The sequence below is a fragment of the Pristiophorus japonicus genome, chromosome 3 (genome assembly GCF_044704955.1).
Source record: "Pristiophorus japonicus isolate sPriJap1 chromosome 3, sPriJap1.hap1, whole genome shotgun sequence".
Classification (NCBI taxonomy): domain Eukaryota; kingdom Metazoa; phylum Chordata; class Chondrichthyes; family Pristiophoridae; genus Pristiophorus; species Pristiophorus japonicus.
In genome coordinates this window covers 315,172,725-315,461,082 of record NC_091979.1, presented here as the reverse complement: position 1 = coordinate 315,461,082, position 288,358 = coordinate 315,172,725, and the positions used below count along the sequence as shown (strand labels likewise).

Genomic DNA, 288,358 nt, shown 5'->3' with positions numbered 1-288,358 from the left:
GCAGAGACTGCGCTAGTTGCCCATCTCTCGCACTGCGAATGTCCTTAACACTCTTGCGCCTGGTAAAAGTATGCGCATAAAGGAGGAGAAAAATCAGGTGCAATAGCCTACTTTTACCAGCGTAAGAGTTTAAAAACATATCAAAAACATCTAAAAATAACATTTAAAAATACATATTTATGTTGAAGACCCTGCCCACTCAGGTAATTTTATTTTCAACCATAAGTTAAACTTTTTTTAAAAATCGGCAATTTTTTTTTTCAAAAACATTTTTATCAACTTTAATTTCTATAATGTATTTATGTGAGTTTTTTTAAATGTTTTATGTAGTGTTTGGGTATTTGGAGGTGTTTCTCATTCGTAGTAATAGGAGTTTCGGACTTACGAAACTCCTATTACTATGAATGAGAAAATACTTTACCGTGATTGGGTGTCCAGGCCCACATGACTCCGACGGACATCCCACGTGAACGTGCTCTGTTGCACAAGAAGAGGAGGCCTCAGGACCGGGATCTCTGGTGAGCGTTCGATTAAAAGGTAAGTGCATATCTTTTCTCCTAGTTTTAGTCGAACGCCCGCGGGAAGAAAAAAAACGGGATTTCTGCACCCTGATATGACTAATTACAGCTGCCCTTCCCTCACCTATCTTCAATAACTTGAGATGTCTTCCACTCTTAGGAACTCGCCCAGCTCCCTTCTGAAGCACTGCGGTAAATTCATACTGCACATTTTGATAGTCTATTTTTTGCAAAAAGAGTCACTCCTGGTATTTACCCCACTTTTATGGCTGTTTTATACTGGTGCTTCTAATTGTTCTCCTCCCCCCATCATTTAAACACTGATTACAAATAGGGGGAGAGCTAGTCTCCAGTCCCGTGTGGTGGCTGGTGTGCAACGGCCACCCCACGTTAAAAAAAATCCAAGCACAGGCATCTTCCACCCTTCAAGATGTAGTTCGGGACCTGGAATTTTAGGTCCTTCACTGAAACACCTGTGAACTCATTCCTTTTTGGCGTGTAGGCAAGTCATCCTCAATTTGAGGGACTGCCTATGATGATGACAAATAGGGGCGAAAAACAGTCGCGTTTGAGATAACAGGCACTTTCTTCAACAGGAGGAAGTTGGGGCTGCGGGGGCCATGGGAACCACATGAGGTCTTGTGACAAAAGGATAAGCAGTTAATTATAAGGCTACAAAGCATTCTCTATAGAGCACATTAGTGATACTCGAGTAGGTTTTATTTGTAGCTATGAATATATTTGCAATGACTTATCGCTCAACCTGCAGAGTTATGTACTCACTAGTTTGGTGTAAGCCCTGCTATTGTTAGTTAGAAAACATAACATATTTCTGTACTCTACTCTTCAAAGATTAATATTTCTTTGCAGACATTTTCCTGTTGCAATTCTTTTCAAACTGCAATGAGATCATTGGCCTCCATCTGTTTTATTTTTCACTGGATATTTGTTCACCACTGTTTTTCTCTTTATTCTGTTTTTTGCAAGGACAGGACGTTCATGAATTCTGTACTGATTCTTCAGCAGCAACCCAATTCGGGAGCAACAAAGCAGCCCTACAGACGGCTGAAGGCCGCGGGCCAACCAAAAACCCGTGACCTAAAGAGTGGGTGGAGAAAGCACAGGAGATCCAGCAGCTGGCCGTCAGCCATGATGTGCGAGGATTCTTCACCGCAGTCAAGTCCACTTACGGCCCAAGCACCCAAGGCTCCACCACACTGCTGGCCCGGAACGGGGAGACACTCATTAAGGACACCGAGGCAGTCAGGACCCGCCGGAAGGAGCACTTCGAAGATCTCCTGAATCGAGACTCTGCCTTTGACTCGAGTGTCCTCGATTCCATCCGCAGCATGCTACCCACCATCATCTCAGCAAAACCCCAGCCCTGCACAAGGTAGAAAAGGCCACCCTTGAGCTGAAGTACAAAAAGGCATCGGGAGCGGATGGAACCCCCGCTGAGGCACTGAAGTATGGCGGAGAAGCACTATTGGCACGAATGCATGACCTCATCACTCTTATCTGGAAGGAGGAGAGCATGCTGGGAGATCTCCGAGATGCCATCATTTTTCAAAAAGAGGGACAAGTCCGACTGCGGCAACTACAGAGGAATCTCCATGCTGTCGACCACTGGAAAAGTCATCGCTAGAATCCTTCTCAACCATCTTCTCCCTGTGGCTGAAGAGCTCCTCTCAGAGTCACAATGCGGATTCCATCCACTAAAGGGTACAACTGACATGATCTTCACCACGTGACAACTACAATGCAGGGAACAGCACCAACCCTTGTACATGGCCTTCTCTGACCTCTCAAAGGCCTTTGACACTGTCAACCGCGAGGGACTATGGAGCGTCCTCCTCCGTTTCGGCTGCCCCCAAAAGTTTGTCACCATCCTCTGCCTGCTCCACGACGACATGTAAGCCATGATCCTGACCAACGGATCCACCACAGACCCAATCCACGTCTGGACTGGGGTCAAGCAGGGCTGCGTCTTCGTGCCAACACTTTTCTCGACCTTCCTCGCTGCAATGCTCCATCTCACTCCGCTGGAGTGGAACTAATCTATAGAACCAAGGGGAACCTGTTCAAACTTCGCTGCCTCCAGGCTAGATCTAAGGTCGTCCCATCCTCGGTCATCGAACTATAGTACGCGGATGACGCTTGCGTCTGCGCACATTCGGAGGCCAAACTCCAAACCATCGTCAACATCTTCACCAAGGTGTACAAAAGCATGGGCCTTACACTAAACATCTGTAAGACAAATGTCCTCCACCAACCTGACTCCACAGCATTGCCCCCTAGTCAACAAAATCCACGGTGTGGCCTTGGACAGCGTGGACAATTTTCCATACCTCGGGAGCCTACTATCAGCAAGGGCAGACATCGACGACGAGGTCCAACACCGCCTCCAGTGTGCCAGCGCAGCCTTCGGTCACCTGAGGAAGAGAGTGTTTGAAGACCAGGTCCTCAAATCTGGCACCCAGCTTATGAGCTACAGGGCAGCAGTGATACCTTCCCTCCTATATGGCTCAGAGACGTGGTCCATATAAAGTAGACATTTCAAAGTGCTGGAGAAGTACCCCCAGCGCTGCCTCCGCAAGATCCTGCAAATCCACTGGGAGGACAGGCTCACCAACTTCAGTGTTCTCGATCAGGCCAGCATCAAAGCACTGACCACACTCGACCAGCTCCGTTGGGCGGGCCACATTGTTCACATGCCTGACACGAGACTCCCAAAGCAAGCGTTCTACTCAGAACTCCTACACGGCAAGCGAGCCCCAGGAGGGCAGAGGAAACGTTTCAAGGACACCCTCAAAGCCTCCTTGATAAAGTGAACATCCCCACCGGCACCTGGGAATCCCTGACCAAGACCGCCCAAAGTGGAGGAAGAGCATCCGGGAGGGCGCTGAGCAACTCGAGTCTCGTCATCGAGAGCATGCAGGAACTAAATGCAGACAGCGGAAGGAGCGTGTGGCAAACCAGACTATCCACCCACCTTTTCCTCCAACCACTGTCTGTCCCACCTGTGACAGAGAATGTGATTCCTGTATTGGACTGTTCAGTCACTTGAGAACTCACTTTGAGTGGAAGCAAGTCTTCCTCGATTTCGAGACACTGCCTATGATGATGACCGATTCTCCACTGTGTTTCTTGTGATCACATTATTCTAGCTGTAGAGTATGACCATTATAGCAGCGACTATATTTTCTGTCAAATTGCAAAGAGGAACAATGCTGAAAATCTTAAATTGAAGGAAAACACGAAGTACACCACAGGCCTGTAGACATCTGTAGAGAGAAAAGAAAGTTGAGAGACCTTTCATCGGCCTTTTCTCTTATTACCTTTCACCTGTGTCAGATACCAGTAACAGGGTATTGTTAATTATATTTCTCACTAAATAAAGAGCAACTGAAATGCACTGACACACAAGTACCAACACTCCAAGACCTCTAAGTTCATATTCCACAATTTTTCAATGTCTTTTACAACAATTGTAACAAAAACAACAAATTGCTTTATTGACAGTTATAAGTAAACATTTTTCGAGCATTGATCTAATTATGTGTCTAAGCACTCTAGTAATGACTCCACGAGGTAAGGTATTGCACTTGAACTGTTGTGACCTTAGTCCATTTATTGCAGCTCCTGAGTGAGGGTACAGTATGGTGAGCTCCCTTTTATACCTGGTTACCTGTCGTGTACAGGTGACCACTAGGTCTCCACCAGTTGCACCCTCTGGTAGTACAGGCATAGTGTATACAGTGTGAAGGTACATCCAGTAGTCTTATGTAACTGTACATTGAGTGTACAGGGTATATATTTATGTTATACATGCACAACATCACTCCCCCCTAAGTCTTGTGCCACTGGCCTTTGCACTGTGTGCTCTGGCCCTAGACTTGAGTGCCCAAAGCCCTTGCACCTTGTCTATGCTTTGGCTTGGCTCTCTCCCTATAAAGCCCCAAGTCCTTATTGCCACAACATTGGGAAATGGTCCGCAGTAGATGGGTGGGGGTTGAGTGGGTTCTGGATGTGATCTATGTGTGTCCATGGCTACATACATCCATTTCCCACCTCCCCCCCCCCTCCCCCCAATCATAGACCACGTGTGTGGCTCAACACCTGCATGTGCATACATGTACAGAAGGAAAGAACATAGGATTAGTTACATCACTGCTAGGGTTTAGTAGTAGTGGAACAAGTACATTTTACAGGTAAGTTACATACGAGGTATTACAGTCTTGCCCCTGGGGCATAGGTGCAGGTGGGTCAGGACGCTAGTTCCAGAGTGACCGGACTGTGTCCAGGTTGTCTGATGGCGGCGCTGCACCCCCTGTCAACTGGGTGGACTTGGATCGCTCACCTGGCTGTGTCTCCGGGCCTTCGCCGTTGCCTAATGGTGGGCAGAGCCACAGCAATGTGTGGCCTCCCTGTCCTCCTTTGATGGCTTGCAGTGTCTCCCTGTTGCCCTTCAGCGGTACTGGGAGTCTGGTCATCCCAGGTCCCATTGGGAGGGCTGTAGGGTGCTCGCCTCTTGCTCCCGGTAATGGCCCTGGTGGCCAGAGAGTTAGAGCCAATCAGGGGCAGGGTACCAGTAGTGGTTCCTTTGCTGTCCGCTGATCGCTAGCTCTGCAGCTGGTATGCTCCCTCTGTGTGTGGCCACACTCCCTGGGGCATCACATTGGTCGCGGAGGCGCAGGCTACAGGATCGGGTAGCCCGCTGGACCTGAGGTTGCTCTTGGTTTTGTCGGCTTACATGTAGAACCCAGCATCGCACATCATTTCTTAATTTACAGTCATAATACATTGGCTCCGAGTGCAATCACACGACTCGACATTGTTAGTTGTCTTTACATATTCGCATTTGCCAATTATATCAGTTCCGTGTGTATTACCGGCATCGCTGTACAAAGAGTGGAACTGTCCCTTTAATTGTGATGGGTTGCCGGTCTCCTTTAAGAGGGCCTTGCAATCTTTACCCCAATCCGGTTCGCTGCTCTGCATCACGTCTTGCTCCCTCAATGCTGCCCCTCATGGTCTGGCCGCCGCCATCTTTACTTCAGGTGCTTCACCTCGTGGTGCGGGCGCAATTTTCTTTCTCTCCACGAGGTAGGCTGCGGTGATCCTTTTCTCCCCAGGTTCTGCCACGGAAGGAGGGAAGTTACCTTCTGCGCCGATCTTCTTCCTGCCACTGGAGCCTGGAAGGTGAAGTCGGGTCGTTTTGGTTGCATCATCTCACCGTTGGGTTGAGCAGTCTGTGTCGTCTCCACGCAGTCGAGTTGGACGGTTGGATTTTCAGGTGCTGCGATGGATCCGAATTTGGGGCCGCATAGGACGTCGATCGCCGGGGCCTGGAGGCTTTCCCAGCTCCAACAGATTTGGATTTGTTTCATCCATCATCTTCCTAGCAGCGTTGGACCATCACCAGCAACGATCCACAAAGGAAGCTTGTGCATCGCGCTGCCGTAGGACACCTGGACATCTACGCTACCAACGACTGGGATGGTGTCGTTTGTGTAGGTGAGCAGCTTCACCTGGATCGGGATCATTTTAGGTAGTTCGATTGGACTGTCCCACAGTTTCTCAAAGGCCGCCTGGTTCATCAGTGATTAGCTCGCCCCTGTGTCCACCTACATCAAGACTGGAACACCGTTGATCTCAACTTCCATTTTCAACGGAGAACTCTCGGTGGAGCAGGTAAACACTCCGTACACCTCTTCCTGGGGGTGAGCTGCCTCATAGACTCTCTCTTCCTCTTCATCAGCGCTGGAGCCCGGGTGATCGGCCAACTCTTCAGCGACTCGGTGAGTAAAATTTCTCTTGCACATTCGCTGGAGGTGGCCCTTCAAGTTGCAGCCTTTGCAAGTATAGTCTTTGTAGCGGTACTGGTGGGCCCTGTGATTCCCTCCACAGCGCCAGCATGGGGTTGGCTGGTTGGCCCCATGTGGCGGACTCAGGGTTGCGGGACTCGGGGTTATGTTCTCTCTACCCTGAGAGAGACCGCTTGCAGCAGCCTTGCCTTTAAAAAGCGCTTGTCAGGTTAGAGCCCTGGGGGTGAGGCATCATCCGCTTCGAATCACAGCCCGAGGCCATGAACGCCTGGAAGACGTTAATTGCCTTCTGCAGGGTGACTGTAGTGTCCGCAGAGAGCAGCCTGTGGAGAAGGTCCTCGTGGCCGATTCCGAAAACAAAGATGTCCCTTAGTGCTTCGGTGAAGTGGTCATCAAAGTCACACGGTGCAGCCAATCATCTGAGGTCTGCAGCATATTTTGCGATTTCTTGGCCTTCGGGCCGCCGGTGGGTGTAGAACCGGTGCCTGGCTGTGAGGGTGCTCTCTTTAGGTTTGAGCTGTTCTTGTATCATCGTAATAAGCTCCACATACGTTTTGGTTGTTGTCTTCTCTGGGACTAGCAAGTCACTTCAAGGCCATAGACGGTGGATCCACAACTGCTGAGCAGGGTAGCTCTGCACTTATCAGCAAGCGAGGTCGTGTGTCTCCAGCCAGGTCGCTCGCAATGAAAAAATGTTCGAGCCTTTCCACAAAGGCGTCCCAATCTTCCCCATCGGCGAATTGTTGAAAGTTGCCAAGGTTAGCCATTTTTCGTGTAGAAATTCGTAATCTCGTCGGCGGTTATTGTGTCTGTAAGCACTCAATAATGACTCCACGAGGTAAGGTATTGCACTTGAACTGTTGTGACCTTAGTCCATTTATTGCAGCTCCTGAGTGAGGGTACAGCATTTTGAGCTCCCTTTTATACCTGGTCACCTGTAGTGTACAGGTGACCCCTAGGTCTCCACCAGTTGCACCCTCTGGTAGTGTAGGTATAGTGTATACAGTGCGAAGGTACATTCAGTAGTCTTATGTAACTGTACATTGAGTGTACAGGGTATATACTTATGTTATGCATACACAACAGATCTACCACTACCATAGTGTCTGCACCAGAGTGAACCTGTAGCATCAGGTGGGAGATCCCTTGTGGCAGCAATCAGCAGTTGCAAAGTAAGCTTGATGATTTGCCAGGCCAGCAGATAAAACGTGTGCAGATTGGTGCACGTACCAAGCTATAACCCTGGATGGCATGGCCCTGTGATCTGATCATCCAGTGCATTTTGGACTGCACTCTACATATTTGCCAACATGGGCAATACAAAAAATGTATCTTGGGCTGGGACACACTGCTACCTGTTGTTGACCTACTAGTCACAAGCCTGAAAACAATTCTATGCTGCATCTACTATGTTATATGTATATCCTTGTATCACTGACACTACCATTCTGAATATGATTTCATAAGAGTTAATGTCTGGCATGGATATTATGGGTTTCATGTAACGTGTTTGCTAATTTCTGTTAATACTTTTAGCTCGATGTTTAAGATAGATTTGTGTAGATCGTTAGTGCTCACCCATTGTAAACCACAAACAAAATTTGAAACTGGAGCTAACCAGAGCAATAAAAATATTGATATTCCACAACAAAGTGATGAGCCTAGATATAATACTGTAGAAAGGAAAATACACAAGCCATTTTGATTGATCTATCGATCTATCTATCTATCTAACTATCGAGAATCTAGGACTAAGGGTCACAGTCTCAGGATAAGGGTTCGGCCATTTAAGATGGAGATGAGGAGAAATTTCTTCACTCAGATGATGGTGAATCTTTGGAAGTCAAGGGCTGTGAATGCTCAGTCGTTGAATATATTCAAGACAGAGATGGGTAGATTTATGGGCACGAAGGGAATCAAGGGATATGGGATAGTGCTGGAAGATGGAATTGAGGTAGAAGATCAGTCATGATTTTATTGAATGCCGGAGCATGCTCAAAGGGCCAAATGGCCGCCTTCCGTGCTGTAACCATTCTATAATTCTATGGGCTAGATTTTGCACTTTTGTGCAGGTCGCCTAAAAATGGGTGTTATTTCCGGCGTGGGCGGTAAATATGGGCTTTCAGATCGCCGATTTGTCACCCACTTACAAAGCCCCTAGTCTCCATTTTAAAAATTGGGCGTCACCGCGAGCGATCTGGAATGGGCGTTAGCGTTAAATCTCTCTGACCTTCTGCCGTAAAGTGCCACTGTCCTCAGCAACAGCATGCCAATGCTTGTTTCCCGCGATTCAGGAGGTCAGCGGTCATCATTATATGCGAATAAGAGGAGACAGAGAGAGAGGGAGCAGAGAGGGAGTGAAGGCGTGTGTGGGTGTGGTGTGAGTGCTTGTTTGGCTGCTTTGGGAGGTAAGAGGGAGAGTTTCAAGCTTTATACAAAATTGTGCGACAAAAGTTAGTTCTTACCAGCCAGATATTTTCTCTAATTTGGTGCCTATAATGGAGGGAGTGGAGGAGGCGACACCGCACACTGTGGAGACTGACACTGGCGAGAACAGTGAGTTGGGAGGACAAAAGAGAGCGAGGAGATTCTTGAATGAGGCAAATGCCTCCCTCCTGCAGGAGGTCCAGTCACGCTGGGGTGATTTGACCCAGGGAGGGTCTGGGAAGCCCACCCCAAAGGCCTACCAGAAGATATGGACGAAGATAGCCGAGGTGGTCTCGTCGGCGACCAACGAGGTACGTGAGGGCAACTGATGCCGAAAGCGATGGAACGACCTGGTCGGATCCGCCAGAGTAAGTATTACATTTATTTACATGTACTTATATGTTTAAATAATTTGATTTGTAAGAGTCATGAGTGACTATAATCAGATGTGAGGTCTTTTACTTTTACCGGGAACGTTGTACTCCAAGCTTGTGGTCACGGTGTACATCTTTATGTAAAGAATGGTACTTATCATAATAATCATGATTACATCTGTTGGTTATGCGTTGTATCAGTCTCTGTGGTTTGTGACAGTACCTAGCAATGATATCACGCAATGATCTCATGTCATATCATCCTGTTATCTTTTACAGAAGAAGCTATCGAGGAATAGATCCGAGCAGAGGCGAACTGGTGGGGGGCCACCAGCGATATCACTGAGATGGAGGAGCGGGTGCTCACACTCGTGGGGACCCACCCCCGGATGGCCACGCAGGCAGCTGCAGACCCTGAAGTGATGCCACGTGAGTAAAGTATACACCATTGCGTGATGTGAAGTCAATACATGCCACACCCACTCATATCCGACCAATAATATATGATAGATGATTGCTAAAAGTGTCCTCTAAATAATGCTGGCCTGATGAGAATCATTGCAATGCAGAATATGTTGATAGAGATGAAATGTGATATCTGTGATGATTTTGATAGTGGCGATGCTTTTGTCGTGCATATGCTGTGCGTAGCGCTGGACTCACCTTGTGACCCTAGCACCCCCTTCTCCTCTAATAACCTCATTTGTGTTTTGCAGCTCAGCCAGCAGCACGGCCCCAGGCAAGACCACAGAGGCCAGAAGGTGGGGGCGCGGGGCCCGACCTTCCGGACGATCCTACATCTGGTGCTGAGGGGCTCCGATTCTCGCCCGTCAATCTGCTGGGTCCGTTCTCTACGGATGAGAGCGCGGATTTTGAGGAGCCTGCATCGCGAAGCTCCAGAAGGCATTCCAAACCAAGGCCATCTAGTGCTCCTCCAGCCAGTCCCACCTCCACTCGAGGTACTGGGCCCAAGCACCTCGCCACAGGGCATCCCAGGAGACGACCCTGTGGAGATTTTGTGGACGCGGCAGGTCTGCTTCACGAGCGTCAGATGAGAGGGGCGACATAGAAACATAGAAAATAGGTGCAGGAGCAGGCCATTCGGCCCTTCGAGCCTGCACCGCCATTCAATGAGTTCATGGCTGAACATGAAACTTCAGTACCCCCTTCCTGCTTTCTCGCCATACCCCTTGATCCCCAGAGTAGTAAGGACTTCATCTAACTCCCTTTTGAATATATTTAGTGAATTGGCCTCAACTACTTTCTGTGGTAGAGAATTCCACAGGTTCACCACTCTCTGGGTGAAGAAGTTTCTCCTCATCTCGGTCCTAAATGGCTTACCCCTTATCCTCAGACTGTGACCCCTGGTTCTGGACTTCCCCAACATTGGGAACATTCTTCCTGCATCTAACCTGTCTAAACCCGTCAGAATTTTAAACGTTTCTATGAGGTCCCCTCTCATTCTTCTGAACTCCAGTGAATACAAGCCCAGTTGATCCAGTCTTTCTTGATAGGTCAGTCCCATCATCCCGGGAATCAGTCTGGTGAATCTTCGCTGCACTCCCTCAATAGCAAGAATGTCCTTCCTCAAGTTAGGAGACCAAAACTGTACACAATACTCCAGGTGTGGCCTCACCAAGGCCCTGTACAACTGTAGCAACACCTCCCTGCCCCTGTACTCAAATCCTCTCGCTATGAAGGCCAACATGCCATTTGCTTTCTTAACCGCCTGCTGTACCTGCATGCCAACCTTCAATGACTGATGTACCATGACACCCAGGTCTCGTTGCACCTCCCCTTTTCCTAATCTGTCACCATTCAGATAATAGTCTGTTTTTACCACCAAAGTGGATAACCTTACATTTATCCACATTATACTTCATCTGCCATGCATTTGCCCACTCACCTAACCTATCCAAGTCACTCTGCAGCCTCATAGCATCCTCCTCGCAGCTCACACTGCCACCCAACTTAGTGTCAAATTTGAGTTGTCCAGGAGGACTGTAGATATAGATGACCAGATCCTACAGGCATTTGGTGGCGTATCCCGACAGCTGGCCAGCATCTCTGGCACAATAACGGAGTACCTTCTGCAGAATGGCGGAGGCCCTGGAGGCGATAGCCAGGAACACTGGTAGCGCAAGCCTCCCAGTGGTCCCGGAGCGTAGCATTCCACCCCTAGGCTCCGCACCCCCAGTGCCAACGACAGCTGAGAGGCAGGAGCAGGATCCTGCTTCTGGATTCAAGAATGTTCCCACCTCGGTACCCCCGCTCCCGTATCCGTGCAACCACCGGCTCTGCCTTCATCCCCCCCGCAATGAGGCACCGCCTGAGGAGCGCCTCGGCCAGGTGGCGTGGGGCAAGGAAGGGAAGGGGTAGAGGTGGGGAGAAGAAGGGGAGGGGGGAAGGAAAATGAGATGCATGTCCGCAGGTGATGGCTTTGTTATATCTGCATCTCGCTGTATGCAATGTGTTGTAAGGTATCGGGGGGAGGGGGCCACCCTGTTGGTTTGCATTTGTGTTACGTGTAGCTGGACATGTTGACCAATTGATTGATGTCAATGTTTTTAAAAGTGTTGTGGGCGGGGGGGGTGTTTTTGCCCGTGATACTTATGATTTCAGACCAATGGTCGTAATAAATGTTTTTTATTTAACATAACCTTTGTTATGTATGTAAACACTACCAATGTGTAAGACTTGCCACCAAGGGGCGCACCTGTGGGACCCAAGGGTCACCTGCACACCCTGGGTAAGCATGTATAAATGGCAGTTTGCCATGCTGCTTCTGCACTCTGGAGTTACATTAAAGAGACCAAGATCACAACAGTTTGAGCTTACAATATGCAGTCTTGCGGAGTTATTCTGAACATAACAATTGGCGACGAGTAACAGATCACAAACTTATGGCTGCCATTGGTATTTTTGAGAGATTTGTTGAGGGTGATGTTTGGGAAGCCTTCGTTGAGTGTCTTGGCCAGTACTTCATGGCCAACAAACTGGAAAAGGCAGAAACCGCAGTCAAGCACAGGGCGATTCTCCTCACCCTTTGCGGGTCCACGATATATGGTCTCATCAAAAATCTGCTAGCAACGATGAAACCAACGGAGAAGACATAGGAAGAGTTGTGCACACTGGTTCAGGAAAACCTCAAGCCGAAGGAGAGCATCTTGATGGCCAGGTATCGTTTTTATACGCACCACCGCTCCGAGGGTCAGGACGTGGCGAGCTATGTCACCGAATTAAGACGCCTTGCGTGTTTGCTGGATTTTTGGGGGGAGTGTTGCAGGACTTTTTTGTGCTTGGAATTGGCCAAGAGGTCATCCTTCGCAAACTGCTGTCTGCCGAATCCCTAGATCTGAGCAAGGCCATCACGATAGCCCAGGCTTTTATGTTCACGAACGATAACACTAAACACATATCATTGCAGCACCGGAACTCACCGGCAAGTACTGTGCATAAAGTAACGCCTTCAGCAGGCAGAACTGTACATGGCAGGGTCTACACGCCCGCAGAGACCAGACCTAGGATGACTCAGAGTCCGTGAATGCAAATCCATTCGCACCATGTTGGCGCTGCGGGGGTTAATCATCGAGCCCATCAATGTCAATTCAAGCACTCCGTGTGCAAGGGCTGTGGAACAATGGGGCACCTCCAGCGAATGTGCAGACGTGCTGCGACTCACCACGTGGCAGAGTCGGCAGAAGATGAGCAATGCAGCGGGATCACGCTGAACGAGTAAAAGAGGCAACTCAACCCAAGGCTGAAGAGGAAGTGTATGGGGTACACACCTTCACCACCAAAAGTCCTCCAATAATGTTAAAAGTCAAATTAAACGGCATTCCAGTTTCCATGGAATTGGACATGGGGGTGAGTCAGTCAATTTATGAGCCAGAAGGCTTTTGCGAAACTGTGGGGCAACAAGGCACAAAGGCCAAAACTAAGCCCGATCCACACCAAGCTGCGCACTTACACCAAAGAGCTCACACCAGTCATTGGCAGTGAAGGTATTGTATGATGGAGCTGTGCATGATTTACCACTATGGATTGTACCAGGCGATGGCCCAATGCTGGTCGGCAGAAGCTGGTTAGGAAAGATCCGATGGAACTGGGATGACATCAAAGCACTGTCTTCGGTGGCTGACGCCTTGTGTGCTCAAGTGCTAAAAAAATTCCCGTCGTTATTCGAGCCAGGCATCAGCAACTTCACAGGCGCCAAAGTGCAGATCCATCTAGTCCCTGATGCACGACCCATTCATCACAAGGCCCGAGCAGCTTCATATATGATGCGAGACAAAGTTGAGATCGAGCTGGACAGACGTCAACGAGAGGGGATCATATCACCAGTTGAGTTCAACGAGTGGGCCAGTCCAATTGTTCCGGTGTTGAAAAGTGACGGGACGGTTAGAATCTGCGGGAACTACAAGGTAACAATCAACTGAGTCTCGTTACAGGTCCAGTACCCACTACCCAAAGTGGATGACCTGTTTGCAATGCTAGCATGGGGGAAGTCGTTCACCAAGCTGGATCTAACCTCTGCTTACATGACACAGGAGCTGGCTGAAGCTTCGAAAAAATTGAGGTGTATCAACACGCACAGTGGAGTGTTCATATACAATAGATGCCCCTTTGGGATTCGCTCGGCTGCGGCCATCTTCCAGAGGAACATGGAGATTCTGCTGAAATCGGTTCCATGCACCGTGGTGTTCCAAGACAACATCTTGATCACTGGTCGCAACACTACCGAACACTTGCACAACCTGGAAGTGGTTCTCAAGTGACTAACAGAGTGGGACTCAGGCTGAAATGCTCCAAGTGTGTTTTCCTGGCGCCAGAGTTCGAATTTCTGGGAGAAAGATTGCGGCAGACGGCATCAGACCCACGCACTCCAAGACGGAAGCCATCAATATTGCATCCAGACCACTGAATGTGACGGAACTGTGTTCGTTCCTGGGACTCCTCAACTATTTTGGTAACTTTCTACCGGGGTTGAGCACTTTGCTGGAGCACATTGTATTTATTGCTACGCAAGGGTGATGACTGGGTTTGAGGTAAATCTCAAGAGACAGCCTTTAACAAGGCCAGAAACCTGCTATGTTCTAACAAGTTACTTGTATTGTATGACCCGTGTAAACATTTAGTATGAGCTTGTGACACATCTTCGTACGGGGGTCGGTTGTGTGTTACAGCAAGCCAATGTGTCAGGCAAACTGCAACCGGTTGTATATGCATCCAGAAACTTATCGAAGGCTGAAAGAGCCTACAGTATGGTTGAGAAAGAAGCATTAGCATGCATATACGGGGTTAAGAAAATACACCAATACCTATTTCGACTCCGGTTCAAGCTCGAAATCGACCACAAGTCACTCATTTCGTAGCTCTCAGAAAGCAAAGGTATTAACACCAGTGCTTCGTCCCGCATCCAAAGATGGGCACTAACGTTATCTGCGTATGATTATGTAATCCGCCACAGACCAGGCACTGAGAACTACCATTGCCCACCACCGGGGTGGAAATGGCGCAACCCGCAGACTTGCTTCTTGTAATGGATGCTTTTGAGAGCGAGGGGTCACCTGTCACGGCTCGCCAGATCAGGACCTGGACTAGCCAGGACCCTGTGCTATCACTAGTAAAAAGCTGCATTCTCAATGGGAGCTGGTCGGCAGTTCCAAGGGAAATGCAAGACGAAATTAAGCCGTTCCACCGACGCAAGGATGAAATGTCCATCCATTCGGACTGTCTCCTACAGGGGAATCATGTAATTTTGCCAAAAAAAGGCAGGGAAACGTTTATACGCAACCTTCACAGTACCCACCCAGGCATAGTCATGAAGAAAGATCACCAGGTCGCACGTTTGGTGGCCCGGCAGTGACTCCGAATTAGAGTCATGCGTACGCCAAGGTAACACTTGCTCACAGTTGAGCAATGCACCAAAGGAGGCCCCATTGAGTCTGTGGTCATGGCCCTCCAAACCGTGGTCCAGGGTCCACGTAGATTTCGCTGGCCCCTTTCTCGGAAAGATGTTCCTAGTAGCAGTGGACGCTTACTCTAAATGGATTGAATGTATAATAATGTCATTACGTACATCCACTGCCACCATTGAAAGCCTCCGGGCCATGTTCGCCACCCATGGTTTGTCCGACGTTCTTGTTAGTGACAATGGACCATGTTTCACCAGCTCAGAATTCAACGAGTTCATGACCCGTAATGACATCAAGCATGTCAGGTCTGCGCCGTTTAAGCCCACATCCAATGGTCAAGCAGAACAGGCAGTCCAAACCATCAAGCTGAGCTTGAAACGCGTGACGGGCGGTTCTCTGCAGACCCGGTTATCTCAGATTCTGCTCAGTTACCGCATGCGACCCCACTCGTTCCCCGTGCAGAATTGCTAATGAAGAGAGCACTCAAAACCAGGCTCTCCTTAGTCCACCCGGATCTCAATGATCATGTCGAAACCCGGTGTCACCAGCATAACATATATCACGATCGCGCGGCTGTATCGCGTGACATTGAGGTTAATGACCCTGTGTTTGTTCTTAATTACGGTCATGGTCACAAATGGGTTGCTGGCGCTGTGTTAGCCAAGGAGGGAAATAGAGTGTTTGTTGTCAAACTTTTGAATGGACAAATGTGCAGAAAGCACTTGGATCAGACCAAACTGCGGTTCACTGACAACCAAGACCAGTTTGAAGAGGGCATTACCATCAATGATCAATCCACACACACCCAACCAGCAATCGACCTCACGGTCAGCCATGAGGATGAAGCCATACTATGCCCAACAGTCCGATCAGACCAATCACACCCCAGTGCAGCCATGATCCGACTGACTCACCCATGACAGGACTTCAACTCATGCCAGCAACGCAGAGCACTGGATCGCCTCAACTTGTATCTAAGACTTTGGGGGGGGGGGGGGGAATAATGTTATGTATGTAAACATTACCAATGTGTAAGACTTGCCACCAGGGGGCGCACCTGTGGGAGACCCAAGGGTCTCCTGCACACCCTGGGCAAGCAGCTATAAAAGGCAGTCTACCATGATATCTCCTCACTCTGGAGTTACAATAAAGAGATCAAGGTCACAACAGTTTGAACTTACAATATACCGTCTTGTGGAGTTATTCTGAACATAACAATCTTCTTGTGTATTGTCTCAGATAGCTGGACCATTACACACTGGTGATTCCTTAACATGAAAGGGTATGATTAACTGTAACTTCAATCAACTTAAACTTTAACTGGCACCAAGGTGATGCCCACCATTGATGTCTGAGCTGCACACACAGCAGTGTGTCAACTTTGTCAATAACAGTAATGTTCTTTCAGGCAAAGCGCTCATTTATGAGCTGCTGACGTAAGAGTCTTGCAGCTATGTAGCCACCACGGGCCCTTTCCTGCCGTCTGAAGGGGGGCGTGGGCACGGTTGCATAGTCAGCCTGATTGTCTGGCCCTAGGTCAGTATCCAGCCCCTTGTCCTCCTCTTCCTCTTTCTCCTGAGGTGGATCATTAGTCCCTTCTGGCAATTCTTATCCCCTCCTGATAGCCAGTTTGTACAGCATGGAGCACAGGGCCACAAATTGAGCTACCTGATCAGGGTTGTATTGTAGCTCCCCTCCTGAGTGCTCCAGGCATCTAAAGCGTTCCTTAAGCACACTGATGATTTTCTGGACCACATTGCGTGTGGCTCTGTGGCTTTCGTTGTATCGCTTCTCGGCCTCGGTGTGGGTGTCATGCAGGGGGGTCATCAGCCAGGTGGCTAGGCTATATCGTTTGTCACCAAGCATCCAGCATTGACCTTGTGGCTGACTGGTAAACATGTCAGAAGCTGCCCGGAAATTTGGCATTCGCTGCCATAATTATCTGGTTGTGGTCGACAACTAGTTGGACCTTCAGGGAGTGAAATCCTTTTTGGTTGCGAAAAACCTCTGGATCCTGAGAAGGTGCCCGCATGGCGATGTACGTACAGTATATTGCTCCCTGCAATTTGGGGAAGTTAGTAATTCGGTAGAATCCTAAAGCCCTGTCAGTCTGCGCCTCCGTGGTCATAGGGAAGCTGAGCAAGTCCCTCCTGCATGCGTACAGGGCTTCAGTGACCTGTCCAATGCAGCGATGTGTGGCATGCTGAGATATAGTGCAAATGTCGAGCGCGGAGGCCTGAAAGGAACCGGGCGTGTAGAACAACAGTGCCGCGGTGACCTTGACCTCGACGGATTAGACGTTGTGCCAGTTGAACTCCGCAACATCTGCATTGTAATCGATGCAGGCTGAGAAATGGCTGGCCCCATTCCAATAAAAGTATCATGCCGATTGTTCACAAGCAATAACTTTCCCCACTAAGACACCTAAAGTAAAATCCAATCATCCACAGTATGATAAGATGTCTGTTCAAGATGGTCACATCACCTGAGAAGAACTCCAGAGTACATCCAAACTCCCCCGAAGTTGAAGCAGCCTTTTCAATGAAGTGACCTGCGATTTACAAAATGCTGATCACACCGCTGTGATTAGTTCAGATCAGTTCAACTTTTTCACAACGGTTTTTTCAGCGAGCGAGATTGTGGGCGAGATGTGTGCGTGGTGCTGAAAGTGACGATGGGCATTAGTTTCGACAAATGTGATCTTTATGACAAAAGTGGGCGGGCGGTATTATTGAATCTCGGCATTAATTACATGCCAAAATTAACGCTGGCCGACATTATGGGCGCTGGGCTCGCCCATTCTGATGGTTCTGCCCAAAACAAGTGGGCGGGCGGTATTTTTTTTTTATCGGCGTTATATACATGGCAAAAGTAACGCGCGGCAATGAGTGACCGAGAAATAGGCGCCAGTTTCCATTTTGTGCCTAAATGGCTGATATATGGGCATTACACCTCATTTCAGCGTTAAAATGGACGTTAAGTGGGCGGTATGCATGCAAAAATAATGGAAAACCTAGCCCCAAGGGCCCAATTTTCCAGGGTCATTTGTGTTATGTATACAACCCTATGTAACCAGTATTATGCCACCACCTGAGGGCGTACCTGTTGGAGTCCCAAGGAATCCCAGCATCCCTTGAGAGCACTGTATATAAGCAGGCCACCCATGCTGTAAAGGCACTCTGGAGTAGAATAAAGGAACTAAGGCCATACTTACTCATTGACTACAGTACTCAGTTACACCACTTTGTTATGAACATAACTGACGACGAGATAACCACGTGAAAATGCAGAGAACTGTTAGTATCCTGGAGAATTTCTCAGAAGGGGATAATTGGGAAGCCTTCGCGGAGCGACTCGACCAATACTTCGTGGCCAACGAGCTGGAAGGGGATGAGAACGCTGCCAAACGAAGGGCGATCCTCCTCACTGTCTGTGGGGCAACAACCTATGGCCTCATGAAGAATCTTCTTGCTCCGGTGAAACCAACAACCAAATCGTATGAAGAATTGTGTACGCTGGTCAGGGAGCGCCTAAATCTGATGGAGAGCGTTCTGATGGCAAGGTATCGATTTTACACGTGTCAACGGTCTGAAGGTCAGGAAGTGGCGAGCTACGTCGCCGAACTAAGGCGCCTTACAGGACATTGTGATTTCGATGGATTCCTGGAGCAAATGCTAAGAGACTTTTTCGTGCTTGGCATTGGCCATGAGGTTATCCTTCGCAAACTATTGACTGTTGAAACACCGAACCTGATTAAAACCATAACGATAGCCCAGACATTTATGTCCACCAGCGATAACACCAAACAAATTTCGCAGCATAAAGTGGTTTCGGCAAGTACTGTACATAAACTAACGTCGTTTTCAAGCAGGAATGCATATGGAATACGTACACGCCTGCAGCTGCATGACCGCAGATGACCCAGAATCCGCCATCAAAGGTTAATGCGAGGCAGTTAACACCTTGTTGGCGCTGCGGAGGTGATCATCGAGCCCATCAATGCCGCTTCAAACACTTTGCGTGCAAAGGCTGTGGAACAATGGGACACCTCCAGCGAATGTGCAGGCGAACTGAAAACCCTGCAAACCACCACGGTGCTGAGGAAGATTTATCCATGGCGGATCACACTGAACTAGAGAGGCAAACCAAGGAGGCAGAAGTGTACGGAATACTCACCTTCACCATGAAATGTCCACCTATCATGTTGAAAGTCGAACTGGATGAAATGCCAGTATCCATGGAATTGGACACGGGTGCGAGTCAGTCTATCTTGAACAAAAAGGCCTTCGACAGGCTGCGATGCAACAAGACACACAGGCCCAAGCTTAGCCCCATTCACATCAAGCTGAGAACTTACACTAAAGAGCTGATCCCTGTAATTGGCAGCGCAGCAGTAAAAGTCTCCTATGATGGAGCAGTGCACCAACTCCCACTCTGGATTGTACCAGGAGATGGCCCCACACTGTTTGGCAGAAGCTGGCCGGGGAAAATCCGCTGGAACTGGGACGACATCCGAGAGGTCTTGTCCGTCGACGACGACTCGTGTGTCCAGGTTCTGAGCAAGTTTCCGTCGTTGTTTGAGCCAGGCTTCAGAAGTTTCTTGGGGGCAAAGGTGCAGATCCACTTGGTTCCCGGTACACGACACATCCACCACAAGGCACGTGCAGTGCCATACATGATGCGAGAGAAAGTGGAGATCGAGCTGGACAGGCTGCAACGAAAGGGCATCATCGTTCAACGAATGGGCCAGTCCGATTGTTCCAGTTCTCAAGGGCGATGCTACGGTCAGAATTTGTGGGGACTATAAAGTAACGATTAACCGCTTTTTGCTGCAAGACCAGTACCTGCTACCCAAGGCAGACGACCTATTTGTGACCCTGGCAGGAGGGAAGACGTTCACCAAATTGGACCTGACCTCGGCCTAAATGACGCAGGAGCTGGTGGAATCCTCGAAAGGCCTCACCTGCATCAACACGCACAAAGATCTGTTCATCTACAATAGATGCCCGTTTGGGATTTGATTGGCTGCAGCGATTTTTCAAAGGAACATGGAGAGCCTGCTAAAGTTGGTTTCACGCACCATGGTTTTCCAGGACGACATATTGATCACAGGTCAGGACGCCATCGAACACTTGCAGAATCTGGAAGAGGTTCTAAGTCAGCTAGATCGTGTGGGACTCAGGTTGAAATGCTTGAAGTGAGTTTTCCTGGCGCCAGAGGTCGAGTTCTTAGGGAGAAGAATCGCGGCAGACGGTATCAGGCCCACCGACACCAAGACGGAGGCCATCAAGAACGCGCCGAGACCACAGAACGTGACGGAGCTGCGGTCGTTCCTGGGACTCCTCAATTATTTTGGTAATTTTCTACCTAGGTTAAGCACCTTGCTAGAACCCCTACATGTGTTGTTACACAAGGGAGGGAGATGACTGGTATGGGGGAAATCACAAGAAGCTGCCTTTGAGAAAGCGAGAAATCTGTTATGTTCCAACAAACTGCTTGTTCTGTATAACCCATTTAAACGTTTAGTGCTAGATTGCGATGCATCTTCGTACAGGGTCGGGTGTGTGTTACAACAAGCAAACTATTCGGGAACATTGCAACCGGTCGCCTATGCGTCCAGGAGTTTGTCCAAGGCCGAAAGGGCCTACAGCATGATTGGAAAAAGAAGCTCTGGCATGCGTTAACGGGTTAAAAAAAATGCACCAGTATCTGTTTGGTCTCAAGTTTGAGCTTGAAACTGACCACAAGCCGCTCATATCGCTATTTTCAGTGAGCAAAGGGATTAATACCAATGCCTCTGCTCGCATTCAAAGATGGGCGCTCATGCTGTCTGCATACGCCACAGACCAGGCACAGAGAACTACGCTGATGCTCTCAGTCGGCTACGGGGTGGAAATGGCACAGCCTGCAGACTTGCTCTTAGTGATGGATGCATTTGAAAATGAAAAATCACCTGTTACGGCCCGCCAGGTTAGGACCTGGACCAGCCAGGATCCTCTACTGTCCTTTGTAAAAAAAACTGTGTTCTCCATGGGAGCTGGTCCAGCGTCCCAGCGGAGATGCATGAAGAGATCAAGCCGTTCCAGCGGCGCAAAGACAAAATGTCCATACAGGCGGGGACTGCCTTTTGTGGGGTAATCGCGTGGTTTTGCCTAAGAAAGGCAGGGAAATGGTCATACACGACCTACACAGTACCCACCCAGGCATAGTAATGATGAAAGCTATAGCCAGATCCCATGTGTGGTGGCCCGGCATCGACTCAGATTTGGAGTCTTGCGTGCACCAATGCAACACTTGCTCTCAACTGAGCAATACATCCAGAGAGGCACCGCTAAGTTTGTGGTCATGGCCCTCCAAACCGTGGTCCAGGATTCATGTTGACTTTGCTGGCCCGTTTTTAGACAAAATGTTTTTGGTCGTTGTGGATGCTTATTCAAAATGGATTGAGTGTGTAATAATGTCTGTCAGTGCATCCACTGGCACCATCAAAAGCCTACGAGCCATGTTTGCCACGCACGGCCTGCCTAATGTCCTTGTCAGCGACAATGGGCCATGCTTCACCAGTGCTGAATTCAAGGAATTCATGACCTGCAATGGGATCAAGCACATTACATCTGCCCCGTTCAAGCCCACATCCAACAGCCAGGCAGAACGGCAGTCCAAACCATCAAGCACTGGAGGTCGGGGGGGGGGGGTCGGTCGGGCCACTGGAGTTCGGGGGGGGGGTGGGTCGGTTGGGCCGCCAGAGGTGATGGGAGGTCGGGCCGAGGCAGGGGAAGGTCGGGGGAGATCAAGCGGCCGGAGGTCGGGCAGCCGAGGCAGGGGGAGTCTGGATTTCGGAATACTTTCCTGTTTCCGGATGACCCTGCCACTGATCGGCCTGGTGTCCGGATTCCGGAACATTCCGCATTCCGGAACTCTAGATTTTGGACCTCTCACCCTGTACTATTGAAGTGTTGTCTCTGTTGTAATGTAGAAAATGTGAAGAGGTAGAGTTGGGTGTCATTGGGATACATGTAATATATAGATAATATATATATTGAGTTTGTCATGCTTGTGACATTTGGTACATTGATGTCAATTGGTAATGTTATAATGTTATGTTGTAATGGAATAAATTATTAAGGATGTCATAGCAGCGCATTTGGAAAGAGGTGACATGATAGGTCCAAGTCAGCATGGATTTGTGAAAGGGAAATCATGCTTGACAAATCTGTTCCCAATTTTGGGGAAGTCCAGAACCAGGGGTCACAGTCTAAGGATAAGGGGTAAGCCATTTAGGACCGAGATGAGGAGAAACTTCTTCACCCAGAGAGTGGTGAACCTGTGGAATTCTCTACCACAGAAAGTTGTTGAGGCCAATTCACTAAATATATCTTACTACTAGGGGGATCAAGGGGTATGGCGAGAAAGCAGAAATGGGGTACTGAAGTTGCATGTTCAGCCATGAACTCATTGATTGGTGGTGCAGGCTCGAAGGGTCGAATGGCCTACTCCTGCACCTATTTTCTATGTTTCTATGTTTCTATGTTTCTATTCTTGCTTGCTCCAGAGGGGTGGCGTTGTTACCCCTCAAAGTCTGTTACAACAAACACTTCCAACAGGCATTCCCTCCAATTACCTGTGAGCAATGTCATAGGAGGTCGACCAGTAAAGCACCAAATTGTGCCAAAAATGATAATGATGCTAATGAAATACTATATTTTTGTCCATTGAGTTTAGAAAATTACATGACTTTATCAAGTATGAGTTATGGGATGCAGTCATACCTTCAACAGATAAAATGAGATTGTGTCGTTAGAATTCTCTTATAAGTAATGATATCCCTACGTATTTGTTGAAACTCTGGAATATGTCATGTGAACGATATGGACCACACAGTGGAAGATCATACTTGTTGGGTCTAGTTATCTCTGTGTTGGAGAGTTTGTTTGCTTTCAGATGTGTTGCTAGAAACCACAAGGTTCTCACACATTAATCAACCCAAATGAGGTACAAGATGTTGCAGTCAAAATATGAAATTAACGAAAGGTCGAGTGGGTTCTATCATTCGATTGTCTGTTTTTGAACATACCAATCATTTCAATTTTTAGAGAGAAATTTACACTAACACTGGGATCAGTACTTCCAGTCCAATGAAACCCAGTCTCAGATAGTAATAACACAAGAAATAGAGGCTGGAGTCGGCCATTGGCACTTTGAGCCCGCTCTGCCATTTAATAAGATTATAGCTGATTTTCTACCTCAACTCCACCTTCCCGCACTATCCCATATCTCTTGATTCCCTTAGTGCCCAAAAATCTTGAATATACTCAATGACTAAGCAGCCACAGCCCTCTGGGGTTGAGAATTCCAAAGATTCACAACACTCTGGGTGAAGAAATTTCTTCTCATCTCTGTCCTAAATGGGCGACCCCTTATCCTGAGACTCTGGTCCCTAGTTCTAGACTCTCTAGCCCAGGGGAAACAGCCTGTCAGCATCTACCCTGTCAATCCCTGTAAGAATGTTATACCTTTCAATGACATCACCTCTCATTCTTCTGAACTCCAGAGAATATAGGCCCATTCTACTCAATCCCTCCTCTTGGGACAGTCCTCTCATCCTAGGATTGTCATCAAGTTGAATTGGTGAATTTCATCATAATTTGGGTGTTACTATAATCTGTTGCCAGTTCCATCTACTTTATCATTTTCTCATTAATGACCCATTTCTCTTCTATACTCATTTCTCTGTCTTTCATCAATATATTTTTTGCCTCAGGAAGTATTTTTCAGTTTTGTTCATCCCATCCTAGCATCTACACTTGATTCCTGTCGAACATTCAATTTATCTGTGCAAACATTTTTTTTTTAACTCTTAATCCATGGGTTGCCTTTAAAATACAAGCCCTGGCTTGTGGTGTACTCCACAACAGAAACGGAGTGCAAAAGATTCCTTCATTGTAGTGTATGGAGAAAGAGTCAGACTGAACACTGTGAGCTCAAAGTAAAGTGTGAACTTAGTCTTTTATTGCAGGTCTCCAGAGTGCCTCTCCAACCTGTGAAACATTCTTAAATACCTGTGCGCCCAAGGGATTATGAGATCTCTTGGAACTCTGGGGAATGGGCCCTCTGGCGGTTGTACATACAAGTCCAGATATATAACAACATTCCCCTCCCCTAAAGTCAATAGTGTAACTATTTACAATGTGAGTCGATCTGGGGCCCTGCTTGCCCTGGTTGATTGTCTCGGTGTGAAGGCTGGTGTTGTTGAGTCATTTGTTGGGTCCTTGCTGGGCTGCTGTGCAGCTGGCCTTGCTGGGCTGCCTGGTGTGTTGGGCCCTGCAGGGCTGCTGTGGATGATGGGTTCTGCTTCATGGTCAACCATGATATCGGTTGCCACTGGTGTGTATGGTGGTGGATCAAAAAAGGTGGGGTCCAAGGTGGGTTGCTCAGGATAGTCCGTGAATCTGAGTTTGATTTGGTCCAAGTGTTTCCGGTGAATGAGTCCATTTGAATGACCCGAAACACCCTGCTCCTTGCTTTGACCACGACAATGCCGGGAAGCCACTTGGGACCTTGCCCATAATTTAATACAAATACAGGATCATTGACTTCAATCTCACGTGACACATTTGCGCTATCATAGTGTGCACGTTGTTGAAGCCGCCTGCTCTCTACCTGTTCATGTAGATCAGGGTGAACTAACGAGAGCCTTGTCTTAAGTGCTCTTTTCATGAGCAATTCAGCAGGTGGGATCCCAGTGAGTGAGTGGGGTCTCGTGCAGTAGCTAAGCAGGACTTGGGATAGGCGAGTCTGCAGTGAGCCTTCAGTTACCCTCTTCAAGCCTTGCTTGATGGTTTGCACTGCTCTCTCTGCCTGACCATTGGACGCTGGTTTAAACGGGGCAGATTTGACATGTTTGATCCTGCTACGGGTCATAAATTCTTTGAACTCAGCACTGGTAAAACATGGCCCGTTGTCGCTCACCAGGACATCGGGTAAGCCATGTGTGGTAAACATGGCCCGCAGGCTTTCAGTAGTGGCAGCGGGCGTGCTAGCCGACATTATCTCACATTCAATCCACTTGGAGTATGCGTCTACAACCGTTTTACCCAAGAACGGGCCTGCATAGTCGACGTGTACCCTCGACCATGGTTTGGAGGGCCAAGACCATAAACTTAGCGGCACCTCCCTGGGTACATTGCTTAACTGCGAGCATGTATTACATCTGTGAACGCAGGACTCTAAGTCCGCATCGATGACGGGCCACCACACGTGTGATCTGGCTATTGCTTTCATCATTACGATGCCTGGGTGGGTACTGTGGAGGTCATTGATGAAGGTGTCTCTGCCCTTCTTGGGGACCACTACTCGATTGCCCGACAGAAGGCAGTCTGCCTGTATAGACATTTCATCTTAGCACCGCTGGAACGGCTTTATCTCTTCCTGCATTTCCACTGGGACACTGGACCAGCTCCTGTGAAGCAGACAGCTTTTGACTAGAGATAATAAGGGGTCTTTGCTTGTCCAGGTTTTGATCTGCCGGGCAGTGATGGGTGATTGCTCACTATCGAATGCTTCCATAACCATGGCTAGATCTGCGGGCTGCGCCATTTTCAACCCCGTGGTGGGCAATGGCAGCCTACTGAGAGCATCGACGCAGTTTTCTGTGCCTGGCCTGTGGCGGATGGCGTAGTTGTATGCGGACAATGTGAGCGCCCATCTCTGGATGCGGGCCGATGCGTTGGTATTTATCCCTTTGCTCTCGGAATACAGGGATATAAGTGGCTTATGGTCAGTTTCCAATTCGAATTTTAGCCCAAACAGGTATTGATGCATTTTCTTTATCCCATAGACACACGCTAATGCTTTTTTCTCAATCATGCTATAGGTTCTCTCGGCCTTAGACAGACTCCTGGATGCATAAGCAACCGGTTGCAGTTTCCCAAATTCATTAGCTTGTTGCAATACTCACCCGACGCCATATGACGACGCATCACATGCTAGTACCAAACGCTTACATGGATCATACAACACAAGCAATTTATTTGAGCATAACAATTTTCTCGCTTTTACAAAGGCATTTTCTTGGCTTTTTCCCCAAACCCATTCGTGCCCTTTTCATAGTAAGACATGTAATGGTTCTAGCAGGGTGCTGAGACCCGGTAAGAAGTTACCAAAGTAGTTCAAGAGTCCCAGGAACGACCGCAGCTCCGTCACATTCTGTGGCCTTGGTGGGTTCTCGATTGCCTCCGTCTTCACGTTGGTGGGCCTGATGCCGTCCGCCGCAATCCTCCTTCCCAAGAACTCCACTTCAGGTGCCAGGAAAATGCACTTCGAGCGTTTTAACCTGAGCCCCACGCGGTTGAGCCGACTAAGTACCTCCTCCAGGTTCTGCAGATGCTCGACTGTGTTCCGACCTGTGACCAAGATGTCGTCCTGGAAGACCATGGTGTGCGGGACCGACTTCAGTAAACCTTCCATGTTTTTCTGGAATATCGCTGCCACTGATCGGATTCCAAATGGGCATCTGTTATAAACAAAAAGACCTTTGTGCGTGTTGATGCAGGTGAGGGCCTTCGATGATTCCTCCAGTTCCTGCGTCGTGTAGGCTGAAGTCCGATCCAGCTTCGTGAACGTCTTTCCTCCCGCCAGCGTTGCAAAGAGGTCGTCGGCTTTTGGAAATGGGTATTGGTCCTGCAGGGAGAAACGATTGATAGTTACTTTGTAATCGCCACAGATTCTGACGGTGCCGTCTCCCTTGAGAACTGGGACAATAGGACTTTCCCACTCGCTGAACTCGATCGGTGAGATAATGCCCTCTCTTTGTAGCCGGTCTAGCTCGATCTCTACCATTTCTCTCATCATGTACGGTACTGTTCTCAGCTTGTGATGGATGGATCGCGCCCTGGAAATTAGGTGGATCTGCACTTTTGCTCCTTAGAATTTCCTGATGCCTGGTTCGAACAGCGAAGGAAATTTGTTTTAGACCTGTGCACACGAAGTGTCGTCAGTGGCCGATAGCGCTCGGATGTCATCCCAGTTCCAGCGTATCTTTCCCAGCCAGCTCCTGCCGAGCAGCGTGGGACCATTGCCCAGTACCATCCAGAGTGGTAGCTTCTGCACCGCTCCATCGTAGGAGACCTTTACGGTAGCACTGCCGATTACAGGAATCAATTCTTTCGTGTAAGTTCTTAGTTTTGTGTGAATTAGAATTAAGACTTGACTTGAGGCCTTGCTGCACGATAGTCTTTCGAAAGTCTTTTTGCCCATGATGGACTGGCTCGCGCCTGTGTCCAGATCCATTGACACCGGGAGTCCATTTAGTTCAACCTTCAGCGTTATCAGGGGACAATTCGTGCACCCCATGTACCTCTGCCTCCTCGGTCTGAGGCTCTGGTTCGTCGTGATCCTCCGTGGATCTGTCCTCCTCTGCAACATGGTGGTTTAACAGGATTAGCAGCTCACCTGCACATACGTTGGAGGTGTCCCATTGTTCCACAGCCCTTGCAAACATAACTTTTGAATTGGCATGAATGGAAATGATGATCACCTCCGCAGCGCCAACAAGGTGTTAATGGCCTTGCAGTCATCATCCTTGATGGTGGACTCTGAGACATCTGCAGACGTGTAGCTGCAGGCATGTGTGACCTGCCTTGTATGTTGCGATTCAAAAATAACATCACTTTGTTCACAATACTTGTAGCAGTACTTGTGTGCTGAAAGATTTGCTTAGTATTGTCACTGGTGGCAATGAACTCCTGGGCTATCGCTATGGCCTTACTCAAGGTTGGGGTCTCTACAGTCAAAAGTTTGCGAAGTATGGTTTCCTGGCCAATGCCAAGTATGAAAAAGTCTCTGAGCATGTGCTCCAAATGTCCTTCAAATTCGCAATGTCCTGCAAGGCCTCTTAGCTCGGCGACATAAGTCGCCACTTCCTGTCCTTCAGATCTTTTGTAGGTATAGAACCGGTACCTCGCCATCAGAACGGTTTCCTTTGGGTTCAAATGCTCTCGGACCAGTGTGCACAAATCATCGTACGATTTCTCCGTGGGTTTCGCTGGAGTGAGCAGATTCTTCCTGAGGCCATACATTGGTGCCCCACAGCCGGTGAGGAGGATCACTCTACGTTTGGCAGCGCTCTCTTCCCCATCTAGCTCGTTGGCCACAAAGTATTGGTTGAGTCGCTCCACAAAAGTTTCCCAATCATCTCCTTCCGAGAATTTCTCCAGGATGCCCACTGTTCTCCGCATCTTTGGGTTCGCTATCTGTATCTCGTCGCCAGTTGTAGCGTATGGAGAAAGAGTCAGACTGAACACTGTGAGCTCAAAATAAAGTGTGACCTTAGACTTTTATTGCAGGATTCCAGAGTGCCTCTCCATCCTGTGAAGCACTCTTAAATACCTGTGCTCCCAAGGGATTATGAGATCCCTTGGGACTCCGGGGAATGAGTCCTCTGATGGCTGTACAGAGTATACACAAATCCAGATACATAACATTCACCTTCCTTACTTCTTATCTACTTATCAAAATTGAGGCTGTTGTTGTATACTGGAAAGCCCTTCATGATCAAGAAGTGTTATACTTGAGCCTGTGATGGAGTGCAATTCCGTGCTCTAGTTATCATAGGCATTAAACTTGGGTCTTGTATCCTGGATTTGGGAAATGGATATGTACATTTCTAGGGCTCAATTTTGCCCAAGCCCATTTTCTGGTGTATTGCCAGAGTTACACCCGTTTTTCTAGGCCAAAAATGCAGTGGAAATCATTTGCCAAAGTTTCCCCAATGTATAATTTGAATTTGCGCCGTGTAGCGTGTCCAGCCACCTCGCGGGCTGGAACCTGCGGTCCGCGCCGAAAAATGATGCTGCAGCTTCTGCGCATGCACGGGAAAAAAAAGTTATCTTTCTGACATCGTTGCAGTGGACGCGCAGGCTCAGTACAGCTCCGAGTTGGCAATCGGCCATTTTTAAAGAGCCAGTTGTGTGTGTGAGATGGAGTGCTGTGTGAGAGCATTGGGAAAATCACAGCTGCAGCAGTACAAGATGCAACGCGGTGCAAGGACCAAGAATTTCTTACAGGAAGGAGTGGAGGCACTAGTTACTGTGATCGAGAACAGGTGGCAGGAGCTGGACACCAGCAGAGGTCACATAAAAGTTCCACCCAAAGAAATGAAGAAACGCTGGAACCAACTTGAACAATGGTGACCACCACGAGATCTGGAGGCCAGTGTAAAAAGAATTGGCAGGATCTTGGTCAAGTAGTTAGTGTAAGTAATATTTTCATTTATTCACTGGAATTGCAATTGTAAATGTGACCATCTGTATGTCCCGCCCAGCAGAAGGACACCCTCTCTAAAAAGTTGTCTCCATCTTTGCAGAGGAAGGTGGCACATAATAAAAGGGAAAGAACTCGAACAGGCGGAGGCCCGGCAAATCTGCAGCTGGTGACACCCTTGGAAGAGAGGGTCGCTGCTTTGATGGGTCCTGCCTGGAGAAAAGCAACCACCACTGCACAATCTGGGCCCACACTCGAGGGAGAGGGTAAGTCCTGCAAATTCCAATGTCTGGCTTTGCTAAATGTTAAATACTGTGCGGGCTAGCTATGCTTTGGTTCCTAGAGATGTCTCCGTCAGCCTGTGCTATGTGAACCTACTCAAGCCACCCACCCTGCCCCCTCCTCTGCTGCTAACCATTTGTCTGTGTTCTGTTATATTTTGCAGAACTTGAGGCTGACCCTGACAATGCAGAAGATGACGCAGACAAGGACCAGCCTGAACAGGATAACATCTTCAAATCCAACCCTCCAGACCAAGAACATGGGGATGAGGGGGAGGGGATGGAGCTGGATTGAAGCTCCCACTGTGTTACTGACTTTGGTGGAGGTGCCGCTCAGTGCGGTGACAGCCCCTTCCATAACAAGTAGTTTGAGTGCTGTGTGACATTCCATGGTTTTCGAATGTCCGAGGTTGCGGGTTCCAGTGGTGTGGTGCAGTGAGGCACATCCAGGGCCCCTCCTTCCGAGGTTGTGGGTCCCAGTAGTGTGGTGCAGTGAGGCACACCCAAGGCCCCACCGTCCCAGGCTGCGGGTCCCAGTTGTGGGGTACAAGCCACACCCTTGGGAAGGAGAGCTCAACCGAACAGATGTGGTTCAGATGATGTCATTGAGTGCGGAGAGCATTGACCTTACCCGATCACTCCTGGACACCATCAGTGGGGTGAGTGATGAGGTAGCGGGGCTGCCGGGAAAAGTAACACAAGAAATGGGAACGATGTCCGGGACCATCAGTGAGGGAATAGTGACCATAAGGGAGGGAATGGCAGAGGTAGCTGATGAGCTGCCAGTGACCATGAGGGAGGGAATGTTGCAGGTAGTTCAGACAGTTGTGCTCAACATGAGGGAAGGAATGTTGCAGGTCGTTGTGACACTGTCAGGGCGCATGAGGGAGGGCATGTTGGAGTTAGCTGCTGCAATAAGGGAACACACCCAAACCCCGCGTCCATTGACAGAATCAACTGTCACTCCCACTCCAATGCTTACATCAGCCTCTCAATAGCCCCAAGCCGGGCCCTCCAACTTGCCGCCTGCCCCAGCACCCCCGCCCGCCAACAGGTGCGAAGTACCCGAGATCTTCCAAAGAATAAGCTTGGTACTGCTATATATATAAACTTGTATTTACTCTGTACAGCCACCAGAGGGCTCATCCCTTGGAGTCCCAAGGGATCCCATAATCCCTTGGGAGCACAGGTATTTAAGGAGGCCTCACAGGTTGGACAGGCACTCTGGAGAACACAATAAAAGACTATGGTCACACTTTACTCAGAGTGTTAAGTCTGACTCTTTCTCCATACATAACAACTGGCGATGTGATACAGATAAGCGAACCCAAAGATGCAGAGAACAGTGGGCATCCTGGAGAAATTCTCGGAGGGAGATGATTGCGAAACTTTTCTGGAGCGACTCGACCAATACTTCGTGGCCAACGAGCTAGAATGGGAAGAGAACACTGCCAAACAAAGGGCAATCCTCCTCATCGTCTGTGGGGCACCAACGTATGGCCTCATGAAGAATCTGCTCACTCCAGCGAAACCAACGGAGTAATCATACGATGATTTGTGCACACTGGTCCAAGAGCATTTGAACCCAAAGGAAAGCATTCTGATGGCGAAGTACCGGCTCTATACCTACAAAAGGTCTGAAGGCCAAGGAGTGGTGAGTTATGACGCCGAGCTTAGATGCCTTGCAGGACATTGCGAATTTGAAGAACATTTGTAACACATGCTCAGAGACTTTTTTGTACTTGGCATTGGCCACGAAACCATACTTTGCAAACTTTTGAATGTAGAGACCCCAACCTTGAGTAAGGGCATAGCGATAGCCCAGGCGTTCATTGCCACCAGTGACAATACTAAGCAAATCTCTCAGCACACAAGTGCTATTACAAGTACTGTGAACAAAGTGATGTTATTTTTGAATCGCAACATACAGGGCAGGTCACACATGCCTGCAGCTGCACATCCGGAGATGTCTGAGTCCACCATCAAGGATGATGAATGCAAGGCCATTAACACCTTGTTGGCGCTGCGGAGGTGATCATCGTTTCCATTTATGCCAATTCAAAAGGTATGTTTGCAAGGGCTGTGGAACAATGGGACACCTCCAACGTATGTGCAGGTGAGCTGCTAACCCTGTTAAACCACCATGTTGCAGAGGAGGACAGATCCACGGAGGATCACGACGAACCAGAGCCTCAGACCGAGGAGGCAGAGGTACATGGGGTGCACACATTCACCACGAATTGTCCCCCGATAATGCTGAATGTTGAACTAAATGGACTCCCGGTGTCAATGGAACTGGACACGGGCGCGAGCCAGTCCATCATGGGCAAAAAGACTTTCGAAAGACTGTGGTGCAACAAGGCCTCAAGGCCAGTCTTAACTCCAATTCGCACGAAACTAAGAACTTACACGAAGAACTGATTCCCGTAATTGGCAGTGCTACCGTAAAGGTCTCCTACGATGGAGCGATGCACAAGCTATCACTTCGGGTGGTACTGGGCGATGGTCCCACGCTGCTCGGCAGGAGCTGGCTGGGAAAGATGCGCTGGAACTGGGACGACGTTCGAGCGCTATCACTCGCTGACGACACTTCGTGTGCCCAGGTCCTAAACAAATTCCCTTCGCTGTTCGAACCAGGCATTGGGAAATTCCAAGGAGCAAAAGTGAAGATCCACCTAATTCCAGGGCGTGACCCATCCATCACAAGGCGAGAGCAGTACTGTACATAATGAGAGAAAGGGTAGAGATCGAGCTAGACTGGCTGCAACGAGATGGCATCATTTCACTGATTGAGTTCAACGAGTGGGCCAGTCCGATCGTTCCTGTCCTCAAGGGCGATGGCACCGTCAGAATCTGTGGCGATTACAAAGTAACTATCAATCGTTTCTCTCTGCAGGACCAATACCCACTACCAAAGGCCGACGACCTCTTTGCATCGCTGGCGGGAGGAAAGACGTTCACAAAGCTGGATCTGACTTCAGCCTACATGACGCAGGAACTGGAGGAATCATCGAAGGGCCTCACCTGCATCAACATGCACAAAGGTCTTTGAATTCAAAACAGGCATCTGTTATAAATAAAATCAGCGGCAGCGATATTCCAGAGAAACATGGAAAGCTTACTGAAGTCGATCCCGCACACCGTGGTCTTTCAGGATGATATCTTGGTCACAGGTCGGAACATAGCCGAGCATCTGCAGAACCTGGAGGAGGTTCTTAGTCGACTCAACCACGTGGGACTCAGGTTAAAATGCTCGAAGTGCGTTTTCCTGGTACCTGAAGTGGAGTTCTTGGGATGGAAGATTGCAGCAGATGACATCAGGCCCACCAACGCGAATGCACCAAGGCCACAGAATGTGATGGAGCTACGGTCGTTTCTGGGACTCCTGAACTACTTTGGTAACTTCTTACCGGGTCTCAGCACATTGTTAGAACCACTGCATGTCTTACTATGAAAAGGGGACAAATGGATTTGGGGCAAAAGCCAAGAAAATGCCTTTGTAAAAGCAAGAAAATTATTATGGTCAAACAAATTGCTTGTGTTGTATGATCCATGTAAGCGTTTGATACGAACATGTGATGCGCCGTCATATAGCGTCGGGTGTGTATTGCAACAAGCTAATGATTTCGGGTAACTGCAACCGGTTGCTTTTGCATCCAGGAGTCTGTCTAAGGCTGAGAGAGCCTACAGCATGATTGAGAAAGAAGCGTTAGCGTGTGTCTATGGGGTAAATAAAATGCATCAATACCTGTTTGGGCTAAAATTCGAATTGGAAACTGACCATAAGCCACTCATATCTCTGTTTTCCGAGAGTAAAGGGATAAATACCAACGCATCGGCCCGCATCCAGAGATGGGCGCTCAAGTTGTCCACATACAACTACGCCATCTGCCACAGGTCAGACACAGAAAACTGCGTCGATGCTCTCAGTAGGCTGCCATTGCCCACCACGGGGTTGGAAATGGCGTAGCCCGCAGATCGAGCCATAGTTATGTAAGCATTTGAGAGTGAACAATCACTCGTCACTGCTCGACAGATCAAAACCTGGATGAGCCAGGACCCCTTATTATCCGTAGTCAAAAGCTGTGTGCTTCATGGGAGACAAGGAAATACAAGAAGAGATAAAGCCGTTCCCGCGGCGCAAATATGAAATGTCTATACAGGCAGACTGCCTTCGGTGGGGCAATCGCATAGTGGTTCCCAAGAAGGGCAGAGACACCTTCATCAATGACCTCCACAGTACCACCCTGGCATCGTAATGATGAAAGCGAAAACCAGATGTGGTAGCCTGGTATCAATGCAGACTTAGAGTCCTGCGTTCACAGATGTAATACATGCTCGCAGTTAAGCAATGTACCCAGGGAGGCGCCGCTAAGTTTATGGTCTTGGCCCTCCAAACCATGGTCTAGGGTACATGTTGACTATGCAGGCCCATTCTTGGGTAAAATGTTCCTCGTGGTTGTAGACGCGTACTCCAAGTGGATTGAATGTGAGATAATGTCGGCTAGCACGTCCGCTGCCACTACTGAAAGCCTGCAGGCCATGTTTGCCACATGGCCTACCCAATGTCCTGGTGAGCGACAATGGGCCATGTTTCACCATTGCTGAGTTCAAAGAATTCATGACCCATAGCGGCATCAAACATGTACATCTGCCCCGTTTAAACCAGCGTCCAACGGTCAGGCAGAGAGAGCAGTGCAAACCATCAAGCAAGGCTTGAAGAGGGTAACTGAAGGCTCGCTGCATACTTGCCTATCCTGAGTCCTGCTTAGCTACCACACGAGACCCCACTCGCTCACTGGGATCCCACCTGCTGAGCTGCTCATGAAAACAGCACTTAGGACAAGGCTCTCGTTAGTTCACCCTGATCTACATGAACAGGTAGAGAGCAGGCGGCTTCAATAAAGTGCATACCATGATAGCGCAAATGTGTCAAACGAGATTGAAATCAATGATCCTGTATAGAATTATGGATAAGGTCCCAAGTGGCTTCCCGGCACTGTCGTGGCCGAAGAGGGGAGCAGGATGTTTCGGGTCAAACTTTCAAATGGACTCATTCACCGGAAACACTTGGACCAAATCAAACTCAGATTCACGGACTATCCTGAGCAACCCAGCTTGGACCCACCATTTTTGATCCCCCAACATACACACCAGTGGCAACTGGCACCACGGTTGACCACAAAGCAGAACCCAGAATGACCCAACACACCAGGCAGCCCATCAAGGCCAGCTGCACAGCAGCCAGCGAGGGTCCAACAAATGATTCAACAACACCAGCTTTCACACCGAAATGATCAACCAGGGCAAGAAGGGCTCCAAATCGACTCACATTGTAAATAGTTACACTCTTGACTTTGGGGGCGGGCGGGGGGGGGGGGAGTGTTATATGTAAACTTGTATTTACTCTATACAGCCACCGGAGATCCCACAATCCCTTGGGAGCACAGGTATTTAAGGAGGTCTCACAGTTTGGAGAGGCACTCTGGAGACCTGCAATAAAAGACTAAGGTCACACTTTACTTTAAGCTCACAGTGTTCAGTCTGACTCTTTCTCCATATATAACCGGTACCAAGCCCAGAAACACTGCATCATTGCCTGTTGTTGCTGTTGTTGTTATTATTACTGTTGTTACTGATGTAACTGTTCTCAAATTAAAAAAAATTTGTAAGTTATGTACATTTACAAGTTTAAAAGTTTGTAAGTGATCTTAAAGTGTGATTTTAAAATAAAGTTTGATGCAGGAATAATTTTATTAAAGTTAAATACAAAAGAACTGTTTGTTAAACTTTTGAATAAAATATATTTTACATTAAAAATGGATCATTTCCATAATTTTTTCGATTATGAAAACTTTTGAAGTAAACAAGAATAATTTCTATCATTTGTTCCATTAACACGACACAACATTACCGAACAGCTCTCAACAGTAAATATGTCCATGTGGAATAGTTGTCACTGAACCCTCAGGCAGCAGTAAAGCATTCATGGATGATCATGGAAGGCTCGAGCAATCGTTAAAGGGGCATGATGGCCCGCCATCCTCCGCCGTCGTGCTCTGGCCTCAGCTGCTGCTGCCTCATGATGGCTAAGTTTTGCAGCATGCAGCACACAACAGTGAACTGATCGACAATCTCAGAGGAGTTCAGCAAGCAGCCTCCGGAATAGTCCAGGCATCGGAAACGCTGTTTCAAGATACCAATGGTCCTCTCTATGATGCTGTGCGTCGTAATGTGCGACATGTTTTATTGATGGTCAGCTTCCGTCCGGCTTACGCGTAGGGCGTCATGAGCCAGGTGGCCAGGCCGTACCCTTTGTCTCCCAGTCGTCAGCTCTGCCCTTCTGGCTGTTGCTCAAACATGGCAGATATAACGCTGTCATGTAGCATGAATACATCATGGGTGTTCCCAGGGTATCTTGCATCGACTGACATGATACGATGCATGTCGTCACACACGAGTTGCATATTAATGGAGTGGAAGCCTTTTCTGTTCCTGTACATCTCGGAATCCTCCACAGGTGCTCGCAAGTCGACGTGGGTACAATCAATGCAGCCCTGTACCTTTGGGAAGCCAGCAATCCTGGAGAAGACCACAGCCCTGTCATGCATTGCTTGGGCGGTCATGGGAACTTGATGAAGTCATTCCTCGGCGCATACAGTGCAGCTGTCACCTGGCAAATGCAAACATGTGTTGCATGTTGAGAGATGGCACACACATCCCCAGTTGTAGCTTGAAATGAGCCGGAGGCATAGAATGAAAGTGCAGCTGTAACCTTCACTTAACTGACAAAAGAGTCCTCTTGATGCTTCTGGGTTGCAGGTCTGCTCTGACCAACTCTCAGATCTCAGTTAAAACTTATTTGCGGAAACGCAGCCTTCTGACACGGGCTGCATTACTTAGCTGGAGGTACGAATGCCTGTCTCGATATACCCGAGGTGGGTAAGGCACTGATGCGATGACATCAAATCAATTGGCTCCTACGTAGCACCATGATGCAGAAGGCTTGCACAAGGCATGGCATTGTCAGTATTGCCCCCATACTTAAATTTTACCATTGAAAGAAGCTCAAAATAGCAGGAAAGCAGGCAGGACAGGTTCGCAGTTCCCTCTCTCCCTAAGAGAGGGGACCTCATAGAAACGTTTAAAATTCTGACGGGGTTAGACAGGTTAGATGCAGGAAGAATGTTCCCAATGTTGGGGAAGTCCAGAACCAGGGGACACAGTCTAAGGATAAGGGGGAAGCCATTTAGGACTGAGATGAGGAGGAATTTCTTCACCCAGAGAGTGGTGAATCTGTGGAATTCTCTACCACAGAAAGTTGTTGAGGCCAATTCACTAAATATATTCAAAAAGGAGTTAGATGAAGTCCTTACTACTAGGGGAATCAAGGGGTATGATGAGAAAGCAGGAATGGGGTACTGAAGTTGCATGTTCAGCCATGAACTCATTGAATGGCGGTGCAGGCTAGAAGGGCCGAATGGCCTACTCCTGCACCTATTTTCTATGTTTCTATGTTTCTATGTTTCTAAGGTCTGTATGGATGGACCACACCCAAGGTCTTGTGACTTCTCCTCTCTCCCCTCCACCTTAACTAATTGCAGTCTTGTGACTTCTCCCCTTGTCTCTCTTCCCCCCCACCCTCCGCCCCCCTGCCACCCCCTACTCATTGCAGTCTTCAGAAGCCTTCCGATCGGCACCTCACTCCCCGGGCTCAGTGCAGAAGGCATTCAATCGGCACCTTGCTCCCCGGGTTCAGTCTGAACAAGCCTTACGATCGGCACCTCGATCCCCGGGCTCAGTCTGCAGAAACCTTCCAATCGGCACCTCGCTCTCTCTCTCCTCCCTCCCACCCCCTGGGCTTGTTTTCCAGCCGAGCCCATGTGTTCGGGCACAGGGCTGTTTCTGCCGGCCAAAGCTACAACCCTCCGGCCCTGCTTCAAGATGTTCGGTGGTGGCGTGTGAGTGAGTAAAAAAAGAGAAAACTTCTGAAATCTAAAAAACTTCCATTTAATACGTCATAAAAACATCAGAAATAGGAGCAGGAGTAGGCCATTTGGCCCCTTGAGCCTGCTCCCTATAACTCTTATCGCTCAAAAATCTGTCTATCTCCGCCTTAAATATATTCAATGACGCAGCCTCCACAGTGCTCTAGGGCAGAGAATTCCATAGATTTACAACCCTCTGAGAGAAGATATTTTTCCTCGTCTCAGTTTTAAATGGGCGGCCCCTTATTCTGAGACTATGTGCCCTAGTTTTAGTTTCCCCTATGAGTGGAAATATCCTCTCTGCATCTGCCTTGTTGAGCCCCCTCATTATCTTATAAGTTTCAACAAGATCATCTCTCATTCTTCTGAACTCCAATGAGTATAGGCCCAACCTACTCAACCTATCTTCATAAATGCAAGTCTTTCTTTTATAAGCTATGTTGGGCATATACCTGTATGTAATATGGTCATCATGTTTAAAAAAGGGGGACTAAATGAAACAGGCCTGGGAATGTGCATTGTTTAGAAGATAATTTAAGACTATATTATATAATTGGAGTATGCGTTCAGAGAAGGGAGCTGGGCACATAGGGAATGTTATTTTGGTTTGTTATATTACGGTTGAGAGCCATGTGATCAACATATTAGAAAATGTGTTGCTGAAATAAAGACTGTTGCAGATTTTCTGAGGGAATGGAATTCGGGCCAGATGTGTGGGAATGGGAATGGTGCCCGCTCAATATTATAATTAAGGTGAGTTGTTGGAAACACATCTCGGTGGAAGTTTGCCCATGGGGGGAAAGGGGTGGGAGATGGCAGGAAATAATGTAAGGCTGCAGGATTTAAAAGTCTGCAGCAGCTTAAAGGTCCAGGTATCATCTGCCTTGTCTTCACTGCAAGAAACCTGTTTAATATTGTCCAAACGTTGGAGCGATCAGCTGTAGTGCACGGAGCCCTCACTATATGGAGTTGGAAGCTGATGTGATCCGACAAGAGGTTTAGTCAAGGAACAGCCTGGTACATTTCTGTTGCTCTTCCTCTTCTCCCCCTCCCGTTGACTGTAATGACGTCGGAAAATGGAGGGACTAAAGTGGGCTGATTGGTGTGACTACAATGGGCAGCCTGGAGCAGAATCCAGGCTAGAGCTTGTGATCTTGTTAAAGCAAAGAGATTTAGATAGGTTAAGTTGCAAAGAGATTTAGATAGGTTAAGTTGCAAAGAGATTTAGATAGGTTAAGCTGCAAAGAGATTTAGATAGGTTAAGTTGCAAAGAGATTTAGATAGGTTAAGCTGCAAAGAGATTTAGATAGATTATATAGGTTAAGCGAATGGGCTAAGGTTTGGCAGATGGAGTACAATGTCGGAAAGTATGAGGTCATCCACCTTGGGAAAAAAAACAGTAAAAGGGAATATTATTTGAATGGGGAGAAATTACAACATGCTGCGGTGCAGAGGGACCTGGGGGTCCTTGTGCATGAATCCCAAAAAGTTAGTTTGCAGGTGCAGCAGGTAATCAGGAAGGCGAATGGAATGTTGGCCTTCATTGCGAGAGGGATGGAGTACAAAAGCAGGGAGGTCCTGCTGCAATTGTACAGGGTATTGGTGAGGCCACACCTGGAGTACTGCATGCAGTTTTGGTCACCTTACTTAAGGAAGGATATACTAGCTTTGGAGGGGGTACAGAGACGATTCACGAGGCTGATTCCGGAGATGAGGGGGTTACCTTATGATGATAGATTGAGTAGACTGGGTCTTTACTCGTTGGAGTTCAGAAGGATGAGGGGTGATCTTATAGAAACATTTAAAATAATGAAAGGGATAGACAAGATAGAGGCAGAGAGGTTGTTTCCACTGGTCGGGGAGACTAGAACTAGGGGGCACAGCCTCAAAATACGGGGGAGCCAATTTAAAACCGAGTTGAGAAGGAATTTCTTCTCCCAGAGAGTTGTGAATCTGTGGAATTCTCTGCCCAAGGAAGCAGTTGAGGCTAGCTCATTGAATGTATTCAAGTCACAGATAGATAGATTTTTAACCAATAAGGGAATTAAGGGTTACGGGGAGCGGGCGGGTAAGTGGAGCTGAGTCCACGGCCAGATCAGCCATGATCTTGTTGAATGGCGGAGCAGGCTCGAGGGGCTAGATGGCCTACTCCTGTTCCTAATTCTTATGTTCTTATGTTCAAAGATTGCTACATAGTGTTATTTAAGAACTTGAATTGCTCTGTGTTATACCCGTTCAGCACTCAGATGGGTGTGGTACTATAACAGCTGTTTTTATTTCAGGCTCTCTGGAGCACTCTGGATATAACATTCAATGTAAGAGGAAAACCTACTGAGCTACTGCTGCAATGTGCTTGTGCCCAGCAGGGTCGCCCTCTAGTGTCAAAGCAGCATGGCATTCAATTTGGTCTGTAAACTTCTCTTGTGTTTCAATAAGTTGCTTCTCTCTGCAATATAACTGTACCTAGCACTTTGTTATAGAATGGTAATAAAGGAGGAAATGAACTGTGCTGTGCCACTATAGCTTGCATTAAAGGTAACTACAAGCACTTAAACTACAAAGACTTAGGAATTCAGCGATTTTGTGACCGGATTTTGATGCTATTTCATCCTTTTTGGCGAAAACCCGGTTGGCAGGAAACTCAGTTTTCCACAGACTACTGCGGAAGGAGCGCCGTCGAAATAGCGTTTTCGCCAGAAATTTGGCTCTCTCCGCACCCGTGTGCTGCACTCAGAATACTGACAGGGAAAAACCTGCCGTAGCAGTCCCTGCCAGCAGCGGTAAGTATGAAGCCCTGCTAAAAGGTAAGTCAAAGTTTTTATTTTTACATTTTTTTTTCAGCGATTTGACAGATAAGTTTCTTCTAAATGTTTTCGGAATTTTTTTTCCAGTTTATATTCAGGTGTTTTTCCGCCCTCCCAAGGCGCCTCTTGCAGCGGTATCGGCCTCGGACTAAAGTTGGCGAGGATCGCGGTTTGCGCCGCGAATCCTTGTGCAACGCTGAGTTTTACCGCTGCGCCAATTAAGGTTTGCCTGATAGTGATAGCAAAAATGGTAATTTTGGCAAAAGAATACCATTTTCCGAATTTCTAGCCCTTAAACTTACAGTATCAATGGTAACAATAAGTGAAATAACCGTGTTAGGCCGTACTATAAATTTCCTTTGGACCACTTTGCTCAGTAGTGTACTTAAGAGATGATCCAAAGCAACACAGTTGCATAATACCAGTATTTTACTGATGGGCGTTCATGGGTAACTGCTTGGTTGGACAACACTTGTAACATTTATAGAAAATGGCTCTCACAGCGGGGTCAGAGGCCATCTCTGATGTAACTCTTTGCAGATCAGGAAGAGAGAGTTCTTTGTGTCATTTACAAATGACACTTTTAGCTTAAGGCTATAGTGCTGTGAATTAAGAAATAGATTCAGTGGCATTTGTTATAGCGTTTGCAATGTTCATAAAGATTGAAAGTTGCAAAGAACACGAAGGGTTTTAAAGGTCTTCTGTCACCAAGGCTTGTACACGTTGTTAGAATAATGTTGAACAGTTTTAGAAGTGCAATCTTCACATACAAATTGATTTTTATGAAATGCCCTCTCATGAGATTATCCAAAGAGTGCAGAAATATAAACTTTCTGTCACTGGCTTTGACTCAGCACCTACTGATCCTGAAAAAACAGTCTCATGTTTAAGAACATGCAGTTGGGAAATGCTGTCTTTCAAACTCCCTCCCGGAAAACACACAACACAAATCAAGTTCACAGTTCACTGATTTTGTAGATCCTGTATCCATTGTATGGGCCTCGGCCACATCAAGGTGTCCTTCCTGATTCAATTTCAATATTATGCACTGAAAGGAATGCTGGCTAGTCGAGTGATTTTAAAGTATGGCGTGCATTGTACAGGATTTCTCTGATTTGTCAGTTTATTAATAACCATATGGCTTTAAAGGTTTCTGCGGTAGAAATGCAGGCTCACTTTGTGGGGAAGGAGTATAATTTTCTGTTACTGAAAGGCCCTTCAACTTTTGAAAGACTTGAATTATATAGCGCCTTTCACGACCACCAGACATTTCAAAGTGCTATACAGCTGATTAAGTACCTTTTTGCAGTGTAGTCACTGTTATATAGACCACTATAGACCAGTTAGCCTAACATCTGTGTTTGGGAAAATGTTGGCACCCATTATTAAAGAAGCAGTCGCAGGACATTTGGAAAAGCAGGCAGAGTCAGCATGGATTTATGAAGGGGAAGTCATGTTTGACAAATTTGCTGGAATTCTTTGAGGATGTAACGTGCAGGATGGATAAAGGGGAACCAGTGAAGGTGGTGTATTTGGACTTCCAGAAGGCATTTGACAAGGTGCCACATAAAAGGTCACTGCACAAGATAAAAGTTCACGGGGTTGGGGGTAATATATTAGCATAGATAGAGGATTGGCTAACAAACAGAAAACAGAGAGTCGGGATAAATGGTTCATTCTCGGGTTGGCAATTAGTAACTAGTGGGGTGCCGCAGGGATCAGTGCTGGGACCCCAACTATTTACAATCTATATTAACGACTTGGAAGAAGGGACCGAGTGTAACGTAGCCAGATTTGCTGATGATACAAAGATGTGAGGAAAAGCAATGTGTGAGGAGGGCACAAAAATTCTGCAAAAGGACATAGACAGACTAAGTGAGTGGGCAAACATTTGGCAGATGGAGTATAATGTTGGAAAGTGTGAGGTCATGCACTTTCCCAGAAAAAAATCAAAGAGCAAGTTATTATTTAAATGGAGAAAGATTGCAAAGTGCTGCAGTACAGCGGGATCTGGGGGTACTTGTGCATGAAACACAAAAGGTTCGTAAGCAGGTACAGCAAGTGATCAGGAAGGCCAGTGGAATCTTGGCCTTTATCGCAAAGGGGATGGAGTATAAAAGCAGGGAAGTCTTGCTACAGTTGTACAGGGTGAGGCCACACCTGGAATACTGTGTGCAGTTTTGGTTTCCATATTCACGAAAGGAAATACTTGCTTTGGAGGCAGTTCAGAGAAGGTTCACAAGGTTGATTCCGGAGATGAGGGGGTTGTCTTATGAGGAAAGGTTGAGTAGGTTGGGCTTCATTGGAATTTAGAAGAATGAGAGGTGATATTGAAATGTATAAGGTTATGAGGGGACTTGACAAGGTGGATGCAAAGAGGATATTTCCACGGATAGGGGAGACTAGAACTAGAGGGCATGATCTTAGAATAAGGGGCCGGGCCGCCCATTTAAAACTGAGATGAGGAGAAATTTCTTCTCTCAGAGGGTTGTGGATCTGTGGAACTCACTGCCTCAGAGAGCTGTGGAAGCTGGGACATTGAATAAATTTAAGACAGAAGTAGACAGTTTCTTAAATGATATGGGGATAAGGGGTTATGAAGAGCGGGCGGGGAAGTGGACCTGAGTCCATGATCAGATCAGCCATGATCGTATTGACTGGTGGAGCAGGCTCAAGGGGCCGTATGGCCTACTCCTGCTCCTATTTCTTATGTTCTTATTATAATGTAGGAAACGCAGCAGCCAATTTGCGCAAGCTCCCACAAACAGCAACGTCATAATGATCAGATAATCTGTTTTTTTTATTATGTTGATTGAGGGATAAATATTGGCCAGGATAACTCCCCTGCTCTTCTTCGAAATAATGCCATGGGAACTTTTACGTCCACTTGAGAGCAGACGGGACCTCGGTTTAACATCTCATCCGAAAGATGGCACCTCCGACAGGGCAGTGTTCCCTCAGCACTGCACTGTCAGCTAGATTTATTGTGCTCAGGTCCCTGGAGTGGGACTTGAACCTTCTGACTCAGAGGTGAATGTGCTGCCCACTGAGCCACAGCTGACACCTTTGAAATACAAATCTCTCTGTCAAGCCATATCCTGAAAAATGTAAAGCACTGAAAGTTAGACTTGTACCAAAGCAAAAGAGCATTTTCTGAATAATAATATTTTAGGAACAAATTTCTTAAAGGAGAGAGGAATTATGGGATAGTATTTGCAGTATAAGATGATCATCCCAAGATCAAGAAAGGATCATGAGACTCCTACATTAGAGGAGCAAATTTCAATTTATTGTCCACTCCCATTACGAATCTGCCGCTTGTGTGATGACTCACTTAAGAATTGCTCAGGTTTTACCTCAGCTTTAACAGTTTAAATATGAGAGATTATTTTTTTAAATATATATTTTTTCAAATGTAATTTTCTCCCCCCCCCCCCCAAATATTTTGTTCGCATTAAAAAATACATTTTTAGAATTTTAAAAAAATCCTTTAATGGCAGAGAGGGTATTTGGTTGAGATCTTAGGGGTGGGATTTTGTTAAAAAGATACTTCTAAAAGAATATTATTTTGGAGAGAGGCAGATGGATAGGGAGACCAGTTTTTGGATGAGATGCAGAATGCTCACAATCACGGACAGAGACAGCTCGAAGCTAGGAAAGAAACTCCGGTTACTCACTCCAGAGCACAGGGACCCAGTTGTTACACTGCCATTGTTCAAGCCTTGCTGAAGAAAGAACTTTCATTTAAATAGCACCTCTCACAACCTCAGGATGTTTCAAAATGTTTTTACAGCCAATGAAGTACTTTTCAGTCTTGGCATTGTTGTAATGTAGGAAATGAGCAGTCAATTTGCGCGCAGCAAGTTCCCACAAACAGCACTGAGATAAACAGTAGATAATCTGTTTTAGTGATGTTGGTTGAGGAATAAACATTGGCTAGGACACCAAGGAGAAATCCCCTGCTCTTCTTTGAAATAGTGCCAAGGGATCTTATAGGTCCACCTGAGAGGGCAGACGGGGCCTCGGTATAACGCCTCATCCGAAAGACGGCACCTCCAACAGTGCAGCACTCCTTCAGTGCTACACTGAAGCTTCACCCTAGGTTTTTGTGCTCAAGTCTCTGGAGTGGGACTTGAACCTGTCATGTTTGTAACTACAATGTAACACCACTGTATTACTGTATACACACAACTTAGAGGCACACCTTGACCACAGGGGGGTGAACTTGTGGGAGACACTCCTTACCTGGGCACTCAGGTATATAAAGGGAGGTCCCACGCAGGGTCACCACTTCTGGAGTCCTGTAATAAAGAGTAAGGTCACAGAGTGGCCTTGTCCCTGGAGTGTGCCTCGTGTGGTTTCATGCTGTCGAGTAAGGATTTTACAGAATCCAGAACCGTATGATTTAGAGGTGAGCGTGCTGCCGACTGAGATCAGACTGACACTCCCATGGTATTCCCCTTGTCCTAGCATTGCAGGAACAATTCCATAGAGTATGATCATCTTGGTTTATATTTATTCCAGTAAACTTTCTCCCCATTCCCAAAAGGACATTCTACCTACCCACAAAGAGCTCATGTTTAAGTACTGGACTAAGTGTTTCATCTGAGAGCCCATCTCACACATCCACCTGGAGAGGAAATTGGTTCTAACGATTATCATTCATGTCTAGAAATGTGTATAATGGTGCTAAATTTGGCTCTTGACTCATCCAACATAAATTGGCTCAATTATAAATATCCAGTTATAGTTCAGTGATTAGCATGAACAAAGTACACTGGTTGAATACCATTTAACTCTTAACTCACCTCAAAGATTGGACAAAGCACAATAGCAACGACTTCATGTAACTACACCCAAATCATCATCATCATCATCATAGGCAGTCCCTCAGGATCGAGGAAGACTTGCTTCCACTCTTAAAATGAGTTCTTAGGTGGCTGAACAGTCCAATACGAGAACCACAGTCTCTGTCACAGGTGGGACAGACAGTGGTTGAGGGAAGGGGAGGGTGGGACAGATTTGCTGCACGCTCTTTCCGCTGCCTGCGCTTGATTTCTGCACGCTCTCGGCGATGAAACTCGAGGTGCTCAGCGCCCTCCCGGATGCACTTCCTCCACTCAGAGCGGTCTTTGGCCAGGGACTCCCAGGTGTCAGTGGGGATGTTGCACTTTATCAGGGAGGCTTTGAGGGTGTCCTTGTAACGTTTCCTCTGCCCAGCTTTGGCTCGTTTGCCCTGAAGGAGTTCCGAGTAGAGCGCTTGCTTTGGGAGTCTCGTGTCTGGCATGCGAACAAAGCACTACAGTTAATACCATCATAAGGTCTGTTAATCAGTGATTACAGTAATCTAGTGACTAATACTTAGCATAGGTCATAAGCACAACAATAAACTTGATTTTAATGTTACAATAGCACATTACCTCATCCAAATTAACATTATATCATATTTTCAGAATGACAGCAATCACTGGGTATAACTCAATGACAGTCAGCGTTATAGGCAGTCCCTTGAATCGAGGATGACTTGCATCCACGTCAAAAGGTTAACAGTGTTTCAATGAAGGACCTAATATTCCAGGTCCTGAACTAAATCTTGAAGGGTGGAAGATGCCTGCGCGTGGATTTTTTTAACGTGTGGTGACCGTTGCACACCAGCCACCACATGGGCTTGACAGAGCTAGGTCTTAATCCAGTGGCAAGCATTAACCAAGACGACTGGAGACCAGCTCTGCTGCACGGACCTAGTGCGCCCACACGTCGCAGTGTGGGCTGGTCCATGCTGCCCCTGGGCCTTTGCTCCTCCAGGGCCCCGAACTCACGCCTCTCCTTGGGCCTGATCACGTCCCTCTACAATCTCTCACCGCTTCTTCGCCCCTGCTCCTCACTACTCCTGCAGTACCTGCCCACGTTCCAATCAGCGACCTGGATCTTGGCGATGTCTCTCTTCACTGTCGTCGCTCTCCTGCTCCAGCACGTGCTGCTCCCTGGAGTCGTGGGCCGCCACGCTGCTCCTTCCGCTCCCCGGCCTGCTCCGATGGTGCTCAATAAGATCATTCAGTCGTTAGGGTGAACCACAGAACAGCTGAGTGTGCCCACCCCAGCCAAATGGGCAGCAAAAGGGTCACCCTGTCATTCAAGCACCAATGGGAAGCAACATGTCAAATTGGCAGAGGGACCCAGGAGGGGATCCTACACTGGACATACCGGACTACTGTTATACTGTCTGTCTGTAGACATGCTAACTTACCTCGCACCGAGACCCAGGAGGGGGTCCCATACCGGACATACTGGACTAGAACATAAGAACATAAGAAATAGGAGCAGGAGTAGGCCATACGGCCCCTCATGGCTGCTCCGCCATTCAATAATATCACGGCTGATCTGATCATGGACTCAGCTCCACTTCCCCGCCCGCTCCCCATAACCCTTTACTCCCTTATCGCTCAACAATCTGTCTATCTCCGCCTTAAATATATTCAACGACCCAGCCTCCACAGTTCTCTGGGGCACAGAATTCCACAGATTTTCAACCCTCTGAGAGAAGAATTTCTCCTCATCTCAGTTTTAAATGGGTGGCCCCTTATTCTAAGACTATGTCCCCTAGTTTTAGTTTCCCCTCTGTGGAAATATCCTCTCTGCATCCACCTTGTCGAGCCCCCTCATTATCTTTTAAGTTTCAATAAGATCACCTCTCATTCTTCTAAACTCCAATGTGCATAGGCCCAACTTACTTAGCTTTTCTTCATAAGTCAACCCCCCTCACTGCCTGGAAAGGAGAATCTTAGCTATGAGGACAGATTGGATATGCTGGGTTTGTTCTCATTGGAACAGAGGAGGTTAATAGGAGACCTCATTGAGGTGTACAAAATTTTGAGGGGCCTGGATATAGTGGATAGCAAGGGCCTATTTCCATTGGTGGAGGGATCAATTACGAGGGGGCATAGTTTTAAGGTGGTTGGTGGAAGGTTCAGTGGGAATTTGAGGGGGGGCTTCTTCACGCAGAGAGTTGTGGGGGTCTGGAACTCACTGCCTGGAAGGTGGTGGATGCAAAGACCCTCACCACATTTAAAAGGTGCTTGGATGGGCACTTAAAGTACAGCAGCCTGCATGGGTCAGAGAGGAATTTTCCCAGGTTTTTTTCCCCCCAATTGGCCAGGGTTTTTATCTGTTTTTTGCCTCTCCCAGGAGATCCCATAACATGGGGTGGAGTGCAGAGTGTTTCAGTGTAAGGGGTGTCGCAATTGTGTGAGGCGAACTGGTAGGGCTGGGTGCTCTTTACCTTTCCACCATTGTTCATCGTTCATAGGTTGATATGTAACCTTCAGGGCTGCTGACCGAGGGCCGCGTGGCTCTTTGTCGGCCGGTGCAGACTTGATGGGCTGAAATGGCCTCCTTCTGCACTGTAAATTTCTATGTTTCTACTTGTGGGGAAGAGCATAACTACAGGCCATCAATATAAGTTATTAACAAATCCAATAGGGAATTCAGAAGAAACTTCTATATCCAGAGAGTGGTGAGAATGTGGAACTCGCTACCACAGGGAGTGGTTGAAGTGAATAGTATAGATGCATTTAAGGGGAGGCTAGACAAATATATGACGGAGATGGGAATAGAGGGTTGTGCTGATAGATTTAATGAGGAGAGACTGGAGGACTGACTGGACCGAATGGCCTGTTTCTGTGCCGTGTATCCTATGTAATCCTGTGTAATCATTCACCTCCATAAGCATTGAGAAGGCTTTATCCGGACCGCGATGTCCTTTGTACCATGTTAGCGCATCATTCCAGATTAGACACTTGGCATTTCAGCAGGCTCGGGGCGTGAATGGTAATTGGACATTGTACACTTTCAATCTCGGTGCGGGGTAAGTCAGCATGTCTACAGACAGACAGTATGACAATACTGCAATCATATCTAGCAGGTGGACCATAGACTCCCCTATCTTTTAGAGGGAATGTGCCATGTCGCTATTTACTTATTAGGTAACCCATTCTACGGTTTCTGTTCCCTCTCTAATACTTGGGCCATGTGAATTTGCTAAGGCACGGTATAACTCTCAAGCTGCCTTTTCAGGTAAAATGGGACAGCAATCATGTGACCGTGGCCAGTTGAAAAGGATTATCCTTTTCCATACTGTACAACGTGTCATAATCAGAGGGGTTAACATTACTAGTTCTCATTCCATTTTGTGCCACATTATCATTTTTGGGAACTCCTCATAGGAAGATAGGAAGAGGAGGAGGCCATATAGCCCCTTGAGCCTGTTCTGCCATTCAATGAGATCATGGCTGATCTGTGACCTAACTCCATATACCCGCCTTTGTCCCATATCCCTTAATACCTCTATGTTCTCTGTGGTCTGTCCTGTCCTGTTTGCTTGAATATCATCATCATCATAAGCGGACCCTCCAAACGAGGATGACTTGCTTCCACGCCAAAGAAAGGGTGAGTTCACAGGTGTTTCAATGAAGGACCCGAACTACATGGTGAAGGGTGGAAGATGCCTGTGCGTGGATTTTTCTAACGTGGGGTGGCCGTTGCACACCAGCCACCACACGGGCTTGACAGAGCGCGGTCTTGGTCCAGTGGCAAGGGTTACCCAAAATGACTGGAGACCAGCTCTGCTGCACGGACCTAGTGCGCGCACGTATCGCACAGTGTGGGCTGGGCCTGTGCTGCCCCTGGCCCCGAACCCCTCGACAGTCTCTCGCTGCTCCTTCGCCCCGACCTCGCCGCTCCTGCTGTATCTGCCCACGCTCCAATCACCGACCTGGACCTTGATGACATTACTCTTTGCTGCCGTCGCCCTCCTGCACCAGCTCGCACTGCTCCCTGAAGTGGTACGCCTCCACGCTGTCCAGGGCCACCGTTCGCCGCTGGTGTTCTCACGCAGGTCGCGACCTCCACGCTGCCTGAACATACCTGTAACTAGTTACTTTCCTTCTAGTTTACCTGGTCAGAGCTAGTTCTCCATTTGATCAATATCTTCTGACACCATTTAAGTTCTCGAGACTTCTGTTGCAGTTCAAATTCTGCATGATGTAGTTTTTCTCCCAACAATGTATATCACATTCCACCTCCCTAACATTGTCTACCTCCACCCCTACCTCAGTCTATTTGCCGTTGAAACCCTTAACCATTTTTTTGTGACCAACAGACTTGACTTTTCCAATGTTCTCCCAACCGACCTCCTATCCTCTACTGCATAAGCTTCAATTCATCCCAAACTCTGCTGCCTGCTGTACCAAGTACCACTTGCCTATTACCCCTGACCTGCACTGGCTCCTGGTACCCCAATGCCTCAAATTTAATTTCACACCCACATGTTTAAATCTCTCTATGGCCTCACCCTAGCCTTTGTCTGTAACTTAGAGTGACATGTCTGTAGTTCCTGGGTGTGATCTCTCAGTAATTCCTGGGTGCTGGGAGTGACATGTCAGCAGTTCCTGGGTGCTGGGGGTGTGATGTGTCAGTAATTCCTGGGTGCTGGGTGTGATGTGTCAGTAATTCTTGGGTGCTGGGTGTGATGTGTCAGTAATTGCTGGGTGGTGGGTGTGATGTGTGAGCAGTTCCTGGGTGCTGGGTGTGATGTGTCAGTAATTCCTGGGTGCTGGGTGTGATGTGTCAGTAATTCCTGGGTGCTGGGTGTGATGTGTCAGTAATTGCTGGGTGGTGGGTATGATGTGTGAGCAGTTCCTGGGTGCTGGGTGTGATGTGTCAGTAGTTCCTGGGTGCTGGGTGTGATGTGTCAGTAGTTCCTGGGTGCTGGGTGTGATGTGTCAGTAATTGCTGGGTGCTGGGTGTGATGTGTCAGGAATTCCTGGGTGCTGGGTGTGATGTGTCAATAATTCCTGGGTGCTGGGTGTGATGTGTCAGTAGTTCCTGGGTGCTGGGTGTGATGTGTCAGTAATTGCTGGGTGCTGGGTGTGATGTGTCAGGAATTCCTGGGTGCTGGGTGTGATGTGTCAGTAGTTCCTGGGTGCTGGGTGTGACGTGTGAGTAATTCCTGGGTGCTGGGTGTGATGTGTGAGCAGTTCCTGGGTGCTGGGTGTGATGTGTCAGTAATTCCTGGGTGCTGGGTGTGACGTGTGAGTAATTCCTGGGTGCTGGGTGTGACATGTGAGTAATTCCTGGGTGCTGGGTGTGATGTGTGAGCAGTTCCTGGGTGCTGGGTGTGATGTGTCAGTAATTCCTGGGTGCTGGGTGTGACGTGTCAATAGTTCCTGGGTGCTGGATGTGATGTGTGAGCAGTTCCTGGGTGCTGGGTGTGATGTGTGAGTAATTCCTGGGTGCTGGGTGTGATGTGTGAGCAGTTCCTGGGTGCTGGGTGTGATGTGTCAGTAATTCCTGGGTGCTGGGTGTGAAGTGTGAGTAATTCCTGGGTGCTTGGTGTGACATGTGAGTAATTCCTGAGTGCTGGGTGTGATGTGTGAGCAGTTCCTGGGTGCTGGGTGTGATGTGTAGGTAATTCCTGGTTGCTGGGTGTGACGTGTCAGTAATTCCTGGGTGCTGGGTGTGCCAGTCAGTAATTCCTGGGTGCTGGGTGTGATGTGGCAGCAATTCCTGGGTGCTGGGTGTGATGTGTGAGCAGTTCCTGGGTGCTGGGTGTGACATGTCAGTAATTCCTGGGTGCTGGGTGTGATGTGTCAGTAATTCCTGGGTGCTGGGTGTGACGTGTCAATAGTTCCTGGGTGCTGGGTGTGATGTGTGAGCAGTTCCTGGGTGCTGGGTGTGATGTGTCAGTAATTCCTGGGTGCTGGGTGTGATGTGTCAGTAATTCCTGGGTGCTGGGTGTGACATGTCAGTAATTCCTGGGTGCTGGGTCTGATGTGTCAGTAGTTTCTGGGTGCTGGGTGTGACATGTCAGTAGTTCCTGGGTGCTGGGTGTGTGTGATGTGTGAGAAGTTCCTGGGTGCTGGGTGTGTGTGATGTGTGAGCAGTTCCTGGGTGTGACGTGTGAGCAGTTCCTGGGTGCTGGGTGTGACGTGCCAGTAGTTTCTGGGTGCTGGGTGTGACGTGTGAGCAGTTCCTGGGTGCTGGGTGTGACGTGTGAGCAGTTCCTGGGTGCTGGGTGTGATGTGTCAGTCATCCCCGGGTAAAGATTTGCTCGGACAGCGCCAGCAGTCGTGCTGTGTGGTGGGGTGGGGAAGGATCTGTGCTGACGTGCCGACCATCTGAAGCCGGATTGAAAGGCTGGGGCCATGGCTCGGGTGCTGATCGTTGGGGCGGGTCTCACGGGCAGCCTGTGCGCCTCCCTGTTCCGAAGAGAGTTGTCGAGCAAGCTGCAAGTAATGGTGTGGGACAAAGCGAGAGGCGCAGGTCAGTGTCAGTAATTGATACAGTCCTGGGGGCGGGGCCTGGTCAATGGCTTCAATAGGGGATTTTCAGGCTGCACATGCGACACCTCACCGCTAGGCGGCCTCTGCTCACTGTGTTGAAATTGGCAGGCGCAGGGAGAGTGGAAATTATAGTGCAAATAGTCAGGGCAGATTCAGCTTAATCTTCACCTTTAACCTGGCTCATGCCCTGGTTGTCACTCAGATTCAGGGAGTAGTTTCACATACTTTCATATTGTGATCCAAAAGAAACAAAAAGTGGCATAAAGTTTCAAAGAAGCCAGCGCAGGCACGTTTGACCGAATGTCCTTTCACTGTGTGATTGATTCCATGAAGTAACATCATTATGAAATACATTAAGAAAGAAAGAACTTGTATCGTAGAATCAAAGAGTCATAGAATGGTGACAGCACAGAAGGAGGCCGTTCGGTCCATCGAAACTCTGCCAGCTCCCTGCAAGTGTATTTCAGCCAGTCCTACTCCCCTCGCCCTTTTCCCATAGCCCAGCAAGTTTAGCACCTTTTGAAACGCAAAGCGCTTCACACCCAATGAAGCACTTTTGCAGTGCAGTTACTGTCTTGAATAGGCAAACTTAGAAACATAGAAAATAGGTGCAGGAGCAGGCCATTCGGCCCTTTGTGCCTGCACCACCATTCAATAAGGTCATGGCTGATCATTCACCTCAGTACCCCTTTCCTGCTTTCTCTCCATATCCCTTGATCCCTTTAGCCGTAAGGGCCATATCTAACTCCCTCTTAAATATATCCAATGAACTGGCATCAACAACTCTCTGCGACAGAGAATTCCACAGGTTAACAACTCTCTGAGTGAAGAAGTTTCTCCTCATCTCAGTCCTAAATGGCTTACCCCTTATCCTTAGAATATGTCCCCTGGTTCTGGACTGTGCCCAACATCAGGAACATTCCTCCTGCATCTAACCTGTCCAGTCCCGTCAGAATTTTATATGTTTCTGTGAGATCCCCTCTCATGCTTCTAAACTCCAGTTAATACAGGCCCAGTCGATCCAATCTCTCCTCATATGTCAGTCCTGCCATCCCGGGAATCAGTCTGGTGAACCTTCGCTGCACTCCCTCAATAACAAGAACGTTCTTCCTCAGATTAGGAGACCAAAACTGAACACAATATTCCAGGTGAGACCTCACTAAGGCCCTGTACAACTACAGTACGACCTCCCTGCTCCTATACTCAAATCCCCTAGCTACGAAGACAAACACACCATTTGCCTTCTTCATCGCCTGCTGTACCTGCATGCCAACTTTCAATGACGAATGAACCATGACACCCAGGTCTCGTTGCACCTCCCCTTTTCCTAGTCTGCCGCCATTCAGATAATATTCTGCCTTCGTGTTTTTGCCACCAAAGTGGATAACCTCACATTTATCTTCATTATACTGCATCTGCCATGGGTTTGCCCACTTGCCTAACCTGTCCAAGTCACCCTGCAGCCTCATAGCATCCTCCTCACAGCTCACACCGCCACCCGGCTTAGTGTCGTCTGCAAACTTGGAGATATTACACTCAATTCCTTCATCCAAATCATTAATGCATATTGTAAATAGCTGGAGTCCCAGCACTGAGCCCTGCGGCACCCCACTAGTCACTGCCTGCCATTCTGAAAACGTAGCAGCCAATTTGCGCACAGCAAGGTCCCACAAACAGCAATAAGTAAGGGAGGAGGCTTGTGCGGAACATAAACACCAGCATAGACCAGTTCGACCGAATGACTGTTTCTGTGCTGTAAATCCCATATAATAATCTGTTTTGATGGTGTTGATTAAGGAATAAAATATTGGCCAGGACATTGGGAGAACTCCCCTGCCATTCTTCTAATAGATGGGGCCTCGGTTTAACATCTTATCCAAACGAGGGAACCTTTGACAGTGCAGCACTGCCTCAATAGCCCTGATTTTAACCGAACACACCCATTGGGAATGGGACGGATTCTGGTTAAACGTCCTTTTTAGATCCAGCCTGATTTTACACCCCATTGACTTCCCACAGGCATGTTAGGTTAAAATCTGGGCTTGCATATCGGGCAATTTAATTGATGGCTTTAAATGTAATTTTACCACTTCACCATGTCGCACACCTTTTCCTGCATTGACTGGCAATTGCAATCATCTGGTCATGTAGAAATGTATTATTGTACTGTATTTTCTCACAGTTTTGTATTGACAAACTCCCATTGTGGTCTCCATTCTTACTCAGGCAACTCAGGACCAACAGATTTCTAACAGAATTCAATCTTATAGCCTTAATTATGCTGAGATTCACCTATTCTGCTCATTTATCATTTGCCCTTTCACAGGGAACTTGTTGCATTACGACTTTCTCACTATTTACAAGTAGACAGATATTGCCACTTCATTGAAATGAAAATGACCCCGAGAAAGAGTATGATGCAACATGTCGTACCTAACTCGGCTGCACGCCCACTGATTTCTGATAGAGATTCACAGCGTAGTTTAATGTTGCAGAGCAGTGTTTATTGTAAGTGTGTTACTGCAGAGATCTTTGCAGTTGTAAAATCTTCCAAAGGGTACAGCTCTCATTCCCACAGATCCCTATTAATTGTGGATTAATTCACACCCACTCTAAAGGAGCTCAGGCCTCCTTTACTGCTCCCATCAGCAGCCAAATAATTCCTGGTCACTCTGTATGGTATGGAAGAGTGTGGAAAAGTAACTTTTAATGATTAAATGTCAAGTAATACCATTATGGAACAATAATAAAAAATGATGGAAATGCAGAGCAGTTCAGTCAGCATCTGAAGGCGAAAGACAAGTTAAATGTTGAGTGTGACCCTTCATACCTTTGAATTAATGGAGCATAATCTTCATGAACAAAGTGTTTGACCATAAAAAGAAAGACAGAACTTGCATTTATATAGCGCCTTTCTCAACCTCAGAATGTCCCAAAGCACTTTACAGCTAATGAAGTACTTTTGAAGTGTAGTCACTGTTGTAATGTGGGAAAAGCGGCAGCCAATTTGCGCACAGCAAGCTCCCACAACCAGCAATGTGAGATGCAGATTATCTGTTTTAGTGATGTTGGTTGAGGGATAACTATTGGCCAGGGCACCATGGGAAAACTCCCCTGTTCTTTGACATAGTGCCATGGGATCTTTTAGATCCACCTGAGAGCGCAGACATACTAGACATACTAGTTTGGATGTTTAGATGCCAAAAGTCATGTGTGACTTTCACCACAATGATATCCTGTGTTAGTGACACTCTGCAACTTTTGGAAGTGATTTTATTTTGTTTGCCAAATGCTTTTTCATGTTTTTGTCAAAATCGTCAAGTACTTATTAACATTTGGAGTTGTCTCATATCCACTTCAGAGATTCTTCTCGCTGTTCCATGGCCACTTTGGACCAACTCCCAGATCCTTACTATCCCCCACTGTTGTCACACTTGTTGTCTGACTCCCAGCCTCAATCATGCAGTGAGTAAGAGACTTACAGGGGCAGGGATATACCAACAGCCAATCTAGACTGATTCCATTGGTGATGAGGATTCCAGAATGTTATACTTTCAATAACTCACAGAAACACACACAGCAGAACATACCAGTCAGTCAGGTGACCTGTTCCCTTCATTATAAACAGCACTGGCTGCAGTGCCATAGGTGTCCACAGGTGGAGCTATATATATTACACTTCTCCCTCTTTAATGAAGAAGTAATTATAACAAAACAATCATCATACATAACTTGCATGGCTATACATAACAAAAGATATGGACTTATTTTGCCATATTTACAAATCAAGCTTAGCCACTTGTTTTCTGTTTCAAAGAGGATACCTTCGCTCTCGAACAGAACCTTCCAAACATGGTGTCAAATTTAAACTCATTCAACGCTGATCCCGAGGAAAGTTTTCCTCCAAGGAATGTCCTTGATTTCCATTTGAACTCTCTCTAACTTCAGACTGTTTGTCTGCCTGACTTGGATTCAGACTTAAAATCTGACTTTCTCTTGGATTTGTTTCCAGTACATTGGATGTAGGATATACTACTGGTGTATCAAAACTATCTGATGAGTCAGAAATAATTGAATCATTCCCACCTTCAACTACTTTCACGTCTGTAGGTAAAATATGATCAATATGAACAAACCTAACCTGTCCATGATCAAACATCTTGACCAAATATGTGCGAGGACCACATATCTTCACCACTCTTCCTGGTAACCACTTTAACCATTTATGGTGATGATCCTTCGCTCTCACCTTCTGATTTAATTTCACACTTCTCTCTTTTACTCTACCTCTACCATGATTCTCTTTCTGTCTTAATTGTGTCTCTTGTACGGACTGTGCCAAGTTTGGTTTTAACAACGAGACTCTGGTTCCTGGCTGTCGTTTGAGAAACAACTCTGCTGGTGTTCTACCAGTAGTTGTGTGAGGAGTATTACGATACATAATTAGAAAATTAGCCAATTTGTGGTCCAATGACAACTGTCATTTCTTTGGATTTGCATCCAACATCTGTTTGATGAGGGCACATTTTACTATTTGTACAGTGCACTCTGCTGCAACATTTAAAGCAGGATGGTATGGAGGAACCTTGTATGTTTCACACCATTTTTGCTCATGAACTATGCAAGTTCTTCTGAACAAAATTGTGGTCCATTATCAGAAACAATTTCTTCTGGGAGGCCAAATGAAAAAAATAATCTTCATAAAATGTCTAATGTTTTACTTGTTATTTTCCACATTGGAAACACTTCAACCCACTTCGAATGGCTATCAATCACAATGAACAATTGTCCTTCTAGCTCAGCAAAATCGATAGAGAGCCTTTGTCACACCCTGGGAGGCCTTTTCCATGGCTGTAATGGTACTGATGGTGGTGTCTTGCTTACCGATTGACATGACGTACACTGACTGATGATGTACTCGATATCTTTATCAAGACCTGGCCACCATAAGTAACTGCGTGCAAAACTCTTGGTCAACACATTCCCAGTTGCTGGTCATGGAGGTCTTCTAATAATTTGGACCTGAATTTATTTGGTATAACCACTCTTGCACCCCACATGATACAATCTTTATCGACTGATAATTCATTCCTACGAATGAAGAATGGATGAATATCTTTGTCTGTTTCCTGGTTTGGACAGCTATTTGCAATATAATCATACAGTTTGACATAACTGGGTTACGTTTGGTTACTCTACCAATCTCTTCAGCTGTGACTGGCAGTTCATCAATATATGAAAAATAAAACACTTCCTCCCTATCGGGTGTAACTTATGATGGGGAAGGCAATCTAGACATTGTATCAGCATTACTGTGATCAGCTGATCATCTGTATTCAATATCATATCCAAACAGTAATAGGGATGTTGGGGAGGGCATCAAACAGAAAATTAGGGGTGCATGCAATAAAGGTGTAGCAGTTATAATGGGTGACTTTAATATGCACATAGATTGGGCTAGCCAAACTGGAAGCAATACGGTGGAGGAGGATTTCCTGGAGTGCATAAGGGATGGTTTTCTAGACCAATATGTTGAGGAACCAACTAGGGGGGAGGCCATCTTAGACTGGGTGTTGTGTAATGAGAGAGGCTTAATTAGCAATCTCATTGTGCAAGGCCCCTTGGGGAAGAGTGACCATAATATGGTGGAATTCTGCATTAGGATGGAGAATGAAACAGTAATTTCAGAGACCATGGTCCAGAACTTAAAGAAGGGTAACTTTGAAGGTATGAGGCGTGAATTGGCTAGGATAGATTGGCGAATGATACTTAAGGGGTTGACTGTGGATGGACAATGGCAGACATTGTACATTCCTGTCTGGCGTAAAAATAAAAAAGGGAAGGTGGCTCAACCGTGGCTATCTAGGGAAATCAGGGATAGTATTAAAGCCAAGGAAGTGGCATACAAATTGGCCAGAAATAGCAGCGAACCTGGGGACTGGGAGAAATTTAGAACGCAGCAGAGGAGGACAAAGGGTTTGATTAGGGCAGGGAAAATGGAGTACGAGAAGAAGCTTGCAGGGAACATTAAGGCGGATTGCAAAAGTTTCTATAGGTATGTAAAGAGAAAAAGGTTGGTGAAGACAAACGTAGGTCCCCTGCAGTCAGAATCAGGGGAAGTCATAACGGGGAACAAAGAAATGGCAGACCAATTGAACAAGTACTTTGGTTCGGTATTCACTAAGGAGGATACAAACAACCTTCCGGATATAAAAGGGGTCAGAGGGTCTATTAAGGAGGGGGAACTGAGGGAAATCTTTATTAATCGGGAAATTGTGTTGGGGAAATTGATGGGATTGAAGGCCGATAAATCCCCAGGGCCTGATGGACTGCATCCTAGAGTACTTAAGGAGGTGGCCTTGGAAATAGCGGATGCATTGACAGTCATTTTCCAACATTCCATTGACTCTGGATCAGTTCCTATGGAGTGGATGGTAGCCAATGTAACCCCACTTTTTAAAAAAGGAGGGAGAGAGAAAACAGGGAATTATAGACCGGTCAGCCTGACCTCAGTAGTGGGTAAAATGATGGAATCAATTATTAAGGATGTCATAGCAGTGCATCTGGAAAATGGTGACATGATAGGTCCAAGTCAGCATGGATTTGTGAAAGGGAAATCATGCTTGACAAATCTTCTGGAATTTTTTGAGGATGTTTCCAGTAAAGTGGACAAAGGAGAACCAGTTGATGTGGTATATTTGGACTTTCAGAAGGCTTTCGACAAGGTCCCACACAAGAGATTAATGTGCAAAGTTAAAGCACATGGGATTGGGGGTAGTGTGCTGACGTGGATTGAGAACTGGTTGTCAGACAGGAAGCAAAGAGTAGGAGTAAATGGGTACTTTTCAGAATGGCAGGCAGTGACTAGTGGGGTACCGCAAGGTTCTGTGCTGGGGCCCCAGCTGTTTACATTGTACATTAATGATTTAGACGAGGGGATTAAATGCAGTATCTCCAAATTTGCGGATGATACTAAGTTGGGTGGCAGTGTGAGCTGCGAGGAGGATGCTATTAGGCTGCAGAGTGACTTGGATAGGTTAGGTGAGTGGGCAAATGCATGGCAGATGAAGTATAATGTGGATAAATGTGAGGTTATCCACTTTGGTGGTAAAAACAGAGAGACAGACTATTATCTGAATGGTGACAGATTAGGAAAAGGGAAGGTGCAACGAGACCTGGGTGTCATGGTACATCAGTCATTGAAGGTTGGCATGCAGGTACAGCAGGCGGTTAAGAAAGCAAATGGCATGTTGGCCTTCATAGCGAGGGGATTTGAGTACAGGGGCAGGGAGGTGTTGCTACAGTTGTACAGGGCCTTGGTGAGGCCACACCTGGAGTATTGTGTACAGTTTTGGTCTCCTAACTTGAGGAAGGACATTCTTGCTATTGAGGGAGTGCAGCGAAGGTTCACCAGACTGATTCCCGGGATGGCGGGACTGACCTATCAAGAAAGATTGGATCAACTGGGCTTGTATTCACTGGAGTTCAGAAGAATGAGAGGGGACCTCATAGAAACGTTTAAAATTCTGACGGGTTTAGACAGGTTAGATGCAGAAAGAATGTTCCCAATGTTGGGGAAGTCCAGAACCAGGGGTCACAGTCTGAGGATAAGGGGTAAGCCATTTAGGACCGAGATGAGGAGAAACTTCTTCACCCAGAGAGTGGTGAACCTGTGGAATTCTCTGCCACAGAAAGTAGTTGAGGCCAATTCACTAAATATATTCAAAAGGGAGTTAGATGAAGTCCTTACTACTCGGGGGATCAAGGGTTATGGCGAGAAAGCAGGAAGGGGGTACTGAAGTTTCATGTTCAGCCATGAACTCATTGAATGGCGGTGCAGGCTAGAAGGGCTGAATGGCCTTCTCCTGCACCTATTTTCTATGTTTCTATGTTTCTATGTTGACAAAATCAAAGCCCATCTCTGCATTCGGGCTGCAGCTAATGTTGGAACTGGGGACTTTTGATGGAGGATTGCTGTTAGGGGCTTATGGTCTGTAACAATGGTAAACTTACGACCATACAAGTATTTGTGAAACTTCTTGACCCCAAAAATTAATGCCAAAGCTTCCCTTTCAATTTGCGCATAATTACTCTCACTGGCACCGAGTGTGCGTGAAGCAAACGCAATTGGTCTCTCCTCCCCACTACTTAATACATGAGAGATTACTGCCCCAACTCCATACGGAGAGGCATCACATGCTAGCTTAATCTCCTTAGATATGTCATAGTGAACTCATCATAGGCAGTCCCTCGAAATCGAGGAAAACTTGCTTCCACTCCTAAAGTGAGTTCTTTGGTGGCTGAACAGTGCAACACGAGAGCCACAGATGCTAGAAACATAGAAACATAGAAAATAGGTTCAGGAGTAGGCCATTCGGCCCTTCGAGGCTGCACCACCATTCAATAAGATCATGGCTGATCTTTCACCTCAGTACCCCTTTCCTGCTTTCTCTCCATTGCCCTTGATCCCTTTAGCCGTAAGGGTCACATCTAATTCCCTCTTGAATATATCCAATGAGCTGGCATCAACAACTCTCTGCGGTAGAGAATTCCACAGATTAACTACTCTCTGAGTGAAGAAGTTTCTCCTCATCTCAGTCCTAAATGGCTTACCCCTTATCCTTCGACTGTGTCCCCTGGTTCTGGACTTCCCCAACATCGGGAACATTCTTCCTGAATTTAACCTGTCCAGCCCCGTCAGAATTTTATATGTTTCGATGAGATCCTCTCTCATCCTTCTAAACTCCAGTGAATACAGGCCCAGTCGATCCAGTCTCTCCTCATATGTCAGTCCTGCCATCCTGGGAATCAGTCTGGTGAACCTTCACTGCACTCCCTCAATAGCAAGAACGTCCTTCCTTAGATTAGGAGATCAAAACTGAACAAAATATTCCGGGTGAGGCCTCACCCGGTAAGACCTCCCTGCTCCTATACTCAAATCGCTTAGCTATGAAGGCCAACATACCATTTGCCTTCTTCATCGCCTGCTGTACCTGCATGTCAACTTTCAATGACTGATGTACCATGACACCCAGGTCTCTTTGCACCTCCCCTTTTCCTAATCTGCTGCCATTCAGATAATATTCTGCCTTCGTGCTTTTGCCACCAAAGTGGATAACCTTACATTTATCCACATTATACTGCATCTGCCATACATTTGGCCACTCACCTAACCTGTCCAAGTCACCCTGCAGCCTCTTAGCATCCTCTTCACAGCTCACACCACCACCCAGCTTAGTGTCATCTGCAAACTTGGAGATATTACACTCAATTCCTTCATCTAAATCATTGTTGTATATTGTAAATAGCTGGGGTCCCAGCACTGAGCCCTGTGGCACCCCACTAGTCACTGCCTGCCATTCTGAAAAGGACCCGTTTATTCCGACTCGCTGCTTCCTGTCTGCCAACCTGTTCTCTACCCCCAATACCATGTGCTTTGATTTTTTTGCACACCAATCTCTTGTGTGGGACCTTGTCAAAAGCCTTTTGAAAGTCCAAATACACCACATCCACTGGTTCTCCCTTGTCTACTCTATTAGTTATATCCCATCTTCGCCGCCGTTGTTATTGTTATATATGTAAACCTGTAAATACCATGTTTAACCACCAGAGGGCTCATCCCCTGGATTGCCAAGGGATCCCACAATCCCTTGGGAACACCTGTACAAAAGGAGGTCTCACAGGTTGGAGAGGCACTCTGGAGACCTGTAATAATGTACTATGGTCACACATTACTTTGAGCTTACAGTATCTGGTCAGATTCTTTATTCAAGACATAACAACCGGCGACAAGATACAGATGACGAACCCCATCGCAACAATGCAGAGAACCATGGGCATCCTGGAGAAATTTTCGGAGGGAGATGATTGGGAAACCTTCGTGGAGCCACTCGACCAATACTTCATGGCCAACGAGCTGGAAGATGAAGCAAACTCTGCCAAATGAAGGGCGATCCTCCTCGCCGTTTGTGGGTCACCAACGTATGTCCTCATGAAAAATCTGCATGCTCCAGCGAAACCCACAGAGAAGTCGTACGATGATTTGTGCACACTGGTCCGGGAGCATCTAAATCCAAAGGAAAGCGAACTGATGGCGAGGTACCGGTTCTACACGTACAAGAGGTCTGAAGGCCAGAAAGTGGCTCGCTACATCGCCGAGCTAAGGCACCTTGCAGGACATTGCGAATTTGAAAGACACTTGGAGCACATGCTCAGGGACTTCTTTGTACTTGGCCATGAAGTAATACTTTGCAAACTTAGTCTGTAGCCCAGGCGTTCATCGCCACCAGTGACAATACCAAACAAATCTCTCAGCGCACAAGTGTTGCTGCAAGTACTGTGAAAAAGTAATGTTGTTTTTGAATCATAACGTACAGGACAGGCCCCACATGCCTGCAGCTGCACGTCCGCAGATATCTCAGAGTCCGCCATCAAGGGTGGTGAATACAGGCCATTAACACCTTGTTGGCGCTGCGGAGTTGATCATCGGTTCCTTTCATGCCGCTTCAAAGGATACGTTTGCAAGGGCTGTGGAACAATGGAACAGCTCCAACGTATGTGCAGGTGAGCTGCAAATCCTGCTAATCCTTCAAACCACCATGTTGCAGAGGAGGACAGATCCATGGTGGATCATGACAAACCAGGGCCTCAGACTGAGAAGGCAGAGGTATATGGGGTGCACACATTTATCACAAAATGTCCCCTGATAATGCTGAAGGTTGAATTAAACGGACTCCCGCTGTCAATGGAGCTGGACACGGGCGCGAGCCAGTCCATAATGAGCAAAAAGACTTTCGATAAATTGTGGTGCAGCAAGGCCTCAAGGCCAGTCCTGACTCCCATTCGTACTAAACTGAGAACGTACACAAAGGAACTGATTCCCGTAATCGGCAGTGATACCGTAAAGGTCTCCAATGATGGGGCGATGCACAATTTACCACTCTGGGTGGTACTGGGCGATGGCCCCACGCTGTTCGGCAGGAGCTGGCTGGGAAAGATATGCTGGAACTGGGACAGCGTCCGAGCGCTCTCGTCCGCTGACGACACTTCATGTGCCCAGGTCCTAAACAAGTTCCCCTCACTGTTCGAACCGGGCATCAGGAAGTTCCAAGGAGCAAAAGTGCAGATCCACTTGATTCCGGGGGTGCGACCCACCCACCACAAGGCGAGAGGGGCACCGTACACGGTGAGAGAGAGGGTGGAGATTGAGCTGGACAGGCTGCACCGAGAGGGCATCATTTCGCCGATCGAATTCAATGAGTGGGCCAGTCCGATTGTTCCAGTCCTCAAGGGAGACGGCAACGTCAGAATCTGTGGTGATTACAAAGTAACTATCAATCGTTTCTCCCTGCAGGATCAATACCCGCTACCAAAGGCAGACGACCTATTTGTGATGCTGGCGGGAGGAAAAACATTTGCGAAGCTGGACTTGACCTCGGCTGACATGACGCAGGAGCTGGAGGAACCATCGAAGGGCCTCACCTGCATCAACACGCACAAAGGTCTCTTCATTTATAACAGATGCCCATTTGGGATTGATCAGCTGCGGTGATATTCCAAAGGAACATGGAATGCTTGCTGAAGTCGGTCCCGCGCACCGTGGCCTTCCAGGATGACTTCTTGGTTACAGGTCGGGACGCTGTCGAACACCTGCAGAACATGGAGGAGGTTCTTAGTCGGCTTAATTGTGTGGGGCTCAGGTTAAAATTCTCGGTGCGTTTTCCTGGTGCCTGAAGTGGAGTTCCTGGGGAGAAGAATCGCGGCGGACGGCATCAGGCCCAACGATTCGAAGACGGAGGCAATCAAGAACGCACCGAGACCACAGAACGTGACGGAGCTGCGGTCGTTTCTAGGACTCCTGAACTACTTTGGTAACTTCTTACCGGGTCTTAGCACAATGTTAGAACCACTGCATAAAGGAGATGAATGGATATGGGGTAAAAGCCAAGAAAATGCCTTTGAGAAAGCAAGGAAACTGTTATGCTCAAACAAATTGCTTGTGTTGTACGATCCATGTAAGCGTTTGGTACCACCATGTGATGCATCGTCATACGGTGTCGGGTGTATATTGCAACAAGCTAAAAATATGGGAAATTGCAACCGATTGTTTATGCATCCAGAAGTCTGCCTAAGGCTGGGAGAGCCTACAGCATGATCGAAAAAGAAGCGTTAGCGTGTGTTTATGGGGTAAAGAAAATGCATCAATATCTGTTTGGGCTCAAATTTGAATTGGAAACCGACCATAAGCCACTTATATCCCTCTTTTCTGAAAGTAAGGGGTTAAATATGAATGCATCGGCCCGCATCCAGAAATGGGTGCTCACATTGTCCGCATACAACTACGTCATCCACCATAGGCCAGGCACAGAAAACTGTGTCGATGCTCTCAGTAGGCTGCCATTGCCCAGCACGGGGGTGGAAATGGCACAGCCCGCAGATTTAGTTATGGTAATGGAAGCATTCGAGAGTGAGCAATCACCTGTTACCGCCCGACAGATTAGAACCTGGACGAGCCAGGACTCCTTACTGTCCTTAGTAAAAAAACTGTGTGCTCCATGGGAGTTGGTCTAGTGTCCCGTTAGAGATGCAGGAAGAAATAAAGCCGTACCAGCGGCGCAAAAATGAAATGTCTATACAGGCAGACTGCCTCCTATGGGGTAATCGGGTCGCGGTGCCAAAAAAAGGGCAGGGACACTTTCATTAGTGACCTCCGCAGCACCCACCCAGGAATTGTAATGACGAAAGTGATAGCCAGATCCCACGTGTGGTGGCCCGGTATCGATGCAGACTTAAGAGTCCTGCATGCACAAATGTAACACATGTTCACAGTTAAGCAATGCACCCAGGGAGGCGCCACTAAGTTTATGGTCCTGGCCCTCCAAACCATGGTCCAGGGTCCATATTGAATATGCAGGCCCATTCTTGGGAAAAATGTTCCTTGTGGTTGTAGATGCATTTTCCAAGTGGATTGAATGTGAGATAATGTCGGCAAGCACGTCCGCTGCCACCATTGAAAGCCTGCGGGCCATGTTTGCCACGCACAGCCTGCCTGATGTCCTTGTGAGTGACAATGGGCCGTGCTTCACCAGTGCCGTGTTCAAAGAGTTCGTGACCCACAATGGGATCAAACATGTCACTTCTGCCCTGTTTAAACCAGCGTCCAATGGTCAGGCAGAGCGAGCAGTGCAAACAATCAAGCAGAGCTTGAAGAGGGTAAGTGAAGGCTCACTGCAGACTCGCCTATCCCGAGTCCTGCTTAGTTACCCCACTCGCTCACTGGAGTTCCTCCTGCTGAACTGCTCATGAAAAGAGCACTTAAGACAAGGCTCTCATTAGTCCATCTTGATCTACACGAGAGCAGGCGGCTTCAACAGAATACATATCATGATCGTGCAAATGTGTCACGCGAAATTGAGATTAATGATGCTGTATTTGTGTTAAATTATGGACAAGGTCCCAAGTGGCTTCCTGGCACTGTCGTGGTCAAGGAGGGGAGTAGGGTGTTTCAGGTCAAACTTTCAAATGGACTCACCTGCAGGAAACACTTGGACCAAACCAAACTCAGATTCACGGACTATCCAGAACAACCCACAATAGATTCTACCTTTTTCGACCCCCCAACACACACACGTGTGGCAACCGACCCAGCGGTTGGCCATGAAGCAGAACCATCACCTGCAGCAGCCCAGCAGGACTCAGCACACCCAGCAGCCCAGCAAGGCCAGCTGCGCAGCAGCCCAGCAAGGGCCCAACAAACAACTCACCAAAACCAGCATTTGCACCGAGATGATCAACCAGGGAAAGGAAGGCCCCAGATCGACTTACCTTGTAAATAGTTACACTTTTGACTTTGGGGTGGGGAGTGTTGTTATACGTGTAAACCTGTAAATACCATGTTTAACCACCAGAGGGCTCATCCCCTGGAGTCCCAAGGGATCCCACAATCCCTTGGGAGCACCTGTACATAAGGAGGCCTCACAGGCTGGAGAGGCACTCTGGAGACCTGTAATAAATGACTACAGTCACACTTTACTTTCTTACAGTATCTGGTCAGCTTCTTTATTCAAGACGTAACAGTTATATTTTCAGTAACTCACAGAAACACGCACAGCCTTAAGATGGCAGAACATACCGGAACTCACCAGTCAGTCAGGTGACCTGTTCCCTTTATTATAAACAGCACTGGCTGCAGTGCCACAGGAGTCCACAGATGGCGCTATATATATTGCACAGGATATTCTCACTCTGATAGTGTTCCCTACTGCGGTATGACCCAGAGACAGTGGCAGCTGAAGGAACAGCGGGGAGTATGTTGGAGCAGGGTTTCTAAACATAGAAACATAGAAAATAGGTGCAGGAGTAGGCCATTCAGCCCTTTGAGCCTGCACCACCATTCGATAAGATCATGGCTGATCATTCCCTCAGTACCCCTTTCCTGCTTTCTCTCCATACCCTTTGATCCCCTTTAGCCATAAGGGCCCTATCTAACTCCCTCTTGAATATATCCAATGAACTGGCATCAACAACACTCTGCGGTAGGGAATTCCACGGGTTAACAACTCTCTGAGTGAAGAAGTTTCTCCTCATCTCAGTCCTAAATGGCCTACCCATTATCCTAAGACTGTGTCCCCAGGTTCTGGACTTCCCCAACATCGGGAACAATCTACCCGCATCTAGCCTGTCCCGTCCCGTCAGAATCTTGTCTGTTTCTATGAGATCCCCTCTCATTCTTCTAAACTCCAATGTATAAAGGCCCAGTTGATCCAGTCTCTCCTCGTATGTCAGTCCAGCCATCTCGGGAATCAGTCTGGTGAACCTTTGCTGCACTCCCTCAATAGCAAGAATGTCCTTCCTCAGATTAGGAGACCAAAGCTGAACACAATATTCCAGGTGAGGCCTCACCAATGCCCTGTACAACTGCAGTAAGACCTCCCTGCTCCTATACTCAAATCCCCTAGCTATGAAGGCAAACATACCATTTGCCTTCTTTATCGCCTGCTGTACCTGTATGACAACTTTCAATGACTGATGAAACATGACACCCAGGTCTCGTTGCACCTCCCCTTTTCCTAATCTGCCACCATTCAGATAATATTCTGTCTTCGTGTTTTTGTCCCCAAAGTGGATAACCTCACATTTATCCACATTATACAGGCAACATGGCTCTTGCAAGATTACCGTGAGTAACTAAGTACACTGTGATTTCATCTCTGTTTGGTGCATGGTGTAAAGAATGTGTAACTTCAGTACCTCCCTGTAGAAAGCATGTAACTAATGTATCAAAATTGCTGCTAGATTGTACCACCCTAACCTAACTCTAAAATCCACTGTTTGGCCATGTCACCAAAATGTAGCCATCTTTACTGCTGCCTGTGTCAAAATCGTCTTATTAGATATTTTCCTCTTTGCTACCTCTGTGTATTGTATTACAAACTGCATCATTCCAATTGTAGATCTGATCAGTAGTATTAATGGCATCGCCAAAGAAATACTGTCCAGATTGTGAATTGATAGTATCAGATGCAGATGATTTCTTGTGTGCTTGAATTGTGTTTTCCCGAGTTCAGGGTGTGAGTGCTCTAAGAATGTAAAGTTCTGTAAGATCGTAGGGAATGCCACTGCTAAACACCAAACGTTTTTGCTTTAAGGAGGAAGAATGAACACAAGCAGAAGTCCCCACGACCCAAACTGCACAGCTGACTTGGGAGCACAATACATTACAGTAACTCCATATTATGCAGAAAAGCATCAGAGGTACTTGAAAAGGTTCTTTATTGCAGGGGATTCAGTCCCACAGGAGATAAACACGTCACAATTTAGGTTTGCATTATTAAGAATGTTAATTGTTATTTGTTGCTGGACGAGGCTAATCTTTCACCAGGGTGAGGATAAATGTCAAAAACAAGCTGATAAAATTACAGCAACTTTTCATGATTTGGTACGGTTTTTGATGTCTGCACACTCTCTGCATAAACACTGACTTCGAAAACCTGATTTTGTTCGGGGAGAGAGAGAAGTGGGTGAGTCATTTTCACTGAGTACTTTCACACAGAAGTGTGTTCCCACATGATTTCTATCACGTGGTTACCAAACCTTTTTAATTTGTTTGTGAACATTTTCTCATGTAAAGGTCTCAGTTACAATACCCTTTGGAAGGCACTCAGAGTTGAATAAAGAAGCAGAATTGATGTAAAACTGTCACATCATCATAATCTTAAAATTAGAGCTCGGCCATTTAGGAGAGAAATCTGAAGGCACTTTTTCACTAAAGGGTAATGGAAATCTGGATAACTCTCCCCAAAAGGCTGTGGATGCTGGGTCAATTGGAATTTTCAAGACTGAGATAGATTTTTGTTAAGAGTATCAAAGTATATGGAACTAAGGTGGGTACAGATCTGTCATGATCTAATTGAATAGCAGAACAGGCTCGAGGGGCCAAATGGCCTACTCCTGTTCCTATATTCCTAGAATGAAAGAAAAACTTACATTTATATAGCGCCTTTCACGACCACCGGACGTCGCAAAACGCTTTACAGCCAACAAAGTACTTTTGGAGTGTAGTCACTATTGCATTGTGGGAAACACGGCAGCCAATTTGCACACAGCAAGCTCCCACAAACAGCAATGTGATCATGACCCAGATAATCTGTTTTTGTTCTGTTGATTGAGGGAAAAATATTGGCCAGGACATCGGGAATAACTCCCTTGCTCTTCTTCAAAATGGTGCCATGGGATCTTTTATGCCCACCTGAGAGAGCTGTTTAACGTCTCATCCGAGAGACAGCACCTCCGACAGTGCAGCCCTCCCTCAGCACTGCACTGGAGTGTCAACCTAGATTTTGGTGCTCAAGTCCCTGGAGTGGTGCTTGAACCCACAATCTTCGGACTCAGAGGCGAGAGTGCTGCCCACTGAGCCACAGCTGACACTGTGAATAACTTATTGGTAGTAAGGAGGATTGTGACATTTATTGCCCTTGCACTGTAGAAGAGTGCATTATAGTCCCAACAGGCTGTGCCATGGGGCGGTGGGATGCAGCTCAGTCCTTCAGTATTCACGATCTGTTTACAGCACTGTGGGGAACTACTGATCAAGGGCCTGAAAGTGAGTTATGTGCTGGCCTGTTGAGACCAGGAAAGAAAGATGGAAAGAGATAAAATAGGGAAGCGCTTATTTGTACTGCAAAAATGGCCGCCATGCTCCACCCTTTGTCTATGATTGGTCCCCTTGGAGGATAAGCCACACCCTGAAGTTTCACAGGAATGTGTCACTGGAACCACCCATCCGAAAGTCTCACTGACTTTGCCAATTGTAACTCGATCCACTTTGACTTCCTGAAGCGACAAAGGACAGAGTTCCCCAGAAGACAGCAAAGGCCAGCCAAAGTGCCTTACCCCAGTCCAAGTACATCTCTTCCCCCAGCCAAAGTGCCTTACCCCAGCTCAAGTGCATCCTCCCCCGTCCCCCACCATCGATGGGGCAGGCATTGTGTACGGATTGTTAACAGGTTTATTGGGTATGAAGTGAATAGTGACAGTGTCATGACTTCTGGATATTATCCACTCCAACGATGTTCCTTGTAGGGGGTTGGAAGAACGTGATCCGTCTTCCCTGAGTTCTCTCTCTCCCCTCTGATCCCTCCCCCCACCTGTGTCTCTTATCCCCCCACCCCAGTCTCTCTCTCTCTCTCTCTCCCAGTCTCTCTCACTCTTACCCAGTCTCTTTCTCTCCCCCAGTTTCTCTCTCCTGCTCCCTTCCCCAGTCTCTCTCTCTTTCTCTCTTCCACGCCCCTCTCGGCCACCTGCCACCTCTCTGCCCACAGCTCGCTGGTGGTCCCCCACTGCCACTCTCGGCCCCCCCCGGCCGCTACTCTGGGTCCCCCGAGAGGGGTCGGGGCCTGAGCGAGGGGAGAGAGGCGTGGGGGGGTGGTGAGGGGGGGGCGGAGAGAGTCGGTGTGGGGGTGGGGGGCCGCAAAAGAGTTTGGGAGGGTGGAAGAGAGTCGAGCGGGTGGAAGAGAGTCGGGGGGGGGGGGGGAGAGGGTCGGTGCGGGGGGAGAGAGTCGGGGGGCGGGGGGAGAGAGTCGGAGGGTGGGGGGAGAGAGTCGGGGTGCGGGGGGAGAGAGTCGGGGTGCGGGGGGAGAGAGTCGGGGGGCGGGGGGAGAGAGTCGGAGGGTGGGGGGAGAGAGTCGGGGTGCGGGGGGAGAGAGTCGGGGGCGGGGGGGAGAGTCGGTGCGGGGGGAGAGTCTGTGCGGGGGGAGAGAGTCGGGGGGCGGGGGGGCGGGGAGAGAGAGTCGGGGTGCGGGGGGAGAGAGTCGGTGCGGGGGGGGAGAGAGTTCGGGGGGCGGGGTAGAGAGTCGGGGCAGGGAGAGAGTCGGGGCGGAGTAGAGAGTCGGGGGATGAAAGTGTCGGGGGGGAAGTGAGTCGGGGGGGGAGGGAGTCGGGGAGGGGAGAGAGTCGAAGGGGGGATGAGAGAGAGTTGGGGGAGGGTGGAGAGAGTTGGGGTGGGGGGAGGGTGGAGAGAGTTGGGGTGGGGGTGGGGAGGAGAGAGTTGGGGTGGGGGTGGGGAGGAGAGAGTTGGGGTGGGGGGAGGGTGGAGAGAGTTGGGGTGGGGGGAGGGTGGAGAGAGTTGGGGTGGGGGTGGGGAGGAGAGAGTTGGGGCCTGAGTGGAATCTCGAGCCTCAGGTCCTGTTTCTCGGTGCCATCACATGTCTGTCAAAAAAAGGGCAGTACAAATAGTTACACTGATAAAATAGAGGGAGGTTATCTTCTTATATTATATTCAATAAGAGCCGTTGACTTATGCCTCATGGCATATTGCAATCTGTTCCCAAGCCTCTATTTGGGCGGCTTTTAGGTGAGGGGTTCAGGAAAGTCATAAAGAAAGTTGTTTTCCTACCTTCTCTCTCTTTTGTCTGTCTTTCATTGGATATTTCAACAACAATAACAATAACTTGTATTTATATAGCGCCTTTAATGTAGAAAAACGTCCCAAGGCGCTTCACAGGAATATTATGTGTCACAAAATTTGACACTGAGCCACATAAGGAGAAATCAGGGCAGGTATTCAAAAGCTTGGTCAAAGAGGTAGGTTTTAAGGAGCGTCTTAAAGGAGGGGTGGAGAGGTTGAGGCAGGGAATTCCAGAGCTTCAAACCGAGTCAACAGAAGGCACGGCCACCAATGGTGGAGCGATTATAATCAGGGATGCTCAAGAGGGTAGAATTAGTGTAGCAAAGATATCTCTGGGTGGGGGTTGTCGGGCTGAAGGAGTTTACAGAGATAGGGGGGCTAATCGAGTAGCACCATGCTGGTGTTGCAGAGGAAATCACAGGGCTCACCAGTGCAGTTTTAAGGACTATGTGTGTAAAGGCTGTAGCACAAAGGGCCACCTCCAGCGAATGTGTAAAAGAAATATGACTCACTGTGTTGATGAAGAGTCTGCAGATGGCCATGAATCCAGCGCAGATTATGAAGAGATGGTCAGAGAGGCAGCTCAGCTCCATGATGAGGTGTATGGTATGTTTACCTGCACCACAGATGGAAGTCGAGATAAATGGTGCCCCAGTCTTCATGGAAGTGGACACGGGGGCGAGCCAGTCAGTAATGAGTCAAGAGGCCTTTGAGAGGCTATGGGACAATCAAGCTGAACGATCCAAGCTGGTCCCGGTTCAGGCAAAGCTGCGCACCTACACCAATGAACTCATCCCAGTCGTTGGTAGTGCAGATGTTAAGGTACTCTATGATGGCACAGTGCACAAGTTACCCCTGTGGATTGTTGCTGGCTATGGACCAACGTTACTCGGAGGAAGGTGGATGGAGAAGATCCATTGGAGCTGGGAAGATTTCATCCCTCCAGCGATCGACGTCCCCCGCGCTCAGAGGCAAAGCAAGCCCCCACCTGAGGTTGGATCCGGCACCAGAGAGCAGACCAGCACAGCACCCGAGGCACAGACCGCTCAGCACGACTGCGTGGAGATGATCCAGCTGGGATGACCCGAACGCACCTTCCAGGCTCCAGTGGCAAGACACCGGAGGAAGAGAATCGGACCCAGAGGTGACTTCCCAGCTTTGGTGGCAGAACCCAGGGAGAAGAGGATCACAGCAGTTGACATCGTGCATGGAAGAAAGATGGTGCCCAAACCACGAGATGAGGCGCTGAAGAAAAAGATGGCGGCGGCCAGACCACGAGGTGCAGCGCTGATGGAGCAACACATGGCACCAAACGGAGAAGAGGATTGGGGTAAAGATAGCAAGGCTCTCTTAAAGGAGATCCACAACTCACCACACTTAAAGGGACAATTCCACATTTTCACACAATGTGAGCTAAATGTAAAGCTTGTAATTGATGATCAGAGTTTTATACATGTAATAAGCAAAGAAAAGTCGGGCGATTGTGATCGGAGCTACAGTTTATCTACAATAAGCAATGAAACGTTGTGCAATGCAGGATTTCAACTGTATTCTGATTATGTAGCAGGCAAACACCCATCGAAAGCACACAGGTCCAGCGGGCTACCCAATGCTGTAGCCTACGCCCCTGGGACCAGGGTGATGCACCACGGAGTGTGGCCACAAGCTGCAGAACAAGCGATCTCAGGAGGGCAACAGCACTGGTATCGATATCCTGCCCCTTGATCGGCTCCACCTCTCAGGCACCCAATGGCACCAACTGCCACGAGTCTGAAAGAAAAAACTACGCTAAGGTGCAGACCCCATCGCCACCAAGGCTACGCCCGGGAGAGAGGCATCACCCGCGGCGGTTCTCCCAATTGGGACCGGGACCAGCCAGGATCCCAAACCAAATAACGGCCAGGCAAGCGAGTTAGCAGTTCTCTGTGCACTGCTGGACAACTGTTCCTCTGGGAGCAGCAGCGACCCGGAGCGCCAGGAGAGGACAGGGAGGTCACAGGAATCTGTGAACCTGCCCGACGCTAGGAGCAACGGCAAAGCCCCGAGAGCGGGCAACTCGAGCCAACCGGGTTCCTACTGCTAGCACCAGGCAACGCACCACCACCAGACTGCCTGGACACCATCCAGCAGCTCTGGAACTAGTTTGACCTCACGCACCGGTGCTGACCCCAGCACTGATCCCAAAGATGTACCATCAATGTATCTCACCAGTCAAATGTACTTGCCTCACGACTGTACCACAAATGCAATGATGTAAATGCAAATTTCCTTTTCTGGACTTGAATGTATATGAATGTATATGAATGTGATGAGCTACCAGCATGATCTACATGTAGGGGGGAAAATGGATGCATGTAGCCATGGACACACACATCGATCACACCCAAAACCCACTGAAGTTCCACTGCATCATTGAACCATTCCAACTGGTAACCACTACAAAACGTCGTGGTGGTTGCAAAGGTATTGGCACAAAAGGGTCGAGCGAGAAGGACGAACTGAAGGAAATCCTTATTAGTCAAGAAATTGTGTTAGGGAAATTGTTGGGATTGAAGGCCGATAAATCCCCAGGGCCTGATAGTCTGCATCCCAGAGTACTTAAGGAAGTGGCTCTAGAAATAGTGGACACATTGGTGATCATTTTCCAACAGTCTATCGACTCTGGATCAGTTCCTATGGATTGGAGGGTAGCTAATGTAACACCACTTTTTAAAAAAGGAGGGAGAGAGAAAACAGGGAATTATAGACCGCTTAGCCTGACATCAGTAGTGGCGAAAATGTTGGAATCAATTATTAAAGATGAAATAGCAGCACATTTGGAAAGCAGTGACCGGATCGGTCCAAGTCAGCATGGATTTCTGAAAGGGAAATCATGCTTGACAAACCTTCTAGAATTTTTTGAGGATGTAACTAGTAGAGTGGACAAGGGAGAATCAGTGGATGTGGTGTATTTGGACTTTCAAAAGGCTTTTGACAAGGTCCCACACAAGAGATTAGTGTGCAAAATCAAAGCACATGGTATTGGGAGTAATGTACTGATGTGGATAGAGAACTGGTTGGCAGACAGGAAGCAAAGAGTAAGGATAAACGGGTCCTTTTCAGAATGGCAGGCAGTGACTAGTGGTGTACCACAGGGTTCAGTGCTGGGTCCCCAGCCAGTAACAATATACATTAATGATTTGGATGAAGGAATTGAGTGTAATATCTCCAAGTTTGCAGATGACACTAAGCTGGGTGGCGTTGTGAGCTGTGAGGAGGATGCTAAGAGGCTGCAGGGTGACTTGGACAGGTTAGGTGAGTGGGCAAATGCATGGCAAATGCAGTATAATGTGGATAAATGTGAGGTTATTCACTTTGGTGGCAAAAACAGGGAGGCAGAATATTATCTGAATGGTGACAGATTAGGAAAAGGGGAGGTGCAATGAGACCTGGGTGTCACGGTACATCAGTCATTGAAAGTTGGCATGCAGGTACAGCAGGCGGTGAGGAAGGCAAATGGCATGTTGGCTTTCATAGCGAGAGGATTTGAGTATAGGAGCAGGGAGGTCTTGTTGCAGTTGTACAGGGCCTTGGTGAGGCCACACCTTGAATAATCTGAGAAAGGGCATTCTTGCTATTGAGGGAGTGCAGTGAAGGTTCACCAGACTGATTCCCAGGATGGCAGGACTGACATATGAAGAAAGGCTGGATTGACTAGGCTTATATTCACTGGAATTTAGAAGAATGAGAGGGGATCTCATAGAAACACATAAAATTCTGACGGGACTGGACAGGTTAGATGCAGGAAAAATGTTCCCGATGTTGGGGAATTCCAGAACCAGTGGTCACCGTCTAAGGATAAGGGGTAAGCCATTTAGGACTGAGATGAGGAGAAACTTCTTCACTCAGAGTTGTGAACCTGTGGAATTCTCTTACTGCAGAAAGTTGTTGAGGCCAGTTCGTTAGATATATTCAAAAGGGAGTTAGATGTGGCCCTTATGGCTAAAGGAATCAAGTGGTGTGGAGAGAAAGCAGGAGTGAGGTATTGAAGTTGCATGATCAGCCATGATCATATTGAATGGTGGCGCAGGCTTGAAGGGCCGAATGGCCTACTCTGCACCAATTTTCTATGTTTCTATGTTTCTATGTTTCCAGCATTGGTTTGTGAACAGCTGGCATTCTTGTTAGAACAGCAAGCTGCAGTTGTACAGTGTCTATAATATCTACAGAGAGGTGAAACATGAACAGAAATGGAGTCATGGTTTGAGAGTATGGAGAGGTGACCAAAAGCGTGGCCAGAACCTCCGACACTGCAGCTTAGGCTGGAAGTTAGTACTTTCTGAGTTTTAAGAAGGTTTTGAAAGATGAATAAAGAAATACCGAGGCAGGGGAGTTTAGCGATGGGAATTCCAGAGAGTAGGGCTGAGGTGGATCAAGGTTTTCCCACCAATTTTAGTGCAAAGGAAGGGGCAATGTGCAGAAGGTTAGAACTGGAAAGTTGAAAAACATGAGGAGGGTGGAGTTATAGGATGGGGCGAGGCTATGGAGGGGTGGAAGATGAAGGTGAAGATTTCAAATTCAGGGATTTGGGGCACAGGGAACTAATATAGATCAGCAAAGACAGGGTTGGGGACTGGGATGGCGTGGTGGGGATGGCAGTGGTGGGGGTAGGGTTGCCGGGTGTGTGGTGGGGAGATAGGCAAACAGGACAGGATGTGGAAAGCAGCGTTTGGATGAGTTGGGAGTCTATGGAGGATGAAAGGCCAGCAAGAAGGACATTGGCGAAATAAGAAGTAGAGGTGACAGCAACATGGATGAGGGTAACAGGAGCGATGGAGGTGAGGTAGGGTGGAAGCGAGTGATACTACCCTGATGAAATAAACATATTGGCAGTGGATAAGTTGTGGGATTTGCAGATTAGCTCAGCGTGAGCTCTGGTTGAATTTCAGTATTAATGCAAGTCAAATTAATCAATTTTACGAAAATGGAAACTATACCATATATGTGTCCGGTTTCTCACTGGTTGATACCATTTCATTTTGACTGCAGGTGTGATTTATTTCTTGCTTTTGTTGATGTGGTTTGTTTTCTAGTTTTTATGAAGAATTGCTATCACGGAGCATTTTGAAACCACTGCTCAGTCTTGTGGAGGGAATGGCACCAAAAGAAGGAACCTGTAACTATGTGGCACCACAAGGGATCTCTTCTATCGTCAAACATTACCTCGCAGACTCAGGTAATGGATGGTGAAATACGTTTTATGATCATATCCATTGTTAGCCAATTCACTGTTTTGTCTTGATTTGGCTATGTGTAAACATTTTGAAAATATTTTAAGTAAATCAGAGCAGTCCTCTGCTCTTGGTTGCTCACATGCCACTTTGTGTCCCCATTGAGTCCAAGAGGATTTCAGATGACTCGTTTATATCAACATCTCACAACCATTAATGAGGAAGTTGGAATGCTTTTCAGATAGGAACAAACTAAGAATTCAGCAATTAATGCATTAAAATGGTGATACTCCCCCATCAAACTGAACACCCTTCATTAAATATTTCAAAGCAATATATTTGCATGTGTGAATGTTTTTTGTTTTGCGCGAGCCACAGTACTGAAACAGCTCCCATCAAAGTCACAAATGACATCCTTTGTGACTGTGACAAAGGTAAAGTATCCCTCCTTGTCCTTCTTTACTTGTCTGTAGCCTTTGACACGGCTGACCACTCTATCCTTCTCCAACACCCCTCCACTGTCGTCCAGCTAGGTGGGACTGCACTCGCCTGGTTCCATTCTTATCTATCTAATCGTAGGCCGAGAATCACCTGCAACAGCTTCTCTTCCTGCCCCCCGCATCGTTACCTCTGGTGTCCCCCAAGGATCTATCCTTGGCCCCCTCCTATTTCTCACCTACACGTTGCCCCTTGGCGACATCATCCGAAAACACAGCGTCAGTTTCCACAAGTACGCTGATGACACCCAGCTCTACCTCACCACCACTTCTCTCGACCCCTCCACGGTCTCTAAATTGTCAGACTGCTTGTCCGATATCCAGCTCTGGATGAGCAGAAATTTTCTCCAATGGAATATTGGGAAGATCGAAGCCATTGTTTCCGGTCCCCGCCACAAACTCCGTCCCCTAGCCACTGACTCCATCCCTCTCCGCAACTTCTGTCTGAGGCTGAACCAGACTGTTCTCAACCTTGGTGTCATATTTGACCCTGAAATGAGTTTTCGAGCACATGTCCTCAACAGAACTAAGACCACCTATTTCCACCTCCGTTACATCGTCCGTCTCCGCTCTTGCCTCAGCTCATTCGCTGCTGGAACCCTCATCCATGCATTTGTTTCCTCTAGACTTGACTATTCCAATGCACTCCAGGTTGGCCTCCCACAGTCTCAGTAAACTAGAGGTGATCCAAAACTCGGCTGCCCCCTGTCTTAACTCGCACCAGTCCCGCTCACCCATCATCCTTGTGTTCACTTACCGACATTGGCTTCCGGTTAAGCAACACCTCAATTTCAAAATTCTCATCCTTATTTTCAAATCCCTCCATGGCCTCTGTAAACCCTCCAGCCCCACAACCCCCCCCCCCACCACCCTCACCTGCGCTCCCCTCCGAGATGTCTGCTCTCCTCTAATTCTGCCCTCTTGAGCATCCCTGATTATAATCGCTCAACCATTGGTGGCCGTGCCTTCTGTTGCCTAAGCCCCAAAGCTCTGGAATTCCCTGACTAAATCTCTCCGCCTCTCTAGTTCTCTTTCCTCCTTCAAGACGCTCCTTAAAACATACCTCTTTGACCAAGCTTTTGGTCACCTGCGCTAATTTCTTTTTATGCGGGTCGGTGTCAAATATTTTATCTCATAATACTCCCGTGAAGCGCCTTGGGACATTTCACTACGGTAAAGGCGCTATATAAATACAAGCTGCTGTTGTTTTCAAAAGTGTCTTTATTTTACTTTCGAACTTGCTGCAAAAATAGAGCTGCAAGATAGTGGAAACGCTGTTGGACTAGAAAGAGAAATTTGAACATGGGATAGTCGCCTTGTGTTGGTCCTGGATCGTGGAGCAGTACAGATGGTGAAAAGAAATAGATGGATTCATGTTGGCTCCAGATTATAGTGCTAGATCTGCGCACAAGCAAAGAGATGTTGCAGCAACACAGCAGGTCAAAGGTTGCGTGCGTAGTGAGGCAACAAGTGACAATGTTAATGTTTTGGATGAAGAAATGTGGAGGAAGTAAATTCTGACGGTAAAACATGTGAGTAGGTTCGTTGACTAAACCTTGAATGTGTTGCCAAATTACAGGGTAGATTAATGCAGATAAATGTAAGTATTGCAAACGGAAAGGAAAAATGGGGGACACGTGTACCCCATGAATGGTGATGTCATAGCTACGGATGAAGTTGAAAGAGATCTAGGAGTATTTATAGGCTTGATGTTCAACATGCCCAACCACTACAGAGAGTAACCAACACAGCAAACGGAATGCTGAACTACATAGTCAAAAGAATAGATCACAAGTCAGGGCAACTTGGGCTTACATTCTGTAATGCACTGTTCAGACCAATACCTGGAGTACTGTGTCTCATTCTGATCACCTGAACACAGGGGAGTTATTCAAGAGCTGGAGTCACTGCCATAAGGCTGATCCATCGACCCTGATATTTATGATGAGCAGGGAAGGTCGATAGCGGCCGACTAAACCAGGGACGCAGAGTTCCTGCCAAAGTTCTGCGGCAGAGTTACAGAGAGACTGCGATCAGCCGAAGGCTTCCATGACGGGTTGGGGGTGGCGGGGGGAGGGGGGGGGGGGAGAGCACTGGTGCTTCTCCTGGCCCCCAAAGAGTGCCTCCATTTCGCTGCCAGGATTCCCGAGCCTTGGGAAAGCTGGCTGCTAGCCGGCTCCCAATTGCACTGTGGGAGCCTGATTAAAATGTTAACGAAGTGCCCATGTCTTCAAGATGGAACACTCGCGTGCCACACAACCCGCTGCTGTATAAATGGCGGCAGGCACGTTTTATTTACGGTTTAATCCGCCCGCCAACCTCCTCCCAAACATCGTGGGGAGGGTAATATTGAGGTCATAGTGTTAAGATGGTTGGATTTTGAGACAAGACCAGTGAACGTTTGGTTTTACAACCTTGGAAGGAGGCATCTGAGAGGCAATATTATAGAGGAATATAAAATAACAAGGTATGCAAAAATGGTAAATCTGGAATATTACTTCAAATTAAATTGTGGGCCTGGGACACAGGTTCAAACCAGTTTGAAAAGCTAACCCTTGCAGCCTCCTTTGAACTGGCATCACTCTCCCATCTAATACTGATTACCAACACTTACGACTGACTGCTTTTACTTTGAACCCCTTCTCACCAGTTTCTATTGGCATTAAAACATTGGCAACAGTTACACTGTGATTTGTTTGAACATTTTTACACATCTCAGTTAATATATTGCACTCACTCCTTTCATCTATATTGAGTTCCCATTTTTCGAATATTTAATCTTGGTACGTACATATTCATGAACAAAGCACTGACTAAAAATAAAAGTTGCTCTTCACGATACACCCTAATTTATTCCCTTTTCTGAACTATTAATGATTTATTAATAAGCTTCCAACTAAATATTTATAAATGCTATGACTGCTTGGTATTTAGTACATCCTGTGATATATTTTATTATGCAGGTGCACGGCAAGTTAAATATGCCATGGATCTCTGCAGACCCATTATATTCACAGTAAAACCACTGCACTGTCGTCGACTCATGTAGCAGTGAGTGTGTTCCCAGCCAATCTGAGCTGCCAATCCTACAGTACTATTCCTAAACACAGGGACTATTAAGCATAGTAAAAATAGTGTCTTTTTTTGTTTTGTATATGAGACTATTTTCAAAAGGCTACCTGGGACTATGAAACATGGTCTTGTATAAAGACAGTTCATTGTGTTTTCTACCCGTGACCTCCACCACCTCGAAGGGTAAGGGCAACAGGCACATGGGAACACCATCACCTCCAAGTTACACACATAGAAACATAGAAAATAGGTGCAGGAGTAGGCCATTCGGCCCTTCGAGCCTGCACTAAGATCATGGCTGATCATTCACCTCAGTAACCTTTCCTGCTTTCTCTCCATAGCCCTTGATCCATTTAGCCATAAGGACCATATCTAACTCCCACTTGAATATATCCAATGAACTGGCATCAACAACTCTCTGCCGTAGAGAATTCCTTCATCTAAATCGTTAATGTATATTGTAAATAGCTGGGGTCCCAGCACTGAGCCCTGCGGCACCCCACTAGTCACTGCCCACCATTCTGAAAAGGACCCATTTATCCCGACTGTCTGCCAACCAGTTCTCTATCCACGTCAGTACATTACCTCCAATACCATGTGCTTTAATTTTGCACACAAATCTCTTGTGTGGGACCTTGTCAAAAGCCTTTTGAAAGTTCAAATACACCACATCCACTGGTTCTCCCTTGTTCACTCTACTAGTTACATCCTCAAAAAATTCCAGAAGATTTGTCAAGCATGATTTCCCTTTCATAAATCCATGCTGACTTGGACCGATCATGTCACTGCTTTCCAAATGCGCTGTTATTTCATCTTTAATAATTGATTCCAACATTTTCCCCACTACTGATGTCAGGCTAACCAGTCTATAATTAGCCATTTTCTATCTCCCTCCTTTTTTAAAAAGTGGTGTTACATTAGCTACCCTCCAGTCCATAGGAACTGATCCAGAGTCGATAGACTGATGGAAAATGATCACCAATGCATCCACTATTTCTAGGGCCACTTCCTTAAGTACTCTGGGATGCAGACTATCGGGCCCTGGGGATTTATTGGCCTTCAATCCCATCAATTTCCCTAACACAATTTCCCACCTAATAAGGATTTCCTTCAGTTCTTCCTTCTCTCTAGACCCTTGGTCCCCTAGTATTTCCGGGAGGTTATTTGTGTCTTTCTTCGTGAAGACAGAACCAAAGTATTTGTTCAACTGGTCTGGCATTTTTTTGTTCCCCATTATAAATTCACCTGAATCTGACTGCAAGGGACCTACATTTGTTTTCACTAATCTTTTTCTCTTCACATATCTAAAGAAGCTTTTGCAGTCAGTTTTTATGTTCCCAGCAAGCTTCCTCTCATACTCTATTTTCTCCCTCCTAATTAACCCGTTTGTCCTCCTCTGCTGAATTCTAAATTTCTCCCAATCCTCAGGTTTGCAGCTTTTTTTGGCCAATTTATATGCCTCTTCCTTGGATTTAACATTATCCCTAATTTTCCTTGTTAGCCACGGTTGAGCCACCTTCCTCGTTTTATTTTTACTCCAGACAGGGATGTACAATTGTTGAAGTTCATCCATGTGATCTTTAAATGTTTGCCATTGCCTATCCACCGTCAACCCTTGAGTATCATTCGCCAGTCTATTCTAGCCAATTCACGTCTCATACCATCGAAGTTACCTTTCCTTAAGTTTAGGACCCTAGTCTCTGAATTAACTGTGTCACTTTCCATCTTAATAAAGAATTCTACGATATTATGCTCACTCTTCCCCAAGGGGCCTCACACATCAAGATTGCTAATTAGTCCTTTCTCATTACACATCATCCAGTCTAGGATGGCCAGCCCTCTAGTTGGTTCCTCGACATATTGGTCTAGAAAACCATCCCTAATACACTCCAGGAAATCCTCCTCCACCGTTTTGCTACCAGTTTGGTTAGCCCAATCTATATGTAGATTAAAGTCGCTCATGATAACTGCTGTACCTTTATTGTACACATCCCTAATTTCTTGTTTGATGCTGTCCCCAACCTCACTACTACTGTTTGGTGGTCTGTACACAGCTCCCACTAGTGTTTCCTGCCCTTTGGTGTACCGCAGTTCCACCCATACCGATTCCACATCATCCAAGCTAATGTTCTTCCTTACTATTGCGTTAATTTCCTCTTTAACCAGCAATGGTACCCCACCTCCTTTTCCTTTCTGTCTATCCTTCCTGAATGTTGAATGCCCCTGGATGTTGATTCCCAGCCTTGGTCACCCTGGAGCCATGTCTCTGTGATGCCAATTATATCATATTCGTTAATTGCTGCCTGTGCAGTTAATTCGTCTACCTTATTCCAAATACTCCTCGCATTCAGGCGGAGAGCCTTCAAGCTTGTCTTTTTAACACACATTGCCCCTTTAGAATTTTGCTGTAATGTGGCCCTTTTTGATTTTTGCCTTGGGTTTCTCTGCCCTCCACTTTTACTTTTCTTCTTTCTATCTTTTGCTTTTCCCCCATTCTACTTCCCTCTGTCTCCCTGCATAGGTTCCCATCCCCCTGCCATATGAGTTTAACCCCTCCCCAACAACACTAGCAAACACTCCCCCGAGGACATTGGTTCCAGACCTGCCCAGGTGCAGACTGTCTGGTTTGTACTGGTCCCACCTCCCCCAGAACCGGTTCCAATGTCCCAGGAATTTGAATCCCTCCCTTCTGCACCACTCCTCAAGCCAGATGACACCAAGCTGGGTGGCGGTGTGAGCTGTGAGGAGGACGCTAAGAGGCTGCAGGGTGACTTGGACAGGTTAGTTGAGTGGGCAAATGCATGGCAGATGGAGTATAATGTGGATAAATGTGAGGTTATCCACTTTGGTGGCAAAAACATGAAGGCAGAATATTATCGGAATGGCGGCAGATTAGGAAAAGGGGAGGTGCAACGAGACCTGGGTGTCATGGTACATCATTCATTGAAAGTTGGCATGCAGGTACAGCAGGCGATGAAGAAGGCAAATGGTATGTTGGCCTTCATAACTAGGGGATTTGAGTATAGGAGCAGGGAGGTCTTACTGCAGTTGTACAGGGCCTTGGTGAGGCCTCACCTGGGATATTGTGTTCAGTTTTGGTCTCCTAATCTGAGGAAGGACATTCTTGCTATTGAGGGAGTGCAGCGAAGGTTCACCAGACTGATTCCCCGGATGGCTGGACTGACATATGAGGAGAGAGTGGATCGACTGGGCCTGTATTCACTGGAATTTAGAAGGATGAGAGGGGATCTCATAGAAACATATAGACAGAACACCATCCTGACTTGGAGGTATATCGCCGTTCCTTCATCATTGCTGGGTCAAAGTCCTAAACCCCTTACCTAACAGCACAGCGGGAGTACCTTCACCACACGGACTACTGCGATTCAAGAAGGCTTACCACCACCTTTTTAAGGGCAATTAGGGATGCTGGCCCTGCCAGTGACGCCCACATCCCATGAGCAAAAAAATAAATTCCTTCAGAATAATAAAAACAGAAAATGCAGGAAACACTCAGAAGGGCAGGCAGCATCTATGGAGAGAGTGAAATGAAAGGTCATCGACCTGAAACTCTGTTTCTCTCTCCACAGATGCTGCCTGACCTGTTGAATGTTGACAGAAATTTCTGCTTTTAGTTCACATTTTCAGCCATTTTGCTTTTGTTTCCTTCAGAGTAATGTTTCCTTCTTTTTTTTATCTATCCAAGTCTGATTATATACCATTTATATTTTCATCACAGTTCATCACATATAAATAGCACTGCTGTGGATCAGAGTAATTCTGGGTGAATCAAAGGGCTGGAAATTCGGTTTTGGGTCGTGGCGGTTTTTCTGGTGGAACAAAACCGCTCTGACTCCACTATGATTTGCAGGCCAAACATTCGGGAAAAAATTGGAAAAAATGCGCCCGGGCAGGAAAAATCGGCGCAAACCGTGAATTTTCTGCAATTTTTCTCCGAGGCCGATACTGTTGCGAGTTGGGCCAATGAAGGGGAAAAACACAATAAAAAAGTTCCAAAAAATAAAACAAATCACAACGCACTCACAATACCCTTTCCTAGCGAATCGCTGCAGAAGAATTTAAAAATAAAGGTCCCGAACTTGGTGGAAACTAAGTCCCGATCAAGGGCCACCCAAAGGATCGCCGAGATACCTGACGGTACTTTGGGCGAGAGTTTCGTAAAACAAGTCCTTGAAAGACCGCCGGCAAAAAAGGGACTTACGCCGTGAATCTGGGCGGCAGCAGGCGGGAGCTTCTAATCTCGGTGGCAAATGCGATCCGCGCCAAAGTGCTGCCGAGGATTGAGTCGGGCCCAGGGAGGAGGGAAGCACATAAAAATAAAAATTCACGTTAAAAAAAAAACGCTGGAAGACCTTCGGGGAACTCCATCCTTATAAATCGCTGGGAAAAAAAAAACGTCACAAACTTTTTTTTTTTTGCAGGTCATCATACTTACCGTTCGGGTTAGACCTGCCCCCAAGCGACGGCCCTTCCCTCTTCTGCCGCCGACTCCCGCCTGGAGGAATCTGCCAGCTCGGTGGGCGGGGGGACACTTACGCGCCTTGCGCGCTAGCGGCCGTCAGCGGGCGGTTCCCGGCGGCCCTTCCCTCCCGTCGGCGGGCGATCTACTGGAAACTGGCACCGAGGGGAGACCGCCCAAAAAACTCGGTGGTAGCAGGCGGTAGCAGGTGCTAAGGCCACCAAGTTTGGGCCCAAACACTTTAACTTACCTTTTTTGCAGGGTTTCATACCGACTGCCGTTCCAAGGGCTGCACCAGCAGGTTTTACCTCTGCATTTTTTTTTTGATCCTATCTACAGGCCACCAAATATCGGGCGAAAGCGATTTTTCCAGTCTTGCATGCTGGCGGTCTGTTGCCCAGCGGTATTTCAAAACCGCCGGCGCAGGACATCAGGGAACTTCCCACTGCACCATTTTCCGCCCAAAATGCCGAAATTCCGCCGAAAAACCCGACGGAAGGTTGCAGAATTTCCAGCCCAAAGAGTTGAAGTGGTTGGAAAAAATTTTTTTAGCTCCAGCTTTTTGTCCACCTCTCCCGAAGACCCTAGCTTCTGCTGGGGTGGGGTTTCATAGGAACCTGCAGCAACTCCACTTCCCCCTCCCCCACATCCGCCACCCACCCCCCCCCCCACCCCACCCCTTCACCAGTATCTCACCGGAATGGCAATTCTTCTTTCGTGAGCCCAGGCAGTATGTGATGGCAGACTGTTTAACCATGAAAGGCATCACAACCGATCTCGAACTCAACCAACGTGTAGAAACATGCACATTCCAGCAGAGGACACTGGGCAGCGTTGATGAGCAAGGCCAGGCTGATTCTCCTTCGCCCACTTTCCAAAGCCCAGCGGCACGGAAGCCAATGATTGCACCTCACCTCTGTCCCACCTAACTGGGAGTTAAACCTCGTACCTTCCGCGCTGTATGGTCCAGTACAACTGCAGATGCGTCCGTTACCTACCAGGTCTGCAGAGAATTTAGGGGGCTGAAATTGCCTCACGTCCCGATTGGAGGCGGTAACCTTTATCGCCCGGCCCGAAAGTCCCGTCCCCGGCATGGAATTGGGCCGGTATGCCCCTGAAACGAGGCGGAACGCTGTCTCAGATGCACCACCCCGTTGGAGGGGCGTTCCCGGGGTGGCAACGTGGTGCTGTGTGCATCATCATCATCATCATAGGCAGTCCCTCGGAATCGAGGAAGACTTGCTTCCACTCCTAAAGTGAGCCCTTTGGTGGCTGAACAGTCCAATGCGAAAGCCACAGACTCTGTCACAGGTGGGAGAGACGTTCGTCGGGGAAAGGGGGCGGGGTGGGACTGGTTTGCCGCACGCTCCTGCCGCTGCCTGCGCCTGATCTCTTCACGCTTGCGCTGTTGAGATTCGAAGAGCTCAACGCCCTCCCGGATGCACTTTCTCCACCTAGGACGGTCTTCGGCCAGGGACTCCCAGGTGTCAGTGGTGACGTCGCACTTTACCAGGGAGGCTTTGAGGGTGTCCATGTAACGCTTCCGCTGCCCACCTTTGGCTCATTTGCCATGAAGGAGCACTGCATAGAGCAATTGCTTAGGGAGCCTCGTGTCTGGCATGTGAACTCTGTGGCCTGCCCAGCGGAGCTGGTCGAGTGTGGTCAGTGCTTCAATGCTGGGGATGTTGGTGCGCTTGTCCTCCCAGGGGATTTGCAGGATCTTGCGGAGACATCGTTGGTGATATATCTCCAGTGACTTGAGGTGTCTTCTGTACATCGTCCATGCCTCTGATCCAGACAGGAGGGCGGGTATTACTACAGCCCTGTAGACCATGAGCTTGGTGGTAGATTTGAGGGCATGGTCTTCGAACACTCTTTTCCTCACGCTGAGTGCAGCACTGCGCTGAAGAGGGCAAAGGGTCACCGCATACTCTGCAGGCTCTTTGGTGGCTGCCAGGGACTTGCTTGACCAGGCCAGCGGCCCAGCACCCAACAGGGAGTGCTGGGCTGCATGATGGCGGTCTGGTCGAGGCAAGGGCTGCCATTGTCGGGACGACCAAAGAGTCGGCCGACAAAATAAAATGGCGACCCAGGGCACACACGGCCTCCCCTTTAAATGGCGCCCCGGCGGTAAATGTCCGCCAGCTTCGCGCCCCGTGGGGGCAATTTCCCCCACTGGGTGCAAAGTGGTCAGAGCGCACGGCGCTGACATCAGCGCCTGTTGCGCGCCGGCCCGGGGCGCTACTCACGGGACGCGGTGCTACCGGCATATTGCCCCAAAACCTCCGAAGCAATTTCGCCCGAGGCCCTAACGCCGATCGCCCCCAGTCAAAAAGGCCATTGCGCCTCATTAGCCCCTCCCGGAGGCACTAATGGACAGTAAATTTCAGCCCCTAGAATTCTGTACGAGGCCCTAATTATTAGGAACCAGGTTATTTATCTCATCTGCTTTGTATTCTCCAGTTAGGAGCTTGGATTGTAGTGCAAGAAATCTGCCCAGTGTCTTGACGGAAAATAATTATAGGGTGTAGTAAACCTCATAGACCAAGAGATTTCCAGGCCCAGCTAGGTTAGCTTGTCCTAGTATTGTGAGTAAAACAATTTGGCTCAGTGTTCCTTTGTTAGGGAGGGGAAGAAAATAAAGGTTCCCACTCCTGGTCACTATTGAGTGCCCACTGCTGAAGTGTCTATGGAGGATGTCAGATGTAGACAGGGCCAGGGCACGAATGAATAGCATGCTAGCTTTAACTCGCTCGCTCCTGAAGAATGCCTAGTTCTGAGTCACTGCCTTAAGGAGAGAAGCAATAGGAGAGTGTGTTGGGTGGGTGGGGGTACTGGAGAAAATCTCTATTTTGAATTATGTTTCAATTGTTCTTTTTTCTGAAAAGCTAAATTTAAAAAATGATTTTTTGATAGCATAAATGAAATGTTTGATGTGTAGTTTCATACTCCTAAACTTGTTTACTTTTTCTGCACCTTATATTTCTCTCATTGTTCACTGTTTGTATTGTATTATTTTCACCAACCACGCCAGAACAGATGTGTTGTATGATCGCCATGTTACCCACATCAATCTCAAAGAAGGAAAGTTGGAAGTCTACAGCAAATCGGGTCCTTCGGAAATGTTTGATGCAGTTGTCCTCACAATGCCTGTTCCACAAACTCTTCAGCTACAAGGGCACATTGAGACTTGTAAGTACACTATCTTTGAAGAAAAGCTAAGAATCTCCATCGTCATCGCCATTTCTGTCGACACCGTAGAATTGAACGTAATTTTAGTCCTTGTGCAGTACATGAATACTTGGGGGCCGAAATTCAGTGGCCCTGGAGGGACCGTTAACGTGGGTTTTCGGCGGCTGACCGGGAACATCGATCGGCCGCCGCGTTCCGCTGTTTTTTACCCCCCCCCCCCCGCCGAAGCATATTCAGCTCGGATGGGATTCCAGCGGTGTGCGCTTCCGGCGAAATCGGCGGGGTGAATTAGCGGTGAAGGGATTCGGGCCACGGTGATGTCATCAGGGTGCACGTCACTGCTACGTGACCACGCCGCTCATTTTCAGCACTTAAAAGAGAGTTTTTCTCCTGGCAGTGACCCCGTCAGGTTTTTGTGTCGCTCCACTTTGTCGTGGAATGCGACACTCCTGGGCGAGGTCAACGGACTATTCCCACCATTTTTGGAGGAAAGTTTAACTTTTTTGATTTTTCACGGCATTGAACCTGCTGAGGTCTTCAGAGGTTTTGAGCGAGTTCTGAGCACTTTCAGCTCTCACTCTTCAGTGGAGGCCTGCAGGCCTGATTCTGTGCTCCCCAGGGGCCTGCTTGGCAGGGTGCAGCCTGAAAAAGAATGGGATCATTTTTGGCAGGGGAACCCCTGGCACACCTGGGCAGACGCAGGGCGGCACGCAGGAGAAGGCATCGCCGTCAGTAACGTCTCAGGAGGCAGCGAGCAAGGGAGGCAGCAGCCATGGCTGGCCAACACAGAGAAGAGTCTGCAGGTGTGTGTCAACCTACAGCTAGAGAGGGTGGCCAGGAGGGCGATGGCATTAGTAGGAGGGTGAAGTATGCTGCCCCCCAACACCCCCCTATCAAATAACGGGCAGGAGCATTGCCAGAGGCGCCCGACAATCAGGAGGAGCATGGAGATGGGCATCATCCAGCTGCCAGGGGAGGTGGCCAACGCAGAGGTAGGGGTAGGAGACTCTACCCTCAAAGGATCTACAGACCTCAGTTCTCCTCCCTCCAGCTCAGTGATGAGCAATGCCCGCGAAGGCTAAGATTTAGGAAAGGCATACTAAGGGAGCTCTGCACTGTCCTGCGCGTAGATCTCCAGCCACACACAATGCTGAGGTCTGCCCTGACCGTAGAGACCAGGGGCTAGACTTTCCATTATTTTTGCATGCATACTTCCCACTTAACGTCCAGTTTAACGCTGAAATGAGGTATAACGCCCATATTAGCCATAAATTGGAAACGAACGACCATTTCTCGGTCACTTATCGGCCAGCATTACTTTCGGCATGAACTTAACACGGATAAAAAATAATACCGGCCGCCCACCTTTTTGGGCGGAAAGATCAGAATGGGCGAAACCATGGCCATAATATCGGCCAGCGTTACTTTCAGCACGTAACTAATGCTGAGATTTAATAAAACCGCCCACCCACTTTTTTTTGTCGTAAAGATCACATTTGCCGAAACTACCGCCCAGAAAATCGGCCATCCTTACTTTCGGCACCTCGCACACATCTCGCTGACTATATCGCTCACCGAAGAAACCACGGTGAAAAAGCTGCTCTGACCTGAACTAATCACAGCGGTATGGACGCCATTTTCTAAATCGCAGGTCGCTTCATTTAAAAGGCTGCTTCAACTTCGGGGGAGTTTGGATGTACTCCGGAGGTCTTTTAAGGTGATGTGAACATCTGAACAAACATCTTATACTGTGGACGATTGGAATTTACTTTAGGTGTCTTAGTAGGGACATTTATTGTTTGTGAATAACAGGTGTAATGCTAATACTTATTGGAATGGGGCCAGCCATTTCTCAGCCTGTCTTGATGAGTATGCACATGCTGCAGACTAGAGATGGCAGAAGATATATTCAACAGCATTATGTGTCCAACCTAAGATGTGCCAGACTGATGAGGAGGACCAGACCTTACACCCACCGCACTTACAGGCAGACGCGGTCTTACCTCAACTTGTCCGATAACATCTACCTTCAGAGACTGCGCTTCCACAAGGAGGTTATCAGTGAAATATGCCAGCTCACCAGGGGAGATCTGCAGCCTGCCAGCACCATCAGGACCGCACTGTCCGTCGAGGTCAAGGTCACCGCAGCACTGTCGTTCTACGCGTCCGGTTCCTTTCAGGCCTCAGCTGGCGACATTTGCGCTATATCTCAGCTTGCCGCACATTGCTGCATTAGACAGGTCATTTAAGCCCTTTACGCATGCAGGATGGACTTTATCAGCTTCCCTATGACCAGGGAGGCAAAGACTGAGAGGGCCTTAAGATCCTACCGAATTGCTAACTTCCCCAAGGTGCAGGGAGCAATAGACTGTACGCACATCCCGATGCGGACACCTTTTCAGGATACAGAGGTTTGAAGGAACTGCAAGGGATTCTACTCCCTGAATGTGCAACTCGTTGTCGACCACCAGAAAATAATTATGGCAGTGAATGCCAAATTTCTGGGCAGCATCCATGATGGGAGGAGATGGGAGGAAAAGCAATGTGTGAGGAGGACACAAAAAATCTGCAAAAGAACATAGACAGGCTAAGTGAGTGGGCAAACATTTGGCAGATGGAGTATAATGTTGGAAAGTGTGAGGTCATGCACTTTGGCAGAAAAAATCAAAGAGCAAGTTATTATTTAAATGGAGAAAGATTGCAAAGTGCTGCAATACAGCGGGGTACTTGTGCATAAAACACAAAAGGTTAGTATGCAGGTACAGCAAGTGATCAGGAAGGCCAATGGAATCTTGGCCTTTATTGCAAAGGGGATGGAGTATAAAAGCAGGGAAGTCTTGCTACAGCTATACAAGATATTGGTGAGGCCACACCTGGAGTACTGCGTGCAGTTTTGTTTTCCATATTTACGAAAGGATATACTTGCTTTGGAGGCAGTTCAGAGAAGGTTCACTAGGTTGATTCCAGAGATGAGGGGGTTGACTTATAAGGAAAGGTTGAGTAGGTTGGGCCTCTACTCATTGAAATTCAGAAGAATGAGAGGTGCTCTTATCGAAATGTATAAGATTATGAGGGGGCTTGACAAGGTGGATGCAGAGAGGATGTTTCCACTGATGGGGGAGACTAGAACTAGAGGGCATGATCTTAGAATAAGGTGCCGCCCATTTAAAATTGAGATGAGGAGAAATTTCTTCTGAGGGTTGTAAATCTGTGGAATTCGCTGCCTCAGAGAGCTGTGGAAGCTGGGACATTGAATAAATTTAAGACAGAAATGGACAGTTTCTTAAACAATAAGGGGTTATGGGGAGCGGGCAGGGAAGTGGAGCTGAGTCCATGATCACATCCGCCGTGATATTGAATGGCGGAGCAGGCTCGAGCGGCCGTATGGCCTACTACTGTTCCTATTTCTTACGTTCTTATGTTCTTATGCTCATATCCTGCGTGAGAGCGCTGTATCTGACATGTTTACCAATCAGCCACAAGGTCAATGCTGGATGCTTGGTGACAAAGGATATGGCCTCGCCACCTGGCTGATGACCCCCCCTGCGTGACACCCACACCAAGGCCGAGAAGCGATACAACGAGAGCCACTTGCAATATTGTCAAGAAAACCATTGGTGTGCTTAAGCAGAGCTTTAGATGCCTGGACCACTCAGGAGGCGAGCTCCAATACCACCCTGAGCAGGTAGCTCAATTTGTGGTGGTGTGCTCCATGCTGCACAAATTGGCTATCAGGAGGGGGCAAGAATTGCCAGAAGGGACTGACGGTCCACCTCAGGAGAGAGAGGAAGAGGAGGACTAGGAGGTGGACGCTGACCTCGGGCCAGACAATCAGGCTGACGCTGGAACCATGCCCCCGCCCCTCTCTAGACCGCAGGAAAGGGCCCGTGGTGGCTACATAGCTGCAAGACTCTTACGTCAGCAGTTCATAAATGAGCACTTTGCTTGAAATAACGTTGTTATCATTTACAAAGCTGCAACACTGCTGGGTGTGCAGGTCATACATCAATGGTGTGCATCACCTTGGAGACAGTTAAAGTTTACGTTGATTCAAGTTAAGTTTAATTATACCCTTTCATGTTAAGGAATCACCAGTGTGTAACGGTGCAGCTATCTGAAACAATGCACAACAAGGTTATGTTAAATAAAAAACATTTAATCCGACCATTTGTGTGAAATCATAACTAAGACTGTAAAAAACACCCCACCCCACCCCTGCCCCACAACAAATTTATCGCATTTACATCATTCGATTGGTCACCATTTCCAGCAACACAGAACACAAATGCAAACCAGCAAGGTAGCCCCCCTTACACCTTCCCCTGACCCTCCCACCAAAATAGCACAAGCAACATAAACATATGCCCAAGACAACACCTGCCACCATGCATCTAACTTTCATTCCACCCCCCCCCCCTCCCCACCGCCTGCCCCCGCTTCTCCTCCCCACCTTTACCCCTTCCCCTCCTGACTTCAAGCCGCCTGGCCGAGGAGCTCCTCAGGCGCTGCTTCATTGGAGGGGGATGAACCGCTGCTTGGACAGACACGGGAGAGGATGGTCCCAAGGCGGGAACGTCCTCCAGGCCAGAAGCAAGATCTTCCTCCTGGCTCTCGTGTCGTTGGCAATGGGGGTGCAGCACCTTGGGGTGCAGTGCCACGCTCCAGGACCACTGGAACGCCACTGCCACCAGTGTTCCTGGCTATCAGCTCCAAGGGCCTCCGCCATCTGCGGTACGGACACTGTCATGGTGGCGGACATGCTGACCAGCTGGAGAGTATGCCCCCCATTATCTGTTGGATCTGCTGACCTATGTCAACACTCCTCCTGGACAAGTGTACCATGTCCCCGCTCAGATCTGCCGCTCGTGGAGCAGACCTGCTGCATCGAACCAACCTCCGCTTGGTTGGCGCCGGCCTGGAGACACCTGGAGAGTCCTGTGGCAAGGTGCTTGGGCCCGGTACCTCCACGGTGGAGGTGGGAATGGCCGCTGGAGCACTAGATGTCATCGGTGTCGAATGGATTATGGAGGTTGGGGATGCAGGCTCCTCAAAGCCAGCACTGTCATCCATTGAGAAGGGACCCAGCAGATGCACGGGCAAGAATCGGGCTCCTCAGCACCAGACGGAGGATCGTCCGGCGAGTCCGGCCCCACACCCCCACCTTCTGGGCTCGGTGGTGTTGCATGGGGCCGCGCTGCTGGCTGAGCTGCAAAACATAAATGAGGTTATTAGAGGAGAAGGGAGTGTTAGGGTGACAAGGTGATTCCAGCGCTACACACAGCACATGCACAACAAAAGCAACACTGCTATCAAGATCATCACATACATCACATTTCATGACCATCACCAAATTCTGCATTGCAATGATTCTCATTAGGACATCATTATTTAGAGAAGAATTTTATGATTCATCTATCATATATAATTGTTCGGATATGAGTGGGTGTGGCCTCTATTGACTTTACATCACGCAATGGTGTATACTTTACTCACCTGGCATTACATCAGGTTCTGCTACTGCCTGCGTGGCCGACCGAGAGTGGCTCCCCACTAGGGCCAGCACCCGCTCCTCAATATCGGTGAGGTCGATGATGACTGGTGACCCCCCCACATGTTCGCCTCTGCTCGGCCCTATTCCTTGAAAGCTTCTTCTGTAAAAGGTAACACCAGCATGACATGGTGTGAGAACATTGCTAGGTACTGTCACAGAGACTGATACAACACATAACCAACAGATGTAATCATGATTATTGTTGTATATGCAGACTATGGATGTACTCTCTGTGTAGTCACTGTGTGGTTGCATAAGATGGAGACTTGTTTACCTGATGTACTATCAATGAGGTTTACACTGTGTATATACATGCTGGCACCACTAGAGGGTGCAACTGGTGGAGACTGGGGGTTTCCTGCCCTGGTGGCAGGGCCCAGTATCAAAGGCTGCATGCCATGCTTGTGCCTCACTCTGGAGTTACGAATAAAGGACCAAGGTCACTACAGTTTGAGTACAGCACATTGCCTCGTGGACTCATTCATAAGTACATCGCAGACATAATAACTATAATGAAAATGATCATTCTTTACCTAAAGACATACACCGTGACTGCAGGCTTTGAGTACAATCTTCCTGGTATATGTGCAAGACATCACATCTGATTTTAATCACTCATTACAGTTACAATTCCAATTATAGAAACATATAAGTACATGTAAATAAATGGAATACTTACTCTGGCGGATCCTACAAGGTCACTCCATCGCTTGCGGCACTGGTTGCCCTCACGCACCTCATTGGTCGCCACCGAGAGCACCTCGGCTATCTCGGCCCATATCTTCTGGTAGGCCTTTGGGGTGGGCTTCCCATGCCCTCCGAGGTCAATTGACCCCAGCACGATGCGACCTCCTGCATGAGGGAGGCATTTGCCTCGTCTGAGAACCTCCTCGCTCTTTCTCGCCCTTCCAATTGTTCCTCTCCCAGCTTTCACCAGCGTCAGTCTCCACAGCATGCTAGGTCGCCTCCTCCATCCCTTCCATGTTAAATATTATTTTTTCCACAAAAACTCGGTGCCAACTACCTTCTTTGGGCTTAGTAGGCTTTTTGCTGCTGGTGAATCTCCCTCCTGCCTCCCACATCAGCCAAACAAGCACACACTCTCTGCTCCCTCTCTCTTTGTCTCCTCTTCCGCGCATGTAATGATGACCCCTGACCTCCTGAAATGCAGAATCGAGCATTGCCATGCCGTTGCTATGGTCGGCGACACTTTACGGCAGAACGTCAAAAATATTTAACGCCATCGCCCATTTCAGATCGCTCGCGGTAACGCCCATTTTCAAAAATGGAAAGTTCGGGTTTTGAAAATGGGCGATAATCCGGCGATCTCAAAACCCATCTTCATCGCCCACGCTGGAAATAACGCCCATTTTTGGGCGATCTGCACAATAGTGGAAAGTCTAGCCCCAGGTCACCATCGCGTTGAATTTTTATGCCACGGGTTCTTTCCGGTCTGCCACTGCAGACATTGGCAACATCTCGCGATTCTCTGCACCTCGGTGCATCTGGCAGGTCACCGATGCACTCCACAGGAGAAGGGTACAGTACATCTCCTTCCCCATGACAAGGGACAAACAGGGGTGGAGCGGCAGGCCGGATTTGCCTGAATTGCAGGTTTCCCAAGGGTGCAGGGTGCGATAGATTGCACACACGTTGGGCTGAGGGCGCCACGACATCACCCCAAGATCTTTGTGAACTGCAAGGGGTTCCATCTGCTCAATGTCCAGCTCGTGTTGATGCAAGGTACCCAGGAAACAGCCATGATTCCTTCATTCTGCGCCAGAGCAGTGTGCCCCCCACCCCCCACTCTTCACCGGCCCAAATCAGGATTGCGGTTGGCTGCTCTGGGACAAGGGATTTCGCCTGTCCACTTGGCTGCTCACTCCACTGCAGAACCCCAGGACAATGCCAGAGCATGCCTACAATGACGCGCATTGTGCCACCAGGTGCATCGTCGAGCAGTGCAATAGGGCATCCTTAAGCAGAGGTTCCGTTGCCTGGACCGGTCTGGTGGCGACTTGCAATACTCTCCTCAACGACTCTCGATATTAGTCGTGGTCTGCTGCATGCTGCACAACCTGACCACCATGAGGGGCCAGCCGCTGGAGGTCGAGCCAACAGTACCACCTGATGAGGAGGAGGTGCAGGAGGAGGAGCGGGAGGGGGATCCCCGTCATCCCCAGCGCAACCCTGCAAGGGAGGTGCAGCTGCGTCTCATAGCTGCTCGCTTCAGATAGTCCCGTCCACACATGACCCTTCAGTTCCCACTTTCAATGGCCATCACAATGAGTGCCTTCACGCACAATTGCCCACTCCCAAATGAAACGCCTGGCCAGATGTAAGTGCCAAAAATAAAGATTTATCAAAATATTCAATTCAGTGAAAAAACACATCAACAAAAAAGATTCCCATGAACTGACAGCAATAATCGTTCTTACCCCTGTGCGTGTCCTTATAACACCTCTTACGCGTGCCTACCCTCACACCACGCCGATGTGTCTCCCCTGTGGCTGCATCATGGGTCTGGGAAGGCTGCTGTGGTTGTTGTGTGGGAGCTACAGCTGTCCTTCTAGGATGCCCTCGAACACCTTTGGGCCTGGAAGGGCCGGGTGCAGAGTGGCCAGCAGCCTCCGAGGAGGGTGCAGTCTGGCTTGGCTCGAGTGGAACCATGTGTGGAGGCACTGGCGGAGTGGGAGGTCTGGGGCCAGAAATGCTGTGATCCTGAGAGAGCATATCTTCAGGATCCTAGTCCGAGGAGCCTGCGCCACCCCCTGGGAGGGCAGCACCTTAACACCACCGCCAAATGGAGAGAAGGCAGGTCGGTGCGGTGGCGCGACACCGGAAGGTCCCCCGTGTTGGCCCCAGCCGCGAACGCAACACTGAGGTGTCGGGTGGCATCAAGCTGAGACTGCATGAGAACAGCCAGAGTCTCGAATACACCAGAGATGGCAGCAGTTTGATGCTCCATGGCAGCATTTCCGTGGCCTGTTGCCCAGAGAGCATCAGAGCATTCTGGGCTTCCAGGGCCGCGGCCATTCTCTCCAATCCAGCACCGATGCGATCGTTCGCTCACGCCTGTGTCAAAATGGCAGCACAGCTGGATCCGCACCTACAATCTGGGAGTCCACCATCGCCTGCACACTGGCAATGATGGGCTCCATGGAGTGCGCAGAGCTGTCGACTATGCAGGAGGCGGACTCCTCCACACTCCTGACCACTTGCGACAGGCTCTCTGGCACCCTTGCCATTGCCCCCAACATCTGGGAATGCATGGCCTCCACCCTTCTCTCGTAAGCCGCAACATCGATGCATCGTCTGAGTCCTCGTCGGCAGAACTCCGGTGCGGACTCACCCCTCCACCCCCCCCACCCCCCGGAGAGATGGCACCTGAGGCTGCCTAGCCCCGTCACCATGTTGCAGCCCGCTAGTCCACGGTGCAACACCCAGTGCCTCCCCACCTACCACATCAGACCGCGCACTCCCACCAGTATCTGAGCTGGCGCGTGTGGGTGGAAGCAGTGACACGCTTTTGCCATCCGTGTCCTCCTCCTCCTCCTCTTCATCAGTTATCTGGATGAGCCGGGGCGTGCTGACAATGGTCTCTTCATCGCTTGAGGCCTCAATGTTATCATCAGTGCTGGTCGAGATTGGAGGGCTTCTGTCCACACGCCTGTGCTTCAGGCCTGCAGGTGGTCTCGCAGGTGCTGTGTCCGTTTGTGCTGTGCTGCCACTCAGTGTCCCATAAATGGGAGAGGGGTTGCTGTGAGGAGCATCTGGGGGATTGACACATGGAGCGTGCAACTAACAGACTTTTGGACAGGAAAGCAAAGTAGGCACTGGTGCATTCAAGTAGCGAGCACATTCAACAACGGCCTGACTTACCAACATTGTCGTCGGCAGTTCCGCTGCCCATTGGTGGGCGTGTCATAGAAACATAAAAACATAAAAAATAGGTGCAGGAGTAGGCCATTCGGCCCTTCGAGCCTGCTCCACCATTCAATAAGATCATGGCTGATCATTCACCTCAGTACCCCATTCCTGCGTTCTCTCCGTACCCCTTAGTCCCTTTAGCCGTAAGGGCCATATCTAACTCCCGATTGAATATATCCAACAAACTGGCCTCAACAACTCTCTGCGGTAGAGAATTCCACAGGTTAACAACTCTCTGAGTGAAGAAGTTTCTCCTCATCTCAGTCCTAAATGGCCTACCCCTTATCCTTAGACTGTGACCCCTGGTTCTGGACTTCCCCAACATCGGGAACATTCTTCCTGTATCTAACCTGTCCAGTCCTGTCAGAATGTTATGTTTCTATGAGATCCCCTCTCATCCTTCTAAACGCCAATGTATAAAGGCTCAGTCGGTCCAGTCCTCATATGTCAGTCCTGCCATCCCGGAAATCAGTCTGGTGAACCTTCGCTGCACTCCCTCAATAGCAAGAACGTCTTTCCTCAGAGTAGGAGACCAAAACTGAACACAATATTCCAGGTGAGGCCTCATCAAGGCCCTGTACAACTGCAGTAAGACCTCCCTGCTCCTATACGCAAATCCCCTAGCTGTGAAGTCCAACATACCATTTGCCTTCTTCACCGCCTGCTGTACCTGTATGCTAACTTTCAATGACTGATGTACCATGACACCCAGGTCTCGTTGCACTGAATGGCCTACTCCTGCACCTATTTTCTATGTTTCTTTGTTTCTATGAAGGAAAGGAACAGTAAGTGCTGGCACATTGAAGGAGAGAGCAGTAAAGGAGGGCCTTGACTTACTCACATCGGCATCAGCATGACCGTCGGTCACAGGGAATGCACCGTGTCCGCCGACCAATGCCGGAGCCCTCTCCTCCAGAGGTGTGAGGACCTGTGTGTCTGCGTCACCAACCCCCCCCCCCGGTCATCCTTTGCTTGCCTCTATTGTGAGCCAGTTTAACCTGCAAAAGAAAGCATGGTTGGTGAGCACGACTGTCATGGCACTTCAGGAATGAGTGCACAAGTGTTTGTCTGTGACATACAGCTGACAGAGTGAGATGAATCGGGAGCCTCCATTGCGAGAACACACAGGTATATGTATAGAGGCGTGAGCAATGAAATGCTGCTTGAGTGACGAAACAGTGAGTATGGGAAATAAGAGAATGTTGAAAGAGAGGCTCGCAGATGCAAGGTCAGCAACACATGGGAGAGGTACTCACTTTCATAAGTCAGATGATGTCATGGAATCGCCTCCTGCACTGCACTGGCGTCCTCTGACATAAGGAGGTGCCTGACACCTCCTGTGCTATCTCATTCCAGCCATTATTTATCACCTGTCTGCTTGGTCTCCCCGCGTCTGGAAACATCACTGGCCGTCTATCCTCCACACCTTGAATCAGGGTCTCGAACTCCACATCTGTAAACCTATTCGCCCTCCTTCCTGCATTCATGCCAGCCATCCATCCATCCATCAATCCAACTCCTTCCCCCCTCAGGGCCTAGCTGCAAACCCTGGCCTTTAAAAAGGCAGTCTCGTTAGAAACACTTACCTGCATGCTGAACTTCTCTGTGGGAATTCCGCTCCAATTAAAACAGCCACACCGCTGAAAATTGGAAGGGTTCCTCAGCGCTGGAACCCATTTTTGGACTTTTGGAGCTGAATATGGATTGGGCCACCTTTCGGTGGTAATGGCCCCAAAATGTTGGGAGGAACGCCAGGTTTCCAGCCGTGCTGAATTTCAGCCCCTTGATGTCTTGCTGTTCCTCATTCTCACTGGTTCTCCCTTTATGCTCCATTAACTTTAACCATTAAGGTTATTTGAAAGTGCAAATGACCTGAGTCAGCTAGTAATATACCTGATTATAATGCGCACGCCAAATAGATTGTTACAGATGCCAGTAAGGACAGTATATGTGTGAGAGAGAGATAGACAGGCACACCGACAGAAGCGAAAGAGAGAAGGAGTTGGAGATTGATAACAGCTAGACTCATTTAACGACACTGATGAAATCAAAGTTTTGGACCATTGAGATATATCAGAGAATTTGGACAGCTGCATCAGTCAAAATAAAATAAATATTCATTTGCAACGATTCCTAATCTAATCACACAGTCAATTTGAATGACATATATAATTCCCTCAAAATTTGTATTTGCCATTTGTTAGAAAGATGTATGTAGTGGTGGCATCTATCTATCTCTCTGTCCATGAATATAAATCTGTCACTCAACAACTTAACCAAAGGTTCTCGTTGTTCTTCCTTCAAAGTTTATTCATTTTTCCTTCCTCGGACACTGGGGTTCCGTATTGGAGGAAAATAAAAGCATATTTAGAACCACCTGTCTGTAGAAATGGCACAAATGATTCAGCTGATTTTAACCAAACTTAGCAAGTACCATATTTTCTTCAGATACAAGTTTAGCACTTTATCTCCAAACAGGCCAAATAATTTCCTCTGGGTTTTCCTGAATAACAAACAGGCAAACTAGGATTCCTCAGTGTGTTTGGTGCACTGACATCTGACACAAGCTGCTGATATTGCCCGCTCCGAGGTGAAAAGTAATTCGTGGTAATTTTAAATAACAACTCCAGAGGGCTGTGGATGAACACAAGAACATAAGAAATAGCAGCATGAGAGGGCCGTTTTGCCGTTCGAGCCTGCAATAAGATCATGGCTGCACATGTACTTCAGCTCAACTTTCCTGTACTATCCCCATATCCCTTGGTTCTCTTAGTATCCAAAAATCTATTGAGCTCTGTCTTGAATATATTCAATAATTGAGCATGTGCAGCCCTCTGGGTTGAGAATTCCAAAGATTCACAATTCTTTCAGTGAATAAATTCCTCCTCATCTCATTCCTAAATGGCCGACCCCTTATTCTGAGACTGTGACCCCTGGTTCTAGACTCCCTAGCCAGAGGAAACATGCTCCCTGCATCTACCCTGTCAAGCCCCTTATGAATTTTATATGCTTCAATGAGATCACCTCTCATTCTTCTAAACTCTAGGGAATATAGGACTAGTCTATTCAATCTCTCCTCATAGGAAACTCCCGCCCCCCCCCACTCCCCCATCCCCATCACTGGAACAAGTCTAGTGAACGTTTGTTGCACTCCTTGAAGGCAAGCATGTCCTTGCTTAGCTAAGGAGACCAGAAACTGTACATAATATTCCAGGTGTGGTCTCACCAAGGCCCTATATAATTGTAGTAAGGTTTCTTTATGCTATACTACAATCTCTTTGTAATAAAGGCCAACATACCATTTGTTTTCCTAATTGCTTGCTGTACCTACATGTTAACTTTCTGTGATCCGTGTACAATGACACCCAGGTCCCTCTGAATACAAACATTTCGCATTTAAAAAATGTTCAGTCATTGAGTATATTTGCCGACACAAACCATTTCCCGGCGTAACATTTACTTCCCCGTCGCTATTAGCATGCTAAGAGGCTTCCAAACGAATTTCCACCCCCTCAGTTTTGAAATTTTCAATTGCCTCGAGCCCCAACAGCTTACTTGGGGAAGAGTGTTCCAGATTTCCTCTATCCTTTGTGTGAAGAAGTGCTGTCTGACATCACCCCTGAATGGCCTAGCTCTAATTTTAAGGTTATGCCCCCTTGTTATGAACTCCCCCACCAGAGAAAATAGGTTCCCTCTATCTACCCAATCAAATCCTTTAATCAACTTAAACACCTCATAGATCACTCCATTATCTTTTACATTCTAGGGAATACAAGCCTAGTCTATGCAACCGATCCTCATATATTAACCCTTTTAGCCCTGGTATCATTCTGGTGAATCTGTGCTGATGCCTGTTCGGGAAGTGTGTGAAGAAAAGACAGCACACACACTATTATAGGAAACCACCATTATGATCAGGGAACATTGTCCTTGGTTGCAGCGGTAGACTCCATCCACTGCTCCCATCAGACAAATTTCGGTTGAAAAATGAAACAAATTCACAAGTTACTGCTGAGGCAACTTGAGTGGCCGCTGTCATAAAGGCTGGATATAAACTAGCAACATTTTCACGTTGCTGCCCATCCTGTGGGGAATTCCAGCCTGTGTCCATGAGTAATGGAACCAGTTCTGCTTTCCATTTTGTGTTTTTCAAAGATCATAGTGCAAAGATCAACTATTTTAACAGGCTACAAAGAAAATTGCCCTTTCTAGACAGTCAGCCTCTCCTCCCTGTACAAGTAAACATTTATTGTAAGGTGGCATTTGAAAGGCAGCCAAAATCTGTATTCCAGCAACACTCGCTGTGTAACTCAGAGGAACCTAGACTCGGCTACAGGCATACTATTGGTGCTCGCTAGCAAATCACTTCTGGGCATACACCTTGAGATTTACACTAGCAGCTGTTGGACACCCGACAATCACTTTGTTAGAATTATTTACAGTCAACAAAGGGGCAATTTTTTTTAATGTCTTTTTCATGCCCAAGTGTGTTTTTAAACCATTCCAAGCTTAAAATTTGGAACTGATGTTTCTTCTGCCAATGGGTATTGAAATTGTTGAAATTCTGTAATAGTTTATTGCTGAGGCCGAGGATCATTGCTGCTTAAGTATTTACAATCCCAAAGGGTTAAGGAGCTGGAAACATAAGCTAGGCTCATGATAAATTATTTAAAAGGTAATGTAATGGTTTAGGGATTGACATGTCCCTGTATCTCTGCCTCTTTTCTCCCTCTTTATGTGGAAGGATTATGTTACATTAAAGCCTGAAAAGCTCCGAGCATATTTTGAATTAAATGAACAGTAATCCAAATAATCCAAATAACATAAACTAAATAACCCAAATGATCAGAAAAGAAAAGTAGTCAAAAGACACTGGATGACGACAATTTGCTTCTTGAGCATTAAAAAAATGGTGACAGTTCTTATTTTAAGACGTGGGTAGACAAGCACTAGATTAGTGCTGGCGCTTTTCATTTTTAATTGTATCGTAAGTATGCACCACTTTAAAAAAAATTTGTTCACGGGATGTGGGCGTTGCTGGTGAGGCCAGCATTAATTGCCCATTCCTAATTGCCCTTGAAAAGATGATGGTTCACCACCTTCTTGAACTGCTGCAGTCCGTGTGGTGATGGTACTCCCACAGTGCTGTTAGGGAGGGAGTTCCGGGATTTCGACCCAGTGACGATGAAGGAATAGCGATATGCTTCCAAATCAGGCTGGTGTGTGACTTGGAGGAGAACGTGTTGGTGTTCCCATGCGCTTGCTGCCCTTGTCCTTCTAGGTGGTAGAGGTCGCGGGTTTGGGAGGTGCTGCCGAAGAAGCCTTGGCGAGTTGCTGCAGTGCATCTTGTAGATGGTGCACACTGCAGTCACGGTACGTCGGTAATGGAGGGAGTGAATGTTGAAGGTGGTGGATGGGGTGCCGATCAAGCGGGCTGCTTTGTCCTGGATGGTGTCGAGCTTCTTGAGTGTTGTTGGAGCTGCACTCATCCAGGCAAGTGGAGAGTATTCCATCACACTCCTGAATTGTGCCTTGTAGATGGTGCAAAGGCTTTGGGGAGTCAGGAGGTGAGACACTCGCCGCAGAATACCCAGCCTCTGACCTGCTCTTGTTGCCACACTATTTATGTGGCTGGTCCAGTTAAGTTTCTGGTCAATGGTGACCGCTAGGATATTGATGGTGGGGGATTCGATGATGGTAATGCCATTGAATGTTAAGGGGCGGTGGTTAGACTCTCGCTTGTTGGAGATAGTCATTGCCTGGCACTTGTGTGGCGCGAATGTTACTTGCCACTTATCAGCCCAAGCCTGAATGTCGTCCAGGTCTTGCTGTCATCATCATTGTAAAGTCCTGTCCCCTCAGTACAGATTCACACGAGGCATGTAGTGAAGTCAAGGTCACTCTGGACCTGCACCTTTATTTCACAGCTCTGGAATGCTGCACTTGCCTGAGACCTGTCCTTATATACCTGTCTCTTGCAAGTGCACCCCTGGTGGTAAGGTATGCTGGTGGTTACAGGTCATATCTTATTACAGTCATGTATAGCATGTTAGGATACAGTTATATATAATAATGTAAGATACATGACATCACCCTCCCCCCAGGTCTTATTGTCTTTATAGGTTCAGTCTCTCAGGTGATCTACGCTCTCGCGTGGAGCGTCTGAGTTCTGGTTCAATTGTTTGCCTTGGTGTCTATTTTATTTTGGGTGTGGTTGCTGGTATCTCCCCTGGGCTGTCTGTTTCGATTGGTGTGATTGTTGTTGACTCGCCTGGGCTGTCTGTTGGGATTGCCCTTTCCTCAGGTTGTTCCCTCTGTCTGTCCACCAGGTGTGGTGCGAGTTCCACATTGTAGTCTGCCTCTGGTTCCGCAGTGTTGTTGGTAAATCTGCTTTTGACTTGGTCTACATGCCTCCGGCAGGTTTTGCCATCGTCCATTTGTACTACCAGTAGCCTGTTTTCTTCCTTGCCCGTTACTGTCCCTGCAAGCCATTTGGGACCCCTGCCGTAGTTTAGTACAAACATTTTGTCCCCTATCTCATTCCATCTCCCCCTCGAATTTCTGTCATGGTACTCAGTCAGCTTACGGCGCTTTGCCTCAACGATTTCGTGCATGTCTGGGAGGATTAATGGGAGCCTTGTTTTTAAAGTCCTTTTCATCAACAGTTGCGCGGGGGAGGGGATCCCAGTCAATGAGTGCGGACGAGATCTGTATGCCAGCAGCAGTCGCAACAGGCGACCCTGCAGCATGGGACCTTAGATTTTAAGCATGCCTTGTTGAATGATTTGCACTGCTCTCGCCACCTGGCCATTGGAGGCTGGCTTGAACGGTGCCGTCTTGACCTGATTTATGCCGTGGTCAAGTATAAATCTTGGAATTCTGCGCTGGTGAAGCACAGACCATTGTCACCGACCAATATGTCAAGGATTCCTTGTGTAGCAAACATGGCTGTGAGGCTCTCCACAGTGGTGGAGGTTGTGCTCGAGTTTAAAATGGTGCATTCGATCCACTTTGAAAATGCATCTACAACTACGAGGAACATTTTGCCCATGAATGGGCCTGCATAGTCTACGTGCACCCGCGACCACGGTTTGGTAGGCCAGGGCCAGGGGCTCAGTGGAGCCTCCCTGGGGGCATTGCTGAGTTGGGCACAAATGGTGCACCTTCGGATGCAGAGCTTCAAGTCCGCGTCAATACCAGGCCACCAGACATGGGATCTGGCAATGGCCTTCATGAGAACGATCCCCGGGTGCTCGCGGTGGAGCTCCCGGACAAATGCCTCTCTGCCTCGCAGAGGCATGACTACTCGGCTGCCCCACATCAGGCAGTCTGCTTGTAGTGATAGCTCATGCATGCGCCTGTGAGAGGGTTTTAATTCCTCGGGGCAGGCATCGCGAGCCTCTGCCCAGTCACCGGTTAGGACACATCTTTTTACTAAGGATAACGTGGGGTTGTTGGCCGTTCAGACTCTGATTTGGTGAGCCGTCATGGGCGAACCTGTGGACTCAAAGGCATTGATTGCCATGACTATCTCACAGTCCTGTTCGTCAGACTCTTCCGTGGTCGCCAGGGGTAGCCTGCTGAGCGCGTCGGCACAGTTATCTGTGCCTGGTCTGTGCCTTATGGTATAGTCGTAGGGTGCCAGCATGAGTGCCCACCGTTGAATTCGCGCCGAGGCGTTGGCATTTATTGCCTTGCTCTCGGATAGGAGGGACATGAGGGGCCTGTGGTCGGTTTCTAATGCGAACTTGGCCCCGAAAAGGTATTGGTGCATCTTTTTGACACCATACACGCACGCGAGCGCCTCCTTCTCTACCATTCCGTACCCGCGCTCCGCCCGCGAAAGTGGCCTGGAGGCATAAGCTATGGGTTGTAATTTGCCCGCACTATTGACATGTTGTAAAACGTACCCGACCCCATATGCTGACGCATCGCATGTGAGAACTAACTTTTTACCTGGGTCAAAGAAAGTCAAAACACTGTTGGAACACAGAAAGTTGCGTACCTTATTGAAGGCGCGTTCCTGGGCGTCCCCCCGAAACCAATCGCACCCCTTCCTGAGTAGCACGCGGAGAGGCTCCAGCAGCATGCTTAAGTTCTGCATAAAGTTCCCAAAGTAATTGAGTAGCCCGAGAAAGGCATGCAGTTCTGAGACATTCCAGGGCCTGGGTGCCAGGCAAATTGCTTCTGTTTTGGACTCTGTTGGGCGGATTCCATCAGCGGCAATCCTTCTGCCCAAAAATTCAACCTCGGGTGCGAGAAACAGGCACTTGGATTTCTTGACTCGTAGGCCTACCCGATCCAACCGCTTTAGTACTTCCTCCAAATTACGGAGATGGGAGTCGGTGTCCCTGCCCGTGATAAGTATGTCGTCTTGTAATACAACCGTCCCCGGGATGGACTTGAGCAGACTCACCATGTTGCGCTGGAATATGGCAGCTGCCGACCTGATGCCGAATGGGCATCAATTGTACATGAAAAGTCCTCGATGTGTGTTGATGGTGGTGAGTAGCTTGGATTCTTCGGTCAATTCTCGTGTCATATACGCAGATGTGAGGTCTAGTTTTGAGAAAAGTTTACCTCCAGCCAATGTGGCAAATAAGTCCTCTGCTCTGGGCAGCGGGTACTGGTTCTGTTGGGAGACTCTGTTTATGGTAGATTTGTAGTCCCCACAGATTCATAGGGATCCATCAGGCTTCATGACTGGGACGATGGGACTTGCCCAGTCACTAAATTAAACAGGTGATATAATGCCTTCCCGCAGAAGCCTGTCTAGTTCGTGTTCAATCTTTTCCCTCATCACATCGGGTACAGCTCTGGCCTTGTGATGGACCGGTCTAGCATCCTGTGTGATGTAGATTTTGACTTTGGCCCCTTTGAAAGTGCACACACCTGGCTGAAAGAGCTGTTTAAATCGCTTTCTAACTGTTGAGCAGGAGGCCCTTTCCTCTAATGACATGGCATGGACATCATCCCATTTCCAGTTTAGTTTTGCCAGCCAGCTTCTCCCCAGCAGTGCTGGGGCGTCTCCGGGGACAATCCACAGGGGAAGTCGGTTCACTGTTCCTTTGTGTGTTACAGAGAGCATGGCGCTGCCGAGGACTGGTACGATTTCTTTGGTATAGGTCCTTAGTTTGGTGTCGATCCTTGTGATTTTTGGTCTGTCTCTTTTATGCAGCCAGTGTTGTTCAAATTGTTGAGCACCCGTATCCAGCTCCATGTTGACAGGTATCCCGTTGAGTAGGACCCTCATCATTATAGGAGGCGTCCTGTCGGCCATTGATCGTGTTGACCCGCTGCACATCGGTGTCCCGGGTACTGTCCCCACCGTCTTATGGTCCACTTTCCGACCCATCCGATTCATATACCAGCCAAGCTTCCGTTTTTTTGCACATGCGGGCCAAATGCCCTGTATATTCACAGTTCCTGTAAACAGCCTGCTGAAATCGACATCCCCTTGCCGAGTGCCCAACCCCACAACTCCAGCACAGACCGCTTTCATTGTTCCCAAAGAATGAGCTGCGTCTGGCTGATCTCTCTTGAGCTTCTCTCAATTTGTAGTTGATTGCTCGCATTGTGGGTTGATGAGGTGTGAACAGCCGTTCCTGTGGCCCTTGATGGCTTCTGCCTGCTGTCGAGAGCCTGTTCTCCCGGTTTTGTCTGTGTGTGGGGATAGCAGCTTGTTTAATGCTGTGAACTCCTTGTTCCATTATTTCGTTAGTTGTCATACCTGCATTGTAAATCAACCTCATTTCTTCTTCCCCTACCAACAATGTCTGTGCAACCAGTGCTGCTGCCTCTAAGGTCAGGTTCTTGGTCTCTATGAGCTTTCGGAATATGCCTGCGTGGCCTATTCCTTCAATGAAAAAGTCTCTCAGCATTTCTCTCCTTAGTTCATCGGCGAACTCACATAAACTAGCCAACCTCCGAAGTTCCGCCACGAAGTCGGGTATGCTCTGGCCCACACAGCGTCTGTAGTTGTAAAACCTGTGTCTGGCCATGTATAGGCTGCTCGCTGGCTTCAGGTGGTCTCTTACCAGTGTGCTCAATTCTTCAAACGACTTGCTTGCTGGTTTCTCAGGTGCCAGCAGATCCTTCATTAAAGCGTATGTTTTCGAGCCACAGCTGGTCAAGAGATGGGCTCTTCTCTTGTCTGCCTTATCGTCGCCTAACCAGTCTTTGGTTACAAAGCTTTGCTGGAGCCTTTCTATAAAGTCCTCCCAATTGTTTCCAGCATTGTACTTTTCATCTGATCCATTGTTTGCCATTCTGTGGATTCTGTAATCCCGTAACTTGTCGCCACTGTAAAGTCCTGTCCCCTCAGTACAGATTCACACGAGGCATGTAGTGAAGTCAAGGTCACTCCCGACCTGCACCTTTATTTCACAGCTCTGGAATGCTGCACTTGCCTGAGACCTGTGCTTGTATACCTGTCTCTTGCAAGTGCACCCCTGGTGGTAAGGTATGCTGGTGGTTACAGGTCATATCTTATTACAGTCATGTATAGCATGTTGGGATACAATTATATATAATAATGTAAGATACGTGACAATCATCATCATAGGCAGTCCCTCAAAATCGAGGAAGACTTGCTTCCACCTCAAAAGTGAGTTCGCAGGTGACTGAACAGTCCAATTCGGAAATTACAGTCTCTGTCACAGGTGGAACAGACAGTTGTTGAAGGAAAGGGTGGGTGGGGAGTCTGGTTTGCCGCACACTCCTTCCGCTGCCTGCGCTTGTTTTCTGCAGGCTCTCGGCAACGAGACTCGAGGTGCTCGGCGCCCTCCCGGATGCTCTTCCTCCACTTAGGGCGGTCTTTGGCCAGGGACTCCCAGGTGTCGGTGGGGATGTTGCACTTTATCAAGGAGGCTTTGAGGGTGTCCTTGAAACGTTTCTTCTGCCCACCTGGGCTCGCTTGCCGTGTAGGAGTTCCGAGTAGAGCACTTACTTTGGGAGTCTTGTATGGTCCACGGCTCTGAGCCATACAGGAGGGCGGGTATCACTACAGCCTTGTAGACCATAAGCTTCATGCCAAATTTGAGAGCCTGATCTTCGAACACTCTCTTCCTCAGGTGGCCGAAGGCTGCGCTGGCACATTGGAGATGGTGTTGAACCTCATCGTCGATGTTTGTCCTTGCTGATGATAGGCTCCCAATGTATGGAAAGTGGTCCACGTTGTCCAAGGCCATGCCATGGATCATGATTACTGGGGAGCAGTGCTGTGTGGCGGGGTCAGGTTGGTGGAGGACCTTTGTCTTACGGATGTTTAGCGCAAAGCCCGTGCTTTCGTACGCCTCGGTTAAGATGTCGACGATGACTTGGAGTTCAGTCTCTGAATGTGCGCAGACGCAAGCGTCATCCGCTTACTGTAGCTCAACGACAGAGAATGGGACGGTCTTGGATCTGGCCTGGAGGCGATGGATGTTGAACAGTTTCCCACTGGTTTTATAGTTTAGTTCCATTCCAGCGGGGAGCTTGTTGAGTATAAGGTGGAACATTGCAGTGAGGAAGATCGAGAAGAGGGGTTGGCGTGATGATGCAGCCCTGCTTGACCCCGGTCCGAATGTGGATTGGGTCTGTGGTGGATCCGTTGGTCAGGATCACGGCCTGCATGTCGTCGTGGAGCAGGCGGAGGATAGCGACAAACTTTTGGGGGCAGCCTAAACGGAGGAGGACTTGCTGTATACGGGCATGGACTGCTCCATTATCTGAGGAGTTGCGAATGGAACTCAACACTGTGCAGTCATCAGCGAACATCCCCACGTCTGACCTTATGATGGAAGGAAGGTCATTAATGAAGCAACTGAAGATGGTTGGGCCTAGGACACTACTCTGAGGAACTCCTGCAGCGATGTCCTGGGGCTGTGATGACTGACCTCCAACCACCACAACCATCTTTCTTTGTGCTTGGTATGACTCCAGCCAGTGGAGAGTTTTCCTCCTGATTCCCATGATCTCAGTTTTACTAGGGCTCCTTGATGCCACATTCGGTCAAATGCTGCCTTGATGTCGAGGGCAGTCACTTTCACCTCACCTGTGGAATTCAGCTCTTTTGTCCATGTTTGGACCAAGGCTGTAATGAGGTCTGGAGCCGAGTGCTTCTGGCGGAACCTAAATGGCATCAGGTTATTGGTGACTAATTGCCGCTTGATCGTACTGTTGACGACACCTTCCATCACTTTGCTGGTGATTGAGAGTAGACTGATGGGATGGTAATTGGCCGGATTGGATTTGTCCTGCTTTTTGTGGACAGGACATACCTGGGCAGTTTTCCACATTGTCGGATTGATGCCAGTGTTGTAGCTGTACTGGAACAGCTTGGCTAGAGGTGCAGTTAGGTCTGGGGCACAAGTCTTCAGCACAACAGCCGGGATTTTGTCGGGACCCATAGCCTTTGCTGTATACAGTGCATTCAGCCATTTCTTGATATCACGTGGAATGAATCGAATTGGCTGAAGACTGACTTCTGTGATGGTGGGCACATCAGCAGGAGGCCGATATGGATCATACACTCGGCAGTTCTGGCTGAAGATGGTTCCAAACGCTTCAGCCTTGTCTTTTGCACGCGTGCTGGGCTCCGCCATCATTGAAGATGGGGACATTCATGGAGCCGGATGTGGCAGGACTACAGAGCTTTGATCTGATCCATGGATTGTGGGATCGCTTAGCTGTTTATAGCATGCTGTTTCTGCTGCTTCACATGCATGTAATCCTGTGTTGCAGCTTCCCCAGGTTGGGACCTCATTTTTAGGTTTACCTGGTGCTGCTCCTGGCATGCTCTTCTGCACTCCTCCGTGAACCAGGGTTGGCGCCCTGGTTTGATGGTAATGGTAGAGTGAGGGAAATGTTGGGACATGAGGCTACAGATTGTGGTGGAATAAAATTCTGCTGCTGCTGATAGCCCACAGTGCCTCATGGATGCCCAGTTTTGAGCTGCTAGATCTGTTCTGAATCTATCCCATTTAGCACGGTGGTAGTGCCACACAACACGATGTGGAGGGTGTCTTTATTGTGAAGACGGGGCTTCGATTCCACAATGACTGTGCGGTGATCACTGCTATCAATGCTGCCATGTACAGATGCATCTGCGACAGGTAGTTTTGGTGAGGACAAGGTCAAGTAGATTTTTCCTTTGTGTTGATTCTTTCACTACCTGCTGCAGGCCCAGTCTGGTAGCTATGTCCTTCAGGACTCGGCCAGCTCGGTCAGTAGTGGTGCTACCGAGCCACTCTGGGTGATGGACATTGAAGTCCCCCCCTGCCCAGAGTACATTCTGTGTCCTTGCTACTCTCAGTGCTTCTTCCAAGTGGTGTTCAACATGGAGGAGCACTGATTCACCAGCTGAGGGAGGGCGGTAGGTGGTAATCAGCAGGAGGCTTCCTTGCCTCTGCTTGACCTGAAGCCATTAGACTTCATGGTGTCCGGATACAATGTTGAGGACCCCCAGGGCCACCCACTCCTGACTGTAGACCACTGTGCCACCACCCCTGGTGGGTCTGTCCTGCCAGGGTTCAGTGACTGAAAGTTATGATTCTGTGAGTGTGACTTTGTCAGGCTGTTGCTTGACTAGTCTGTGGGACAGCTCTCCCAATTTTGGCACAAGTCCCCAGATGTCGATGAGAAAGACGACTGGACTGGGTGCACCATTGTCGTGTCCGTAGCTGGTGCCGAGGTCGATGCTGGGTGGTCCGTCCAGTTTTATTCTTATTATTGTTTTTTGTAGCAGTTGTGCACAGCTCGCTGGACCATTTCAGAGGCAACCACATTGCTGTGGGTCTGGAGTCATATATAGGCCAGACCGGGGTAAGGACGGCAGATTTCCTTTCCTGACGGACATTAGTGGGTTTTTACGAAGATCGGTGGTTTCATGGTTACCATTACCGACACTAGCTTTTTATTCCAGATTTATTTAATTAACTGAATTTAAATTCCCCAGCTGCCGTGGTGGGATTTGAGCTCGTATCTCTGGATCATTTGTCCAGGGAGCTGGATTACCAGTCCGGTGATGCTACAGCTATGCTACTGTTCACGCAAGCTTTATCATTTCACCCATCGGTTTTCTCCACATTTGCCACTGTAGCTGGGAACTGCCGCATAAAATGACCTCTTTGAGTTTTTTGGGGGGAATTGACAGTCACCTCGCCTTCTGTGATTTCATGTCAAAACTTTTTTACTGATATCGCTCTTGTTAAGTGCTTTGGGATGTTTTACTACGTTAAATGCACTGTATAAATGTAAATATTTGTTGTATGTATCTAGCCTAGAAATTGGCCTCCTTCACACCTCCCATTATTGCCTCTGGGGGGGGGGATGATAACAGGGCGTTAACCGGTTTCCGACTGGGCGCGGCGATAACATCAACTCCCGCCATAGTCGGTGACAGGTTTGGTGTGGCGTTGCACCGCGATCTCCTTCACCCGGAGATTGTGACGTTATCGGGCGACCCCGCTCCAGAGTGCGCCAGACCCGAACTTAGGTTTAACCCCCTGCTGCATCGCCGGGCGAAAACACCGGCAGCTGCAGGAGGTGTCTATCAGGAGGCCAGGCGCTTCAGGGGCGAGACTTAAAGGCCAGGTGGCCAAGGGTAAGTAAAAGAAAAAAATTACCTTCTCTCTTTCAGATTTCTGGTCGGTCTTTTCTGCCCGCGATCGATCAGCCCGGCACTCTGCTTGACTGCATCGGGCTGATCGGGCAAGATCGCGGCTGCTGTTGGGGAGAGGTAAGTTTTTTTTTGCAGAGCCTGCAGCGATGACCCTTCCCTTTAAGGGAGGGAATGAACCTTTATATGCGGGAGCACTGCACAGCTATCGCCCCGTCTGCTGCCGATTGCGCTCCAGGAAGGAAGGGGATCACTTGATTTGGCGCTCCTCAATTGCTCCCCCCTTAGTCTTCCAAATTGCATTTGACAGAGTTGCACATAAAAGCCTATTAGTTACGCTCAAAGCTGCAGGGATTCAGGGTAAACCTTGGAATGGATAGGCAACTGTATGAAGGGTAGAAAAGAGCAGGTATTTGCAGGAGTTATGCTGGGGAATACTAAGTGGAATGCACCGGGGTTCTACTTTACATCAATGACGAAGAGTGAGAAACAAAACATTGGAGTATTAAGTCAGAGGAAGTCATGATGAAACGGTTCAGTGCTCTGGTCACCAAGGCACAAAGGAAACAATCTAACACAGGAAACAGCGCAAAGAAGAGTCACAAGGTTGATCCCAAGTGTCTTAAGTTATGAGGAGAGCCCGGAAAGACTTGGCGGGGGAGAAATTGGATAGCGCCCCATTTAGGGCGATAACTTTTGTGGGTAGCGCAAAAAGTATCACCGGGCGCTATGCGCGGGACTCAGACGCGAACTCCCGGTTTAGGAGCGCTAAATCAAGCGCTACCACTTCCCTTAGAGCCGCTAAAGCCGGCAAGAGGGCAGTGCTGCTGGGAATGGAGGCTCCTTCTCTTCCTTAAAAGGATGGGCCATTGCTGCAGACTCTGCACGAAGTCGATTCCCGCAGTGCCGACGGCAGCCGTGATTCGCGGCGATCTAACAGAGTGCAGGGCTGATCGATCGCGGCCGAAGTAAATGCTGAAACGTTGACCTAAGGGATTCAGAAACATTTTTTATTGACACAACCATCATCGGCTTTAAATACCACCCCCCCCCCCACGGCCGGCCCCCCTAACAATGCCTCCCGCAGCTGCCGGTGTTGTCACCCAGTGATGCACAGCACAATGTCACGATCTCCGGGCGCAGGAAATTGTGGCGCTAGGGGCTACCACCGGCGCAAACCTCCACAGGAATTTCGCGGGCGTCGGTACTCTCGCCGTGCTCGGGCACAGAGCCATTAGCGACCCATTATCGCCCCCTGCCGGAGGCACTACCAGGGGATGCAAAGGAGGCCAACTGGGCTTTTCAGCCTTGAAAGAAGATGTGTGAGAGTTGATCTTATTGAGGTGTACATGATACAAGGTAGTAAATTGCGTGGAAAAGGCAAATTTGGAAAATGACTTTAAATTGTGAGAGGAGCGGTAGACACTGGTCATCACTAGGACAGCGTAAATGTAGGCCTGATATCGGGAAGTTCTTCCTCACACAAAGAGCGATCGACACATGGAATGCACTAGTGGCAGCAAAAACGCTGGAATCATTAAGAAACAATTGGTTGCTGAAATGGGGAGATTTTAGGGTCTTTCGAGATGGATGACCAAAGGTGGGCCATGTGGCTTTTCTCATTTGTAATTATCTTGTGAAAAGTGTGGGGGACGGGTGCTAGGGAGCACGAGGTCATGTGATAAAACTTCCAGGAATATGTCAAACCAGAGTTGGCAATCTTACTCCCCCCGCTTCCACCCGACCCCCCTCCCAACTCCCCCACCACAACTCCCCCCTCCCAACTCCCCCCTCCCAACTCCCCCCTCCCAACTCCCCCACCACAACTCCCCCCTCCCAACTCCCCCACCACAACTCCCCCACCACAACTCCCCCCTCCCAACTCCCCCCTCCCAACTCCCCCCTCCCAACTCCCCCACCACAACTCCCCCACCACAACTCCCCCACCACAACTCCCCCACCACAACTCCCCCCTCCCAACTCCCCCACCACAACTCCTCCCTCCCAACTCCCCCACCACAACTCCCCCCTCCCAACTCCCCCACCACAACTCCCCCACCACAACTCCCCCCTCCCAACTCCCCCACCACAACTCACCCCTCCCAACTCCCCCACCACAACTCCCCCCTCCCAACTCCCCCACCACAACTCCCCCACCACAACTCCCCCACCACAACTCCCCCACCACAACTCCCCCACCACAACTCCCCCCTCCCAACTCCCCCCTCCCAACTCCCCCACCACAACTCCCCCCTCCCAACTCCCCCACCACAACTCCCCCACCACAACTCCCCCCTCCCAACTCCCCCACCACAACTCCCCCCTCCCAACTCCCCCACCACAACTCCCCCCTCCCAACTCCCCCACCACAACTCCCCCACCACAACTCCCCCCTCCCAACTCCCCCACCACAACTCCCCCCTCCCAACTCCCCCCTCCCAACTCCCCCACCACAACTCCCCCCTCCCAACTCCCCCACCACAACTCCCCCACCACAACTCCCCCACCACAACTCCCCCACCACAACTCCCCCACCACAACTCCCCCCTCCCAACTCCCCCACCACAACTCCCCCACCACAACTCCCCCACCACAACTCCCCCACCACAACTCCCCCCTCCCAACTCCCCCCTCCCAACTCCCCCACCACAACTCCCCCCTCCCAACTCCCCCACCACAACTCCCCCACCACAACTCCCCCACCACAACTCCCCCACCACAACTCCCCCACCACAACTCCCCCACTACAACTCCCCCCTCCCAACTCCCCCCTCCCAACTCCCCCACCACAACTCCCCCACCACAACTCCCCCACCACAACTCCCCCCTCCCAACTCCCCCACCACAACTCCCCCACCACAACTCCCCCCTCCCAACTCCCCCACCACAACTCCCCCACCACAACTCCCCCACCACAACTCCCCCCTCCCAACTCCCCCCTCCCAACTCCCCCACCACAACTCCCCCACCACAACTCCCCCACCACAACTCCCCCACCACAACTCCCCCACCACAACTCCCCCACCACAACTCCCCCACCACAACTCCCCCACCACAACTCCCCCCTCCCAACTCCCCCACCACAACTCCCCCACCACAACTCCCCCCACCACAACTCCCCCACCACAACTCCCCCACCACAACTCCCCCACCACAACTCCCCCCACCACAACTCCCCCACCACAACTCCCCCCTCCCAACCCCCCCACCACAACTCCCCCCACCACAACTCCCCCACCACAACTCCCCCCTCCCAACTCCCCCACCACAACTCCCCCACCACAACTCCCCCACCACAACTCCCCCCTCCCAACTCCCCCACCACAACTCCCCCACCACAACTCCCCCCTCCCAACTCCCCCCTCCCAACTCCCCCACCACAACTCCCCCCACCACAACTCCCCCACCACAACTCCCCCACCACAACTCCCCCCTCCCAACTCCCCTCTCCCAACTCCCCCACCACAACTCCCCCCTCCCAACTCCCCCACCACAACTCCCCCACCACAACTCCCCCCTCCCAACTCCCCTCTCCCAACTCCCCCACCACAACTCCCCCCTCCCAACTCCCCCACCATAACTCCCCCACCACAACTCCCCCACCACAACTCTCCCCACCACAACTCCCCCACCACAACTCCATCATTTCCCTGTGACAAGTGCCTGGTTTCCTAATCACCATTTTCCCCTGAATGCCTATTTAACACCAAGGTCTGAGGAATCAGATATCTTAACATACCATGACACAGCACATTGGCGCACTAACATAACCTGTCCCCATAGGGCCCTGATTTTATTGTTTGCAGGCAGACTTCTTTTTCCTCGTCCAAAATTGAACAGGGATGCTGTATTACAAAGCAGATTTTGCATGCGTGATCTCACATGCACACAGTAGGGCTTCTCGTGTGTACAAATGCAAAATGGACCTATCGTGCACATGTACCGCAATTTTTTAACGCAGCAATTGGAAACCAGACATGTACTGGTCAATCTTCGATCCTCACACTCACAGCTTGGTCGATGCTGAAAACAGCCTGCCGAGTTCAAAAGGGATTGGCCGGCAACATGAATGTATGTGCGGTCAAGGATGAGTGTTAGGTGTTTGTCAGGCATTCCGAAATTCCTGTTGTTGGGAGTGCGGATATGAAATCAGAATAAATAGCATACCAGCACCAAACTGGATTATTTACTCAAAAGAATTTTGAGAATCAATTGATTTCTTATGGATCTGAACATTTTCTAATTGTAAATCTACCAAGGATCAGAGCTGTATTAGAAAAATAGTCTTTGAAGACATTCTGTGCTGAGAATTATATGCTTACTTTACTGCAGAATAAAATATAAAGAATAGAATATAAAGTGTATATTCTATGAGGAATAGAATATAAAGAGTTAATATAATACTCTCTGGCCCAGGAACTGAATGACCAATGCAGGAAGTGAATGGCAATAAGTAGGGGGAAGTACAGTATTTCATGAAAGTGCTGTTGCTCACTGAGAATCACAAGGTGGCAGCATGAGAAGGGTTTTTGGGTAAAGTACAAGGCAAAATCAAAGAGGGAAGTGTTGGTCTGGAAACAATTTACTGTATTCAGACTCTCACAGGTTATGCAGCTTTCAAAATTAGCCTTATGAGGTTGTTCGCTATCCAACCATCTTGCAAAGTAGAAATTTGCTGATTGATTTGCTGAATTAGCAAATTTGTTTAATGCAACACTTTGAAAGAAAGTAACAAACTGTTTTGTGATTCTGTCCCTTTTAAATCAGTATGTAGGGTTTAAAAAAAAATGTCTGGGTGATCTATCTTTTTATCTACACAGTTCCTAGTTCCACCAGCATTTATCAAAGGATGCCTCACATCACATGCTGAATCTGGAGTGCAACTTGAACCAAAATTTCTCAACGCGCAGAATCTTAAGTAGGGCTCCAGTCTCGAAGCTGCAAGGCTTTTTCCATTTAATGCCCAAAGGTTTGTCTTTCTGAGCTTCCATTCTGGCTAGGCTCCACTTCCCCTCCTCCTCCTGGCCCCAATTCCCCTCCTCTGCAATTTTTGATTCCCTGCTGATTGTAATTTCGATCCGTAATGGTGGCCCAGTCTTAAATACTCGCACGATTAAAGCTCGGAAACGAAATCCTCCCCGCATTTATCTTAACCTCCACGTTTAACAAACCGCTACCAGTGCCTGGCATATGTCTCTGCGTTTTAAGTATCGTCCCTGACTGTGCAGAGCTATATTTAGGTTTGTATTGCAATCTTCCTTTTTGTGCAGTTTATAACCTTTCAGGCCTGTGTACGATTCTGTACAGTTGCTGAAGTCTACATGAAACAGATGTAGTTTGGTAGGGTTCTCTCCAGGAAAAAGTAAAAGGGTTTGGAGAGCAATAGGAAGGCAGAGGATTAAGAAAACGAGCTTGAAATGTGGTCTCGGGCCTCCTCCTAAATAAGTGTGTTTGGCAGTTATATAATTGTCCCCTGTCCTTTATGTGAAGAGATTACCAACAACAACTGTCATTTATACGGCATCTTTAACATAGTAAAAAGTCCCAAGATGCTTTACAGGAGTGTAATTAGAGAAAAATTAACACAGAGCAAAAGAAGGAGACATTACAACAGGTGACTAAAATCTGGGTCAAAGAGCTAGCTTTTAAGCCGGATCTTAATGGAGAAGAGGGAGAGAAGTAGATACACAAATGTTAATGGTTTAGTGAACATCGAAGGTTGCATTTCCCTAAAAGAAATGTATATTATTACATGCCCGTCAATGGCAAAGGCTAAAGTGCTAAATAAGTGTACTGCTTATTATGCAGCCATCTTAATTCTGCACTGCAATTGTCAATCATACAAACAATGTCCAGGTTAAGGGGAACAGTTTGGGAGCTTCTTGTACTTCTCACGGATTCAATGGAATCTTGGCCTTTATTGCAAAGGGGATGGAGTATAAAGGCAGGGAAGTCTTGCTACAGCTATACAGGGTATTGGTGAGGCCACACCTGGAATACTGCGTGCAGTTTTGGTTTCCATATTTACGAAAGGATATACTTGCTTTGGCGGCAGTTCAGAGAAGGTTCACTAGATTGATTCCAGAGATGAGGGGGTTGACTTATGAGGAAAGGTTGAGTAGGTTGGGCCGCTACTCATTGCAATTCAGAAGAATGAGAGGTGATCTTATCGAAACGTATAAGATTATGAAGGGGCTCGACAAGGTGGATGCAGAGAGGATATTTCCACTGATGGGGGAGACTAGAACTAGAGGACATGATCTTAGAATAAGGGGCCACCCATTTAAAACTTTGATGAGGAGAAATTTCTTCTCTCAGAGGGTTGTAAATCTGTGGAATTTGCTGCCTCAGAGAGCTGTGGAAGCTGGGACATTGAATAAATTTAAGACAGAAATAGACAGTTTCTTAAACGATAAGGGGATAAAGGGTTATGGAGAGCGGGCAGGGAAGTGGACTTGAGTCCATGATCGGATCGGCCATGATCTTATTGAATGGCAGAGCAGGCTCGAGGAGCCGTATGGCCTACTCCTATTCCTATTTCTTATGTTCTTATGATTTCAATTTATATCCATACAAGTGCCTCAATACTTTCCCCTCCCAATACCCCAATGCCACATGCACTGATGTTATTATGAGGAAATACGATTTTTTTAAATTTAAGAAAATTAACTTTGGCATAACTTTTGTGCAGCCAGAATTTACCAATGAAAACTTTTCAGAAAATGGCCTAGGTCAGTGCAGGAATTAGTACAATGATAAGAAAGCGAGTTGTTGCGATTTGGAATGCATTGCCTGAAAGGGCGGTGGAAGCAGATTCAGTAGTAACTTTCAAAAGGGAATTGGATACATACTTGAAGGGAGAAAATTTGCACTGCTATGGGGAAAGAGCTGGCGCGTGGGACTAACTGGATAACGGACGCTGTGTTTGACACATATCCTAACTTAAGATTGTTAGACCTCTAAGATTATGTGCAAAGCAGGCAAAAGGTTGTGTTCTTGGGTATAGGTTCAGCAGAACTGTTATAAGCTCAGGAGGAAAGTTGAGTCTGCCTCAGTTGATACTTCATTTAATTACTACAGTCCGAGAGCAAGAATTTCAATAATGCAATGGAAAGTGAGAGTGCAGCAGAAGAGTTTTGGCCAGGCCAGGATGGAAATAGTTAACGTAATGAACTTCACTTTCTGAGAACAATCGCTTTGATGAGGCGACACTTCTCAATCAATGCCAAGGGATTGAGCCAGACACATTCCATTCCTAATGTAGATTTTAGTGTGACTACACCTTGTTCACAGAATAAAATCATTTTATATTAATGAAGTCAAAAGAAATACCTTAAAAAAAAAAACCCTCTTTTCTCTGAATATTCTTGCAATCTGTCCGTTGAATTTAGTTGCAGTACAGGTTAAAAATATTTTGACAGGGTCTGCAGTATCTCAAGTGGTTAAACGTAATGTATAATTTGGTACAGAGCCACAGAGATTGGGAAGATCCTAGGCTGCATCCTTGATCTGTGCTGAGTTAACTGATCGCAAGCAGGACAGCAGCAGAGGAGGAAATATGCGCTGCGGTCTGTCTTGGTGTCACTGGGAAGGATCGAACCAATGACCTTTGTTGTAAAGGTTGCGTGTGTGGACACTGGATGAAGTCAAGTTAAGGTCAAGAGGGCTAGGATGCTAGTAGCTGAATAATCTGCTGGACCTTGCAATCTAGGCTCTGCCATTAGTGCTGTCCCTTTACGTAACAAGACACTATAGAAAAAATTCCACTTAAGTAAATACGCTTTAATGTTAGTCATTTTTAATTCATCACTTTCAATTATTCCTGCCATTTACCGTCACTAGTGAAAATCTGGCATAGCCACACAGGAACAGCAGTAGGTCATTCAGTCCCTTGAGCCTGTTCCACCATTAAATTAGATCATGGCTCCATTTTTTAAGCTTCACTCCATTTACCCACCTTGGTTCCATATCTTTTAATACCCTTGGCTAACAAAAATCTATCAATCTCATTTTTGAAACTTTCAATTGACTCCCAGCCTCAACAGCTTTTTAGGGAAGAGAGTTCCAGATTTCTCTTAATTTTTGTGCAAAGAAGTGCTTCCTAACATCAGCTCTACCGTTTAGGTTATTCCCCTTGTTCTGGACTCCCCACCAGAGGAACCACCAGTTGTTCACTTTAGTGTTGCTAGGGTGCATCCAGCAACGAGCCTTTGAGCCCCATGTCCAGGGCCCCTGGGCAAATATGGGGCCCCCGGTAACACTCACCATGGTACTCCAGCAATTAAAACGATTGTCAGAAAGGGGCGAGGCAGAATCGGAAACAATATCAATACTGACACTTGCTGTTGCAAGTGTTTTAATGGACTGGGGGATGGGGTTGTGTTGGGGGTGCGGAGGGGCCCCGAAGTATTCTTCATCCTACTCTTGAGTGTTATCCAACTCCAAATGCTCTTTGTGGACACAACCAAAGTTTGGCACAACCAAAATCTATCATTGTACAGCTGGATCTTTTTCACAGAACATAGTAGGCAAATCTTAACACATCTGCCATTAAACCTCATCGAAATATCAGTGACTAGAACGGCACAAAGACCATGAGGGCATGAATGAGGTAATGGACAGTTAGCATCGCCACTGTTTGCAGGAGAAAGGGGGCGATATTTTGGAATGGAGAAAGGCGAAACACGCTTTGAGATCTACCATTTATATTTTATTTGTATTTATATATTATTTTGGAAAGAATATATATTTTTTTATATTCATTCTGTGTGCATCGCTGGAAAGGCCGGCATTTATTGCACAGTCCTAGTTTCCCTTGAAAAATGCTGTTTGTTTTCTCAGTTTTTCTGCCTCTCCAAGGAGATTACTTGGCTGTGGTTGGTGGATAGAAGGGTTTAATCGTGATGCTCCGGCCATCATGGTCCTTCATGTAGGCTTGATGGACCAGCTGGTCTTTTCCTGCCCATCAATTCCGTACGTTTGTAAAACGATCAATAATAAGTTTGCTATTTTAAATATAAATAAACGATGGCCAAATAATGCATGCCCATTTAGTTTTGAGAGGGACAAAGTTTATGTTTAAAGTTTAAACTCGCTGTAACTAGGTATGATGCTGAAGTGATGCTGGAAGAAACACATAACATAAACAGAATTATCGAGGCAAAGCGGCCTTTTACAGAAAGCATACTTCATTATATTATTGCACATTTCTAGAGTATATTTTATTGAAAAAAATATTGTGAACTGATCTTAATAACTGGATTAATATTTATTTATTATTTATATCTGATAGTACTCTTCAATAGTAACTACTTCATAGCCATTGACCAACCTATCACTTTGAAATTCAGCGGATTGCTGGCTCATGCCTCGTAGCAACAACTTTTGCATGTGGTTCCTGACTGTTCTCTCGGGACAGGGCATTGCTGGATAATGTGGCATGCAGATACTAAACAAGTCTCTACATGTCAGCAATGCCCAGGAATCAGTCTGCTCACAAATTTACACTGCTTCCAAATGAACATACTGTAGATAAGGAAGCCCAGAAAAACATAAAGCTGTTAACAAAAACAAAGTCATTTTCCGTTTCGAAGACTACCATTCTTGCTCATGCAAGAATTATTCTTAGAAACATCCACGATCATTTGTTCTCTGCAACCATTCATTGGGAATCAAGATTAACATGGAGAAAGCTGGTAGGCAATAGACAAAAGGGGGAATTTGAACCAGGAACAGGATTTGGACGAGCGGGGGGATGTGATGGTGGGGCACGAGCTGAGCACCAAACGCGCCTGACATCAGCAGTGTGAGGCCCGGGCTATATTAACTCCTGGGCCTCACCTGCATGCCATTGACCAGGAAGTGGCAGCTGTCCGACGGGCGGGAGCAGAAGTCCAAGCGGCACGAGACCGCCACCTGCGGCAAAGGGAAGCTTGTCGGCAAGAAAGGTTAGTTTGCAGGTGCAGCAGGTAATCAGGAAGGCTAATGGAATGTTGGCCTTCATTGCGAAAGGGATGGAGTACAAAAGCAGGGAGGTCTTGCTGCAACTGTATAAGGTATTGGTAAGGCCGCACCTGGAGTACTGCGTGCAGTTTTGGTCACCTTACTTAAGGAAGGATATACTAGCTTTGGAAGGGGTACAGAGACGATTCACTAGGCTGATTCCAGAAATGAGGAGGTTACCTTATGATGATAGATTGAGTAGACTGGGTCTTTACTCCTTGGAGTTCAGAAGGATGAGGGGTGATCTTATAGAAACATTTAAAATCATGAAAGGGATAGACAAGATAGAGGCAGAGAGGTTGTTTCCACTGGTCGGGGAGACTAGAACTAGGGGGCACAGCCTCAAAATACGGGGGAACCAATTTAAAACCGAGTTGAGAAAAGATTTCTTCTCCCAGAGGGTTGTGAATCTGTGGAATACTCTGCCCAAGGAAGCAGTTGAGGCTAGCTCATTGAATGTATTCAAGTCAAAGATAGATAGATTTTTAACCAATAAGGGAATTAAGGGTTACGGGGAGCGGGCGGGTAAGTGGAGCTGAGTCCACGGCCAGATCAGCCATGATCTTGTTGAATGGTGGAGCAGGCTCGAGGGGCTGGATGGCCTACTCCTGTTCCTAATTCTTATGTTCTTATGTTCTAAAGGCAAGTTGCGGGAAAGGGTTTTCAGGAGAGTCACGTGGGACGGGTAGGAGCGGAAGGCCAGGGAACGGGAGACTTAATCTTTCCTTGTGGGGCCAAGAGGAGCACTTCCCTCTTCCTCCTCCTGGACCTACGATGAATGTAAAAGAATGAAGTCCATTTCTTTACCGTCTCTGGATCTTATGGTGACCTCTAACTTTACCACAGTTTTTCTGCCCTGTGATCGATTCTACACACCTTCTGGCTCTTCGTTCCTATGGAAATACCTCCAGTGGTGTGTCCTCCGATACTCTCTACCCTTCAAAACGTTTCTGGAGTCAGTCGCCCTCCACTCCTGTCTCTGAACCTGGACATCAGTTTGTCAATGCTCCAAGCTGACTTCACCCAGCACAGTGCCTCTGACTTTAACTCTGGACTCCCTCGTGTGTTCTCCTTTTTATTACACATTTATTACCAGGACATATCAATCCTAAAGATGTACTGGAGTGTCAACCTAAGATTATGTGCTCAAGTTTCTGGAATGGGGCTTGAACCCGTAACCTCTGACTGAGAGGCAAGTGTGTTACCACTGAGCCAAGGCTGATACATTGGGGTCAACATTGGCCTGTTTTGCGACGCCCGTTAGCAACTCTGGGGACGCTAACAGGGCGCAAAACTGTTTACACCCTGTGGGGGGAGGGGGGGGGGCTCCCACGAAATTGCTCGGGGGTTAGGGGAGGCGCTGCCACAGTCGTGCCCCAGGCTGCTGCGCAAGCGATGAGTATGCCATCGCCGTGTGTGGCGACCTGTTGGCACCGCATGCCAACCCCTTTCCACCCCGCGACGGAAGTTGGTCAGCACCCCGCCCGGCTGTTGCGAGCGGGGTCCGCGCTCAGCCTCGCGGGTCGCGAACCGGGCCGGCAGCTGCCCGTGAGGCGGAGGTTAAAGGGGCGGTCCGAAGCGCCGCGCGCCGCCATTTTTATTTTCCAGCTGACTCACCAGTTGGCCCCTTTGTTTCTTTGGCATGGTCCGTGTTGGCCTCGCCACTACACCGTCCCGGCAGGCCAATGGAGAGCATCAGAGGCCCAGCAGCGTGTGCAGCGGCCCTCCCCTATAACCGAAGGGGAAGGGCGTTGAAACGCATCAGCGTCACGCGGAGCAGCCATGTAGCGCTCACGAACGTCCCCCGAGTCGGGTCCCGCAACCCGCCCCAGCAAGAAGCAGAGCGCTCGACATTGCACTCCACTTCCTGAGAGGGGGCGGTAACCGCAACTTTGCCGGGCGGGACTTCCGCGCTGGGTGCCCTAGTCAGTTACCGCCCCCAATCAGGGCGCTGGGTAATTTTGCCCCCATTGGGAGGTGGATAGTTATTGTATGAACCTGATGTTGTATGGACAAGGGAGTTATCACCGCTGTCCTGGCCAATATTTACCCCTCAATCGACATAACAGAAACAGATAGGGCCAAAAATTGAGGTCGGAGACTTCCCGCGGGCGGATGCCTCCGACTGAAAACAAATTTACAAAGGTACCTGATGGTCCCGGAGGAAGGAATACTTCCAGCCGAGGCCTCGAGGCAAAGCCCAGCACAGAGGCCCACAAATCCCAGGAGCGAAAGCGCATCCTAGGATCACGTGGTCCTGGACCACCAATCACAATGTGTTATTCTCATTGATAATAAGGGTGAGCTCCCATTACTATCAATGAGAATACCCCCCAAAACACAGAAACACAACACAATAGATTTAAAAAAATCACCCCACATATTTAAAATTAATTGAAATTGAATTAAATTAAAAGCTTTAGGAAAAAAAATATCTTTTTGAACATGTTTTAAAAATATTTTAGTAGGGTTAATAAATAAACTTACCCTAGGATAGGGTTTTTAATATAAAAATTAGTGTTAATATTACATTTTTCTATATTTTAAGATTCTTACACTGATAAAAGCAGACCTTTACCAGGCGCAAGAGTTTTAAGGACATTCACTGGACAAGAGTTGGACACGTAGCTCAACCCACGAAGGCCCTTCTCCCGGGGATGGATTGGATCTGTCAAAGATATTTTGACAGATCGGAAGTGCCAGGTTTAGGCACATGTGCCTGGCGCACCTAAACCTAGGACTTGCGTGTCGTGTTCATGCGCGTGCGCACATCGTAGGCATTCAGAAAGGCCGCAGTTTACGGCCCAATATCTGGCCATGATCACATTGCTGTTTGTGATGGTAATGCAGTTTTGGACAACTTAATTTTTTTTCTGTGTTGGCAGTCTTGGTGGACTCCAAAGGCAAATACTTTCATATTGTTGATGTGTTTGACAAGCCCACTGAAGGATCAGCAAATGTAATGTAATCACAGCAGGTCAGAGCGATAATCAACAGTTGATTACCAGAAGGTAATATAGACATGATATTTTGAGTACGTGCTATGTTTTAACGGGGTCAGTTATACTGTAAGTACTGGTCTCCAGTATCTGAACACTGCGATTTGAGGTCACTAGGCCTCGGTTATACTGTCAATTCTGACCCATAAACAAAGGTTCTTCAGCACACCTGTGCCTGTATGGATACGCAGAACTGCACTCACCAGCTCCCGATTCACAGGTGGGCCATCATCATCATCATCACCATAGGCAGTCCCTCGGAGTCGAGGATGACTTGCTTCCACTCTAACAGTGAGTTCTCAGGTAGCTGAAGAGTCTTATGTGGGACCTACAGTCTCTGTCACAGGTGGGGCAGACAGTGGTTGAAGGAAAGGGTGGGTGGGGAGTCTGGTTTGCCGCACGCTCCTTCCGTTGCCCGCGCTTGGTTTCTGCTTGGTCTCGGCGATGAGACTCGAGGTGCTCAGCGCCCTCCCGGATGCTCTTCCTCCACTTAGGGTGGTCTTTGGCCAGGGACTTCCAGGTGTCGGTGGGGATGTTGCACTTTATCAGGGAAGCTTTGAGGGTGTCCTTGAAATGTTTCCTCTGCCCTACTGGGGCTCGCTTGCCATGTCGGAGCTCCGAGTAGAGCGCTTGCTTTGGGAGTCTCGTATCGGGCATGCGGACTATGTGGTCTGTCCAATGGAGCTGATCGAGTATGGTCAGTACTTCGATGTTGGGGATGTTGGCCTGATCGAGAACACTGATGTTGGTGCATCTGTCCTCCCAATGGATTTACAGGATCTTGTGGAGGCAGCGCTGGTGGTACTTCTCCAGTGTTTTGAGATGTCTGCTGTATATAGTCCACTCTGAGCCATATAGGAGGGCGGGTATCACTACTGCCCTGCAGACCATAAGCTTGGTGCCAAATTTGAGGTCCTGGTCTTCAAACACTCTTTTCCTCACTGGACTGCGCTGGCACACTGGAGACGGTGTTGGACCTCGTCATCGATGTCTGCCCTTGCTGACAGTAGGCTCCTGAGATATGGAAAATGGTCCACGTTGTCCAAGGCCGCGCAGAGGATTTTGATGACCGAGGGGGGGGCAGTGCTGTGTGGCGGGGTCAGGTTGGTGGAGGACCTTTGTCTTACGGATGTTTAGTGTAAGGCCCGTGCTTTCGTACGCCCCGATGAAAGTGTTGAGGTATTGGCAGGTGGGCCAACTCCCTGCTACCATTCAGTGTGAAATGTGCTTACAGTAAGTAGTACAGTCCAGCTAATTCCAGTTACAAATCCAGGTTCTTAAAGTTCAGTGGAACAGCTGGGACAGTTTCAAAACTTGGCCTTGCACAGAACTGCCCTTCTCCTGCACCCAGCATGCAAACCAGGTCCATATTCCGATCACAGAGTTGACTTCAGAGTCATGCTACTTGTCATGTGGCTACGCATCCAAAACGACTTGCACTGATGCACAATCGGTCCCTAAAAGGATTCATATGCTTTTTCTTTAATTGTGATAGCATTTAATTTATATTCAGGGGAATGTCCCAATAAGTTTGCATTTGATATTCGATACTCCATTCCATCTTTTTGCTTTCTCCTTGCTTCCATTAAACAGTTTGTGTGGGGTGGAGGAGGCGGAGGGGGGAGGGGGTTCGAATATTAATGATTCTCAGTCATTTAACAATGGGAACTGCCCATTGATTTCCTCACATGTTCAGATAGGACATGTCTCTTTTTCCCTCTCCCCTCCCTCACTCACCTTGCCAAGAACGAAACCGAATTTAGCAATTTCTAAGCCTAAAAACCAATTAAGAAGGTTGGGCCGGATTGTGTTTACTGAAGTGTTGATTGCAGCGTCTTGAGGCGTTTGCTCATGGGCGGCGGCTGATTTTATCAGGCTGATCACCTTTGTGGTGAATAGTGTTGAGAAAGTACTGCGAAAGGACAATCTGGTAACCGCTCCTGTAAAATGTTGGGCTCCTCACACAGAACGGGTCAAAAGTTCACATCCTCAACCTCAAATGATATTTGAAATAACTAATCTCATTAACGGAAAATGCTGGAAATACGCAGCAGGTCAGGCAGCATCTGTGGAGAGAGAATCATCATCATAGGCAGTCCCTCGAAGCGAGGATAACTTGCTTCCACGCCGAAAAAGGATGAGTTCACAGGTGTTTCAATGAAGGAAATAATATTCCAGATCCCGAACTACATCTTGAAAGGTGGAATCCATGCCTGCGCGTGGATTTTTTAACGTGTGGTGGCCGTTGCACACCAGCCACCACACGGGCTTGACAGAGCTAGGTCTTGGTCCAGTGGCAAGGGTTAACCAAGACGACTGGAGACCTGCTCTGCTGCACGGACCCAGTGTGCACACATATTGCAGTGTGGGCTGGCCCGTGCTGCCCCTGGGCCCCTGGCCCCGAAATCCCGCCTCTCCTGGGCCCCGTTTCAGGTTGATGACCTTACATCAGAACTGGAAAAGGTTAAGGGATGTAACAGGTGTTAGGCATGTCATGTATGTAGACCATGTATACTAACTGTATAGTCACATAAAGTGTGCCACCAGAGGGCACTGCGGTGGGAGACCTGAGGGTCACCTGCATAGGTGTGCAGGGCCCAGTATAAAAGGCTGCCCATCATACTTGTGCCTCACTCTGGAGTTACAATAAATGGGACTAAAGGTCACAACAGCTCAAGTACAATACTACAATTCATAAGAGTATTAAAGACATAACAAGGCAAGTATAGGAAAAGGGGGGAGTGGAGGAAAGAACAAAAGGGAGGGTCTGTGATAGGCTGGCAGGCAGGAGAGATTAAGGAGGGAGAAATTGGCCTCCTTTGCGCCTCCCGTTAGCGCCTCCGGTGGGGTGATAATGGGGCACTAATGGCTTACCAACCAGGCGTGGCAAAATTACTGATGCCCGGGAACTTCCATGGCGGGTTAGCGCTGGCACTAAACTTACCGCATCGATCTCCTGCGTCTTGGAGATCTTCATGTCATTTGGTGCGCAGCCCAGGATGTAAAATTAGTTTCCGCCCCCTGCAGCCACGCCGGGCATCAACAATGGCAGCTGCAGGAGGCATTGTCACCTCAGCCGGCTGCTTGGGGAGCGGTAATTAAAAGCATTGGTGGTCAGGTAAGCCAAAATGTAATAATGTCCTCATAGTGCTGTGTTTCCTTTTTTCCCCAGGCCGTGTTTGATCAGCCCTGCAGTATCTTAGATTGCTGGGGACTGCTCTGCGCGTATCACAGGTGCCGTCAACCATGATTCCCAGCCTTAGCCTTCACTGACAACAGCATTGGCCTTTCCCTTTAAGGCAGGGAAGGAGCCTGTGAAAGCGGCAGTGGTACACGGATCATCGTGCAGCGCTCTGCCGCTACTACCCCTCTCGCTCCCTTTAGCGCTCTAAGGGAAGTGGTAGAACTTGATTTAGTGCTCCACTTCCTTCTTCGAACGCTAAACCGGAAGTTCCCAGCCGAATCAATTGTGTAGCGCCCGATGATACTTTTGTGTTCCCATGAAAGTTATCGCCCCAAACAGGGCGCTACGTAGTTTCTATCCCTAAATGACGAAAGGGATGATAGTGCAAGGCAGAAGGGGGATGAGAGGGGATCTCATAGAAACTTACAAGATTCTGACGGGACTGGACAGGTTAGATGCGGGAAGAATGTTCCCGATGTTGGGGAAGTCCAGAACCAGGGGACACAGTCTAAGAATAAGGGGTAGGCCATTTAGGACTGAGATGAGGAGAAACTTCTTCACTCAGAGAGTTGTTAACCTGTGGAAATTCCTGCCGCAGAGAGTTGTTGATGCCAGTTCATTGGATATATTCAAGAGGGAGTTAGATATGGCCCTTACGGCCAAAGGGATCAAGGAGTATGGAGAGAAAGTGGGAAAGGGGTACTGAGGGAATTATGTTTTTTTTTCTCCCACTCAAATTTGTTAACACCACCTCTCTGTGAATGAAGTCAGTGAGACTTCTTCATCTGTACGGCTGTGTGTAGTATTGTCTTCTTTGTAGTTTTACAAGGTTTTAGATACATTTAAGGGGAAGCTGGATAAACAAATGAGGGAGAAAGTATTAGAAGCTTATGATGATAGGGTGAGGTGAAGATGGGAGGAGCGTAAACACCTCAAGGACCAATTGGGAATGGCCTGATTCTGTGCTGTCATTCAATGTAAATGGGTGAGCAATGTTCACTGCAAGTGTGACCAAGAATTGGTTAATTTATCAGGCGTTGAGATGTCTGATTGGGAACAGGTGGCTTAAAATCTCTTCCTTATGTTGCAGGAGAGCTGAATTAGGATATTTAAAATTAGAATCTGTTATAAGTTTACTTCCACTTTATCTAGTGTCGGACCGAGCAAACTGCACGGTCATTTCTCCTTTTAAAACAGTAAAAGAGGAAGTTGACCTTTACAAATTATTGTGCACAGTTTGGTAGTCACTGGATTGAAATTCATAGTAATGTAATTACCGGTAACTCCATTTGAGTCGATGACGTACTTTATGCAACGTAAAGCCTTTTAATTTAATATTGCAATTAAGGACAACATTAATCGTCATACATTTCTGCTACCGTCAAACGCCAAGTTCCCGTGATCTATCAAAGACCTTGACAAAAATAGAATGGAAAATCCTGACTGCCAGCACTGTTTAACTAAAACAGGTTAAAGTGGGCCGTGTGGCCAATCTGTTGGCCCATGGAATTTTGGGATGTGAATTGACATCCACGATCGGCAACAAAAAAGTTTCCAATGGCCACAGGATACCAGAAGGGGCATCATGTAGCAGCCATGTCCTTTGCCCCAGCTAGGGAGAAAAAACTCTGTGCCTAAGTCTCACCTAGCTATCTTCCCAGGGCATGGGTGTGGCAATGGGAGAGGTTGGTAAGTATTAGAAACATGCTTTAGGCAAATAGTTCATCAAAGACCTGGGACCTGCTCACTACATTCTTAAAGACAATGGGCTAAAGATTCGGGGGCTTAACACCACCTGTTACCGGCAAAAAATGGCAAAAAGCGGGCGGCAACCCAATCGTTCACCAGCTGGTGGCGGGTTCCGTGGTGCCCTCCATTCTCTTAGGCCCAGTAGCGCTGCCGTTAAGAAGTATTGCCCTTCAAAGAAAAATGGCGGAATGGTGATGTCAGTCGGCGTACCATGGCGAACTTTGACCCTAGCACTGAGTCCAGCACTAGGTCCTAAGCTCGTCATGTAAACCCTGCGTGCAGCAGACTGACAGAGGCACTGTCAGCACCTCTTAAAGGAATGCATACATCTTTCAGGTAATTTTCTTTTATGTTTCTGGACTTTTTTTTAAATTTTACTGAAGTAGTGCCTTGTTGCAATAGATGTTAAACGTTTTTTTAAGTGTGTACGGAGTGCTGCTGGATGCTTGCAAGGCCTTGGATGGTAAAGGAAGGCCTCTGAGAAGACAGAAAATGCAGCAAATACTCAGCAAGCCAGGCAACAACCGTGAAGAGAGAAACAGAGTTCACGTCTCAGGTCGAGGTGCTGCCTGACCAGCTGAGTATTTCCCGCATTTATTGTTGGCATTTCAGATTTACAGCAACCGCTCGCAGAAGAGGAAGACACAGAAGAGGAAGACACAGAAGAGGAAGAAGCCGAAGAGGAGGACGCAATAGGAAGGATGCAACCCAGACAGCCCCTTTCTGACTGGGATATCCGGGATGGGATCATCCTCCTGCGGTACCAGTGACCACAACCCCAATTCCTTTTCCACATTTGTCCCATACCTTACCTTCCCTCTGTTACTGACCATCGCAGCGTCCTCTTGGCCACGATGCTGAAATAAAAGCCACCACAAAGCAAACTTTCCAATCCAACTTTATACATCTATCCATCCAATGTGATATCACGAAATCAACTCATCACCCTTATGCATTCCCTTAACACCGACAGAAAAAGCTGTCAGTGACAATCCCGCACAGGGCAATTTCCCACGGGGAAATTTCCAAAAGAGTTTGCCGCCGGTTGGTAAAGGGTCGGCGCGTGCACGATACAGCGGGAAAACTGGCGAGTCAGTCCCAGACACCGCTCCAAAACTAAAGGAGGGCAAATATACAAAATCACCGAGCAGTGATTCTTTACCTCTTTGAGGCAGTCATGAGCCTTATAGAAAAGGGTAATTTCAGCTTCCTTAATGTCAGACCTGTAACGACCATTACCACAGCAAGACTTTCTTCCAACTGTGTTGCCAAATAACTTCACAATGGATGGTGAAATTGTGTGCGTAACCTAATTTGTTGCTTGAATTTGAAATAATGTGTGAGTAATCTATGAGTAATGTACGTTAACCCATTACGTCACAGGTGCCTGCATTGCCATTGCAGTCCATCTGGCCAGTCCTAGAGCTAAACAATGCTAAACTCGACTCGATCTCTTATAGCCCTCTGTCGCTTCTTTCACAAAAAACTATCCATCTCTTTCTTGAAATTTCCGCTGCTGTCCCCCTCCATCATCTCCCCGGGCAGCCTGTTCCATACTTTCACCAACCTTGGTGTGATGTAGTTCAATCGAAACTGTCTGTTCATCTTCCCTTGTATGAGTTTAAGTCCGTGCCCCACAGCGGCAGGATTTGTTGTCATGCCGGACAGTTTATTAGGATTTAGTTTATCTGTACCCCTTAGAATCTTAAATAATTTGGGGTTTGCCCAATTACCTGCCGTAACTTTAGCGGATGATCCGCAGAAACCCCAGAGATACGGCATGCGCCATTTTTCTTGGATTTCCGAGGATTTTCTGCCAAAGTTATGTCAGACGATCGGGAGAACCCCACAAAAATTCAACTTCTTGTACAGTGTAAATATGTCCAGCTTCCTTAGCTTTCCTGGTAGCTCATATACTTAATTCCTCATATTGGTTCAGTCGCTCTCCTCTGTACCATCTCCAAAGGCAGGGAACAGATTTTCCTTTTATTGCACTTGAACGTAAAGGATCATCTGAGTGAGGATCACCTGCGTGAAGGATCACCTGCGTGAAGGATCACCTGAGTCAGGGATCGCCAGGGTGCAGCCTATCTAAGGAAGTTGTGTGACAAAGATTGCATGCGCCTCGTGAGCCCACCGATCTTTCCCGATTGAAATCAGACGGGCTTTGTGAGGTGTGTGGGTTTCTCTCCATCAGATTTTCCACTGTACGCTGCACCAAGGCGATCCTTTGCAGTCAACGTTCAATGAGCGAAGCATCTTCCTGAGGATGTCTCCACTGTGCTGTGGTGACAAGAATTGTACGCAGTGCGCTTGCTGACTCTTACCTCAGAAGACAGATGGTACTGAACTCTTCCCTGGCATTCAGGCACTGGCATTGGCATTAAGGGCTGGGTTGGAGGATGATTCACTTTCCGCTTAAAGCCAGCTGGCCAGATACTGAGTCAACAGATTCGTCATCCAAGCTGGTCTTTTCTCTTTGGGAGATCTGACATGATAAGATTCCAGCAGGTTGCTTTATTTGACTGATAATGAAGAGAATATCTCCTCCAGGGAGCAAACGTTCACCACAATTTCTCTTCTTACTGTTTTTCTTTCTGGCAGAGTAATGTTCCCCTTCAAGTATTCTTAAAGCTATTTGGTAAATGCTGAGCTCTTGATGGTGAAATAGATCAGCATGCTGTCATTTCAGTTTTAGGACCTGGTTCAAATGAGGTCAATACTGATAAGATGCAGAGCTTTCACTGCTAGGGCAGTGGTCCTATGTGAACTCCGTTTTAACTGAAGGCTCTTCTACACAGTCCAGGTTCTGGAAGAGCGATGTCAACACAACATTTTTACCTTGCGCACTTTCAGTCTCCTGCAGGCTTTCTGGAGGTGGATTAAGTGCACAGAAGCCAGTTCTATTGTTGTGTGTTGCGCTTGCGTAAAGCGCCCCAAATAATTACACTCTCCAAATAAATTGGCAGTGCGCCCGCCACAGGCCCAATATTGGGCTTTTTAACTTTTCATATTTTTGCGACTGCCCGATTGGGGGTGGGGGGGTGGGGGGGGAGGGGGCGTTTTGGCAGTGCTTTGGCCCTGTGGATCAGCGGGCTCCTAATGTGACGCAGGCATGCCAACTCACTGAGCCAGGTTGGTGTGCTCAGAAGGCCATGGTGGAAGGACATAGTCCCAGCAGCAGATGGGGAGACCCATGCAAAGTAGGCCTAGCTTGTGAGGCGGCAGGTCGGTGTAGTCAAACACATGAGACCCGTGCAATCGGCGACATTAGAGTAAAGGAGTATGCCCAACATTCCTGGTACATGTGGGGCCTTGGCGCGAATTGTCTCTAATTTGCCACAAGGGTGCCTGGTGGAAATGTCACAATAAAGGTTGAGGCTAAGATACATTATTGGAGCAGAGTAGCGGTAAGCTCTGCTGGGTAGCTGGCTGCGTTATATGGTAGCTGGGAGTGCTCGATGCAGACAGAGATTGGCCAAAATGGAGAATTACTTTCTTATCAGTGTCTTAATTCCCTCCTCCACCGTTATAATATGGCATCTTACATATTTGTGCTGACATACGAAATTTCTAGCGTTGTAACTTATTGCCGCTGGGGTTCCTGTGACCTTTAATTTCTCTATTTAAGAAGGGGCCACAAATAATGAAAGTAGAATGTTTAGGGCTGTGCTCGGCCCGAATCATTTTTATATTAAGCGGTGGGAAAGATAACATGATGGAATATTAGAGGAGCTTCCGCCTCATAATGGCCTCCATTATAGCTGTTTTGCACTCAGTTTTATAATGGGGGGAACGGGGACCGGACGGTTCAGCTTAGCTCATTGGCAGTTGTGTTGGTTTGCTTGCACAGATCTCGGGCGACCTGTACCTTTGTGCACGGAATACAATTGAAGCGGTGGTTTACCACATATTAAAACCATGAGGTGCACATTCGGAGAATCTCACAGCTACTCATCTTTGTATTGTAGATGTGGCAATGTGCATGTGTTGCAGCAAACCCACTTGTGCAAATCAGCTGCCACATATCTCATTGTTTCTTTTTTCACAACCTATTTTATAGGATCTGCTGTGGCCCTTTCTGATGGCACTATTCAACACATTAAGTTTTTAACACCAAGTATTATACAGTACAAAATCATACCAAATCTTGCCCTTGTTTCTCCTGGTATCCTGAATGGTTATTTGGAAACACTTTAAATTGTTTGTAAAATGATTGAAATCAGGCAGATCGAAGTGTTTATGCCGGTCTTTCATGGTCACTATTTTGACGTTTCTGTCCAGCTAATGCCCTGAGCTTTGCTCACTCCCGTTCGCCGACGGGCATTTGACTCAATTAATGCCGCCCTGTTCACGTTCACAGTTCTTTGCATCTCTGTGATGTAAGTATATACAACAAAGCAAGAGATTGCGATCTAGGTGGCTGCTCCCTCTGACGCAGGACGAGTGCATGGAAGAGAAAGAGGCAAGGAAAGGGTCGGGAAATAAACCACGGGAAATAAATCTCTTCCTGGATATTGTGCTCCGATTCTTTTAAAGATTTATTTACGTAGAGGAAGCAGATCACGGAGGGAGGGAACAATTAAGTGACTCAGAATATATCATTTGTTTAAATTCCAATGCATTTTAGTATTATTTTTCAAATACTGGGTGAGCTTGTCTCTACAGATTTAAAGAGAGGTTGCAGTTTGACCTTTGTGGTGTTGGTATGAAGCAGCCACAGAATTGGCAACCAAAAAAAATTAAGGATTAGAAATGACTGCTTGTGCTCTGAGTGGACAAGTGCGTAGTGAATTAATTTGGGTATTTCCCTCTCCGCCATTTTAGCAAAGGCGACAGCCTATTTTAAATAAACAAGCTACTGCCTCCATTGGGTAACACACACACACACACATTCAATGTTTATCCACTAAGATCAAGGTGATTCCAAACCTTAAATGATGTTTTTTGCTCTCAACATATTAAAAAACGACACATATCAAGAGGAGGTGTTTGCATTAAAAAAAATTAAACTACTTTCTTAATCATTTCGTGAAGGAACCCATGTTGTGTCATCGAATGTTCTACATTTTTGTGTCTCTGCTGATCTTTGTCAATACAAGCTATGTTTGATCTATGTGGTAATACTCAGGACACGGATTTGACGGTTAATCACACATTGATATAAAGGCACGTGATGTGTAAGTGTAGTGGACCAAGGTGTTAACCCTTCGAATGCAGTGATAGTGAGCAACAGAGAGGGGTGTTACACATAGCTGACACTCACTGGCTGGAGTGTCTCTACTGCAAGTGTCTCTTGTCCAAGGGCTGTTGATCATCAAACCTATGTTGTGAATCTTCCCTTCACAGTCAGGCAGCTCTGACTAGGACTGCGGCCGTGTGTGCTTTTTCCTCTTTAGGACCACATGGATTTCGAAGGGGTGACATTAAATGCCAATCTCCCCATTTACTGCCTGTGCTGCGAGTCAGCCACAAGGCATTGCATTCAAGTGACTCTCAGCAGCTCTTTTCTCTGCTCTGACTCCACAATCTGATCTACAGGACGAAGTGAACTGAACAGATAGAGAGGGAAGTTGCTATGCTGGAGTACATATATGTGTTGGTAGGGCAGACACTATGGGAGCGCAAATGGGTTTTCGCCCGAGCATGGCGAGAACAGCGCCCCCGCGAAATTGCGCGGGGATTTTGCGGAGGTGCTAAGAGGTAGTGCTTCGGTCCTGCTGGCAGTGCCCCGCTCGATTGCACCTGGCAATGATGACGTCATCACCATGCGCAGCATCCCGTTGCCGCCCTGGAAGAGAAATTCAGTTGCGGCCCCTCACTTACCGCCTGGCGCTGACAACAACAGCTTCAGCTGTCGAGTTGCATTCAGGAGTCGGCTGGAGGAGTGCTATTTAAAGGCACCATCTTTACAAACAATTTTTGGCGGCCATTACTCTGTGCAGCTTGCTAACACAAAGGTAGGGTGGCTGATGGACAGATTTGAGCGATTTTCACTTCAAGGACTGTGCTGCCTCTTAACTATTCCTTTGTTTCATTGAGGGCACATTTGAAACCACAACATTTATATTGTTTCATGGGGGGCTGTGTTGGCACTCAACCTCCAGCTCCGACGTCACTGTTGGAAGCTACTTCGGCAGAGTCAAAGGCAGAGAGAAATGCACAGAGAACGGCAGGGAGCAAGGCAGCAAAATGTGGCCAGAGGGAGAAGGCCCAACAGAGCTGGCAACAGGAGACCTTACCCTGCCAGGGTATTCCGGCAGCTGTTCCCCTACATCAATTTCACTGAGGAACAGTGTGTACGAAGGATGTGCTTCAGCAAGGTCATGGTGACAGAACTCTGCCATCTCCTGCCTCAGACCAGAGTAAGGACGGCTCTCTCAGTGGCAGTCAAGGTCACCATCGCGCTCAATTTCTATGCCAATGGATCCTTCCAGGGTGTGACAGGTGACATCTCCAACATCTCCCAGTTTGCCATCCATCGTTCCATCCGTAAGGTATTCTGTAACTGCAACGGCTACCACTCACTGAACGCGCAGTTGGTTTGCGATGACACATGCCGAATACTCACCGCTATCTCGCTATCCTGGCAGCAGCCACGATGCCTTCATCCTGCACCAGGCCGGTGTGCCAGGTCTCTTCCAGCCACCGCGCCAAGCTCGCGGCTGGCTGCTCAGAGACGAGGGCTATCCGCTCCCCACATGGCTTATGACTCTCCTCCGCAACCCCGACACTCCTGACTAGCTCTCATACAGTGAGAGCCATGCCGCCACCAAGAACCATTTGAGCCAGACCATCGGAGGGCTCAAGCAACGGTTCCGCTGCATTGACAGCTCGGGAGTCCTCCTCCAATACTCGCCTGAGTGGGTGTCCCTGTTATTCATCGTCTGCTGCATGCTGCACAACCTGGCCATCATGAGGGCACAGCCATTGCCACCGGGCGTAGCCGCACTATCTGAAGAGGAGGAGGAGGACGAGGAGGACGAGGAGGACGAGGAGGAGCAGCAACGCCAGCGACGGAGGAGGCAGCCACTCAATCGCGACTCTGCAAGGGCGGTCCGCGACCATCTCATCAGACTTCGGTTCCAGTGAATTCCATCCCACTTCCTGGTTCCTCTGGATGCCTCCATCACCACATCAATTTGCCCTTCCATTCTAAAGCCCCAAAATTGAAATGAGAGTCACAAGCAAAGATGAAACATTCCAATAAAAATGGATATAATAACAATTAACTGTATCATAATGTATTTAAGAATCACCCTCATGCATTTCCTTGTATCCCCTCTTTGCTTTAACTATTCTAGTGCTCCTCCATAGAGTGTCCCCTGTAGCTGTAGCATGGCTGGCGGAAGGCTGCTGTGTGTCAGGGCCAGAGACTACAGCTGTAGACTGCACCACCTCAGGCTGGACGGCAGCGACAAGTGCATTGGCGGAAGTGGCAGTGGTGGGATCAAGCATGTTGTCATCCTGCGAGAGTACAGCAGGTTCCTGCTCCACTGACCCACCGCCACTGCCCCTGAGCCAACACCTCAACAGCCCAACAATCTGCAGCACAGATTGTTGGGCTGCTGCGAAACTGTGAGATTCTACGTGAACAGTGGTGGGCCCAGCAGCGATGGCAGCAGTCGGAGTGCACGTGGCATCCAGCTGAGACTGCAGGAGGGCAGTCTGAGACTTGGTGGCACCAACCATGCTCTGCATCACAACTTCCGCCTGTGCTGCAATGGAAGCTGCTACATCGCCCATGACATGCGTCATGAGGTCTGGATCAGTACGGTCTGTCTGGGAGTCCACCATTGTCTGCAGACTGGCAATGATGTGCTCCATGGTGTGTGCTGAAGGTGGACTCCTCCACGCTCCTTACCACTGCTGACAGGCTCTCGAGCACACTTGCCATTGCACCTATCATATCAGAATGCATGGCCATCACCCTTTGTTTGAATGCCTCCCCTTCTAGGTTCACATCTGAGTCCTGTGCAGCAGAACTTGCGCGCAAACTCGCCCTCCGGGGAGATGGATCCCGAGATTCCCTTTCCCCTTGACCTTGCTAGAGCCCGCTAGGCCCTGGTGTGTCACCCAGTACAGACCTCTCTACTAAGCTAACATCTAAAAAATGCGCATGTCAGTATCTGAGCTGGTGCCTATGGGTGACAGAAGCAATGACGCAGAGCTCAGCTCCTCCTCCTCCTTCTCTCCCTCCTGACTGTGTTGGGGGGGCTCAGGTGCAGGCTCCACATCTGCTGGCTAGTTTTCTGAAAGCATAACTGGCACAAAACTTGCGTGGAGGTGAGGGCAGGAGGGCAGGAATAGAGCAAGGAATGCAGACAGTATCAGGAGCTGGAAAGTGATAAAGCCTTCTGGTTTGACGGGGAAGTGGGATTAGAAAAGGAAAGGGGATAAAGATACCATTGTTGCCCCCTGTGGGGTCGACATTTCCATTGGCCATGGCGCCCAGCACCTGTGGGCCAATGAACTGCAGCACTCGCTTCTCCAGGTCACTCAGCTCTCGCAGTTCAGGTTCCCCTCCTCCAGTCCGCTGCTGCTCCCTCCTCTTATGTACCACCTTGGCTTACAAAAGAAAGGAACTTGTGTGCGTAAGAGTCCAGCTATGTATGTGGAAGATATGCCTGCTGTGGTTGAATAGCTGTGAATATAGGCAAGGCGTGAGATGAGGATGTGAGTGTGAGTAGCTGTGGTTGAGTGATGGTTTGCACAGTGTGCACAGACAGAGGTTCAGAGGCTGGTATGTAGGCGGTCTGTATTCACCTTCACCACCTGACTGAGGTCGTTGAATTTCTTTCTGCACCGTGTAAGGGTTCTGTCCACCATGGCCACCTCTTGCCACATGGCCCTGAAAACCTGTGGAGATGGCCTTGTTCTAGTTAGAGGGAACAGCGACTCCCTCCTTCTCTCCACTGCCCCCACCAATGTCTGCCGTGCCACATTATTAAACCGTGTGGCCCTCTCCCTTGAAGCAGGATTCGCACCAGCCATCACACAAAGTTGTCTCAGTTGTTGAGATGTCTGACTCAAGTGCAGCAATGCTGAAAATGAGTAGCAGCAGTTTGAAATTACCTCCCCTTTAAGAGCTGGATTGAGCAGGAGGCAAGGATTGGAGGCTGATTGCTGAATGCAAGTTAGCTGAAATTGGGTAACTCTCCATCAATAGCGCCTCTAAACCACAAAAAAATAAAAGGGCCTTGTAAATGTTTGGTGTTTCCCCCAGATCGGGGGGCACGGTTTAATGTTTTTTGTTTGCTCCCAAAAGAGTTCAATAGCGCCTCTTCAGTGCCCAATTGAAGCCATTAGCGTCTCATTTACTGCCCCCCTTCACTCCTGGGGCGAATATGCCCAATTTCCCACAATTTTGCAAACCATTTAGCCGGGTGCTAAATTTTCAAAAGATTAAAAGATAACACCCCAAATGGGGCGTGACGGAATTTTGCCCCCTTTAGGATTTATTTCATAACTGGTTCACTCTGGAACAACTTATATGAGTCATTGGGTTCTCAGAGCATGTAGGATAGCAGCTTCCTACTGGGCATGTTCAATAGCAGTGACCATACCATCTAGTGTGATTTTAAAGCCTGGTTTAAACTGTTTTATTTTATTCGTTCTCGGGATATGGGCGTTGCTAGCAAGGCCAGCATTTATTGCCCATCCATATTTGCTCTAGAGAAGGTAGTACTGGGCGGCCTTCTTGGCCTGCTGCTGTCCATGTGGTGAAGGTGCTCGCACAGTGATGTTGAGGAGGGAATTTCAGGATTTTGACCCAGCGACTATGAAGGAACGCCAATATATTTCCAAGCCAGGATGGTGTGTGACTTGGAGGGGAACCTGGACGTGATGAGGTTTGTAAATATTCTCATTCTACATCTCCAGATTCCTTTTTTAAAATTATCTATCTAACCTCCTTTTATCATAAATACTTCATTATTTTCTTTTGATGCGTATGATCCAATAAGAATTCCACTGATAACAAAGGGCAGTAAATGTTAACTCCTGTGTGTAGCCGAACTGACTACACCTGGACCTCAGGATATTCTGACTACTTTGAAACAACTCAGAGTGCACTGTGTTCTTCAGAATGTGTTTGGAAGCACAGGTAACTTTTTTTGCCATAACATTTTATCCATCTCAAGCATTTTCTGCAAACATGAAGTTATTAATTCCAATGTATTTGAAATTATTGCAATGCAGACTAATTTATACAGTTACCTAAATGATTGGCATATAGTGGTTCAAATGGAGAACGTGTGGAATGAGTCAAGCAGGAGATGAACAGACTCCTGTTTAAGATTACACTCTTAGTGCTGTGGAGACTTGGAGGCAGGTTTTTGCAATGCTATCAGGTGAACACTTATCTTTCTCCACAATTTTTTGAGGCGTTAGCTGGATGTTCCATCTGTTGATTATTAATTAAGCCCAGATATGTCACATAGCCAAACAATGAACTAAATAGGAATGTTGGTTTGCCATTGTCATGGGGAGGTCAATTTAACAACAAGTTCGGTGTCCTGCGAGAACATAAGAACATAAGAACATAAGAATTAGGAACAGGAGTAGGCCATCTAGCCCCTTGAGCCTGCTCCGCCATTCAACAAGATCATGGCTGATCTGGCCGTGGACTCAGCTCCACTTACCCATCCGCTCCCCATAACCCTTAATTCCCTTATTGGTTAAAAATCTATCTATCCGTGATTTGAATACATTCAATGAGCCAGCCTCAGCTGCTTCCTTGGGCAGAGAATTCCACAAATTCACAACCCTCTGGGAGAAGAAATTCCTTCTCAACTCGGTTTTAAATTGGCTCCCCCGTATTTTGAGGCTGTGCCCTCTAGTTCGAGTCTCCCCGACCAGTGGAAACAACCTCTCTGCCTCGATCTTGTCTATCCCTTTCATTATTTTAAATGTTTCTATAAGCGCACCCAACATTAGTTGTGATCTAAGAGCGAAGATCACGCAACAGAGTGGGCCATGAGAAGGGTGTCATCATCCACCCTGTCACTGAAGCCCCTCAGCGATCTTCCCTCGATCTTGATGACCGATGGCAAAATGCTTGGAAGAACTTGCAACATAGGGAATTAATTCCTTATAGAGGACCCCACAGTACAACCTGTAGGATCAAACCTTCCTCACAAACAGTGGACAACGGTCCACTGCCTCAGAACTGGTCGCGGTAGATGCTGCCACCTTCTGCATCAGTGAATGATTAAAGCCTCCCCATCATGCGACTATGGAGCTCCTAATCAGACCCTGGAGAACACCATTGAGCACTGCCCTCAGAGGGAATTCACAGGCAGCCTACAAAATATCCTCGCTGTTACACCGGAAGCTTTGGTCTGGGTATCCAACTTAGATATTGACATTTGATTTGCCATGCTACCACCATACGAAAGAAGAAGAAGAATAGGAATTTAAGAGTTCAAAGTGTGGTATAGTAAAGGAATGACTCTAGCTACCCACAACATTGACGGTTAAGGTTTTCATATATTTGAGCACCTCAAGGTTTGCTTGGCTGTTACTCTGAGCCATTGACACATGTGTGATTATAGACAGGTTGTTAGGACTGTTGTCCCAGTTGGTTGTTGGGTGCTTCTTATGAAAGAAAGTTGCAAGGTAAATCACCACCTGCTGCTCTTGGATAACCTGCTAGTAGTTTGCCTGCACATGCAGAAGCCTGAGGGGCAGTCCGCCTACATTTACAGAGTGGTACAGACAGAGGCCTGGGGCAGTTATCCCGCCCTCATGGAGAAGCACATACAGAGATCGGATGTTCTATGTGACATTCTTGAACTCTACATCTTAATGGCTATGGGCCCACTGCACAAAACGTTGGGATTGATTGTCACTGAGGGGGAAGACTTGCTCAGTCCATTGTGTACTAAATGAGTTCACAAAGAAAAGTGTTTACGACTTTGCTACATACAAGGGTAAATTCAGCATGCCCCGGGAGAGGCTACAGTCAAAAATGAGCACGGGTTGGAAAATCGGGCCTACGTTGCTGTCGCCCTATCTCTGACCTATATTCCTTTCAAGTTTGGCTTCTCTCCAGGGAGTGTGGATTCACTGAATTTAGCCTTCAGTGCACAGGGCAAGTCTGCCTCCTAAAATTGGCAACCTCACTCAGAGAAGCTGCATAGATGGCTGGATCCTTTTCAGGAGTTTGGGCTGAAGGGTGCTATCAGAATGTAGCTGACTGTGCCATCCCTGACCTGGAAGTCCTTGATGCTGACACGGGAAAGTAATCAGTCTCTGAGCTTCAATGTCACCGACCTTGAAGGTTAACCCCCGCCCCCCCCCCCCCCCACCCCGCTTCCTCTCCTTTTGGTCCCACCAACAATAACATCTGAAAGAAAATATGTATTTTGAGAGCAGCACCTCAAATTTCGGAGAATGGGCTCGAAGTTTGCACCCAGTCGATTTCAGAAAAGGGGAAAATTCCACTGCGTATTATGCTCGGATGTTCATCAGCTAAACAGATTAATCCTACTATAAATGTTCCAACATGCCCCAAGTATGGATGGTATCCGTTTCTTCTGATGTTTCCACTTATTGCCACATGTTTTACGGTTGGACTTTACTGCTCATCTCACAGCATAAGCAGGCTGCCTAATGTTTAATCCAGATGATACCTTTGAAACATAGCAACTGCAGGTACTGCAATGAGCAGGGCTTTCACTTACAATAGTTCTCACCACTTTTTGTTACCAGTGGGAAAACATATAAAAATCATAGAATCAGACGGCACAGAAGGAGGCCAATCATCCCACCATGCCGTGCCAGCTCTTTGAAAGAACTGTTCACTTAGTCCCACTCCCCTCCTCTTTCTCCACAGCCCTGCAAATTTCTCCTTTTCAAGTATACAGGTATAACCAATTGCCTTTTTAAAGTTCTAATTGAATCTACCTCCACAACCTTTTTAGGCAGTGCATTTCAGATCATACAAAAACATTTCTCATCTCTCCTATTAAAAATAAAATTCTCATCTCCCCGCTGGATTTTTTGCCAGTTATCTGGAATTTGCCATTATCTTAAAATATAATCTGATATCAGACACTGAATTTATTTTCGAGAAATCCCAGGAAAACAACTTGAAAGCCACGTGTTGTTAAAGCTTATCTATAGTCCTCTGCCTCACGGACTGATTTCCTTTGAAGTTTTCTCCATCCCTACAAGGAAACACCTGTTGCAGGCTGGAAGTGGCCATTTCTGGAGGTCCTGACCTCATCGTGATCATTAACACATCACATGATGGGTGCCATTTCCCTTAACAATCTCACTCCCTGCCCCAAACACAGGAAAGATAACATGGCATCAGAAACATAGAAACATAGAAAATAGGTGCAGGAGTAGGCTATTCGGCCCTTCGAGTCCGCACCACCATTCAATAAGATCACGGCTGATCCTTCACCTCAGTACCCCTTTCCTGCTTTCTCTCCATACCCCTTGATCCCTTCAGCTGTAAGGGCCATATCTAACTCGCTCTTATATATATCCAACAAACTGGCATCAACAACTCTCTGCGGTAGGGAATTCCACAGGTTAACAACTATCTGAGTGAAGAAGTTTCTCCTCATCGCAGTCCTAAATGGCTTACCCCTTATCCTTAGACTGTATCCCCTGGTTTTGGACTTCCCTATCATCGGGAACATTCTTCCTGCATCTAACCTGTCCAGTCCTGTCAAAATTTTATATGTTTCTATGAGATCCCCTCTCATTCTTCTAAATTCCAGTGAATACAGGCCCAGTCGATCCAGTCTCTCCTCATATGTCAGTCCTGCCGTCCCGAGAATCAGTCTGGTGAACCTTCATTGCACTCCCTCAATAGCAAGAACGTCCTTCCTCAGATTAGGAGACCAAAACTGAACACAATATTCCAGGTGAGGCCTCACCAAGGCCCTGTACAACAGCTCCTATACTCAAATCCCCGAGCTATGAAGGCCAACATGCCATTTGCCTTCTTCACCGCCTGCTGTACCTGCATGCCAACTTTCAATGACTGATGTACCATGACACCCAGGTCTCGTTGCACCTCCCCTTTTCCTAATCTGCCGCCATTCAGATAATATTCTGCCTTCACGTTTTTACCACCAAAGTGGATAACCTCACATTTATCCACATTATACTGCATCTGCCATGCATTTGCCCACTCACCTAACCTGTCCAAGTCACCCTGCAGCCTCTTAGCATCCTCCTCACAGCTCACACCGCCACCCAGCTTAGTGTCATCTGCAAACTTGGAGACATTACACTCAATTCCTTCATCTAAATCATTGATGTATATTGTAAATAGCCGGAGTCCCAGCACTGAGCCCTGCGGCACCCCACTAGTCACTGCCTGCCATTCTGAAAAGGACCCATTTATCCCAACTCTCTGCTTCCTGTCTGCCAACCAGTTCTCTATCCACTTCAGTACCCCCAATACCATGTGCTTTAATTTTGTACACCAATCTCTTGTGTGGGACCTTTAGAGTCTCTAGAGTGTGCTAGGAAAGTGTGGCAATATTCCATACATAGGTTTAATCTGTTTCTATGACAATGGGGATAACACTAGTTGCTGACTTTTAAAAATTCATTCTTGTGATATGGGCGTCGCCAGCAAGACTGGCATTTATTGTCAATCTCTAGTTGCCCTTGAGAAAGTGGTGGTGGACCTTCTTGAACCACTGCAGTCCAAGTGGTAAAGGTGCTCCTACAATGCTGTTCGATAGGGAATTCCAGGATTTTGTCCCAGCGACGCGAAATTGGCAGTCAGATCATAGATTTTGATTCCATTTATTGACATTCCTTTACCTTTATTTTATCCACAGTTTAGACCAACCTTTCTTTCCCAAAATACAGAGTATGTTTTAAATAGTGATGAAAGAACCATAGAGTGTGAATCTTGATGTAAACACACTTTTATATTTGCTAACGGGTCCCAGGGAGCAGCACTTAAATGCAGAGCCTCCATCTCTGTGCCCCACTCAACCCTGTTTATTTTACCTGGCGCTGCCAACTGCCAGTGAAGACCCGTTGGATGCCCGAGACCTGCGATGCCCCCTGCTAACAGTGGGGGAATCCAATCCCATGCTTTTACTTCTAACTGGCGACACCAACGCGTCTCAGGAAAATCCAGGCCTCCACTGCAGTCAGAACAACAAAGGTCACATTGTCTCTATTTGCAAGTGCAGCCCCCTGTGTGTTGTGCCATCCGCTGCACTCTTTTAATGTAAAACATCCTGGGTCAAAGAAAGCAGCGATTTACATGATTTTTTTTTACTATTACATTTATTCATATAAGTTTTGGGATTTTACACAATAGTGCAGGACCTGTTCTTCTGTGAGAGGCTGACGAGTACCAGCATCTGTTTTTTTTGCCCAGCCCAGTCCTTTCACACTTTACTCCTGAGAACTCGGAGTCGACTTTTGGGGGATGGTGCTAAAAAAAAAAATGATCCAATAATTTGAAAGGATAAAAGAAAATGCTGGAAATACTCAGCAGTTCAGACCCCATCTGTGGCGAGAGAAACAGAATTAACGTTTCAGGTCGGTGACCATTTGTCAGAACCAATATTTTGAATTAAGCAATGTAAGTAACACAGCAAAGAGGGAATTTAGTGCTAAGAATTATCGAACAATTCGAACTAAGTGGCTTTGAAATAAGTCGAGTCATCTCAGAAAGACCTGTAGGGATTGATGTAAAATTCAGCAAACTTTGCAAAAAACAGCTAGTCACGGCACATCGAGACCAGAAAGACCTTTCACCTGGGTGATAAATTGGTGCCACAATGGCACCCAGAGCTTGGAAGCAGCAATTCCACAGGCTTTATTTTAAAAATGAGACTTTTGAACCAAGATTTCTTGAATGCTGGTATTTTAACACTGGTGTTCACCAATTCATTTTAACAAGGTTAAGACTGGCTGATTGGAAAATCTAGTTTCCATTTATATATTAGAAATTTGTTGGACATCACTCTTAAAGAGCAGACAGATGGGAACTCTTGTGGTATAACTTCGCAACTCATATTGTAGGTGTAGTCCACACTGTTCATTGGTTCATTGGTAGAAGTGTCATGAAAGTGTCTTTCAGACAGTCAAAAAGCATTTCTCATATTGCAACACTTAGAACTCTTCCTCATGGATTAATTGACTCCAGAAATCAACAACTACGCAGCAACCCAACTTTTACAAACACAGGTCTGTGGGCCCAAGTTTCGGGCGGAGTTGCTCCTATTTTTTTGGAGTTTCGAGTATCTTAGAAATCGCAATTCTCGGCATTTAGTTTGCTCCAGTTCTAGTGATTGGTTTAGTTTCGTTTTAGTTCAGTTTTTTTTACGAAAAGGGGGCGTTACCAGCCACTTACGCCTGTTTTGCAAGTTTAGGCAGTGAAAAGTTACTCCAAACTAACTTAGAACGGAGTAAGTGTCGATTTTTGTACGCTCAGAAAAACCTTGCCTACACTTTAGAAATTAGGCGCAGGTAGTGAGAGATAAGGGGGTGGAAGGGAAGTTAGAGTGAAGTTAGGGAATTTTACAACACATTAAACACTTCACTTTTACCAATAAAGAGCCATCATCAATAATAAATGATAAATAAATCAATAAATAAAAAATTTAGTTTTCCTACCTCACCATCGAAGCAGCGGCAGCAGGCACTGAGCTGCGATCTTTCGGCTGTTCGGCCAGGGGATGGGGGAGGCCTGAAAATCACCGGGAGGGAGAGCCAGCCAGCCAGCCAGACAGCATGCACCTTTGAAAGTTTAAGTTTTACTTCAAGTATGGGTGCTGCATTATCAACACCACGGATTATGCAACGGTTATCCATCAATTCGCTACATAGGAGAGAATTGATTAGAGCTCGCCACACCAGGAATGTCATAGCCCGTAGGCTGATGGGCAGAAGGCCTGACCCACGTCGGCAATATCGATTCACGTGTTCGTACCTGGACATGAGCGAGGCTGATTGTGTCAAAAGGCTGCGTTTCCACAGAGAAGTTGTCGTTGAGATCTGTGATATGCTGAGAGCAGATTTACATCCGAGAAGTAGAACGCCGACTGCCTTGTCTGTTGAAGTGAAGGTTACAGCTGCACTTTCCTTCTATGCCTCGGGATCGTTTCAAGCTACAACTGGAGATGTGTGCGCCACCTCTCAACATGCAATACATGCCTCCGTTCACCAGGTCACGGCTGTACTGTATCCGTGGAGGAATGACTTCATCAAGTTCCCAATGACCGGCCAAGCAATGCATGACAGGGCTCTGGGGTTCTCAAAGATTGCCGGCTTCCCAAAGGTACAGGGCTGCATTGATTGTACCCACATCGCCTTGCGAGCATCGGCGGAGGATGCTAAGCAGTTCAGGAATAGAAAAGGTTTCCACTCCATTAACGTGCAGCTCGTGTGTGACGACAAGCAGCGCATCTTGTCAGTCGATGCGAGATACCCTGGCAGCACTCATGATGCGTTCATCCTACGCGACAGCGTTATGTCTGACATTTGTGAGGAGCAGCCAGAAGGGCAGAGCTGGCAACTGGGAGACAAAGGGTACGGCCTGACCACCTGGCTCATGACGCCCCTACGCGTAACACGGACGGAAGCTGATCATCAATACAACATGTCGCACATTGCAACACGCAGCATCATTGAGAGGACCATTGGCATATTGAAACAGCGTTTCCGATGCCTGGACCATTCTGGAGGCCACTTGCAATACTCCCCTGAGATTGTCAGTCACTTCACTGTTATGTGCTGCATGCTCCATAACTTAGCCATCATGAGGCAGCAGGAGCTGGTAGTGGAACCAGAAGACCCACATGAGGTGAGTGTGCCTGATGATAGTATTACGGAAGAGCAGGATGAGGACGATGACGACGATCAGGAAAGCATGCAAGTGCCTGATGGTGGAGCACGAGGTCGGAGGAGGGCGGTCCATCGTGCTCCTTTAACGATTGCTCGAGCCCTGCGCCAGCAGCTCATCCGTGAACGCTTCAATTACTGATGGCTGAGGGCTCTGCGACAACTGTTCTGCATCGACATGCTTATTTTTTGGAGTTGTTCCTATATTGTGTTGTGCTAATGGAACATGATTCAGTTTTAGTGTAAAAATATTTTATTGAAAAGTTCACAATGTACTGCACGTTAGTGTAATAAAATATTTGTTGTATCAAACTATTTTAATATGACTCTTTAAAATCACTTATAAACTTATAAAGTTACAAAAGTTACAAAACAATTTCAATGTGAAAAATCTTACACTCTAAGATCACTTAAAAACCCTAAGATCACTTATAAGTTGTAAAGTTACAAAACAGTTTCAATTTGAAAAACATTACTCCAGTTACATCAAGAACAAGAACAAAAGCTGCAAAGAAAGGCTGCATCCATTTCTCATCCACATCTCAGTGAATGTTCACTTCTTCATGGGGTGTAATTTGATTGACCGGGCTATGTGCCCTTATTGCAGCAGCTACCTCCCTGACAGCCTGTGCCGTCACTTGCACTCCCTCTGATATTCCCTCCCTCATTTCCCGTGTCATTAGTGCTATTTCTCCCATCAGTGCAGTTATCTCTTCACCCACCGCACTGACGCTGCCCACGAGTGATCGGGTAAGGTTACACCCAGTGCCACAACCTGAGCCACATCTGTTGCACGCTGCATCTCAGGAGAGCATTCTCCTTCGATTCTCCTTCTCTGCCTGGGTCTGCCTCGCGGCACCACTCCAGTGGGAGGCACAGGCTGGGACGGTGGGGCACTGGGTGTAAAATGCTGCATTACACCACCACCACCACCAGCACCACTGGGACCCGCAACGTCAGAATCTATGAAACCATAGAATGTTGGACCAGGAGCTATGCAAGGTTTGAAACACTGATGTCCGTTGATGTGTGGACTGATACATATTAAGTTCTAAAGTCTCTCTGAAGACATTTCAGTCAACCCCTGCAGCCACCCTTGGTCTGGATCATCCGCATCTGGTTCTTCTGGTTCTTCTTCTGTATGTTCAGGATCTTCAGGATTGGCATCATCTTCTGCAAAATATATCAGAACAGTCAAATGTTTAGCAGCACAGGAGGGGGCAGGATGGGTGGCATGAGTAGTCTCACATATAGCAGGCCAGGCAGCAGGTTGATTTGAAGGGCCACGATGCACTTTCAGGACTTACCCTGTCCCTCGCGTGTGGGCCCAGCTTGTGCTGTACTGATTGCTTTTCTCCAGGTACGACTCATCAAAGCAGCGACCCTCTGTTCCAAGGATGTCAGTGGATGCAGATTTGGCACGCCTCCTCCTGTTCGAGTTCTTTACCTTTTGTTGTGGGCCAATTTCTTCTGCAAAGATTAAAATATAACTTTTTACAGAGTGCGTCTTTCTGCAGGGTGGGACATATACAGATGGTCACATTTACAATTGAGATTCCATTGAAAAATGAAAATATTACTTACACTAACTACTTGACCAAGGTCGTGCCATTTATTTTTACACTGGCTTCCAGATCTCCTGGTATGCACCACTGCGCAGTAATCTTCTGCAACTTGGTTCCAGCGTTTCTTCTTTTCTTTGGGTAGCACTTTTGTGCGACCTCTGTGGCTGGTATCCAGCTCCTGCCATCTCTGCTCAATGATATTCACTAGTGTTTCCATTTCCTCATGCAAGAAATTCTTCGTTCTTGGTGGACGTTGTTCCATTGCTGTATTGAATTGACCCTCAATGATTTTTAAAACCACACAGTCCTTATTTTGCATGCACCTATGCAGCACTTGTTCTGAAAGTTTAGCAGCAACAAACAGCACTCACTGATTCCAGCAGCTGATTTCTTCCACAGTACTGCTAACAGCACTTCTTCGGGCATAAAAAATCACTCAGAAGGCTTTGCACAGCTCCACAAAACCAAAATTCACTTTTCTGCGTCCCTTTAAAGATGGCCGATTGCCAATGTTTGTGTGCCATTGCGCATGCGCGCATGCTCCAACGCGCATGCGCAATGCTGCTGGCACTCAAACTGACGCTGGGCCCTAGCCCTACCCCCCCCTGCCGGCAGTGCTTGCTCAGAACAGTGTTTTCTCTGCCCCCTGCAGCTTCTGCTACGCCGCGCTGAGCTAGAAACGGGCCGACAGATATTGGAGAATCACGAGGTAAGTTTTAGGCACTTTTTGAGTTCTAGAAAATAGGCGGGCCTCTCGGAAGTGCGCCGTTCTAACTGGGTATCCGAAACTTGGGCCCTGTGAATGGTGTCTGCTCAAACTGACTTTCTCGTTCCCTCAGTGTAACAAGTGAAGCAGTTTGAAATAACCGCACCTCCAAAAGGCAAATATTGGAAACTGATAATCAGCTTGCAACAAGGAAAATAGACGGCCTTTTCCCAGCCATCGACTACTTGGACATATTTTCATGTTTCTTTTTGGAAATGATTCTCAGGCATGATCGTGTACCGAGTATTGGTTGAGACGATACACGTTTATTTTCCACAGCTAATTTTTAAATATAATTATGTTGTAAATTGTTCACATGGTGTAAAGTATTTTTTAATACCCCATGAAAAATAAAAACCTAAAAAGTAATCAGGTTAGAGATTCCCACAGCAAATTGAGCACATTATTATATAATTGTCAGAAAGTATTCACTGCTTTGCGAGTTAAAACTGGCCAACACTACTTTACCTGTAATTATTATCAAAAATTACCAGGACTTAAGAGGGTTAAATTATGAGAACAGGTTACATAAAGTTGGCTTGTATTCCCTTGAGTATAGAAGATTGAGAGGTGAGCTGATCGAGGTGTTTAAAATGTTAAAAGGATTCGATCGGTTAGATACGGAGAAACTATTTTCTCTGTTGGGGTAATCAAGAACCAGGGGACATAGGGGGTGATTTCCGACGGCTCCTTCAGGCACTAAAAAGCTTCCGAGGTGGCCAAGATGGGGTCTTAAGCTGAAATGCTGGGTTAGCCTGGTAAAGGAGTTAAAGGTTGCGCTAGGAACAACTGCCTGAAGGATCGATGAGGGGCTGATTGCCACTTAAATTGCCTGCTAGTGCTCTCTAAAGAGGCTGCACGGCATTTTTGTGGATAGCGCTCGACTTAACGCCCTCTCCTAACAGCAACCAGCTGATTGGGAGTAAACAAATCGTTGCTGAAGATTTCAAGCACGATTTAAAGGTACATCACCTTTTACTGTTCACTTGCTGCTGGAGGTTTAAAGAAGACTTTTGAATCACATAGGGAAACTTTCTGGGACACTTTGTGAAGACTTCAACGAAGTTCTATCAGTATTTATTTGGAAAATTCTATGAGGACTTCACCTTAAAAAGAATAAATGTTGAGCTACTCCACCTTATTGGATGCCTTATAGGAGTCACCAGGAGAAAGGGAGTTCTTGGTCAAGGGCATCTTGCTAGTGGTCCCTCTTGGTCTTGACAAGGAATGGGAGGAGGACATGAGATCAGGCAGAACAGCACCAGCTGCTTCAGGAGAGAGGGACAGAAGGGACAGGAAGGCGAGGTGGACTCATAGAACATAAGAAATAGGAGGAGATGTAGGCCATTTGGCCCCTCGAGCCTGCTCCGTCATTTAATATCATGGCTGATCTGATCATGGATTCAGCTCCACTTCCCTGCCTGCTCTCCATAACCCTTTACTCCCTTATCGCTCAAAAATCTGTCTATTTCCACCTTAAATATGTTCAATGACCTAGCCTCCACAGCTCTCTGGGGCAGAGAAGTCCACAGAGTTACAAACCTCTGAGAGAAGAAATTCCTCCTCATCTCAGTTTTAAATGGACGGTCCCTTATTCTGAGATTATGTTCCCTAGTTTTAGTTTCCTCTATGAGTGGAAATATCCTCTCTGCATCCACCTTGTCAAGTCCCCTCATTATCTTATATGTTTCGATAAGATCACCTCTCATTCTTCTGAACTCCAATGAGTATAGGCTCAACCTACTCAACCTATCTTCATAAGTCAACCCCCTCATCCCCGGAATCAACCGAGTGAACCTTCTCTGAACAGCCTCCAATGCAAGTATATCCTTAAATACGGAGACAAAAACTGTACACAATACTCCAGGTGTGGCCTCACCAGTACCCTGTACAGTTGTAGCAGGACTTCTCTGCTTTTATACACTATCCCCCTTGCAATAAAGGCGAACATTCCATTTGCCTTCCTGATCACTTGTTGTACCTGCATACTAACTTTTTGTGTTTCATGCACAAGGACCTCCAGGTCTCTCTGTACTGCAGCACTTTGCAATTTTTCTCCATTTAAATTATAATTTGCTTTTCTATTTTTTCTGCCAAAGTGGATAACCTCACAAGTCATTGCGTGGAGCTCACATATACTGCTTCACAAAAATTGTGTCTAATCACGTTTAGTGCTAAACCTTCAGGTGTCTGTTTTAGCACCTCCAGGCAAGTTCAAATTATGGTAATCTGCAATTAGGAACAAAAGTACCAAAACCAGACTTTCAATCAGCCATGTCTTAGTAGCACAACACCTCACTTAGTGCATGTTTTCACCCTTCCACCAAAATAACCCCCTGAATCTTAAAATTAGAGGGAGCGCACTCAGGAAGCACATTTTCACACAAAGGATAGTTGAAATCTGGTACTCTTCCCCAAAAGGCTGTGGGTGCTGGGACAATTGGAACTTTCAAGGCTGAGATTGACAGATTTTTGTTAGGTAAGGGTATCGAGGGATATGGAGCTAACGTACAGATCAGCCATGATTTAGTTGAATGGTGGCACAAGCTTGAGAATCTGAATGGCCAACTCCACGTCATATGTCGCTATTAGCTGATAGTGTCATGAGTAAAGATAATTATTTCACTCACATAGATATACTTGTAACACCCACAAAAATTCAGTTACATTTTCTCGTTTGTTCCCTCGGCTTCCCAAGTTGTCTAAAATATTGATGTGGTAATGTAGTTTCATAGTAAATGTGTCATTTGGTGTTGCACAGCAGTGTTATTTTACAGCCATTTTAATAACTGCAAAGAAATACCTAGGTCTGAATAAATGCAATAGCACATACTTTGTGGAATATGCTTGCTAATATAATTCTTGAACAGTACTGTGGTCAATGGCACAGAATTACTGTTCGGGAATTCCTAACAGCTGCTCTCACCCACTTGAGAGCAGTTTTATTTTATTTCTGTCTGAAGTGAATGGTACATTGTGTTAGAATGTGGATCAAAGAACATTCTGCTACAGATCAAGAATATGGAGCATTAGGAAATGTTCTAATTCCTTCACTCAGTAGCGGTTTGCAGAGTGCTTCAGTGTACCACACCATGAGAGACCCATTTGTTTCTTTGTCTTCCTGATTGGGTGACTGTGGTACACTTCACAGCAGGGTTTGCTGAACCGAGGTTGGACATGTACTAAAGAGGCAAGTGTCAGCCATGATTCAGTGGTGGCCTGAGTCAGAAGGTTGTGGGATCAAGTCCCACGTCAGAGACCTGAGCATATAATCTAAGTTGACACTTGAATGCAGTACTGAGGGAGTGCTGCACTGTTGGAGGTGCCGTCTTTCAGATGAGATGTTAAAACCGAGGCCCAGTCTTCCCTCTTAGGTGGACGTAAAAGATCCACGGCAGGGGAGGGCTCCCGATGTCCTGGCCAATATTTATCCCCCAACCAACACCTAAAACACATGATCTGGTCATTTGTTTCATAGCCATTTGTGGGCGCTTTCAATGCGCCAGTTGACTGTTGCGTGTCCAACATTACAACAGCGAGTACATTTCAAAGTACTAAATTGCCCATAAAGCCTTTTGGGACATCCTGGGCTGGATTTCTGGTCTTCTGAGCTCCGGATTTCGCCCCGGAGCGGCAGCAATGGCGGCGCTGAGGCCTTCTGTGCCCCACACCGATCCTTGGGTTCAGTTTTGTGGCAGCACAGAACAGCACCACCCGGAAGAGCTGCGCCCAGTGTGCAATGCCCCTGGTTGCGATACTGACGCGAGCCATCCGCCCGGATGTGCGTCCGCAATGACCACCGGGAAATCAGGGCGGCGCAACTGTTACGTTTAGAATAACTCCACAAGACTGTATATCTTAAGCTCAAACTGTTGTGACCTTGGTCTCTTTATTGTAACTCCAGAGTGAGAAGGCAGCATGGCAGACTGCCTTTTATAGCTGCTTGCCCAGGGTGTGCAGGTGACCCTTGGGTCTCCCACAGGTGCGCCCACTGGTGGCAAGTCTTACGCATTGGTAATGTTTACATAGATAACATCATCCCCCCCCCCCCCCCCCAAAGTCTTAGATACAAGTTATTTACAAGTTTAGGCGATCACAGGCTCCACATTCCCGGATTGATCGCCTGAGTTGAAGTCCTGGCCTGGGTGAGTCGGTTGGATCATTGCTGCACTGCGGTGTGGCTGGTCTGATCGGACTGTCGGACATGGTGGGTTCATCTTTGTGGTTGACCGTGAGGTCGATTGCTGGTTGGGTGTGTGTGGGTGGATCAATGATGGTACTGTCCTCTTCAAACTGTTCTTGGTTGTCAGTGAACCATAGTTTGGTCTGATCCAAGTGCTTTCTGCATGTTTGTCCTTTCAAAAGTTTGACAGCAAACACTCTATTCCGCTCCTTGACTAACACAGTGCCAGCAACCCATTTGGGGTCATGACCGTAATTAAGAGCAAACACAGGGTCATTAACCTCAATGTCACGCGATACAGCCGCGCGATCGTGGTATGCCGGTGACGCCGGGTTTCTATATGATCATTGAGATCTGGGTGAACTAAGGAGAGCCTGGTTTTGAGTGTTCCCTTCATGAGCAATTCTGCAGGGGGAACTCCGGTAAGCGAGTGGGGTTGCGTGCGGTAGCTGAGCAGAATCCGAGATAAGCAGGTCTGCAGGGAACTGTCCGTCACGCGTTTCAAGCTCTGCTTGATGGTTTGGACTGCCCGTTCCACTTGACCATTGGATGCGGGATTAAACGGTGCAGAGCTGACATGCTCGATGCCATTGCGGGCCACGAACTCGTTGAATTCCGAGCTGGTGAAGCATGGTCCATTGTCCATGGTACAGCAATTATCATGGGCGACTTTAATCTACATATAGATTGGGCTAACCAAACTGGTAGCAATACGGTGGAGGAGGATTTCCTGGAGTGCATTAGGGTTGGTTTTCTCAACCAATATGTCGAGGAACGAACTAGAGGGCTAGCCATCCTAGACTGGGTGATGTGTAATGAGAAAGGACTAATTAGCAATCTTGTTGTGCGAGGCTCCTTGGGGAAGAGTGACCATAATATGGTAGAATTCTTTATTAAGATGGAGACTGCCACAGTTAATTCAGGGACTAAGGTCCTGAACTTAAGGAAAGGTAACTTCGATGGTATGAGATGTGAATTGGCTAGTATAGACTGGCGAATGATACTCAAGGGTTGACGGTGGATAGGCAATGGCAGACATTTAAATATCACGTGGATGAACTTCAACAATTGTACATCCCTGTCTGGAGTAAAAATAAAACGGGGAAAGTGGCTCAATTGTGACTAACAAGGGAAATTAGGGATAGTGTTAAATCCAAGGAAGAGGCATATAAATTGGCCAGAAAAAGCAGCAAACCTGAGGACTGGGAGAAATTTAGAATTCAGCAAAGGAGGACAAACGGGTTAATTAGGAGGGGGAAAATAGAATACGAGAGGAAGCTTGCTGGGAACATAAAAACTGACTGCAAAAGCTTCTATAGGTATGCGAAGTGAAAGAGATTAGTGAAGACAAACGTAGGTCCCTTACAGTCTGAATCAGGTGGATTTATAATGGGGAACAGAGAAATGGCAGACCATTGAACAAATACTTTGGTTCTGTCTTCACGAAGGAAGACACAAATAACCTTCCGTAAATACTAGGGGACCGAGGGTCTAGTGAGAAGGAGGAACTGAAGGAAATCCTTATTAGTCAGGAAATTGTGTTAGGGAAATTGATGGGATTGAAGGCCGATAAATCCCCAGGGCCTGATAGTCTGCATCCCAGAGTGCACCCATCCTTGGGACAGATCTCGTGCCGATATTTGGGGCTTTGTTCTGCATTTCCGGTTGGCGCGGTGTTGAAGGGGCGGACATGTCCTTGTAGCGGGCCAGCCGAAGCAACGAGCCGCCGGCGCGGTGCGGCACGGCACGTGACAATGTCCCTCCCCCTTCCAGCCGGAGAAAGTGGTCAGTGGCACCCACACCGCTCCCACAGGGCGATTTCCCTTGCGTGGCGGAAATGGGGTCGCCACCAGTCGCACCGGGGGCGGGGGGGGGACAATTTAGGAAGGATCAGCCCATCCGCCCCATGGATTGGTGCACAAAAACTGGTCCAAGACTGCGGACACTTGTGAAAAGGCAGTGAGAGGTTAATACTCAAATAGTGAAAGTCAGTCATTCTAGGAATTGATTTTGATGGACATGAGACAAATATTAGTAGTGAGCTATTTAGAAAGAGTGACAGCAGAATCGAACATGGCATCCTAAATGGGAAACTATAATCAGTATTGAACAGAATTTACAGCTGCAAAACTGCTCTAGGACCAGTTTTTGTGCAAAGCGTCAGTAGCTAGCAGAATGGGAGTAAAATATTGCTCCAGTGTGGTCAGCCCACACTGCGACATGTGTGTGCACTGGGTCCGTGCAGCAGAGCTGGTCTCCAGTCGTCTTGGATAACCCTTGCCACCGGACCAAGACCTCGCTCTGTCAAGCCCATGTGGTGGCTGGTGTTCAACGGCCACCACACGTTAAAAAAATCCACGCACAGGCATCTTCCACCCTTCAGAATGTAGTTCAGGACCTGGAATATTAGGTCCTTCATTGGAACGACTGTGAAGTCATCCTTTTTTGGCATGGAAGCAGGTCATCCTCGTTTCGAGGGACTGCCTATGATGATGATCCCAGAGTACTTAAGGAAGTGGCCCTCGAAATAGTGGATGCATTGGTGATCATTTTCCAACAGTCTATCGACTCTGGATCAGTTCCTGTGGACTGGAGGGTAGCTAATGTAACCCCACTCTTTAAAAAAGGAGGGAGAGAGAAAACGGGGAATTATTGACCGGTTAGCCTGACATCAGTAGTGGAGAAAATGTTGGAATCAATTATTAAAGATGAAATAGCAGCGCATTTGGAAAGCAGTGACAGGATCGGTCTAAGTCAGCATGGATTTATGAAAGGGAAATCATGCTTGACAAATCTTCTAGAATTTTTTGAGGATGTAACTAGTAGAGTGGACAAGGGAGAACCAGTGGATGTGGTGTATTTGGACTTTCAAAAGGCTTTTGACAAGCTCACACACAAGAGATTGTTGTGCAAAATTAAAGCACGTGGTATTGGGGGTAATATACTGACGTGGATAGAGAACTGGTTGGCAGACAGGAAGCAGAGAGTCGGGTTAAATAGGTCCTTTTCAGAATGGCAGGCAGTGACTAGTGGGGTGCCGCAGGGCTCAGTGCTGGGACTCCAGCTGTTTACAATATACATTAATGATTTAGCTGAAGGAATTGAGTGTAATATCTCCGAGTTTGCAGATGACATTAAACTGGGTGGCGGTGTGAGCTGTGAGCTCCCTAAGGCGGACTCTGAGTCATCCTTGGTCTGGCCTCTGCGGGCGTGTAGGCCCTGCCATGTACAGTTCTGCCTGCTGAAGACGTTATTTTATGCACAGTACTTGCCAGTGAGTTCCAATGTTGCAATGATATCTGTTTAGTGTTATCGTTCATGGACGTAAAAGCCTGGGCAATCGTGATGGCATTGCTCAGATCTAGGAATTCGGCAGACAGCAGTTTGCGAAGAATGATCGTGGCCAATTCCAATCAAGAAAATCTCCTGCAACACTTCCCCCAAAAATCCAGCAAATACGCACGGTCCCACAAGGCATCTTAGGTCGGCGACATAGCTCGCCACGTCCTGGCCCTCGGAGCGGTGGTGCGTATAAAAGTGATACCTGGCCACCAAGATGCTCTCCTTCGGCTTGAGGTGTTCCCAAACCAGCGTGCACAACTCTTCATATGTCTTCTCCGTTGGCTTCGGCGGTGCTCGCAGATTTTTGATGAGGCCATATATCGTGGACCCGCAAACGGTGAGGAGAATTGCCCTGCGCTTGATCGCGGTTTCTTCCTTTTCCAGCTCGTTGACCATGAAGTACTGGTCAAGACGCTCAACGAAGGCTTCCCAATCATCACCCTCAACAAATTTCTCAAGAATACCAACAGCAGCCATAACTGCGTGAAAGTTCGTGATCTGCTACTCGTCGCCAATTGTTAGGTTAAGAATCACTCCACAAGACTGTATATCTTAAGCTCAAACTGTTGTGACCTTGTTCTCTTTATTGTAACTTCAGAGTGAGAAGGCAGCATGGTAGACTGCCTTTTATACCTGCTTGCCCAGGGTGTGCAGGTGACCCTTGGGTCACCTGTGGGAAGTCTTACACATTGGTAATGTTTACATACATAACAGCAACCATCCCGTCAGCGGAGAGATAGATAATGGACTCCTAAGGTAAATGTGATTGTTTTTTTCTTATCATTATTTTTTGTGATTTTTGTTGTTGTGATGTGAGCAATGTTTTGGGAATGTTTTTGTGGGTTTTTTTTAGGTCTTTCTCCCACTCCCACACCCCCACCCCAGACATCGCTCAGAGCGCTCCCAGCCCGGCTCTTTACCTCGGGCGTATCTCATCCTTGCACCAAGAGAGTTGTACAACATCTCCCTTAGTGCTGTGCCCCCTGACCCAGATGCTCAAACTTAACGATTAAAGCGCAAACTATACCCAGCTGCTAACTTTCCCGCCCCGCTGCCATTATCGTCCCAAAAACATAAAAGCCTAAAATCCAGCCCCCTGAGTTTCAGGAATGCTGATATTACAGGGATATAAGATATAGTGAAGTCTATTTTGATGACTCCAAGATTATTGATATGATGAGTACCTCATATTGTTTCCAATCAGCATTAAAGTATTCCAGTCAGTTGCCCATTCAGTGTACCCAGTATCAATGGGAATTAACACACTTCGATATCTTTATGTAACAATAAAGTGTGTGTTTAAGGGCTGCTCAATTTTTTTTGCTGAGTCTGTAGGTAGCTAATTTAGAATTGTGCACACTCCTAACTGCACTCACTGACGCTGCATTTCTAAAGGGGTCTGGGACATGCTGCCATGAAAAATTTTGAATTTCTGCATCAGGTTTGGTTTATTCTGCTTTATTTTAAACCCTTTTAACTTCACACTTGATAGATTAACTAAACAATTCTCGGTTAAAAATAGTTGCCATTTGGGTTTATCTGTAATTCAACAGGGCATCACTTCCCCAAAAGCAAGAACGGGAAATTCCTCATAGAATCAGAGACATTTACAGCACAGACGGAGGCCATTCGGCCCATCGTGTCCGCGCCGGCCGACAAAGAGCCATCCAGCCTAATCCCACTTTCCAGCTCTTGGTCCGTAGCCTTGTAGGTTATGGTTCTTCAAGTGCATAAACAAGTATTTTTAAATGCTATGTGGGTTTCTGCCTCTACCACCCTTTCAGTCAGTGAGTTCCAGACCTCCACCACCCTCTGGGTGGAAAAAATGTCTCCTCAAATCCCCTCTAAAACTCCTACCAATTACTTTAAATCTATGCCCCCTGGTTATTGACCCCTCTGCGAAGGGAAATAGGTCCTTCCTATCCATTCTATCTAGAACCTTCATAGTTTTATACACCCCAATCAGGTGTCCCCTCAGTCTCCTCTGTTCCAAAGAAAACAACCCCAGCCTATCCAATCTTTCCTCATAGCTAAAATTTTCCAGTCCAGGCAACATCCTCGTAATTCTCCTCTGTACCCTCTCTAGTGCAATCACATCTTTCCTGTAATGTGGTGACCAGAACTGCACGCAGTACTCTAGCTGTGGCCTAACTAGTGTTTTATACAGTTCAAGCATAACTTCCCTGCTCTTACATTCTATGCCTTGGCTAATAAAAGCAAGTATCCTGAATGCCTTCTTAACCACCTTACCTACCTGTCCTGCTACCTTCAGGGATCTGTGGACATGCACTCCAAGGTCCCTCTGTTCCTCTACACTTCTCAGTGTCCTACTATTTATTGTGTATTCCCTTGCCATATTAGCCCTCCCCAAATGCATTACCTCACACTGCTCTGGATTGAATTCCATTTGACACTGTTCTGCCCACCTGACCAGTTCATTGATATCGTCCTGTAGTCTACAGCTTTCTTCTTCACACGGCCGATTTTTGGATCATCTGCAAACTTCTTAATTATACTCCCTACATTCAAGTCTAAATCATTGATATGTACCACAAAAAGCAAGGGGCCCAGAACTGAGCCCTGCAGAACCCCACTGGAAATAGCCTTCCAGTCACAAAAACACCCATCAACCAATACCCTTTGCTTCCTGCCTCTGAGCCAATTTTGGATCCAATTTATCACTTTGCCTTGGATCCCATGGGCTTTTACTTTCATGACCAGTCTACCATGTGGGACCTTATCCAAGGCCTTGTTAAAATTCATGTGGACTACATCAAACACACTACCCTCATCCACGCTCCTTGTTACCTCCTCGAAAAATTCAATCAAGTTAATCAGACACGACCTACTCTACACAAATCCACGCTGACTGTCCTTGATTAATCTGTGTCTTTCTAAATGAATATTTATCCTGTCCCTCAGAATCTTTTCCAATAATTTTCCCACCTCTGAGGTTAGGCTGACTGGCCTGTAATTACCGTATATACTCGCGTATCCTACGATCTCACGTATCATGCGACCCCTATATTTTCGTCCCCAAAACATGATTTTATCATATATCTCATGTATCATGCGAGTCACTTTTTTGAGATACCAGATGCCACTAGGCTAGGCTTTCAAACAAGTTTAACAAGTACCCAACACGTAACAAGTACCCTAACACATAACAACGATCGAATACAGACCTTAACAACCGAATCATGAAACATCGAGTGGATTCTGTTGTGAAAGCTGTTCGCGAATCGAACACCGATATCGCAATCATTCCAGCTGGCTTGACTCGCGTCGTTCAGCCACTTGACGTATCCATTAATAAGCCATTTAAAGACAATATAAGAAAGAAATGGAATGACTGGATGATGGAAGGAGAGAAATCATTTACGAAGGGAGGGAATATAAAGGCTCCGGATTTGCCTCTACTGTGTTTGCGGGTAAAAGAAGCATGGGCTGAGATAGATGGAGCCTCTAATAATGCAGCAAACTTCAGAGGGAGTTGTGGGTGGCGATCTCTAGACCACAGCAAAGATACAGTACAAGTGACAATAGAGGCTGCAATCCAGCCCAGGAGATACCTGCCGAGATTCAGCGTGGATACGGTCTGCTTAACAGCCTAACAGCCTAATCTTGGCCAGCACTTCACACCCGCAAATTTTGTATCTCGCGTATCATGCGACCCCCCCAAATTTAGGTTACAATTTAGGTCTTCAAAAGTTGCATGATACGCGAGTATATACGGTACTCGGTCTATCCCTTTCTCCCTTTTTAAACAAAGGTACAACGTTAGCAGTCCTCCAGTCCTCTGGCACCACACCTGCAGCCAGAGAGGACTGGAAAATGATGGTCAGAGCCTCTGCTATTTCCTCTCTTGCTTCTTTTAACAGCCTGGGATACATTTCATCTGGGCCTGGGGATTTATCCACTTTCAAAGCTGCTAAACCCCTTAATACATCCTCTCTCACTGTGTTTATTTCACCTAATATTTCACACTGCTCTTCCCTGATTGCAATATCTGCATTGTCCCTCTATTTTGTAATAACAAACGCAAAGTATTCATTAACAACCATACCCACATCTTCTGCCTCCACACACAGGTTTCTTTATGGTCTATAATAGACCCTATTCTTTAGTTTTCCTTTTACGATTAATCTATTTATAAAACATCTTTGGGTTTTCCTTGATTTTACATGACAATATGTTTTCATGCCCTCTCTTTGTTTTCCTAATTTCACCCCTGCACTTTCTGTATCCCTCTAGTGTTTCTGCAGCATTGAGCCCTCGGTATCCGTCATAAGCTTCCCTTTTTAGGACCGAGATGAGGAGAAACTTCTTCACTCAGAGAGTTGTGAACCTGCGGAATTCTCTACCGCAGAGAGTTGTTGATGCCAGTTCGTTAGATATATTCAAAAGGGAGTTAGATGTGGCCCTTACGGCTAAAGGGATCAAGGGGTCTGGAGAGAAAGCAGGAATGGGGTACTGAAGTTGCATCACGAGCCATAATCTTATTGAATGGTGGTGCAGGCTCGAAGGGCCGAATGGCCTACTCCTGCACCGATTTTCTATGTTTCTATGTTTATCCTACCCTTTTTTATCTCTTTATCCTACCCTGTATGTTCCTTGACATCCAGGGGGCTCTAGGTTTTTTTAGTCCCACCCTTTTTCTTTAAGGGAATATATACTTGCTATGAACCCTTCAGGATCTCCTCCTTGAATTCCTTCCATTGCTCTGACACTGATTTACCATCAAGTATCTGTTTCCAGTTCACTTTGACTAAATCACATCTCAGCTTAGTAAAATTGGCTTTTCCCCAATTGTGTTGGCTGAAATAGCCCTCCGCCCGAAACGGGGCCACCTACCGATTTTTAAGTGTTCCATCTGCCCCAATGTATGGGACAGACAATCCGGCAATTTTCAACAGTTTGTTTCTTGTTTCTGGTTGGAGCGGTGTTGGTGTCAGGAGAGGGGCGGAAGTGCGGGCAGGTCGGAGTGTCTGTCGGTCCAAGTCATCAGCGCCGCATCACAATGTCCCTCCCCTTCCGTTAAAGGGGAGGACCACCTGAACTCTGTAGCCACGTTAGTGGCATACATTGGGCCACCAGGGAAGGTTTCGGCCGGGCCAAGAGGGGAAGCCAGGCTGCCCGTCGGGGGCACAGTTGAACCCGTGGGTATAGTTGTTGGCCCGGCCTAACAGTCGGCCGACAATAATAAATAAAATGAAGTAGCCGGAAGTGCGACCTCCACTTTAAAGGCAGCCGCGCTGCCCAGCCACAGACAGTTCCCTGCCGGGGAAAGCTGTCAGTGGCACCGACCGGTGGTAGCGCTGCTCCCGCGGGGCAATTCCGCACTGGGGTTGGAAAGGAGGTCGCCGCCGGTCGGTATGGGGTCGGCGCATGCCCAACATAGCGGGGACACGGGCAGAGCGGAAACCCATTCCTGCCACTCCCGGCCAGGGGGCAATGACCTCTGGCTGTTTGCCCTCCCCTCTCAGAATATCCTGGAGCCATTCAATGACATCCTTGTCCCTGGCACCAGGGAGGCTACATACCATCCTGGAGTCACGTCTGCGGCCGCAGAAACGCCTGTCTTTTCCCCTAACGATAGAATCCCCTACCACTATTGCTCTTCCACTCTTGTTCCTCTCCCTCACCAGTGCAGCTGAGCCATCCATAGTGCCATGGACTTGGCTCTAACTGCACACCCCAAAGGAACTATCGCACTCACCAGTATCCAGAACTGAAAACCGATTGGCGAGCGAGAAGCACTGAGGGGACCCTGCCCTACCTGCCTTGTCCTCCTTGTGTGTTAAAAGGACAAGCCTGAAGGCTCTGTGCCTCAATGCGAGGAGTATTTGTAATAAGGTGGACGAATTAACTACGCAGGTAGCAGTTAACGAATATGATATCATTGGCATCACAGAGACATGGCTCCAGAGTGACCAAGGCTGGGAACTCAACATCCAGGGGTATTCAACATTCAGGAAGGATAGACAGAAAGGAAAAGGAGGTGGGGTGGCGTTGCTGGTTAAACAGGAAATTAACACAATAGTAAGGAAGGACGTTAGCTTGAATGATGTGGAATCGGTATGGGTGGAGCTGCGGAATACCAAAGGGCAGAAAATGCTAGTGGGAGTTGTGTACAGACCACCAAACAGTAGTAGTGAGGTTGGGGACAGCATCAAACAAGAAATTAGGGATGCATGCAATAAAGGTACAGCAGTTATCATGGGCGACTTTAATCTACATATAGATTGGGCTAACCAAACTGGTAGCAATGCGATGGAGTTGGATTTCCTGGAGTGTATTAGGGATGGTTTTCTAGACTAATATGTTGAGGAACCAACTAGAGGGCTGGCCATCCTAGACTGGGTGATGTGTAATGAGAAAGGACTAATTAGCAATCTTGTTGTGCAAGGCCCCTTGGGGAAGAGTGACCATAATATGGTAGAATTCTTTATTAAGATGGAGAATGACACAGTTAATTCAGAGACTAGGGTTCTGAACTTAAGGAAAGGTAACTTCGATGGTATGAGACGTGAATTGGCTAGAATAGACTGGCAAATGATACTTAGAGGGTTGACGGTGGATAGGCAATGGCAAACATTTAAAGATCACATGGATGAACTTCAACAATTGTACATCCCTGTCTGGAATAAAAATAAAATGGGGAAGGTGGCTCAACCGTGGCTAACAAGGGAAATTAAGGATAGTGTTAGATCCAAGGAAGAGGCATATAACTTGGCCAAAAAAAGCAGCAAACCTGAGGACTGGGAGAAATTTAGAATTCAGCAGAGGAGGACAAAGGGTTTAATTAGGAGGGGGAAAATAGAGTATGAGAGGAAACTTGCTGGGAACATAAAAACTGACTGCAAAAGCTACTATAGATCTGTGAAGAGAAAAGGATTAGCGAAGAGAAACATAGGTCCCTTGCAGTTAGATTCAGGTGAATTTATAATGGGGAACAAAGAAATGGCAGCAAGTGAACAAATACTTTGGTTCTGTCTTCACGAAGGAAGACATAAATAACCTTCCGGAAATACTAGGGGACCGAGGGTCTAGTGAGAAGGAGGAACAGAAGGAAATCCTTATTAGGCATGAAATTGTGTTAGGGAAATTGGTGGGATTGAAGACCAATAAATTTCCCAGGACCTGATAGTCTGCATCCCAGAGTACTTAAGGAAGTGGCCCTAGAAATAGTGAATGCATTGGTGATCATTTTCCAACAGTCTATCGACTCTGGATCCGTTCCTATGGACTGGAGGATAGCTAATGTAACCCCACTTTTTAAAAAAGGAGGGAGAGAGAAAATGGGTAATTATAGACCGATTAGCCTGATGTCAGTAGTGGGGATAATGTTGGAATCAATTATTAAGGATGAAATAGCAACGCATTTGGAAAGCAGTGACAGGATCGGTCCAAGTCAGCATGGATTTATGAAAGGGAAATCATGCTTGACAAATCTAGAATTTTTTGAGGATGTAACTAGTAGAGTGGACAAGGGAGAACCAGTGGATGTGGTGTTATTAGACTTTCAAAAGGCTTTTGACAAGGTCCCACACAAGAGATTGGTGTGCAAAATTAAAGCACATGGTATTATGGTATTGGGGGTAATGTACTGACGTGGATAGAGAACTGTTAGCAGACAGCAAGCAGAGAGTTGGGATAAACGGGTCCTTTTCAGAATGGCAGGCAGTGATTAGTGGCTTGCCGCAGGGCTCAGTGCAGGGACCCCAGCTATTTACAATATACATTAATGATTTAGATGAAGGAATTGAGTGTAATATCTCCAAGTTTGCGGATGACACTAAGCTGGGTGGCGTTGTGAGCTGTGAGGAGGATGCTAAGAGGCTGCAGGGTGACTTGGACAGGTTAGGTGAGTGGGCAAATGCATGGCAGAACAGTATCATGTGGATAAATGTGAGGTTATCCACTTTGGTGGCAAAAACATGAAGGCAGAATATTATCTGAATGGTGGCAGATTAGGAAAAGGGGAGGTGCAACGAGACCTGGGTGGCATGGTACATCAGTCATTGAAAGTTGGCATGCAGGTACAGCAGGCGGTGAAGAAGGCAAATGGTACGTTGGCCTTCATAGCTAGGAGATTTGAGTATAGGAGCATGGAGGTCTTACTGCAGTTGTACAGGGTCTTGATGAGGCCTCACCTGGAATATTGTGTTTAGTTTTAATCTGAGGAAGGACGTTCTTGCTATTGAGGGAGTGCAGCGAAGGTTCACCAGACTGATTACTGGGATGGCAGGACTGACATATGAGGAGAGACTGGACCGACTAGGCCTGTATTCACTGGAGTTTAGAAAGATGAGAGGGGATCTCATAGAAACATATAAAATTCTGACGGGACTGGACAGGTTAGATGCTGGAAGAATGTTCCCGATGTTGGGGGAGTCCAGAACCAGGGAACATAGTCTTAGGATAAGGGGTAGGCCATTTCGGACTGAGATGAGGAGAAACTTCTTCACTCAGAGAGTTGTTAACCTGTGGAATTCCCTGCCGCAGAGAGTTGTTGATGCCAGTTTATTTGATATATTCAAGAGGGAGTTAGATATGGCCCTTACTGCTAAAGGGATCAAGGGGTATGGAGAGAAAGCAGGAAAACTGAGGTGAATGATCAGCCATGATCTTATTGAATGGTGGTGCAGGCTCAAAGAGCTGAATGGCCTATTCCTGCACCTATTTTCTATGTTTCTATGTTTCTGTGGTCACCCATTCCTTCTCTGCCTGCACACTCTTAAGCTGCAGGGTGACTACCTCATCTATTGGTAGTTGCATAAACTTGGCTTGTATTCCCTTGAGAATCAGAAATTAAAGGGTGGATGGATCGAGGTGTTTAAAATGTTAAAGGATTTGATAGGGTAGATATGGAGAAACTCTTTCCTCTGGTGAGGGAATCAAGAACAAGGGGATATAATGCTAAAATTAGTGCTTGGCCATCCAGGAGTGAAATGAGGAAGTGCATTTTCACACTAAGGGCTGTAGAAATTTAGAACTTGCTTTCCCAAAAGGCCGCGGATGCTGGGACAATTGAAGCTTTCAGGACTGAGATCGATAGATTTTTGTTAGGTAAGGGTATCAAGGGATATGGAGCTAATGTAGGTAAATGGAGTTGAGGTGCAGATCAGTCATGATCGAATTGAATGACGGAGCAGGCCCAAGAAGTTGAATGGCCTACTCCTCCTGTTGTTAATGTTCCTGTGTTCCATTTGTGGCCTGTCGTGCACAGTCCAACCCCGCCCCCTCCACCGCACCAAGTGAAGTTTCAGCATCAGGTACAAGCTGCAGTAACGACAGGGGAAGGTCTTCATGAAGCTGAATGACCGCCGTTACCCAGCTAGATCCCTCAGGGCAATAAATCACCTGTTGTATGTTGCACTGGTGCCTCAGTTCCTGTACAGTCCATACACCTGCCAGCAGAACTCTGACCAACTTTACTGCTGCCACCCAGGTTACTCTGTATGTTAGGTACATTTTGATGAGATAGACATTTTTCCCCCCACTTTCTCTGTTTGTTCCCCATGCCCCCTGAATGAGAGTAAATAGTCCATAATAGTAAATAGTAACCTGACACTGGGGACAATCCCTTTTTATGTTCGCAATAATCAAATCCTGTTCCAAACCGTAATAGTCAATCCAATGCACCAATCTGCTGCCTTGTTAAGGTACAATAGGGAATGGTACTGCTGCCAAAAATTGAGGAAACTTTCTCTTAATGAGAGAACAGGCGAATTGGAATGATCTTTTTGGGCTGAGAGCCTAGGACTGTTCCTCCAAAGGTATATGGCCGTTCCAAGTATTTGTGTGACTCTTGTCCTCTCCTTCCTGTCCTCCCTTTCACAGCGGGGAGAAGAGCAAAAATAACAACTTTCAGTCAAAGTAGAAAATGACCTAAAGATCTCGATAATTAATTGAAAGGGATTTCAACAGATCTCTATTAATAAGAACTTGAGGACTGCCTAGTAGGCAGAAGAATGAACAGCCTGCCCTCTGTTTGCTGGACTGTCTATTGGCTCATGAAACATGCAGCATCTCATTAGTGACCATTAGCTGGAATCCCATGAAAAGCTTTTTTGACAGAATCGACCATGCTCATTGTTTATATCTTCTGGAGTGAGCAGGGATTTCCTGCAGACCTCATGCAGTGGATTAAGTGGCTACAGTACCTTCAACAGCTGAGCGATGGCCAGCAGTTACATACAGAATCATTTTGCCACACAGCCATTTTCTTTGCAAGGTCCATTGTGAGGGAGGCAGTTGGACAGTTCACATCTTCACGCTAAGTGTACAAATCACGCTTCGTCGATTCAATCCAATTCAAGAATGTTGCAACAACCTTGGCATCATTCTGGGCTGTGACGCACTATGTTCCTGCTCTTTGCGATTATACTTGAGTTCTTTACCCAGAGAATGGTTAGAATGTAGAACTCGCCACCATAAGGAGTAGTCGAGGCAAATAGCACAGATGCATTTAAGGGGAAGCTAGATAAGTGCACGAGGGAGAAAGGAATAGAAGGTTATGCTGATAGGGTTAGATGAAGTCGGGTGTGAGGAGGCTCGTGTGGAGTATAAACACCGGAATAGATCAGAAGGGCTGAATGATCTGTTTCTGTGCAGTAAATGCTATGTAATTGGTAAAAATTAGTTACTGAAGTCTCCCAAAAGTCTCAATTATATTCAAGCAACCTTAACTTCATTAAGAATACTGCTACACCTAGCCTACAGGTAGCTGTGACAGGGGATAGTGGTGGGGCTGTTAGTTTTATGCTTATAGAAATTAAGTTAAATGTTATTTTAAAATGCATTTTTCATTCGCACTTTCACTGTCTAAACAGGAAAAAATTGCAGTTTCAATGCAATCTCTGAAATGATGTGCAAGTGCTAACTTTGGTGTCTTAAAAGCCAATTAAAGAAGCTGTTTAACCTTTAGGATGAAATAACTCTCCCTTGGAAAATTGTTTGTTGGCATAGTACAGGAAACTAATGTTTGAATGAGATATGTGATGGGTACAACATGTAGTGGATGAGAAGCAAAGGTGTTTGAGTACAGTTTGCAAATACATTAGTGTACTAGCAATCAGCAGTGAATGTAGTTCAGTGCTAGACACATGTCTTCACTACACTGAACTATAAAGCTGTAAACGTTTACAGCACAGAAGGAGGCCTTTCGGCCCATTGTGTCTGCGATGGCTCTGCACTAGATCAATCTAAAACCAGTCCCACTGCTGTACTCTCTACTCATAGCACTATAGAGCGGCTCCATTTTACGCTCTGTTTCCAATTTGAATGCTGCTGGTTTTGGCGGCAGGTGAGATGCCCATCGGGTCCTCATGCATAAAACCTAGTTGGGGTCCCATGGCATCACTAGTGTTATGTATTGATGCTTGGGGTCACCAGACACCAGGGGGGGCGCCACTGTCGGAGGTCATCGGGCTGTACGCGCGTGTGTGCGGTCACTGGTATATAAGCGAAGGTACCATGTCACACAGATACTTTGGGCGTGAATAAAGTTGGATCAGGTTTACACCTGAGGCAGTTTACAGTAACAAGACTCTTGAGTCATTACATTTGGGGACGACGTAACTTAAGAACCTTCGCATGTACAATGGGCACTATTGGAATTCTGGAGAGATTTGCGGAGGGCGAGGATTGGGCCTATTTTATCGACCGCCTGGATCAGTATTTTGTGGCCAACAAAATGGTGGGAGAGGCTGACGCAGTTAGGCACAGGGCGGTTTTCCTCACCGTTTGTGGTCCGAAAATTTACGGCCTTACAAAGAACCTTCTCTCGCCTTTACGTCCAACGGACAAAGAGTACAGGGATTTGTGCGCTTTGGTGCATGACCAGCTTAAGTCAAAAGAAGGGATCATCATCTCACGCTATCATTTCTACACGCATATTCGTGCTGAGGGCCAGGATGTGTCGGGATTCATCGCCGACCTACGACGTCTTGCTGAGCCATGTAAGTTCGGGAACGTGTTGGAAGACACGCTGCGAGATTTCTTCGTGATAGGCATCAACCATGATGTGATTCTTCGGAAGTTATTGGCTGAAGAGAAGCTGGATTTGAGAAAGGCCATCGTGACTGCCCAGGCATGCATGATGACTGATGATAATTTGAGGCAGATATCATCAAAAAGTCAGAGCTCCACGGCAGGTACTGTAAATAAGATTGTGTCGTCTTCTGGCAGAGCTGCTTATGGCAGGGCCTATTCAACCGCTTATGTGAGACCTGTAGCTGCTCAGAGTCCGCCAACTGGTACGAATCTGATTTCACCCTGTTGGCATTGTGGGGGCAATCATCGGCCTCATCAGTGTCGATTTAAACAGTACTCCTGTAATGGCTGTTTGAAAGTGGGGCATCTTCAGAGAATGTGCCCACAACTGAGCAAGCGTGCTGCCGCTCAGGACATTGCTGATGATGACCAGTCCAGTGCTGGCCCGGATACACAACCCGAGGAGGAAGTGTATGGTCTGTATTCGCTCTTAGGAAAGAGCCAGCCGATAGTCGTTAATGTGAAACTGAATGGCGTGCCTGTATCAATGGAGCTGGACACGGGTGCGAGTCAGTCGACAATGAGCCAAAGGACATTCGACAAGCTGTGGGACACTGAGGCTGTGAAGCCTAAGCTGAGTCCAGTCAATGCCAAGTTGCGTACTTACACTAAGGAACTCATAAGGATTGGCAGTGCAGTAGTCAAGGTGTCATATGATGGTGTGGTTCATGATCTACCGTTATGGAACATCCCATGTAATGGTCCAACGCTGTTCGGCAGGAATTGGCTCGAGAAAATCAAGTGGAACTGGAATGATGTCAAAGCGTTGTCCTCGATGGATGACACTTCATGTGCTCAAGTGTTGAAGAAGTTTCCTTCTTTGTTTGAACCAGGCATTGGTAATTTTACTGGAGCCAAGGTGCAGATTCACTTGGATTCTGATGCAAGGCCTGTCTATCATAAAGCTCGGTCTGTTCCTTGCATGATGAGTGAGGAGGCTGAAATTGAGCTTGACGGACTCCAACGTGAAGGGATCATATCACCGGTCGAGTTTAACGAGTGGGCCAGTCCCATTGTTCCTGTGTTGAAGGGTGATGGCATTGTCAGGATTTGTGGTGACTACAAGGTTACAATTAACCGATTTTCGAAACAGGATCAGTATCCATGACCGAAGGCTGATGACCTGTTCGCCATGCTAGCTGGTGGAAAGTCGTTCACTAAACTGGATCTGACATTGGCCTATATGACACAGGAGCTTGTCGACACTTCGAAGAAACTCACCTGCATCAACATCCACAAAGGACTGTTTGTCTACAACTGGTGTCCTTTTGGCATTCATTCGGCTGCAGCCATATTTCAGAGGTATATGGAGAGTCTACTGAAGTCCATTCCGAGAACTGTCATGTTTCAAGATGACATACTGGTCACAGGTCGCGACACTGCTGAACATCTGAACAATCCTGAAGAAGTCCTACAGCATCTAGACAAAGTGGGACTCAGGCTGAAATGTTTGAACTGTGTCTTCATGGCACCTGAAATTGAATTCCTGGGGAGGAAGATTGCTGCTGATGGCATCAGGCCTACTGATTCGAAAACCAAGGCCATCAAAAATGCACCCAGGCCTCAGAATGTGACGGAGCTGCGTTCATTCCTTGGGCTAATCAACTACTTCGGGTAATTTCAAACCCAGATTGAGCACTTTATTAGAGCCACTGCACATGCTACTCAGAAAAGGCGACAACTGAGCTGGGATGTGTCTCAAGATAGAGCCTTTGTGAAAAGCTAAGAATCTGCTCTGTTCAAACAAGTTGCTTGTTCATTATGATCCGTGTAAGCGTCTTGTATTGGCCTGTGATGCTTCATCATATGGGGTTGGCTGTGTACTCCCAACAAGCAAATGAGTCAGGTAAGCTACAACCTGTTGCTTTGAGAAGTTTGTCAAAGGTGGAAAGAGCCTACAGCATGGTAGAAAAAGAAGCTTTGGCCGGTGTGTATAGGGTCAAAAAGATGCATCAGTACCTGTTTGGTCTTCGTTTTGAGGTCGAAACAGATCACAAGCCACTCATTTCATTGTTTTCGGAAAACAAAGGTATTAATACCAATGCATCGCCCCATATCCAGAGGTGGGCATTGACATTGACTGCCTATGGTTATGTTATTCGTCATAGACCTGGCACTGAGAATTGTGCCGTTGCACTGCGTCATCTGCCTTTGCCCACACCTGATATGGAGATGCCTCAACCTGCAGATCTACTGTTAGTAATTGATGCTTTTGAGAGTGAAGGAACTCCTGTCACTGCTCAACAAGTTAGGATCTGGACCAGCCATGACCCTATTTTATCAGTTGTGAAACGTTGTGTCCTCAGTGGTGATTGGTCTGCAATACCTATGGAGATGTGTGATGAGACAAAACCTTACAACCGTCGAAAAGATGAGCTGTCCATTCAGTCAGATTGTTTACTGTGGGGTAATCGTGTCATTATGCCTAAGAAAGGTAGAGAAAAAATTTGTACGTGAACTACACAGCACTCATCCCGGTATTGTCATGATAAACGCCATTGCTCGGTCTCATGTTTGGTGGCCTGGAATTGACTCTGATCTGGAATTGTGTGCATCAGTGCAATACTTGCATGCAGCTAAGTAAAGTACCAGCGGAATCTCCGCTAAGTCTTTGGTCGTGGCCATCTAAACCATGGTCCAGGATCCACATCGATTTTGCAGGCCCTTTCCTGGGAAAGATGTTTTTTGTTGTGGTGGATGGATAGAGTGTATTATTATGTCATCCATTACATGTACAGCTACTATTGAGAGCCTTCGTGTCATGTTTGCTACTCATGGTTTGCCTGACATTGTTGTGAGCGACAATGGATCCAGCTTCACAAGTCTTGAGTTCCAGGAGTTCAAGAAACTCAATGGTATCAGACATGTAAGGTCAGCTCCTTTCAAACCTGCTTCTAATGGTCAAGCAGAGCGTGCTGTTCAAACGATCAAGCAGAGTATGAAACGTGCAACTCAGGGTTCACTGCAGACTCATTTGTCATGTATATTGTTCAGTTACAGGATAAGACCTCATACGCTTACTGGGGTTTCCCCTGCTGAACCACTGATGAAGAGAAATCTTAAGACTAAGCTTTCTCTTGTTCATCCTAATCTGAATGATCGTGATGGGTGGAGCTACGGAATACCAAAGGGCAGAAAACGCTAGTGGGAGTTGTGTACAGACCACCAAATTGTAGTAGTGAGGTTGGGGACAGCATCAAACAAGAAATTAGGGATGCGTGCAATAAAGATATTGTATTCCTAACACAGATGAGACTGCACACAGGGAGGTTAAAGTAACAGTGACCTCAGTCTTTATTAAGACACTCCAGAGTGAGGAACAGGCCTTAGGGGCCGGCTTATATATTGTGCTCCCAAGGGATGCTGGGATCCCTTGGGACTTCAGGGGATGCGCTCCCTGGTGGCGGAACATGGGATGCATGCTTTACAGATACACAACATCACTCCCCCCCAAGTCAAAGTGAAAACTATTTACAAGGTGAGGCGGTCAGGAGCCTTTCTTTCCCTGGTGGACCACCTCGGTACAAATGTCTGTTCTGGTGTGTTGGCTGTGCCCTCGCTGGGCTGGTGTGTTGTTGGCCCTGCAGGGCTGCTGGGTGGGCCTGGCCTTGCTGGGCTGTTGGGCGTGATAGGTTCGATTTCCTGGTCCGGGGTTGATCCTTTGGGTGTGTGTTGTGGGCTCAAAAAAGGTGGTGTCTGCTGTGGGTTGTTCAGGGCAGTCTGTGAACCGCAGCCTCGTTTGGTCCAGGTGCTTTCTGCAAATTTGTCCATTGTCTAGTTTGACTACAAACACCCTACTCCCTTCTTTAGCTATCACCGTGCCCGCGATCCACTTGGGACCATGACCATAGTTTAGCACATATACAGGGTCATTCAGATCAATTTCCCGTGACACAGTGGCACGACCATCGTTTACATTTTGTTGCTGCCACCTGCTCTCTACCCGATCATGCAGGTTGGGGTGAACCAGCGAGAGTCTGGTTTTAAGTGTCCTTTTCATGAGTAGCTCAGCCGGGGGCACCCCTGTGAGCGACTGGGGTCCCGTGCGGTAGCTGAGCAGTACTCAGGACAGGCGGGTTTGGAGTGAGCCTTCTGTGACTTGTTTAAGGCTCTGTTTGATGGTTTGTACTGCCCGCTCTGCCTGCCCATTGGAGGCTGGTTTAAACGGGGCCGAGGTGACATGTTTTATTCCATTGCGGGTCATGAATTCTTTAAATTCGGCACTGGTGAAACATGGCTCATTGTCACTGACCAGTATGTCAGGTAGGACGTGGGTGGCAAACATGGCACTCAGGCTTTCAATGATGGCAGTGGCGGTGCTTCCCAACATTATTTCACATTCAATCCATTTTGAAATAGCATCCACCACCACCAGGAACATTTTACCAAGAAACGGGCCCGCATAGTCGACATGGATCCTCGACCATGGTCTGGAGGGCCAGGACCACAAACTTAGTGGTGCCTCTTTGGGCGCGTTGCTCAGCTGAGCACACACGCTGCATTGCCGTACACAGGACTCTAAGTCAGAGTCGATACCGGGCCACCACACGTGTGATCTGGCTATCGCTTTCATCATTACTATACCCGGGTGTGTGCTGTGACGATCCGAGATGAACATCTCCCTGCCCGTTTTGGACAGTTCATTCTTTCGCCGCTGGAACAGCTTGATTAGCTCTTGCATTTCAACGGGGATGCTGGCCCAGCTCCCATGCAGTACACAGTTTTTTAATAGGGACAGCAGAGGATCTTGGCTGGTCCAAGTCCTAATCTGGCGGGCCGTGACAGGTGATTCATCATTTTCAAACGCTTCCATGACCATCAACAAGTCTGTGGGCTGCGCCACCATCAACAAGTTTGCAGGCTGCGCCATTTCCACCCCCGTGGTTGGCAATGGTAGCTGACTGAGAGCATCCGCACAGTTCTCTGTGCCTGGCCTGTGGCGGATGGTATAGTTATACGCTGAGAGCGCGAGTGCCCACCTTTGTATGCGGGCTGAGGCATTAGTATTTATCCCCTTGTTTTCAGCGAACAGGGATATGAGGGGATTGTGATCGGTTTCCAGCTCAAATTTGAGGCCAAACAGGTACTTTCTTTACCCCAAACACACACGCTAATGCCTCTTTCTCAATCATGCTGTAGGCCCTCTCGGCCTTAGACAAGCTCCTGGAGGCATAGGCGACAGGTTGCAACTTTCCCGCAACGTTAGCTTGTTGTAATACACACCCGACTCCGTACGACGATGCGTCACATGCTAGCACAAGTCTTTTACACGGGTTATACAATACAAGCAGCTTGTTGGAGCATAAAATGTTTCTGGCTTTCTCAAAAGCAATTACTTGGTTTTTTCCCCATACCCAGTTCTCACCTTGATGCAATAACACATGTAGGGGCTCTCAGAGGAAGTTACCAAAATAGTTGAGGAGTCCCAGGAATGACCGCAGCTCCGTGACGTTCTGTGGCCTGGGCGCGTTCCTGATAGCATCTGTCTTGGCGTCTGTGGGCCGAATGCCGTCCGCCGCTATCTTTCTCCCCAAAAACTCCACTTCTGTTGTCATGAAGACGCATTTCGACCTCTTCAGCTGCAGCCCTACACGATCCAGTCGCTGGAGGACCTCCTCCAGATTTTGTAGGTGCTCGACGGTGTCCCGACCTGTGACCAATATGTCGTCCTGAAAAACCACCATGCGTGGTACCGACTTGAGTAGTCTCTCCATGTTTCTCTGGAAGATCGCTGCAGCCGACCGAATTCCAAACGGGCATCTGTTGTAGATGAATAATCTCTTGTGCGTGTTGATGTATGTGAGGCCCTTCGAAGACTCCTCCAGCTCCTGCATCATGTAGGCCGACGTCAGGTCAAGCTTGGTGAATGTCTTGCCTCCTGCCAGCGTCGCAAATAGGTCGTCTGCCTTAGGTAGCGGGTATTGGTTCTGTCGCGAGAAATGATTAATAGTTACTTTATAATTGCCACAAACCCTGACCGTGCCATCACTTTTGAGTACTGGAACAATCGGGCTGGCCCACTCGCTGAATTCCACTGGGGAGATGATGCCTTTGCATTGCAGCCTGTCCAGCTCGATTTCCACTCTCTCCCTCATCATATGAGGTACCGCTCGTGCCTTGTGGTGAATGGGTCCTGCCTCTTGGACCAAGTGGATCCGCACCTTTGCCCCGGAAAAGCTTCCAATGCCTGGCTCAAAAAGGGAAGGAAATTTGTTAAGAACCTGGGTACATGAGGCCTCATCGACATGTGATAGCGCTCGGATGTCATCCCAATTCCAGCAGATTTTACCCAGATAGCTCCTTCCAAGCAGTTTGGGGCCATCGCCCGGGACAATCCAGAGTGGCAGTTCGTGCACCGTACCCTCATAGGTGACCTTGACCATGGCGCTGCCCAGGTCAGTGATGAGCTCTTTGGTGTATGTTCTCAGTTTCGTGTGGATGGGGCTCAGGGCTGGTCTGGATGCCTTGTTGCACCACAGTCTCTCAAACATCTTTTTACTCATGATGGATTGGCTAGTGCCAGTGTCCAGTTCCATGGCTACAGTTAGGCCACTCAATTTTACATTTAGCATTATAGGTGGACATTTCGTCGAAAATGTGTGCATCCCGTGTCTTCAGCATCTGCCTCCTCTCTCTAAGGCTCAAAATTGCTTTGATCCACCATGGACCGATCTTCCTCTGCCACGTGGTGTTTAGCAGGTTTTGCAGAGCTTGCAGTTCGTCTGCAAGCTCGTTGGAGGTGCCCCATTGTTCCACAGCTCTTGCAAACATACCCTTTGAAGCGGCATGAATAGGGTGAATAGGCTGAATGGAAGCCTCCACAATGCCAACAAGGTGTGAATTGCCTTGCATTCATCCTTTGTTGTGGACTCTGAGTCATCTAGGTCACCTGAGGCCTGCTGGCAGTTGCAGACTCGTGGTTTCTGCCCTGTACATTTCTGCTTGCAAACACTGTTCCAGTTAATTTATGAACATTGCTAGCACTTGTGTGCTGAGAGATTTGTTTGGTGTTATCACTGGTGGACATAAATGCCTGTGCTATTGCAATGGCCTTACTGAGGGTCAGTTCTCTACAGTCAAAAGTTTTCGTAGGATGGTCTCGTGGCCAATGTCCGGTACAAAAAAGTCTCTGAGCATCTGCTCCAGGTAGCCACCAAGCTCACATTGTCCTGCAAGTCGCCTTAGCTCGGCGACGTAGCTCGCCATTTCCTGACCTTCAGATCGCTGGCATGTGTAGAACCGATACTTCGCCATCAGTACGCTCTCCCTCGGGTTAAGATGCTCCCGAACCAGTGTACACAGCTCCTCATACGACTTATCTGTGGGTTTCACCAGAGCCAGAAGATTCTTCATGAGGCTGTAGGTCGGTGCCCCGCACACTGTGAGGAGGACCGCTCTCCTTTTTGCAGCACTTCCTTCTCCGTCCAGCTCGTTGGCTACAAAGTACTGGTCTAGCCATTCGACATTGGCTTCCCAGTCCTCACCCTCCGAGAATTTCTCCGGGATGCCCACAGTTTGCTGCATCTTTGCGTTGGATTCGTATACTCGTCGCCAGTTATTGTGTTCCTAACACAGATGAGATTGCACACAGGGAGATTAAAGTAACAGTGACTTCAGTCTTTATTAAGACAAGCCAGAGTGAGGAACAGGCCTTAGGGGCCAGCTTATATACAGTGCTCCCAAGGAATGCTGGGATCCCTTGGGACTTCAGGGGATCTGCTCCCTGGTGGCGGAACATGGGAGTGCATGCTTTACAGATACACAACAAAAGGTACAGTAGTTATCATGGGCGACTTTAATCTACATATTGATTGGGCTAACCAAACTGGTAGCAATGCAGTGGAAGAGGATTTCCTGGAGTATATTAGGGATGGTTTTCTAGACCAATATTTCGAAGAACCAACTAGAGGGCTAACCATCCTAGACTGGGTGATGTGTAATGAGAAAGGACTAATTAGCAATCTTATTGTGCGAGGCTCCTTGGGGAAGAGTGACCATAATATGGTAGAATTCTTTATTAAGATGGAGAATGACACAGTTAATTCAGAGACTAGTGTCCTGAACTGAAGGAAAGGTAACTTCGATGGTATGAGACGTGATTTGGCTAGAATAGGCTGGCGAGTGATACTTAAAGGGTTGACGGTGGATAGACAATGGCAAACATTTAAAGATCACATGGATGAACTTCAACAATTGTACATCCCTGTCAGGAGTAAAAATAAAATGGAGAAGGTGGCTCAACTGTGGTTAACAAGGGAAATTAAGGATAGTGTTAAATCCAAGGAAGTGGCATATATATAAATTGGCCAGAAAAAGCAGCAAACCTGAGGACTGGGAGAATTTTATAATACAGCAGAGGAGGACAAAGGGTTTAATAAAGAGGGGTTAAATAGAGTATGAGTGGAAGCTTGCTGGGAACATAAAAACTGACTGCAAAAGCTTCTATAGATCTGTGAAGAGAAAAAGATTAGTGAAAACAAAGGTAGGTCCCTTGCAGTCAGATTCAGATGAATTTATAATGGGGAACAAAGAAATGGCGGACCAGTTAAACAAATACTTTGTTCTGTCTTCACGAAGGACACAAATAACCGTCCGGAAATACTAGGGAACCAAGGGTCTAGTGAGAAGGAGGAACTGAAGGAAATCCTTATTAGACTGGAAATTGTGTGAGGGAAATTGATGGGATTGAAGGCCGATAAATCCCCAGGGCCTGATAGTCTGCATCCCAGAGTACTTAAGGAGGTAGCCCTAGAAATAGTGGCTGCATTGGTGATCATTTTTCAACAGTCTATCGGCTCTAGATCCCATGGACTGGAGGGTAGCTAATGTAACACCACTTTTTAAGAAAGGAGGGAGCAAGAAACTGGGTAATTATAGACCGATTAGCCTGACATCAGTAGTGGGGAGAATGTTGGAATCAATTATTAAGGATGAAATAGCAGCACATTTGGAAAGCAGTGACAGGATCGGTCCAAGTCAGCATGGATTTATGAAAGGGAAATCTTGCTTGACAAATCTTCTAGAATTTTTTGAGAATGTAACGAGTCGAGTGGATAAGGGAGAACCAGTGGATGTGGTGTATTTGGACTTTCAAAAAGCTTTTGACAAGGTCCCACACAAGAGATTGGTGTGTAAAATTAAAGCACCTGGTATTGGGGGTAATGTACTGACATGGATAGAGAACTGGTTGGCAGACAGGAAGCAGAGAGTCGGGATAAACGGGTCCTTTTCAGAATGGCAGGCAGTGACTAGTGGGGTACTGCAGGGCTCAGTGCTGGGACTCCAGCTATTTATAATATACATTAATGATTTGGATGAGGGAATTGAATGTAATATCTCCAAGTTTGCAGATGACACTAAGCTGGGTGGCAATGTGAGCTGTGAGGAGGATGCTGAAAGGCTGCAGGGTGACTTGGACAGGTTAGGTGAGTGGGCAAACGTGTGGCAGATGCAGTATAATGCGGATAAATGTGAGGTTATCCACTTTGGTGGCAAAAACACAAAGGCAGAATATTATCTGAATGGCAACAGATTAGGAAAAGGGGAGGTGCAGTGAGCCATAGGTGTCATGGTACATCAGTCATTGAAAGTTGGCATGCAGGTTCAGCAGACGGTGAAGAAGACAAATGTTATGTTGGCCTTCATAGCGAGGGGATTCGCGTATAGGAGCAGGGAAGTCTTACTGCAGTTGTACAGGGCCTTAGTGAGGCCTCACCTGGAATATTGTGTTCAGTTTTGGTCTCCTAATCTGAGGAAGGAGGTTCTTGCTATTGAGGGAGTGCAGCGAAGGTTCACCAGACTGATTCCCGGGATGGCAGGACTGACATGTGAGGAGAGACTGGATTGGCTGGGCCTGTATTCACTGGAGTTTAGAAAGGGATGAGAGGGGATCTCATCGAAACATATAAAATTCTGACGGGACTGGACAGGTTAGATGCAGGAAGAATGCTCCCGATGTTGGGGCAGTCCAGAACCAGGGGACATAGTCTAAGGATAAGGGGTAAGCCATTTAGGACTGAGATGAGGATAAACGTCTTCACTCAGAGAGTTGTTAACCTGTGGAATTCCCTTCCGCAGAGAGCTGTCGATGCCAGTCCATTGGATATATTCAAGAGGGAGTTAGACATGGCCCTGACTGCTAAAGGGATCAAGGGGTATGGAGAGAAAGCAGGAAAGGGGTACTGAGGTGAATGATCAGCCATGGCCTTATTGAATGGTGGTGCAGGCTCGAAGGGCCGAATGGCCTACTCCTGTACCTATTTTCTATGTTTCTATGTTGAAAACAGACGTCAAAGTCAGCAAGGGTATCATGATCGTGCTGCTGTGTCACGTGACATCTCTGTCAATGATCCGGTTTATGTACTGAACTATGGTCAAGGTCCAAAGTGGATCGCTGGTACTGTTACAGGCAAGGAGGGTAACAGAGTGTTTATTGTTGTGCTCAACAATGGGCAAACATGCAGGAAACATGTTGATCAGGTAAAACTGCGACACACGGATGAACTGGAATCGTTTGAGGAAAATGCAGTCAGTGACCAACCAACTAATGTTCACTCATCAGAGGGCTTTGCTCTCATTACTAAACCTGGACCTTCAGTCTCTGATGTGGTCATTACCATGCCCATCAGATCGGTTACTCAGCCCTCAGTCACAACTGACTCAGAACGCTCGCCCAGAGCTAAAATTGAACTGAGACGATCAACTCATGAGAGGAAAAGTCCCAGGCCGTCTTAATTTGTAAAGAGACTGATGTTAAGATCTTGAAAAGGGGATGTTATTATGTATTGATGCTTGGGGTCACCAGACACCAGGGGGCGCCACTGTCGGAGGTCATCGGGCTGTACGCGCGTGTGCGTAGCCACTGGTATATAAACGTGGGTACCATGTCACGCGGGTACTTTGGGCGCGAATAAAGTTGGATCAGGTTTACACCTGAGGCCGCTTACAGTAACAAGACTCTTGAGTCATTACAACTAGGACCCCAGTGGCACTTTAACTGGGGCCAGAGTGGGGATGCCACCACAGCTTTACTGCCAGGCGGAAGCAGATTGGCAGCTGGTGGAAGGACAAAAAGGCCCTTCTGGTAAGTGAAAAAATGTCACTTGTGGAGGCCACAGGGAAATGAAAGTGACAGTCTCTCCCTCCCCAGACTTCCCCACCCGCTCCATCCATTCCCTCCTTCCCTACCACTTACCTGGATGCCAGAGTTAAGCCCTTGACTGTCTGAGCATGCCCAGAATGGCTGCAAAGTGGACCGATGGAATTTAAGTGAGCCCCAGGAGTTAAAAATACCCTGGGCCTAAAAATTAGGCGGGCGAGTATGTTTTTCACTTGGCCCACCCCTACCTGCTCGAAACCGTTTTGCGATTAATATTGGCCCCTGGGTCTCAACTGGCCCCGTATTACCTGTCTGGGCCTGGTCACCTCAAGGAGGAACATTTCTGCCTCTTGCATAAGTTATTCTTACAGCCTCTCGGTGAGGTTTCTAGTTTTGTGCCAATTTGGGAATTATTTTATGCTGTTAATTCTCAATGATGAAAGACTGGTTGAGACCGACAAAACTCACTGCATGTAGAACCCATCGGCTGTTAGTGAGGGGACTGGGCTGTAGGAGCATGGAATTGGGAAGTTGTGCAAAATGTGCACAAGAAAAATGTTATCATAAAAAATAAACATGAGCAAATATAATTAACTTTATATTTTCTAAGAGGGTTGGGGGGAGGCCATATATATTCTAATCATTGTAATAAAACATGTAAATCTCAAGAATGGAAAGACTGATGAGACTAACATTGCATTAGATAACCTGGGTGCCCTCTCTGGGCCTCTTGCGGCCATTTTGCTCCTTTCAGAATATTTCCTGTTGACTGCTGTCGCAGTGCAACTCCCTTTTAAGAGGTGCTGGCTGCCTTTAGGTAGCATCAGAGATGCTTGATTTCTGTGCCTCTCCCCTTGCCCCCAAACAGGTGTGCGGTCAATAAGCAGCATTTTCAGGCACGCTAGAATATCTAGGCTATCTTCTGATGTCATTTGCATCAAAATTGTCTTCAAACTATATTAGAATGCAATAGAAATGACACTTACAGTACAGTCCCCACCACTTAAAGCGCCACGTTTAAAATGGGCAGTCACTCATATTGGCCAAAAAGCGATAGCAATTAGTCATTGGCGTTAAAGTTAATTTCAAAGTTGCCGGTTATAGCGTCTTAAGTGCTCTGTTTATTTCGGGCAGAAACAGCTGTGCTCTTTCACTAATGACAAGGGTTCACAGTCAACTATTGGCAAAGAATCAATCAGATTCATCAAGGTTAGAGCTGGAGCAACGGTTAGTGTTAAAGTTGGACAGTCACTGCACACCCTAAAGTTCAAAGCTCGTATTTTTTTGTCCCGTATCAATCGTCCACACATTTACTCAACTACCTCTGGGTGAGGAAAAGCGCCACCCAAACAGATTCAAACAATAAACATAGTTTCATTCCCAGTAGTTATACGTCAGTTTGGCGCCTTCCCTGCCAGATCAACGCAAATAAAAAATAAGCGATGACAACACTCTTGTTATATAGCGCTACCCCGTTGTACTGGCCGTCGCGTATGTCATGTATCTTACATTATTATATATAACTGTATCCTAACATGCTATACATGACTGTAATAAGATATGACCTGTAACCACCAGCATACCTTACCATCAAGGGGTGCACTTGCCAGAGACAGGTATACAAGGGTAGGTCTCAGGCAAGTGCAGCATTCCAGAGCTGTGGAAATAAAGGTGCAGGTCCAGAGTGACCTTGACTTCACTACATGCCTCGTGTGAATCTGTACTGAGGGGACAGGACTTTACAGCGTATAGTGGGCAAATTGCGTTGGCGCAAACAGGCCTGCTATAAGTAGTGGGGACTAGAATTAAATAAGCAATAATCCCTTAGTTCATGACATTCATAAACCCTGCAAGCTTTACTGTTATGAATTGAATAAAATTGATGGAATTACTGCCTTGTAACTCACTGATATTATTGTTACATACTATTTCTAGTGCTTTAAGCTAAACTACAGGGCTCGAGGCAAATAACTGAGTGTCATCATATTCGTGCAATGGATTGTGGAATCGTTTACTTTGACCAAGGCATTGGGTGGAGCTGCTTGGTAGAAGTAGGTTGCTGTAGCTTGACGTTGGCATTTGAAACAACCGCAGAGAGTTGATTTCGTGCCTGTACAATAGTGACATTATTCAAAATAAATCTCATGGGTGATTAAACTTGTGTCACTATTTAGCGATTTAGTCATCCCATCTTTACACTGAGATGAGTTTAAAATATGTCATTATGTGTAAATACCATGCTCAGCAGAATCCACATTCTCCTCACCATTATAAATCGTTCAAACGTTGTTAGTTTCCATGATGTGATTCTTAATAATGCAGAGTATCTGTTCTCATGCTTAGATTTATTGCTGTTTCTGCTACAAGCAGATCTATTAGTGTGGGTGTATTTCTACTGCACAAGTAGGGCAGTAATTCAATTAGACACCCTTGTCTATATTTTATGCTGCATATTCTATTATAAACAGTTTTTGAATTTGAGCACACAATCTCGATGCAGTACTGAGGGAGTGCTACATTGTTGGAAGTGCCGTCTTTCAGATGAGATGTTTAACTAAGGCTCCATCTACTTGTTCAGCTGGATGCAAAAAAATCCCATGGGGACTATTCAAAGAAGAATAGGGAGTTTTGCCAGTGTACGAGCCAACATTCATCCCACAACCATCACCTCCACAACAGATTCATTGGTCATTTTTCCAATCACTGTTTGTGGGACTTTGCCTTGCTCAAATTGGCTGTCAGGTTTGTCAACAAAACAACAGTGGCTATACTTCAAAAAGCAGAATACTGCGGATACTGGAAATCTGAAACAAAAGCAGTAAATGTTAAGAATACTCGGCAGGTCAGGCAGAATTTGTGGAGAGAGAAACAGAGTTAATGTTTCAGGTCTAATGACCAAGGGTCATTAGACCTCTCTCTGCCAATGTTGGTGTCACCCAGCTTTGTGCTGGAAATCGATATTTAATATTTGTAAAAGAGATTTTTGCTGACTCAGTCAAGGTAATAAAGCCGATGATTTTGCCTGGGTCATCACCTTAAAAGGTCTACTCTCCAACCTGGTGGAGGCTTCAAGCCAGAAATCTCTTACTTCCCAGCTTTAGGTGAACCACAGAAGTCTCCCGTAGTATAGTCAGACAACTGGGAGCATTTCTTTTTTTTATTTGATGGAAATTATGCTCGTCAGGTTGAAGGATGCCAGTGATGGGGGATGGGAAATGTTCCACTTTTTCCAGACATTAGTATTAGGCGCTGTCAGGTGATGTACGATAAAGCTCCATGAACACTGTCTCAGCCTCTGAAATCCCTTTCCTACACCAAATTGGGCTCCTTTGCGCCTCCCATTAGCACCTCTGGGTGGGGGGGGGACAATAACAGGGCGCAAATGGGCTTGCGACTGCGGGCGGCGAGATCAGCGACTCCCGCTAAATTCGGTGGGAGGTTTGCAGCGGTGGTATGGCGCTGCACCCCGATCTCCTTCGCCCAGAGATTGTGATGTCATCGCCATGCGCATCGCCCCGGAGCCAAAATTGCATTCCGCCCCCCCCTGCAGCATCGCCAGGCGAAAACACCAACCGCTACAGGAGGCGTCCGTCGGGTGGGCCGGCTGCTTCACGGGCGATGCTGAAAGGCGAGGTGGCTGAGCTAAATAAAAAAATAAAAAAATGACCCTCCCTCTTGCATGTTTTTTCGCGGGTTCCTGCCTGTGATCGATAGTGCTGGGCTGATCGGGCGGCATCGCAGTTGACATCGTGGAGAAGGTACGTTTTTTTTAATTTGCAGAGCCTGCAGAGGGAGGGAAGGACCCTTTTAATGCGGCAGCGCTGTACGGCCCAGTGTGTAATGCTGCTCCACTCACCGCCCCGCCTGTTGCCAATCACGCTCCAGGAAGGAAGTGGAGCATCTGATTTAGCGCTTCACTTCCTTCCTGGAGTGCAAACGGCAATTTTTTTTAAAGTTTGAAAGCATTAGTGCCTGGCGCTAATTTTTCAAACTTTAAAAAAATTAGCATCCCAAACGAGCCACTTCCCAATTTCTCCTCCTATTGTTGGAAGTGATATACAGGTACATCTGAGATCTGGCAACCTCGGGACCAAGTCCGTGCCGGATTTTGGGTTTTGCCTGATTTCGAACTTCGCTGTTGGTGCTCCTCGCCGCCTGCCGATCCTCCGATCCTCCACTCCTCGCCACCCATCGATTCCCTCCGATCCTCCACTCCTCAGTGCCTGCCGATCCTCCGCTCCTCCACTCCTCAGTGCCTGCCGATCCTCCACTCCTCAGTGCCTGCCGATCCTCCACTCCTCAGTGCCTGCCGATCCTCCGATCCTCCACTCCTCAGTGCCTGCCGATCCTCCGCTCCTCGCCACCCATCGATTCCCTCCGCTCCTCCACTCCTCAGTGCCTGCCGATCCTCCGCTCCTCCACTCCTCAGTGCCTGCCGATCCTCCACTCCTCAGTGCCTGCCGATCCTCCACTCCTCAGTGCCTGCCGATCCTCCGATCCTCCACTCCTCAGTGCCTGCCGATCCTCCACTCCTCGCCGCCTGCCGATCCTCCGATCCTCCACTCCTCAGTGCCTGCCGATCCTCCACTCCTCCACTCCTCAGTGCCTGCCGATCCTCCACTCCTCGCCACCCATCGCTTCCCTCCACTCCTCCACTCCTCAGTGCCTGCCGATCCTCCACTCCTCGCCGCCCATCGATTCCCTCCGCTCCTCCACTCCTCAGTGCCTGCCGATCCTCCACTCCTCGCCGCCCATCGATTCCCTCCGATCCTCCACTCCTCGCCGCCTGCCGATCCTCCGATCCTCCACTCCTCAGTGCCTGCCGATCCTCCACTCCTCCACTCCTCGCCGCCTGCCAATCCTCCGCTCCTCCACTCCTCAGTGCCTGCCGATCCTCCACTCCTCCACTCCTCGCCGCCTGCCGATCCTCCGATCCTCCACTCCTCAGTGCCTGCCGATCCTCCGCTCCTCGCCACTCATCGATTCCCTCCGCTCCTCCACTCCTCAGTGCCTGCCGATCCTCCACTCCTCGCCACCCATCGCTTCCCTCCACTCCTCCACTCCTCAGTGCCTGCCGATCCTCCACTCCTCGCCGCCCATCGATTCCCTCCGATCCTCCACTCCTCGCCGCCTGCCGATCCTCCGCTCCTCCACTCCTCAGTGCCTGCCGATCCTCCTCTCCTCGCCACTCATCGATTCCCTCCGCTCCTCCACTCCTCAGTGCCTGCCGATCCTCCACTCCTCGCTGCCCATCGATTCCCGCCACTCCTCCACTCCTCAGTGCCTGATGATTCTCGCCGCCCGCGGCCCCCCGGCACTGCGCTTTTTTACCAGTTTCCTCGTCCCTCGCCGCCTGATGTCGCCATCTTGGCTGCCTCAAAAATGTCTGTTTTTTGGAATTCCGGATTCGGGACGTTGTACCTGTAATATCATTTTCGTACTGCATCGTTGCCAATTAAACAATGCTAGAACCCCACCAGCAAGATGGAATATACTCAGACCAGGCTAAGCGTACTTTTGCTCTGTAGACCCACAGTAATGGAAAAAATGACAGAAACCTGACATAGGCTCAGCAGTACATTGTTGCTGTGTCAAAATGAGGCTGTAATTGCTTACTTAACCATGAGCGATCTTGTTTTAAGTGCTCATTAAACTTGTTCCAATTGTATTGATGGCATATTGGATTTTAATTGTTTTGCCTTGTGGCACATGCAGAGAAAAAAGAAGTAAAGTATTTCTTTAGGACTAAGTGACTGTTGAAATCAATCTTTTTCACCATAAATATTTGATGACTGTATGTAATGAAACTTCCTGAGATAAGTGTTGGCCTAGAAGGAGAGTGGTTTTTGCATTTTCATTAAAGTGAAGTGCGCGTCAGGTGCAGACAGACATAAAGACTTCACAATGAGTCATACAGTGAGAGAGGAAAACTGTGGACCACAAACAGAAAAAAACGAGCAAAGGATACAGAAAGAATTACACAGCGGGGATGAAGCACAGCAACAGCTGTAGGAAGTCAGACAAGGTCTTTTTTGTCTGTAACTATCCACATGAGATGCCAACTTATATAATAATGTTAAGTGCAGGCATGTTCACTTGACTGAGCGGCTAAAGGTGGGTCCAAGCAGTTCCCCTGCAACATCCTATACCTGAGCAGCATCCTTCTCTTCTGCCACCTCCTTCTCTTCCTTCAGGTATGCCAAATATAGTGATATTAGCAGAGGGACCCCAAGTCATGGCGCGTAAAAATCCTTCCTGCATACCCCCCTTCACACACACAGCCCCTCTAATTGTTAGAAAAACATTTTCCGCAGCCAAAGAAAATAAATAATTTCAAACGGGAGCTGCTTTCAGCCACTGGGCCCTTTAAATATATCTGGCCTGAAACTCCCACCTGACTTTGCTACATGGTAGTGGTCTGTGGGCATGAATGGGAAGTAGTGATATGGAGATGTAAAGGACACAAAAATCACGTTGGTATCATAAGAACATAAGAAATAGGAGGAGAAGGAAGCCATTTGGCCCTTCAATAAGACCATAGCTGAGGCGTGTGTTTGTGGCCCAGAAGAGGCAAGGGCCCAGGGGCAGCATGGACCAGCCCACACTGCGATATGTGTGCGCTCTAGGTCCGTGCAGCAGAGCTGGTCTCCAGTCGTCTTGGGTAATCCTTGCCACTGGACCAAGACCTCGCTCTGTCAAGCCCGTGTGGTGGCTGGTGAGCAACGGCCACCACACGTTAAAGAAATCCACAAACAGTCATCTATCCACCCTTCAAGATGTAGTTCGGGATCTGGAATATTAGGTCCTTCATTGAAACACCTGTGAACTCATCCCTTTTTCCCTTTTTGGTGTGGAAGCAAGTCATCCTCGCTTCGAGGAACTGTCTATGATAATGAGCTGATCTTCTAACTCAACTCCACTTTCCTGCACTATCCCCATATTCCTTGATTCCCTTACTATGGTGCCACTTTGATTGCCATTACGTTTATTAGTAAAGGCCCACCTCACTCTGATAATTATGTGGGCTTCCACCATCCGCCTGAGACCTGACCAAGAAATCCAACTGGGTGGCAAATGGATGGACCTCAGCCAGAACTGATTTCTACCCATCTTTGTGGCCCATAACGACCATTCCTCGAGGCCTGAATATCTCAAATGCATAATCGAAATGAGCTTTTCAAGTGTCGTCTGAAAATGTCTTCAGAATAAAAACAGATTGGTTCAGCTGGTCAAAGCGATGCTCCGTAAAAATCCACACCGTTCAAATTCATATTCAGTGTGTTGGAAGCTGGTGCCCTTTTGCGTGACCATGAAGAATCAGCTTACCAGTGGTTAATATGGTTCTTTCTCAAAAGGTTTTATCCAGTTGGTACAGTAAGTGTTCTATCTAAATCCACAGAAGCTACGAACCACAGTGTTTCAAAACAGTCAATACAGGCACGTAGCTTGAAAAACGTTGCCTTTTTTATCTCTCGATACAAAGCATTCCTTCGTTGCTCTGCTAAAAATGTAAAGGCTGATAACATTTACCACCCTTAATAGGATCTGTGAAGGATTGAGAACGAAGGTCTGCATTTCATTTCATTTTTAATGTTTTTGTTAAGTGTCCATATTGCATCCTTCTTTCATGAATCAGTCAATTCATTTCTTGCATCTACACAAATAGGAAGCGTTGCCGGAGCTGAGTATTCATGTGTCAGCAATGTTTAAATACCTGTAAAGGAAATTAATCTGTTGTGCAGGTGATGGTTGTGGGATGAATGTTGGCTCGTACAAGGCCGAAAGGGCCTACAGCCTGATTGAAAAAGAAGCTCTGGCATGCATTTATGGAGTGAAAAAAATGCACCAGTATCTGTTTGGTCTCAAGGTTGAGTTAGAAACTGACCATAAACCGCTCATATCGCTATTCTAAGAGAGCAAAGGGATTAATACCAATGCCTCTGCCTGCATCCAAAGATGGGCGCTCACACAGTCTGCATATAACTGTGTAATTCGCCACAAGTCAGTCACGGAAAACTGCGCTGATGCTCTCAGTCGGCTACCATTGCCCACCACCGGGGTGGAAATGGCACAGCCTGCAGGCTTGCTCTTGGTGATGGATGCATTTGAAAACGGAAAGTCACCCGTTACGGCCCGCCAGATCAGGATCTGGACCAGCCAGGATCCTTTACTGTCCCTTGTAAAAAAAAACTGTGTCCTCCATGGGAGCTGGTCCAGCGTCCCAGCGGAGATGCATGAAGAGATCGAGCCGTTCCAGCGGCGCAAAGACGAAATGTCCATACAGGCGGATTGTCTTTTGTGGGGCAATCGCGTGGTTTTGCCGAAGAAAGGCAGGGAAACGTTCATACACGACCTACACAGTACCTACCCAGACATAGTAATGATGAAAGCTATGGCCAGATCCCATGTGTGGTGGCCCGGCATCGACACAGATTTGGAGTCATGCATGCGCCAATGCAACACTTGCTCTCAACTGAGCAATGCACCCAGAGAGGCACTGCTTAACCCGGGTAGGAAATTAACAAAATAGTTGAGGAGCACCAGGAACGACCGCAGCTCCGTCACGTTCTGTGGTCTTGGCGCGTTCTTGATGGACTCCATCTTGGCTTCGGTAGGTCTGATGCCGTCTGTCGCAATTCTGCTCCCTAAGAACTTGACCTCTGGTGCCAGGAAAACACACTTTGAGCATTTCAACCCGAGTCCCACGCGATCTAGCCGACTTAGAACCTCATCCAGCTTCTTCAAGTGTTCGATGGTGTCCCAACCTGTGACCAGGATATCGTCCTTGTAAAGTCCTGTCCCCTCAGTACAGATTCACACGAGGCATGTAGTGAAGTCAAGGTCACTCTGGACCTGCACCTTTATTTCACAGCTCTGGAATGCTGCACTTGCCTGAGACCTGTCCTTATATATCTGTCTCTTGCAAGTGCACCCCCGGTGGTAAGGTATGCTGGTGGTTACAGGTCATATCTTATTACAGTCATGTATAGCATGTTAGGATACAGTTATATGTAATAATGTAAGATACATGACATCACCCTCCCCCAAGGTCTTATTGTCTTTATAAGTTCAGTCTCTCAGGTGGTCTACGCTCTCGCGTGGAGCGTCTGAGTTGTGGTTCAGTTGTTTGCCTTGGTGTCTGTTTTTCTTTGGGTGTGGTTGCTGGTATCTCGCCTGGGCTGTCTGTTACGATTGGTGTGATTGTTGTTGACTCGCCTGGGCTGTCTGTTGGGATTGCCCTTTCTTCAGGTTGTTCCCTCTGTCTGTCCACCAGGTGTGGTGCGAGTTCCACATTGTAGTCTGCCTCTGGTTCCGCAGTGCTGTTGGTAAATCTGCTTTTGACTTGGTCTACATGCCTCTGGCAGGTTTTGCCATTGTCCATTTGTACTACCAGTAGCCTGTTTCCTTCCTTGCCCGTTACTGTCCCTGCAAGCCATTTGGGAGCCCTGCCATAGTTTAGTACAAACACTTTTCCCCCTATCTCATTCCATCTCCCCCTCGAATTTCTGTCATGGTACTCAGTCAGCTTACGGCGCTTTGCCTCAACGATTTCGTGCATGTCTGGGAGGATTAATGAGAGTCTTGTTTTTAAAGTCCATTTCATCAACAGTTGCACGGGGGGGATCCCAGTCAGTGAGTGCGGACGAGATCTGTATGCCAACAGCAGTCGCGACAGGCGACCCTGCAGCGTGGGACCTTGGATTTTAAGCATGCCTTGTTTAATGATTTGCACTGCTCTCTCCGCCTGGCCGTTGGAGGCCAGCTTGAACGGTGCCGTCTTGACGTGATTTATGCCGTGGTCAATTATAAAGTCTTGGAATTCTGCGCTGGTGAAGCATGGACCATTGTCACTGACCAATGTGTCAGGGATTCCGTGCGTTGCAAACATGTTTGCGAGGTTCTCCACAGTGGTGGAGGTTGTGCTCGAGTTTAAAATGGTGCATTCGACCCACTTTGAAAATGCATCTACAACTACGAGGAACATTTTGCCCATTAATGGGCCCGCATTGTCTACGTGCACCCGCGACCACGGTTTGGTAGGCCAGGGCCAGGGGCTCAGTGGAGCCTCCCTGGGGGCATTGCTGAGTTGGGCACAAATGGTGCACCTTCAGATGCAGAGCTCCAAGTCCGCGTCAATACCAGGCCACCAGACGTGGGATCTGGCTATGGCCTTCTTGAGAACAATCCCCGGGTGCTCGCGGTGGAGCTCCCGGACAAAGGCCTCTCTGCCTCGCAGAGGCATGACTACTCGGCTGCCCCACATCAGGCAGTCTGCTTGTAGTGATAGCTCATGCATGCGCCTGTGAAAGGGTTTTAATTCCTCGGGGCAGGCATCACGAGCCTCTGCCCAGTCACGGTTAGGACACATCTTTTTACTAAGGATAACGTGGGGTCGCTGGCCGTCCAGGCTCTGATTTGGCGAGCCATCATGGGCGAACCTGTGGACTTAAAGGCATTGATTGCCATGACTATCTCATAGCCCTGTTCGTCAGACCCTTCTGTGGTCGCCAGGGGTAGCCTGCTGAGCGTGTCGGCACAGTTGTCTGTGCCTGGTCTGTGCCTTATGGTATAGTCGTAGGACGCCAGCATGAGTGCCCACCGTTGAATTCGCGCCGAGGCATTGGCGTTTATTGCCTTGCTCTCGGATAGGAGGGACGTGAGGGGCTTGTGGTCGGTTTCTAATGCGAACTTGGCCCCGAAAAGGTATTGGTGCATCTATTTGACACCGTACAAACATGCGAGCGCCTCCTTCTCTACCATTCCGTACCCGCGCTCCGCCCGCGAAAGTGACCTGGAGGCATAAGCTATGGGTTGTAATTTGCCCGCACTATTGACATGTTGCAAAATGCACCCGACCACATACGCTGACGCATCGCATGTGAGAACTAGCTTTTTACCTGGGTCAAAGAAAGTCAAAACACTGTTAGAACACAGAAGGTTGCGTGCCTTATTGAAGGCGCGTTCCTGGGCGCCCCCCCCAAACCAATCACACCCCTTCCTGAGTAGCACATGGAGAGGCTCCAGCAGCGTGCTCAAGTTCTGCATAAAGTTCCCAAAGTAATTGAGTAGCCCGAGAATCTGAGACATTCCGGGGCCTGGGTGCCAGGCGAATTGCTTCTGTTTTGGACTCTGTTGGGCGGATTCCATCAGCGGCAATCCTTCTGCCCAAAAATTCAACCTCGGGTGCGAGAAACAGGCACTTGGATTTCTTGACTCGTAGGCCTACCCGATCCAACCGCTTTAGTACTTCCTCCAAATTACGGAGATGGGAGTCGGTGTCCCTGCCCGTGATAAGTATGTCGTCTTGAAATACAACCGTCCCCGGGATGGACTTGAGCAGACTCTCCATGTTGCGCTGGAATATGGCAGCTGCCGACCTGATGCCGAATGGGCATCGATTGGACTTGAAAAGGCCTCGATGTGTGTTGATGGTGGTGAGTAGCTTGGATTCCTCGGTCAATTCTTGCGTCATATACGCAGATGTGAGGTCTAATTTTGAGCAAAGTTTACCTCCAGCCAATGTGGCAAATAAGTCCTCTGCTCTGGGCAGTGGGTACTGGTCCTGTAGGGAGACTCTGTTTATGGTAGATTTGTAGTCCCCACAGATTCGTACGGATCCATCAGGCTTCATGATTGGGACGATGGGACTTGCCCATTCGCTAAATTACACAGGTGATATAATGCCTTCCCACAGAAGCCTGTCGAGTTCGTGTTCAATCTTTTCCCTCATCACATAGGGTACAGCTCTGGCCTTGTGATGGACCGGTCTAGCATCCTGTGTGATGTAGATTTTGACTTTGGCCCCTTTGAAAGTGCCCACAGCTGGCTGAAAGAGATGTTCAAATCGCTTTATAACTGTTGAGCAGGAGGTCCGTTCCTCTTATGACATGGCATGGGCATCATCCCATTTCCAGTTTAATTTTGCCAGCCAGCTTCTGGGGGTCTCCGGGGACAATCCACAGGGGAAGTCGGTTCACTGTCCCTTTGTGTGTGACAGAGAGCATGGCGCTGCCGAGGACTGGTATGATTTTTTTGGTGTTGGTCCTTAATTTGGTGTCGACCCTTGTGAGTTTTGGTCTGTCTCTTTTATATGGCCACAGTTGTTCAAATTGTTGAGCGCCCATGAGAGAGTGACTCGCTCCTGTATCCAGCTCCATGTTGACAGATATCCCGTTGCGTAGGACCCTCATCATTATAGGAGACATCCTGTCGTAGGAGCAGTGGCCATTGATCGTGTTGACCCGCTGTACATCGGTGTCCCGGGTACTGTCCCCACCATCTTCTGGTCCGCTTCCGACCCATCAGATTCGTATACCAGTCGAGCTGCCGTTTTTTTGCACATGCAGGCCAAATGCCCTGTATATTCACAGTTCCTGCAAACAACCTGCTGAAATCGACAACCTCTTGACAAGTGCCCACCCCCACACCTCCAGCACAGACTGCTTGCAAAGAATGAGCTGCGTCTGGCTGATCTCTCTTGAGCTTCTCTCAGTTTGTAGTTGATTGCTCGCATTGTGGGTTGATGAGGTGTGAACGGCCGTTCCTGTGGCCCTTGGTGGCTTCTGTTGCCACTGCTTGCTGTCGAAAGCGTGTTCTGCCGGTTTTGTCTGTGTGTGGGGGTAGCAGCTTGTCTAATGCTGTGAACTCCTTGTTCCATTATTTCGTTAGTTGTCGTACCTGCATTGTAAATCAACCTCGTTTCTTCTTCCCCTACCAAGAATGTCTGTGCAACCAGTGCTGCTGCCTCTAAGGTCAGGTTCTTGGTCTCTATGAGCTTTCGGAATATGTCTGCGTGGCCTATTCCTTCAATGAAAACGTCTCTCAGCATTTCTCTCCTCAGTTCATCGGAGAACTCACATAAACTAGCCAACCTCCGAAGTTCCGCCACGAAGTCGGGTATGCTCTGGCCCACACAGCGTCTGTAGTTGTAGAACCTGTGTCTGGCCATGTGTAGGCTGCTCGCTGGCTTCAGGTGGTCTCTTACCAGTGTGCTCAATTCTTCAAACGACTTGCTTGCTGGTTTCTCAGGTGCCAACAGATCCTTCATTAAAGCCACAGCTGGTCAAGAGATGGGCTCTTCTCTTGTCTGCCGTATCGTCGCCTAACCAGTCTTTGGTTACAAAGCTGTGCTGGAGCCTTTCTATAAAGTCCTCCCAATTGTCTCCCGCATTGTACTTTTCATCTGATCCGGTGTTCGCCATTCTGTGGATTCTGTAATCCCGTAACCCGTCGCCACTGTAATGTCCTGTCCCCTCAGTACAGATTCACACGAGGCATGTAGTGAAGTCAAGGTCACTCTGGACCTGCACCTTTATTTCACAGCTCTGGAATGCTGCACTTGCCTGAGACCTGTCCTTATATACCTGTCTCTTGCAAGTGCACCCCTGGTGGTAAGGTATGCTGGTGGTTACAAGTCATATCTTATTACAGTCATGTATAGCATGTTGGGATACAGTTATATATAATAATGTAAGATACATGACAGTCCTGGAAAACCACGGTGTGCGGAACCGACTTTAGCAGGCTCTCCATGTTCCTTTGAAAAATAGCCACGGCCGATCGAATCCCAAACGGGCGTCTATTGTCGATGAACAGACCTTTGTGCGTGTTGATGCAGATGAGGCCTTTCGAAGATTCCGTCAGCTTATGCAGCATGTAGGCCGAGGTCAGGTCCAACTTGGTGAACGTCTTTCCTCCAGCCAGGGTCGCAAATAGGTCGTCTGCTTTTGGTAGCGGGTACTGGTCCTGTAGCGAAAAACGGTTAACCTTTATAGTCCCCACAAATTCTGACCGTGCCGTCGCCTTTGAGAACTGGAACAATCGGACTGGCCACTCGTTGAACTCCACCGGCGCGATGATTCCTTCTCGCTGCAGCCTGTCCAACTCAATATCCAATTTCTCTCGCCTCATATATGACACCGCCCGTGCCTTGTGGTGGATGGGTTGTGTACCGGGAACCACGTAGATCTACACCTTCGCCCCCGAGAAACTTCCCATGCTTGGAACTTCCCATGCCTGGAACAATGACAGGAACTTGCTCAGAACCTGGGCACATGAGGCGTCATCAACAGACGAGAGTGCTTGGATGTCGCCCCAGTTCCAGTGGACAGTGTGGGGCCATCTCCTGGTACAATCCATAGTGGGAGTTGGTGCACTGCTCCATCATAGGAGACTTTTACTGCTGCACTGCCAATAACAGGGATCAGCTCTTTAGTGTAAGTTCTTAGCTTGGTATAAATGGGGCTAAGCTTGGGCCTGTGTGCCATGTTGCACCACAGCCTGTCGAAGGCTTTTTTGCTCATGATAGACTGACCCGCGCCCGTGTCCAATTCCATGGACAATGGAATTCCGTCCAGTTCGACTTTTAGCGTGATAGCTGGACGTTTCGTGGTGAAGGTGTGTACCCCGTACGCTTCTGCCTCCTCGGTTCGAGTCTGTAGTTCAGTTTGATCCGCCATGGATCGGTCTTCCTCAGCACCGTGGTGGTTTGCAGGGCTTGCAGCTCGTCTGCACATTCGCTGGAGGTGTCCCATTGTTCCACAGTCTTTGCACACAGAGTGTTTGAAGCAGCATTGATGGACTCGATGATCACCTCCGCAGCGCCAACAAGATGTTAACTGCCTCGATTAACGATTGATGGCGGACTCTGGGTCATCTGAGGTCGTGCAGTTGCAGGCATGTACCTTCTGCCATATGCATTCCTGCCTGAAAACGATGTTACTTTGTGTACAGTACTTGCCGAAACATCTTTATGGTGCAAAATTTGTTTGGTGTTATCGCTGGTGGACATAAATACCTGGGCTATCGTTATGGCTTTGCTCAGGTTCGGTGTTTCAACAGTCAATAGTTTGCGAAGGATAACCTCATGGCCAATGCCAAGAACAAAGAAGTCTCTTAGCATTTGCTCAAGGAATCCATCAAATTCGCAATGTCCTGCAAGGCGCCTTAGTTCGGCGACGTAGCTCGCCACTTCCTGGCCTTCAGACCATTGGCATGTGTAAAATCGATACCTTGCCATCAGAATGTTTTCCTTCAGATTTAGGCGCTTCCGGACCAGCGTACACAGTTCTTCATACGATTTGGTTGTTGGTTTCACCGGAGCAAGAAGATTCTTCATGAGGCCATAGGCTGTTGCTCCACAGACGGTGAGGAGGATCGCCCTTCGTTTGGCAGCGTTCCCATCCCCTTCCAGCTCGTTGGCCACAAAGTATTGGTCAAGTCACTCCATGAAGGCCTCCCAATCATCCCCTTCTGAGAATTTCTCCAGGATACCAACAGTTCTCTGCATTTTGGCATGATTGTTCGTTATCTTGTCGCCAGTTGTTATGCTCATAATAAAGTAATGTAACTGAGTACTGTAGACAATGAGTAAGTGTGACCTTAGCTCCTTTATTCAAACTCCAAAGTGTCGGTACAGCGTGGGAGACCTGCTTATATACAGTGCTTCCAAGGGATGCTGGGATCCCTTGGGACTCCAACAGGTATGCCCTCTGGTGGCAGTATGATATAAGTTACCAAGGGTTGCATACATAACAGAAACTGTTAACCATTTGTTTTAAGATACCAGTATGCCAAAAATAGCACTCAGTGGATTTTCAACCCTAAATTTTTCTCAGTTTTAGAAAAGTCAAACTTTAACCAATTTCAATGACTCATTCTCTGGATCAAAAATATCCTTGATATTTTTTGTATTAATAGAATCAGCAGTGTCTCTGTGAAATAAAAATAGTCAGTTTTGCCTAATAATGCACCCTTGATACTTCAATGTATTCAGTATGTAGCTGAGATGTTCAAATAAGGAAGGCCACATGTTTGAGTCCCAACCTGTGTTGAGCTAGCTGGTCTCAGTCAGAATGGTACTCGGGAATGCTGTAATTGACCTTAGCACCTCAAGCTAGGAGCAAAATTGGCCAAGGTTCCTGATCCTAACTGTTATCCAAGAACCTCCGCTGGACTTCAGGTAACGGACAAAGAAAAAGAGAACTTTCATTTATCATAGAATCATTGAAATTTCATCATCATCATAGGCAGTCCTTCGGAATCGAGGAAGACTTGCTTCCACTCCTGAAGTGAGTTCTTTGGTGGCCAAACAATCCAATACGAGAGCCACAGACCCTGTCACAGGTGGGGCAGACATTTGTCGAGGGAAGAAGTGGGTGGGACTGGTTTACCGCGCACTCCTTCCGCTGCCTGCACTTTACAGTACCAAAGGAGACCATTTTGACCCATCGTGTCCCCGCTGACCGACCAAAAGCTATCCAGCCTAGTCCCACTTTCCAGCTCTTGGTCTGTAGCCCTGTAGGTTACAGCACTTTAAGTGCACATCCAAGTATTTTTTAAATGTGGTGAGGGTTTCTGCCTCTACCACCCTTTCACGCAGTGAGTTCCAGACCCCACCACCCTCTGGATGAAGAAATTTCCCCTCATATCTCCTCTAAACCTCCCCCCAATTACTTTATATCAATTTTCGCTGGTTGTTGACCCCTCTGCCAAGGAAACAGGTCCTTCCTATCCATTCTATCCAGGCCCCTCATAATTTTATACACCCCAATCAGGTCTCCCCTCAGCCTCCTCTGTTCCAAAGAAAACAGACCCAGCATCTCCAATCTTTCCTCATAGCCAAAATTCTCCAGTCCTGGCAACATTTTTGTAAATCTCCTCTGCACCTTTTCCAGTGCAATCACATCTTTCCTGTAATATGGTGACCTGAACTGCACACAGTACTCCAGCTGCAGCCTAACCAGTGTGTTATACAGTTCACGCATAGCCTCCTTGCTCTTGTATTCCATGCCTCGACTAATAAAGGCAAGTATTCCATATGCCTTCTTAACCACCTTATCTACCTAGCCTGCTATCTTTAGGTTATCTGTGGACCTGCACTCCAAGGTCCCTTTGTTCCTCTACATTTTTCAGTGTCGTACCATTTAATATGTATTCCCTTGCCTTGTTAGACCTCCCCAAATGCATTACTTCACACTTATCTGAATTGAATTCCATTTGCCACTGTTCCGCCCACCTGACCAGTACATTGATATCTTCCTGCAGTCCGCAACTTTCTCCTTCATTATCAACCACACAGCCTATTTTAGTGTCATCTGCAAACTTCTTAATCATAGCCCCAACATTCAAGTCCAAGTCATTGATATATACCACAAAAAGCAAGGGACCCAGCACTGAGCCCTGCGGAACCCCACTGGAAACAGCCTTCCAGTCACAAAAACACCCAGCAACCAATACCCTTTGTTTCCTGCCTCTGAGCCAATTTTGGATCCAACCTGCCACTTTGCCCTGGATCCCATGGGCTTTTACTTTCATGACCAGTCTGCCATGTGGGACCTTATCAAAAGCTTTACTAAAATCCATATACACTACATCAAACGCACTACCCTCATCGACCCTCCTGGTTACCTCCTCGAAAAATTCAATCAAGTTAGTCAGACACGACCTTCCCTTAACAAATCCATGCTGACTGTCCTTGATTAATTCATTTCTTTGTAAATGAAGATTTATCCTGTCCCTCAGGATTTTTTCCCAATAATTTTCCCACCACCGAGGTTAGGCTGACTAGCCTGTAATTACTCGGTCTATCCCTTTCTCCCTTTTTAAACAAGGTTACAACATTAGCAGTCCTCCAGTCCTCTGGCACCACACCTGTAGTCAGAGAGGATTGGAAAATAATGATCAGAGCCTCTGCTATTTCCTCTTTTGCTTCTCTTAACAGCCTGGATTAAATTTCATCCAGGCCTGGGGATTTATCCACTTTCAACGCTGCGAAGCCCCTTAATACGTCCTCTCTCACTATGTTTTATCTCACACTCCTCCTCCCTCTTTGCAAAGTCTGCATCACCCCTCTCTTTTGTGAAAACAGATGCAAAGTATTCATTAAGAATCATACCCACATCTTCTGCCTCCACACACAGATTTCCTTTGTGGTCTCTAATAGGCCCCACTCTTTCTCTAATTATCCTCTTGCTCTTAATGTATTTGTAAAACATCTTTGGGTTTTCTCTGATTTTACTTGCCAACATTCTTTCATGCGTCTTTTTGCTTTCCCGATATCTTTTTTAATTGCATCCCTGCAATTCTTATACTCCTCTAGAGTGTCTGTAGTATTACATGGCGCCTATCACCACCTCAAATCTATACTCCACACACGCTGGCAAGACCGGGTGTCAAACCTTGAGGTTCTGGAGAGAGCACAATCAACTAGCATCGAGGTGATGATCAGGCGAGCCCAGTTCCGGTGGGCTGGACATGTCATCCGCATGGATGGGTCAAGGATCCCTCGTCAGTTTCTTCACGGCGAGCTCTGTGAAGGTCGAAGACACCAGGGGTGCCCCCGCAAGCGCCACAAAGATTGCATCAAGGCTAACCTCCAGTACTGTGGCATCCGACCAAAGGACCTCGAGAATACAGCAGCTAATAAAATCAAGTGGCGAACCCTCACGAGGGCTGCCTGCCAGACCTTCGAAGAAAGCCGATGTCAACGCCTGCGGGCCACTAGAGATAGACGACATCAGGTGGCAGTACTGTCAGCATCAGGCACATCGAACTTCCCTTGTCCGACGTGCAAGAGACTATGTGCATCCAGAATTGGCCTATACAGCCACTTGAAGACACATGCCATTGATGATTAGCACATCAACGTCTTTGTTGGATATGACACACTACCAAGAACCACCACCTTATGATGTCCCAAAGCGCTTCATGGCCCAAGAGGTATTTTGAAGTGCAACCAAAAGATGATAGAGCTCACCTGTGATGCACCCAAGCTGAAATGACCTGCCAATACTCATTCTCAAGGCTCACACGTGAATAATTACCATTTTGGTGAGGTATTGGAGGGTATCCAGGAAGTATAGAACCAAACCCAGCAAGGAGTTGACCCCTTCAGGAGAGATGGGGAAGGGGAAAAGATTGGTGAGACAAGCTGCTTTAACACCACAAGAACCTGCTTTAAAAAATATTTAGATTTCATCTCATGTGGTGAAAGCATAAAACATTACATACTGGGCGTACTGTGTTTCATACATGTGATTCAATTGTGGTCGAGAGTGCAGAGAGGTACAGGATATGGTTATTAAAAACTTAACACGACCACGTGCCTTGGCTGTGAGAAAGACTTAAAAAAATCAGTGCCTTGTCAGAGGTCAAAAAAACACGAAATAAAGTTTGAACGCTCCTACATGCCACTGCGGACCCAGGCTTTAATGTTCAGCTGCTTGTGTGAAATACTGTCAATATTTCCTAATTGGAAAGCTGTGGCCTTGCATGTAGTAGAGAACTGTGCAGATGCATAATGAATCTAAAATTTGTGCTTGTGTAAGGATGCTGCTTTTAGGAACTTTTTTTATTACGGAGAATAGTCCAAACAGAATTGAAAGAGGCGATGTCTGAATTCAGATTGAAAAAGCGCTTTGCATGAGCTGAATAGTTCCCAAAGTGCTTCACAGATAATGAATTACCTTTGAAGTGATACCTTTGTTACCTCCGAGACCCCCAAGAGTCTATCCTTGGCCCCATCCTCTTCCTCATCTATTTGCTGCTTCTTAGAGACGTCATCTGAGGACATGGGGTCAGCTTCCACATGGTTGTTACGGCCCCCAGCTCAAGCTCGCCATCACCTGTCTCGACACTTTGTTTTGCAAGACTGTTTGCCTTGGATGAGCCGCAAACTCCTCCAGCTAAACTTGGGAAAGACCGAAACCGGTCAGTTTTGACCCTCGTCACAAGTGCTCCCCAGCCACTGATTCCAACCTCTCCCTGGCCACCGTCTCAAGCTGGACGAGACCATTCGCAACTTCGGCATCATATTCGATCCTGAGCAGAGTTCCCGACTCCATAGCCTCTCCATCACAAAGACTGCCTATTTCCACCTCTGTAATATCGCTCGTCTCTGCCCTTGCCTCAGCTCATCCGCTGCTGAAACCCTCATCCATGCCTTGGTTACCTTTAGACTCGACTATTCCCTTGCTCTCCTGGCCAGTCTCCCGTCTTCCAAGCTCATCCAAAAACTTCGCTGCAAGAACTTTGGTAAAGCACTTCTGACCAAAGTAAAGCAGACTTCCAACTGATCACTTAAAAAGATGGGCCAAATGTTGAATAGTTCTAGTGGAGTCAATGCCCTACAGGAAAAAGACCCAACAGGAGCACTGAACTAAATTTGAGAAATTTTGAATGAAAAGAGATTTCAACTTCTCATCTTGCTCTCTACGGCTGCTGTTGAGATGAGTATCCCTGCTACTGCCAGCTTATGGAACTGAAGAGAAACTTCTTAAGGGCCCTGGAATTTCGCCTCATTTTTGCTGTTTCTGGGGCTTGGAATTAGCGCAATAAAGACTGAACAGACTGGGGTACTTTTCTCCAGAAAAGAGAAGGCTGAGGGGTGACCTAAAAGAGGTCTTTAAAATTATGAAGGGGTTTGGTAGATGTAGAGAAAAATGTTTCCGCGTGTGGAAGAATCTAAAACTAGGGGGCCATAAATATAAGATAGTCACTAATATATCCAATAAGGAATTCAGGAGGAACTGTTTATACCCAGAGAGTGGTTGGAATGTGGAACTTGATACCACAGGGAGTGGTTGAGGTGAATAGTCCAGTTGCGTTTAAGGGGAAGCTAGATAAACACATGAGGGAGAAAGGAATAGAAGGTTATGCTGAAAAGGTTAGATGAAGCAGAGTGTGAGGAGGCTCGCGCGGAGCAGAAATACCGGCAGAGACAAGTTGGGCCTAGTGCCTGTTTCTGTGCTGTACATTCGATGTAATGCAATGTAATTCAATAGAATTTACTGGTCTGCAAATTGGGACAGAAGCCTTTGCTGCTAGTTTTCCTTCATAAAATCAAGTGCTCGGTCACGGTTTGGGCCTCCGAGTGAACAGCTCGATGAGTCCCCATGCAGCTATTTTAAAGGTGGTGCTCAGAAATTCCAGAAGTTGCACTTGCAATTCAGCAGGGTTAACTTAGAGCAGGATTTATAAGACGCACCCGTTGTCTGTAAAAGCTGAAAGTGCCGGAAATGAGAAACTCTTGAGGCTGAAGAGTACAGAAACTTTGACTATTGCTTACTGGAGCTGGGAAAAGAGCTTTTGAAGCTTTGTTTTTGGCTTTTCACTCGAGACAGCACTGGACTTGGCTCCGATTACCTGCGGAATTGTGAGACTACCAGGAACCTTTTGTCCCGACCCACAGTGTAAGGTTCTGACGACGAGGTGTAGAATTCCTAGTGGGCATTCAGATGTTTGACATTACAATAGAGAGGGAGGACCGAGAGAGAGGATGGAGGAACGGAGAGTGAGGCGGCATATGAGGAGGATGCATCCTTCAAGATACTTCCCCCACCACTCCCTCAAAGAATATACAGGACCGACAAAGACCTTAATGAGTTAGGAGAGTGTATTTTACCGACAGAGTCAACAGGAAAGATGGTCCTCAAAGAGCTGCAACAACAGCAGTAGAGAATGTTACAATGAGGCACTTGCATTGACCAGAGGTGTCATTGAGAGGACCATCGGAATCTTATGAGGACCTTCGCTGTCAGGAGGTGCTCTGCGAAATGGTCCAGATTTTTTGTCATATAAAAAAACGCCTGAGATTTGTGGAGAGGCGGTCCTAACTGCTTCGAAGGCAGAACTACATGGAGGAGACCATCAGGATAGCTGTCATCCTGAGAACCTCTCAGTGTCTGCTGCACAAGACATTAGAACACAACTCATCACTGATGTGTTCTCATCCATTTAACACCGTACAACTCCCATGGCTCCTTCTCTGACTGCAAAAGTTTCTATAGATATGTGAAGAGAAAAAGATTAGTGAAGACAAACGTAGGTCTCTTGCAGTCAGAATCAGGTGAATTTATAATGGGGAACAAAGAAATGGCAGACCAATTGAACAAATACTTTGGTTCTGTCTTCACGAAGAACGCCACAAATAACATTCCGGAAATACTAGGGGACCGAGGGTCTAGCGAGAAGGAGGAACTGAAGGAAATCCTTATTAGTCAGGAAATTGTGTTCGGGAAATTGATAAGATTGAAGGCCGATAAATCCCCAGGGCCTGATAGTCTGCATCCCAGAGTACTTAAGGAAGTGGCCCTAGAAATAGTGGATGCATTGGTGATCATTTTCCAACAGTCTGTCGACTCTGGATCAGTTCCTATGGACTGGAGGGTAGCTAATGTAACCCCACTTTTTAAAAAAGGAGGGAGAGAGAAAACAGGGAATTATAGACCGGTTAGCCTGACATCAGTAGTGGGGAAAATGTTGGAATCAATTAGTAAAGATGAAATAGCAGTATATTTGGAAAGCAGTGACAGGATCAGCCCAAGTCAGCATGGATTTATGAAAGGGAAATCATGCTCGACAAATCTTCTAGACTTTTTTGAGGATGTAACTAGTAGAGTGGACAAGGGAGAACCAGTGGATGTGGTGTATTTGGATTTTCAAAAGGCTTTTGACAAGGTCCCACACAAGAGATTAGTGTACAAAATCAAAGCATATGGTATTGGGGGTAATGTATTGACGTGGATAGAGAACTGGTTGGCAGAGAGTAAGGATAAACGGGTCCTTCTCAGAATGGCAGGCAATGACTAGTGGGGTGCCGCAGGGCTCAGTGCTGGGACCCCAGCTATTTACAATATACAGCTCTGATTTAGATGAAGGAATTGAATGTAATATCTCCAAGTTTGCAGATGACACGAAGCTGGGTGGCGGTGTGAGCTGTGAAGAGGATGCTAAGAGGCTGCAGGGTGACTTGGACAGGTTAGGTGAGTGGGCAAATGCATGGCAGATGCAGTATAATGTGGATAAATGTGAGGTTATCCACTTTGGTGGCAAAAACTCAAAGGCAGAATATTATCTGAATGGTGGCAGATTAGGAAAAGGGGAGGTGCAACGAGACATGGGTGTCATGATACATCAGTCATTGAAAGTTGGCATGCAGGTACAACAGGCGGTGAAGAAGGCAAATGGCATGTTGGCCTTCATGGCTAGGGGATTTGAGTATAGGAGCAGGGAGGTCTTAATGAAATTGTACAGGGCCTTGGTGAGGCCTCACCTGGAATATTGTGTTCAGTTTTGGTCTCCTAGTCTGAGGAAGGACGTTCTTGCTATTGAGGGAGTGCAGCGAAGGTTCACCAGACTGATTCCCGGGATGGCAGGACGGACATATAAGGAGAGATTGGATCGACTGGGCTTGTATTCACTGGAGTTTAGAAGGATGAGAGGGGATCTCATAGAAACATATAAAATTCTGACTGAACTGGACAGGTTAGATGCAGGAAAAGTGTTCCAGATGTTGGGGGAGTCCAGAACCAGGGGTCACAGTCTAAGGATAAGAGGTAAACCATTTAGGACCGAGATGAGGAGAAATGTCTTCACTCAGAAAGTTGGTAGCCTGTGGAATTCTATACCGCAGAGAGTTGTTGATGCCTGTTCACTGGATATATTCAAGAGGGAGTTAGATATGGCCCTTACAGCTAAAGGGATCAAGGGGTATGGAGAGAAAGCAGGAAAGGGGTACTGAGGGAATGATCAGCCATGATCTTATTGAATGGTGGTGCAGGCTCGAAGGGCCGAATGGCCTACTCCTGCACCTATTTTCTATATTTCTATGTTTCTCCCCATCTTCAAATAAAGGACAAGTCCTTCAGTCCAGTACCTATCCTATCACATCAAACCTCTCTGCTCCTAGATGATCATGCAAGTCTTAATCATTTCACTGTAGAAGCCAGCACAAATAAGTGGATCCTTTTCTGTATGGCTGCAATCTCAATGAATAACATAACATGATGTAGTGGACATTCTCTTCAAACTTCAAAGTGACCACAAGTCAACCTACATTTTCATTACAGTGTGATTCCCTGGTTAGCTGCTCCTATACTACAGAAGGCTCAGTAGCCTAATGGTTGTGATACTGGACTAGTTCTATAAGCTGGTAATTTGTGGGCCTTCAGTAGAAAGTGCCCATGGAAGCTGCTGGATTGTTGTTGGAAACCCAACTCGTGTCCAGTCAGGGAACCTGCTATCCCTCCCTGGTCTGGCTTAGAAATGACTCAAATTCCACAAAATGTGGTTTACTCTTAATACCCGTGGGACAATAAATAGTGCTCTTAAATTTTACAAAGCCATGGTAATGGACTAGTACCAGGGAACTGCAGAGGTTGAAATTGGTCTTCTGTGGCAGTGGTGTAAAATGGTCTGGCGATTTGCTATCACTGATTTGTGCTACTGTCACACCTGAAATTTCCTGAACTGAGCATTCTGTTTCCTCCTGAGCTAAACAGATAAAAGTCTAAAAATCAATAACAAAAGATTAGGTGATGATGGGATATCTGGCTCAGGACAGGGCAAACACAAACAGGGATTGGCTAAATTTCGTGATGTGTACCAGCCCACAACATACTTATTTGGGCATGCCTGAACTTTTTGGCTTAAAGTTCAAGTATTTTATAGCAAGTTGCTTTAAGATCCATATAATGTCTTCTTCGATCCCGTTTAATTAGTTTCCACTTGGATGGACAATAAATTGCTTACATATTAATGGCTAGGTTGGCGTAATGCTATGAAATCACAGTTCATGAAAAGTACCATCCTTCATCTTCCAACATTTAAAGGCTCCTTCAGTCCAAATTTAAAGGCATCAGGTCTTTCTCCAGACTATGGGGAAGGCACACATTTTAATGAGGATATGATCATCAAACCTTCGACTGAAGTGTTTGTCCTGTTCACAGACAATGTGGTAATTATCAGACCAAGATACGACAATCAAAGCAACAAAGATAAAAGTGGTGCTGGGGACATTTGCAAGAATAAATGACTCGAGTACACAGTGTAGTCATTGCATAGTTAGAAAGGAATCTTTTAATGAAATCGTATAGTGGAAGTTATGAGATTGAGGAGTGTAGCCCGGCTGTTATGTCCTGAGATGGATCTTGAGGGTTTTGGAATGATGGAGGAGTTAAAAGAAATTTCTCATCTCATTTATTAAAGTATAAATGTGGGAGGGTCCCTATAGTGCTTAATAAAAGTATGAATGTGATGGGACAAATCTCTCTTTTAAATCTTATCATTGTGTTTTGATTTTAGATCTGTTTAAGAATCAGTAAATCAGACATCTCATGTTCAAACAAACACTGCGTACCGGTTTTGGCACATTCAAAGTTAATTCCATGTAAGAAATTTATGGCTGCGTTAGAAAACGATGACTGTTGCGATATCAGCACTGATGTCTTGCAGTAGAAAATATGTACCCTATCTGCAGATTTTGTGCAGATGTGACCCCAGGGACAGCTGGCAGCCAGCCCTTTCTGGAAGGTTCTAAAGCATTAATGGCAAAAGACGAAAATAAAGTCAAGACTCTATGGAATTAAATGACTCCTTCTGGAGCTACATACATTAAGCTGCGTGTGGGAAGATCTGGGAGCCATTAATTTGTGGGTGGAAGTGACCTCATCATTAAGTACTGCTGAGAAAGAGAGAGAGAGAGAGAGAGAGAGAGAATGTTGCCTTTTCCAATTGATTTATATGATGCAGACAGTTCTTAAAATGGTGTCAAAGAATGGAGTGCAGGAGCAGAAAAATGGAAAGAGCATTTTTAGTGAGCTTATGACTGATGGTCAACACTAGGGTAGATCACAGTTATACCACACCTTGGGTTATGTTGTGTCATTCTGTGCGCAGCTCCCAATAAACTCATTTAAACACCTGAGCTTTCTCTTCTTTCCGTAAGACCTGCACAAATGAGGCAAAAATGACCCTTATTAACCCGTTGAGACAACATCTGTTCTCATTTAGTACTACAGCCAACGTTTAACAGATTGGCAATCTGAAGTTCTATACAAACCAGTTTCGGGTTCAATTTAAAAAAACAAATTCGCAGTCAGTCGATTTTTCACAGAAAATATATATTTTTAAAATCCAGGTAAGTCAAGAGGTAGGAAACGAGAGAAATGCAGTGTGTTTCAGCAGAGGGATGGAAACAAACTCCAATGAGAGAGGGTGAGGGTGAGATCGGAGAGGAAGTGCACAGAGAGGGAGAACAACAGACTTAGTTCCCCAGAGATACTTCCCTATTAAAGAGTCTAAACACACAGATTGAAAGAAGCAAGAGGCCATAATGGGGAGTGGGAGAGGAACAGGCCAATCATGTGATCTAACAGGAAATATTAAAGCATCCTTCTCCATTTAAATATTTACAGTCAAAATGGTAACTTATTCTTTATATAATTCGCAGAGTGCACAGCAACTAAGTACGAGGTTTACTGCAAACCTCAAGCAGATCTTTCATAAGTCACTTGTGGCATAAGCCTGGTATTGCATTGCTACTCATTGTGTATCTTCGGTATAAGAGGAGGTTGAGAGTGCCCTGCTCAAACAGAAACTGAGTGAGCAATATAAATGCATGTTACTTGTTTCTTATTAATATGATTGATATAGTTTATATGTATCAAAATCATTCAAATGGTATTGGTGAACCCACAACAGATGCATTAAAAACCATGTTATGCATTTTGTGACCAGATTTATTTTTCTGTCCACTGCAATATTATATAGCTTCTTCAATATCCTGAAGCATTTCCCTAAGAATACTCTTAAAGGGGTGATGTCTACTTGAAAAGAAAGTATTTCTTTTTCATCATTTAGGCATCACTAACATGCAATAGGAACTTGTCTAATCTTCATTGGTCCTGGAGAATCAGATGATTTTATTTCTGACCGGATGTCAACAGGACCCCTCCTGGACCCTCCCTGAAAACAATCCCCGGACCTTTGCAAATGCTAGTTCTTCCCCGGTTCTGAGTAGCTCCCAGTATTGGCTTTTACTTGAGTTCCAGACTCTGCAGCTTTTAGCATATTTTTTAAAAAGAGTACCGTTTTTAGCTTTTTAGGTAGTTTCTCATTGTAGAATTGTAAGTCTTTTCTCTTTTCCTTTTAATTGATTTCTCATGTGGAAATTGGTATAACTCCAGGACACTCATACTTTTTTAATTAATCAGCCAAAATTGTCAGAGTTGAGCTATTCTCAAGGTCTTGGTTAGATTGCTATGTCCCCATGGCTTCAGCATGGCTAGTGGAAAGCTGTTGTTGCTCCAGCGAGGGCACTGGGAATCGTGGCAGTGGGTGACCGAGCATTGCAGCCCCAGGAGGGATGGGATGCAGAGTGAAGTATCTTGACTGCTGCCGAGGCAGCCTCCAGAGCTTCCTGCTCCTTCGGACCTGGACGGAAGCTGTCCCTCCTCCCCTTTGCATTTGCTCGTGGGTGCTGTGTTCCAACTTGTCCTGTAAGAGAAAAGGGAAGCTTATTAGTGTGTGGCTCCATTAATGGGATGTGAACTTGTGTGACGCACGCTGATGTGTGCATAGTGAGCGTGACAGTTTTGGTCTCCTAATCTGAGGAAGGACATTCTTGCTATTGAGGGAGTGCAGCAAAGGTTCACCAGACTGATTCCCGGGATGGCAGGACTGACATATGAAGAAAAACTGGATCGACTGGGCTTATATTCACTGGAATTTAGAAGAATGAGAGGGGATCTCATAGAAACCTATAAAATTCTGACAGGATTGGACAGGTTAGATGCAGAAAGAATGTTCCCGATGTTGGGGAAGTCCAGAACCAGGGGTCAGAGTCTAAAGGATGAGGGGTTTGTCATTTAGGACAGGGATGAGGAGAAACTTCTTCACTCAGAGAATTGTGAACCTGTGGAATTCTCTACCGCAGAAAGTTGTTGAGGCCAGTTCGTTAGATATATTCAAAAGGGAGTTAGATGTGGCCCTTACGGCTAAAGGGATCAAGGGGTATGGAGAGAAAGCAGGAGTGGGGTACTGAAGTTGCAAAAATGATCAGCCATGATCATATTGAATGATGGTGCAGGCTCGAAGGGCCGAATGGCCTACTCCTGCACCTATTTTCTATGTTTCTATGTTTCTATGACATGCAACAAGCAGAGCGCAGAGTTGGGGGGGGGGGGGGGGGGAAGTGACTCGGAGCAGGAAAGAATCAGGAGGGTGACAATTTTTGGCAAATACAAGATGAGGGCACAGCTTTCCCTGTACAATCAGGTGACAGCAATATGCTGCTGTTAGTGCAGTTGATCTAGAAGGAGGGTACAATTAGTCCCCATTGTTAATTAGATTATAAACTGGTGGAGAGGTGAATGGGAGTGCTTAGGGTGATGTGGGTGGGAGCAAGGAAGTGCTGTGGGAAAGTGGGATGCAGAGAAGGAGTCACTGCAAGAAATAAGTTTTACCTTGGCCGAACGCGTCAGATCATTAATCTTTTTATGGCATTGCAACCATTTCCTGGGAGTAAAGCTCACTGCATTTACTTACTCAGACATCTCCCTCAAGTCCTGGAGATCTAGCCCTACTGGAGGGGGAAGAGGATGACCCTCTGTGCCTCACTTGCTCCAAGAAGATCTCCGTGGCAATATCTGAAAATCTTCGTGCCCTTGCCATTATCATAGTGGACCTTCAGTTTCAAATGCCAATGTGCAGAGAAAAGAAACATCCTCAGTTTGAGAGGTTGCATCTTGCTTTCAGAGGTGGCGCCTCATCTTATATTGAGGCTGGGCCTGCCTGAAAGCCGGCTTCCACTGCTCATTAGCGAGCCGCCTGTTAATGCCGGAACACTCGTGAGCAGCTCATTGGTCATTGGCTAATGAGGCCCGACCATCAAAATGGTTTGGGCCTCTCACACATTTCATCGGGGGGCGGGGGGTGGCCTGATGACCCTGATTCGGAGCCCGAAGTGAAAATCTTCCCAAATGCAGAGCACAAATACGGTCTTAAAAGTTGTGAAAATGGTAACCATTCTGAAATGTGTTTTAAGTGCATGACGGAGGGTGTTGCGAGAGAATGAATGATATCTTTAGCAGTGGAATAATGAATGGAAAACCAACTTGCTGTCTCTGTCTAGTGCCCTGTATCCATCGTAAAGCACATCTTGCAGTTCTCTGATCATGCAGCAGCAGTGACAGTGTCAGGGGGAATTCCATGGCTGAGACCATCCATTCCTCCAAGCTGAAGGCACAAGCATGGAAGCGGGAGTAGTTGAAGACCTAAAAGGAAACGATCTAATTATAGACTAATGATACAGCGTTGAAGCCTTCTATGGACATTACTTTTTTGCCAATTATCACCCCTCCACGTCTGAAGGCGCTGAATCATGCTTGGGAATAGTTCCATGGGTGCTGGCATTCTTCATGTGTAAGCCTAGACAGCAAGTGTTAGCAAGCTGCTCATTTGTAGAGGGCAATGCAGTGGAGTCTGATCCCACTCTCACCCAATGTCTACACACCAGCGCTTTTCGCGTTGGAGTTACTGGATCACGATTAGGAGAAAGAACCCTGGCTGATTTTTTAAAAATTTATCACACCCCTTGCCCAGGGACCCGGAAATCAATTGTCGTGCCCCCCGACCACCACCCTGGCTATAGACATTCGTATTAAGAGAAGGTCATGACCAAGGTGTTGGAGAGGGACTAAGCAGGTGTTAGGCATTTCACTGTGATGACGGAAAATTGGTGGACAAAGTTCTGGGGGTTGCCTCTCGAGCGCCTCCTGGCATCTGTTTATGAGAGTGTCACTGTGACAGAAGAACATAAGAAATAGGAGCAGGAGTAGGCCATATGGCCACTCGAGCCTGCTCCGCCATTCAATAAGGTCACGGCTGATCTGATCTTGGCCTTAACTCCACTTTCCTGCCTATTCGCCATAACCCATTGCCTCCCCTGTAGTTCCAAAATCTATCTATAAGTTTCCCTCTGGTAGGGGAATTTTGGGTGTTGTGGTAGGAACTTTGTAAGAAAGAAACCATTGTAAATCTATTAATAGAGGGTATAGATTGTTTTTTTTTAAAAGTGCTAATAACAATCATTTAGCAAGTTTGAATGCAAGCAGTTTTCATGAAAAGAAAATTCGAAACATTTTTGCCTTCTCTGCGTTTGGGGAATTTGTTTAGCTGCAGGGAAGAGGAAAAACGAAGAGAGACTTCATTGTGTCACCCCGATTATGCAGCCCAACAGTTCCTGGAGGACATAAGTGGGCCTGAGCCTGCAGGAGGTGCAGGCCCAGTGCACCTATTTGAATGAGGTGGGAGGGAATGTTTCCAAACACCTACCTCGTCTCCTGACGCCTGTGACTCCAGGGAACCAGAATAGGGGCACGAGGCCTACAGAGCCCCATGGGCACGATGTTCTGTGAGGGCCCTCGGGGCAGGCCGAAGAAACTGCAGGCAAGTATCAAGTTTACAGTTAACTATCCCCCCACCCCAAGGACAATTTCAAGCACTCGGGGTCTCTCCTGTTGCAGCCAAAAGGAATCTAGGAATTCAGCTGTTCAAGCCTGTTCCGCCAATCAATTAGATCATGGCTGATCTGTATCGAAACATAGAATATAGGTACAGGAGTAGGCCAGTCGGCCCTTCGAGCCTGCACCACCATTCAATAAGATCATGGCTAATCATTCACCTCAGTACCCCTTTCCTGCTTTCTCTCCATACCCCTTGATCCCTTTAGCCGTAAGGGCCACATCTAACTCCCTCTTGAATATATCCAATGAACTGGCATCAACAACTCTCTGCGGCAGGGAATTCCACAGGTTAACAACTCTGAGTGAAGAAGTTTTTCCTCATCTCAGTCCTAAATGGCCTACCCCTTACCCTAAGACTGTCCCCTGGTACTGGACTTCCCCAACATCGGGAACATTCTTCCTACATCTAACCTATCCCGTCCCGTCAGAATGTTATATGTTTCTATGGGATCCCCTCTCATCCTTCTAAACTCCAGTGTATAAAGGCCCAGTTGATCCAGTCTCTCCTCATATGTCAGTCCAGCCATCTCTGGAATCAGTCTGGTGAACCTTCGCTGCACTCCCTCAATAGCAAGAACGTCCTTCCTCAGATTAGGAGACCAAAACTGAACACAATACTCCAGGTGAGGCCTCACCAAGGCCCTGTACAATTGCAGTAAGAGCTCCCTGCTCCTATACTCAAATCCCCTAGCTTTGAAGGCCAACATGCCATTTGCCTTCTTCACCGCCTGCTGTACCTGCATGCCAACTTTCAATGACTGATGAACCATGACACCCAGGTCGCGTTGCACCTCCCCTTTTCCTAACCTGCCGCCATTCAGATAATATTCTGCCTTCATGTTTTTGCCACCAAAGTGGATAACCTCACATTTATCCACATTATACTGCATCTGCCATGCATTTGCCCATTTACCTAACTTGTCCAAATCACCCTGCAGCCTCTTAGCATCCTCCTCACAGCTCACACCGCCACCCAGTTTAGTGTCATCTGCAAACTTGGAGATATTGCACTCAATTTCTTCATCCAAATCATTAATGTTTATTGTAAATAGCTGGGGTCCCAGCACTGAGCCCTGCGGCACTCCACTAGTCACTGCCTGCCATTCCAAAAAGGACCTGTTTATCTCGACTCTCTGCTTCCTGTCTGCCAACCAATTCTCTATCCACGCCAGTACATTACCCCCAAAGCCATGTGCTTTGATTTTGCACACCAATCACTTATGTAGGGCCTTGTCAAAGGCCTTTTGAAAGTCCAAATACACCACATCCACTGGTTCTCCCTTGTCCAATCTACTAGTTACATCCTCAAAAAATTCCAGAAGATTTGTCAAGCATGATTTTCCTTTCAGAAATGCGCTGCTATTTCATTCTTAATAATTGATTCCAACATTTTCCCCACTACTGATGTCAGGCTAACTGGTCTATAATTACCCGTTTTCTCTCTCCCTCCTTTTAAAAAAAAGTGGTGTTACATTAGCTACCCTCCAGTCCATAGGAACTGATCCAGATTCGATAGACTGTTGGAAAATGATCACCAATGCATCTACTATTTCTAGGGCCACTTCCTTAAGTACTCTGGGATGCAGACAATCAGGCCCTGGGGATTTATCGGCCTTCAATCCCATCAATTTCTCCAACACAATTTCCCGCCTAATAAGGATATCCTTCAGTTCCTCCTTCTCACTAGACCCTCGGTCCCCTAGTACATCCGAAAGGTTATTTGTGTCTTCCTTCGTGAAGACAGAACCAAAGTATTTGTTCAGTTGGTCTGCCATTTCTTTGTTCCCCATTATAAATTCACCTGAGTCCGACTGCAAGGGACCTTCGTTTATCTTCACTAATCTTTTTCTCTTCAAATATCTATAGAAGCTTTTGCAGTCAGTTTTTATGTTCCCAGCAAGCTTCCTCTCATACTCTATTTTCCCCCTCCTAATTAAAACCTTTGTCCTCCTCTGCTGAATTCTAAATTTCCCCCAGCCTCAGGTTTGCTGCTTTTTCTGGCCAATTTATATGCCTCTTCCTTGGATCTAACACTATCCTTAATTTCCCTTGTTAGCCACGGTTGAGCCACCTTCCCTGTTTTATTTTTTACTCCAGACAGGGATGTACACTTGTTGAAATTCATCCATGTGATCTATAAATGTTTGCCATTGCCTAAGCACCATCAACCCTTTAAGAATCATTTGCCAGTCTATTCTAGCCAATTCACGCCTCATGCCGTCGAAATTAGCTTTCCTTAAGTTCAGGACCTTAGTTTCTGAATTAACTTTGTCACTCTCCATCTTAATAAAGAATTCTACCATATTATGGTCACTCTTCCCCAAGGGGCCTCGCACAACAAGATTACTAATTAGTCCTTTCTCATTACACATCACCCAGTCTAGGATGGCCAGCTCTTCAGTTGGTTCCTCGACATATTGGTCAAGAAAACCATCCCTAATACACTCTAGGAAATCCTCCACCACCGCATTGCTACCAGTTTGGTTAGCCCAATCTATATGTAAATTAAAGTCGCCCATGATAACTGCTGTATCTTTATTGCACACATCCCTTATTTCTTGTTTGATGCTGTCCCCAACCTCATTACTACTGTTTGGTGGTCTGTACACAACTCCCACCAGCGTTTTCTGCCCTTTGGTATTCCGTAGCTCCACCCATACCGATTCCACATCATCCAAGCTAATGTCCTTCCTTACTATTGCATTAATTTCCTCTTTAACCAGCAACGCCACCCCGCCTTCTTTTCCTTTCTGTCTATCCTTCCTAAATGTTGAATACCCGTGGATGTTGAGTTCCCAGCCTTGGTCACCCTGGAGCCATGTCTCTGTGATGCCAATTACATCATATCCATTAACTGCTATCTGCGCAGTTAATTCGTCCACCTTATTCCGAATACTCCTCGCATTGAGGCACAGAGCCTTCAGACTTGTCTTTTTAACACACTTTGCCCCTTTATAATTTTGCTGTAATGTGCCCCTTTTTGTTTTTTGCCTTGGGTTTCTCTGCCCTCCACTTTTACTATTCTCCTTTCTATCTTTTGCCTCTGTCTCCCTTTTATTTCCCTCTGCCTTCCTGCATAGGTTCCCATCCCCCTGCCATATTAGTTTAACTCCTCCCCAACAGCACTCGCAAACACTCCCCCTAGGACATTGGTTCCGGTCCTGCCCAGGTGCAGACCGTCCGGTTTGTACTGGTCCCACCGCCCCTAGAACCGGTTCCAATGCCCCAGAAATTTGAATCCCTCCCTTCTGCACCACTCCTCAAGCCACGTATTCATCTGAGCTATCCTGCAATTCCTACTCTGACTCGCACGTGGCACTGGTAGCAATCCTGAGATTACTACTTTTGAGGTCCTACTTTTTAAATTTAGCTCCTAGCTCCCTAAATTCGTCTCGTAGGATCTCATCCCGTTTTTTACCTATATTGTTGGTACCTATATGCACCACAACAACTGGCTGTTCACCCTCCCTTTTCAGAATGTCCTGCACCCGCTCCGAGACATCCTTGACCCTTGCACCAGGGAGGCAACATGCCATCCTGGAATCTCGGTTGCGGCCGCAGAAACGCCTATTTATTCTCCTTACAATTGAATCCCCTATCACTATCGCTCTCCCACTCTTTTTCCTGCCCTCCGGTGCAGCAGAGCCAGCCACGGTGCCTTGAACTTGGCTGCTGCTGCCTTCCCCTGATGACTCATCCCGCTCAACAGTACCCAAAGCTGTGTATCTGTTTTGCAGGGGGTTGACCGCAGGGGACCCCTGCACTACCTTCCTTGCACCGCTCTTCCTGTTGGTCACCCGTTCCCTATCTGGCTGTGTACCCTTTACCTGCGCTGTGACCAACTCGCTAAATGTGCTATTCACGTCATTCTCAGCATCGTGGATGCTCCAGAGTTCATCCACCCGCAGCTCCAGTGGCCTCTCCACGCACCTCCTGAGCCTCTCGCTGACTCGCCACGAACTCCCGACGACTCACGGACGCTGGGCCTTTTTATAGGCCTCTCCACGCACCTCCCGAGCCTCTCGCTGACTTACCACGAACTTCCTTTATCTACCTATCTACCCACCTTGGTTCCGTAACCCTTAATTCATTTGCCAAATAGTCAATCTCAGTTTTGACATTTTCAATTGACTCCCAGCCTTAACAGCTTTTTGGGAGTTCCAAAGTTCCACTCCCCTTTGTGACAAGAAGTGCTTCTTGACATCAGCCCTGAATGGCCTAGCTTTCATTTTAAGGGCAAGGTTATGCCCCCTTGTTCTGGATTCCCCCATGAGAGGAAATCGTTTCTCTCTATTTACATTTCTCTCTTAATCATCCTAAACACCTCAATTCGATCACCTTTTAATCTTCTATACTCAAGGGGATACAACCTCCGTGACCCGGGGAAGAGACGAAGGCCTACGTACCGATTTGCTCCCCAGTGTTTTGACGCATAGCCCAAACAATGGGCAGGCCTTTATCTGGAGTTTCTTGGAAATGGGCTGGGGGAGGAAAAGCAGGATCAGCGACTTCTATCTTCACCATCTTAGATGCACTGCACCTGTCAGGGGCACCAGCATTTTCCTGTAGAAGAAAAACATATCTTTGTATATCCAAATGGATTTGCCCTTTTTTTAAATCACAAATCTCACATTTTCCCAATTTTGGCAGCTCAGTCTTTACCCTCCAGCAACCAATATGAACTGCTTACATTCTTATTTGCATAGAGATCCCTGGAATGAAGGAAAACTGACTCACTTCCATCGTATGTTTGCGAGTTGGCGCAGTCCAGCAAACACTGTCATTTTGTAAAAGAATATTGCAGTCCCTTGTGAACTAGTAAGATTTCCCTTGCAGTTTGCTGTCTCCAGGGTCAAGGGATCTATTTCTGAAGGTTTGAGGTGCTTCCGATATCAGAGCTCCTTTCTGGGAAGTCCCTGCAGTGTAAGAAGGACAGATCTGTAACGTTATAATGCACTCATGACATCATCGGCTGTAAAAGCAAAAAGTCCGCAGAACCCGGAGATTGAATTGCAGCCTTTAGCTCCTTCCCAGCATTTGGTATTTCATATAATATATGTTGGCATTTATCTATATTGGCGAGAATTTTCGGTCATCGGCGAAGTGAAGGCATTCGCTCTGCATGATGATCTCGCAATCTCGGTGTCGAGAACTTTGGGTTATCCGATTTTCAATTCAAATCAACGGAGGTTAGTGGGGATCCCCTTGTGCAAACTGCTGTGATGTCAACAGGCTATCTTAGCAGCCAATCAAAACACAGAATTCTTGCAGTGAACAAGGAGTAAGCTCTTAAAATTCTAAATTTTAAAAAGTGTTAGAGAGCAAAACAAAGATTGGGGCTCTCCCATGGGGAAAAGGCAAACCTGAAATAATGATGAACAAACTTTTTTTTTTAAATTACATATTTTAAAAAGTTTCTTCAAAATATTTGGGGGCAAAATTGCCCCATGCCCCATTTGGAGGCAGTCACCTTCCCTCTCCGGAACATTTGTCACCGGGGCCCGGAAGATGCGCACCTGGCTGGAATTCAGCCCTCCCGCCCCTGAACGAAGGCGGTGTACAATCGGAAGGCGCTCCGCGTCAGTGGAGGGGCGCCTACAGGGCGGTAGAGAGCGCTGACACGGCCGAACGCCCTTCCACCTCAATTAAAGGGGAGGGCCGCTGCTCGCTCTGCAGTCCCTTTGGCGGCTGCCACTGGGCCACCCTCGACCGGTTCAACAGCCCGGCACCCAGAACGGAGTGCCAGGCTGCAGGGTGGCAGCCCGGTTGAAGCGAGGGCCGACATTGTTGGGCCAACAGAAAAAAATAAGGCGGCCCATGGTGCAAACAGCCTAACCTTCAAAGGGCGCCCCGGCAGCGGATGTCCACCAGCTTGCCGACTCGCGAACCCTGGCGGTGACATCATCGGGCACCATCCTCACCGCCCACAGGGGCAATTCCCCCTGCGAGGCACAAAGTGGTCGGCGTGCACGCCGATGACGTCATCGCCGTGCATGTGCCAGCCCGGGGCACTACGGGCACAGTGCCCCCCCCCCGCCCCAAATGCTATCAACCCGTTGCCCCAGGCGATAACCTGGTTGTGCCCCATTAGCGCCCCCAGGAGGCACTTACGGGACTATAAAAAGGGCAATTTCGCCCCCTTAATTTTTATTAAAATGGATAAATTTCACACTGCGCAAAATTAACATTCGTTTTTCAGGCCCATTACCTTTACTTAGCAGTCAATACGCTGTTAAAACCCCAGCTACACCAGTCCCTTTAGGTCTAACTTTTAATGGGGAATTAACAATGTAATTATTGCAGAAACTTCACCAGTTTCCCTGATTCGAGAGATGACACTGATTGCAGGCTCTGTGGGGGCTGGGGACACAGCGCAGCCTGTTTCGGAGAGGTGAATGACAGACCGCAACCGCATCCGTCAAATCCCAAAATTACGGTCAGTTTCAAAAGGTGGAATGGCGGCGAACTTTGCCGGCTCAGCATCAGCCCGACCACAAATTTCGGAGCATTAATATATTCAAAATCTTACCTCTGCATGCTTGCTGTCTGCAAAACCTTGCTTCCAGTTGTGTCAACTTTTTCCCCATTATATAAATTCCTTTGTCCACATTGAGAGTATGGTACTGTACTGGTTATACAGTAGTGCTGGACCAGCAATTTCCTGAGGTCATGGATTAAAATCTAATCACGGCAGGTTAAGAAATTGAACTGACCAAATTTGGTTATTCATGGGCTGGCACCAGAAAAAATGACGATAAAAGTTGCTGGATTGTTATAAAACCTCAAACCTTTTTTTCAGGGAGAGGAATTTTGATTGAGAGGAATCTGCCATCCTGGGGTGGCGATTGGGAGTCGGGAGAGGAGGCCAGGGTCAGGAACGGCAGCGATTGGGGACTGGGGTTAAATGTGGGCCAGGTGGAGCAGGAGTGCTTACATTCTTTGCTACAGGCGATCCCTCGTGCAGCGATGGAGCTAGCTGCCTCAGGGCCAAAACAACCTTGGAGAGGGGACCTCAAACAGGCATTAGGCCCTTTATTTGTATCAGCAAAGAGCCTAACGCCTGCTTCAAGCATGGGTAAGGTTTCTTGTTTGGCCTTACCCAATATGGCAGGCGGCACACATCCAGCCAGAAGTGCGCGGGCTCTTCCGGCCTGTCATTTTGGGGACTTTGTCGGCCTCTTCACGCCTGAAAAACAGGCATGGCGCAGCCCAATTTGTAGGCCCTTGACCGACAACTCCTAGAGTGCCTTCAAGCCCGACACTTCTGTAAAGTCCTGTCCCCTCAGTACAGATTCACACGAGGCACATACTGAAGTCAAGGTCACTTAGGACCTGCACCTTTATTACACAGCTCTCGAATGCCACACTTGCCTGAGACCTGTCCTTATATACCTGTCTGGGACAGGTATCCAGTGTCTCCTGCAAGTGCACCCCTGGTGGTAAGGTAAGCTTGTGGTTACAGGTCATATCTAGTTACAGTCATGCATAGCATGGTAAGGTACAGTTATGTACAGTAGTGTGAGATACATGACAACTTCCTCCTCAGTATCTTATAAAACTGGACAGGGAGATCAGAGCTCACAACTCGGAAGTGATCACATGCTCAATGAAAAGGTAGCCTTGCTGTCCATCATTAAAAAAAATTCTAAAAACACATTCTGATTGTATGACAAAAAACATTTTCCCACCCTTCTGAATGGAAATCAGATCTAGGGAACAATTATTGTCAGAACAGCTGCTGTCGCGGTTCGCAGTGATATTAAATAGGTGACCTCCCCTACTTTTCTTGATGTCCAATGGCTTCAATGTTAAAATTCTACATCCTTGCCCACCCCCCAACCTTGCTGCGCTCCACTCCTCAGCCCCCTTACTATTGCACTAAATTGTCCACCACTGCGACCGTGCTCCCCTCCACCCCTCTGCTCCCAGAGCCCCTGCTGGACAGCGTTCCATCATTTTGAAGGGGACCACGTGCTCTCACAATGGTGATCCAGACCCCAGATTACTTCTGAGCATCAGCAGGCAACGTCAGCTCGTTTTCAATAGCGTTTCGGAATCATTCCATGGAGAGGTTAGAAGGTCTTCAGCTGGCTAATTGGTCAGTTGACTACGTGGCTTGAGGAGTGGTGCAGCAGGGAGGGATTCAAATACCTGGGGCATTGGAACCGGTTCTGGGGGAGGTGGGACCAGTACAAAATGGACAGTCTGCACCTGGGCAGGACCGGAACCAATGTCCTAGGGGGAGTGTTTGCTAGTGCTGTTGGGGAGGAGTTAAACTAATATGGCAGGGGGATGGGAACCTATGCAGGGAGACAGAGGGAAATAAAAGGGAGACAAAGGCAAAAGATAGAAAGGAGAATAGTAAAAGTGGAGGGCAGAGAATCCCAAGGCAAAAAATAAAAAGGGCCACATTACACCAAAATTGTAAAGGGGCAAAGTGTGTTAAAAAGACAAGCCTGAAGGCTCTGTGCCTCAATGCAAGGAGTATTCAGAATAAGGTGGACGAATTAACTGTGCAGATAGCAATTAACGGATATGATGTAATTGGCAGCACGGAGACATGGCTCCAGGGTGACCAAGGCTGGGAACTCAACATCCGGGGGTATTCAACATTTAGGAAGGATAGACAGAAAGGAAAAGGAATCGGGGTGGAGTTGCTGGTTAAAGAGAAAATTAATGCAATAGTAAGGAAGGACATTGGTTTGGATGATGTGGAATCGGTATTGTTGGAGCTACGGAATACCAAAGGGCAGAAAATGCAGGTGGGAGTTGTGTACAGACCACCAAACAGTAGTAGTGAGGTTGGGGACAGCATCAAACAAGAAATAAGGGATGTGTGCAATAAAGGTACAGCAGTTATCATGGGCGACGTTAATTTACATATACATAGAGGAGGATTTCCTGGAGTGTATTAGGGATGGTATTTTTGACCAATATGTCGAGGAACCAACTAGAGAACTAGCCATCCTAGACTGGGTGATGTGTAATGAGAAGGGACTAATTAGCAATCATGTTGTGCGAGGCCCCTTGGGGGAAGAGTGACCATAATATGGTAGAATTCTTTATTAAGATGGAAAGTGACACAATTAATTCAGAAACTAGGGTCCTGAACGTAAGGAAAGGTAACTTCGACGGTATGAGACGTGAATTGGCTGGAATAGACTGGCAAATGATACTTAAAGGGTTGACGGTGGATAGGCAATAGCAAACATTTATAGATCACATGGATGAACTTCAACAATTGTACATCCCTGTCTGGAGTAAAAATAAATCAGGGAAGGTGGCTCAACCGTGGCCAACATGGGAAATTAAGGATAGTGTTAGATCCAAGGAAGAGGCATGTAAATTGGCCAGAAAAAGCAGCAAACCTGAGGACTGGGAGAAATTTAGAATTCAGCAGAGGAGGACAAAGGTTTTAATTAGGAGGGGGAAAATAGAGTATGAGAGGCAGCTTGTTAGGAACTTAAAAACTGACTGCAAAAGCTTCTATAGATATGTGAAGAGAAAAAGATTAATGAAGGCAAACGTAGGTCCCTTGCAGTCGGACTCAGGTGAATTTATAATGGGGAACAAAGAAATGGCAGACCAATTGAACAAATACTGTGGTTCTGTCTTCACGAGGGAAGGCACAAATAACCTTCCGGATGTACTAGGGGACCGAGGGTCTAGTGAGAAGGAGGAACTGAAGGATATCCTTATTAGGCGGGAAATTGTGTTGGGGAAATTGATGGGATTGAAGGCCGATAAATCCCCGGGGCCTGATTGTCTGCATCCCAGAGGACTTAAGGAAGTGACCCTAGAAATAGTGGATGCATTGGTGATCATTTTTCAACAGTCTATCGACTCTGGGTCAGTTCCTATGGACTGGAGGGTAGCTAATGTAACCCCACTTTTAAAAAAAGGAGGGAGAGAAAACGGGTAATTATAGACCAGTTAGCCTGACATCAGTAGTGGGGAAAATGTTGGAATCAATTATTAAGGATGAAATAGCAGCGCATTTGGAAAGCAGTGACAGGATCGGTCCAAGTCAGAATGGATTTATGAAAGGGAAGTCATGCTTGACAAATCTTCTGGAATTTTTTGAGGATGTAACTAGTAGAGTGGACAAGGGAGAACCAGTGGATGTGTTGTATTAGGACTTTCAAAAGGCCTTTGACAAGGTCCCACATAAGAGATTGGTGTGCAAAATCAAAGCACATGATATTGGGGGTATTGTACTGGCGTGGATAGAGAATTGGTTGGCAGACAGGAAGCAGAGAGTCGGGATAAACGGGTCTTTTTTGGAATTGGAGGTAGTGACTAGTGGAGTGCCGCAGGGCTCAGTGCTGGGACCCCAGCTCTTTACAATATACATCAATGATTTGGATGAAGGAATTGAGTGTAATATCTCCAAGTTTGCAGATGACACTAAACTGAGTGGCGGTTTGAGCTGTGAGGAGTACGCTAAGAGGCTGCAGGGTGATTTGGACAGGTTAGGTGAGTGGGCAAATGCATGGCAGATGCAATATAATGTGGATAAATGTGAGGATATCCACTTTGGTGGCAAAAACACGAAAGCAGAATATTATCTGAATGGCAGCAGATTAGGAAAAGGGGAGGTGCAACAAGACCTGGGTGTCATGGTTCATCAGTCATTGAAAGGTGGCATGCAGGTATAGCAGGCAGTGAAGAAGGCAAATGGCATGTTGGCCTTCATAGCAAGGGGATTTGAGTATAGGAGCAGGGAGGTCTTACTGCAGTTGTACAGGACCTTGGTGAGGCCTAACCTGGAATATAGTGTTCAATTTTGGTCTCCTAATCTGAGGAAGGACGTTCTTACTATTGAGAGAGTGCAGCGAAGGTTCACCAGACTGATTCCATGGATGGCTGGACTGACATTTGAGGAGAGACTGGATCAACTGGGCCTTTATACACTGGAGTTTAGAAGGATGAGAGGGGATCTCATAGAAACATATAAAATTCTGACGGGACGGGACAGGTTAGATGCAGGAAGAATGTTCCTCATGTTGGGGAAGTTCAGAACCAGGGGACACTGTCTTAGGATAAGAGGTAGGCCATTTAGGACTGAGATGAGGAGAAACTTCTTCACTCAGAGAGTTGTTAACCTGTGTAATTCTCTGCCGCAGAGAGTTGTTGATGCCAGTTCATTGAATACATTCAAGAGGGAGTTAGATATGGCCCTTATGGCTAAAGGGATCAAGGGGTATGGAGAGAAAGCAGGAAAGGGATACTGAGGGATTGATCAGCCATGATCTTATTGAATGGTGGTGCAGGCTCAAAGGGCCGAATGGCCTACTCCTGCACCTATTTTCTATGTTTCTATGTTAAAACCAATGCTGATTGACACACAAAAATGTGTAATCACCCATTGTGATTCTGTAACAGTAGTCATGTAACTCATGAAAGGATGTAGTGAGTCTGTAGCTCACATTAAATTGTATGGGAATTTATTCAATAACATATTCTAAATAAATGGATGTATTTAGGGCTCCCTTGGAACCATAGCTTAGCATAAGTTAGTGCCTTCCAAGAGAAGAGGAGAGAAAACAAAGTAGAAGGCTTTAAATGTCTATTTTGAGGTTATATAGTAAAACTGTTGTGTCGTTAAATCGGACTACTTGTCAAAAGTCTCAGTCCGAACCCAGTTTGAAATATTTTCAATGTAGAAGCTCAGTGGTAAAAAGTGGACGCAGAGAGACTTTGCAAACAGCATTGATCATTTTGATGTTGACCTTTCTTTCTGTGAGCGCAGGCTCTTTAACTCGTGCAGCACATTTCCTTGCTGTGCATTTTTCCCACTTGACCGTTGGGCCTCCCGCACAGTAAGTGATGTGACTCTTAGAAACGGAGTTCTTTTTGCAATGACACATTTACTAAAGTGGGAACAAAGAACATCCCTGGGCATGGAACAGTGGATGGTTTCTGCAGCAACAATGTGCTCTAAATGGACTGGAAAATGTTCATCTTATCTTCTACAGCAGTACACTGTAAAAGGGTTTATGTGGGCGGCAGACAGTTAAAAATAGTGTTGATTTTTTGCGTGTGGGTAAAGTGTCATGAGATAAATGAGATGAAAATAGGACAATGAAAATTTTGCAGCTAATATTTAATTTTGACGATCATGAATGCAATCCATTAGCATATCTGGCGTACAGATGTGATATATAATTATTTTTATAGGTTCTTAAATTATTTGAAAGGTTAGAAGTATTAATATAATTCCAGTAGGTGCTTCGAAGTTACCAACATCTAAAGAATAATTGTTTCCATACATGAAGTCCCATGTTTTGGACTTGGAATAGGAAAGTTTTGCTCTAGAGCTCCCCCAATGGCTCAGCGAGTAAATGCATGGTTCGGTGTGGTAGGGTCCTGGGTTTGATCCTTCAAACATGTTGAAATGGATGATCTCAGCCAGGTTACCAGCAATGTTCCCTTTAACATTATTTTTGGGTGTACGGCCCCTTTAAGGGGCTGCGCGGCCCATTGAACACATAGTGCAGATGCGGTTTTTCACATTTAACAGTCGGTGAGCCGGCTGCACGGGAAGTCCCGAGCGCTGCGTGGCTGTACAACTTAAAGGGAACATTGGTTATCAGTAGAGGGACTACAATTTGTTCCACTACTGGCAGCCGTGCCTTCATCAGTCTAGGCCCCAAGCTCTGGAACTCCTTCCCTAAACCTCTCCACTTCTCTCCCCTCCATTAAGATGCTCCTTAAAACCTAGCCGGAGGACTGGAGGACTACTAACGTTGTACCGTTGTTTAAAAAGGGAGAAAGGGATAGACCGAGTAATTACAGGCCAGTAAGCCTGACCTCAGTGGTGGGAAAATTATTTGAAAAAATTCTGAGGCACAGGATAAATCTTCATTAAGAAAGTCACGGATTAATCAAGGACAGTCAGCGTGGATTTGTTAAGGGAAGGTCGTATCTGATTGACTTGATTGAATTTTTTGAGGAGGTACCATGGAGGGTCGATGAGGGTAGGGCATTTGATGTAGTGTATTTGGATTTTAGCAAGGCCTTGGATAAGGTCCCACATGGCAGACTGGTCACGAAAGTAAAAAAGTCAATGGGACCCAAGGCAAAATGGTAAATTGGATCCAAAATTAGCTCAGAGGCAGGAAGCAAAGGGTAATGGTCGATGGGTGTTTTTGTGACAGGAAGGCTATTTCCAGTGGGGTTCCGCAGGGCTCAGTATGCATCCTCCTCCAACCTCCCCTTCCCTCGAACCGGCCACACACATTGCCTCTGTACAGTCCTGTCCCCTCAGTACAGATTCACACGAGGCATGTCGTGAAGTCAAGGTCACTCTGGACCTGCACCTTTATTTCACAGTTCTCGAATGCTGCACTTGCCTGAGACCTGTGCTTATATACCTGTCTCTTGCAAGTGCACCCCCGGTGGTAAGGTGTGCTGGTGGTTACAGGTCATATCTTATTACAGTCATGTATAAGCATGTTGGGATACAGTTTATATATAATGTAAGATACATGACATCACCCTCCCCCAAGGTCTTATTGTCTTTATAAGTTCAGTCTCTCAGGTGGTCTACACTCTCGCGTGGAGTTGTGGTTCATTTGTTTGCCTTGGTGTCTGTTTTTCTTTGGGTGTGGTTGCTGGTATCTCGCCTGGGCTGTCTGTTTCGATTGGTGTGATTGTTGTTGACTCGCCTGAGCTGTCTGTTGGGATTGCCCTTTCCTCAGGTTGTTCCCTCTGTCTGTCCACCAGGTGTGGTGCGAGTTCCACATTGTAGTCTGCCTCTGGTTCCGCAGTGCTGTTGGTAAATCTGCTTTTGACTTGGTCTACATGCCTCCGGCAGGTTTTGCCATTGTCCATTTGTACTACCAGTAGCCTGTTTCCTTCCTTGCCCGTTACTGTCCCTGCAAGCCATTTGGGACCCCTGCCATAGTTTAGTACAAACACTTTGTCCCCTATCTCATTCTATCTCCCCCTCGAATTTCTGTCATGGTACTCAGTCAGCTTACGGCGCTTTGCCTCAACGATTTCGTGCATGTCTGGGAGGATTAATGAGAGCCTTGTTTTTAAAGTCCTTTTCATCAACAGTTGCGCAGGGGGGGATCCCAGTCAGTGAGTGCGGACAAGATCTGTATGCCAACAGCAGTCGCGACAGGCGACCTTGCAGCGTGGGACCTTGGATTTTAAGCATGCCTTGTTTAATGATTTGCACTGCTCTCTCCACCTGGCCGTTGGAGGCCGGCTTGAACGGTGCCGTCTTGATGTGATTTATGCCGTGGTCAATTATAAAGTCTTGGAATTCTGCGCTGGTGAAGCACGGACCATTGTCACTAACTAATATGTCAGGGATTCCGTGCGTTGCAAGCATGGTTGCAAGACCCACCACAGTGGTGGAGGTTGTGCTCGAGTTTAAAATGGTGCATTCGATCCACTTTGAAAATGCATCTACAACTACGAGGAACATTTTGCCCATGAATGGACGCGCATAATCTACGTGCACCCACGAACACGGTTTGATAGGCCAGTGCCAGGGGCTCAGTGGAGCCTCCCTGGGGGCATTGTTGAGTTGGGCACAAATGGTGCACCTTCGGATGCAGAGCTCCAAGTCCGCGTCAATACCAGGCCACCAGACGTGGGATCTGGCTATGGCCTTCATGAGAACGATCCCCGGGTGCTCGCGGTAGAGCTCCCGGACAAATGCCTCTCTGCCTCGCAGAGGCATGACTACTCGGCTGCCCCACATCAGGCAGTCTGCTTGTAGTGATAGCTCATGCATGCGCCTGTGAGAGGGTTTTAATTCCTCGGGGCAGGCATCGCGAGCCTCTGCCCAGTCACCGGTTAGGACACATCTTTTTACTAAGGATGACGTGGGGTCGCTGGCCGTCCAGGCTCTGATTTGCCGAGCCGTCATGGGCGAACCTGTGGACTCAAAGGCATTGATTGCCGTGACTATCTCACAGTCCTGTTCATCGGACCCTTCCGTGGTCGCCAGGGTAGCCTGCTGAGCGCGTCGGCACAGTTGTCTGTGCCTGGTCTGTGCCTTATGGTATAGTCGTAGGACGCCAGCATGAGTGCCCACCGTTGAATTCGCGCTGAGGCGTTGGCGTTTATTGCCTTGCTCTTGGATAGGAGGGACGTGAGGGGCTTGTGGTCGGTTTCTAATGCGAACTTGGCCCCGAAAAGGTATTGGTGCATATTTTTGACACCGTACACGCACGTGAGTGCCTCCTTCTCTACCATTCCGTACCCGCGCTCCGCCCGCGAAAGTGACCTGGAGGCATAAGCTATGGGTTGTAATTTGCCCGTACTATTGACATGTTGCAAAACGCACCCGACCCCATACGCTGGTGCATCGCATGTGAGAACTAGCTTTTTACCTGGGTCAAAGAAAGTCAAAACACTGTTGGAACACAGAAGGTTGCGTGCCTTATTGAAGGCGCGTTCCTGGGCATCCCCCCCAAAACCAATCGCACCCCTTCCTGAGTAGCACGTGGAGAGGCTCCAGCAGCGTGCTCAAGTTCTGCATAAAGTTCCCAAAGTAATTGATTAGCCTGAGAAAGGCGCGCAGTTCTGAGACATTCCGGGGCCTGGGTGCCAGGCGAATTGCTTCTATTTTGGACTCTGTTGGGCGGATTCCATCAGCGGCAATCCTTCTGCCCAAAAATTCAACCTCGGGTGCGAGAAACAGGCACTTGGATTTCTTGACTCGTAGGTCTACCCGATCCAACCGCTTTAGTACTTCCTCCAAATTACAGAGATGGGAGTCGGTGTCCCTGCCCGTGATAAGTATGCCGTCTTGAAATATAACCGTCCCCGGGATGGACTTGAGCAGACTCTCCATGTTGCGCTGGAATATGGCAGCTGCCGACCTGATGCCGAATGGGCATCGATTGTACATGAAAAGGCCTCGATGTGTGTTGATGGTGGTGAGTAGCTTGGATTCCTCGGTCAATTCTTGCGTCATATGCGCAGATGTGAGGTCTAATTTTGAGCAAAGTTTACCTCCAGCCAATGTGGCAAATAAGTCCTCCGCTCTGGGCAGCGGGTATTGGTCCTGTCGGGAGACTCTGTTTATGGTAGATTTGTAGTCCCCACAGATTCGTACGGATCCATCAGGCTTCATGACTGTGACGATGGGACTTGCCCAGTCGCTAAATTCCACAGGTGATATAATGCCTTCCCGCAGAAGCCTGTCTAGTTCGTGTTCAATCTTTTCCCTCATCACATAGGGTACAGCTCTGGCCTTGTGATGGACCGGTCTAACATCCTGTGTGATGTAGATTTTGACTTTGGCCCCTTTGAAAGTGCCCACACCTGGCTGAAAGAGATGTTCAAATCGCTTTATAACTGTTGAGCAGGAGGTCCATTCCTCTAATGACATGTCATGGACATCATCCCATTTCCAGTTTAGTTTTGCCAGCCAGTTTCTCCCCAGCAGTGCTGGGGGGTCTCCGGAGACAATCGACAGGGGAAATCGGTTCACTGTCCCTTTGTGTGTGACAGAGAGCATGGCGTTGCCGAGGACTGGTACGATTTCTTTGGTATAGGTCCTTAGTTTGGTGTCGACCCTTGTGAGTTTTGGTCTGTCTCTTTTATGCGGCCACAGTTGTTCAAATTGTTGAGCGCCCATGAGAGATTGACTCGCTCCCGTATCCAGCTCCATGTTGACAGATATCCCATTGAGTAGGACACTCATCATTATAGGAGGCGTCCTGTCGTAGGAGCAGCGGCCATTGATCGTGTTGCCCCGCTGTACATCGGTGTCCCGGGTACTGTCCCCACCGTCTTCTGGTCCGCTTTCCGACCCATCCGATTCGTATACCAGCCGAGCTGCCATTTTTTTGCACATGCGGGCCAAATGCCCTGTATATTCACAGTTCCTGCAAACAGCCTGCTGAAATCGACATTCCCTTGACGAGTGCCCACCCCCACACCTCAAGCACAGGCTGCTTGCAAAGAATGAGCTGCGTCTGGCTGATCTCTCTTGAGCTTGTCTCAGTTTGTAGTTGATTGCTCGCATTGTGGGTTGATGAGGTGTGAACGGCCATTCCTGTGGCCCTTGATGGCTTCTGTTGCCACTGCTTGCTGTCGAGAGCCTGTTCTGCCGGTTTTGTCTGTGTGTGGGGGTAGCAGCTTTCCTAATGCTGTGAACTTCTTGTTCCAATATTTCGTTAGTTGTCGTACCTGCATTGTAAATCAACCTCATTTCTTCTTCTCCGACCAAGAATGTCTGTGCAACCAGTGCTGCTGCCTCTAAGGTCAGGTTCTTGGTCTCTATGAGCTTTCGGAATATGCCTGCGTGGCATATTCCTTCAATGAAAAAGTCTCTCAGCATTTCTCTCCTCAGTTCATCGGAGAACTCACATAAACTAGCCAACCTCCGAAGTTCCGCCACAAAGTCGGGTATGCTCTGGCCTACACAGCGTCTGTAGTTGTAGAACCTGTGTCTGGCCATGTGTAGGCTGCTTGCTGGCTTCAGGTGGTCTCTTACCAGTGTGCTCAATTCTTCAAACGACTTGCTTGCTGGTTTCTCGGGTGCCACAGATCCTTCATTAAAGCGTATGTTTTCGAGCCACAGCTGGTCAAGAGATGGGCTCTTCTCTTGTCTGCCGTATCGTCGCCTAACCAGTCTTTGGTTACAAAGCTTTGCTGGAGCCTTTCTATAAAGTCCTCCCAATTGTCTCCAGTATTGTACTTTTCATCTGACCCGTTGTTCGCCATTCTGTGGATTTGTAATCCCATAACTCGTCACCACTGTAAAGTCCTGTCCCCTCAGTACAGATTCACACGAGGCATGTAGTGAAGTCAAGGTCACTCTGGACCTGCACCTTTATTTCACAGCTCTGGAATGCCGCACTTGCCTGAGACCTGTGCTTATATACCTGTCTCTTGCAAGTGCACCCCTGGTGGTAAGGTATGCTGGTGGTTACAGGTCATATCTTATTACAGTCATGTATAGCATGTTAGGATACAGTTATATATAATAATGTAAGATACATGACAGCCTCGATGGCCTCTGATCCTTCAGCAGCCCCGGTGCCTCTGATCAGGCAGCAGGCGGCCTGGACCAGTTCAGGGAGAGCAAGAGGCGCCGAGAGCAGGCAGGAAGAGCGGCCCAAGAGAGTGGGCGGCGAGAGCGGGCAGCGGGCAAGAGAGAAGAGATAGCTCAGGGTGTGGGGAGGAGAGAAGAGAGCGCTTGCAGGGGGGGGAGGGGGGGTGGGGGGAGGGGGGGTGGGAGGAGGGAGGGAGTGAAGAGAGAGCTTGGGGGCGAAGGAAGAGAGAGCAAGAGAGCTTGGGGGGGGAGGGAGAGCAAGCTTGGGGAGGGGGGGGGAGGGAGAGCAAGCTTGCGGGGGGGGGCGCGCGGAGGGTGAGCGACCTTGGGGGGGGGGGGCGAGCTTGCGGGGGGTGGAGTGAGCGAGCTTGGGGGGCAGGGGGAGGGAGAGCGAGCTTGGCGGGGGGGGGGGAAAGAGAGAGAGCTTGGTGGGGGGGGTGGGAAGAGAGAGAGCCTTGGGGGGGGGCGGAAGAGAGATAGCTTGGGCGGGGGGGAAGAGATAGCTTGGGCGGGGGGGAAGAGAGAGCTGGGGGAGAGTGCTGGGAAGAGAGAGAGAGAGAGCACGTGAGAGCCGGGGGAGGTGAGAGAAGAGAGAAAGAGAGAGAGCGCCTCAGAAGGGGGGGCAGAGAGAGACACGGGGTGGGGGTGGGGTGGTCGGAGGGGAGAGAGGGAACTCAAGAGAAGACGGATCACGTTCTTCCTACCTCTGGTGCGTACAAGCTTGGTGCGTGTGTTACAAGGGATATCATTGGCGTGGATGAAATGCAGAAGTCAAGACACTGTCACTATTCACTTCATAGCCAATAAACATGTTAACAATCCGCACACATCTATGGGGGGAGGCGGTAAGGTCTTGCGCTTGGGTAATGGACTTCAGCTGGCGGAGGTAGCACACGTGCTGGGGTAGGGTCTTCTGCTGGCGGAGGATGCACTTGCGCTGGGGTAATGGACTTCGGCTGGAACTTGGTGGTTTTTGGGAAGACCCATCCCCTCTGTGACTTTTGAAGTCAAAATGGATCGAATTACAAATTGGAAAGTCACTCAGAAGGCTGGGTGGTTCCAGTTACACGGGCTTGTTCTCCATTCAGCAATAGGTCTGGAGAGCCAATCAGAGAAACCGCTGCATTTCAGTTAGTAAAAATAGACGCATCCATAAAATTCTGAGGGGCCCAGATTGAGTGGATAGGTAGCACCTATTCCCCTTAGCAGAGGAGTCAACAACCAGGGAGCATAGATTTAAAGCAATTGGTAGGAGGTTTAGAGGGGGATTTGAGGGGAAATATTTTCACCCAGAGGGTGGTGGGGGTCTGGAACTCACTGCCTGAAAGGGTGGTAGAGGCAGAAACCCTCACCACATTTTAAAAGTACTTGAATATGCACATAGAGTGCCATGAGCTACAAGGCTACAGACCTAGAGTTGGAAAGTGGGATTAGACTGGATAGTTCTTTGTTGGCCAGCACAGACATGATGGGTGGAATGGCCTCCTTCTGTGCTGTAAATTTGGATGATTCTATGATACCTCTTTGACTAACTCTTGGTCACCTGTCCCACTGTCTCCTTCTTTGACTCTTTGTCAATTGTTGTCTGATAACGCTCCCACGAGATGTGCCTTGGGACGCTGGCTAAATGCAAGTTGTTGCTGTTATCCCTGGGAGAAAGAAGGGAAAAATTAGCCCAGCATTTTTCCTCCACATTGCCACTCAAGTGAATCCCAATTGAACAGTGTTTGTGACTTAGAGGTAAACAGAAACTGAATGAAACTTCACTGCAACTTTATGCAAAGATAATGGCCTGGAAATTCTGGCTTCCCCAGGTCCGTACTGAGTGTCGACGGACACGGGAAGGCATCGCAAATGTCATGTATCTTACATTATTATATATAACTATATCCCAACATGCTATACATGACTGTAATAAGATATGACCTGTAACCACCAGCATACCTTACCACCAGGGGTGTACTTGCAAGAGACAGGTATATAAGGGCAGGTCTCAGGCAAGTGCAGCATTCCAGAGCTGTGAAATAAAGGTGCAGGTCCAGAGTGACCTTGACTTCACTACATGCCTCGTGTGAATCTGTACTGAGGGGACAGGACTTTACAGTGGCGACGGGTTACGGGATTACAGAATCCACAGAATGGCGAACAACGGATCAGATGAAAAGTACAATGCGGGAGACAATTAGGAGGACTTTATAGAAAGGCTCCAGCAAAGCTTTGTAACCAAAGACTGGTTAGGCGACGATAAGGCAGACAAGAGAAGAGCCCATCTCTTGACCAGCTGTGGCTCGAAAACTTACGCTTTAATGAAGGATCTGTTGGCACCTGAGAAACCAGCAAGCAAGCCGTTTGAAGAATTGAGCACACTGGTAAGAGACCACCTGAAGCCAGCAAGCAGCCTACACATGGCCAGACACAGGTTCTACAACTACAGACACTGTGTGGGCCAGAGCATACCCGACTTCGTGGCGGAACTTCGGAGGTTGGCTAGTTTATGTGAGTTCTCCGATGAACTGAGGAGAGAAATGCTGAGAGACTTTTTCATTGAAGGAATGGGCCACGCAGACATATTCCGAAAGCTCATAGAGACCAAGAACCTGACCTTAGAGGCAGCAGCACTGGTTGCACAGACATTCTTGGTAGGGGAAGAAGAAACGAGGTTGATTTACAATGCAGGTACGACAACTAACGAAATAATGGAACAAGGAGTTCACAGCATTAGATAAGCTGCTACCCCCACACACAGACAAAACCGGCAGAACAGGCTTTCGACAGCAAGCAGTGGCAACAGAAGCTATCAAGGGCCACAGGAACGGCCGTTCACACCTCATCAACCCACAATGCAAGCAATCAACTACAAACTGAGAGAAGCTCAAGAGAGATCAGCCAGACGCAGCTCATTCTTTGCAAGCAGTCTGTGCTTGAGGTGTGGGGGTGGGCACTCGTCAAGGGAATATCGATTTCAGCAGGCTGTTTGCAGGAACTGTGAATATACAGGGCATTTGGCGCGCATGTGCAAAAAAACGGCAGCTCGGCTGGTATACGAATCGGATGGGTCGGAAAGCGGACCAGAAGACGGTGGGGACAGTACCCGGGACACCGATGTACAGCGGGTCAACACGATCAATGGCCGCTGCTCCTACGACAGATGCCTCCTATAATGATGAGGGTCCTACTCAATGGGATATCTGTCAACATGGAGCTGGATACAGGAGCGAGTCAATCTCGCATGGACGCTCAACAATTTGAACAACTGTGGCCACATAAAAGAGGCAGACCAAAACTCACAAGGGTTGACACCAAACTAAGGACCTATACCAAAGAAATCGTACCAGTCCTCGGCAGCGCCAAGCTCTCTGTCACACATAAAGGGACAGTGAACCAACTTCCCCTGTGGATTGTCCCCGGAGACCCCCCAGCACGGCTTGGGAGAAGCTGGCTGGCAAAACTAAACTGGAAATGGGATGATGCCCATGACATGTTATTAGAGGAATGGACCTCCTGCTCAACAGTTATAAAGCGATTTGAACATCTTTTTCAGCCAGGTGTGGGCACTTTCAAAGGGGCCAATATCAAAATCTACATCACACAGGATGCTAGACCGGTCCATCACAAGGCCAGAGCTGTACCCTATGTGATGAGGGAAAAGATTGAACACGAACTAGACAGGCTTCTGCGGGAAGGCATTATATCACCTGTGGAAATTAGCGACTGGGCAAGTCCCATCGTCCCAGTCATGAAGCCTGATGGATCCGTACGAATCTGTGGGGACTACAAATCCACCATAAACAGAGTCTCCCGACAGGACCAGTACCCGCTGCCCAGAGCGGAGGACTTATTTGCCACATTGGCTGGAGGAAAACTTTTCTCAAAATTAGACCTCACATCTGTGTATATGACGCAAGAATTGACCGAGGAATCCAAGCTACTCACCACCATCAACACACATCGAGGCCTTTTCAAGTCCAATCGATGCCCATTCGGCATCAGGTCGGCAGCTGCCATATTCCAGCGCAACATGGAGAGTCTGCTCAAGTCCATCCCGGGGACGGTTGTATTTCAAGACGACATACTTATCACGGGCAGGGACACCGACTCCCATCTCCGTAATTTGGAGGAAGTACTAAAGCGGTTGGATCGGGTAGGCCTACGAGTCAAGAAATCCAAGTGCCTGTTTCTCACACCCGAGGTTGAATTTTTGGGCAGAAGGATTGCCGCTGATGGAATTCGCCCAACACAGAGACCAAAACAGAAGCAATTCGCCTGGCAACCAGGCCCTGGAATGTCTCAGAACTGCGCGCCTTTCTCGGGCTACTCAATTACTTTGGGAACTTTATGCAGAACTTAAGCACGCTGCTGGAGCCTCTCCATGTGCTACTCAGGAAGGGGTGCGATTGGTTTTGGGGGGACACCCAGGAACGCGCCTTCAATAAGGCACGCAACCTTCTGTGTTCCAACAGTGTTTTGACTTTCTTTGACCCAGGTAAAAAGCTATTTCTCACATGCGATGCGTCAGCGTATGGGGTCGGGTACATTTTGCTACTTGTCAATAGTGCGGGCAAATTACAACCCATAGTTATGCCTCCAGGTCACTTTCGCGGGCGGAGCGCAGGTACGGAATGGTAGAGAAGGAGGCGCTCACGTGCGTGTACGGTGTCAAAAAGATGCACCAATACCTTTTCGGGGTCAAGTTCGCGTTAGAAACCGACCACAAGCCCCTCACATCCCTCCTATCCGATAGCAAGGCAATAAACGCCAACGCCTCAGCGTGAATTCAACGGTGGGCACTCATGCTGGCATCCTACAACTGTACCATAAGGCACAGACCAGGCACACACAACTGTGCCGACGCGCTCAGCAGGCTACCCCTGGCGACCACGGAAGCATCTGATGAACAGGACTGTGAGATAGTCATGGCAATCAATGCCTTTGAGTCCACAGGTTCGCCCATGACAGCTCGCCAAATCAGAGCCTGGACGGCCAGCGACCCCACGTTATCCTTAGTAAAAAGATGTGTCCTAACCGGTGACTGGGCAGAGGCTCGCGATGCCTGCCCCGAGGAATTAAAACCCTTTCATAGGCGCATGCATGAGCTGTCACTACAAGCAGACTGCCTGATGTGGGGCAGCCAAGTAGTCATGCCTCTGCAAGGCAGAGAGGTATTTGTCCGGGAGCTCCACCGCGAGCACCCGGGGATCGTTCTCATGAAGGCCATAGCCAGATCCCACGTCTGGTGGCCTGGTATTGACGCGGACTTGGAGCTCTGCGTCCGAAGGTGCACCATTTGTGCCCAACTCAGCAATGCCCACAGGGAGGCTCCACTGAGCCCCTGGCCCTGGCCTACCAAACCGTGGTCGCGGGTGCACGTAGACTATGCGCGCCCATTCATGAGCAAAATGTTCCTCGTAGTTGTAGATGCATTTTCAAAGTGGATCGAAAGCACCATTTTAAACTCGAGCACAACCTCCACCACTGTGGAGAGCCTTGCAACCATGTTTGCAACGCACGGAATCCCTGACATATTGATCAGTGACAATGGTCTGTGCTTCACCAGCGCAGAATTCCAAGACTTTATAATTGACCACGGCATAAATCATGTCAAGACGGCACCGTTCAAGCCGGCCTCCAATGGCCAGGCGGAGAGAGCAGTGCAAATCATTGAACAAGGCATGCTTAAAATCCAAGGTCCCACGCTACAGGGTCGCCTGTCGTGACTGCTGTTGGCATACAGATCTCATCTGCATTCACTGACTGGGATCCCCTTGCGCAACTGTTGATGAAAAGGACTTTAAAAACAAGGCTCTCATTAATCCTCCCAGACATGCACGAAATCGTTGAGGCAAAGCGCCGTAAGCTGACTGAGTACCATGACAGAAATTCGAGGGGGAGATGGAATGAGATAGGGGACAAAGTGTTTGTACTAAACTATGGCAGGGGTCCCAAATGGCTTGCAGGGACAGTAACGGGCAAGGAAGGAAACAGGCTACTGGTAGTACAAATGGACAATGGCAAAACCTGCCGGAGGCATGTAGACCAAGTCAAAAGCAGATTTACCAACAACACTGCGGAACCAGAGGCAGACGACAATGTGGAACTCGCACCACACCTGGTGGACAGGCAGAGGGAACAACCTGAGGAAAGGGCAATCCCAACAGACAACCCAGGCGAGTCAACAACAATCACACCAATCGAAACAGACAGCCCAGGCGAGATACCAGCAACCACACCCAAAGAAAAACAGACACCAAGGCAAACAAATGAACCACAACTCAGACGCTCCACGCGAGAGCGTAGACCACCTGAGAGACTGAACTTATAAAGACAATAAGACCTTGGGGGAGGGGGATGTCATGTATCTTACATTATTATATATAACTGTATCCCAAAATGCAATACATGACTGTAATAAGATATGACCTGTAACCACCAGCACACCTTACCACCGGGGGTGCATTTGCAAGAGACAGGTATATAAGCACAGGTCTCAGGCAAGTGCAGCATTCCAGAGCTGTGAAATAAAGGTGCAGGTCCAGAGTGACCTTGACTTCACTACATGCCTCGTGTGAATCTGTACTGAGTGAACAGGACTTTACAGCAAAAGCCAGTTTTCAGCGCACAATGCGCATATCGTGAGCGAGGACATTTGCAAGGGCAAGATTGCGGTATTTACCCATATCTTGCCCAGCAAATGTCCTCAAAATTCTTGTGCCTGATAAAAGCAGACGTGTAGCCTACTTTTACAGGGGTAAAAGTTTAAAAACATACAAAAATATAATTAAATGATATTTAAAATACACGTTAATTTTTTAAAACCCTGCCCACTACATTACATTTAATTTGAACCATAATTTTTAAAACTCAGAATTTTTTTTTTCCTCCAAGATATTTCTTAAATTTAATTTCAATTAATTTTAATTAGGTGAGGTGTGTTTTTTATTTTTTGTTATATGTGTTTAGTGTGTTTGTTTTTTTCTCTCATTAATAGCGATGTGAACTGGTAGATACGGAGTTTTCATTGCTATTCATGAGAAAGCTGTGGAATACTGGACCTGATTGGCTGAGCAGTCACACGTGACTGCACCTTCTGCGTTGGAACCTGGAGGAAGGGAGCGCGCTTTGCAGCACGGGAAGAGAAAGCCTCCCCAACGGAATCCCACGCTCCTCCCGAACCACCAGGCAAATTCGTAGAAATGTTTCAGGTCGGAGGCAATAGCCCATGGGTAGCCTCCGACCGCAATTGCAGACCCAATTTTTTTTTTTAATTTAAAGGGAAGACTCTAGGCCTTTTACTAGAAATAAAATTGGGCAGTTTCTACAACAGACGGACGATTTGCTCCTGCAGATTACCACCCAGGCGGTTAAAACAAAAATTCTACCCCTTGGAGACTATGTGGAAAACTTGGAGCTGGGAGGGCAAGGTTATTGGCACCCAAAGACCTGTCTCCAGCCTTTATAAGAGTTATATAGAAACATAGAAAATAGGTGCAGGAGTAGGCCATTCGGCCCTTCGAGCCTGCACCACCATTCAATAAGATCATGGCTGATCATTCACCTCAGTACCCCTTTCCTGCTTTCTCTCCATACCTCTTGATCCCTTTAGCCCCAAGGGCCATATCTAACTCCCTCTTGAATATATCCAATGAACTGGCATCAACAACTCTCTGCGATAGGGAATTCCACAGGTTAACAACTCGCTGAGTGAAGAAGTTTCTCCTCATCTCAGTCCTAAATGGCCTACCCCTTATCCTTAGACTGTGTCCCCTGGTTCTGGACTTCCCCAACATCGGGAACATTCTTCCAGCATCTAACCTGCCCAGTCCAGTCAGAATTGTATATGTTTCTATGAGATCCCCTCTCATCCTTCTAAACTCCAATGAATACAGGCCCAGTCGATCCAGTCTCTCCTCATATGTCAGTCCTGCTATCCCAGGAATCAGTCTGGTGAATCTCCGCTGCACTCCCTCAATAGCAAGAACATCCTTAAAAGACATTAAAAATAGTTTTAAATTCACATGCGTTCTGCCCTTTTAAATCTGCAAATACCTTTATAACAAACATAGTTGTAAATGCAAGAGTTTTAACTTGAATTATTGTGATTTTTAAAAAATTGTTTTCAGCTGCAACAGATAGTTAGCGTTGTTTCAGCACAAAAAACTGAACCTGTCCCTTTTGGATTTTCTTTCAGGAAATGAAAGAAAAATTGGCAGCATCAGCTTGTACCTCATCATTATTCTAAAGTTTGGTCCTGATTGACAGTAATTTTATCATCTTGCTGAGCGAATGTGGAAATGTGCTGGGGCAGCATGGGGTGCTGTTATGATTAATGTGCAGTCCCACATATTGAGATGGGAACTGTACAGAGCCTCTGTCCTGTCTCATAATCTTCCTGGAAGTTGTTGGAAAGTGGTAGTGAACTGAATTAAATCTTTACAACTATTAACATTAATGGGTTTAAGCAGTTGATTAAAAATATAAACAACATTTGGATCCAATGCTTACTTTTGGCGTTTATCATCAATTAACATCTATGGACAGAAGACGGTGGGCCCAGGATTTTCTAATCCAATAAAGATGCCCACTGTATGCAAGGCCTAGCCAGTGGCACAGGGTCGCGGAAAAAGCTTCCATTAAATTACTATTGACAATATTAGCAGACAAAGCCCTAGCACATTTGCCTGGCTTGCCTTTGTGCACTTTTCTGGTAGAGGTGTTAACCCAGTTACTTTAAATAGGTTAACACCTCCACAGAAATGGTGGCCAAAAGAATGTCATACAAACATACTAAGTGTTATCACCAACTGAAATTTCTAAGCCTTAATTCCTATCATAATAGGGGTTTGCACATGTTGTAATGCCTATTGTACACTACCTTTGGAAGCCATGCAAAAAGCATTTGGTAAAGAAGGCGATTTATATCTGTTGTCTATTATTGAGGGGACCAAGACAAATGGTGCTTATGGTCTGGGAGCATTCTGTGCATCTGCAGGTGTCTGCCATGTGACAAAGAAAGGGCAATGAAAACATAAAGGATAAATACACGTAGCAAAATAAAGTTTAAATAAATTGATGTCACATCTGAGAGCTTTATGAAAAGGGAGGGGGTCTAATTTGCTATCATACTTGCTTAAAAAGAGTTGTATAGAATGACACAGTATTTACAGCACAGATACCGGCCATTTAGCCCAATTGGTCCGTGCCAGTGTTTATGCTCTACACGAGCCTCCTCCCATTCCTCTTCATATAATCCTATCAGCACAACCTTTTAATCCTTTCTCCCTCATATGTCTATCTAGCTTCCCCTTAAAGGCACTTATGCTATTCACCTCAACTATTCTATGTGGTACTGAAATTATCTTTTCAGTGCTCACCTTGTAATGATAATGTGCCGAAAATTCCAGCCTCGCCGGGAGCGTACGGAATGCGCATGGACCCAGCGCGGCCTCGCAAAAGCCGGTTTTTGGGGCGAGATGCGCATGCGCATGCGCTGATAACTGGCTTTTCCGATCCGTCTCGATTTCTCTTGACAGATCCTCCACTACCCCGGGAGAAGGACATCTGCGCGGGAGAGATTGGGCTATTTGGCCAACTCATGCCCAGCGAATGTCCTTCAAGCTTTTACACCTAGTAAAAGCAGGCGTATTGCTTACTTTTGCCAGCGTAAGAGTTTTAAAACATAGAAAAATGTAATTTAATCATACATTGTTAAAAACCCTGTTCATTAAGGTAAGTTTATTTTAAACCCTATTTTAAAAACAGGAAAAAAAAATCCCCAAAATATTTTCTCTTTCTAAAACATTTAATTAACTTTAATTTAATTTAATTTTAAATATGTGAGTTTTTTTTAAAATTTATTATGTTGTGTTTCTTGTTTTAGGGGTTATTCTCATTGACCGTAATGGGAACTCATAAAAATAGAAGTTCCCATTCTTATCAATGAGAATACTATCCAGTGATTGGTGGTCCAGGCCCATGTGACTCCAGCATTTTCATATGTATAGGGACGTCATCTTCCCGTGTGCTGCGCATCGTATGAAGGCCTCCGACCAGAATCTAAGGCGCCTCCATGACCGCCAGCTATCTTCGCAACAAGATTTTGGATCGGAGGCGTTCGTCCAAATGTAGCCTCCGACCGGAATTCCCCCGCCCCCCCCCACCATGAAGAAGCCCCGGTTGTTTGTCCACTCGACACAAGCACCATTATTCTCTGCCAGCACTTCAACCTGTCTATCAACATATGAGCATTTCACAAGTAAATTCAGCTATTGTCATTGGGATTGGATGTCGTCACTGTCAACCAATCACATCAGTTGAGAATGGGCGCAATCAAAACCAATCATATCCTTTTAGAACCAATTTTCAGTGATTTTTTTTTTCCTCCCACTGTTGATTGCACACAAACGTGAAGCAGAAATATTTTGACATGTGCTGATGGTTTCTGAGAGTCACAATTAGAAGTAGGGTTCCATTTAGTGTTTGTTCCCAAATAAGTTACATATAACAGGTAAGCTGTTAAAATGGACCTTTAAAACTTCATTTTCCTCAAAGAATCTTTCTGGCCGTTGTCTTATGTAAAACTTTATTTCTTCAAGATTAGTTGCAGCCTTTTTTTGAGATGTTCCATGATGTGAATGCATTGACTGGTTTTATTTGAGATTTCCTTACAGCATTGCCAGGATTTGGAAATATAAAATTGAGAATGGGGTCAGAGTAGTGGTGAGTTTAAGTTAATGCGATAAATCACACGGAGATTCCCATATTTAGGATTTTACTATGGAGTGAGGAAAATGTTGGAATCAGTTATTAAAGATTAAAGAGCGGCACATTTGGAAAACAGTGACAGGATCGGTGCAAGTCAGCATGAATTTATGAAAGGGAAATCATGCTTGACAAATCTTCTAGAATTTTTTGAGGATGTAACTGGTCAAGTAGATAAGGGAGAACCGGTGGATGTGGTGTATTTGGACTTTCAAAAGGCTTTTGACAAGGTCCCACACAAGAGATTGTTGTGCAAAATCAAAGCACATGGTATTGGGGGTAATGTACTGACGTGGATAGAGAACTGGTTGGCAGACAGGAAGCAGAGAGTCGGGATAAACGGGTCCTTTTCAGAACGGCAGGCAGTGACTAGTGGGGTGCCGCTGGGCTCAGTGCTGGGACCCCAGCTATTTACAATATACATCAATGATTTAGATGAAGGAATTGAGTGTAATATCTCCAAGTTTGCAGATGACACTAAGCTGGGTGGCGGTGTGAGCTGTGAGGAGGATGCTAAGATGCTGCACGGTGACTTGGACAGGTTAGGTGAGTGGGCAAACGCATGGCAGATGCAGTATAATGTGGATAAATGTGAGGTTATCCACTTTGGTGGCAAAAACACGAAGACAGAATATTATCTGAATGGCGGCAGATTAGGAAAAGGGGAGGTGCAACGAGACCTGGGTGTCATGGTACATCAGTCATTGAAAGTTGGTATGCAGGTACAGCAGGCGGTGAAGAAGGCAAATGGTATGTTGGCTTTCATAGCTAGGGGATTTGAGTATAGGAGCAGGGAGGTCTTACTGCAGTTGTACAGGACCTTAGTGAGGCCTTATCTGGAATATTGTGTTCAATTTTAGTCTCCTAATCTGAGGAAGGATGTTTTTGCTATTGAGGGAGTGCAGCAAAGGTTCACCAGACTGAATCCCAGGATGGCAGGACTGACATATGAGGAGAGACTGGATCGACTGGGCCTGTATTCACTGAAGTTTAGAAGGATGAGAGGGGATCTCATAGAAACATATAAAATTCTGATAGGACTGGACAGGTTAGATGCAGGAAGAATGTTCCCGATGTTGGGGAAGTCCAGAACCAGGAGACATAGTCTAAGGATAAGGAGTAAGCCATTTAGGACTGAGATGAGGAGAAACTTCTTCACTCAGAGAATTATTAACCTGTGGAATTCCCTACTGCAGAGAGTTGTTGATGCCAGTTTATTGGATATATTCAAGAGGGAGTTAGATATGGCCCTTACGGCTAAAGGGATCAAGGGATATGGAGAGAAAGCAGGAAAGGGGTACTGAGGTGAAGGATCAGCCATGATCTTATTGACTGGTGGTGCAGGCTAGAAGGCCGAATGGCCTATTCCTGCACCTATTTTCTATGTTTCTATGTTTACTCCAGCACGTGCATTCCCCCCCCAGCCACAGTCCCTCCTTACCCCAGCACGTGCATCCCTCTCCCAGCCACAGTCCCTCCTTACCCCAGTGCAAGTGTATGACCTTACCCATCCACCTCCCCATAGATGGGGCATTGTGTGCAGATTGTTAACAGGTTTATTGGGTATGAAGTGACAGTGTCATGACTTCTGGATTTCATCCACGCCAACGATGTCGAGTGTGGTTGTAAAGGAGGTTTGAAGAACGTGATTTGTCTTCCCTGAGTTCCCTCTCTCCCCCTCCCTTCCCCCAACCAGGCTCTCTCCCTCCTCCCCCCCCCCACCCGAAAACCAGGTCTTTCTGCCCCCCCCGCCCCAACCAGGCTGTCTCTCCACTACCCGCCTCCCGCCCCAAACCAGGCTGGCTCTCTCCCTCTCTTCCCGCACCCCCCGGTCGTCCACCGACTCTCTGCCTGCCTGCCCCCCCCACCGGCTCAGGGCTCGGCGGCTGGAGGCTCAGCAGGCAATGTGGTGTTCGTGGCCGGTTCCGCCACATGCACGGAAAAGGGTTAGTGTAAATTGCGCTGGAGGTGGGGGGGGGGGGGGCGAGTGAGGCGGAGTCGGAAACTATTTGTCCTAACTCGCTTCTGCGCATGTATCAAGAGACGCATGCACAGAAGCGCGAGTTAGGACAAATAGTCACTGCGTTTTACTATAGTGTACTAATGTGCGTGAAGTAGTCCTTTGAGCACTTTGTGGGTAAGCTCAACATCATTCAGGACAAAGCAATCTAATTGAGTAGCAGCTGTTCCACCACTTTGAACATTCACACCCTCCACTGCCACGCACAATGGCTGCAGTGTGCGCTATCTACAAGATGCACTGCAGCAACTCGCCAAGGCTTCTTCGACAGCACATCCCAAACCTGCGGCCTTTACCATCTAAAAGGACAAAGGAAGCAGGCGATTGGGAACACCATCACCTCCAACTTCCCCTCCAATTCACACAACATCTTAACTTGGAAATATATCGCCATTCCTTCATGGGGCCTGAAATTGTGCTCCCCACAGGCGCATACGAGGTGCGCAGGCGTCCATGGGGTCCCCGGAAGTTGGGGTTTAGGTATGCGAAGCGCATGCGCTTAAACCCGGCATTATGTTCAGAGTAACTCCACAAGACTGTGTTGTAAGTTCAAACCATTGTGACCTTGGTCTCTTTAATATAACTCCAGAGTGAGGAAGCAGCATGGTGGATTGCCTTTTATACCTGCTTGCCCACGGTGCACAGCTGACTCTTAGGTCTCCTACAGGTGTGCCCCCTGGTGGCAAGTCTTACACATTGGTGAGGTTTGCATACATGACATCACTTCCCCCCCCCCCACAAAGTCTTATGTACAAGTTAAGGCGATCTAGCGCTCTGCATTCCCGGGTCGATCGCCTGAGTTGAAATCCTGGCCTGGGTGATTTGGTCGGATCATTGCTGCACTGCGCTGGTCTGATCGGACTGTCGGGCATGGTGGGTTCATCCTCGTGGTTGACAACGAGGTCGATTGCTGGTTGGGTGTGTGTGGGTGGATCATTGATGGTAATGTCCTCTTCAAACAGTTCTTGGTTGTCAGTGAACCGCAGTTTGGTCTGATCCACGTGCTTTCTGCACGTTTGCCCATTCAACAGTTTAACAACAAACACTCTATTCCCCTCCATGGCTAAAACAGTGCCAGCAATCCATTTGGGACCATGACTGTAATTGAGAACAAACACAGGATCATTAACCTCAATGTCACATGATACAGCCGCGCCATCGTGGTACACGTTATGCCAGTGACGCCGGGTTTCCACGTGATCATTGAGATCCAGGTGGACTAAGGAGAGCCAGGTTTTGAGTGCTCTCTTCATTAACAATTCTGCTGGGGGAACCCCGGTGAGTGAGTGGGGGCGTGTCTGGGAGCTGAGCAGGACCTGAGATAACCGAGTCTGCAAGGAGCTGTCCGTTACACGTTTCAAGCTCTGCCTGATGGTTTGGACTGCCCGTTCCGAGCTGGTGAAACACCCATCTATTGTCACTGACAAGGACGTCGGGCAAACCATGGGTGGCGAACATGGCCCTAAGACTCTCAATGGTGGCAGTGGATGTACATGACATTATTATACATTCATTCCATTTAGAGTAAGCGTTCACTGTTACTAGAAACATTTTTCCTAGAAAGGGGCCAGTGAAATCTACGTGGACCCTGGACCACGGTTTGGAGGGCCATGACCACAGACTCAGTGGGGCCTCCCTTGGTGCATTGCTCAACTGTGAGCAAAGTGTTGCATTGGTGTACGCATGACTCCAATTCCGAGTCAATGCCGGGCCACCAAACGTGCGACCTGGCAATAGCCTTTATCATGACTATACCTGGGTGGGTACTGTGTTGGTCGCGTATAAACGTTTCCCTGCCTTTTTTTGGCAAAACCATGCGATTCCCCCACAGGAGACAATCCGATTGGATGGACAATTCATCCTTACGTCGGTGGAACGGCTTAATTTCATCTTGCATTTCCCCGGGAATCGCCGACCAGCTTCCATTAAGGATGCAGCTTTTTACTAGCGATAGCAGGGAGTCTTGGCTGGTCCAGGTCCTGATCTGGCGAGCCGTGATGGGTGACCCCTCGCTCACAAAAGCATCCATTACAAGAAGCAAGTCTGCGGGTTGCGCCATTTCCACCCCGGTGGTGGGCAATGGTAGCTGACTGAGGGCGTCAGCGCAGTTCTCTGTACCTGGTGTGTGGCGGATTACAGAGTCATACGCAGATAATGTTAGTGCCCATCTTTGGATGCGGGACGAAGCATTGGTGTTGATATCTTTGCTTTCTGAGAACAGTGAAGTGAGCGGTTTGTGGTCGGTTTCGAGCTCGAACCGGAGATCACATAGGTATTGGTGCATTTTCTTAACCCCATATACACATGCTAATGCTTCTTTCTCAACCATACTGTAGGCTCTTTCAGCCTTGGATAAAACTTCTGGATGCATATGCAACCGGTTGCAGTTTGCCTGACCCATTTGCTTGCTGTAACACACAACAACCGACTCCGTACGGCGACGCTTCACAAGCTAGTACTAAACGTTTACACGGGTCATACAATACAAGTAACTTGTTAGAGCATATCAGGTTTCTGGCCTTATTAAAGGCTGTCCTCTTGAGCTTTACCCCAAACCCAGTCGTCATCCTTGCGTAGCAATAAATGCAAGGGTTCCAGCAAAGTGCTCAACCCCGGTAGAAAGTTACCAAAATAGTTGAGGAGTCCCAGGAACGAACGCAGCTCCGTCACATTCTGTGGTCTGGGTGCATTCTTGACGGCCTCCGTCTTGGAGTCCGTGGGTCTGATGCCGTCTGCCGCAATCTTTCTCCCCAGAAATTCGACCTCTGGCACCAGGAAAACACACTTGGAGCATTTCAGCCTGAGTCCCACTCTGTCCAGTCGCTTGAGAACCTCTTCCAGGTTGTGCAAGTGTTCGGTGGTGCTGCGACCAGTGATCAAGATGGCGTCTTGGAACACCAACATGTTCCTCTGGAAGATGGCCACAGCCGAGCAAATCCCAAAGGGGCATCTGTGGCACACGAACAGTCCTTTGTGCATGTTGATGCACGTCAATTTCTTTGACGGTTCAACCAGCTCCTGTGTCATGTAAGCAGAGGTTAGATTTAGCTTGGTGAACAACTTTCCCCCTGCTAGCGTTGCGAATAGGTCCTCTGCTTTAGGTAGTGGGTACTGGTCCTGTAACAAGACTCGGTTGATCGTTACCTTGTAGTTCCCGCAGATTCTGACCGTCCCATCGCCCTTTAGCACCGGCACGATTGGACCGGCCCACTCGTTGAACTCTACTGGCAATATGATTCTCTTCCATTGACGTCTGTCCAGCTCCATCTCGACTTTCTCTCGCATCATTATGCCCGGGCCTTGTGATGAACGGGCCATGCCCCAGGAACAAGATGGATCGGCACCTTGACACCTGTGAAGTTGCCGATGCCTGGCTCAAATAACGCGGGGAATTTGTTTAGCACCTGGGCGCACGAGACATCATCCACCGAAGACAGTGCTTTGATGTCGTCCCAGTTCCATCGGATCTTTCCTAGCCAGCTTCTACCGAACAGCATTGGGTGATCACCTGGTACAATCCATAGTGGTAAATCATGCACCATTCCGTCGTACGATAATTTCACTGCTGCACTGCCGATAACAGGTACGAGTTCTTTGGTGTATGTGCACAGTGTTGTGTGAATCGGGTTGTTTTGGCCTGTGCCTTGTTGCCCCACAGTTTCTCAAAAGCCTTCTGGCTCATGATTGATTGACTTGCCCCCGTGTCCAATTCCATGGAGACTGGAATGCCGTTAAGTTTAACTTTTAACATTATCGGAGAGCTTTTGGTGGTGAAGGTGTGTACTCTACACTTCCTCTTCATCCTCAGGTTGAGTTGCCTCTCCTACTCATTCAGCGTGATCCACGCCGGATCGCTCGTCCTCTGCTGACTCTGCCACGTAGTGGGTCCAAGATCGTTTGCACATTCGCTGGAGGTGCCCCATTGTTCCACAGCCCTTGCACACAGTGCTTGAATCGACATTGATGGGCTCTATGACTGCCCCCGCAGCGCCAACATGGTGTTAATGGATACGCATTCACACCCCACAGTGGCCTCTGTGTCACCCTAAGCCTGGCCCCTGTGGTCGTGTAGGCCCTGCCATATACAGTTCTGCCTGCTGAAGGCATTATTTTATGCACAGTACTTGCCGGAGAGCTTCGATGCTGTGAAAATATGTGTTTCGTATTATCGCTCGTGGATATGAAAGCCTGGGCTATCATGATGGCCTTGCTCAGTTCCAGGGATTCGGTAGACAGCAGTTTGCGAAGAATGACCTCGTGGCCAATTTCAAGCACGAAAAAGTCCCGCAACATTTCCCCCAAAGATCCGGCAAATTTGCACGGTCCCTCAAGGTCTCTTCGGTCGGCGACAAAGCTCGCCACGCTCTGGCCCTCGGAGTGATGGTGCGTGTAAGAGCGAAACCTGGCCATTCGGATGCTCTCCTTTGGGCTCGAGGTGTTCCCGAACCAGCGTGCACAGCTCTGTGTAAGTCTTGTCCGTTGGTTTGACTGGTGCCAGCAGATTTTTGACGAGGCCATATATCGAAGACCCACATACGGTGAGGAGAATCACCCTGCGCTTGACCGCCATCTCAGCTGTGTCCAGCTCGTTGATCATGAAGTACTGGTCGAGACACTCAACGAAGGCTTCCCAATCATCACCCTCAACAAATAGTTCAAGAATACCAACGGCAGCCATTACCGCGTGAAAGTTCGTGATCTGTAATTCGTCGCCAATTATTATGTTCATAATAACTCCACAAGACTGTGTTATAAGTTCAAACCATTGGGACCTTGGTCTCTTTAATGTAATTCCAAAGTGAGGAAGCAGCATGGTGGACTGCCTTTTATACCTGCTTGCCCACGGTACACAGGTGGCCCTTGGTCTCCCACGGGTGTGCCCCCTGGTGGTAAGTCTTATACATTGGTGAGGTTTGCATACATAACATTCTTTTGACAGATCGCAAGCATCCAAAATTAAAGAGCCTCCACCGGGCGGAGAGTTGGGCTATTTGCCCAACGAATGTCCTTTAAATTCTTACAACTGATGAAAGCAGACCCAAGGCCTGTTTTTATCAGCATAAGACTTTTAAAGTGCATAAAAATACATTTTTTTAAATAATTTAATCATTTTAAATCCTGTTAAATAAGCTTGGTTTATGTTTCGACCTTTTAAAATATGTAAATTTATTTTTCCAAAACTTACATTTTTATTTTAAACAATGAATTCATTTCCATTTTTATTAATGTGAAATGTGATTCTTTTTAAGTTATTTTCAGTGTTTGTGTGTTTTTGGGGGGTATCCCCATTCATACTTATGGTGGTTCTGTACATACGGAATTACCATAAGTATGAATGGGGATCCCCTACTCTGATAGATTGGGCCGGCCCACGCGATCCCATTAATGCATACGTAACCCATACGCTCCTGGTATACGTGTGCCCCACGAAGGCCTTTGCGTAGAGGTTCCAGGACCACAAGTCTCCGAACCTTTGTAGAAATGTTTGCGGTCAGAGGCAATTTCTGGGGCCATCGTCTCTGGATCAAAATCGGCGACCTCCCTCCCTAACAGCACTGGGCGCACTTTCACCACACGGAGCACAGTGGGTTCAAGAAGGCAGCTCACCACCACCTTCTCAAGGGAAATTAGGGATGAGCAATAAATGCCGGTCTTGCTAGTAATGCCCATATCCCAAGAATGATTTTTTTTGACATTGTAAGCCCAGTTACGTTCTGCAACTTTGAAAATTGTTTTCAGACTGTTTCCACACACCTGGTGGAAATTCCTTTGATTCTGTGCAGAGATCAGGCAGTGAAACTGCACCATCCAAAACAGCAGGAAGCACGAGGAATGTTTATAGTAATCAATAAAAGTATTCTAAATTAGAAAAACTAGTTTGGAGGCAGTCAGTGAGGTTGACCCGAGACCACAGACTTCAGTGTCCTGTTCTTGAATGATTAGTGTGTGCAATGATCTTTTGCTTCCAGCACAAGAAAACAAATCTTTTTGGGAAGACCAACAGAGCAATATAGGCTCGAAAAATAGTGAGAGCGGATGGATTTATAGCACAGTCAGCTGGCATATCTTGATCTGCTATTTTAACAGACCTACTTATTTTAAGTAGGTTAACACCACCATTAAAATAGCAGACAGAGGAATATTAGACAAATGTTAAGCCCGTGTTCGCTATTATCATCAACAGTCATTTCTAGGCTTATATTTTATAACCCAAGGTTCCCCCTTGCCCGAGCCCATTTTTTTTCTAGTTTCTCTCCTACTTCCCCTCATATCCTCGCCATGCTCATCTTGTTCATGGGACCCACCTCCTGCTCCCTCTGCCCTATTCCCACCAAACTGACCAGCAAACCTCCCATCCTAACCCCCATGTTGATATTGTTAACGATTGTATCTCCTCTCTCCTTCAAATCTACCGTTATCACTCCCCTCCTCAAAAAATCCACCCTTGACCTCTCTGTCCTTGCAAACTACCGCCCCATCTCCAACCTCTCTTTCCTCTCCTATCTCCTTGAACGTGTCATCCCCTCCCAAATCTGTGCCCATCTTTCCCAAAAATATATGTTTGCATCCTTCCAAATCAAGTTTCCGCCCCTGCTACAGACCTGAAACGGCCCTTATAAAAGTCACAAATGACATCCTATGTGACCGTGACCATGGTAAACCATCCCTCCTTATCCCTCTCGAACAGTCTGCAGCCTTTGACATGGCTGACCACATCATCCTCCTCCAACGCCTCTCCTCCCTCATCCAGCTGCACTTGCCCGTTTCCATTCTTATCTATCCAGTCGTAGCCAGGGAATCACCTGCAGCGGCTTCTCTTCCTGTTCTCGCACCATTATCTCTGGAGACCCCAAAGACAGATGTACCGCAGGTCAGTCATCATTTAAACACAGAAACATAGAAAATAGTTCCAAGAGCAGGCCATTCGGCCCTTCGAGCCTGCACCACCATTCAATAAGATCAGGGCTGATCATTCAACTTCAGTACCCCATTCCTGCTTTCTCTCCACACCCCTTGATCCCTTTAGCCAGAAGGGCCACATCTAACTCCCTTTTGAATATATCTAATGAACTGGAAAAGAGGAAAAGATGTGTTAACGTTTCAGAATGACCCGTTCCCCCAACCGTCCATCCACAATCTCCTCCCGACCTTCCATCCACGATCTGCCTCTCCCTCCTCTTCGCTCCACAGCTGCGGCCTACCAGTGCAGGCCTTCCCACCTGACAGCTGGCCAGCCTGGGTGCCTGCCGGCCAGGAAACAGAAGAAAAATGAAATGCAGCAGGACCTCCATGTTAGACGCATTTCCCCGCACTCCAACCACCCCTGCTCCCTCCCCATTAATATCAGGACTGATGTATCCCGGGTTGGATTCAGAACAATAAAAAAATGGAGCCTGTACACTTAAAGTCCCCATGATTGCACTTATTTTCAGATATGATATCTGTAGGGCCTTCCAGAATAAACATTTTCTGACTTGAAAAGCAAAATTACAGCGGACTCCAAAAAAACAGAATTTGCACTTTGTCAAAAGTCTAAATATAATATTGTGTGGGAGGGCTACATGTCCCCCGAGTCAACTAGAAAATCTATCTCATGCCTTGAGCTCTCAGTCATTTCTAAATTCACCACTGCTGCCAACTGTACTTTGTGCATTTTCCCCTTGCATCATCAAAAATTGTCTTTTCCTGTAGCTTAAATGACAACAGGCTCATGTCCCACTGCACTTTTCTTGGGCTAGAAGTTGCGTAGCGACCAGTTTGGGGCGATAACTTTTAAAAACTAGAAAAAGTAGTGCCAGGTGCAAATGATTCTCTCCTGCTTTAGCTCTCCAAGCGCGAACCACCTCTCTTAGGGCGCTAAAGTCTGAGAGTAGGGCAGTAGCGGCAGAGCGCTGAACGTCAGAGGCTACTTCCCTCGCTTAAAGGGAAGGGCCAATGATGGCGCACAACATACTTGTCGGCAGTTCTGCGTTGCAAGGCGACCTGCTGGACTGCCATTACAGCCCCAAACACACTCACAAAGTGCAGGGCTTGGACATGGTGCAGCAATGAAACAGCAAAGACTTTCAGCAGGCACCAGACTGGTGCAGGTAATAATGATTGGCCTACCTGACAAATAATCCCTTTAATTAGCACTCCCCAAGCGTCCAGCCGGGGTGGCAATGCCTCCTCTTCCTGCCGCAGTTCATGCCCGGCGATACAGCAGGGGACATAGAAACATAGAAAATAGGTGCAGGAGTAGGCCAATCGGCCCTTCGAGCCTGCACCACCATTCAATAAGATCATGGCTGATCATTCACCTCAGTACCCCTTTCCTGCTTTCTCTCCATACCCCTCGATCCCTTTAGCTGTATGGGCCATATCTAACTTCCTCTTGAATATATCCAATGAACTGGCATCAACAACTCTCTGCGGTAGAGAATTCCAGAGGTTAACAACTCTCTGAGTGAAGAAGTTTCGCCTCATCTCAGTCCTAAATGGCTTATTCCTTATCCATAGACTGTGTCCCCTGGTTCTCGACTTCCCCAACTTCGGGAACATTCTTCCTGCATCTAACCTGTCCAGTCCCATCAGAATCTTATATGTTTCTATGGAATCCCCTCTCATCTTTCTATACTCGTGTATAAAAGCCCAATTGATCCAGTCTCTCCTCATATGTCAGTCCAGCCATCCCGGGAATCAGTCTGGTGAACCTTCGCTGCACTCCCTCAATAGCAAGAACGTCCTTCCTCAGATTAGAAGACCAATACTGAACACTATATACCAGGTGAGGCCTCACCAAGGCCCTGTACAACTGCAGTAAGACCTCCCTGCTCCTATACTCAAATCCCCTAGCTATGAAGGCAAACAGGAGGAAAGTTCACATCTGGGGCGGTAACGGTGTGCTGTGCACTTTATTACATCACGATCTGCGAGGCACCAGCGGCCCAGGCGCTACGAGTTAGCGTCCGCCACTGAAGTTCACGGGCGTCGCTGAATTCGCCGTGCCCAGTCACTAACCCGTTAGCGCTCCCCCCAGGCACTAACAGTAGGCGCTAGGCAGTCGAATTTCTTCCTTGTCTTTCTTTACCTGTCGTAAGGCCCTATAATCAGGGCCATGTTTGAGCTGTCAGTTGTTGGGGGCCTACAAGCTGTTGGTCAACTTGTGCTCGTTTTTCTGGCTTGCCAGAAATAAATAATGAATGAATTGATGTTTTACCAAAGGCAACAAAACAAGAATATTCAGCTTTAATTCAGGCCAGGCATGTTCTAGCGCTCTGACATACCGAATACACACAGTGGTGGGCGGGGGGATGGGGTAGAACTTGACTGTGATAGCGTAAAATGATAGCTAGTCGGCAGCTTATTTTACATCTCTCATCGTTTTTATTTCCATTGAAAGCAAATGTCTTTACTCATCACTTCAGGTTTGCCAGTGCCTTTTCTTTTATTAAGTTGTTACAATTCAAGCCGCTAAATTTACAGCAGAAATGCAAAGCCACGAAAGCCTCTGAGTGAAACCACATGTCCGTTGACTCTTTCCCAAAAAAGAAATTCTAACTTCGTGTGTGCAGTGTTCGGGGAAGAGGGATAGTGCCGACAACACTTAAACCTATGGCCACTTGGGTGAGTTACGGGAGGTCTGGTGAGGCTACACATCTGTACCCCTGTATCACCTTCAGGAGAGGAGCAATGAAGAAAATTGTGCTGCTAAATTAGAGTGTTTATAAATTGCGCGTATACTAGTGCTGTCCAGGACATCCCACAGTAGAATATAGCACCTTACTGAATTGAAAATCCTGCTGTAACTCTGTTAGTAATTGCATTCTATAACTTTTATGATAGAGTTAATAAACTGAGGTCCAAAGGGAAATCTATGCCCGGTGACTCCATATTTATATTAAATGGAAAAAGTTAGCTATATGGCTTTTCTCCAGAAATAATATAAGACGGTATGGAAAAAAAATGTCACTCTCATTTTGGACAGGGAGAACGCCTTTGCTCTTCTTCCAGTAGTACCCTGGGATCTTTTACATCCACCTGAGAGGACAGACGGGACCTCAGTTTAATGTCTCATCCGAAAAACGGCTCCTCCAACAGTGCAGCACTCCTTCGGTACTGCACTGGAGTGTCAGCCTAGATTATGTGCTCCAGTCTCCGGAGTGGGGCTTAAACCCACACCCTTCTGACTCAGAGGCAAAAGTGATACCCACTGAGCCATGGCTGGCATGTACTAGGGATGAGATCACAGTTGAGCCTCATCCTGTCCACACAACAAACATCTCTCGATTTTACTGAATAGCAGTCAGGACTGGGAAGGAACCCCGGCTGATTTTCCTTTTCTTAATCCAGGGTGGGGAAGGCCAATCACATTACCCTGCCATGACCCAGGCTTCGATTAGTCAACTCAGCTCACTGCCTGGAATTGAAGCTGGGACCTTTCTTGTCTGTACAGCTACTCTTTGGATAAACTAACTGAGCTGCAAGGAAGCCAAATAAAACAATGTTATGTTGAATAATGTGTCATTTCTATTTAAAATTGTATTATTTATTAAATACTGTTCTGCTGAGAGTGATTTTGTCTTGCTAGTTCACTCTTATTTCTTGGTCAGTCATTGCAATTTGAAGTTCCCAGAACACTGAGTGAGGACTCCCTCTGTGCACTAGCAATATCGTACATGGGTTATTTATAAGGCCCATTCCACTACACCAAGCACCTATCTCTCCCCATTGAAAGTAATGTCCAGCTAGTCACATCTCCTGCAAATGACAGTACCTTCACATCTACCCTTCGCGTGATCAGCCTTGGCTCCATGAGGAGCATTCTCACCTCTGACTTAGAAGGTTGTGGGTTCAAGTCCTAATCCAGAGACTTGAGTACAAAATCTAGGCCAACACTCCAGTGCAGTATTGAGGGAGTACTGCACATTTGGAAGTGTTGTCTTTCAAATAAGATGTTAAACCGAGGTCCCGTTTGCCCTCTCAGGTGGTCATAAAAGATCCCATGACACTATTTCGAAGAAGAGCAGGGGAGGTCCCCTCCTGTGACCTGACCAATATTCATACCTCAACCAACTGAAACACAGATCAGGTCATTTTCTCACTGTTTTTTTATGGGAGCTTGCTGTGCGCAAATTGGCTGCCGCGTTTCCTACATTACAACAGTGACTACACTTTAAAAGTACTTCATTGGCTGTAAAGTGCTTTGGGATGTCCTGAGGTTATGAAAGGTGCTATATAAATGGAAGTATTTCTTTCTTTCTCATAAACGTAAAATTGCAAATGTGAGCACATTGCAGGACTGCATTAACATTTATGTATTGAATGGTTTTGTACTCATCAATTTAACAAACATCTGGTTTATTATTTAATTGACAGTAGTAATTTTTGAGCCAAACTCTGAAGCAATGTCTGACTTCCCAAATGTGTCAGCCAAGTTCTAAAACATATAAGCAGCTTGGCAACAATGAATGGCAAAATTAAGTATTTTGTTCAGCAAATAATTTTAAGCTTAAAATGAGCATCAACATCAAAATCAGAACTAAAATGAGGTGAGTGGATACTATTGCTTTGTGAACATGGTGACTGAAGGAATGTTGTATAGTTATGCACATTTCTGTAACAAATAGAAAATCTGTTAAGGGAAAGAAAGGTGAGTAAATGTAGCCTAGAAAAGACTACGATCTTAGTATATGAATGTTTAACATATTGCTGTGACCACCTGGTATCAGCTATTTAATGGAGGTATTAACCGGTTTCTTTTAAATTGATTAGCACTTTGTTAAAATAGCTGATAAAGAATGCCATAATCAACACACATATCACAATCATTTGTAGGTTGATGTTTCGCAAGTTACTAATCAATTTATAGATGACATGATCTGTGTTGTTCAGCACAATAATATTTATCGCTAATCTTTCCAGAGGCACCTAAAAATAACAAATGACAATCTATCACTGACTGCAGTAGGACAGTTTAGCCATTACTGTACATTTTTGGCAACCTATCATTCTCAACAACACAAGTGAGGCTGCCAAACATTTAGGTCTGGCTTGTAAAGCTAACTGGGTATCTAACAACTCCGAGATTACATCAGCTACATACAAGACATTTATACGACCATTCCTTGAATACTGCTGCCCTGTTTGGTTTGAGGTCCTCAAAAATTCGGCTGAAGCATCATAATAAAGTATGTTCTCTGGTTATACCACACGTACCATGTGATACTACAAGCTGGTTTTAGAGAAGTAAAAGTAGTTATACTGCGCATTCACGCCATCCTTTAGGCAGGGAAGCCAGAACTCTGTACGTGTGTACCTAAACATAGAGTTGATAAAAAGACTCCTTACCTGGTACATTCCACACTATGATGCAGAACTTTTCCTGCCGCTATACGACAATTTTGGGGTCACTGTGTTGCACAATGTGCAGTATAACTCTCAGACATTGCTGCACGTCAGCCTCAAACATCTCGACAGTAATTCAGCCTCTCCTCTATTTTCGACACAATCTCCCTTACAAAAATCAGTGAATGGGACATTTTGTGAAAGGTTAGTTGACAGCGTTAACCCTGCTTAACCTGGGAGTTGATGCTACAAATCTAAAATAAACAGCAGGGGGAAGTGGCACAATGAAACTACATTAGTATAAACCCAACATTATTCAACCATCACCATCAATGAATGGACCTGTACTGGTACAAATGCCCCTGTACTCACTGTCGCAAAGTCATACACCACCCATTCAGTACAAGTACACTGTGAAACCGCATGGAAACCAATTTAAGAAACGGGATTCCCTGTCTGACAAAATGAGTGTTGTGAGGACAGATTTAAACAAGGAATGTAAGATGAAGTTACAAAAATATTAAACTGTTGGGTAGAAAATGGTTTATTTAATAGCCATGTATATATATATTTTTTTTCATTTTCTTATGATCCAGTGTTTAAAAAAAACAGGGTTCCGCTGCTTGAAGGTTTTTGCATCTGTACAAATGATGATTAGTGGTGTTTTGTGGCCAAGCCATTGGTGTGAAGTTAATCTATCTGGGACATGAGGCAGCTTCTCGATCCATTTAAACGCGGTTTAATGGTCACTTAATCCCGAACCGGTCTGCCTCGGCGCTCCTTTATGCCCACAAATAGCACACCTTCAGACATACTGACTGCAAACTTTCCATCTGCTCCCACTTTCCTTTCGTCCATTGAGGCTCGCCGTCTATTAGCAGTGCGTTTACAGCTGCTTGAAAAACAAAGTTTCATACCTTGGGCTCTCACGGCCAATCTTGTGGTGCACAAATGCATTTGTTAGCCTATTTCAAATACATTAAGGGGCTGATGGCTTAAAATGATTGTTTAGTGCAGATTGTGAATTGTCAGTGCAGTTTTTGCACTATGGAGTCCCGTCCCTTGAGGACAGAATTGAGAGTACTTAAACTGATTTCATTTTTGACCCTTAACACCCATCAGAGACACAAGCTCTTCACCCCATCTGTCTGAGCTGAATTTCAACCCAGGCCCCATTAGTAAATATTTGATGATGCACAGCTCTAATGCATTCGCGAATTAGTCAAATCATTATTGACTGCGCAAGTTGTACCCTGTTTCGAAAAAATAATATTGATTTTAAGCCACGGTACCTTTTGTTTTTTTTCTCTCCTGTAGTTATCAATGAATCGCAAAGGCAGCGACTGGAAGCGGCAAGTTATTCCTCTCGTTTTGCTTTGGCCCTTTTCTACAAAGCAGGCACGCAGATTGGTGTCCCCTGGGCAGCGAACTACATCACGAACAATCCCTGCATACGCTTCATCTCCATCGACAGTAAGAAACGCAGCTTAGGTCAGTGCTGACATTATTTTTCTCCATAACAGCAAAAGTTAACAGTCAATCCAATCCAAGCGGGCAGATTAACTGTAAACTTGTTGCAGAAATACTGACTCTCTTTCGGATGAGACGTTAAACATCTCCCCTCTCAGGTGGACGTAAAAGATCCAGTGGCACTATTTTGAGAGCAGGGGAGCTCTTCTGATGACCTGGCCAATATTTAGCCTTCAAACAACAGATTATCTGGTCATTATCATATTGCTGTTTATGGGATCTTGCTGTGCGTAATTTGGCTACATTACAACAGTGACTACACTCCAAATGTACTTCATCGGCTGTAAAGCACTTTGGGAGGTCATGAGGTCTTGAAAGACGCTATTTAAATGCAAGTCTTTCTTTCATATTTCAATTTTACAGAATCAAACTGATAATTTAATTACTTTTATTTTTAATTTTCTCCAGCTCACCTTCCCTGAAAACATTGGGCTAGGTTTTTAACTTGTCACTCGGTTGTAAAACTGGCATTGCAGATTAGCAGGCCGTTATAGAAACTGCTCGCCTTTCATTTCCATTGGAAAACACGGCACTGAGGCTAATTGTTGTGCTGTATGACCACTTTAGCTGAGGTCAGCCAACTCAGCGTAGACCAGGGATCCAACCTGGGACCATCCTGGCCTGGACGGCCTGGCTGTGCACTGCCTTCACCAAGCTGAGAATCAAGGATGCTCTCATCCTTTAGATATTCTAATCCATAGTATACATTCGATCCTTTGACACCCAACAAGAAATGGCATGGGTGGATATGAGCTATGAAAGCTGGTTGGTTTGAATGTGGATTGACAAGCGATGCTTCATTCTTTACTGATGCCTGACTGTATTGAGAGTACACAGAGTCAATCTCATTCATGACTATATAAATAGTTTTCCCATTCTTTTCGCTGGTTTGTATAGAATCCCCTGAGGTCGGACCTTCCATTGTTGTTCACACTACTGTTCAATTTGGAGCTGAAAATGTTGCATAAAGATAAGGAAGAGGTGGAGCCTCTGATCCTTGACCAGCTGCGCCAGGTTCTGCCAGGATTGCCCAGGTCTACCAGTACCAAGTGTCACAAGTGGAGGTACTCGCAGGTAATTCTGATTGTAATGATTACATTTCTTAACCAATTTTTCAATTCAGAGTAGAAACAAAAACTGATTATTTTTGTTAAGTTCAGAATAACTCCACGAGACTGCGTTGTACTCTCAAACCATTGTGACCTTGGTCTCTTTAATATAACTCCAAAGCGAGGCAGCAGCGTGATGGACTGCCTTTTATACCTGCTTGCTCCAGAGTACACAGGTGACCCATAGGTCTCCCACAGGTGTGCCCCCTAGTGGCAAGTCTTACACACAGGTGAGGTTCACATACATCATTTTTTTGTTGCTCGGCAGATGAAGCCAAAGAGTAGGATATCATTCAAGGGAAGGGATCTGCGCTTTTGTTTTGATTGCAGCATGTTCAAAGTAAACATTAGACAGAAACGACATTAAAAGGTGCAAGAACTATATAATAAATCTCGAATGCCATTGAAGTCTCCTAGCTGACATCCACTTTGTCAATCCATAGGATAAAATATTTGACTTTATCTAGTTGCAGGATGGAACATTTTTCAAATTGTCAAGGTAGCAGAATCTTGAACCAGATAAACTTTCTCTGGGGCTGAATTCTTTATCTAATTTGGGTGTCTCTCTGAAACTGGAATATCACATTGCCAGGCCACTGCATTTGATATCTATCCATTTAGAAATCTAAATCTTAAGCCGCATTGGTTAATAAATGAATAGGTAGCTGCATTTTGCTTTTCACAACCAATGCAGTGGCACCCATGTATTCTTCAGCAGTTGAACAAAATGAAGGAGACCTCGTTGAAGAAGGATTGGAGAGGACTTTCTAATCCATCTCCTTAGATCCGCTTATAAAGAAGCATTTATTAAAATCCTGGGAGCAAACCTGTAATTGTCTTTAATTCCCCCATTAGATTTGTCTTCTCCTTTCCTCCATTCAGTGATTCCTTGCTGTTGTACAGTTGTATTGAGTCAGGGAGCGGAAGGAGCAGCGTGGAGGCCTGGCCCAGCAGGCTGACCGGCCCCGGCCTGCGAGCACCAGTGGAGCAGGCTGGGAAGCAGAAGGAGCTGTGTAGCGGCCTATCACTCCAGGGAGCAGCACGTGCTGGAGCTGGAGAGCGACAGCAGCGAAGAGGGACATCACCAAGATCCAGGTCAGTGATTGGAGCGTGGGCAGATACAGCAGGAGCGGCAAGGTCAGGGCGAAGGAGCGGCGAGAGATTGTAGAGGGATGTGGTCATGGCCCAGAAGAGGCGCAAGTTCGGGGCCCAGAAGAGGAGAGGGCCCAGGGGCAACACGGGCCACACTGCGATATGTGTGTGCACTAGGTCTGTGCAGCAGAGCTGGTCTCCAGTCGTCTTAGTTAACTCTCACCACTGGACCAAGACCTAGCTCTGTCAAGCCCGTGTGGTGGCTGGTGTGCAACGGCCACCACACGTTAAAAAAATCCACGCACAGGCATCTTCCACCCTTCAAGATTTAGTTCGGGACCTGGAATATTAGGTCCATCAGTGAAACACCGGTGAACCTTTAGACGTGGAAGCAAGTCATCCTCGATTCGAGGGACTGCCTATGATGAATACAGTTACACAGGCACCAGTTACCATCCAACATCTTGCTCAAGTGGCCATTCTTCATTTATGTACCGAGACAGTGAGGGTTGGATTTTCCTCCTGTTTATAGTGGGATTAAGACAGTAAGGCCTAATACCTCAAAGCTATCAGTCTTGTGCCAGAATTACCCTCAACAAAAATTATGACATCCCCATCCCTATCCCTTTAAAGCCCTCTGAGAGTCGGTCCATCATATTTAAAATGGGTCACATGGGTGTGACTAACCCCCACACACATTTTCCCTAACCTCTGCCCCAAACCCATCCCAAACTATTACCGGCACCATATAACTGGCAGTATGAGCATATGTATTGTCCCTTTGAAGGCTAGCAGAACCCCTTGTGACAGGCTGTGTGAGTTGATAGCATGGTTGTGAGTTCATCTGGTGCTTGAGTGCTTGTAGAGGTTGCCCTTTGCATTAGTTCCCCTGATACGCTGGTGATGACCGAGAAAGTGTATAGGAGATAAGGAGGTGGGTGAAGGCTATATCTTGGCAGAGGCAATACCTTGACTTACTTTGATGAGGCCAATAAACCTCTTCCTGCACTGACACCTTCTGAAATTTCCCTCCATGCAGTCTGAATTACCATCTTATGGGGCTTCCTGCCCTCTACCTTGTTATGTATGTAAACCTGTAAATACCATGTCTAACCACTAGAGGGCTTATCCCCTGGAGTCCCAAGGGATCCCACAATCCCTTGGGAGCACCTGTATATAAGGAGGCCTCAAAGGCTGGAGAGGCACTCTGAGATCTATAATAAAGGACTATGGTCACACCTTTGAGCTTGCAGTATCTAGTCTGACTCTTTATTCAAGACATAACAACTGGTGACAAGATACAAATGACGAATCCCAGCACAACAATGCAGAGAACCATGGGCATCCTGGAGAAATTTTCAGAGGGAGATGATTGGAAAACCTTCATGGAGCGACTCAACCAATACTTCGTGGCCAACGAACTGGAAGGAGAAATGAACGCTGCCAAACGAAGGGCGCTCCTCCTCACCGTTTGCGGGGCACCAACATATGGCCTCATGAAAAATCTGCTCGCTCCAGCAAAACCCACACACAAGTCGTATGATGAGTTGTGCACACTGGTCCAGGCGCATCTAAACCTGAAGGAAAGCGAACTGATGGCGAGGTATCGGTTCTACACGTACAAAAGGTCTGAAGGCCAGGAAGTGGCGAGCTACGTCGCCGAGCTAAGGCGCCTTGTAGGACATTGCGAATTTGAAGGATACTTGGGGCACATGCTCAGGGACTTCTTTGTACCTGGCATTGGCCATGAAGTAATAATTCACAAACTTTTAACTGTAGAGACTCCAACCTTGAGTAAAGCCATAGCGGTAGCCCTGGCGTTGATCGCCACCAGTGACAATACCAAACAAATTTCTCAGCACACGAGTGCTGTTGCAAGTACTGTGAACAAAGTAACATTGTTTTCAAATCGAAATGTACAGGGCAGGACATACACACCTGCAGCTACACGTCCGCAGATGACTCAGATTCCACCATCAAGGGTGGCGAAGACAAGGCCATTAACACCTTGTTGACGCTGCGGGGGTGATCATTGTTTCCATTCATGCCGCTTCAAAGGATATGTCTGCAAGGGCTGTGGAACAATGGGACATCCCCACGCAAACCCTGCTCATCCTGCAATCCACCATGTTGCAGAGGAGGACAGATCCACGGTGGATCATGATGAGCCAGAGCTTCAGAATGAGGAGGCAGCGATATATGGGGTGCACACATTTACCACAAAGTGTCCCCCAATAATGCTGAAGGTTGAATTAAATGGACTCCTGGTGTTGGAGCTGGACACGGGCGCAAGCCAGTCCATAATGAGCAAAAAGACTTTCGATAAACTGTGGTGGAGCAAGGCCTCAAGGCCAGTCCTGACTCCCATTCATACCAAACTGAGAATGTACACAAAGGAACTGATTTCCGTAATCAGCAGTGCTACCGTAAAGGTCTCCTATGATGGAGTGGTGCACGAGTTACCACACTGCGTGGTTCTGGGCGATGGCCCCACGCTGTTCGGCAGGAGCTGGCTGGGAAAGACGTCCGTCGATGACACCTCGTGCCCAGGTCCTAAACAAGTTACCCTCGCTGTTCGAACCGGGCATCGGGAAGTTCCAAGGAGCAAAAGTGCAGATCCATTTGATTCAGGGGGCGCGACCCATCCATCACAAGGCGAGAGCGGTACCGTACATGATGAGAGAGAGGGTGGAGATCAAGCTGGACAGGCTGCAAAGAGAGGGCATCATTTCGCCAATCGAATTCAATGAGTGGGCCAGTCCGATTGTTCCAGTCCTCAAGGGAAACGGCACCGTCAGAATCTGTGGTGATTACAAAGTAACTATCAATCGTTTCTCACTGGAGGATCAATACCCGCTACCAAAGGCAGATCTATTTGTACCACTGTCAGGAGGGAAAACGTTCATGAAGCTGAACTTGACCTCGGCTGACATGACGCAGGAGCTAGAGGAATCATCGAAAGGCCTCACCTGCATCAACACGCATAAAGGTCTCTTCATTTACAAGAGATGCCTGTTTGGGATTCGATTGGCCGCGGCGATATTCCAGAGGAATATGGAAAGCTTACTGAAGTCGGTCTCGCACACCGTGGTCTTCCTGGACGACATCCTGGTGACAGGTCGGGGCACCGTCGAGCATCTGCAGAACCTGGAGGAGGTTCATAGTCGGCTTAATCGTGTGGGGCTCAGGCTAAAACGCTCGAAGTGTGTTTTCCTGGTGCCTGAAGTGGAGTTCCTGGGGAGAAGAATCGCGGCAGACGGCATCAGTCCCACCGATTCGAAGACGGAGGCAATCAAGAATGCACTGAGACCACAGAATGTGACGGAGCTGCGGTCGTTTCTAGGACTCCTGAACTAATTTGGTAACTTCTTACCGGGTCTTAGCACATTGTTAGAACCCTTGCATTCTTTCTTGCATAAAGGAGATGAATGGGTATGGGGTAAAAGCCAAGAAAATGCCTTTGAGAAAGCTAGGAAGCTGTTATGTTCAAACAAATTGCTTGTGTTGTACGATCCATGTAAGCGTTTGGTACTAGCATGTGATGCATCGTCGTACAGGGCCGGGTATGTATTGCAACAAGCCAATGAATTCGGGAGATTGCAACTGGTTGCTTATGTATCCAGAAGTCTGTCTAAGGCCGAGAGGGCCTACAGTATGATTGAAAAAGAAGCATGAAATAAAACGTGTGTTTACGGGGTAAAGAAAATGTATCAATATCTGTTTGGGCTCAAATTTCAATTAGAAACCGACCATAAGCCGCTTATCTCCCTCTCTTCTGAAAGCAAGGGGATAAATACGAATGTATCGGCCCGCATCCAGAGATGGGCGCTCATGTTATCCGCATACAACTACGCCATCCGCCACAGGCCAGGCACAGAAAACTGTGCCAATGCTCTCAGCAGTCTGCTATTGGCCGGGGTGGAGATGGCACAGCCCACAGATTTAGTCATGCTAATGGAAGCATTTGAGAGTGGGCCCGACAGATTAGAACCTGGATGAGCCAGGACCCCTTACTGTCCTTAGTAAAACACTGTGTGCTCCACGGGAGTTGGTCTAGTGCCCCGTTAGAGATGCAGGTAGAAATAAAGCTGTACCACCGGCGCAAAGATGAAATGTTATACAGGCAGACTGCCTCCTATGGGGAAATCGGGTAGTGGTGCCAAAAAAGGGCAGGGACACTTTCATTCGCGATCTCCGCAGCACCCACCCAGGCATCGTAATGATGAAAGCGATAGCCAGATCCCACGTGTGGTGGCCCGGTATTGATGCAGACTTAGAGTCCTGCGTGCACAAATGTAATACATGTTCACAGTTAAGCAGTGCACCCAGGGAGGCGCCACTAAGTTTATGGTCCTGGCCCTCCAAACCGAGGTCCAGGGTCCATGTCGACTATGTAGGCCCATTCTTGGGAAAAATGTTCTTAGTGTTTGTAGATGCGTTCTATGTGTGATAAATGAATGTGTGATAATATCGGCAAGCACGTCTGCTGCCACCATTGAAAGCCTAAGGGCCATGTTTGCCACACACGGCCTGCCTGATGTCCTTGTAAGTGACAATGGGCCATGCTTTACCAGTGCCGAGTTCAAGGAGTTCATGACCTGCAATGGGATCAAATATGTCACATCTGCCCCATTTAAACCAGCATCCAACGGTTAGGCAGAACGAGCAGTTCAAACAATCAAACAGAGCTTGAAAAGTGTAATTGAAGGCTCACTGCAGACTTGATATCCCAAGTCCTGCTCAGTTACTGCACAAGACCCCATTCCCTCACTGGGGTCCCTCCCGCTGAACTGCTCATGAAAAGGGCACTTAAGTAAAGGCTCTCGTTAGTCCACCCTGATCTACACGAACAGGTAGAGAGCAGGCGGCTTCAACAGAATACATATTATGATTGCGCAAATGTGTCACGCAAAATTTAGATAAATAGAAACATAGAAACATAGAATTAGGCTTCCTGACACTGTTTTGGCCAAAGAGGGGAGTAGGGTGTTTGTGGTCAAACTCTCAAATGGACTCACCTGCAGGAAACACTTGGACCAAACCAAACTCAGATTTATGGACTATCCAGAACAATCCACAATAGGCTCCACCTTTTTCGACCCTCCAACACACACACACAAGTGGCAACTGACCCAGCGGTTGACCACGACGCAGAACCCATCACCCGCAGCAGCCCAGCAAGACTCACCACCCCCCGGCAGTCCAGCAAGGCCAGCTGCGCAGCAGCCCAGTGAGGGCCCAACAAACGACTCACCAAACCAGCATTTGCACCGAGACGATCAACCAGAGAAAGGAAGGCTCCAGATCGACTCACATTGTAAATAGTTACACTATTGACTTGGGGGGGAGTATTGTTATGTATGTAAACCTGTAAATACCATGTCTAACCACCAGAGGGCTTATCCCCTGGAGTCCCAAGGGATCCCACAATCCCTTGGGAGCACCTGTACATAAGGAGGCCTCACAGGCTGGAGAGGCACTCTGAGATCTGTAATAAAGGCCTACGGTCACACCTTACTTTGAGCTTGCAGTATCTGATCTGACTCTTTATTCAAGACATAACATACCTAACAGTTGATCCCTTCTTTCCCTGGCTTCAGCCTGGAACACCTCCATGAATGCAGCAGAGAGTTTGGGAACTTTCCTGCTGGTGACTTCCTCCCTCCCTTCCCCCATCCAAGGCCGCTGCTCCTTAAACTTACTGCTCGAAAAGTGATGTCTCCCTTTAACTTGCTGCAGCCACCAAATCTCCCTCCATCCCAGTGGCAGTAACCCTATCAGGGGTGTTTTTTCTGTTCCAGACACACCCTGCTTGGCAAATAAGTACCTTGGGCAGTTAGTGGCGGAATCATGTGGACAGGTAGTAGTCCCGCTCTGCCACTAAGCCACCAACAGGAGGAGAAGCAACAGACTATTTGACCTTGGGAGATATGTTGGCCAAGTCCATCCTTAACTGACATCCACTTGCATGCATGCTCGCACGCACACATACACAAGACGTCAATCAGGAATGGAAACCCTGGCCAATTTCCCCATCCTTAATCCAGGGACATTAAAACCAGTTATAGTCCCCATTACCAGCACCCCAGCTCAGAACAGGTAATTCAGCACAGACTCGGGATCGAACCTGGGACCTTCCTGGTGTTCACGGCTCAGTGGCTTAACCAACCGATCCCTGGGGGGATCATTTGATGTTTACAAGATCAAAGTCTTAAACTGGTTAAACTTGTTCCTAAGCTAAACATTTTTAAAAGGCAGCCTCTTGGAACGCTAAAATGGAATGCTTACAGTCCTTGCTATTCAAGTTTTCATAATTGGATTTGAATGGAAAATTTAAATGTGTATATACTTGTCCAAATAGAAACATTTCATTTTCTTTGGAACACAGATCTGAGTTTTACAGTGTGATAGCTTCACCTCAAGTACAGACAGAGCCAGTTCCCACATTCAGTAACTGTTATCAGCTAGAGTCGGGCGTGTTACTGTTCGAAGTGTTGTAGTTTTACCAGCTGCACAAGGGCAAGTGGAAGTGCTACTGCACGCTGCTCGTGTTATATATAGAAACAGAGCACTCCGTAGTCACTGATAATGTGATAATCTTGCCCAAAAATATGTTGGCTCCTAACTGTGTGGGCTGAAGAGAAGTGCAGTTCTGGTAGTGCTCGGAGCTCAGAAGTACCAGCGATGGTGTAGCAAAGCATACTGACGAGATGGAATGTCAGATTAATGGAGTGCACAGAAAACATACAGAACCTCTAACAGTGACTTCCATACTAATGGGTTATTAGCACTTACAGTTGTCTATCGCTGTTACATGCTAACACAAATTAATGACATTTAACACTGGGGCAAAATTCTGTGCTAATACATAGGGGTCGATATTAGCCCCTCCATAATGGGCGGGAAAGGGTCAGATATAAATTCAAAACCGCGAATCCAACCTGCTGCCGACATGCCGACCACCATTTTTACAGTGGCGGGTGCATGGCATGTCTAGGAGAGTCAGGACACTTCATTATCATATTTAAATCAGGCTCCCACAGTGCAGATGGAAGCCTGATTTAAATTTAACTCTTGCCGGACGGGTTTCCCAGAATTCGGGAAACCCAGCATCAAAATGGGGACTGGAGCAGCTAGCTCCAGCAGGAAAGTGCATTTTAGCAGTGCTCATGAATCAGGGGGTGCAGGATTGCCCCCCTGAAACCTCAAAGCAAACCTTCTGCCGATCGTGACTTCCCTCGCTACCGTGATGGGATGACCCCTGCCCCCACCAACCCCCGAGCATTACTGGAGACCGTCCCCAACATTCCCCAGCTGGGGCCTTCTCCCAATGTCCTTCCAGTCAGCCATCCAGTCAATCTAACTGGCTCTCGGGCAGGAAACTGAATTAAAAATTGATAATGAGGTTCTGCCGTTAAGTCTGGCAGGACCTCTGCATTCCCAGGATTTCTGAGTTTCCCCCGTTCCCTAGTTTGGTATTTGTTATATATGCAGACTATAGATATACTCTCTCTGTAGTCACTGTATAGTTGCATAAGAGACATGTTACCTGATATACGATCAATAAGGCTTACACTGTGTATATACTATAACGGACATGATCTTTGCAGCGCGACAGCTGCAGGAAAAATGCAGGGAACAGCGCCAGCCCTTATACATGGCCTTCTTCGACCTTACAAAGGCCTTCGACACTGTCAACCGCGAGGGTCTATGGAGCGTCCTCCTCCGTTTCGGATGCCCCCAAAAGTACGTCACCATACTCCGCCTGCTCCACGACGACATGCAGGCCGTGATCCTTACCAACGGATCCATCACAGACCCAATCCATGTCCGGACCGGGGTCAAGCAGGGCTGCGTCATCGCCCCATCCCTCTTCTCAATCTTCCTCGCTGCCATGCTCCACCTCACAGTTGATATGCTCCCTTCTGGAGTGGAACTAAACTACAGAACCAGTGGGAAGCTGTTCAACCATTGCCATTTCCAGGCCAGGTCCAAGACCACTCCAACCTCTGTCGTCGAGCTACAGTACGCGGATGACGCCTGCGTCTGTGCACACACACAGGCTGAACTCCAGGACATAGTTGATGTATTTACCGAGGCGTATGAAAGCATGGGCCTTACGCTAAACATTAGTAAGACAAAGGTCCTCCACCAGCCTGTCCTCGCCGCACAGCACTGCCCCCCAAATATCAAGATCCACGGTGTGGCCCTGGACAACGTGGACCACTTCCCCTATCTTGGGAGCCTCCTATCAACAAGAGCAGGCATTGATGATGAGATCCAACTCCACCTCCAGTGCACCAGTGCAGCCTTCGGCCGCCTGAGGAAAAGAGTGTTTGAAGATCAGTCCCTCAAAACTGTCACCAAGCTCATGGTCTATAAGGCCATAGTAATACCCGCCCTCCTGTATGGCTCAGAGACGTGGACCATGTACAGTAGACACCTCAAGTCACTGGAGAAATACCACCAGCGATGTCTCCGCAAGATCCTGCAAATCCCCTGGGAGGACAGACACACAAACATTAGCATCCTCGTCCAGGCCAACATCCCCAGCATTGAAGCACTGACCACACTTGATCAGCTCCGTTGGGCAGGCCACATTGTTCGCATGCCAGACACGAGACTCCCAAAGCAAGCGCTCTACTCGTAACTCGTCCACAGCAAACGAGCCAACGGCAGGCAGAGGAAACGTTACAAGGACACCCTCAAAGCCTCCCTGATAAAGTGCAACATCCCCACTGACACCTGGGAGTCCTTGGCCATAGACCGTCCTAAGTGGAGGAAGTGCATCCGGGAGGGCGCTGAGCTCCTCGAGTATCGTCGCCGAGAGCATGCAGAAATCAAGCGCAGGCAGCGGAAGGAGCATACGGCAAACCAGGCTCCCTGCCCACCCTTTCCCTCAACGATTATCTGTCCGACCTGTGACAGAGACTGTGGTTCTCGTATTGGGCTGTACAGTCACTTAAGAACTCATGCTAAGAGTGGAAGCAAGTCTTCCTCGATTTTGAGGGACTGCCTATGATGATGATGACTATGCTGGCACCACTAGAAGGTGCAACCGGTGGAGACCGGGGGGTTCCTGCCCCTGTGGCAGAAGCTGTCCACCAGAGGGCACTGCAATGGGAGACCTGAGGGTCACCTGCATAGGTGTGCAGGGCCCAGTATAAAAGGCTGCCCACATGCTTGTGCCTCACTCTGAAGTTACGAATAAAGGACCAAGGTCACTACAGTTTGAGTACAACACATTCGTGGAGTCATTCATAAGTGCATTACAGACATAACATTTAACAGAGATTTGAGCGCCTCTTGCTTTGTTTAAGGGATAAAAATCCACTTCACTAATTCTTCTACCTTTTTCATCATTTCCTTTTAAGCTACCTCGTATTGTCTCTTCTGCCTCCCTTCTTCTTGTACTTCCAGAGTCCTGGACTACAATGCAGGTGAAAAGTCGGGTGTCTGTTGAACCAGGGCAATGTAAATACCCTTTTTCATCGCCCACTAGAAGGTGTAAGATCTCTGGGTGATTTAAGTAGATGAGAGCATTCCGGAGCAGCAAAACTTTAGATGGCATAAATTCACCTTGGGTGGCAGAGCAAAACAGGGGATAGCAAATCGGCAGCCAGTTTTGCACTGTGCCCAATTTTCCTTTCCATTGAAGTGCAAATTGGGCTGTCAGTTCCCTATAGCCCGCTTTGCATTAGTGCACAAGACTAATTAATACCCATATCAGTCCCAAAAAGCCTGTCCTTGTTCCTGTCTACCTACTTTCTCAGCACATCCACAATACCTGTCTCTCTCCAAAAACACATGCTTTGGTTTGATAACACTCCTGTGAAGCACCTTGGGATGTTTTACGACGTTAAAGGTGCTATATAAATGCAAGTTATTGATGCTTATTTTCCTTTCTTCCTCGTGGGTAAGTGCCCGGCCCTCTCCAGCTCTCCCTGCAACAGTACATCTGCAGTCGTGCTCACCATATGGAAAATCACAAAGCACTCTGCGGCACAGTATGCTGGAGCTCGCACACGATGGCCAACACACCACTTCAACATAAAGCACCTTTTTGTGTGCTGAGCATTAAACTGCTGTGTGTGTGTGTGTGTGTGTGGGACTGGCAAAGGGAACATTGAATCTCAACCGTGGCTGATATTTAGTCTGATTTCCTCCAGAAGGCAATTTAACAGTTTTAGTTGGAAAAAAAAGTAGTAAATCCATTCCCCCATTTATCAAATAAATATACTCGTATTATAATCTGTGATTATAGCCTAGAAGTCACTAGTTGTGCTATTAGTGCACAATGCTTAATGCATTCATATGGCATTTCTTTGTCTATCTTAACCAAGGTTTGAATCCATTTAAAGTGGAGATGGGCATGGAGGAAACTAATGATGCTTGGAGTGGCGAAGGATTGGTAACAGTGTCTAAAGTCATGTTTGTAATGGTAAAGTGTCTTTGTCTTCTCCTTGGTCCTTATTTAGAAAGAAAACAAAATGGCATTTAGAAAAAGTATCGGGAATAAAGGTGGAGATATATATGGGGCATTTGTGCCTCCTGTTAGTGCCCCCAGGGATGCCCTAATGAATTTTTGCCCGGGTACGGCGCCGCTGACGACTCCCGCGGCAACCAGTAGCACCCCGCAGAAGCCGGTAGTGGACCGCTCCGCTGTGCCGGCGTGCGCAGCAACCCGTTTTCGCCCGGGAGCAAAAATCTGGTATCGCCCCCCCCCCCTGCAGCTGCGCCGGGCGATGCCAGCGATAGCTTCAGGGACTGACGGCCGCTCGCGGGGCGAAATGTAAAGGGGAGGTGGGGAATTGGGGGGGAAAAAATGGTCGACTTACCGGTCGCGCCCTTCTTCATATTTTAGATCGCGGTGTCAAGTGTCGCTCCTCTTGTGCGTCTGGCTGCTGTCACGGCACCCCAGTTGGGGGACCCAGTTCTCGCCCACAGAGTAGGCAGTTTGGCCCTCCCTTTTATGAGTGTGGGGCCCTGTCTACGCAGCAGCACTACGCGTCCTGCCGTCTAGCGCTGTGCCCCTCACGGAGCCCTTCCGCCCCGCTCATGCCCCACTCGCGCCCCACAGAGCCAAGTGGAGTGGGATATTTTGCACTCCACTTTCTCTCGGGGGTGGTAACCCGAATATAGGTCACGGCTGTTAGCACCCCCAAACGGGGCGATACGCAATTTCTCCCCCAAAGTATTTGCAGGTCGTTATTACAAGACCACTTCAACAAATCAGGTTAAGAACACTTGGCCTTTCATCTGAGACTGTTGTATAAGTAGTTGTAATTGATGAATGCAATTGCCTGTTGGATTTTAGAAGTGCTCCTCAAGCTGGGATGGGATGGGGGAAGTCACTCAGCACCGTTGGGAATCAATCCTCCTCAGGTAACAAAGGCGTCACCCAGACACAGAGATCAAGATGCAGACAGTCTCAGATACACAACCAGGTTCATTCTTAGTCAATACAATGTGAACTTTACATCAAACTGTATTAATCACATTTTCTAATCCCTGCTTTCCAACATTCCTCTTCAATTTGTACACCCAGTGTTGTGATTCCATTATCCTAGTCATTTTTTCAATTTACCTTTTAGAAATTTCCATGGTGCCTTTAAGAGCTACCATTCAATACTTTCTCTGTAAAAATAACAGCTAACAGACCAAATAGAAGATAATTGGCTTCCGCTAATTGGTCAATCATATCACAGACTCCATCTTCTGTTTAAGTGATATTATATAAAGCCCCAGTACACACAATTTTTCCATTTTATTTACTTGGCATAGCAAATGGACCCAGTGTCATAGAGTGCAACTTTTTAATGTGGCTGATTTATTCACAGTGATTTTATTGAGCAGCAAAAGTCTTATTTGAACAAATACCTGTTATTGTTGCTTGCAACCCATTGTCACTTTTAGACAAGTGATAATAAATGTTATTGAGATCATGGTCATTCAATCTGGATTCAATTTTATCTGCAATGGAGCCTTCATTAATTCACATGTTGTGATCTATTACAAAAAGCGCTAGAAATTTCTGTTGGCAATGTGAGTGAACTAACACAGCGCATTCGTATGACATTCTATTTTAACAGCACCGTTAACCGGCTTATCTGAAATAGATTAACACTGCTGTTAAAATAGTAAAGGAACATCATACAAGTATTTGTCCATTAATACTTTCAATTTTACAGGCTCTATTCTCCTAATATGAGCTGTTCAAGTGTCACCTGAAAGATTTTTATTGTGAAAGTGAGCGATAAAGCTCAACAGATCAGAGACTGGATGACCAGGTAACAGTTCTGCTGGTCCTTCAAAGCTGAAGCAGTTCCTATAACTGGTGAAGACATCGTCCTTTCTTCCATGACCTTGCCATTGGGAAGTCGCTTTTGAGCATTGCTGGCAACAAAAAAACTGGGCCTCTTTTTTCAACACAGCCAGTGACATCCAGAGGGGTCTGTAGTTTATTTTTGTAACATAAACAGTCTCTGAAGCACTGCACATGACAGGAATTACTGGCACAGCACGCTCAAATGGGAGATGGAGTCTTCAACAGGGAGGGTGGGAGTTCATAATCCTCAACTGGGAGCGCGAGAGATGGCAATCCTGAACTGGGAGGGCGGGAGATGACAATCCTGAACTGGGAGCGCGGGAGATGACAATCCTGAACTGGGAGGGCGGGAGATGACAATCCTGAACTGGGAGGGCGGGAGATGACAATCCTGAACTGGGAGCGGGGAGATGACAATCCTGAACTGGGAGCCCGGGAGATGGCAAACCTGAACTGGGAGCGCTGAGATAACAATCATGAACTGGGAGGGCGGGAGATGACAATCCTGAATTGGAATGGCAATCCTGAACTGGGAGCGCGGGAGATGACAATCCTGAACTGGGAGCGCGGGAGATGACAATCCTGAACTGGGAGGGCGGGAGATGATAATCCTGAACTGGGAGCCCGGGAGATGGCAAACCTGAACTGGGAGCGCTGAGATAACAATCATGAACTGGGAGGGCGGGAGATGACAATCCTGAACTGGGAGGGCGGGAGATGACAATCCTGAATTGGAATGGCAATCCTGAACTGGGAGCGCGGGAGATGACAATCCTGAACTGGGAGCGCGGGAGATGACAATCCTGAGCTGGGAGCGCGGGAGATGACAATCCTGAACTGGGAGGGCGGGAGATGATAATCCTGAACTGGGAGCCCGGGAGATGGCAATCCTGAACTGGGAGGGCGGGAGATGACAATCCTGAACTGGGAGCGCGAGAGATGACAATCCTGAACTGGGAGCGCGGGAGATGGCAATCCTGAACTGGGAGGGCGGGAGATGACGATCCTTAAAATAATTTCTAATTGCTTTTTTTGCAGGTCATCAATGCAGTCTCGAACTGTCCGGGACAAATGACGCTTGGTGTTCAGCCACTTCTTGTGTGTGGGGGTGATGCCTTTACACACTCAAACTTCGATGGCTGCACAGAATCAGCCTTAGCAATCTTGGATGTGTTCAAATGTCATTTTTAAAAGTCTGCATCTTGTAATTCTGGATACTTCACTTTGTCTCTGATCTCATTCATTATTGCAAACCCCCATTAATGGAGGGCTGTTCAGTGTATCAATAGCCCCCAGAGAATTTGGTGCATAGATCATATTTGCATCTGAACTAGAAAATAATGGAAACATATGTTATGCATTTGACATTGAGATCCAGGGAGACAGCTCTAAGTACACTGAAAAACTGACTAGCAGCAGTAGTAATCCAAGGAAGAAAGTAATGATTCCGTGTGTAGTGACTGAGGCTATTATTCAGAGCTTTAGAAAATGCAACTGTCAGCCAAATTTCACACTATATGTTCCATGTATCGTAACATTAAACCATTTTATGTTCTAAACTGCAAATCCAGACACACAGCAGTTTTCACATTAAAGTAATTTTTGGGGATTTTCTTTAGATTTTGCTTATTTCCACGAGAGTAAATAGCCTCCATGACTGATTAAACACGGAACAACACTATCACTATCAGGCAGGTGGGGACATGAGTTCCTTTTCTTTCTTCATCGTGACAATCATTTACTAATCTTGGCTCGCATTCAGAACTCGCCTTCCCTCACCGGGTGAGTTTAAGGTCATTCCTAGCAGGGGAGAGGTGTGCAGGCTCCCTCATCTCAGGGGAGAGGCCTGTAGGCTCCCTCATCACAGGGGAGAGGCCTGCAGGCTCTATTATCTCAGGGGAGAGGCCTGCAGGCTCCCTCATCTCAGGGGAGAGGCCTGCAGGCTCCCTCATCTCAGGGGAGAGGCCTGCAGGCTCTATTATCTCAGGGGAGAGGCCTGCAGGCTCCCTCATCTCAGGGGAGAGGCCTGCAGGCTCCCTCATCTCAGGGGAGAGGCCTGCAGGCTCCCTCATCTCAGGGGAGAGGCCTGCAGGCTCCCTCATCTCAGGGGAGAGGCCTGCAGGCTCCCTCATCTCAGGGGAGAGGCCTGCAGCCTCCCTCATCTCAGGGGAGAGACCTGCAGCCTCCCTCATCTCAGGGGAGAGGCCTGCAGGCTCCCTCATCTCAGGGGAGAGGCCTGCAGGCTCCCTCATCTCAGGGGAGAGGCCTGCAGGCTCTATTATCTCAGGGGAGAGGCCTGCAGGCTCCCTCATCTCAGGGGAGAGGCCTGCAGGCTCCCTCATCTCAGGGGAGAGGCCTGCAGGCTCCATTATCTCAGGGGAGAGGCCTGCAGGCTCCCTCATCTCAAGGGAGAGGCCTGCAGGCTCCCTCATCTCAGGGGAGAGGCCTGCAGGCTCCCTCATCTCAGGGGAGAGGCCTGCAGGCTCCCTCATCTCAGGGGAGAGGCCTGCAGGCTCCCTCATCTCAGGGGAGAGGCCTGCAGACTCCCTCATCTCAGGGGAGAGGCCTGCAGCCTCCCTCATCTCAGGGGAGAGGCCTGCAGGCTCCCTCATCTCAGGGGAGAGGCCTGCAGGCTCCCTCATCTCAGGGGAGAGGCTTGCAGCCTCCATCATCTCAGGGGAGAGGCCTGCAGGCTCCATCATCTCAGGAGAGAGGCCTGCAGGCTCCCTCATCTAAGGGGAGAGGCCTGCAGGCTCCCTCATCTCAGGGGAGAGGCCTGCAGCCTCCCTCATCTCAGGGGAGAGGAAGTACCAGCAAAAACCAAGACTGCCCTTCAAATTTACATCTTTCCCCCAGTTTGGCATGGTTACCGGGAGTCTGTAATGAGCACCATACTGCCATCTCAGCTGAAGCAGTAGGAGCCAGAAGCTGCTTTGCTAATATTATATTTATGCATTTTTAATCTTCATTTTTCCCCACGTACCCTAGACAAGCGGTTGGGTGACAAATGTGGACATTTCCAAATCTGTCACCAATGCTGCTTGCTGTGTGGCCAGAGGTAGTGGTGCTGAAATGTAACCCAAGTTGAAATGCTTGCCTGTTTCCTCCCTCTTGCCTGTTTCCTCCCTCTTGCCTGTTTTCTCTTGCCTGTTTCCTTCCCTTGCCTGTTTTCTTCTCTTACTGCCCCCCCACCCCCCACCATCCTCTTCCCGCCTGTCTGTCTGGTAATACATTTGCTGATCCAGCCAAATGTTGAAGATAGAGACTACGCTCCACATACATGAGACGATAAATGAAAACCAAGTCAGCAAAATCAAGCATACAGCATTCCCACGTCCTTGCTCCACAACAAACAAAGAATGGGATCCATATTCTCACCCGTATGGTGAGCATTTAAATGGTGCCATATGCTTTTGAAAATAAAAATAATTTTATGATAACGCAACTAGATGGTTTCGGTATTCTATGGGCGATGCAGTTTTTTAACTACAGCCCAGGAATGTTTTTTTACTTTGTACACATTGCATGAAGGAAGTACAGGGTAAAACACAGATTGATTTTAAGAGTGCACATTTGGATTTTGTGCAACTAAAATTGGCCCGGTTTGTAATGACAGCGAGACTGTTTCACATCAATTTTTAGCGATCTCTATAAGGAAATGAAGGGAACATTGAAATCTGCTGGGCACACCGCATCCCAAAAGACAGCAGGTTTCATCTGGCACATTTTGTTAAAATCCTGCTGAGACCTAGTATTTGAATTCCTCCATGTAGCACTTGCCAGTAATGTAAATAGTTGTAGATGTGCAGTCGTCATTCACAGTAGGATAAAACTTCAGCTGAGTAATTGGTGAACCACAGCCAAACAAACTTGTCTTTTAAAAAAAAATACTTTCTGTAAAAACAAGTCCCATGATTGTTTCCTGTGCAACATTCCAATAACTGGCCAGAGTCGCTACAAATAGCCGAAGACAGTTTCGAAGCACAAAACAAAATTGCTAATCTCCTTGATGCATTTACTTGATTCTTTGTTCTTTCCGTTCTGCATGTTTGTTAAACTTCTTTCTGATGGTATCCCATGTTTGTCCCTTTGTCCGTTGTAAGGAGTTTTCTTTTTATTCCCTCCTTTTGCTATTTTTTCTTTTCCCCAAACAATGTAAGCACCTTGAACCTTTGGTTTTCCTTCTGCTCACTGCAGCAGTTCTGAGGTCGGTTCATCACTTTAACGGACATTTGTCTTTTCAAGCTATACATGTCCTCACTTCTTGCCTCCTCTCTGGCCGAGACTCTCTGGAATTTAGAATGAGAGGTGATCTCATTGAAACATATAAGATTCTGAGGGGGATTGACAGGGTAAATGCTGAGAGGTTGTTTCCCATGACTGGACAACTATGGGGCCAAGACTTAAGATAAGGGGTCGGCCATTTAAGCTTGAGATGAGGAGGAATTTCTTCACTCAGAGGGTAGTGGATCTTTGGAATTGTGGATGCTGAGTTGTTGAGTATATTCAAGGCAGAGATAGATTTTTACACTCTATGGGAATTAAGGGATATGGGGATCGGGCGGGAAAGTGGAGTTGAGGTCGAAGATCAGCCACGATCTATTGAATGACGGAGCAGGCTCGAAGGGCCATATGGCCTACTCCTGCACCTAATTTACCAGGAACAGTAGCATAGTGGTTATGTTACTGGACTAGTAATCCAGAGGCTTGGACTAATAATCTGGAGACAGAAGTTCAAATTCTACCACGGCAACTGGGGAATTTAAATTCAGTTAATTAAATAAATCTGGAACTAAAAAGCTAGTGCTAGTAATGGTAACCAGGAAAACTACTGATTATCGTAAAAATCCATTTGGTTCATTAATTCCTTTAGGGAAGGAAATCTGCTGTCCTTTCCTGGTCTGGCCTATATATGACTCCAGATCCACAGCAATATGGTTGACTCTTAACTGCCCTCTGACAAGGACTAGCAAGCCAACTCAGTTGTGCACAACCGCTACAAAAAAATAATGAGAAGAATAAAACCGGACGGACTACCTGGCATCGACCTCAGCACCGGCTTTAGTCACGACAACCACACACCCAGCCCAGTCGACCCTGCAAAGTACTTTTCACTACCATCTGGGGACCTGTGCCACAATTGGGAGAGCTGTCCCACAGATCAGTCAAGCAACAGCCTGACATAGTCATACTCAGAGAATCATACCTTTTAGCCAATGTCCCAGATTCCTCCATCACCATCCCTGGGTATGTCCTGTCCCACCGGCAGGACAGACCCACCAGAGGGGGCAGCAGAGTGGTCTACAGTCATGAAAGAATAGCCCTGGGAGTCCTCAACATTGTCTCACGGCTTCAGGTCAAGCAGAGGCAAGGAAACCTCCTACTGATTATCACTTACTGCATTCCCTCAGCTGCTCAATCAGTACTCCTCCATGTTGAACATCACTTGGAAGAGGCACCAAGGGTAGGAAGGGCACAGTATGTACTCTGGATGGGGACTTCAATGTCCATCACCAAGATTGGCTCGGTAGCACTGAGTGAGCTGGCTGAGTCCTGAAGGACATAACTGCCAGACTGGACCTGCAGCAGGTGGTGAGAGAACCAACACGAGGGAAAAACCTACTTGACCTCGTTCTCACCAATCTACCTGTCGCAGATGCAACTGACAATGACAGCATTGCTAGCAGTGATCACTGCACAGTCCTTGTGGAGATGAAATCCCGTCTTCACACTGAGGACACCCTCCATCGTGTTGTGTGGCACAACCACCGTGCTAAATGGGATAGATTCAAAACAGATCTATCATTTCAAAACTGGCCATCCATGAGGCGCTGTGGGCCATCAACAGCAGCAGAATTGTATTCCACCACAATCTGTAACCTCATGGTCCGGCATATCCCTCACTCTACCATTACCATCAAACCAGGGGACCGATGCTGGTTCAATGAATGCAGAAGAGCATGCCAGGAGCAGCACCAGGCATACCTAAACATGTGGTGCCAACCTGGGGAAGCTGCAAATCAGGACTACATGCATGCTAAACAGCGGAAGCAGCATGCTATAGACAGGGTTAAGATATCCCACAATCAACTGATCAGGTCAAAGCTCTGCAGTCCTGCCACATCCAATCATGAATGGTGGTGGACAATTAAACAATTAACAGGCGGAAGAAGCTCCATGAATATTCCCATCCTCAAAGATGGCGGATCCCAGCACGCGAGTGCAAAAGACAAGGCTGAAGCATTTGCAACCATCTTCAACCAGAAGTGCCAAGTGTAAGATCCATATCGGCCTCCTTCTGAGATCCCCACCATCACAGAAGCCAGTATTCAGCCAATTCAATTCACTCCATGTGCTATTAAGAAACGGCTGAGCGCATTGGATACAACAAATGCCATAAGCCCCAACAATATCCCAACCGTCGTGTTGAAGACTTGTGCTCTAGAACTAGCCACGCATCTAGCCAAGCTGTTCCTGCATAGCTACAACACTGGCATCTACCCAACATTTTGGAAAACTGCCCAGGTATGTCCTGTTCACAAAAAGCAGGACAAATCCAATCCAGCCAATTACTGCCCCATCAGTCTACTCTCAATCATCAGCAAAGTGATGGAAGGTGTCACCGACAGTGCTATCAAGCGGCACTTACTCACCAATAACCTGCTCACCGATGCTTAATTTGGGTTCCGCCAGGACCACCTGGCTCCAGGCCTCATTCCAGCCTTGGTCCAAGCATTTGACCAAGTGTGGCATCAAGGAGCCTTAGTTAAATTGAAGTCAATGGGAATCGGGGAAAACTCTTCACTGGCTGGAGTCATACCTAGCATAAAGGAAGATGGTTGTGGTGGTTGGAGGTCAATTATCACAGCCCCAGGACATCGCTGCATGAGTTCCTCAGGGCAGTGTCCTAGGCCCAAGCATCTTCAGCTGTTTGATCACTGACCTTCCCTCCATCATGAGGTCAGAAATGGGGATGTTCGCAGATGATTGCACATTACTCAGTCCTATTCACAACTCCTCAGATAATGGAGCAGTCCATGCCCGAATGCAGCAAGACCTGGACGACATTCAGGCTTGGGCTGATAAGTGGCAAGTAACATTCGTGCCACAAAAGTGGCAGGCAATGACTATCTCCAACAAGCGAGAGTCTAACCACTGTCCCTTGACATTCAACGGTATTACCATCACCGAATCCCCCACCATCAACAACCTGGGTGTCACCATTGACCAGAAACGTAACTGGACCAGCCACATAAATACTGTGGCTACAAGAGCAGGTCAGAGGCTGGGTATTCTGCGGCGAGTGTCTCACCTCCTGACTCCCCAAAGCCTTTCCACAATCAACAAGGCACAAGTCAGGAGTGGAATACTCTCGACTTGCCTGGGTGGGTGCAGCTCCAGCAACACTCAAGAAGTTTGACACCATTGTAAGATTTCTAAATCTCTGGCATTAAATTGACAGTGAGATTGATTCTTTTAAAACAATTCAGAAGTTTATTAAAACACATGCACATGCAGCCGTCTACGAGTTACAACAGACACAATGTTACAATAATGATTTATAAAAAAGTATACATCACTTTCTTCAGGCTGGCTGGCTGAACACACGGCCTGCTGTTTCGGCTGGTCTTTGAGCGGGAAGTCATGCCGTGTGTCCAGGAAAGGAGAGACAGAGCATCTCTGGCTTGCGTTTTTATATTCCTTAAGTCCATTGTTCCTCAGAAAACCCCAGGATTGGATCTTGGTTCCAGGGCAGTTCCTTATTGGCTCTCCTCACACATGTGACTGCTGGACTGGCCCAGCCATCTCTTGATTAGCTTAATTGCTTTCCAATTAACACAATACACAAACACCATGCTGGAGGTCTGTGAGCTTACATTTTGAATCTTTCAAAACTGTCTTTTCGTATAGCCTACACTTTCAACATTTATACATACACAGAATCAATTTTATTACTGAACACTTTTATTCTTACAAACTCCCCACCTTGAGGGGGAAATATCCTTATTGATTCCTCGTGTGGTTTATCTCCTCAGGGCTCACATATCATAAACATTGAGAGGGTTCTGATAGCTCTACTGTTTACGGGTTTTAAAGTTAGAGAGAGAGAGAGAAAAGTGGATTGATGATTGATGATGTCCATGAGTCATTCTGCAGCTCCCGTTCCTCCATCGTCCCTCGGTTTCGGTCGTGACCGGTATCATCCTGACAACCGTGAGGATCCGTAACATGGTCTGTGGGAAACGAGATCAGTGCAGTATTTACTCTTTGGCAGTTTTTAACTGATTAATGTGAAACCACTTCTTGTACTTAACACACTTTTTTTCCCGGTAACTGAATCAAATAAACCGCGGGATTCAATCGGTCTATAATCTTATGCGATCCCCACCACCTGGGCTCAAAGGCATGCTTCTTTTCCCCATCATTTGGAATCATTACTGAATTTCCCACCTCATGTTCAAAGGGACATACTTCTTGTCAAAGTATCTTTTACTTTGTCTTTTTGACTTCCCCAATTTGGTGGCCACAAATCGATTGATCTGATCGGTGTGATCTACCACTTGTTCCAGTCACTTGGAACTACATGTTTTCATTGTCAGGGAACTCATCCCTGTTAATGTTAGCTGGCCTGGTGTTCTCATGAGCCTCCCCGTCATGGCCTGATATGGGGAGACCCATGTTGTTCTATGAGGTGTGGACCTCATTGCCATTAAGCACATTGGCAGCATGTTATCCCATTGAGTGGGGTGGTCCGCATACAATTTGTTTAACCTTAACTTGAGGGTCCTGTTCCCCCTTTCGATCCCTCCGGATGACTGGGGGGTGGAGAGCAATATATAATTTGTGTTTTATCCCCAACATTTCCTGCAGGTGGGTAAAAACTTTACCGGTAAAGTGTGAACCTTGATCGCTGTCCACTTGCACTTGCACTCCCCACCTACAAAACACATGATTCAATGGTGTTTTGGCTGCTGTGATTGCGGTGTTGGAGTGGCAATGGAATGCTTTGATCCATTTAGTGAATCGATCCACCACCACTAGGGCATGCTGAAAATTGCCTTGCGCCTGTAAAAGTGGCCCAATGAAGTCTATCTGGAGGTGAGTCCATGGCCTTTGAGGTGGGGGTGCGCTTTGAAGCAAGGCTCGGTTAGTGCATGCGGGAGGATTGTGCTGCAGGCACGATAGGCATCGGGCCAAGTATTGGTTGATTGTTTCCCTCATGGAAGGCCACCAAGCTGTGGATGCTACCTTATAGAAGGTTACCAGGGCTGAATAGTGCCCTGCTGTGGGGTGGGAGTGAAAGAGGGAGAGCAGTTCCTGACACACCACTGGGCAGGTGTTTGGCTTTCTTTTGAACATCAGCAACTGCTCATCTGAGTCAGGGGCAGCGGCTAGTCTGGTATTGGGGACCCAGGGTGTTGGTTGAGGAAGGGGTCTGCCTTCCTCGTGCCAGGCGCTTACAACAGCATATGGCCAGTATTGCTGCTGCAGGGATTTTAAATCTAGGTGATCTGTTGGGGAGGCCTTGCTAACAGCATTGCAGGGCTCAACAACTATATCCTCTATCTCCCCATCAATCGCAGAGCTCTGTCTGCTCTGGAATTTCCCTCACTATATGGACCCCCTTTTCTATAGGCTGCTTTCTTTCCTATGAAGCAGGGCTGGGATCGCTACTTAAGGTATGACCAGAGCAGGCGTAACCAGGCCCCATGGACCAGGGCCTTACCATCTATCGTACGATGGTCATTTTTGTGGTACAGGGGCAGGGAGGGCATGGTGCTTATAGCATAGCCACTATCAGACCAAATATTCACCGGTCTATCGGAGGTTTCCTTTACAGCAGTTAGAAGTGCGGCGATTTCTGCATATTGTGAAGATTGTCTGTTGCATCTTTGCTGGATGGTTCTTTCTGGCAATACCACAGCATATCCGATGTGAGGGGATCCTTCGATGTGATATGAGGCCCCATCGATGTAGACATCTGGGGCACCCTGCATGGACTCTTTCTGCACAGGATGAGTCTCAAAGTTAATCAGGGGTAACGGACATTCATGCGGATACCCTCGTAGATCAGAAATTGTGGCAGCAGTGTGGTGGATTTGGAAATGGTATTAATGTCTCTTCCCATAAATTCCAATGTCCATTTACTGAAGCGCTGCGAGGAAACTAGCGAATCTCCAGGTTTCATCAGTAGTTTGAGAGGTGTGTGTCCGCTGTGCAGGATTGTAGCCAGTAACCCAGTAATAAAGGTAAAGTGATGTACCGACCAGTAGACGACCAGTAGGTGGCGCTCGCATGCGGTATACATCTTGTCTGCCCCCTGCAGGATTTGAGGCGCATATGCAATGGGCTGTAATCGATCAACTCGTGTTTGGCACAGAACTGCAATGAGACTTTGCTCTGTGGCCCCCGACCTCCAAATGGAAGGGCTGCGTGGGATCAGGAGGGATCAGACATGCCGCCTGTATCACTGCAGTTTTTAATTTAGCCACGGACTGGGTGTGGGCATCTGTCTATGCCGGGATTATGTCATCACCCTACAGTTTTATTAAATTATACAGGGGCTTTGCACACACTGCAAAGCCTGGGATAAAGTTCCTTTGGTACCCACCAAACCCAAGAATGATCGTAGGACTGCTTTGGAAGTGGGTAATGGCAGTCGGTGTATTATCTGAACCCTGTGAGAGTCGGGGGATGATTTCTCTGGAGAAATGGACACTCCGAGAAAGGTGACCCGTTCTTGCAGGGAACATAAAAACTGACTGCAAAAGCTTCTATAGATATGTGAAGAGAAAAAGATTAGTGAAGACTAATGTAGGTCCCTTGCAGTCAGAATCAAATGAATTCATAATGGGGAACAAGGAAATGGCAGACCAATTGAATACTTTGGTTCTGTCTGCACAAAGGAAGACACGAATAAACTCCCGACTGAGGGTCTAGCGAGAAGGAGGAACTTATTAGTCAGGAAATTGTGTTAGGGAAATTGATGGGTTTGAAGACCGATAAATCCCCAGGGCCTGATAGTCTGCATCGCAGAGTACTTAAGGAGGTAGCCCTAGAAATAGTGGATGCATTGGTGGTCATTTTCCAACATTCTATAGACTCTGGATCAGTTCCTATGGATTGGAGGGTAGCTAATGTAATCCCACTTTTTAAAAAAGGAGGGAGAAAGAAAACGTAATTATAGACCGGTTAGCCAACATCAGTAGTGGGGAAAATGTTGGAATCAATCATTAAAGATATAATAGCAGCGCATTTGAAAAGCAGTGACAGGATTGGTCCAAGTCAGCATGGATTTATGAAAGGGAAATCATGCTTGACAAATCTTCTAGAATTTTTTGAGGATGTAACTAGTAGAGTGGACAAGGGAGAACCAGTGGACATGTTGTATTTGGACTTTCAAAAGGCTTTTGACAAGATCCCACACAAGAGATTAGTGTGCAAAATCAAAGCACATGGTATTGGGGGTAATGTATTGATGTGGATAGAGAACTGGTTGGCAGACAGGGAGCAAAGAGTAGGAATAAACGGGTCCTTTTCAGAATGGCAGGCAGTGACTAGTGAGGTACCGCAAGGTTCAATGCTGGGACCCCAGTTATTTACAATATACATTAATGACTTAGACAAAGGAATTGAATGTAATATCTCCAAGTTTGCAGATGACACTAAGCTGGGTGGCGGTGTGAGCTGTGAGGAGGATCATAAGAGGCTGCAGAGTGACTTGGATAGGTTAGGTGAGTGGGCAAATGCATGGCAGATGCAGTATAATGTAGATAAATGTGAGGTTATCCATTTTGGTGGCAAAAACAGGAAGGCAGAATATTATCTGAATGGTGACAGATTAGGAAAAGGGGAGGTGCAACGAGAGCTGAGTTTCATGGTACATCAGTCATTGAAAGTTGGCATGCAGGTACAGCAGGCGGTGAAGAAGGCAAATGGCATTTTGGCCTTCATAGCGAGAGGATTTGAGTATAGGAGCAGGGAGGTCTTACTGCAGTTGTACAGGGCCTTGGTGAGGCCACACCTTGAATATTGTGTACAATTTTGGTCTCCTAATCTGAGAAAGGACATTCTTGCTATTGAGCGAGTGCAGCAAAGGTTCACTGACTGATTCCCGGGATGGCAGGACTGACCTATGAAGAAAGACTGGATTGACTAGGCTTACATTCACTGGAATTTAGAAGAATGAAAGGGGATCTCATAGAAACATATAAAATTCTGACGGGATTGGACAGGTTAGATGCAGGAAGAATGTTCCCGATGTTGGGGAAGTCCAGAACCAGGGGTCACAGTCTAAGGATAAGGGGTAAGCCATTTAGGACCGAGATGAGGAGAAACTTCTTCACTCAGAGAATTGTGAACCTGTGGAATTCTCTATCACAGAAAATCGTTGAGGCCAATTTGTTAGATATATTCAAAAGGGAGTTAGATGTGGCCCTTACGGCTAAAGGGATCAAGGGGTATGGAGAGAAAGCAGGAATGGGGTACTGAAGTTGTATGATCAGCCATGATCGTATTGAATGGTGGTGTAGGCTCGAAGGGCCGAATGGCCTACTCCTGCACCTATTTTCTATGTTTCTATGTTTTACTAATTGAGCCTTACGGGGATTCACCTTTAGTCCTGCCTGAGCCAACAATGTCAATAATTCGTGCAAAAGGGACAGATGCTCCTCCATGCTGACGGCCAGCAGTAGGTCGTCTATGTACTGCAGCAAGCAGGTAGGGCGGGAAAAGTCTTTTAAAATTGCAACCATTCTTTTGTGGAATATCATGGGGATATTGTGGAACCCCCCTGAAGCAGGCATGTCCAGGTGTAGCTTTGGTCCTCAAATGTGAACGCAAATTTATACTGGTCTTCCCCTTTAACAGGGCTACTCCAGAATCCATTGGCAATGTTGAGGGTCGAGAAGTACTTGGAACCAGTTGGAATTTGAGATAATATGGTGGGAGTTTCTCTTACTACCGGTGAGCAGGCTGGAGTTACAGAATTTAACTTTCTGTAATCAATAGTCAGTCGCCAGCAACTATCAGGCTTTTTAACCGGCCATGTGGGTGAATTGGTCGTGAAAGTGCCTGTCCTAAAAACACCTAGCTCGACTAGGGATTTTATGATGTCTGGGATGTAAGGGTGACTCTCCCTTGGGATGGTGTACTGTTTAGTGAATCAGTGGGGGGGGGGCCCTCAATAGATTCCTCGCCTGCGATTTTTCCACAGTCATGCTTGCATGTGGCAAATAGGTGTTCCTGAATTAGTTTTGCTACAGCTTTATTTTCGCTCCCTGGAGCGTCGTACTCAGATGGCTTTTTAATAACAAAAACCAAGTAAGCATCTGAAATTTCTATCACTTCTGCCTTATCTCTCAATCCCATGCAAACACGGTCCTGATTATAATCTATTGCCGCGCCATACTGATTCAACACATCAGTCCGTAAAATTCCCCTTCCGTCGGGGGTGGTCATCAGCATCGGCGCTGGGACCTTACTGGTGAGGCCTCCCAACTGATGTTCAGTGGCCTTCCCTGTATACGCGGTGGTTGTCTCACCGTTAAACACTTTAAGGGTCATACAACCGCTGCATGGCATTCAAGGTATGGGGTGTGGATGATGGTAATGGCTGAACCAGTATCGATAAGCATAATCTGCTGCCTGCCCCCTTTTAAGACAACAAGGATTACTGGTCTCCTGCTTCAATCAAGTCGGAACCCCACTTTCGACCAATCTTTGGGGGCCGAACCCCGTCATAGGGTGGATCCTTGAATGGGTCCCTCTAATGAGTGTGCATCGGCGATTGTGTGCACCGCTAAATGATTTTGTATCCTCCCCATGGCAATTTGGGTTGGTATGAGTGTTATCAACTGGTCCAATCGTTGATCTGTCCCAGAGGGCTTGGATTCGTCCCTCGGGAGGTATCTATGCTTTGCATCATGGTTCGGTGCCTGTCTGGGTCTGCTGCAATCTTTTGCTCGGTGACCTACCTTCTTACAATTAAAGCACTGTCCCTTAAAGGGGTAGTTTCGAGATTCCTCCACCATTGACACTGGTTTATTTGCAGTGGGTGGTGACTTCACCTTTAACTGGTCTTTTACCACCTCCCAGGCTATTTGAGCCCTGGTCTCTATATCTGTCCACTGATTGGTGGGCATCATGGCTACGCCCAGGGTGGTTTTAACTAAAGGGTGGAAATTGGGTCAGGAACATCATTTTAAATTATTCCTGATTCTTTCCTACTGTAGCATTTGCAGGTGCCTGGTTCTGAGTAGATTGATAGATATCGTACAGGCAATTACTGAAGGCTCTCGGGGTCTCTTCTGAGGGCTGCTTGGTCTGATTAAGCAGAGCCACTAAGTTCAAGTTTTGGATCCCTAAATGGTTTCGGATCTCGGCCATGAGTGCATCGGCTGCTGCGTCTGGCAGATTATCTTTTAGGGAAGTGGAACAGGCCAAGGCGAGGACTCGTGTTAAGTCTCTCTCTTCCAACTTGGGGTGACCCCTCCTGAAATTTGCCCACCTACTGTTAACTTCCAGTGCGTTGTCCCCATCATTAATGGGCCTCAATTGGTGGCTACACGTCGTGGCGTCAGCACCAGATATTGGCCATGGGTCGGTATGGTTACTGGTGATGCGACCGTGCGTATTACATCATAAAGAAATGGTTACTACAGCTAGGATGGGCTCTTGTGTCTCCAAGGTATCCCATCCTACACCACCCTCCTGGGGATTATACTGACTGCCTTCCTCTTCCCAATCTGTCTCCCCCTTGTCCCCTTCTGTTGTCTCTGTTATGGCTCCCCATGTTACTGCGGATACCAGGGCCTGCTGCTCCCCTAACTTACTTTTTAGCCTTGCTATTTCTAGTTGGCACTGGGAGTGGTCTGCCTCCCTATGTGGCTTCTTAATTACTTCCCTTAATGCGCCCCTAGCATCTTCTATCTCTTGCTGAAGCCTCAAGTTTTCCAATTTATATATTTTTTTAACTCTAATTGGTTTTCATTTGCTTCAACAACGGCTGCTATGCCATTTAAATTTGAGACGGTTTGTTGTTGTAGCAATGAAGCTGCCTGTTCGGCCCCTCTTTCTAATTGCCTAATACTGTGGTTTAATTGACCAATTTCTTGTCTTAAATGCTGTATTTCTCCCTCTTCACAAGTTGGAGGCCTTCTTCCTTTTGTTGTTTTATACCTTCAATCTCTCTTTCTTTTAGTTGAATCTCTTTTACTTGCAAGTCTTTCAAATCTTGTATCACTTTGGCATCCTGCCCCATTAATTCCTCAGCTCTCTGGGCACAATAAAATGCACTGAATGCCATGAGACTGTTTGCCCGTTTTGGCCTTAGCTCTCCCTTATCTACTCTATCCTGGATAAGTTTCACCAGCTCCCCGAAGCATGCAGGTTGACCCTTGTGGAGGTACCGTGCCTGTGCCTTTAACTCTTCTATGTCTTGTATCGGGAACTTTTTGGACAAATTCTCCTGATAAACCAGCTCAACATTTCTTTTTATTGTTGGCTTTCTGTCCATGACCGATCCCTTCATCCTGTGTCTTTTGAATATAACAACTGGTGGGTCCCCACTTAAACAGTTACAACTATCGAGACCACTGCTCCTTAAGATGCAATTCTCCCGATCCATTTAATAGTTTATAAGTTATACTTCGCAACTCCCGAAATTTCCAATTGTTCAAAAGAATCATCAAAAAGCTGTCTCGCCAGATGCCCGCATTCTCCACCAATTTGTATGATTTCTAAATCTCTGGCATTAAATTGACAGTGAGATTGATTCTTTTAAAACAATTCGGAACAGTTTACTAAAACACATGCACATGCACATTTATCAGCAGTCGTCTACCAGTCACAACAGATACAATGTTACAATAATGATTTATAAAAAGGTATACATCACTTTCCTCAGGCTGGCTGACTGAACACACGGCCTATTGTTTTGGCTGATCTTTGACTGGGAAATCTTGCCGTGTGTCCAGGAGAGAAGGAGAGACAGAGCATCTCTGGCTTATGTTTTTATATCCCTTAAATCCATTGTTCCTCAGAAAGTCCCAGGATTGGATCTTGGTTCCAGGGCAGTTCCTTATTGACTCTCCTCACACATGTGACTAGCTCAGCCATCTCTTGATTAGGTTAATTGCTTTCCAATTAACACAATAAACAAAACCCATGCTGGAGGTCTGTGAGCTTCCATTTTGAATCTTTCAAAACTGTCTTTTCGTATCGTCTACACTTTCAACATTTATACATACACAGAATCAATTTTATTACTGAACACTTTTATTCTTACACCATCCAGGACAAAGCAGCCCGCTTGATTGGCACCCCAGCCACCACCTTAAACATTCACTCCCTCCACCACCGGCATACTGTGGCTGCAGTGCGTACCATCTATAGGATGCACTGCAGCAACTCACCAAGGTTTCATAAGAAATAGGAGCAGGAGTAGGCCCATTGAGCCTGCTCCGGCAGCACCTCCAAAACCTGCGACCTCTACCCCTTAGAAGGACAAGGGCAGCAGGCGCATGGGAACACCATCACCTGCAAGTTCCCCTCCAAGTTACACACCAACCTGATTTAGAAATATATCGCCGTTCCTTCTTCGTCACTGGGTCAAAATCTTGGAACTCCATCTCTAACGGCATTGTGGGCCATCACTGGGACACTCAGTATGTACAGTAAAACTCATGTTACAATTGACATAAATACAGCAAACATTGTAATGGCTCAAATGACACACACTGCAGTGTGTGGATCACCCAGTGACACAAGATGGGCTAGACTTTCCACTTCACATCGCCCATCTATGGTCCATCTATCGCCCAAAACAGACCTCTATCACCCATTTTGACTTACAAGTGGAAACTAGGCCAGAAATATCGCTGGAAAAACAAGTGCCTAAGTTTCCACTCTGATCGCCCAAATGATCGCCCAAATGATCGGCCACACAAGGCCCATCTCAAGTTTCGGCATCTAGCATGCACTTCGCTGGGCCGATGCAAGGCCCAAAAGAGTGCTGAGAAATAGTTGCTTTTACTGGACTTAAGAGAAGGAAATGGGCACTACAGACGCCATTTTGAAGATCGGAGGAAGGGTGGAGGCATAGTTGTGAGTTACTTAGAGAGTTAATTTAAAGATAATTCGACTCAGAATATTGGAACGGTGTATAAAGGATATAAAAAGTAGAGGTATTATCAAGTTATTTTGGAAATAGCTTTTACTTAGTGAAATTATTTACTGATATTGTTGGGGCCTATTAAACAGATTGCTATACAGTGTAGAGAGTACAGAGAGTGCAGAGTATAGTGATTAGAGAGTATAGAGTGAAGAGATTACATTAAATTAGTGAAAGTAATTATTAATAGTGATATGGGGCCTATGCTTTCCCTGCCATTAATCGCAACTGCTCACACATCGGTTACTGAAAGGATCAATCGGAGAGGTGGCACAGTAATGCGTAGACGGAGACGAAGACAGAGAAGGAGACCGTACAGTCAACGAAGGTTCTTGGAAAAGCAATCTTACCTGAACTTGTCTGAAAATGCTTGTCTTAGGAGGCTGCGGTTCCGGAAGGAGGTTATCGATGAGATATGCCAACTCGTCAAGGATGATCTGCAGCCTTCCAGCACCATCAGAACCGCACTGTCCGTTGAGGTGAAGGTTACTGCAGCCCTAGCCTTCTACGCATCGGGATCTTTTCAGGCTTCAGCTGGCGACATCTGCCATATCTCTCAGCACGGTACACACTGCTGCATTCGACAAGTGACTGAAGCCCTTAACACTCGCAGGATGGACTTCATAAGCTTCCCAATGACTAGGGAGGCACAGACCGAAAGGGCTTTGGGTTTCTACAGGTATCACAGTTCCTCAAGGTACAGGAAGCAATAGACTGCACGCACATTGCCCTAAAAACACCTTTAAAGAGCGCGGAGGTGTTTTGTAACAGAAAGGGGTTCCACTCACTAAATGTGCAGCTTGTTGTCGACCACAATCAAACAATTCTGACAGTAAATGCTACATTTCCTGGCAGCATCCATGATGCACACATCCTATGTGAAAATGCTATCCCTGACCTGTTTGTCAATCAGCCAGAAGGTCACGGTTGGACGCTGAGGGATAAAGGATATGGCCTTGCCAGTTGGCTGATGACCCCTCTGCGTAATCTCGTTACTGAAGCACAGAAACCTTATAATGAAAGTCACATAGAGACTTGCAACATCGTTGAAAAGAAAATTGGAGTCCTAAAACAGCGCTTCAGATGCCTGGATCATTCTGGAGGCAGCCTACAGTACCACCCTGACCAGGTCGCAGAGTTTATTGTGGTGTGTTGCATGCTGCATAACTTAGCTATAAGAAGAGGACAAGTAATGCCAGATCGGGCTGCAGGTCCACCTCCAGAAGGAGGGGAGACAGAAGAACCAGCCGGTGAGGCTGAAGAGGAGGAAGAGGCGGAAGAGGACCCAGGCGAGGACCTAGGGGAGCGCAATCAGCCTGGTGATCTAGCACCGGGACCACCACACCCCTCCCGAAGACCAGTAGCCAGGGGCAGTTACACAGCCGATAAGCTGTTGCGTCAGCAGCTAATAAATGAATGCTTTGCATGAACTATCATTGTGGATTTTCAAATGTTCATTTACAGTTATGGTTACATTTGCGTGGGGTTCTCATTGTTTTCTTGTCTGTACTGGCCTATCATCGGCATTAATGGTTACTTTAAGTAAAGTTTAAGTAAAGTACTGCTACAATAAAAGAACAAATATGGATGAACTGTAAATTTGTTAACTAATGTAACTAAGAGAGAAGGCACAAAAAAAGTTGTTGAATTAAAAGGGTTTTTTTTATTAACAAAAATGAAAACTATTTTTAAAATACTAACACCCTCCCTCCACCCACACGAACTAATTCGGCA

General features: G+C 47.3%; 1 protein-coding gene across 1 annotated transcript; it reads left to right on the top strand.

Annotated features, from left to right (window-relative positions):
* Positions 1-51,504: 51,504 nt before the first annotated feature.
* Positions 51,505-271,462, top strand: rnls (renalase, FAD-dependent amine oxidase). The gene is given in 8 exon segments (XM_070876896.1): positions 51,505-51,716; positions 67,384-67,489; positions 75,713-75,855; positions 86,939-87,091; positions 254,710-254,883; positions 255,820-255,872; positions 255,874-255,996; positions 270,490-271,462. Coding segments are annotated over 8 exon segments (1,023 nt in total). The 5' UTR covers positions 51,505-51,598; the 3' UTR covers positions 270,643-271,462.
* Positions 271,463-288,358: the final 16,896 nt, after the last annotated feature.